Below are 288358 nucleotides of genomic sequence, written 5' to 3'. Positions count from 1 at the left end.
TCTACTTTATCTATGATATTAAGTTAGAACTACAGAGTTTTTCTTCTCGCTAAGTTGTCTCACATTTTAGTTTCAGCAAGGCTATGGAGAGCTTTTTATTTGTGTTCCAATATAATTTATTTTTGACATTGCCATTGTCAAGTCAAGGTGTCAAGATTGTACGTTCTAAATGTGCAATCAAACACTTAATTAGAATCCAATTCTAGATAGGAAAAATATTCTTTTTTTCATGGCCGATTATTAACACATTTTGGATACTTTGGTGTAAGTTTGAGAGTTGCAGCTTTGTATTACTTGTGCCTCTCTCCACATGCACACACTGGTATATATATTTTCATATGCAGTATACCATCCAGGTACGTACATCCAATACCTCCTTGCTTTCTTATTTTTTGATCTATGAACCTAGCCATTTTTCATATGGTGGCTTGAACTCTGCAGTGAATGAAGTTTTTACTAAGAACATTTGACATTAAGCTATGTAGATACTCCCACGAGCTACAATACTTTGCATTAATGAATAAATAGCTTGTAAGTGATTTGGTATACTCCAAAGTGGTATCAAACAGATAGTAATTTTTTTTCTCTTTTATGTCTTGTCTGGTCCATTGGTCACATACACACAGATTTGTCAATTTAAGCAACACCATTTGTCTGTGCAGATCCGTCTATTTAGGTGTTACAAGTGTAGATTCACCGATTTAGGCAGCACAACGACAAACTACAGATTCACAATTTATAAAAAATACCAAATACAGATTTGTCGATTTAGGCACCATGTTTTATTGGCGTAGATTTATCAATTTAGGAAACAACGATCACAGGATCATGCTGCAGTGGCTGTCCACCACTGTCCTTAGTATATGATGATTTTTTGTCACGACAATATTAATGGAACTGAAATTGACATTGATAAGAATTAACTTATTGAATGATGACCAATGGTATTCTGATACATCAGGGTATGACATATACTGCTTATTCTAGTGGTATGGGACACTAGAATAGGTAGATATGGATGACGACAGGCATAAACAACGTTGTCTAGTTTATTTATTTTTTTTCTTTTATTATGAGATGTTCCTAACGCAAAATACTAATCATCACTGTTTTTGACCTGTATAGTTTGTAGATTCTTATCTTTGCAATTGAGGACATTTGCTTTCCAATGGAGAGGCACTTAATGGAATTGACATTTTACTATTTATTGCAGCTGACAAGTGGAAAAAGAATTAGCAGTTAATGGACTATGTGAAAGGATATGGAATTTTATGTATATTTTATTATTCAAGTTATCTTTATGATATTTGGCCATTTATGACCGACCAACCAGTTTGTACTCACTTTGAGCATTAAAAAATCTATAAGTAAATACGTGCAAGAGGAAAATGCTCACTCTTTCACGTGGGGAGATTGCACCCAGTAATTGTGTTACTCTCCTCCCTCTCCTATCTTCTCTCTTGCCATGTCGATGTAACATTCCTCTCTGGGAGGTGCATTCGCACGCGCTCTTATCCTTATCTTGCTCTCTATCTCTCTCTATTGATGTACAACTTGGATTATGCATTGTGCAATTTGATGTAGATTTGTTTGTTTATGATTACCAATGTGCTATTTCAAGTATTTTGTAGGTCCACCTTGCATCCATTTGTAGCAGGCATGAACGGTGGTGGTGGCGACAATGGCTGGCGCGTGATGGTCACTGATAGTGGTGCCATCCGGTTGTTGACATGACAGGTCCCCATGGGGGTTGATTCACACATCTGTAAGGGCCCCAAATATTTTCAAGAAGAAGGGGGAACCCACCACTTTTGATATCGCTAGTGCTCGGGGGGGAGGGGGGAGGGGGAGGCTTCCGGCCGTGTTCAAGAATAGTGAGAGAGAGAGCTCGAGGCTAAGGGGTGCTTCACATGCTGGGTGGGGGTTCACATACAGTGGAATATAATAATATGGCCAATTTGTCAATCTCATGCAAAGGCTACCAAAATGATGATGCCAAGTGTGAACAATGCAAGCAAAATACTAAAAGGGTTCAAGTCAGAGTCCACAAGTAGATATAAACCAAATTTATTTTAAAACAAATCTTTGGATAATCCTCTATAAAAGGGAGTTCTCACGGATTTTTTAGGGCCTGTTGGCCATTTGGGAGGCACTATTGAAACTGGCAGAAGCCCATTGTGGAGTTGTGGTTTTTTTTTTTTGCTCTTTGGAGCAGTGTGTGAGTATCAAGGGAGGTCTTAAGGAGCGTCATGAAATAACTTGATGGTGGTGCAACTTTGGGGAGATTTCTTATCCAAGGGCTGCAATTCAAAGGACATACCAAGCGGGCATATGCAACAAAATTATAAAAGAGTAATCAGACATCTGAAGCTGTATCACCTGTCAATTGACATCCTCTTTTGTGAGTCAATTCTATGTTTCTTGCCGCCTTAACAATTGATAGCGTTCTTATTTGCGGTCCTTTCTCTTACACTCTCTCTACTCACGAGTATTACATGTATTAAAGCTTAATTAAGTCTATCTGCACTCATTTAACCTAGTTTGAATGTCTATTAAGATCCTGTCTATAGCCACAAGCCCGTTTGCTTTCCTGCTTGACCCTGGAGACCCGTGCTTTTCAGCATCATCTCTATTGATGTCCATCCATTGCCTACAGTTAGCCGGTGCCCACTGAGAGGTCAATGTAGCAAGCCTCGCTTGGTTTTTTGGACCAAACGCATTTGCAAGTAAGCATACACCTTCTTGGATTTTTTTGGTTCGCCCATGGTTGATAAGAACACATTTACAATATCTTGATTCAATGCCAATTCATGATACTTAACTTTTAACAACAAAACATTATGTGCACCAATTGCATGGTAGTTAAGCACCATAGGAAAAAAATTGACACTAATATTAGAACCACCATGTTGGATATATTCAACTAATGACCATGACCATTTATGACTTTGGAAACATCACTTGAATCAATTTATGACTTCACGACAATTTAAATCATATGGGCCCCACACCACATGGTCCATGAGTACTGAGAGAGACATGACAAGTGAGAGAGAGATAGAAATAGAATCCATCACTATAAAAAAATCCATTTACAAGTCCAATGCCTACAAAATGATTTAAATCGTATCCACATCACATCACATATTGTATTGAATCACTTTGCACCATCGTCCATGTTCATTGTTTGTGAGAAGGACATGGCCAGTCAATGTGAATTTGATGTTATTAGCATTTCCATGGGGTGTTAATAACATGATTTATTACCACTTCACACTTCACATGAAGACGTTGTCAAACGTTTTTTGGAATGGGCGAAAAGCCAAACAAAAGGACCAGAATGCCTGTCAAATGGTCTCTTGTGCATATGTGTGCATAGCGTCTTGCACTTTGGGAATGATTTGGTAGGACAGTCATACAAAGGTTTGACTTCATTTTGTTTTTCTATTGGATTTTTTGGCTTAGTGTGCCTCTAGGAGACGAGGTTTGATGAGTTCTCTCAGCCGTGACTCATGGTTGGTCAAATGGGTTCATGTGTCATGAGACGCATGCGGTTGAAGGTGGTGTCCTTGACTTGGAAAGCAGTGGCAAATGATGCGTGGGATCACATGTGATCAGGTTGGTACAATGGCCATGAGTTTGGAATTTTAAGGTTGAAGGTTCCTGGAGATAGCCTTGGTCACGGGCCCCGAGTCATGCTTTACAGTGCATCATTTGATGGTTGGAGGAGCAAGGAACATGCTCAGGAAGTCACTCTTGTCTGGGAACTTTGAACTGGTTCTTGGAAATTCCTCACAGTGCGTCTACACTACCTGCCCACGCGCTCATGCTCAAGAATTGGCCCTGGCCATTTCATTTTTGGAATCCAAGTAACAAACGGGAGACGATTTTTGTTTTTCAAAATGGGATTCTCCAAGGGCTGGAAAAAAATGCGAGATGTGAGGGATGTGGTGGTGAGCAGGGAGGAAAAGGGAGAGATCTCGTGAGGGGCATCAAGCAAGAGCCATGCTCAAGGTCAATGAGTGCTAGCTCAGTTGATAGACCAAGAGCCTCTTGTGTCTAAGGTATTGGGTTCAAAACCTCCTTGACAACTCGTGTGACATGAAGCCCATAGGGGCTGTTCCCATGGTCCATATGATGGGTTGGCCACCCTTATCCGGCTGGGATACCTCACGGAGTCGGGTGTGTGAGTTGTACTTTCAAGTTCCTACTCTCTCAAAAAAAAAAAACAAGGTGAGAACTCACAATGGCCTACAGAAAGCAAGGGAAGGTCAGTTTTTGGCGATGAGGAGGTATGTAGTGGAGTGGTCAGACCAGTAGTTGTAGTTAGTGCCGGACATGGTTTGCGGTAGGTCATTGCTAGCCCATACGTGGTCCAACATAGAGCTGTGTACTGTGGTTGGATGGTGTATCAATTGGTGGAGACCGTGCTGGAGAATGAGGTTGGAAAGGGTTCTATATGTGTTGGTTTCCTCAAGTGCGTTAATGTTGAAATCTCCCATTATGATTAGTGGTCGCATGGTGCGGGTTGAATCAAGAAGATTGGAGATGCTATGCAGGAACCGTGGGAGCAATGATGTTGGTGCCCTGTAGAGTGAAATGAGTGTCGCTAGGCACTTGTTGGCGCAGTGGAAAGTTGCATGGATTGTTTCAAGTGTTTGATTGATGCAGATGTGTATTTGTATAGGTATTAGGTTGTCTTTATGGAGAATGGATATGCCATGTATTTGTGTTGAGGATATGTTGTGGAAGCCTGGAATGGTTGTCGCATGTTGTTGAGTCTCTTGTAGGCAGAGGACATCGGAGGCCATTAGGCTTTTGTCGTGGATGATATTGTTTGCATGCTTTCCAAGGGAGACGACGTTCAGTGATTGGACAATGTAATGTGTATCTTGGTGGAGATGTAGCTGCGTTTGGACGGGGGAATAAGCTGCTTTTGTTCTCAACCTGTGGAGCTCTTTGAGGACAGATGCATCGGTGTGAATGTTGCAGGGCAGCAAGCTCTCCACCAAATATAGATTTGCAGTGTCACAAATCCGTGTGAGAGCAGTGTATGCGAAGCCGTGAGACCTAATCCCTTTGGGGTTGAAAGCTAGTGTGTTGAGTGTAAGCCCTTGTGATCGGTGAATCATGCGGGCCGCAGCAGGCTGAACTGAGAATTGCTTGCGTGTGAGGGTGTTGAAGTAGTTCTTGCCAATTTGGAATTCGCATGTGATGCGGAGAATTGGCGTCCAACTAGGCAATGTGAGTGGGTTGCAATTGCGGCCTCCCTATATCTTCTAGGGGATCCGAAGAAAAGAGTTGGGAAGCTCAACTCATCATCAACAACCAAATCCCCAAATGTAGTACCAATTCTTTGATGGAGATTACGACTTTGCAAGACAACAAACACCAGTGTCGCTAAGGGCGGACGTGGGCTAGTAGTCTCGGAAATTGCAGCGTCAGCAAGAAATGTGCTTATCTTGGTCTCAGGATAGAAAGCTAAAGTAACAGGGAATGGGTCACAAGGTCTAATGGTTGTCGATGCATCAACATGCAAGGAGAACAAAGCTGACCCAACATCGTTATGGTTTTTAGCCCTCACAAGAGGCCAGTCAACCCTGATGAGCAAGCTGATCTTGAGCTCCCTGGTGTAGGTCTCAATGAAGGGATCCACAACGACGACCGTGATTGTGTCGATGCACTCGGCATCAATGATGTCAAGCTTGAAGTAACGTGCATTTTTCTTTTGCCCAGACGAGATGGAACGGTATGTGCCATTCCAATTCAAGATTTTCCCCTCTATGGAAAAAGGTTTACTATCCTCATCTATATCACTAATCATGAATAGCGGCAAGGTTTCCTTGACAAACAAGCTTTTCCCTTTGTCCAGTCGCTTGCAAATGTCCAAGACATTCTGACCAGCTGAAGATTGGCCAACTTTAGAAAATGAGGTTGCAGCTTTGCCTAATTCGTGAGCTGGGCAAGGAAGTTGTTGTTGAGACGAAGACGGTGCTTGTGCGCACTCCTCCCCTAGTGGAGAGTATCCTTTGCCTGCAAAAAAACGCAAAGCACCATCTTAACGCAACTCAATACTCAAGAATGCATTGTAGCAAAGAACACCGTAGACACGTTAAGCCTGTTCTACAAAGAATGATTGTGCACACCAGCCATACCTGCACTGCCAACGAGATTGATAGAAGGGCTTCCTTGAAGCAAGGCATGCCTACACCTCTTCCTAGTTGCGATTTCCTCGAAGGCCGGATTTGGCGGCGACCTGGCAGAGCTTGACACCACCAGGTGCGATAAACATTTTCCTGCAGGACATGGAGGAGACTCAACAAACCTACGCAGTTCTGCAAGAGGAAAAGAAAAGAAAGAATATAATTAACCATAGCATTGACTAGTTGAGGAAAGCAAAGAGAGCGTAAAAAACATCCTACAAGCAGCACACTCGTAAAAGCAAAGGAAGAATGAGGCGCATAAACGAACTTCTTGAAAGGATACGAACAAGATTGCATGGAATATGCTTTCTTTTTGGATGAGCAAGCAAACAAGTTATTCAATCTTGGAAAATGTCACGTTTCAAATCCCTCGCCAGGTTGCATACACAAAAAGATTTAGAAATTTTCTCATGCAGGAAAACGGAGCCTCTCAAAGTTTTTCATACAATGCATAACATCATGAGCCTCCGCTCGAGAGGCAACGTATATGGAGGCCTCCGAGCCAGGTAGCAAGATTGCGAGTTACTCAAGCGAGGATGAACATAAAGAGCGTCAGGTGGAGCCTCCTGATTCACTCCCCTCAGGCGATCGAGAAATGCGAGCACGTGTAGACATGCATAAGTCAAAAGCTAATGAAGGACTGATGCCCGAGGCTAGCCTTGCTGAGGTTTGTGAGCTGTTGCAAGTAGAGACGGCTCAGAAAAGGTGTAACCAGAACATAAGAACAGTGGGGCTGTGGGATACGAGACAGTCCTTGCATGTGCATGATGCTAGTGCTAAGCCCCTTGCCCCCAATCATACCTAGCCAGGTATACGATGCCTCCCTCATAGAAGCTCATGATGTTGAGGTAAGTCACGATGTGAGAATTCTCGTGCTTCTTGTGATACACTACATATGACATGTATGGTATGGAAACAAGGAGTTAGGTGTGTGAATGACTCCGACCTTGGAATGGTCTCCATGCTGACAAGGAGTGTGCATTGCTTGCACCCATCCCATCCCAACAGAAATACGCAAAGTATCAAGGCCATCCTTTACTGACCGAGCCCCATTACTCAAGTTAATCAATGCTCACATATCCCAGTTTGAAGCGTAGATTTCCCGGTTTCAATTTCATTCAACCTTTGATTTCCAAGGTCAAAATTTGGGCAATATAGTTCTAAACACCTTATTTTGGACATTGATTCTGATTATCTATTTGAATGGACCCTAAAAACAAGATCTAGCAGTGTTTTAGACATAAGACACACACACACACGCTCTCTCTCACTCTCTTACTCACTATGACACACAATGAAAATGTCAGAGTGTGTTGTCTTGGAACAGGATGCATCGGTGGCATTTGCTGAGCCATACAATACTTACAGAATAGACGATATGTTCTCAATTTGCAGTAGCTTCAGATCAAGCAGGGAGGAGAAAGCAAAGCAATCGCTAGCAAGAAGCAGGGTTCTAGTTTTGGAACTGCAACATCCGTGGGTGCGTCATGCAAAAGGTCTGCCCATGGAAACGATGACTGATCCTTTAGTCGAGGAGTTGACGTGGCTGAGTAGTGGGGAGAAAAGTTGATGTACATGTGACAGGTTCACTCCTCATGCTACTCACAACTTTACCTGCCGATGTCCCCTATAGTGTAATTCCACCGGCCTTGCGTAGGATGATGATTATGAACGCCACCAGGTTCGAGTTCATCGACAATGTGAAGCTTCAGGCTCTCGAATCCGAGGTTGATTTCGAGATTTAATGTGTAATTGCAGTGGTAGGTGAGTTGGGCATCAGTGTTGAAATGGCGGGAACAATAATGCAACGTGTCCTGCCAGCTGTTGATGCCAGCCACCACTCAGTCATTGCTGAAGCACTAGAAATTCTCCTGTCTCCTGCTGCCGTAGTGAAGGACTGAAGGAACTTCACATAATCTCGAAACAATTTCAGTGGGCATGACAAAGAGGAGCAAGAGATGCTATGCCAGATGTTTATTAGTCCAGCTCTCTCTCTCTCTCTCTCTCTCTCTCTCTCTCTCTCTCTCTCTCTCTCTCTCTCTCTCTCTCTCTCTCTCTCTCTCTCGCTCATTGCAAGATTCCATATAAGCAAGAGCCGAGAAACACTTAGATTGACAGTATACTGCAGGGCTTAGTTAACAAGGGTAGCATAACTACTTTTATTAATGACAAGCATAGGCAAGTAATATATTTTGGTCTATTGAGGACTTGAAACTCGCAGTGCAGCTAAGGCTGAGAAATAGGCTCGTCATGTCATGCTCAGTTGCCTCATTAGGTGTACCAAGTCGAAAGAAAGAAGGACAAGCAAGAACGCCAACGCAAGAAACATTTCGAGTGCCTCGCTCGCAAGCAAAAAGAAACCAGGACCGACAGTCAAAACCAACACCAGCATAGCACAAGTAAATCAATTATCGGCATAAATAAGCGCACATGAAACCGTTGAGGAGGTAGGGAAACAAACCTCCAGAGAAGTCCATGTTCTCACCACCGCTAGGCGAGGCATTGCTTGCACTCCCTTCACCACCACCAGCAATACCAGCATTCAATGCCATGATAATAGAGGATCCAACTACTTTAAGCACAACACACAAACCCTCAAACCAATCCACAGCAGACGCTCAACAAATTTCAACTCCTCACAAGCGACAGCAACCTCTTCAATAGGATTCGGCAGAAGAAAACATTCGTTTACATATGGTGACTCAACTGAACTTAAATTTGGAATTGCAGCATAATCTTCCAGTAGTTAGATAGATCAAAAGCTGAAACAGTAAAAAAAACTTGAGACTTGCTACTACATGTACAAAAGACTTGCTGGCATATTTAGAAAAGACTTCCTGGAATATTTATAGAAGCAGGATAGAGAGAATCTTCCATTAGATAGATAGCTCAAAAGCTCAAACAGTAAAACAAACTTGAGAATTCCTACTACATGTACAAAAGCACGACACAACATAATGATCATCAACTGAGACAAGGGCTTCTTATCACACTGTGTTTTTTTTATCTTTTATACAAGCTACAATGAGCATGTGGATTATTATATTCTAAGCATTGCATTCAAATATGTGCTCTGAATCACAGAGAATGAAGACGAACGCCGCTCAACACCTGAGGCTACACTTGCCCGCGCCATTGAATGCAGTCGCCCCTAAAAGCACACGGGTCAACAATCTCGAAAAGCATCCAGACAGCGCCCGCCTTCGGCATTGAACAAACAGCACTGCCGTATGAAACACTTGCACCACTGCACACGTCCTCTGGTAGGATCAGCACGAAAAGACATATACCTGCTGCGCGTCACCTTCACGAAAGGAGGAGACCTGCTACATGCGTCGCCTTCTCTGCTAGGAGTAGGGCAAAAACCGACGAGACCTGCCAAGAGCAAGCTGCAACAGGAAAAGACTTTCCAAGTTGTTTCAAACAACCTTTAGTGAACCTAGGGCCACGTGGCATTCATCCAACAAATATATCGAACGGGCTCAACATTGCAACAACTTTGCAGCCCAAACCCTATGGCCTTCCGCAGGCCAAAAAAGAGCCATGCTCAAGGGTTGCAGAATCGAGAGCTACACAGTCGATTCACTGCTCAGCTTGAGGATCTATCTATGCATTTGGTGTAACAAGGGCATGCACACAACCGCAATCAAGATCAAGGAAGAGGACAACAAAAGCAAAACCAAGAATACCACTGTTATAATTGTGGAGAAGACGGCCATGGTATGTAGGAAACAAAATTTCAGCAAAGGAGCCAAACAAAAGTAGATTTCACCACCATGAGCAAGACCAAAACCACCAAGGCCACCACAACAATCACCACAAATGCAAATCCTACAACGACCTATGCAACCACAACCACCACCACATACCCTCATTCAACTGAGGCGATCCAATGCAGGAAACAAGAGAGGTGACCTCTAAACACCCCTCAAGGATCTTGTGCTACTCAATTGGGGTTGGGGCAACCACAAGCAAGAGAAACCACAAAAAATCAACAGCCAACAACAAGTGAAGGTGCACCACCTAGCTAGAGAGCAAACTAGGACGCCGAAGAGGAGAATCCTTGAGCAATACAAGCGAGAAAGAAGGGTACACTAACACTAATATCAATGCTACACATACACACATCAAACACCTAGAGAGAGAGAGAGAGAGAGAGAGAGAGAGATTTGTGCAAGTATCTAGCTTCAATTTAAATGATTGATACAGATGTATAAACATCTTGGATCAGAGTCAAGAGACACAATTAAGTTTGATGATGTTGCAATCTACACATTATCTTAGGGTTATGGGAGCCCTCTCACCATACAACCCTCTTATAATGTTTTCACAAGCAATAAAACAAACACAAGAGCTCTTGAGTCACATATAAACAAATACTACACACGAATCTCAAAATAAAAAATCGTCACCTTAAACCAAATGAGGTAAGGTTTCCAAGTGTAAATTGAAGAGACTCAAGAGAGTTTTGAACCGCGATTGCACCCAGCTTATTGATTCAATTGAGGTGCAAGAGTAGATACAACTCTGATTGAAAGTTATGAATCACTCATGCTCATAACTCATGATGTACAAGTCCAATTAACGAGCTATAAAGCACAGAAAAAATCATATTTGGGAGTCTCGAACAACCCAAAACATCAGCATTCAATCTTGAAAAAATCACACCATTGTACATGAATTTTTACATAGTCACTTCCAAAATTTGCAGGGCTATGTACACATATATATGAGGCTAGTGGGAAAGCTTTTAGGCATGATCTGGTGACTTTATGGTCATCCAACAAATTCATGACATAGCTTGCCAACCCCCCCTTGCCTACTTGATCATTCATGACAAGCAGAGATTCTTAGTGTGAACAACTGTTGCATCTCATCTCTAGAAACCTCGTCTACATGCTCAAATGTTTCCATATTGTCTTCCTCCATTGATAGCATCTCATCTCTCACAATTTACATCAAACGCGCCAAGTATTTCTTCAGTCTATAACCATTAAGATGATATTTATGTTGTGCACCACTCAAATCAGCCAATCGATATGTGCCATTATCAAATTTGTTCACAATAGTAAAATGACCTTCCCATTTGATTTGAAACTTTTTATGAAAGGTATTGTCCAACTTACTTTTGTATCACAATACCAAACCACCCTTTTCAAATTTCTTATCCTCTATGAATTGATTGGCTTTTAGCTGTTTGACACTTCCTCATACTGCACACTCCAACAATTTAGTGAACCAGACGTGAAACTGGCCGAGGTAGACAGAGCCAGTCATGTCGCCAAGATAATGGGATGCAACAATTTTCTACGCTTATGCAACAACAACATCATCTGCACCTTCAACAAATGATGACTCGAAGCTCAAAAAGAGAAATGGAAGCTCGGATTTGTGAATCTAGGCAAACAGTGACAGATAAAGTGGGGTGGTTTGAAGGCCGTGATGTTACAAAAATTCTATCAAATATATGAACAGGCTATGGAAGACAAGGGAGCAGATTAACAAGCTGTAGTGGAAAATTCTGTGTTGGTAGTCGTGCCTAAGTTGCGGGCACAGGTTGAGGAGCTTTGGACTGGACATGGGGGAACCTAGGCAAAGATGAATACTTTCTTGAAGATAAGGAGCATTTTACAAAGAAAAGATTTCTGAAGTGGGTGCATCACCACAATAAGGGGATTTTTGCACCTGAGGTGCTACGGGAATTTGAGATAAGATCTGGTAAGTAATCTGCCACCGAACATACTGTTTTGAGTTCAGAAAAGAAAGAATTGTTTGTGTAGGTTGTAGACTTAAAACTGCAAAAGAGCTTAGTGGATCTCCTTGAGGATCTAGCACGGGAGTTAGGGCTGAAGTTAGATTGGAAAGAAGTGATTGAAGCGGTCAATATGGTGGTGAGCGACAGAAAATGCTGGACAAGTTAATCCGGATGAATACAAATGTGGAAGAGAAAGAGAAAGAGATCCTTGTGTTGTTAAAAGAGAAGACCCCAAAGCTAGAAGAGTCTTTCATGGATGAGCTTGTGAAGGGAATCTAGGAGTTGAACATCAATTTGAAAGTTGTAAAGCTGGAAGAAAAAGGTTTAACATCTTGCTCAAAACAAGGCAGACTGTAGAGGGGAAGTGGTAATCAAAAATGCATGTGGTGCGACAGTCTTGATCATGTCAAGAGTGAATGTGATGAGTGTGCAAAATCCAAGCATACAGACGTTGTGGAGAAGGGGAAACGGGAACACACCCAACATACAACACAATGCCCAAGGTATACACTGATGCATGGTTTTTAGGACCCCTTCTGAAGATGCAATAAAGGCACAGTCAGTTGTTGGGGAGATGAGGATACTCTAGTCCAAGGGATCTCGAAAGAGAAGAAAAATCTACTTCACAAGCACCAAAGAGTAAAAAGTTCCATGGATAGAAGATACGTGGGAACGAGCTCTTATGCATGCCTACAACCTATATCTTACAGAATAGCCCATTCTAGGTGTGAATTTCTAGTGAAATTTACACGAGGATGTTCGTGTGGACTCACAGCACAGCATACTCCGTTTTCACTTTTTACCGACAGAAAATATTTTTTACCATAGCAAATAATTTATACCTACAGTAAATATTTTTCACCTACATGGTAAATACAAATCACTTTTTACCTACAGTAACTTTTTTTACCCATGGTAAATATTTTTTACTGCACCATAAGTATTTGGTAGGTAACAGTTCACTGTTACTAGAAGCAGTGATTGGGCATCAACAATGCAGTTACAGGAGGAGAAAAGGGAAAATCTTATGGTAAAGGTGAGTCAACAGGGATAAATACTTTTGAGTTGAAAAGAGACATGCTGATTTTTTCAAAGAACACATGTCAAAAGAAGCCATGGTTGAGGATTTTTTGAGAATTTGATATTCAGGAGGACCCAGCTGCCACCTCCCCCCCGCAAGTGCCCCCTTGACATGTGCAGAACCTCCAGTTTCAACAGCCACCTTACCTGCTCTTAAATGCTGGTCAAGGCCTTATCCCCATGTGTCACAATCAGAAAAATCAGCATTTACCCTCCCCTCTCACATCACTCTAGAGAATATCTTGATGGTGACATATCAGGTGACCTCAATCTGTTGACCACCCTAAGCAAAAAGTAACCCCAATCAACGGATTTAATCATGTTTATCCCTAATCCTAAACCCTCTCAGAAACCTATATAAGGAGGCCTTCTCTCACTCAAAACCAACACTTCACCCACTTCACCAAGCAACGAAGCTATGACGACATTGCTCACAACGAGGAGCTATGGATGGAGCTCTACTCTCTCTCCCTCTCTCTCTCTCCCTCTAGTATGCTACATTACTAGCCCTAAAACCTAAATAAGGAGTCTTCTCTCATGCTCCATGGCCACCATCCTTGCCATCATTCTCTAAGGTATTGATGTGTTGCTAGTAGGATCATACCTACTTGCTGGGTTGATTGTTTTTGACAAGGGATTATGCCATCCTTAGCTTGCTTCTCTATATCCTTGTTATGTATGATCAGATGCCGTTGTATTGTTAAGCTGATGTCTTGTGTATATGTATGCTACATAAGGTCCCTAAGCTTCGTTTCTATGTGTTTTGCCATATGTTTTGATGCCATCATAATGCCAGAAGTCTCACTTGCCTATGTGCACTATGTGTGAGGTCCCTAAACCTCTTAATTTAGGGTGTTGGCCCCTTTGTTTTGTTCTTTGCTTGTTTGCATGAGGCGTGGTTTGTGGAGTGTGCACGAGTACAGAGGCCACCTGATTGCACTGCTCTTTTTCCTGCTATCATTTTGGTGCCCCCACGGAGGAGGGCTACACAGACCTTCAGTCCACAAGCAATGAACATGTGCAATCTACAACATGGACGAATTGCGTGAGGAGTTTGCAAATTGGAGAACAGAAGAGGAGGAGGCTTTAGAGGCCTTAAAAGCTTTCATCGAGGTCTTGTTACCAGGTTGTAGTGTCATTGAAGTTCAAGAAGTAAGTTCTTCTACATGCCTTGTTCATGATCGTCGCCAACGAAGGAGTGTAAGAAGAAGAGCTTGATATACCTCTCCTCTCAACCTATGAGTGCTCCAGAAACCTCCAATGCACACGAGCTTGAAATATTCTACATCAACATACACGAAGGTACTGTGACACACATTAAGGGAAGAGAAAGCATCACCAGACCTCTCTTTCCTGAGGAGCCGACTAAGAGGAGGAAGATCACCTCTACACCTAAGTGGCCCAAGGCCGTAGCGCGTGCTCAAGCGTAAGGTAACATTTGGCTTAATCTCATTAATAAGGGATTACATGACCACTACAGGCAAGAAAAAGGCTAGTGAGCAACCAACTTCAACCTCCAACTTGCAACCACGACTCTCACCCATAAATCCTCCTGAAGCAAAGAGACGAAGGCTTGCCTACAAGATTGCCGCCCGTCTGCGAGTGCTCCCCGTGCACTTTGTGAATCCAGACACCACCAATCCCAAGCCAACCTCCTGTCCGCGTGAAGATCACTTTGGATATTGTCCAAAGTGCTTTGGAGACCGGGTGAAAAGCCTCCCTGCCCTACCTTTGCTGGTAATTTTCAAGAAGTTATCTCAATCTAAGGAAACTATCTTAGTTGATGATGTGCTGCACATTAATGGTGTCACTTTCATTCGTCATGCTGATTATGGTAATAGCATCCAATTGTTGCTTGCTAAAAGGCTCAGCATTGTACAAAGTGTTTCCATCACGCCTTACGTCTTCACAGATGCATCAGGAAGAGTCGAAGTGATCCGAGGTGCTGACCTTCTATGGCTGATCAGGCTCATTGGTCCCAAGGTGGTGCAACTAAGCTAGGCTCTTGTGTGTAAGTATGGATGCCAATAATGAGAATGATGATCCCCGCATGTTTCCTTTCCATTTTGTGTGTCATATCCGTGTGAATATTTGTATTGATAGAAAAATCTTTTATCAACAAAGAATAGCTCTGTTGTTTGGAGCCGAGAGACTTGGGGAAATCTTGCGCTCTCCTCATCCTGTCATTCTACCCTTACTAAACTATTACCATTCCTTTGATGTGTCAATCTTCATCCTATTTTGAGCTAAGTTGTGCTAAATCTCCAAATTGTAATTACTATACTCTATTTTAAAATAAACTGGAGCTGTTTGTGTAATTGTTTACTCTCTCACTTATGGCCTTCCCTAATTTTTATGGTAAGCCTGGGGAGGTTGCTCCAGACTTTTTGGATAATTTGGAAATGGCCTTTCTAGTATTGGAAAGGGATGACGAAGCTACTAAGTTAAGGGCCTTTCCTTTGGTCTTGAGGGAAGGTGCAAAATTATGGTATCAAACTTTGGCACCTAAAGAAAGAAGAGACTGGGAGTCCTTAAAGATGGCCTTCATCGAAGAATTTCTCCGCCATGAGCCTCCAGAGGAGATATGGAGACAGCTCTTAGAGCTACGCCAAACATCACCCAATGACTATAGAAGCTATGAAGGAAAGTTTTCCAACCTGTGGGAGAAATGGTGTGCATCACTAGGTGAAGGAGAAAGGGCGCCATAATGCCTAAAGAAGGACTGTTTCCTGGCAGGGCTTTACCCCATCCTTCGAGAAAAGGTAAAAGGTAAATTCCCAGATACCTTTGATAAAGCTATGACTTATGCAAGGGATAAGGATAGGAAGTTAAAATTCCAAGCTCAACTACAAGGGGGAATGGAGCCTCCACCGCTAGCTCAACCTACGGCAAGGGTAGTAGCAGGGACAGGAGCAACATACCAAGAGTCCTCTCAACAAGAATTACTTCAACAAATCACCAATCAACTAGAGAGCCTGTCCATCAATCTGGTTCAAGGTGTAAGGGCTCCCCAGCCAGGAAATGAACGAAATAGACAAGAAGGATAAAGGCAAGCACGTGAGTACATTTGCTACAACTGTGGAGAGGTAGGTCACGGCATGTATTATTGCCCCCATCCACGACGCTATCAAGGAAATGGTAATCAAAGACGGCCTCCTCGCCAGCAAGTCACTCCTCCTCGAGCTAGGCCACTAAATGGACAAAATGCACACGTGGCTCCACCAATCCAAATATTGAGACCCCCTCCTCCACCACCACAAGCACCAGCAGAGATCCCTCCACTACCATCGGGAGGGGAGGACATGGTTGTCTCTGTCATACGTCTTGACAATGGTAAGGATAAAGGGAAAGAAAAAATGGAGGAAGCTGTTGCCATGCCAATAAAGAGAGTTAGGATACAAAGAACTGATGAAATGGAAGCTTCAGAGCCGGATAAAGGGAATGAGGGTTCCTCCCAAGTGATAGGAGACAAGAAAAGGAAGAGTAGGTTAAGGAGGCACATAGGAGTAGAAGAATTTCCACTTGGGGTAGGATCCATACCTTACAACCTTGTAGCAGATGTGAGTAAGCAAGGACCAAAGATTTCATGGCAGCAACTCCTCCACCTTTCCCCAAAGATGCGTAGAACCTGGTCTAAGATGGTCAGCACCAGGAGGGATAAGGCAAAGTCAGTTAGGTCTATTAGTCCAAGAGGCATGAAGGATATCGCGCCAGTCATTGATGCAGAGATTAAGAGTCAGCGAGTCTCCAATGTGTACGTAGATGGTGGAGCCGAGATTTGTGTTATGACAGAGAAATTAATGCGCAGGTTGGGTTTGGAAGTAAACGAGCAAACTTCCTTACAAGCTAAGATGGCAAATAATGTAAGGGTGGCTTGTGTGGGAAAGGTTAATGGAGTGAAGGTTTCAACTTTTGGTGTGGCAATCTCAATTGATGCTTATGTGATCCCAACTAAGGGGGAGGGCTATCCGCTAATCCTTGGCTTATGGCTATGAAAGCTAGGCAATATTGGGAGACAGGTTCCCTTGGGTTGCGACCAAATCATAAGGTAGGTGGCAAGCAACAAAAAATTGTGTATGACATGAAGCAAGGTAGAGAACAAGACCTAGAGATGGAGACTTCTATGGATGAATGGAGCACAAGCAGTTGCTCTTCATCTGAGGATGATTCATCTGAGGAGGATGCTAGCTCTTTGGAAGTCATGGGTATAATACTGCGAAACCCAGAAGGAGAAGGTGGTCAAGACTCTCTAAACAAGGAAGAAGCCACAGGCTTAGAGGAGATGCTAGCTAAGGACCTACTAGAAGAAGAGAGAGAACCCTATTTGCAGGTACTAAAGAAGCATGCTGGCCTCTTTATAACTGATTACGAGCACATTAAAGGAGTGACGGTAACCCAACACCATATCCAATTAAAGGAAGGTGCCAAACCAGTGGTGCAAAGGCTAAGGAGATTAGGGCTAGCACAACAAGATGCACTCTTAAAAGAAGTAAAAAGATTACTCAAGGCAGGATTTATCTACCCAGTGGAAGATTCTGAGTGGGTGTCTCCAGTTGTGGTAGCACCAAAGAAAAATGGGAAGTGGAGGGTATGTGTGGATTACAAGCCTCTAAACGCAGCCACAAAAAGGGACCATTTTCCTTTGCCTTTTCAAGATGAAATACTAAATGAAGTGTCTGGTCATGAAAGGTACACAATGTGTGATGGGTACTCAGGCTACTTCCAAATGAGAATTGCAGATGAAGACCAAAGAAAGACTACCTTCATAACACCTTGGGGGTGTTTTGCTTATAGAGTTATGCCTTTTGGTTTAACTAATGCCCCAGCTACTTTTCAGAGGTTTATGAACTTGGTGTTTCAACCTTACTTTGGTAAGTCCATACGAGTCTTCATTGATGATTTTTGCATTTACAGCTCTAGGGAAGTACATCTGTCCAAGGTTGATGAAGGTTTCACCCGTCTGGCCCAATTGGGTGGGCAATTGAATAAAGACAAGTGCCACATAGGTGAGAGCAAGGTCACTCTACTAGGCCATGTTGTGTCTCAAGATGGTATTGAGGCTGACCCTGAAAAGGTAAAGACATTGTTAGCTTTACCTACTCCTTCAAACGTGAAGCAACTAGTCTCCTTCATTCAAAAGGTTTGCTACACTATGTAAAACCAATTCCCTGCCGACACGAACCTTGGCAAAAAGCTACACTGGTAAAAAGCCTCACTAGCTCCAGCTCCCAAAAAAGCCTTTAAAAATCCACGTTTACATCCTTTTATAGGGGTGGCTAGGAGACCAAAAAATAAATAAAAAAATTTGAGATCTCAAGCTCATGTAGTCATCTTTTATCTTGCATTAGAATGGTCCTTGCATTTCACACATGTGGTTCACTTCTTTAATAGAAACTATTGCATGGGGGCACATCCCTTTACCATTTGTCCGCCCGACTCGGCCGCTCGCTTGCTTTTTTGAGATTGCCTTGTGGCCCCTTTGAACTCTCTCTCTCCCTCTCGGGCTCCACCTTACTTCCCTTTGATCAGCCTTGGACTATCTCTCTCCCGCCCACTTGCCTTTGTGGCGGGATACACCCCCTAGAGACCCTCTCTCTCATTGCTGACTGTCGTCGCCGTCCGACCCCCCCCCCCCCCCCCCCCCCCCCCCCATGCACTAGCGATATCGCTAGTGTGGGGTACCCCTTTGCCTTAAAAAAACTTTTCCCCTAAGGGCGCGGGAACTTGGCCCTATCGGACACGTGCCGCATCACCACCTTGTACCATCACCCATCGGGTGCTACCACCTGTTGCCACCGTCCTGACCGGTAAGAATGTCGGGCCACGCCCCCGGGCCGCGCCCCAACACCATAGCCTCACGCAAGGAGAGCTCCCCTCTCCCTTCACACAACCCCAATGCTTCACGGACCAAGCCTTATACCCTGCTAGATTGCTCTCAAATGGCACATATGGGACTATCCACCTTGCCAAGTGGCAGTTACTAGACATATGCCCCCTCAAGCCCAGAAAAACTCTATAAAAATATATATATATAACTACTTTTTTAAACCTTCTTCCCTTGGTCCCATATCTTGCCCGATAGTTTGATATCCAAGCCACAAAGCCCAACCAAAATTTCATTGTGCCCTCGAAAGTGCCTAGACCTTGCCACATTTTGAGATTCTCTAAGACCCTGAACTGAGGCCGCAAAAATGCTAGATTTCACCTGCAATCAACTCCAAGCAACTGCACCCAACCTTGGAACTTCTATAACTTCTCGCTCCGGGCTCTGTTTGACAAGAAGTCAACTCTTGCTAGCTCCATAAACTGCATAGCACCTTCTTGAACTCTGTCGAGGCTCAAAAAGTGCCAGATGGCACGTCCTTCAATGCGATCAAGTGGAAACCTACCCCCCCCCCCCCCCCCCCCCCGAAAAAACTTCAACTGGTCATATCTTGAACTCTATCGAGGCTCAAAAAGCGCCAAATGGCATGTCCTTCAATGCGGTCAAGTGGACACCTACCCAGCCCCCGACAAAACTTCAACTAGTCATATCTTGCAACCCATAGCTTTGATCTGAAATTTGAGAAGACGGTATGCTCCATAAATTGAGCACTACATACCTATACATTGACATCCACTTGGGCCATGTGTCCCCAACTGCCATATCCGACAAGAATTTGCAATGCATTGCACCTTCAAACTTCAATATCTTGGGCTCTGTAGCTGTGTTTGATGAGCCATCTGGACTTGCTCCTTCATCACCTCAAGCTCTACATTTTCTAGGCCCAAAGATTGTGTGAGAACCCTAGGATCTAGAGACCTCGATCCACCTCCCAACCACCCATACTTATAGGCTCTTAGCCCTAGGATCCCCTGTCCACACTGCTCGCTGGCCCGTGGCCAAGGTCCGTGGACCTCCTTAGGGTAGGGCCCTGACATTACTCCCCCCTTTGGAAGAGTTTTCGTCCTTGAAAACACAAGTGGTGGTATCTGCCTAAGAACACTAATGTTTTCCACCGTGGCCTCCCTCATGGATCCAACGGTTTATTGAATCGGAACGCGGTTCATTGGGAGGTTCAATGAAATCAAGAATAACATCTTGATTTTCCACATTGTTGTCCCTGTACAACCGTCTTAGTTAACTGACCCATAATCAAAAGAGCGTGAAGGCTCCATTTAGAACTCACTTGAGAATGCTAAACGAGTTATCACAACGTCGAGGTGTTTAAATGTATACCCAGGTTTCAGACTTCTGAAGGTACTGGAATGTGCAATATAACCTCGGCTCATCTTTCCATGAAAGTACTATGCTGACATACTCATCAGTAGCAACCAAGTCCTTGACTTGCGGTGGTTTCTTGCCAATAGTCAACCTCATCCAAATTGATGATTAAGGTTGATAACTTGAGAATAACAGGCAGAGACTAGAACTAGCCGTAACATGCCTTTCATCATATGAAGCAAACTCCAAACCAGAAAGGTAACCGATCTAGTTGTTTCACTTCTTGCTAACGTATGCACTTAGCATATCCTTTAGCGTGCTTTACTAACGCATGCACTTTGTATATCCTTTAGTACTAAATAGAATGCTTGTAAGCTACCCATCCTACGCGGATGAGTAGCAGCAGTAAGAGTGAGGTGCTTGCCCTCAACCACTTACAGACAGTCGCCCACGACTAACGACAAACTATAACTCAATCATTGAGTATCCAGCCATATACTTGATATGGAATGGAGACAACAAACTAGGTTGAAAGCAGATTGGAGTTTCAAGAATCCAATCACAAACACCCATACGTAGCCATCACCTTGTATGGCAGGGTGTAAACTCATACAAAATCTGCAAGAGAAATTGCATTGACATTGCAAAAAATTACAGAAACAATAAAGTCCATGAATTTGCATGCCGCTCCGAATAAATTTGCGTTAAACACTAGGGCCCATAACACCTAGTGTGCATGCATTTAACACAAAGATATCCGAACCGCAATTCCATGACGAGACTTTACACTATACTTACGTGAAAATCTTGAAACAAAAGTGAAGGAGTACGAGCGGAAGTGCGACGCGACAGAGAGTGCGAGAAGAAGAGCACGACGATATGGTGAACTCGCTCTACTGTAATATGTAGAGCATAATGAGTTCTTATTAGGTTTTTACAAAAGAATATGTGTACATACCTGGCGGCCCGCCCACTTACCTGGGCGACCACATTGGGCTTTATACCCCAACAACCTCCCACTTAAAGTCCAATGTGGTACTTTAAGTGTGAGAGAAGCTACTATACAAGCTAATATACAAGAGATGTAGAGAAGTGATGTACTACCCTACACCTAACTGCTTGCGAAAATGCCCAAAGCTCTCTGAGGGAAGTCCTTTTGTAAGTAGATCAGTAGGATTTTCTGTGGTGTGAACTTTGACAAGCTAAAGTTGCTTATCCTCGAGCATTTCCCTGATGAAATGATACTTCACATCCACATGCTTTGTCTTTGAGTGATAAACTGGATTGCGAGCCAATTGTATAGCACTTTGACTATCACAATATAACACATGCATCTCTTCTTTGATTCCCAAATCTGTTACTAGTCGATTAAGACAAATTGATTCTTTGCATGTCTCTGATGCTGCAACATATTCAGCCTGTGTAGTAGACTGAGTAACACAATCTTGTAATCTAGAACGCCATGATACTCCTCCACCAACCAATGTAAAGACATACCCTGACGTAGACCTTCAGTTGTCTAAGTCACCTGCATAATCTGAGTCTGTAAAACCCTTTACACTTAGCTCCTGACTCCCATAGCATATATGCATACGCTTTGTAGCTTTCAGGTATTTCAATATTCCTTTCACTGCCTCCCAATGTTTCTTGCCTGGGTTTGACATGTATCGACTTACTACTCCCACTGCAAATGCAATGTCTGGGCGAGTAGCAATCATTGCATACATCAAACTACCCACTGCCGACGCATATGGAATCTTATCCATTTCAGCCTGGTCTTCCTCAGACACAGGACAATCTTGTTTGCTAAGTTTCACATATGGTGGCAATGGAACACTCAATGCCTTTCCCTTCTCCATATTGAAATGTTGCAAAACCTTGTCAATATACTCTGTTTGAGATAACCAAATCAACTTCTTTGATCTGTCTCTCTCAATGCGCATACCAAGTATATGACTTGCCTCACCCATGCCTTTCATATCAAACGATTTTTCCATCTTTGACTTCAAAGCTGAAATTTCTTCCAAGTGCTTGCCAGCAATCAACATGTCATCCACATACAAAATAAGGATCAGCCAACTGCCATCCTTAGCCTTCTTTGTATATAGACAGTGATGGAACTCACTACGTTTGTAGCCTTGCGAAAGCATAAACTTGTGGAATTTATGGTACCATGCCCTCGGTGATTGTTTTAAGCCATAAAAACTCTTTAACAACTGGCATACCCAATCTTCCTTGCCTTTCTCAACAAACCCTTCTGGCTGCTGCATGTAAATTTCCACATATAAATCACCATGCAAGAACGCTGTCTTGACATCCATTTGGTGCAACACCAAATCTAATATGGAAACAAATGCAAGAAAGCATCTCAATGTAGTCATCTTGACCACCGGAGAGAAGACTTCATCAAAGTCAATGCCTTGTTCTTGCTTAAAGCCCTTGGCAACAAGCCTTGCTTTGTACTTTGGCTGACTATCATGAGCGGTGATCTTATACCTGTAAACCCATTTACAAGGTAAAGCCTTTTAGCCCTTTGGTAATTTAACTAGCTTCCATGTTTGGTTTTTATGCAGAGCTGTCATCTCTGACTGCATGGCCAATTGCCAATTCTTGGAGTCCTTCATTTGCACTGCTTCCTTGTAACATGAAGGCTCATTGCAATCAATCAGCATGACATAATTCATTGATGGAACAAACCTATCAGGAGGTTGCGTGACACGTCCAGATCTATTTACAATAGGTGGCTCAGGGTCAGCCACAACCTGTGGTTCCACTCTAGCCTATCCTTGCTCCTCTTGAGCCCTGACATTTTGTCTTGCACGTGCAGGTCCATCTTCTTGGAAGAAAACTCTTCTAATCTCCTCAACCCTCTCTGGTTAGAATGATATTTGGATTCATTAAAGTGAACATCATTGCTGCAGACAACCTTTGGGATCCCAAAGTCTATACCCCATCTCACCAGAATTACCATAGCCTAGAAAGATGCACTTTCTACTCTTTGGCTCAAGTTTGTTCCTAAATTCCTTTGGAACGTGAGTATATGCCTCATAGCCAAAGACTCTGAGATGCTTGTATGAGGTCATTTTGCCTGACCATACCATCTCTGGCACTCAATCCTACTGCAAAACCTTGCTAGGAGATCTATTTACAAGATGAACAGCTGTTGATACAGCTTCAGCCCAAAACCCATTTGGTAGCTGTGCATTAGACAACATACTTCTGACCTTCTCTTGTATGGTCATATTCATCCTCTCAGCAACACCATTTTGAGGAGGATTGTAAGGAGTAGTAAGTTCACGTTTTATACCTTTTGACTCACAAAAGTCCTGAAAGGCCTTTGAAACATACTCTCCACCATTGTCAGTGCGTAAGCATTTAAGCTTCTTGCCACTCTGATTCCCCACAAGTGTCACAAACGTTTTGAAAACACTAAACGCTTCATCCTTGTGCTTGAGAAAGTAAACCCATACTTTCCTTGAGTAATCGTCTATAAATGTCATAAAGTAAGAAGCTCCCCCTAGAGATAGGTTAGGCATAGGTCCACACAAATCACTATGAACAAGTGCCAACTGTGTATCTCTTCTACTGCTTCTATGCTTATGTGGCTGCTGTGTTTGCTTACCATACAGACAATGTTCACAGAATTCAAAATCATTAAATGAAAAGCCAGGAAAATAACCAGAACGAGAGAAGATTTCCATTCCCTTCTTGGACATATGTCCTAACCGGCTATGCCACAAAGAAACGTTCGGCTGCTCGGTTACATTGATTACATTTTTAGAGACATTTGATACATAAATCATGTAAAGTCCTCCAGACTTTACTCCATGTGCTACTGTCATAGAACCCTTGGATATCTTCCACATGTTCTGTCCAAAAGTGGTGATGTAGCCAGCATCATCAAGTAAACCTGTGCTGATCAAGCTCTTTGTAATTGCGGGAACATGTCTCACATTCTTCAGCGTGAAAGAAGAGCCATTCTGAAACTTCAATTGAACATATCCAACACCTAAGATCTCACATGTCTGCCCATTCCCTAGCCGAACATGATCTTTAGTGGTCAAATAAGAAGTAAACCACTCCTTGTTTGGAGACACATGAAGTGATTCCCCTGAGTCTATCATCCAGTCACTCAGTGCATTTCCATCAGATGCTGTGAGAAGAGCTGAGTCCATTGTATTCTTCAAGAAGTAGATGACTCCTGACACTAGACTGTCATCCTCTGCAACAGTGTTTGTCACATTTATTTCTTGAATCTTCACTGAGGACTTGTTCTTCTCACCATGGTCTTAAGCTTTATCTTTGCCTTTTTCTGCTTTCCATTCTCTGTAGTCTCTTTTCATGTGACCCTTCTTGCCACAATGGTAGCATTCTATGTCACTCTTGCCTTTAGCACTGCGCGACTTGCTACGAGACTGATTCCTCTTTCCACCATTGTACTTTTCTTTGGTCCTTCCCTTGACAACTAAAGCTGTTCCTTTGCCTTTGTCCATTGTCTTTCTATTGGTTTCTTCAGTAAGCAAACTTCCTTCTACACCTGCTATGTCCCAACTTTTCGGCAATGTGATCAACAGGAACATAGCTCTAACAGGTTCATCAAACTTGACACCTTGAGCTGACAACTGACTATAGATTATGTTGAATTCATTCAGATGATTGGACATAGGTGTCCCTTCTTTCATCTTCAAGTGAACAAGCTTCTTAAGCGAGTATACCTGTGAAGCTGCAATCTGCTTCTCATAAAGATCACTCAACTTTAACCATGCTTGATAAGTTGACATCTCGTCTGCTACATTGAAGTAAACGCTTTCTGCCAAAGTCAGCATAATGGTAGAAAGTGCCAATTCATCCATTTTGCTCCATTCATCTTTGTCCATATCTTCTGGTTTTATCCCCTTGAGATTTATAGGTTTTATCTGCTTCTTTTGTACCAACACGTGCCAAATCTGCTTCTTCCACAATGGGAAATTGGTTCCATCCAGCTTCTTGATATTGTAAAGAGCAGTGTCCTGTGATCCTGCCGTAGCTACGCTTCACAGTGGTTTACTTTCCTAGGAAAAATTCGGCAGAGTTTCCCCTGTAAACTGACCTCTGAACCAATATCAACCTATCAAATGAACCAAAAAAGCTTCAGATTCTGCATAAATTTCGGCAGAGTCTCCTTGGTAAAATGGCTCTGGTGTACTCAAAGAATAGACCAAAAAACAGCTCAAAACACTGTCTCTCTAACACTGTAAGCTGCAGATAAACCTGTCCTGCACCTGTACTGTCTCTGACTGTGCTGTCACTGTCCTGTAAGCATAGACTGCGACAATTCCTCAACGGCAGTAAAGCAAAGATGCAATCCCAACTGTCTAACTCACAGTCAATACATCCTAGCTGCCTATCTAAGGGTGCTCGAGGGATCGCTCCAAGACCTGTATCACCGAAAGGATCTCAACATTCGAGAATCCCCCAGCTCAATAAAACCTCACTCGACCCTCAACAAAGGCTACAGTAAATCTGAGAGTACATAGACTTCCCACAAAGTCATCCATCCACAAATTTTCCACTGTATGCTGTAACCGTTGCGGCGATTGTTTGCTGCGTGACTCACAGCCAGCAAACCCTCAACATACATACATCATCTCTGACAATACATCCCATGTGGAAGTACCTGCAATGTCATGATGAAATCTGGAATATCAAGTACCAAACACAAGCTACCTGATGAGCTAGTGGATGTCGCCTACAGACTGTGTGTAGATGCGCCCGTGTCGTAGGTGACATGCCTCCAAGAACTGTGAGCCGTCCTACGATGTGTAGACATCCACAAATCAACACTCTGGGAGTGTCGATATCCTCAACACTTGCAGTCGTAGGCCAAAAACCCCAAATTTGCAGAGTCGGATCTGCACCCGTCGAGACCACGTAGTCGAAAATGGCCTGCGCAGACCTTTTTGGAAGCCGAACAGTGATCGAGATGACCTCAGGATTTGGGGCCGTGTCTTCGCCTATCGAATTTCACTCCAATCTGAGCTGGTGACTATAGCCTCCTGCAGTGCTGCCCCGAGCCTCGATCTAAGCTCTGGTACCAGTTGAAGGAGTACGAGCGGAAGTGCGACATGAGAGAGAGTGCAAGAAGAAGAGCACGACGATATGGTGAACTCGTTCTACTGTAATGTGTAGAGCATAGTGAGTTCTTATTAGGTTTTTACAAAAGAATATGTGTACATACCTGGCGGCCCGCCCACTTACCTGGGCGACCACATTGGGCTTTATACCCCAACAAAAAGTTGGACCATAATAGAATGTGACAACCCGGTCACACCTAGGAACCAACTATGAGACCTTCTCATGAACGTAGCATACTTTGCACCAAAAGTTGGACCATAATACAGAGTGACAACCCGATCACACCTAGGTACCAACCATTGAAGGAGTACAAGCGGAAGTGCGACGCGATAGAGAGTGCGAGAAGAAGAGCACGACGATATGGTGAACTCGCTCTACTGTAATGTGTAGAGCATAGTGAGTTCTTATTAGGTTTTTACAAAAGAATATGTGTACATACCTGGCGGCCCGCCCACTTACCTGGGCAACCACATTGGGCTTTATACCCCAACAACCTCCCACTTAAAGTCCAATGTGGTACTTTAAGTGTGAGAGAAGCTACTATACAAGCTAATATACAAGAGATGTAGAGAAGTGATGTACTACCCTACACCTAACTGCTTGCAAAAATGCCCAAAGCTCTCTGAGGGAAGTCCTTTTGTAAGTAGATCAGCAGGATTTTCTGTGGTTTGAACTTTGACAAGCTGAAGTTGCTTATCCTCGAGCATTTCCCTGATGAAATGATACTTCACATCCACATGCTTTGTCTTTGAGTGATAAACTGGATTGCGAGCCAATTGTATAGGACTTTGACTACCACAATATAACACAGGCATCTCTTCTTTGATTCCCAAATTTGTTACTAGTCGATTAAGAAAAATTGATTCTTTGCATGCCTCTTATGCTGCAACATATTCAGCCTGTGTAGTAGACTGAGTAACACAATCTTGTAATCTAGAATGCCATGATACTGCTCCACCAGCCAATGTAAAGACATACCCTGACGTAGACCTTCGGTTGTCTAAGTCACCTTCATAATCTGAGTCTGTAAAACCCTTTAGACTTAGCTCCTGACTCCCATAGCATATACGCATACGCTTTGTAGCTTTCAGGTATCTCAATATTCCTTTCACTGCCTCCCAATGTTTCTTGCCTGGGTTTGACATGTATCGACTTACTACTCCCACCACTGCAAATGCAATGTCTAGGCGAGAAGCAATCATTGCATACATCAAACTACCCACTGCAGACGCATATGGAATCTTATCCATTTTAGCCTGGTCTTCCTCAGACACGGGACAATCTTGTTTGCTAAGTTTCACATATGGTGGCAATGGAACACTCAATGCCTTTCCCTTCTCCATATTGAAACGTTGCAAAACCTTGTCAATATACTCTGTTTGAGATAACCAAATCAACTTCTTTGATCTGTCTCTCTCAATGCCCATACCAAGTATATGACTTGCCTCACCCATGTCTTTCATGTCAAGCGATTTTTCCATCTTTGACTTCAAAGCTGAAATTTCTTCCAAGTGCTTGCCAGCAATCAGCATGTCATCCACATACAAAATAAGGATCAGCCAACTATCATCCTTAGCCTTCTTTGTATATAGACAGTGATCGAACTCACCACATTTGTAGCCTTGAGAAAGCATAAACTTGTGGAATTTATGGTACCATGCCCTCGGTGATTGTTTTAAGCCATAAAAACTCTTTAACAACTGGCATACCCAATCTTCCTTGCCTTTCTCAACAAACCCTTCTAGCTGCTACATGTAAATTTCCACATCTAAATCACCATGCAAGAACGCTGTCTTGACATCCATTTGGTGCAACACCAAATCTAATATGGCAACCAATGCAAGAAAGCATCTCAATGTAGTCATCTTGACCACCGGAGAGAAGACTTCATCAAAGTCAATGCCTTGTTCTTGCTTAAAGCCCTTGGCAACAAGCCTTGCTTTGTACTTTGGCTGACTATCATGAGCGGTGATCTTATACCTGTAAACCCATTTACAAGGTAGAGCCTTTTTTCCCTGTGGTAATTTAACTATCTTCCATGTCTTGTTTTTATGCAGAGCTGTCATCTCAGATTGCATGGCCAATTGCCAATTCCCGGAGTCCTTCATTTGCACTGCTTCCTTGTAACATGAAGGCTCATTGCAATCAGTCAACATGACATAGTTCATAGATGGAACAAACCTATCAGGAGGTCGCGTGACACGTCCAGATCTATGCACAATAGGTGGCTCAAGCTCAGCCACAACCTGTGGTTCCACTCTAGCCTGTTCTTGCTCATCTTGAGCCCTGACATTTTCTCTTGCACGTGCAGGTCCATCTTCTTGGAAGACAACTCTTCTAATCTCCTCAACCCTCTCTGGTTTAGAATGATATTTGGATTCATTAAAGTGAACATCATTGCTGCAGACAACCTTTCTGGATTCGGGATCCCAAAGTCTAAACCCCATCTCACCAGAATTACCATAGCCAAGAAAGATGCACTTTCTACTCTTTGGCTCAAGTTTGTTCCTAAATTCCTTTGTAACGTGAGTATATGTCTCATAGCCAAAGACTCTAAGATGTTTGTATGAGGGCATTTTGCCTGCCCATACCATCTCTGGCATTGAATCCTTCTGCAAAACCTTGCTAGGAGATCTATTTACAAGATGAACAGCTGTTGATACAGCTTCAGCCCAAAACCCATTTGGCAGTTGTGCATTAGACAACATACTTCTGAACTTCTCTTGTATGGTCCTATTCATCCTCTCAGCAACACCATTTTGAGGAGGATTGTAAGGAGCAGTAAGTTCACGTTTTATACCTTTTGACTCACAAAAGTCCTGAAAGGCCTTTGAAACATACTCTCCACTATTGTGAGTGCGTAAGCATTTAAGCTTCTTGCCACTCTGATTCTCCACAAGTGTCACAAAGGTTTTGAAAACACTAAACGCTTCATCCTTGTGCTTGAGAAAGTAAACCCATACTTTCCTCGAGTAATCATCTATAAATGTCATAAAGTAAGAAGCTCCCCCTAGAGATAGGTTAGGCATAGGTCCACACAAATCACTATGAACAAGTGCCAACCGTGTATCTCTTCTACTGCTTCTATGCTTATGTGGCTGCTGTGTTTTCTTACCATACATACAATGTTCCTAGAATTTAAAATCATTAAATGAAAAGCCAGGTAAATAACCAGAACGAGACAAGATTTCCATTCCCTTCTTGGACATATGCCCTAACCGGCTATGCCACAAAGAAATGTTCCGCTGCTCGGTTACATTGATTACATTTTTAGAGACATTTGATACATAAATCATGTAAAGTCCTCCAGACTTTACTCCATGTGCTACTATCATAGAACCCTTGGATATCTTCCACATGTTCTGTCCAAAAGTGGTGACGTAGCCAGCATCATCAAGTAAACCTGTGCTGATCAAGCTCTTTGTAATTGCGGGAACATGTCTCACATTCTTCAGCGTGAAAGAAGAGCCATTCTGAAACTTCAATTGTACATCTCCAACACCTAAGATCTCACATGTCTTCCCATTGCCTAGCCGAACATGATCTTTAGTGGTCACATAAGAAGTAAACCACTGCTTGTTTGGAGACACATGAAGTGATTCCCCTGAGTCTATAATCCAGTAACTCAGTGCATTTGCATCAGATGCTGTGAGAAGAGCTGAGTCCATTGTATTCTTCAAGAAGTAGATGTCTCCTGACACTAGACTCTCATCCTCTGCAACAATGTTTGTCACATTTATTTCTTGAATCTTCACTGAGGACTTGTTCTTCTCACCATGGTCTTAAGCTTTATCTTTGCCTTTTTCTGCTTTCCATTCTCTGCAGTCTCTTTTCATGTGACCCTTCTTGCCACAATGGTAGCATTCTATGTCACTCTTGCCTTTAGCACTGCGCGACTTGCTACGAGACTGATTCCTCTTTCCACCATTGTACTTTTCTTTGGTCCTTCCCCTGAATACTAAGGCTGTTCCTTTGCCTTTGTCCATTGTCTTTCTATTGGTTTCTTCAGTAAGCAGAGTTTCTTCTACACCTGCTATGTTCAAACCATCTGGACGTGTAGAATTACTCAAAGTTGTGCAAAAAGTGTCCCAACTTTCTGGTAATGTGATCAACAGGAACATAGCTCTAACAGGTTCATCAAACTGGACACCTTGAGCTGACAACTGACTGTAGATTGTGTTGAATTCATTCAGATGATTGGACATAGGTGTCCCTTCTTTCATCTTCAAGTCAACAAGCTTCTTAAGCCAGTATACCTGTGAATCTGCACTCTGCTTCTCATAAAGATCACTCAACTTTAACCATGCTTAATAAGCCGACATCTCGTCTGCTACATTGAAGTAAACGCTTTCTGCCAGAGTCAACATAATGGTAGAAAGTGCCAATTCATCCATTTCGCTCCATTCATTTTCGTCGAGATCTTCTGGTTTTATCCCCTTGAGCTTTATAGGTTTTATCTGCTTCTTTTGTACCAACACGTGCTAAATCTGCTTCTTCCACAATGGGAAATTGGTTCCATCCAGCTTCTTGATATTGTAAAGAGCAGTGTCCTGTGATCAAGCCATAGGTACGATTCACAATGGTTTACTTTCCTGGGAAAAATTGGGCAGAGTTTCCCCTGTAAACTGACCTCTGAACCAATATCAACCTGTCAAATGAACCAAAAAAGCTTCAGATTCTGCATAAATTTTGGCAGAGTATCCTTTGTAAAATGGCTCTGGTGTACTCAAAAACAGACCAAAAAACAGCTCAAAAAACACTGTCTCTCTGACACTGTAAGCTGCGGGTAAACCGGTCCTGCACCTGTACTGTCTCTGACTGTCCTGTCACTGTCCTGTAAGCATAGACTGGGACAATGCCTCAACGGCAGTAAAGCAAAGATGCAATCCCAACTGTCTAACTCACAGTCAATACATCCTAGCTGCCTATCTAAGGGTGCTCGAGGGATCGCTCCAAGACCTGTATCACCGAAAGGATCTGAACATTCGAGAATCCCCCAGCTCAATAAAACCTCACTCGACCCTCAGCAAAGGCTGTAGTAAATCTGACAGTACATAGACTTCCCACAAAGTCATCCATCCACAAATTTTCCACTGTATGCTGTAACCGCTGCGGCGATTGTTTGCTGCGTGACTCACAGCCAGCAAACCCTCGACAGACATACATCATCTCTGACAATACATCCCATGTGGAAGTACTTGCAATGTCATGATGAAATCTGGAATATCAAGTACCAAACACAAGCTACCTGATGAGCTAGTGGATGTCGCCTACAGTCTGTGTGTAGATGCGTCTGTGTCGTATGTGACACGCCTCCAAGAACTGTGAGCCGTCCTTCGATGTGTAGACAACCACAAATCAACACTCTGGGAGTGTCGATATCCTCAGCACCTGCAGTCGTAGGCCGAAAACCCCAAATTTGCAGAGTCGGATCTGCACCCGTCGAGACCACGTAGTCAAAAATGGCCTACACAGACCTTGGTCGAAGCCAAACGGTGGCCGAGATGACCTCAGAATGAAATTGTGACAACACCGAGTCCTTCGGGCATCTCACACGAGATTTGGGGCCGTGTCTTCGCCTGTCGATTTTCACTCCAATTGGAGTTGGTGACTCTAGCCTCCTGCACTGATGCCCCGAGCCTCGATCTGAGTTCTGATACCAGTTGAAGGAGTACGAGCGGAAGTGCGACGCGAGAGAGAGTGCGAGAAGAAGAGCATGATGATATGGTGAACTCGCTCTACTGTAATGTGTAGAGCATAGTGAGTTCTTATTAGGTTTTAACAAAAGAATATGTGTACATACCTGGCGGCCCGCCCACTTACCTGAGCGCCCACATTGGGCTTTATACCCCAACAACCATGAGACATTCTCATGAATGTAGCAGACTTTGCTATATGTAGAAACAACCCTCTGTTAAGGTGGTTTCACAGCACTTGTAATCACAACAAGTCTGTACTTAGTGCCCGACAATTTCTTTCCACTGAAATTGTACCTGATACTGTGTGCTTCGATTGGTCTAATGAACGGATGCGACCAGCACCTAGGGACTTTGTCGCAACAAATCATTAAGAATTGGGCACCAATGTCAGTCCCAGAGACTCATATCCTCCACATGTGGAATATGTCTCATGTAAGAATGTCTAAAAAAGAACATTCGTCAAGTACAAGATGTACTTGTGTGTGGAGGTAAATACAAACACTCTGCGACGCGAGTGAGAGGGACCCTCTTTATCATGCTCCACATTGGCTAAACTGAACTCCTGGAGTTCCTAGACCATGTTGTATCCCATGTGACAACATGTGCCAAATTGAACCCTACAAGTAGGTTCGTAACAGCATAAGGTAGAAAAATAGATTGGACACTTGGCCCAAAATACTTTGTGCCGACATGCCCTTGGCATGGCTCTGTAACATTCAAGCGTACTAATACGTCTTGAAAAACCAAGTAAAGCATACTGAAAAAGGAATAACACCAAATCAATAGATGCGTACCTGGAGATTTGAACGTAATGTTTACCTATCCGTATTCAAACGGAGAGGAGCGCGTCTCCTACCTGAAAAAACAAACAGTATTGCACTGGGAACCGTAGGTGTAGCCTTCGCAATCCAACCCCTTTGGTTAAAATCTACGTAGTCAAACCTCTTGGTAAGGCTCTTTGTAGAAACTGCTCAACTAGCAGGTAATGGTAACCAACATAGTTAACCGTGTACATAATGATTGGAATCAACTTGAAAAGTTGAGTTTGTACACTACCGCGTGGTAGATTGCAAAATTATTTCCTTGAAAGTCTAACTGGGAGAGATCAAACTGTGATGATCAATGCCTCGGGGTGATTTAACAGTCACCCGCCGGGTCGTACCCCAAAACAGTACGTCCATAGACACTCCGTAGTGCTATAGAGAGAGCAGGAAATCCACACAAGTGAACTACGTAGCTCGTGTGGACAGCCATGCTGTCTCGATTGATTGCTGCATCTATACTTCCTTGTAGAGATCAGCTGCTGTGAGTTGAAGATTTATCATAAACTCAACTTGAGTGTCGCACTGAAATCATGTAGTGCAAACATAACACCGTAAACATCCTTAATGACAAGACCCTTGCTTGTCCATTAATGTCGATGTATACTTCCCTGGGTAGATCTGTTTACTCTTGAAAACAATCATCCAAATAATGCCAATAGATGGGTCGTACCCTTGGCCCAACAATGGCTCTTAGCCTGTGTGGCTCATAGCCCTTATGCCAATAAAAAATGAGTATTCAATCGAGGAACCGATAAAGACAAATTGGAGTGGTGGCTTAGCCACTTAATAGCTGAGAGTTAGAGCACCTTGGCTCAGGCTGACTCACTAGCAACACATGTAGCAAAATATTCTTAAAGTTTTCATTATTCTTCTAGAGAAATAAGAAAGAGAGAAAAGAAGAGCATACTGGGGTGAGGAACTTTCCGTGAACGACTATGACGTGTATAGTTGATTGCCATGCTCTTGTGCATCTTATGCCGAATGTGCAGCGTATCCTAGAAGCATGCAATGGTTTTCTGTCATGACTCTCTCATCGAGAGAGGTAACAGCCCAACACAAGCAAGTCACAAAGTGACTCACTTATCGTATATGTGGTTGTGACAACCCAAAAATCATGGTAAACAATCCAGAACTTATCTTGTCCTTGACAAAGTATCTGGGGTGATAGCGGAAACGTGTTTCATGAGGCGGAAAAAGTGAATCCACGTAGCTAGCATGCCGTGCATATAGAATTTGAAGCCCTTGGCAAAAATTGATGGCCTCAAACGTGAGGGCCAAAACTGTAACTGCCTTGCACAATCTAAACTAGTCAGGAGTCTGTGAGCTGAGATTCCCTATTTTGCCAATTCTTCAAACTTGTATGCCACTGCCTTTGATGCCAACTCATTGGGCAGTACCTTAGCACAAGGGAAAAAATTGCCAAAGCACTTTGCTTTGCACAATGATAGTAATTTCCAACTAAAGTGTTGAAGCGGTCCGGGGCGGGCAACAAGAAGAGCAACCTCTAGACACCCTTCAAGGCTCCCGTGCTGCTCAATGGGGCTGGGGCACAACATCTCTCTCCCTCTCTCTCTCTCTCTCTCTCTCTCTCTCACACACACACACACACACACACACACACTAAAACACGAGAGAGAGAGAGAGAGAGAGAGAGAGAGAGAGATGGTGCTCGGGCTGCTTTGAAGTGTATCGTTAATGATCAAGAAAACATAAATATATATATGTAAGAAAGAGAGAGAAGGGGGAAGGGGGTGCTTGTTGCACTAATGCCTTCTTACAAATCTGTCAAGACCAATCAAAGTGAGATTAGCATTTGTTCAACATAGCCTGAGTAAATTACACCACAACACATCACAAGAAAAAATCCACCCCAATCACTGTCTTAAGGCCAGGGGAGTCCTCTCCACCCTGTCGCCCTCTTACAGCATGTGGGATTTATGGCTAAATAGATAAAAATACCCGGAGACAAGCTATCAAGAACTTAAATAAAACACCAAGACAATTACACATCATTATTGTCCATGACTTCACGTTGGAAGGGAGACAAGGTATCCATGCTTAGTCCAAATTCAGCCTCCTTGATTCAGCAAATGTTGGGCTTACACTAGTAGGAGAAATGATAGATTTCCTACTCTCAATTTAATGATCACTCTCTCTTACAATGGCATAGATTTCCCTTGCTAATCACCCCTAATACAACACATACATATGCCTAATGCCAATGAGATTCCACTCAAGAGCTCCTTCTCAAAAGGTTGAGCTTGGCTTCTCAAGCTATAGCATAGTGCTCTTTCTTCTCCCCCTTTTTTGTGCTAGCTACACCCTCCTTTTATAGCAATTTTGAAGGCTAGGGTTACTCCTCTAACCATGGTTGGGTTAGATTTTCAGCAATTTATCTAATTTCTTTTGCTTGGAATTATCAAGAAGTTGGTGGGGAAAGAGAGAGGAGAGAAATGGAGGTGATAGGACTTTTCATAGTGGGTTAGTGTTAGTAGAGTTAGTATTAATTTACAAATGGAATTGGATATTTACAATGGGAGTATCCATGTAGGATACAAATAAGGAAGAAAAACTCTTAAGAGGTAAGAAAAGGTGGATTTCTTACAAGGTTGATGCTCCAAGTGTCTTAAGTAGGGCCAATTTTGACGCTTGTTGACGGTCCACTAGCTTTGATAGTACATTTTTTCTCCACTCTTGACCTTCCTTGAGAGACAAGGTAATTGAAGCTGAGTAATCAACCACCATGATGCTATCTTTTAAGAGAAGAGGCTGAATTTTGTGGTTTTTTTGATAGATATGGGTAATTTGGAGGAGGAAAAATGAGACTAGGTGGTCAATTTTGGAATGGAATTGTGTGTGGGAGGTATGAGCTCACCATGGTTTCTCTTATTCTTCAAGGTTGAGGAGAAGGTGAGTAGGGTACAAAGAGGAGTGGTGAGAGAGGTGGGGATGATGAGTGGAGAAGTGTGTGTGAAAGAGGAAAATGATAAAGTGGAAGAGAGAGTGTGGCTGCATAGCATGGGAAAAATAGGGTCCACTAATAAAATCATAGATCACAGCTCGTAGCTCAAAAAAATATGAAAACATTTGAGGCAAAAGCTCATTCCACGAGCTACAACTTTTGTTTGTATCACCTTTTCAAATTCGGAGAGCAAGTGAACTTTAAAAATTCAGCAAAACCAACCGTTTTTTTCCACTGCACAAGGTCCTTGTGGGATCCTTCTTTGGATGATTCTTTTGAATACCTCCAAGAGTGAGCCCTCCATAGTGCATGTATGCATGCCACCTACCCTTGACCTTATTTGGTATGTCTATAATTGAAGATATTGTTGAGATCATGATATAAGTGAATAGTACAACTAAGAAAATCAAATATTGAGGGGTCTAAAAAATATGTACATGTCAAATATAAATAATATAAGTGAAAAAAATATAAAGGGGTCAAAAGAAATCTCTCTCATTATGAGGCTATCATAAAAAGATACATATTTTTGGTGTTCTAATTTTTTAGAAAAAAAAACAAAATAGATATAGAAAGGGAAAAATCACAATAGTGAAAAAATATACACATAAATAAAACTAGTTTTTTGGATTTTTGTTGGGGTGGAGTTACACCAAATATAAGAGAAGCTTACATGAAAATATTTCTATATGGAATAAAGAGTATGAAAAATGGTAAGAAAAATTGTGGTAATGGTGAGGCAATGTACAGAGCATAAATAACACACACCTAGGTAGAAATATTTAAATAAATATCAAAATAATTATGAAAAAATCTCTTATTTAGGCCCTATATACAAAGAAATATTTACATACGCATGGGCCATAATATAGTTATATTTTTTATATTTTTTATTTTTTTGGCTCAACTAGCCCAATGACTAGCTAATTGAGGGTTTTTTATGTCAGTAAGGAGATATGGGAAAAGTCCCCTGACTCACACGCACCTATATACAGTGAAAGGGTGAGGGTAACCACAGTGTTTGAGTGATTTGATAGGGTGAGATAACTCACTATGGCAATTACAGAGAGCCGAAAAACGGCTATCATTAGCCCTCCCTCAGGATGATGGTATATTCATATACCGTCATAAAGAATCTTTTCCAAAGAGAGTGCTTCAGAGTCCTTGACAAGATCTTCATTGTTTGGCCCCTTGGAATTTTGGTTTGTGTTACACTCATGCTTCATGGAACAATACTTACATGGGATAGTTGCCTTTTGCTCTGGTAGATCCTTTGGTAGAAGGCGACTCAAGTAAGGCTTCAAGCGATAGCCGCTTACCTTCCTGGAGTGCTCTTTCCCATTCAAGTCCATAAGTTGATAGTAACTTGAATTGAAAGCCTTCTTGACTATGTATGGCCCCTGCCATCTTGTTTCAAATTTGGCATCAAAACAATTATCGAGTCGATTGTCATACCTTAGCACAAGATCTCCTTCATTGATGCCTTTGTCCTTCAGTTTCTTGTCAAGCTTCTCCTTTGTCTGTGTGGCTTTCTTCTTATAGCACTCGTATGCTGCTTCTCTTTTCCACTCAAGCTCAGCTAAGATAAGAAGTCGATCCATCCATGCTTCTTGATCATCTTGTGCTGATTTGCCATGAAGTCGCATTGTTGGAATGTTAAGCTCAATTGTCTGTAAAGCCTCTTGACCATAGACCAAGTGAAATGGTGTGAACTCCGTGGCGTCCCTATATGTGGTTCGATACGCCCACAAGGCACCATCCAAGAAGTCATCCCACAACTTTGTCTTGTTTTTCACCATCTTTCTAATGATGCCTGCAATGACACCATTAGCTTTTTCTACCAAACCATTTGATTGGGGATAGTAGGGTGTACTGTGACGATGTAGAATGTGAAGTTCTTCACAGACTTCTGTGAGCAATCCCTTTCTAAACCCTGGACCATTATCAGAAACAATCTCCAAAGGTGTGCCAAATCTACAACAAATGTGAGTGTAGACGAATTTGCTCACTGTCCTCTCATTTACCTTTGCCACACTTTGTGTTTCCACCCACCTAGTCATATAGTCTACAGCCACTAGAATATAGAGTTTACCATTTTTTTTCCTAGGCAGAGGACCCATAGCATCAATGCCCCACTTTTCAAAGGGTCCATTTGCAAGCACGATTTGCCTTGGACCATAAATCAATCTTCTATTCCCATTTGCCTGACAATTGTGACAACTTTTACACCAATGTTGGACATCCACATGCAGACTTGGCCAAACATACCCCGCAAGCAAAATCTTCTTCACAGTTAATTCTTGGGAAAAATGACCACCACATGCCTCTTCATGCAAACCTTTTAGAATGGCTGGAATTTCCGCGATAGTTGGTACTCTTCTGCACACTTTATCCTTCCCTCTTTGATAGAGGGAGCCTTCTAGGAAGAGATACATGCTTGCCTTCTTCATGAGTCTCCTCTTCTGAGCTTTTGTGAAGTCTGGTGGAAACTCACCCTCCAAAATGTAGCCAATGATGGGATCCAATGACTCCAATCCCTGGTACCTCGGTTGCTTCACAGCAGCCGCCACCATGATGACCTGCCCTTCTTTCTTTACACATGCAATGGCTTGTTGTGCAAGTAAATCAGCATCTTCATTTTATTTCCTAGGAATATGATATAATTGCACCTCCTCAAATTGATTAAATAGCCTACGGATGGTATGAACTTTGGCCCTTAGTCTTTCATTTTTGCATGCCCAAATGCCTAAAATCTGCTTCACAATGAGAAGTGCATCCCCTTTTACCATGAGACGTTGTATACAATGGCCAATGCATATTTTTAAACCATGAAGTAGTGTGTCATATTCTGCTTCATTTTTGCTAGCTGAACTTGGTAGATTGAACTTCTCTTTCATGACCACCTCTCCACTTGGGTTGAGCAACACTAGCCCTCCCCCTGCTTTTCCAGTGGCTCGATGAAAAGCTCCATCAAAGAACAAGGTAAAAGCATTAGGAGTACTTTTTGGTGGTGGCAATGGTAGGGTCTTTACTTCAGGCACCTTAATCTCCTTTTCATGCACCCTATAAGTGAGAATCCCTGCCAATTGTGCATGCACACTATCTTCTACCTTGAAAGAGTATTGAAACTCTTGCAACTCCATAATCCACTTTGAGATCCTAGTACTAAGATTCATTTGAAATGACACCCAAGGGAACAAATTCTCTGCGGTGAGAATTACAAAAGGTTTTGGGAGCAAGTAGGATCTAAACTTCCTTATCGCAAACATGAGAGAAAGCATCATGAGTTCTGCCTCCGTGTAGCCTCTCTCTAAAGCATTCATGACCCTACTAGCAAAGTAGATGGGCCGCATCCTGGTACTGTAGGGATCTTGTTGTAACAAAACTGCACCAATTGTTTCTTTCCCAGCACTAGAGCTAACAAAGAATGTGTACTCCCAACAAGGAGGCATGAGTGTTGGTAGCTTTGACAAAATGGCTTTAATGTTACAAAAGTACTCTTCAAGCTCATCAGACCATGCAAATTCTACTTGTTGTGTCAACTTTTGCAAAGGGTGAAGTAACTCCGAGGCTAAGTGAATGAAGCGTGACATATACGTCACCTTCTGAATGAAAGAGATGACCTCCTTAAGACTCTTCGATGATGGGAGCTCAATAAGAGCCTTTGCCTTTGAAGGATCCACCTCAATGCCTTTATAGGAAACCTTGTGACCGAGCAAGATCACTTCATCCTCACCTATGTGGCACTTGTTGGGGTTGAGTTGACCTCCCATGTCGTAGAGCTTCTTTAAACCTTCTTCTACCCTTTGTAGATGCAATGATTTTGAGCTATAAATGCAGAAATCATCAATGAACACCCTAATTGACTTTCCAAAGAATGCTTGAAACACCATGTTCATGAAACGTTGGAATGTTGCAGGAGCATTTGTGAGACCAAATGGCATGACTTTAAAAGCATAACAACCCCAAGGAGTGATAAAGGTTGTTTTCAATTGATCCTCCAATGAAATCCCTATTTGAAAGTAACCTGAGTAACCATCGCACACAGTGTACTTCTCATGACCAGCTACCTCATTTAGTATCTCATCCTAGAATGGGAGGGGAAAGTGATCTCTTTTTGTTGCCTCATTGAGGGGATGGTAATCCACACACACCCTCCACTTGCCATTTTTCTTAGGAGTGACAACAACAGGAGAGACCCACTCTGAATTCTCCACTAGATAAATGAAACCTGTTGCTAGAAGCTTTCTTACCTCCTTGAGTAGAGCCTGTTCCTTTATAACTCCTAGCCTTCGTAGCTTCTTAGCTTTAGGTGTGGCCTCAGGCTTTAACTCAATCTTGTGTTGAACAACATCTACCCCACGCACGTCGGTGTAGTCTTTAGCAAAAAGCCTAGGAAACTTCCTTAGCACACATTTGAACTCCTCTCTTTCATCCTTTGTAAGTGTTGTTGATAGCATACCTTCCAGCATCCCTTCATCTTGAACACCTTCGTTCTCTTGAGGACATACCTCCTCCAAGCCTTGAAAAGAGGTCTCTTGGTTGCTTGGCTTAAACCTTACCCCCATGACTTCGATGGAAGACTCCTCTTCAGTAAGGCTGCCACTACTTTCTTCTTCTGAAGTGCTATCGGTCCAACCTTCTTCCGTCTCACTTTGAGATGATTCTTCATGGAGCTCCTCTTGGCCTTGCTCCTTCATGTCAAAGACAACCTTCTTATGATTGTCGTTCCTGCAAATTAGCTTTCCACTCTCCCAATCGTGCAAAGCTCGCATTTTCATTAGCCATGGTCTCCCTAGGATAAATGGGTAACCACTTCCCTTGTTTGACATAACATAAAAATCCACCGCTTTCTTAATGCCAAAGGCCTCTACAAAGACATTTTTACAAATGCCTACACACCTAGCCTTGCTATTGTTTGCCATCTTGACTTTGATTTCAGGTGTCTCATGGATGTGCATGCCTAGTCTTTGCATGAGTCCCTCTGTCATGATGCAAATTTGTGCACCCCCATCCACTAGACCTTTCCTAACCAATCTTCCTTTGATGTAACAGTCTAGCACCGGTGTAATGTCCTCATTCATTTCAGCTTGTGCAATTTTTACAACAGGCACACTCTCTTTTACCTTTCTCCTAGTGCTAACTGCCCTTGTTAAATCCCTCCTAACTTGTGGACATAATGCAAGAAATTGAGGCCATGAAATATCAGGACCCTTACCTCTCATGTCTTCCAACAAGTTGTACGGAGCCATACCATGTCCAAGAGGGAAGTCTTGGAGGTTGATACGACGTCGAGTCCTCTTGGTTTCCCTGGTTTCCTTTGCCTTCTTACCTTGTCCATGGTCACTCTGTGATGTGACTCCTTCTTTCTCTTTAAATTTTCCTCGGCCACGCTTAATGCCATTGGCTTCCATGTCAACCTCATTTGAATTTGTCACCTCTACCACATGCACATTTGGATCTGGCAAAGGAGGAACTCCTTCTACCCCTTGTGGAGGTGGTCTTGGTCCATTTGGCCTTTGTAGAAGCCTTGGTTGTTTACCAGCTCCTTCTCGTGCATTCATCACTGGGTAATTCAAGTAAGGTCTCCCTAGCTCTCCACGGGGCCAAGGACAATTATACATCCCATGTCTAGACTCTCCGCAATTCCAACATTGCAAAACTCTCCTAGTTTGTGGCTCTCTCTCTTCTGACTTCTTTGCTTGTCCCTTTGGACCTACAGCTTGTGCAAGGTGAATTGACAGGCTGCTTAAAGATTCATTTAACTTTTCAATCACTTCAGCCGTTACCTCAGGAAGCTCCCTAGATGTTGATGCTTGTGACTTACCTTTGGGTCTAAGACCTTCTATTGGAACCTCTCCCCTTAAGCACTTGAGTTTCCTATACTTCTCAACAGCCCTAGTTTGAGCTACATCAAAAGTAGCAGGTGCACCCGCCTCAACTTTTATCTTAAGGTCAGGAAAGAGTCCGGCTATGAACCTCTCCTTCTTTAAAAATTCTGCACCATCACCAGGGTTAGCAACATTTCGTATCCATAGAGCCCAAAGAAGTAGAAACTCTTGCTTGTACAAGTAAGAGTCATCTAAGTCTTTTTGCTTATGAGAAACAATATCTTGCCATAGTTTTTGAGTGTTTTGGGGATCAAAGAAGTATCTCTTAAAACGATTCAAAACTTCTGTGTAATTCCCCTTAACTTCCTCAGGCAAAGAGTCAAACCAAGTACTAGCATCTTTCCTAAGGACCACCTCAAACATTTCTACACGTTCTTGATCGGTTACTATCCTCTTGATACGGCAAGACATCTTGAAATTTGCTAAAAATAATTATGCATCCTCTCTAGGCTCTCCAAAGAAAAGAGGATATCCAGACATTTGGCGTTGGCTCTCCATTATTATGAAAGATTACAACACGAGTGACAATAAGGGATACAATAGAGATTTAGAACCACTCGCCTGCAAATGAAGAAGTAAGAAAATACCACTCTAGGTTTTCTTCTTCAGCTATCCAAGCTTCAATGAGGTCTCGATTTGTTTGCTCAAAACAAAAAGGTAGACTATTGATTAGCTCTAAGAAGGGTTGAAATTCTTCAAAGCTAAGGCAATAAACAGAAATCTCTAGAACTTCATTTTCTGGATCCAAAAGAGCAACCACGTCCCAAGTGATAAATTGCACTTGCTCTACAATTCCCAACGCACAAGCGGTTTGTATAAAAACTAGATCTTCATGCTCGTCGAAGGCCGTGAGAAAGTAGCAATTGACTAGGAGCTCCTTTCCTTCGAGTTCCACACAGTCGGAGTGAGGCAACCTTCTCACAATTTCATAAAGAACATCCTCATCAAGTCCAATCAAGTTTGCAAGATTTAAAGACTCCACTTGTGCTACAAAATTCCTGGACAAAAACTCCTTAGGATTATGGTTAAATCATTCAAAAGCATAAAGAGATTTACAACGTCTCTATGAACAAAGTGTCATAGAAAGTAGAGAAGGATGAGAATTTATACAAATTTGCAATCTTCTCTATGCTCTCTTTATTAAGACAAGCTCTGAATAGCTCCCTATCTCCTTTGTTGAAAGCGAAAGGAAGACTATTAATAAGACGTAAATGAGGGAAAAATTCACCAAATGTGAGTCTATGAAGCATGAACTCTGGCCGCAAGTTTCCTGAAGAGTCTTCCTCAATGGTGAAATGCACTCGCCAAACGCCAAATTTCACTCTATTTACCAATCTTAGGGCACACACTAGTTGGATGAATGCGCGGTCTTCCTTAGTGCCCAACAACAAGAGGAAAATGGAATCCACGCGTAGGACCTTTCGTCTTAACTTCACCACCCTCTTGTTATGAGGGAGACGTCTTACTACTTGCTCCTGCAACTCAATTGGTAATAGAGCTAGATCTCTAAGGATTGAACTTTCACTGCACACACATTCCCTGTTAGAACAAATGATCGTTTTTTGTTTCTTGTGATAACTTGGACAAAGAAAAAACAAACATACACACTATTTTGTTGGGCTACACTTCATTTTAAAATAAAATGAACACATGTACATCAAAAGAAGTGTGGTAGTTGATGAGAGGTAGAATGATAGGGTTTGGTGATGCAAGAATTTCTCCTACTCTTTGGGCACCAAACATAAACACCATTCGTTGTTGAAAATGGATCTTTCTACTAATTGCAACGTTTATTCTAATGTGTGGAGTAAAATGAAAGGGAAAAACCTCTATTCCTGGGCCATTATCCATGGCCTATGCATGTCCTAATGCTTAAAATAACACAAAAATATACACGTCCAAGCTAATATCGTACCTAATGAGAGGCAAAATAAAAGTATTTACCGAAGTGTTTATCTCGGCTAACCTAAGAGGACCTAAAATACTACGAATTACCCGTTGAAATTGCAACTTAGTACTAACAATTATGTGTATCTTTTGCCTTGCAATGGGAATGAAAGGATCATACAAACTCTCGTGATTCATGCAAACTACTTGACTATGCTAAAAGTTGATCCTACACAAAAACATACACGAGTTGTTTTTCTCCGTGGGGGCACCAATTTGAAGCGGTCCGGGGCGGGCAACAAGAAGAGCAACCTCTAGACACCCTTCAAGGCTCCCGTGCTGCTCAATGGGGCTGGGGCACAATACAACACAAACCAAAACAACAAACCCCCACCCAAATCCCAACTACACAAGGGGCACCACCTAGTTTAAGAGCGAACTAGGACCCAAAAGAGGAGAATCGTTAGAGCAACCCACAAACAAGCAAGGAATTCACACTAACCCTAACACCAATGGAACACTCTCATACACTAAAACACGAGAGAGAGAGAGAGAGAGATGGTGCTCGGGCTGCTTTGAAGTGTATCATTAATGATCAAGCAAACATAAATATATATATGTAAGAAAGAGAGAGAAGGGGGAAGGGGGTGCTTGTTGCACTAATGCCTTCTTACAAATCTGTCATGACCAATCAAAGTGAGATTAGTATTTGTTCAACATAGCCTGAGTAAATTACACCACAACACATCACAAGAAAACAGCCACCCCAATCACTGTCTTAAGGCCAGGGGAGTCCTCTCCACCCTGTCGCCCTCTTACAGCATGTGGGATTTATGGCTAAATTGATAACAATACCCGGAGACAAGCTATCAAGAACTTAAATAAAACACCAAGACACTTACACATCATTATTGTCCATGACTTCACGTTGGAAGGGAGACAAGGTATCCATGCTTAGTCCAAATTCACCCTCCTTGATTCAGCAAATGTTGGGCTTACACTAGTAGGAGAAATGATAGATTTCCTACTCTCAATTTAATGATCACTCTCTCTTACAATGGCATAGAGTTCCCTTGCTAATCGCCCCTAATACAACACATACATATGCCTAATGCCAATGAGATTCCACTCAAGAGCTCCTTCTCAAGAGGTTGAGCTTGGCTTCTCAAGCTATAGCATAGTGCTCTTTCTTCTCCCCCTTTTTTGTGCTAGCTACAACCTCCTTTTATAGCAATTTTGAAGTCTAGGGTTACTCCTCTAACCATGGTTGGGTTAGATTTTCAGCAATTTATCTAATTTCTTTTGCTTGGAATTATCAAGAAGTTGGTGGGGAAAGAGAGAGGAGAGAAATGGAGGTGATAGGACTTTTCATAGTGGGTTAGTGTTAGTAAAGTTAGTATTAATTTACAAATGGAATTGGATATTTACAATGGGAGTATCCATGTAGGATACAAATAAGGAAGAAAAAAACTTAAGAGGTAAGAAAAGGTGGATTTCTTACAAGGTTGATGCTCCAAGTGTCTTGAGTAGGGCCAATTTTGACGCTTGTTGACGGTCCACTAGCTTTGACGGTACATTTTTTCTCCACTCTTGACCTTCCTTGAGAGACAAGGTAATTGAAGCTGAGTAATCAACCACCATGATGCTGTCTTTTAAGAGAAGAGGCTGAATTTTGTGGTTTTGTTTATAGATATGGGTAATTTGGAGGAGGAAAAATGAGACTAGGTGGTCAATTTTGGAATGGAATTGTGTGTGGGAGGTATGAGCTCACCATGGTTTCTCTTATTCTTCAAGGTTGAGGAGAAGGTGAGTAGGGTACAGAGAGGAGTGGTGAGAGAGGTGGGGATGATGAGTGGAGAAGTGTGTGTGAAAGAGGAAAATGATAAAGTGGAAGAGAGAGTGTGGCTGCATAGCATGGGAAAACTGGGGTCCACTAATAAAATCATAGATCACAGCTCGTAGCTTAAAAAAATATGAAAACATTTGAGGCAAAAGTTCAGCCCACGAGCTACACCTTTTGTTTGTATCACCTTTTCAAATTCGGAGAGCAAGTGAACTTTAAAAATTCAGCAAAACCGATCGTTTTTTTCCACTGCACAAGGTCCTTGTGGGGTCCTTCTTTGTATGATTCTTATGAATACCTCCAAGAGTGAGCCCTCCATAGTGCATGTATGCATGCCACCTACCCTTGACCTTATTTAGTATGTCTACAATTGAAGATATTGTTGAGATCATGATATAAGTGAATAGTACAACTAAGAAAATCAAATATTGAGGGGTCTAAAAAATATGTACATGTCAAATATAAATAATATAAGTGGAAAAAATATAGAGGGGTCAAAAGAAATCTCTCTCATTATGAGGCTATCATAAAAAGATAAATATTTTTGGTGTTCTAATTTTTTAGAAAAAAAACAAAATAGATATAGAAAGGGAGAAATCACAATAGTAAAAAAATATACACATAAATAAAACTAGTTTTTTTGGATTTTTGTTGGGGTGGAGTTACACCAAATATAAGAGAAGCTTACATGAAAATATTTCTATATGGAATAAAGAGTATGAAAAATGGTAAGAAAAATTGTGGTAATGGTGAGGCAATGTATAGAGCATAAATAACACACACTTAGGTAGAAATATTTAAATAAATACCAAAATAATTATGAAAAAATCTTTTATTTAGGCCCTATATACAAAGAAATATTTACATACGCATGGGCCATAATATAGTTATATTTTTTATATTTTTTATTTTTTTGGCTCAACTAGCCCAATGACTAGCTAATTGAGGGTTTTTTATTTCAGTAAGGAGATATGGGAAAAGTCCCCTAACTCACACGCACCTATATACAGTGAAAGGGTGAGGGTAACCACAGTGTTTGAGTGATTTGATAGGGTGAGATAACTCACTATGGCAATTACAGAGAGCCGAAAAATGGCTATCAGTGTAAACATAGAAAAAACTGGAAAAACTTAAACTTGGCTAACCTGGTAGTTGTTGATCTATTAAAGGTGACTCATAGCCAAATCTGCCGTGTGAGAGAGAGTTGTCGCATATGTATATTCGTCCTCTTGTATCATATACATCCATCGTATACGGAATGAAATAATTTGCAAACATTTTGCTTCCTCATATCATATGCCAAACGTGGGAAGTTTGAATGCAAGATACATAACTAGAAGCCTTGCTTCACTTAAGTTCATCAAATGAATGATACAAGAATGTAACCTGAAAGCTCATAGCTAACAGATGCTCTTGGTGACACACAACAGATGCTCTTGGTGACATACATATGTTCGAGCAGAAAAAGATTGACCTTGTCAAAATTTCATAGGGAATTGGCCTTTCAAAATTTTGCTACTGATTGAGAATCATAAGATTGCTCGACAATGAGAGAGATATCAGCTACAACTGAACTATCCAATGTTAGCGATTGTCTGATACTGCTTGATCAAAGCAACCTTTGCTTGACAAGTTGGCATTGTGAAAAGTCATATGGTGTTCAACATTGCATTCCGCTCCTAGCTGTGAATATCAATGTTTGTTCCACGATGCTTCATGTATCCATATTGCCTGCTCCTAGCAAGCTGCAATGGCTTGGAAATGAGTATGCATCCCATGCATAGAGCCGTGCTCCCAAAAATCTTGCTTTCCTCCGCCTCGAGAGTGCCCAATGGGGAGAGATCAACAAGTAACAGCCGATGTAAGATAGAAGTTCGTTTATTGGAATGTCACTATAGGGAGCCTTGCTCCTGGAATGTAGCTGATGGTAAACAATTACTTGAAATGATAATTATCGGTCGGCCTTGCCAAATACCGTAATCGGATAGGTCACATGCCTTGCCTGAGTTGCCTTTGTATCAACAATCAACCTTCGATGAACATGCGTTGTCGAAGTATTGTGTACTCAAGCCGTGTTTGATGTTGATCCCTCAACCAAACAGTGGTTCGTGGGAAACAAAACAGTCAACAAAAGTTGAATGCGTACGGAACTGCCACAAGCCGTGCACATAGCATGTGTGAAAACGTGATCAAACCAAGACAAAAGCTACTACATACTTGGTTGATCCTACGATTCGACCTGTCAGTCAGTGTGTCCAAGGACCTCAAAGCGCAGCCGAGCTTACGGAGAATCTTTTCAGCACCTGCCGATCGCTTACAGCTCGCCCTTGACTACACCCTTGCTGATTATGAAGCCATGCTCGAGTGCCGAGAACCATAGCTGTTAGATCTCTTGCATGCGGCAAACATATCCGCCACTCGATCAGAAATATTGTCTTTGTCTAGGAGCTTTGCCCCTTCGCCAAGACGAACAACAAGCCTTGCCTGACGAGCATGTTTTGTCAAGTTACTCTATCAGATTCCCCTCAACAATTTTGCCTTGCGATGCATGTAGTCTAGGGTCATCATGCATGATTGCGCAAGACTCAAGCGCTGCCTATTTGCTGAGATTGCAGAAATTCTGCACCTTGACAGTCCCGGAAACGCACAGAAGGCGAGGATGGGGGCCGACCATGGGCACCCCTCCTTAACCCTTTTAATCAAGGGCCTTGCCCTACCGTGGGCGGCCAAGGTGAGAACACCTAAAAAAAAAAGAAGTCGAAAACCTGTTGCATAGCGATGGAAGCAGACACAGGCTGCGTAGAGGGAAAAAAGGATGGCGCCGTCCCAACGACACCCTTACAGGGTTCCGGCCTGTGATGAGAAGTGATTATCATGCCGGGGCGCACCCTTTTGGTGCCACGCCTGCCCGAATTGGTGCAGGTCGATTTGCCTCTCCCCCTCCCGCAAGCGGCCCTTTCCGCCTAACGCTTCTCGACAAGCCATATCTATACATAGCCGATTCCTGCGGCCGTGGTGGTGTCGAAAGCTCCAATCGGGAGAGAGAGAGAGAGAGGACGAGAGAGAAGGCCTTGCCTCCCTCCTCCATGGTTTCCCCCCTGCTTCTTTCTCTCCACCTTGCTCTGATACCAATGTGAGAACCCTAAGAGCTAGAGACCTGGATCCACCTCCCAACCGCCGATACTTATAGGCTCTTAGCCCTAGGATCCCCTGTCCAAACTGCTAGCTGGCCTATGGCCTGGTCCGTGACCCCCCTTAGGGTAGGGCCTTGCCTGTAGGGCCCGTGTCCTGACAGTTTGCACCTTGAACCTCCTTCATCGGCTCCCCAGATAAGCCCCTCTTGGAGCGTTTCTTGGCCTATAAACCGCATCGTCCATACATATCCGCTGGTACCTCTCTACCCATGATCTTCATAGCTGATCTAGCCCTTTGCCATGCTTCTGCTAGCCTGCACATACTTGCCCATGCCATCTTCTACGGTCGACCAACTTTGACTGCACCAACGTGGTTTTTTGGAAGGATGGAATGATATATCTTCAGGAAATAGATTTTCCCTTAAAGACCAAATATACGAAAGGAGGTATGAAGAAGAGTATGGAAGAAATGTTGCAAAAACATCATGCAAGTGTAGCTGAGGCATTGACTTATGGATTGAAAATTGAAAGCAACTTACAAGAAAAACCTTTTGAAGTTTCCTACACAAAGGGAATTTTTTGGCCATACGCTATGACAACGGCTAAAAAGGGGACGATCGGATATCAACAGCTATGTCAAGTGGGAAACTGCATTAAAAAGACTATTGGGTGGGAGGATCCTGTCAACTCCCTCTCAATATATGCATATATAGAAAAGTCTCAAAACAATGAGGCTTTTATCAAAGAAAAGTGAAGAAGGGAAGAGGATCTGGTAGGAACTTTGAAGAAGACAACTAGGTCAGTAGTACATAAGGAAAAAGAATTTAGCTCAGGTGTAGCTCCTACCCCACCTGATGTTCCGATGGATGAAGCCAAGAAGGAGAAGAAAGTAGGGAAAGCTCGAGGCCCATCATATAAACTCAGGTCTGATATTGAATAGGCAACTGATGTTAAGAGGGTACTTGAGGAGCAAATTCTCAATAGCCGGGTGGAGTTTACCCTAGGAGAATTCCTAGGTACTACAAAGTGGGAATTTCATAACAACATCATTGATCTTATGAAGAGGAAGCATCAAATACTGTACGGGCTTGAAAATGATCCAACCAGGACATAGAGAGTGCATAGCATTTATAAACAAATTGAAGCCATATTGAGTAGTGTTAATAAAGAAGAATTTGGGGATGATGAATGGGGAAGCATATTTGACAACAACGAGCTTCCAAGGCAGGTAAAGCATATCAGATTTCACAAAGATGAGTATTGTGAGTATTGGGGATGATGAATGGGGAAGCATATTTGACAACAACGAGCTTCCAAGGCAGGTAAAGCATATCAGATTTCACAAAGATGAGTATTGTGAAGACGTACCTAGAAGCTGTTTTACACGGAATAATTGGGCTAGAGCTACTACTAAAACATATATGCGATTCGGACAAGCCGGTTGTCACATTGGTAGACCATGGCTTAGAAGTAAACCTTATGTCAAAGAGATTATATTCGAAAGGGAAGTGGCCCGTTGATGTCAAACATGGGTGGTGTATCCGAGCTACTAATGCAAAATCGGGTGATTTGTATGGTGCATGTCCTAATGTTAAAGTAACTATAGGAGATTTAAGTGATGAACATAATTTCTTTTTGCAAGAGCACTCAAATTATCCAATCATATTGGGACAACCTTATATTACTGTGGTGCAAATGGAAACAAAGGTTTTGATTGATGGATCTGCATATGCCAGGATCCGAAGTCGTAATGGAAAGAAAGCGGTACAATTTCTAACTGTTTGTGTAGACCATGCCAAGAATAGGGACACATTAAGGGATCATCCATTCTCAAAGTTGACAAAGGAATTTAAAGAGATCAGGTTATTATCAGATTTTTTTCCAAGTGCAATTGTAAAGCAAGACTATGATCGTTCTTTGAAGGAGAAGTTCTTGATGACAACAGGTGTTTACAGAGATGCTTTTTCTTCAAGATTTTTGGGTTTATCTTTAGAAGGATCAGTATCTTATAGAAAATTCAATGACTTATACAAATGGAAGAAACAACATGTTTGCAATGCTCAAGGTATGTTTAAAAAATGTGAGATATTGGATCCAAATGAAGCAATTTTAGGGATTTTTGAAGAATATGCATTTGTGAACACAATGGGGGAATTGGATGCAGCCATGTAATCCCACGATTGAGATTGTTAAGGTAAATTCTCTTGATATGTATGACATCCTTTTCCAATTCAAAGCAGAGTTGGATGAAGAGGAGATACGGGTAAATACAAAATACAAAACAGTGGCAAAGAAGGTCAGTGTGGCTAGTCCATTACCAAAAGAGAGTGACATCGTTATGGAGAAAGCATCTTGAAATCCTATTCTCCAAGATCCAGGTAAAATTGGGCACTCATTTACTCAAGAAATTTTGCAGGAATTGCAATTCGGTGATGTATATTTTTTAAATCAAGAAGAGATAGTATGTTTTTGAGAAATGTTAAAGAAGCATGGGAAGGCTTTTGCTTTCCAATCAAGTGAGATTGGTTGTGTGGACCCTAACATTGTGGCTTGCATGATGATATTCATTGTGCCACATCTCCCTTGGAATCTATGACCTATACCTGTTCCGAAAGCTCATCTTCCTAAGTTGGTTGATCTATTAAATGAGAAGATTAAGATGGGCATTTTGGAGCATTCTCGTGCTCCTTACTCTAACAGGTGGTTTATGATTTCCAAGAAGCAGGGATTTCATTAACGTAATCATGATCGGGTGATTACATAAATAACTATAGTATTTACATAAAAAAATCACGTGATCACATTAATTCTTAACGTGACTTTGATTTTGACCTGAAAAAACCTATAGAGCCGGTTAGCCCGACGGGTTATTTCATTTTCCCAACGGGGCCCGCCGAGTTTTTTCATTCTCCCGGCGGGCCAGCCGGGTAAATGTAGTAGCCCGGTGGGCCCGTCGGGAAAATGAAAAAACCCGGAGGACGTAATTATATACAGTAAATAGTGTGCTAACCCCGATCTTTTAGCTAGGAAAATCCTTGGGGAGTGTATCCGAGTGCTGGGTATTGTCATCTCCTTGTGAATTGACCTAAGGTTACAGAGTCACAGGTCCTCTTTTTGGGCCGAACGTGATTCTTAATTCGGTAACCACTTCTAAAAAATTTTAATTCGTTTACCGACATAAAGGTACAAAACCAAAACAATTGAAAACTTGGGGAATCATGCTCATTGCGAAGAAGCCATTGGTCCAAATGAGGGTTGTAATTGGTTTTAGAAGATGAGCATATGTAAATGACGAGTCGATAGTCAAGGGTCGGATGTCCTCTACTAGGATTCCGGCCATATAAAGACCCTTGAAGTCTTGCATTTGAGTTGATTTACAATATAAGAGCTATAATCCTTGATTGGGTTAAAATAGCTTTTATATATTGAATTGGTTGCATGGGTGGGCTACAATTTTTCATTAGGTACAAGTAGTCCCCAATTGGGTGATTATATTGAAGATTTATTTACGTTAGTTCATGCATTGGTTTATACAGAGAGTGCATTATGTATTATGATAGATTATTAGTGCATGAAATGACCAATCATATATTTTATTTCTTTTGTTTGTTTTTTTGTAGCAAATGAAATTAGATGTGTCTTATTGTTTGCAAATCAAAGTGGACATATAAATAATCATTATAATAATAATTGCATAGAGAAATTCATAACATTGTTATGGTTATTATGCCATGTATAGACTACATTGCAATGTGTATGGTTGCTCACAATATAGGTGATCGATATGTGGATTGACTAGCGTGCATTGAAAATCTCATATTGTGCATCATGGTTACTTTCATATTAAATGGTTTTTCAATTATAATATATATTGAAAATAAAAAAATTGTTTTCAGAATTGAACATCTTGTTCTTTTCTCTTCAGTTTTAATTTAAAAGCAATGGAGCAAAATGTGGGCACAAGTGGTACGAAGAAGCCAAAGAATAAAAAAGCTCCTGGCAAAGAGTGGGATTATGCTCACAACATATGCAGCCGATATATGGAGTGGCAATGTAAGTTTTGTCACACAACAAAATCTGGAGGTGAACCACGTATTAGGGATCATTTTCTAGGTAGCGCTAAAAACAATTGTAGAAAATGTGAACATTCTCAGGCACCTACAGTTGCAAAGCGTTTGAGAGAAGAGCTCGCCAAAAAGGGTGGCAAGAGGCCACAGATATATAGCTCTGTACCTTCAAGTCAAGAGTTCCCAAAGCCAAATATTAACTCCGCAGATCCTGTAGTGACGCCAACTGACCTTGGAGAACAACCTGCGCAAGGAGAGGAAATTCCAGGCAGTAATCCTTTTAAACGTCACAATGAAGGTGGACTTTGTCAAATGCGTCAAAAATCATTACATCAAATATTTCGAGTGCAGTCTCTAGAAGAAGCACAAACAACACTCGCCAAAGCAATATTCTTTACTGGAAGTGCTTTGGTCATGGTAGACAACAATCATTAGAAGGCTTCTTGGAAGAAAATCGATGAGTTTGGTCTAGGATTTTCAGCTTCTTCTTATCACACGATAAGAAATGTTTTCTTGGAAAAAATTTACATCAAAGTCAAAGAGCGTGTTGGCAAAATAATACTTGGGATTATTTCGCTTTTAGGATGTACGATTGTGAGTGATGGCTGGTCAAATGTTCAGAGAAGACCGTTGATCAATGTAATGCTGGTTTGTCCAAGGGGAGAAACGTTTATAAAGACGATTGATAGTTCTAGTGCAAGTAAAAGTGGCAAATACATTTTTGAGGTCTTGATTAATGTAAATTAAAGAAATTGGCGTTGAACATGTCATTCAAGTTGTGATGGACAACGCAAAGAATTGTAAAAACGCCAGTAAATTAATAAAGAAGTGCTTTCCACACATTTTTGCCAATGGTTGTGATACGCACAGCTTCAACTTGGTGCTGAAAGATTGGTACACTAGCGAAGAAACCACATGGTTCGCCAAAATAACTGATACAGCACGTCAGGTTGTGAAATTTATCTTGAAACGACAAAGAGTGCTTGATTTGTATAGGATGCGCATGTCAGTGATGCTGAAACTTCCTGCTGAAACTCGGTTCTGCACACTTTTATACCTTGGAATCACTTCTCCATAATAAATGTGCAGTGATTGACACATTCAATTGCACGGCCTTTGATGAATGGCAACTTGAGCATAAAGAAGCAGTGAAAGATAAAATTACATATCTGCGTGGAAATGTAAACAAGGTTGCTTGGTGGAGGAGTGTAATGGATGCATACCATGTAATGATGCCCGTTATGTTTGCGATCCACAATCTTGATCAAAGGGCGCCAAACTTGGGCAAAGTGTGGATGACATGGTGGTCAGTCCAACAGAGTTTTGAAAATCCTGAAGAGTTGAAAGAATCTGTAGTAGAGAAGGAGTGGCGATTACCATTCTCTGGCAAACAGCGGAAAATTTTGGCTAAGTATTTTCATGCAAGGTGGAAGAGCGCTCATAGTCCACTCCATAGCGTCGCTTACATGCTCAATCCAGCGTATTGGAATTTAGATCTGATGTCCAATACAGAGGTGGTAGGAGATTTCTATCACGTGGTCAACACATTCTACTCCAATGTTAAGGACCAAATTGATTGCATCAAAGAAATGAGTGCATTTAGATTAAAAGAAGGTCCTTTTGCGAATGATTTTATACAGGTAATGGAAAAAGAGAAACCTGCATGAAAGTGGTGGATGATGAATGGTGGAGAGCATTACTCTACCTTACATCCTCTTGCAATGAAATTACTCGGACAATGTGCAGCAAATTCAAGTTCAAAGAGAAACTGGAGTATGTACAAGTATGTTCACAACACTATTTGCAACAAACTATTAGTAGACAGAGCAAAGAAATTAGTGTATATGTATTGCAACAAAAAGATACTGAATAACATCAAAAGTGCTGGCTACGAGGAGGAAATGCCAACCTGGTTGTATGATTGTCAAAATGAAGATAAAGAAGATTTCAATGTTGGTGTATCTCAATGCACTATAGATGAAATAGACGAGAATTTGATTATATATGTGGAGGTTGAATTACAAGGAGAACCACAACACTCAGACTTAGAACCAGATAACAACTCAACCGATTCAATATAGCTTGTGAGTAGAATGAGTAAATGTCAAAAACCATCGTAAAAGACTTTGTATTCAAATGTGTTTTGAGTAATTACAATGCTTCATATTCTCGATAGTACATAGTTTGTCGTGATATTACATAGTTTGTCGATCTCAATTGTGTTGCCCTTAAGTAGCATCTTGCTCATCCAACAGATTTCTAATTGTGCTAGTGGTATCTGGGCGTGCTTACTTGAATTTATGTTCGTTTGCCATGCCAAACATAATATATATTCCTTGTGGAATATCTTGTGAACAGATTACGGATCAACTACTGTTTTGCATCAAACGAATAAGACAAAGTAAATGATAATAGTGACCACATGTCAATGTATAGTACCCACTCCATACATCAAAACTAAATGATAATAGTGACCACATGTCAATGTATAGTACCCACTCCATACATCAAAACTAAATGATAATAGTGACCACATGTTAATGTATAATACCCACTCCATACATCAAAATTCTTGTAGCAAATTGGACATTGGGAAGATGAGGATGCATCCGAAGTAGACTAGGGGACCAACTTCGGATGCAAGATAAGGTGGTTGATGTGTGTCCCTTGTACAGGTGTTGGATTCACTCGCTGTGTCAGGTTTTGAATGTCCTGACTTAAGCGGTTAATGCTTTTCTCCATCCGGACTTGTGAGGGTTGCGGTGTCTTGGTGGCTATAGAAAGACGTGTTATTTTTGCATCTTTCTCTGCCAACTATGTCATGTAAATATCCTTCTCTCTCTTTAATTGTAGGTCGGTGCCTTCCACTATCAATGCCAGCTCATCTCGGGTGAAAGTGACACAACTCTCCCTTAAATCATGAGTGGCAACAGTTGTCTCCTTTGATAACAAGTCTACTGGTCGTTGTTGCACAAAGTGAACATATAACATTTTGGCAAAATATAGCGCACAATCTGCATTGTGTAGGGGATGGCCATAAACCTCCAAATAAATCCTCTCAGCGTTATCTTTAATACCATCATGGTTGCACTTCAAAACCTTCCACTTTCTTTTCTTGATCTCTGCGTCCTCAGATGGCCATATTGTCTTGATCACGTCCTTTGTCACTTCTTTATTGATCCTTTTCCACTGCATATGGTTTGGATTTTCCCACTTTGAGAGTCGGCGAGCAATACTTGTTGCTTGTTGTGCCGACATGCCGTGTGCCAGAGACTTCATGCGTTGAAATGCATTAACATCCGCTTGTTGTTGATCATCATGGGTGGCACAATCTTGTTCTTGATCGGCCATTTTCTCTTAGAGCTGCAGTCATGAGAGTGGCAAATATTCAATATCATTGGCAAATATATATTCTCACTCATTGGGACACTGTGCGGAATTCACTAAATCAAACCACAACAAATGGGACTAATTGAACCACAAGGCAAATTTGAAATACTGACAGTTAAATGACAAATTTGAAATGACTAAAGATAATTGACTCAATTAGGTGAACCACTTCAAACCAGATAATACACTTCAATAAAAAAAAGAATACACTTGACAAAACATGTATATCATAGAAATGTTTAAATCGGATAAAATGATGGTGCAAGTTCAACAAGTGGACGTTGGACAGGGTTAGGATCTATCTTTAAGTATTCTTTGAAAAATATCAACACGTCAGAAGCATTCCTTCGTTGGTCCCACTCTTTTAACTTCATCCACTACTTTAATTCGGATAGCCCTCATAACATCTTCGTCCGGGTGGTAAAAAAATTCTTCTAAAAAATAATTTTTTTTGGCTCTACTCCAAAAATCTACCAGCATGCGGAACATGTATCCCAATGCACAAATGTCGCTTGCTTTTGTGTATGCATCTGTGCACCGTGGATCGTATAGTTTGGGAGCAATCCACGGTCGCTTAGCCATCTCGGCATTCCTTGCTCTCTGTGCATTCAAAACTGCTTCGTTCGACTGTGCGATTAGAGACAAATAATGATTTTCTACGCGCTTAGCAGGTGTTCTCAGCATCATACCCCAATTAATGATACCAACGCGGGGTTTATTGGCGCAAATAAAGTCCAACATTACGTTGAACAGGTGCAGGTCACTGTGCACTATACCAATCGAGTGGATAGCCGCAACGTCGTTGATTAAGGCATGACAAATTGCCGGCATCTGCTCGACCTCTGCTTTGATCCGCACAGTGTCTATCTCGCTTACAAGGTTGTTTGCTACATGCAATGACCTCCAGCCGTGTTGTAGCCTGTGCATGTGTCGTCTGAACAATCCATGAGCGAATGGTAAGCGGCACATCATGTCACCCACGGTACCCCCTAACATATGTGCAAGGAAATATTGATAAAAATTGAATATAATATTCACTTAAAATTGCAATCTGTTACACGTGTAAAAAGCAGTTCAAACAAGTGGTTTATAAGAATTTAATTCGGATCAAACAATACGTGTTAACGGTCTTTAACATTTTAGCATATATTGAATTTTTAACTTATATTTTTCTCCGTGCGCACATACTAATTCAAACAAAGTACACACTGACTTAGAATCTTCAAAAACATTTAAAACATTAAAAGTATACAAATTGGATTAGCAAATTGTGTTCACACACTTTTTTACATAGAATTTATGTAAATGTAGCAATCAAAAAGCGATGATACTTGATGCTCTTTAAAAAGATACAAAACAATATTTAACATGCAAATTATATGCATTTAGATTTTTTGCAGAGAATTTATGTAAATAAAGCATTAAAAGTAGTGATAATGCTTGAGAGTCCTTTAAAACGATTAAAAACGAATATTTAACATGCAATGTGTTCAAATATTTTTTTACATGTGACTTATATAAATGGAACATTTAAAATAGCGATGATTTAAAAATAAAGTATTCTATATAAATGGAACATTTCAAATAGTGATGATTGATGAATAAAGTATTCTATATAAATGGAACATTTAAAATAGTGATGATTGATGAATAAAGTATTCTATATAAATAGAACATTTAAAATAGCGATGATTGATGAATAAAGTATTCTTTTGAATATGATTAGCTAGTATATAATTTCAAATGGACAGTTAAAAACAACAAAATCAAACAATTCATACATTTTGTATATGAAATACTCTTCACAGCCGCGTTACCGACCAAGTATTTCATATACTTAATACTTAAAAAATTAACAGCACATGCACATACAAATTATATGACGTTCGTACGGTCGGGTTAACCACCTCAACACCACATTTATGCAAAACCATACGCTTCTAACAAACGACACTCTATTAGCCGCGCTACCGACTCAGTGCCACCTGAATCTAAGGAAAAACAATGGCCTACATACGAACATCTTATAGCCGCGTTACCGACCGATGCCCATATGTTTTTTGGGAAAGGAGAAGGAAAGTTGACTTACCATAAGGATACTAGATTCGCCGCATTACCGATGTAGTACCCAAACAGTAAGCCAATACTTACCACAAGGACACCATCTTCCCCGCGTCACCGAGGTGATGCCCCGGTGATAAGCACTGTTGCATAGAACAGCTTACACACACACTCCCATTGTGTGGTAAGGTACCTTATTACTGTCGTGCACTACGAAAAAAGGCATGCTACCACACAACGCATACACACACACAACACATACCCGGATCGTGTGGTCAGGTACTCTGTTGCTGCCGCGCACTGCAACACAGAGCACGCTCCCACACGACCCCCTCTCTCCCTCTCTCCTCTCTCCTCTCGACGTACCTGCAAAGGTGGTTGCAAGCGCTCTCTCTCTCTCTCTCTCTCTCTCTCTCTCTCTCTCTCTCTCTCTCTCTCTCTCTCTCTCTCTCTCTCTCTCTCTCTCTCTCTGAAGACGAAAGCAAGACTAGCGCTAATACACCCAGCGGGCCCGATCGGGCCCACGTATATATAATGCTAACAGCCCGTCGGGCTTTTCAGTTTCCCCGACGGGCCCGCAGGGAAAATATAAAACCCCGACGGGCCCGCCGGGGAAACTGAAAAGCCCGACGAGAATTTTGTGGGTTTGCAAGTCACCCTAAACCGGGTTCTATGTGATCATGTTTACTGTGATCATGTAAATGTGTCAATAAAACCTTGTGATCACACAAAATTTGAAGTAATTACGTAAATATTAAATCCCTGCCAAGAAGAACGGTACATTGAGATTTATACATGATATGTAGCCAGTGAACAAGGTAACTATCAAAAATATAGCTACAGGTCTAGTGGTTGATGAATTTGGGGAGAAGACATATTTAAGAATTTTGGGAATTATTGAAGTCCCATTTTCTATAATGCTATTGAAAAACTTAGTATTTTTTTGTAGTTTAAGCTATCATCTATTTGCAGTTACGCTCCATGTCCCATTAAAATATATTCCTTAGCACATATCTATAGGGAAATGTGTATTTAAATACATAGGTATATACATTGACCAGTGACATAGAAAGCATGAGGGAACCATGGCACTAAACTTAATTCATAAGACATATTTAGAAATTTTGGAGTTTATTTGTCATTTTTCTAAGGCTCAATTGTAATCTCATGTAATTTGGCTATTCCACCTTTAGATTGGGCGAGTTGGCAGAGCTTACTCCATGTAGACATAAGACACTAGCATGTGGTTTGGATGCACAAAATCATGTTCTTAATCACTATTTAGCATACAAAGAGGTGGATCACACTAAAGCTCAATTCTTGGTTGCTTCATGGTCACGATAAAATGGATAGTTTTATCTTTGTTTCACCCACAAGTGCACATTTCTATTGTTTCTTAGAACAATCAAACTTAATTTTGAGTCCCTTTTTCTCCACATGACTCAACAAGTGACTTGGGTAACTTTTTTTTTTTTTTTTTTTTTTTGGGGGCGGGGAATATATAAGATAGCTTGCTATGAGTTCATCAAGAATTTTTTGAATTTAAATACTATTAATTTGTTGTTTCGCTAACGCTCTGGAGAAAAGCATAAGATATTGGCAGGGAAGATAGTATGTTTAATATGAGACTTAAATGATGTAGTACATGCCTTATTTAGCTCATTGTTTTATTTGTGTGACTAGACTTATTAAAATGTTGATTTTTTTCAAAAAGAAGATTCCTTTTTCGTTAGAAAAGACATCCCTAAAGGCTACATGAATTCCTTGGGGACTCAAACATGCATGTTTAGACTAGAAAATTGATGTGGTGATTAAATATAAAGGCTTTGAAAGACTGATCACAATAGCTATTGGGGGAAGAAAACCCGAGGCTTTGTTCTACAAAAGTATTCTTCATGGAATGATGAAGGCTTAAACTGAAGTTTGAGCCTCATATTAGTGAAAGAGAGAAGACCCTTAAGCTAAGTCCACCAAAAAAATCTCGTGTAATGATGGAGCCTAAAACCCCAATCTTTGGTCTAGAAAGTACTCTTGGAATGTTAGGAAATAAGACGTAGCTAAATAGATATTTGAGTAAATTACTTAATGGAGAGAGATAGATTTCACACAAGAGATTAGAGAGAGAGAGAGAGAGAGAGAGAGTGAGAGTACACACGATATATGTGGTTCATCTAATGCGGGTTACGTCCACGGGAAAGCAGCCACTCAATGGCCTTAGTACTTCAAAACAAGAAGTAGTTTACAAAGGGATTAAACCCTTAATAGAGCTCCCGCCTTGCTTCACTCTCACCACTTCACACCCACCTTGTTGCATCAACTTCACACTCTGAAATTTGTGTATAAATGGCCTCCTTTTATAGGCCAAAAGGGCTGCCCTCTCTCATGAGAGGCAGCCATGTGTAGCCTCCCTTGTGTAGATACGGACCCTCCAATCCACCCATGTGTGGCCGCCCTTGAGAAGATAAGTCCACATTTGAATTCAGCCACCGACCAACCACCGGCCATTGACTTCAGACCACCGGCCATCGGCCATTGACTACCGGCCACTGGCCAACCGATCGGTCATTTTCCGACCACTTTTTGGTCGCCGTCTGACCATAATATTCCGGCAAAAGGGAATATTCCGGCGAAGGAAAAAAAAGTCTCGAGGGTTTCTGTCCCTAAAGTTGCCCTTGATTTTTGGTCGTGAAATTTTTGGTTTCCGGCGAGTGATTTTCCTTCATGCACGATGGCTTCTCCTCATAATGGGGGCCTTACAAATGTGCGCTTTTACCACAGAAAATTACAAGGGGTAAATCAAGCTCCATACTTAACATGGAACGATGGAGGCTCGAACTTAAGTTCGAGCCTCACCACAATCAAAGAAAGAAAATTCTCGTGGAATGATGGTGCCTAGAACCCCAAGCCTGATCTAGAAAATATTCATGGAAGGAAGTTTGAGCCTTATATTAGTGAAAGAGAGAAGACCCTTAAGCTCAAATCCAAAAAATACTCGTGGAATGATCGAGCCTAAAACCCCAATCTTTGGTCTAGAGAGTACTCTTGGAACGATAGAGAGTTTGAGTCTCACCACAATCAAAGAAAGAAAATGCTTGTGGAATGATGGTGCCTAGAACCCCAAGCCTGATCTAGAAAATATTCATGGAAGGATAGAGGCTTGAAATTAAGTTCGAGCCTCACCATGGTTAAATAAAGAAAAGGCCTTCAAGCTCAAGTCTAGAAAATACTCTACATGGAACTATGGAGCCTAAAACCCCAACCTCTGGTTGAACTTAATTATGAGCCATCATGGTCAAAGAAAAAAATTTCTTGAGTTATAGTCTAAAGAATACTAAAATAATAATGGGAGGCTCTATTTAAGTTCGAGCCTCACCATGGTCAAAGAAAGAAAATTCATAAGCTTTAGTCTAAAGAATATTAAAAAGTCTCTAAGCACTCTCTTATCATAGTTTGAGCGCCTGCTAAGCTCCTCTCCAGCCAGAGGCCCGATGCTTTCTCAATCGACCCTGGCGAACTGCACACTTCGACAGAGCGGCTATCAAGAATATGACCTAGTAAGTGGTATTCAAAGTCAACGATCCTTAGTTTTGGATTTAAATCCAAAATTGAGGCGACAGTGGTCTACAAGCGTTAGCACGAGGCTACCAAGGTCCAAGGGAATGTACACGTGGTGCAAAATATTTCCTTTAGGGTGGGGAGATATGTTTCATTATACGTTAAACTTTAAAGTATTATACACGTTTAATGATCATACAATATGTTTGATAAAATAAAATGATCGATTATATGTTGACATGTCACTAAATTTGGCTCTCTGTATCATTTCTCTGCACTTTGATCAAAGGAAAACTTTGATCAAACTACACAAAAAAATATATGCAACCATTAATGCCCCTCCAACAACATTTCACACATTCAAGTATCAAACTATTTGAAAAAGGTAATCCTCTTCTTCCAAAAAAAAAAATATTTTTCTTCAAGTACAAGTCTTGTCACCATGTTGCAAGGTGAGTGGGCTTAAAAGCAGTGTTACAAAGTGTGTGTGAGTTTGTGGATTGGGCTTCTAGTACAAGGAAAATGTGATTTGTGTTTTTTGAGGTGTATTTGAGAGGATAGGGGTGTTGTGAATACCCTGAGCTATATACGGGCATTTGTGTGTGTGCTAGATGTGTTTCCCATTACCCCTCTTTATTGCTAATGCACAAAATCCTTCATGCTTGGATGTTTGATTCTTTGAATGTGGAGAGTTGGGACATTATCGTAACAGATGTCCACATCTAGCTAATATAGTAGCAACAACAATTGAAGCGGACCAAGGACACCACACTTTTGGACATAACGATGGACGAGGTGGTGAACAAGGTAAAGGGCAAGGAAGAGCATCCAAGGCCTTTGGAAGTGGTCAAGGTAGGAATGCCCATGCACATGTAGTTGTAGGAGAGCATACCCTTGGTGAAGAAGAAGAGAGAACAACTAATTATGCAGCTATTGAAAATCCTAGATCTCAAAGACAATTTGCCATTATTCAAACACCAACCACCCATCAAGGTAAACCTCTTAATCTTCTCATCGATTGTGGTAGTACTCATTCCTTTATTTCCTCAAAATGCTTGCGGAAGTTGAACCTGCATAAAAAACAAGCTAAACCCATGACAATAGAATTGGCTAATGGAAAATTGTGGTATCACAACATTCTATGGGAACCCTTGATCTTGAACTAGGAGGGCATACTACTTCAGATTTCTCTAGAACACTACTAGCTAGGATGTATGAGGGGATTCTTGGAATATATCGGTTATCTAGAAATCATGCTCGCATCCACTGTGGCCAAGGTAGTGCAAGCTTTAGAGATAGTTAGACAAAGCAAGTCAAATTAGAGGAGAAGAATGGGATTCCAAGGTTTCAATTACTTAAACAAACCGTCTACTCAAAGGTATGAAATCTGGAGAACAAAAAATTGTTGTCAAGTTGAATAAGATTGATCCAAAATCAAGTGACAAAAACCTATTGGCTTTGTGAATATGTAGATGCCTTTCATGAATACCTCACCTCTCTTCCTCCTAATTTGACCATGAAATAGAGATTCTCCCGAGAAGTGAACCTGTGTCAAAGAGACCTTATAAAATGGCGCTACCAGAGGCCATTGAATTAAAGGAGTAACTTTGTCAACTCATAGAATAGGAATTTATTAGAATGAGTAAATCAACTTGGGGAGCACCATTAATTTTTCAAAAGAAGGCTCAAAGTTGATTGGAACAATCATCCCACTACAGGAGGTGTTGGCAAAGGGCGCCCAGCCGAGAAGATTCATGCACAGGAAGCTAATCAAGAAGACCCTCCTTGCAAGAGAGGATACACATACTTGCCCAAAGAAACCGTAGTCATTGAGCAGCTTGCAAACCAAGGCATGGATTTGGCAAGTCAAGGAGAGACCCCAGCCATGCTATGCACTCGTATAGCAGTGTTAGAAAGAAAGCTGGCATGGTACCAGGCAAAGTATGGGCCTATTATTGAAGAAGAGATAGGCAATGCGTGTGCAAGAGATTCAGTTAGCCAATCAAAATTTTGTGTATTTGATCTTTTAGGAGATGTAGCCCATGATTTAAATTGAATCTCCCTCACAATACTAAGCTCATTTTGTATCTTAAATCTCGAGATTTGTAACTAAAACCTCGTTTTGGTATGTAAATATCTATTTATTGCAACAAATGAACATGTCAGATGTTGTTGCAATTGTGTAAGTTCTGTTCTCCTCCGTCTCTCTTTTTGACAATGGTATGGAGCAGATGGAGAGAAAGGGAGACAATGAAAGAGGAAGAGAGAGAGAGAGAGAGAGAGAGAGAGAGAGAGAGAGAGAGAGATTGTGAAGCTTAACTCTACATAACTTTTGCATTGCAAAATTAATAGAGTCTACAGTACAAACTTTATATCTCATCCGTTCCCTCAATTGCAGGCACCATGTCATCAATTTCTTCAACATCTGAGCATTCTAGATCAATATCTTCCGCGTTCCGTTCCAATTCATCATCGAAGTTGAGCTCATTTGCAATTTCTTTGTGTGTTTGAAAGCGTTTGAAGATTTCTTATGTGGCATGTGTGGCTAACTTTGCTGGCTTGTGCATAAGTTGCATGTTACAAAATACATACACCAAGTCCACAGCTCATTTAGGACTTCATCGATTTCATTTTTTAGTATACACAAAAGCAAACAAAGACCAATTTCTTTCATAGATACCACTGGAGGCGGCAATAGACAATACTCTCATAGCCACATGTTGTTCCACTTTTTCTCCACCGTACTCTTTCCACAAACTGGTGCGCTCATCATCTTGATAGCATCTATATGCCAAGGATCCCCAAACATTCCTTCCCTGCTAGTATATGTCGTCTTCTGTGTGTATGCCAACTATCCATCCACGTTGCCTAATAGTTGAGCACACACTTTCTTGAAATCATTGATGAGTTCATTGTTTGAAGATTGCTCGTGCATCTGGAACTTAGGATCTAAGACAAAACCTGCTCCATGTATGCAACTGCTCCCATTGTCTTTTGACAAGAGACATTATCATGGCTTTCTCTTTTTCTACATAAGATGCACAGTCTTTTAACTTGCAAGTGGCTTCATGCATGAACCAATAAACCCGTCCAAAGATAAAGGCTTCTTTATCCACTCATCGTATCAGATGAGTGAAGGGTTCTGTGATAGTAACAATTTTTTCTATATTTCTCCAAAAACCAGGAGAGTTTACAAGCTGATAGCATTTGGAAGAAGCAGGTTTATACTTGGGATATTTATCAAGCCAAATATCCCATCTTCTATATGCCATTGGTTCAACAAGGACTGCTTTAACCTATTGTAGCGTAGATAGAACGTAATATGCTATCGCAAAACGGGTCACACAAAAAAATTGTAAATTTTTGGTTGGGGACTTTGTTCTGAACAAAGCATAAGAAAATGAATGCTCTCTTAGAAACTTCACTAAGTGGTTTGCATCTAGACGAGTTTTCTTAATAGAAGGAACTTTCCCAAAGTCCTTTAAAAGCAGATTCAAAGTGTGAGCAGCACATGGAACCCATGTTATCTCTGGATACTTTGTTTCAATTAATTTTTCAACTGCTTTGTAGTCAGATACATTATCTATGACAATGGCTGTCACATTTTTAGGTCCTCCTGCTCTTCTGATCGAACGCTCATATACACCAGAGCAAGATATCCACTAATTTTCTCTTTCAAGGATGTATTGATCGCCTCAAGAAAGATGGAACCTCTTGGACGAATCAACATCACATTAATCAATGGTTTCTTCTGACAATTTTTCCAACCATCTAGAGCAATTGTGCATCCATATTGTGGCACATAATCAAGATTTGTGCGCTTTAAAATATTTTTTGATGTAGTTTTCACTTTATATAAGTATTTTGTACACATCTTATTATAATCAGGTACCACAAAACCCTTCTTCGTCGTGCTCATTAAAGCATCTTTGAAGATAGGATTTCGAATGACATTAAAAGGAATTCCACATGCAAAAAATGCTTGCGTCCACTTAAGATGGAGTTCACGCAGCCATTGTTTATCAAATGCATGATGCAAAGTAGGACCACTTGGTGCAGGTTCTCCTCCAGTCCATGCTTCACTTCGGTTTATGTTAGTAGAGCTTTTGATAGGATTAGAGCTACAATCCCCAGCAAAGGATAAATGGCACCTCCTTGACTTGAAACAGGGATTGAGGGAGGGTTTTGATCATTCTTGAGTGTCATCTCAATGTCCCTAGCCATAGATGGAGCCATCATTTTGGGACCTCTTTTTTTTTGCCCTCAAGATGTACTCTCTTTGCCCTGAGTGCCCACTCGGGAAAGATGATTGTGTTCGAGACAAAATCACACAAAAACCCTTAAAATTGACTAGTTTTTGGGCAAATTCAAAGAAACAAAGCAAAAAGCAACCGAAAGACAAGGCCGAAAAGCCACCAAAAATGTCAAAAACTAAACGCAAAAATGAATATCAAAAGTTAAAACAGACATTGAAGGAGGTTTGGACTACAAAAATGGAAAGTGAGGAGGACTCTAATTCAGATAAATTTGATGCATCCTCTCACTTCAAAAAATACACGATACAAGACCAATGTATTGTGGTGGACAACTGATGCAAGAGTATAAGGAACCCAAAACATTGTATGATGGACCTAAAAACGCAAAGAAGATTGATTTGGAAGAAGGAAGGGAGGAACCTAAAAGATTGGGTTTGCCTAGTCTTACAAAGATCTAAAAGGGGTAGACCCTAGTATTTGCCAACACATGATTTTCCTAAAGAGTGATGCTAAATCGCGTCATACACTTACAACAATGAAACCTGCGAAGAAAATTAAGAAAGAAATAGAAAAACTCAAAGAGGCATAATTTATCTACGAGATCAAACACACAGAGTGGGTATCACCAATTTTTGTGGTGTCTAAGAAGAACGGTAAATTACAAGTATGCGTAAATCTCAAATAGATGAATGCTGCTACGATCAAAGACAACTATCCAATACACGTCACCAATGAAAGGGTTGTTAGAAAGGAAGCCTACAGCTTTCTAGATGGCTTTTGAGGCTATAACCAACTCACAATCAAGTTGGAGGATCAACACAAGACTACCCTTGCTACATAATGGGGCATATTTGCATATCGGGTAATACTATTTAGTCTAACCAATTCTCCTACCACATTCCAAAGGCTGATGAGTCATGCATTCAAGGAATATCTAAGAAAATTTTAAGAAATTTATATGGATGACGTGTGTGTGGATTCTCTCCACCAAAATGAGCATGTCAAGCATTTAAAGAAAGTCTTTGAGAAATGTAGAACGTATCATATCTTCTTGAACCCTAAAAAGTGAGTTTTCATGGTAGGACAAGGCAAGATTCTAGGACATATTGTGTCCAAAAATGGCATTTCTACTAACCTTGAAAAGATACAAGTGATTGTTGCTCTTCCAAGACCAACAAAATTTAGAGAGGTACAAGCCTTCATGGGCCATTATGGGTATTATTGCAGGTTCATCTACATGTACTTGATCATTGTTGCAAAACCTCTCTATTCACTCATCACAAACTTTGAATGAAATGAGGAATGTGAGAAATCATTTCAACAAGCAAAAAATTATTTCTACTCTGATTTTGAGAGATTATGACTAGAACAAGATTTTTCACATCCATATAGATGCATCGGCTTATGCTATCCGATGTATCTTGGCTCAACATGGAGAATACAACATGCATTTCCCAATCGGTTATTGTTGGCAGTCGTAGCATAGTGCACAACCCACCGACATAATGTCAATCCGATGGATTGAAAACCGGCTAGTGCATGGAGGCATGAATGCACCAAATGTGATGGATTGAGGACTCTAATGAGAGAGTAGGAGTTAGTGATTAGAGAAGAGGGAATGCAAGAACAGATGGGAAGCTCTTCACAACACACCTCAATCCATCACTCAACTCTCACAAGCTCAAGGACATGATGTTAATCTCTCACTAATGACTGACATTCACACACACAAGCATATGGAAGCCAAGATTAGATAAATACAATGCCATTTCCTCAACACACACACACTAATCAAGCACACACATGAAGAAAGTACACAACACATGAGGAAATTAGCAAGAGGAGAGAATGATTAGAAAATTAGAGACTAATAATCACAAATCTAAGCATCAGAACATATAGAGACATGGGAGAGAAGCATAGAGAGACAAATAGATTTACATTATCAGCCCAATGCTAGCTACAATGTGAGAGGGGAGCTCCATCTCCATAGCTACCTCTCTTCTCTACTCTCTACCCTAGCTCTCCAAAGAATGAGCTTCACATTGTAGCATTTGACATTTATACCTATGGTTGTTTAAGAAGTGGCCGCTCATCCAAATGTGCATAAAAGGCCTAGGATCACAAATACAAGCTGGAACTCTCATAGAGCCAATAGATACAAGAAAAGTACATATGCAAATGTGTATATACCTCAATGGAAGCACAATGCATGTCGTTGATGCTTGCTCATGTCAACACTCCTAAACTAAATGCAAATAAAAAGAACTCATAGACTAAGGTTTCATACCTGGATGCCTAGAGGGATAAAAACCCAAAGGGAAAAAAATGCCTCTAGTATGTGTGCATGTATCTAGTGCACCATAATTGATCTGCACAAATCAAGGTCTAGTGCAACTAGGAGGGATAAGAAAACTCTTTCCAAATAATAAATTTTTTAATCTCCTATCTATATGTCTAATGGTCATCGGCTAGCTAGCACCTAGCTCCATGTCGATGGTAGAATTTGTAGCACAACTAATGGGTCTAGGGATGACATCAGCCTATGACTGTATGGCCAATGAGCTATGTGGCTCAAGATTCCTCAATGGCTGACTCCTGACAAGCTCTAAGTCAATAGTGTGGTCACTAGAAATCTCAAATGAGCTATGGCTTGTGTCAACCTGTGGTGTGATAGGTGGTCAGCTCTTCAGTAGTAGCCAGATCTTCAATGTCTATGGTATCTCAACAAAAGTCTTCCGAGATCTCCTCACATGTGGTCGTGACTGTCTAGCTAGGCTAACTCTAGGTCTAGACCGTCTTGTAGTAGATGGACATTTTTGTCGTAGAGTGAATGTCTCGTATCCTATCCGCGGTCCCTCTACTAGACACGTTTGATGTAATGTATATGCTCTAGGAAGCGTAAAAGAGCTATGAGTGCTCATTGTGGAGTTTGTTACTACCCAAACTCTAGGAACCCAAACCTGCCTATGTCCCTCATTAAATCCATGTGCCTCTAGTGACCATATAGAAGCTAGCCATCCTTGCAGTGCACCCTCATGTGCTCTATGGATTTCTATCCTCACAAGTGTGTCATCACTAGACAAACATCTATCATGAAGCTCTCTGCAAGGAACATAAACCTATCTAGTCCTATGGTAAGCTCTATGAGTTGAGCTATGGCTAGCATCCTGCGTGTGCCGCCTACTAAAGTAGAACTACACTAGGGTGGAGAGGATAAACTAGGCTCTAATGGCTCTGATATATATGGTGTGGCCTCTACGGTGGTCTCGTCTACATGGTCTATAGGAACCTGAAGTGACATTGTCTCACAAGTCGTATTCTCCTGCTCAAGGATTGGGGAATGTGGTTGTGTCTTAGCAGTAACATATGGCTAGGTGGAAACATCTGTGTGATGTGTCAGCTCTATAGGTGAATCTCTTGATGGTGTGTCACTTTGCTCCGTATCAAAGTGATGAGCAACATTTGTCGACTCAATGGGGTTACTCTCATAATGACGAGGCTCACTCTGTGGTAGGCTAGTCTCTAGAGATACATCTTGTGGCCTGATTGGGTGGGAATTGTCATAGGTGGTCTATCTCTATAGCATGCTAGATCTAGCAGTGGGTCCTGGTGTATATTGCAATCCTATGTTCAGCACATAGATGGCATGATCAGTGCCTCTATATACTCACTCTCAAGGATCTTGGTCGAACAATAGCATGGCACTCACACTCGGAGGTGATTTGCAAGGTGTGCTAGAGTCTCGTGTATACCTATGTCCACAATCATCAACATATGTATGTGTATGCTCAAGTCTATGCAACTCTACCAAAGTAGGATGAGTATGTGTATCTAGAGACTTGTCACTAGATAGAGGCTTTGTGCTCTGTAAGTCTATCTCAAGCATCGGTAAGAACATCGCATAATAATCATCTCTAAAGGATCCTGGAAGTCTTGGCCTAGGTGTAACCTGCACTAGCTGATGTGTGGGAGTATCCTGAAATAAGCCCTTGAGTTTCTGAAAGAAACTCGTCTGGCTCAGATCATGAAATATGCATAATCCTTTCTGCTCACCACACAAGACTAGCATGGGTTATTCTATGGCTAAGAAAATAGCTAGTCTATGAAGCTCATTGCTTGTTGTAGGACTCATGTTGCTCATCGAAGTTATAATCTTGTGTGACACAACTCTATGATGGTCATGTGATTGTGGAATGTCTATAAATGATGGTGTGGTTGCAACAGCCTCTGTAAGAAAAGGTGTAGTAGGCATTGTCATCAAAGTCCATGGATGCTCTCTCATGGATACACAATGTGGTGGCATTGTCCATGGTGGCTCAATGGGTCGTCCATCAAGTGCTCTCATCTCAGTAGCTCGTCATATCTCTACTCTTGGAATAATTAGCTGTGTGGCACTTGTCATGTCAAGGGTGACTCTGTATGGTGTTTATGAGGATCGTGGTATGAAGCTCATCTCAGTCTTCGTCCATAGATCTTGCGATAATAACTGCTCAAGAGACGCATCAATCTCGGGTCTCAACCTAAATTTGGAATCATCTATGGTGTCATGTGGCACAATGGGTCTAGGTGGGAATCCTGGAGGTTCTCTATGGGGTGATCTTACTATGTGAGTAGACACTCTCTTTGGCTTTGCTATGGCACTAGGAACAGGTGATCTAGAGCTAGGGGTAAGTCTGTATGGAAGGCCAAAAATAATTGTGTATGTGCTCCAACCATCAAGACTGACATAGGTCCTACTACCCATGGATGTACCAAAATCTACCTGTTGAGGCTCTAGGATAGGCATCGTGACTCTCTAGAATACATGCGATCATCCTCATCAGTATATAACATATTGTCATGCATCCGGCATATCACTGGCTAGGATCGTGTGTCAATAGTATCCTCAGGAGATGTTGCTATAATCTCATGTCTTGATTCTATCATCTAGACTTGTTAGAGTATCTCTATGGAATCTACGAGATGATCACACATTGTAGGGTGTGCAGTGGCTCTAAAAATCTGGAAAGCCAGAGTAGAACGGTCATGAGGCGGAAGCCTCACATAATATAGAGCAATATCATGATAGCGATGAATAGGTCGACCACGATAGAATAAAAAAAATTTGTACTCTCCTACCAACCATAACAATACTGAATTAGAGCGGCTAGGGGCCATGGTCATCATCTTTAAGTCAACGTCAATATGCACGAATGCTCAAAGTGTCTAATCTAAATAAAACCGCCACACGGGTGACCTGTGCTCAATCCTACATAACAATAGTCACTCACAAGTGTCGCATGCTCTATCAAATTAGGTGAACTTGGGCAAAACTAATCCCTAGGTGTGTACCTACTCTAAGCATGTCTAAATGTACCTAAATGCGCGTGAACGGGGCGTGTACGAGTTGTAGGATGCGTGTGGGATGCAAGGAGAAGAGTCAAGGAAGAGAAATGTAAATCTTTTTTTGTTTTTTTATTTTTTGGTTTTTAAAAATAAAATAAAAATATCTCCAAAGAAAAACAACAAACAAATGGAAAATAAAAAGAAAATGACAAAAAAAAAGTAAAAAGCTCAAAAGACAAAACAAGAAAATCAAATTCAAACCCTTTTTGATTTTACAGGTTTTTCTAAGTTTTTGTGATTTCTTCAAAGCTTTTATGATTTTTAAAGAAAATTTATTGATTTCCATTTCATTTTTTATAGAATTTTAATTTCTTTTTATTTTTTGTGAAATATTTTATGTTTTGTGTTTTTTAAATATTTGAATTTCTCTTTTTTTGTTTTTTTGTGAGCTGATTATATTTTCTTCCCCTTTTTTATTTTTTTGAGTTTTTTTAATTATTTTCTATGATTTTTTAATTTCTTTTTTGGTCCAAAACACAAATAAATGAAATGAATTGGAATGAAATGGAATTTAAAGGGAATGGAATTAAAATGAAATAAACAAATTGAAATGAAATACAATAAAAAGAAAATCAATGGCATCCAAAAAAAAAAGTTGGAGTTATGGCACTCATGATTAAGGAGAGAAAGAGGGAGAGAAAGAACAAAAGGGAAAGATTGTTTTTGGCTTTCTAAAAGAAGCCTTATAGGAGAGTTGGGTTAGGCATACTTTCAATGTTTTCAATGATGATTGAGAATTATCTTAATTGTTATTCCAATTTTAAAATAGTAAATAAATCTTTTTATTTCATCTTTCATTTCACATCGTGACATGTCTTGGCTTTTCTTATACTCTATTGTTTTAGAATGTTAAAGTGAAGCTTCACCTTGCATAATTCTAGTAAATTCTATGGATACACACACACACACACACACACACACACATTGATGAGTCCTTTTTGGCTTACTAAAGGCCTTAGTACCCAAAGGGTGAAGGTCGTTCAAACTTCTTTGGAAGACAAGTGTCCCTAAGGGTCTCAAAAGTCTTGTGAATAAAACTTTTGAATTCAAAGCTATTGTCCTAAACTGCATTTACTATTTTTTGCATGCTTGAAAAAGACCTCAAAGATCAAAAGATTAAACAATATATTCATAGGAGTTTGATCCTATGATGTGAAGACTAGTGCTTGGGAAAGGTGTGCCCGAGTTTAGCAAATAGTTCAAACATCTTGCAAATTTGAAAATTTCTAATAGTATTTTGAGTTTGCATATGTACAAGCAAGAAACTCTCCGCTTAGGCAAAAAGACTTTCCCGAATACTTGTAAGGTATTGATAAACAGCCCTCTCATTTAAGATTTTCAAAAAAATCACTTCACTAAATTGTTCTATTATTTTCTATGCCTATTAAATCTATCTTTTATTATAATATGAAAGCATTAAAGTATTCTTTTGTTTTAATTTTAATGTTTCTTTTTATTTCTATTTAATTTTGTTTCAAAATGATGAGGTGTAATATGCACATTTATCTTATTTTTTAAGTGAGTCCCTTTGTAATATATAAGCCATTTGCAAGTAGGGGGTATCGACTAGAAGAAAATAAAAAAATGGCCTATTAATGGAGATCACAAAAAGATGCCTGAGGAGATTTGGAGGTAGAGGATTGAGAAGGGGAAGGTAGGACATGTGGAGTCCATGCCTCCCAATAAGGGACCTCTCTCTCTCTCTCTCTCTCTCTCTCATCGCAGATGAGAGGTAGGGACGCTTCATAAGGCATAGGAAAATAAAATCTCTTCTTCTTCTTCTTGTGTCCTTCTTCAACATATGCATGGTGGATATGATGTGGGGGGATAACTCTATAGGTGAAAGTCTATGAATGGTGGAGTAAGCTTAGGTGCAAGCTCACAAGAAAGCCTAATTTGTAGGCTTGCAGGGACACTCAAGAGGTAGGGAAGGGAAACACTCAGATGGGAGAAGGTTTTGGCGTAGTAATACTATTCTATATTAAAACACAACAAAAAATCCATATGATTGAAGGCACTTATTTGAACTTACTCTCCTTTGTCCCCCCTTAACTTAGCAGGCCTTTGTGCCTCGTCACCTTGTCATTTCACATTTCTTTTCATAGTCTCACATGGCTTGACTTTTCTTGCATTCTATAAACTAGTTCTAGTCAATATTCGAGAAAGTCTCTTTTATTAAACGATCGTTGACCGAATTTCCTCTTCACACAAAGAAGAAAACCGGAAATACTAGCATAAATTGGCTAGATTTTTCAATTATTTTCTCACATATTTCACCATTTTTCTTCCCTTTATCATGGCTTGCAATGGGCTAGTCTTGATTTTCAACCGCCTCAAGGCTAAGCTGAGGCAATCCTTTCTTGAACACTGATTCCAGTTAAACTCAACCTGACGACTTTATCACTTTCTTATTTTTTTAGAAAGCAAGCGTGACCCTTTCAATTGTTTTCTTTTTTTTTTTTGGTCTTCTTGTAGGTGTGTGTAGCGGTGGGTTCATGCATACGTGTGTGTGTGTAATTTTTTTTCTAATCACCCTTTTTTGTTTTGTGTGCTTGTTTCTTTTTCTCTTTTTGATCACCTTTTTCCCTTTTTTGTCTATTTTTTGGTTTGAATTTTGTTTTTTAATGGGGAGGGAGATTTCGTAAAAGAAACCAAAATGCAAGGTTCTTAAATAGCAAAAAAGAGAAAAATAAAAAAAGGCTTATAAAAATTATAAAAAAATATAAAAAATGCAAGGAAAGGGGGGATGAGTGAGATGCTATAGGGGGGGTCATTGTTTTTTCCATTTTCTATGGACAAATTAAAAAAATAAAGCAATTAATTGATATTCAAAAAATGCTTGAAAAATGCAAAAAATAGCCAAAACATTAGCAAAAATTCACCGCTTTGCTTTCCACTTTCCAAATTAGTTTTTTACATTAGATTCTTCACAAGTTCATTGATTTTTATAAAAATTTAGCAATTTTAAGCACTAAACTAGCAAAAATATGCTTACAATACCAAAAATTAGCCTAAAATTTATCAAAACTAATCTAAACAATTTTTGAAAATTATGTAGCCTGTTTTACTTAATTGCCAACACTTACCACATCAAGATCACAATCCAAATCATTTTCTAATGCATTTGACAAATCAAATCAATGAAAATTTGATCGATTTTTGCCTCTCTTTTTTCGTCTAATTTTGATCCATAAAGTAACAATATTAACAATGCAATTAGGCAAATCTCTCCACATACACTTGATTAGCACAACTTGTACTTTGCAATGCAATCAATTACACAACAATTTTCCACCAATTACTAGTTCAATTATGTGTGTACATCACAATTAAGCACAAAATCGGTTTGATTAGTGCACACACATAATTCTACCAAAAACTGGACACAATTTTAGTGCAATTTTGGCAATAAAAAATTTGATCCATGATAACCATAACAAATCAAACAACTCATTTCTTTTCACAAATCAAATTGGCACCAATTAAGCCATAATTTGCACTAGAATGTGCGCACTTTGCCTACACCTAGACGCATCCCAATACACACAAAATTGAACCAATTTTGTTGTATCTTAATTTCAATTAAAACTTGCACCAAAATCATCAATTAGTTAGGTTAATTCACTAACATTTACGTCATGAAATGCATTGAATTTCCACTCCAAGTGACGACTCCACCGGTGTGTGTGTGTGTGTGTGTACTTCCAAAACCGCTTTGACCTACACACACCAACACCGAATCTTATGTGTAGCTTCCATTTCAACAAACTTAAATGCATAAGATCAATGAGCACACATCTGATTAAAGATTTATCAATGTGTAGCATTAAGGGCACATGCCATTAGTGAATAATTAGAGGAGATCATTAGTGAAAATTCCCTTAATTACACAGTGAAAATCACTCAAATATTTATGAAATTTTGGCAATTTTGTTTCAGAAGAGTGATTAAAAAGCCTCTAATTACGCACACACATGCAAAACACTCCAATTGATAGGGGATTTCTATAAAATTAGTGTGTACAAAGAGGGAAAAGGCGCAAAATTAATCTACAAACTACCCAAAACAAACCAGATCTCTATTCCTACAACCAATACCAAATCCTAATGGAAGTTAGAACTCAAACCATCACACGGGTGATCCTCTAGCTTAGTCCCAGGTAGTAGCACCAATGTTGACTGTCGTAGCATAACGCACAACCCACCGACATAATGTCAATCCGGTATATTGGAACTTGACTAGTGCATGGAGGCATAGATGAACCAAATGTGATCGATTGAGGACTCTAATGAGAGAGTAGGAGTTAGTGATTAGATAAGAGGGAATGCAAGAAGAGATGGAAAGCTCTTCGCGCACACACCTTGATCCATCACTCAACTCTCACAAGCTCAAGGACATAATTATAATGTCTCACTAATGCCTAACATTCACACACAAAATCATGCACACACAAGAATATGGAAGCCAATATTAGACATATGCAATGACATTGCCTCAACACTAGTCATGTCGACTCCTTGTAGAGCAGGCCACATTGAGAGAGGGAGCCAGGAAGTGATGCTCTGTAGGCTGCCAAGATTGTGAGAGAGAGGCTCTTTTGCTTCGAATTGAAACCACATTGTGAGAGAAGGAGGCTCAACTACTTCAAATCAAAACCAAGGAGAGACAAAGTCGACCTATATGGACCACCAATGCTTTGAAATATTCAAAAAAATCTAGCTATTAAATCCCTCTAGGGGGGATCCCCATAGGCAAAGAAAGAGAGAGAGTGAAAGAAGCTCTTGTTGCCAAGATGGTGACCCTTCTTGCATAAACCAGGAAAATAAGAGAAAGGTTCTCCTCTAGAGAAAGGGAAAGTGGGAGAGAAAGAGGGGTTTTGCCTGGAAAATGAGAGAGAGAGAGAGAGAGAGAGAGAGAGAGAGAGAGATCAAATCTCCCTATAAGAATGAGAGAAAGAGAGATAGAGTGAGAGAGAGAGAAAGAGAGAGATCAAATCTCCCTATAAGAATGAGAGAAAGAGATATAGAGTGAGAGAATAGAGTAGCCTATTTCGTCAACATTTGAGAGAGAGAAAGGGAGATCTAGAGAGAGGTCTTTTCATGGCCATATTTGACAGAGAGAGCCAACGTTTGGTGCTACTAGATACGATGAGTGTTGCACTACCCTATTGGGTGTAAGCAAATTAACATTGCACTATCCTATAGGGTGTAAGCCATTTAAACCACTTAGCCCATCAACATCTGTCATTCAAAATTTCTTGAAGCCTAGAGCCTACAAAGCTATCTTGACAAAAATTTCTTCAAGGCAAAAGATAAGTTTTGTTGCGTTTGTTGTAAAAACAATTCTAATATTCATAATTACGTAATAATTTCACATAGTATCTCGTGCTCTTCTCATCTTTCTCTCTCTTTTAAAATAAAGACAACATTAAATTCTTCTCTCTCTCTTGTTGAATGATGAAGTGATCATCTTTTTGGATAGTCATTAGTGAGATTTGACACTTAGACTGCATTGCATATTCCTTGGCAGCGGATTTTAATAGCACATCTCCAGCCATAGATCCTTGTTGGTGGGATTGGGTTGGGGGTTTGAGTATTATCGTTGCTTGGTTTTTTTTGTCTAGGTATGCTCCATTGCCCAGGCGTAGAAAAATATCCATCAGTTCCTAATATTGCTTGAGTTTGATTTCACGGTGGTGGTCAAAAAGGGGACTACACACCAGAGAGTAGACCATTTGTCGCAAATTCTACATGGGGAAGCTCCTCTAGGGGTTGAAGATGATTTTTCTTACTCTTATCTATTCAACATCCAAATGGTACCAAGGTGGAGCGAGCAGGTTATACCATTGCTCACCATAGGTTCGCTGCAAATTGAGAGACAACCATCAATTATCGACGAGCAATCTTGCAACTTGGTGTTGATTGTAGGACGGTTATACAAACAAGGACATGATGGTATACTCAGATTATGTAGTGAGCCATCCAAAAAAGAGATATATGTGAAACAAGCTCATGTACAAACAACAGGTATCCATAACACAATAACACAAACATATAAGAGATTGATTCTATTTGGAGTTTATTGGCCTCACATGTAGAAATGCATACACAACTATGTTAGCTCGTGTGATATTTGTGCAATCAATAAGCCAATTGAGCATGCTACACTATTCAAGGTAGCAACAACACCCAAGTGGAAAAAGTACATTGTAGAGTACTTGGAGCAAGGCGGACTACCACAGAACTTGAGCAGAGCCAGAATACAATTGATACAACAGGAAGCCTAAAACTAGCATGATGCCTTCATCTTGTTTGACCCAGGCTCTACTCTCAACTTCATATCAATAGAGTTGGCCACCAAGTTGGGCATTCAAGCTTTTGAGATGGGAGATATAGTAACAGCCGATGCAGCTTTCAAGGGACAACAAGCCTACGTTACTCCCTTGATTGGGAAGTTGAGGCTTCATGTCCAAAGCTATGTCGACAAAGAAGACTTCTTCATCTCTCCTCTCCAACATCAGGATGTTATCCTAGGGGCACCATGGTTTGATCGCATGGCTGCCAACATGAAGTTCCCTGAAAGGAGAATTGACTTCACCTACAGGGGAAAGAACATGTATATAGATGCTAGTGAGCGTGGTCGCACTATTCCACTTGTAAATCCTCTTTCTTTTGATAAATCAATGAAGAGCTTAGTTTCTGCGTACATGATTTATGTCAAAGAGTCTCTAGAAGCTAATAATGTTTCATCAAATGAAAATGATAGGAATCAAGAAGAGTTAGACTTGTCTACTTTTCTAAAAGGATTCCAAGATGTGTTCATCGATGATATCCCTATGGACCTACCTCCAAAACGAGGGGATGATGACCATCGTATTGAGCTCCTTCCAAGAAGCTCACCGCCTAACAAACCTCCTTATCGAGTCTCACAAGCTCAACAAGAGGAGATTATGAGGCAAGTACAGGAATTGGTAGACAAAGGGATGGTGAGGCCTAGTTCCTCTCCCTTTTGTTCTCCATTCCTTTTAGTGCAAAAGAAAGATGGTACATACCGTATGTGTGTGGACTATCAAGCACTAAACCATATCACTATCAAAAACAGATTTCCCGTGCCTCGGGTAGAAGATTTGTTTGATAAGCTACAAGGCTCTACCTACTTCAGTAGGATTGACCTTAAGAGTGGCTATCATCAAATAAGGATAGTGGATGAAGATATCCTAAAGACCGCGTTTTGCACAACATTTGGTCTTTATGAATATCTAGTCATGCCTTTTGGCTTGACTAATGCACCAGCTACTTTCAATCGTCTCATGGAGAAAATTTTTAGACCATATCGTAAATTCACTGGAGTGTTCTTTGATGATATCATCATCTACTCCAAGTCTTTGGAGGAACATAAGCAACATCTCCAAGTGATTTTTCAAGCCTTGAGGGAGAACAAACTTTTTCTCAACCAAAAGAAAAGTGAATTCTTCCTTCAAGAGATTCAATATCTAGGTCATATTATCTCTCACGATGGTATTCGTATGGATCCATCAAAGTTAGAGGTAATAAAATCATGGCCTAACCCAAGGAATCTACATGAGCTAAGAAGCTTTATTGGTATGTGTGCATACTATAGACGCTTCATAGCAAAATTCTCTCAAGTAGCAGGACCACTACACGACTTAACAAAGAAGAACGTTAAGTTTGTATGGACTGCTAAGGAGAAAAATGCTTTTGAAAAACTCAAAGAGAAGCTTACTTCCCAATCAGTCCTCGTGCTTTCGGATCTTTCAAATCCATTTGAGGTCCAATGTGATGCTTGTGGTGATTGCCTTGGAGCGGTTTTGCTTCAAGAAGGGCATGCCATAGCATATGAGAGCCGAAGGCTCAATAGTGATGAACGAATCTTGGGCATTTATGAGAAAGAGCTTTTAGCTGTTCTACATGCTCTAGACACATGGAAGCACTACCTATTGGGGACTCCATTTATCCTACAAACCGACCACCAAAGTCTCAAGTATTTCATGACGCAAACCAAGCTTTTCGACAAACAAATGAGGTGGGCAAATTTTCTTTGGCAATTTAATTTCCATATTGCTCACATAGCTGGTAAGCACAATCAAGTTGCCGATGCACTTTCACGATGACCAAAATTTAATGCGGTGTCTATAGCTACTCACAATGATCTATCCTCTATGATAGATGAGTATGCTACTAACCCTGACTTTAGAGACATAATGTCAGCCCTTGCTTTGGGGAAGAAAGAGGAACCATTCACCTTGCAGGATGGTTATCTTCTCCACGGCAATAGGCTATGTGTTACCCATTCCCTTTGTGAGAAGGTTATGTATGAATCCCATGCTCCTCCATATGCAGGGCATAGAGGTATTCAACCTACTCTCCGAGGAGTAGAGACGTATTTCTATTCGCCTACCCTGAAAGTGGACATACAAGAGTATGTTTCAAAATGTGTAGTATGCCAAAAGACCAAGTATAATAGAGGGAAGCAACCTGGATTACTCCAGCCATTGCCTATTCCAAATTCACCATGGGAGAGTATATCCATGGATTTCATCTTTGGATTACCCAAGTCTATCCATGGGAATACACGAATATGGACAATAGTCGACAGGTTTAGCAAGCAAGCACATTTTATTCCTTTCAAAAAGACTATTAAGGCACATCAAATGGCAACTCTCTTCATATCTCAAATTTTAAAGCACCATAGATTACCCACATCCATCGTGTCAGATAGAGATCCTAGAATGACCAGTAATTTCTGGAAAGGTCTCTTTGAAAATCTAGGAACAAGATTGAATTTCTCTTCGGCCTATCACCCACAAACGGATGGCCAAAGTGAGATAGCCAATCTTACGATACTCGATCTACTCAAGACTTATGTTACCGAAGTAGATCAACGCTCACAATGGGAAAAGTATTTACCTCTAGTAGAGTATGCCTACAATAATACTGTACATACTTCTACGGGGAAAGCACCTTTCGAGATCATAGAGGGAAGACCTAAAAGTCCCTTGCTACTCAAAGTACATGGGAAGATCTTCGCCGCCGATGAGTATAGCCTTGACCTACAAGAATCTTTTCAAAAGATTAGGGAGGCTATAGCCATCTCTCAACAAAGGCAAAAAGCTGCTACTGATAAGCACAGAAGAGCCTTAATGTTCAAAGAAAATGATTGGGTCTTACTCAAGTTTCCTAAGGCTCAATTAAGGCAAACGACGGGCAAAAATCCTACGGGCCATCAAAAGTATTATGCTAAACTAGCAAAAAGATACTATGGTCCTTTCCAAATCTTGAAGCCCATCAATGAGAGGGCTTATCAACTCAAGTTGCCCAACCATTGGCTTATACACAATGCCTTTCATGTAAGCCTACTTAAGCCCTACAAAGGAGAGCCACCAACTGAACCAATTATTGAAGACCCTCCCGAAGTTGAAGACCAAGAAGAGGTGCTACAACCCGAAGCTGTCCTTCAGCATGAAGACAAGGTACTACGACATGGTAAGATAATCCGACGGTATCTTATTAAGTTCAAAAATTATCCTTTTGAAGATGCTAAATGGATGCAAGGAGTACAACTTAAGGATAGTATGAACCTTGTCAATGCTTACAATGCTACATTAGAGTAAGCAAATGTACAACTCTCTTTTAAATGACTCATGTTTTTGTCTTATAAGACTAATCCTCTTTTTAATTGTGCACAAATTTTACTAGTATGCATGCTTAGAATCATGTTTGTGATGACCACGTCTCTCAAACACCAAGTAGAATTTGTCACTCTACTATGGGAGAATGAAATGGACTAAAGAGCAGACATGCTTGCGGCAGCTATGTCTCCCAAGCACCAAATGGATTAGTCATCCATCTTGGAAAGATGTCGTAGGGTAAAAAAGGGATCCTCTACCCTCTAAGTACGATTGACTAATGACTAAGTCTTTATCTCTTCTACCTCATAGTCGAGGACGACTATGATTTCAAGAGAGAGGTAATGTCATAAAATCTAATATCTAACCAACCCAAATGATTTTCTCATATGAAATTGATCACTTAATGTGGGAGAATAAACGGGAACAAGTGTTAAGATATAGATATGTGCTTATAGATCTATCTCAACACGGGGCCAATAGTAAAGGGGCCCAAATGGGAGATGGTCTATCAAGCGCAAGGCTAACCAATGGAGCATAAGAACTTAGGGTTAGCTTCATTGAAGACCTCCAATAATGTGTGTAGAAGTCCTTTGACCTTAGGTAAGCTAGGGCTGAGCTTGAGGTGGGAACCCGGCCCAAGCTCGAGGTGCTTGTCGTGCTTGAGGTGCTTGTCCTGCTTGAGGTGTTTGTCCTACTTGAGGTGCTTGATTAAGATTCTTGAGGTGCTTGACTTACTCCATGCTTGAGGTGCTTGACTTGCCGCTTGATTAAGGTGCTTGAGGTGCCTTGACATGCTTGCCTGAGATGCTTGTGGGAATACCCCCTAGTCCAAGTGCTTTTTCATGGTTGATGACTAAGGTGCTTGAGCTCCTAAAGTCAAAAGCATCCCTACAAGAGGGGGGGCGAGCCCTTTTCCTAGGGATTAGAGAGAGAACACACACTCACACTCACAAGGGAAGCCCTAGCTTGAAGAGGCAACAAGGACACATGTCAGGTCCCTACCCATGTTACCTTCATGTGTTTCTTGAAGCCTATTGGTTAGGCTTCAAAGGGGTCCAATGATAAATTACTTGAATTATATAATTTTTTTTGCATTTATCAAGTCCTTTGTCTCAAAGGGGAAAGGGAGACACTTGTCCCAAGGCTACCCATGTTGCTTGTAATGGCTCCTGCTTGTGATTGGCTAGGCCTGGAGGGGTCCAATGAGCTTCAAGCATGAGCTACAAGGGGGGGTCGACCCAAGCAAGATAGGGGGGTTCTTAGGGGGTATACTCACCCACACACACTCACAAACACTCCCATTGTGTACTATGCAAAGTGCAAGAGCTCCCTCTCCTTCTCCATGCAAGTAGAGGTTGAGAGCCTACACCAACACTCTTGGCTATGGAGTGCAAATCCATCCAAGAGCCATGCTTCAATGCTTGAGCTTGCCATCTATTTCTTCTTCATTACTATGCTATTATGTATGCTAGCAACAAGAGTATGATAAGTGAAGAACTAATTCTTTCTCGTATGAAATGTTTCTTCTTCCTCTTCCCTACCCTCATTCCTTGCTAGCTCTATCCACCTTCGAAGGTGTTTGAGGTCTTGGTACTCAGGCTTGGTATAGTTAAAGCTTTCTTCAAGTTTAGGTTATGCTATGATGGTGATGCATGAAGCTTTCCATCTTCATTGCTTCACCTAGGTCACAAGGAACACAAAGAATGTATTGTAACAAGTCTCTCTTTATGGGAGAAATCATAATACAAATGCCTATTGGAGGGGGGACCGGCTCCACATAAATTCGGTCCTCAACTGTTGTCATGTTCTCTAAATTCTCTCTCTTGCAAAAGTATTGTCCATGCCAAGTTAACTAATTGCTATAATTATGTTGCTATCTTCAATTATGTCTACCCGCTATGCTCACAAAATCATTTCTTGAAAGTACTCTCATTAAATTCCGCTACTCTCAAATTGAATAGGCAAATTCCATTACACTAGAGACAATAATGTAAGCTCATAGGACATTTATGACACTTTGTTGCCTCTATTAAGTGGTGGAAGTTTGAATGTAAATTCCAATGAGGAAAATGTACAACCTATGGTATTACTGATGCAAATGTACATGATGTACGTGATGAGGAAAGGGCTGAAAATGAGCAGGCTAGAGGTATGCCATACTAGCTGGTGCATGCATTGCTTGACAGTAAATTGGATGAACCTTTGTCTAGTCGCACTTGTTCAGGCTCTCGCCATGCATCTTATGCATCAGATTGTTATGCTTTGGCTGTGTCTAGCTTACTTGATGTCAAGGAACCTCTGTCTTTTGATGAAGCACAGGATTCAAAAAATTGGATGGCTGCCATACAATCAGAATATGATGCACTTATAGAAAATGACACATGGACTTTATGTGATTTGCCTCCTGGCAAAAAGGCCATTGGTACAAAGTGGGTTTACAAGTTGAAATGAAAGTCGAATGGTGAGATTGATCTCTATAAGGCTCGACTTGTTGTTGCAAAGGATTATGCACAACAAATAGGCATAGGTTATGAAGAGACTTTTTCTCCCACTTGTCATATGACCAATGTGCATTTTTTATGTGCATTGGTAGCTCATTTTGGTTGGATGTACATCAATCAGACAATGGTACTACTTTCTTGAATGGTGACATATTTGAGGAGGTTTATATAAAATAGCCTTGTGGTTTTGTCAAGAACGGACAAGAGGATAAAGTGTGAAAATGTAACAAAGCTTTGTATGGGTTGAAGAAATCTCCTCGTGCTTGGTATGAGAAGGCTGACACTCATTTGGTCAAACAAGGCTTTCATAAAGGGCCAACAAAAAGCACATTGTATGTAAAACGTGAGGGTGATGTACTTCTCATTTTGGTTCTTTATGTGGATGATCTGCTGATCACTAGAACAAATGAGAGACATATTGCTGAATTTAAGGCTGATTTGAATGCTACTTTCAAGATGAAAGATTTGGGGATATTGCATCATTACTTGGGTATAAAGTTTAAGCAATGTGATGGTGGTATTTCCTTGTGTTAGAAAATTTACATAGAGACATTGCTATGTAAGTTTGGACTTGAGGATTGCAAACCTATTACCACTCCCATGGTGGTATTGCCTTGTGTTAGAAAAGTTACATAGAGACATTGTTATGTAAGTTTGGACTTGAGGATTGCAAACCTATTGCCGCTCCCATGGAAACAGGTTGGAAATTGAGTCTACAACATGATGGTGATCCTACAAATGTCATTGTTTACCAAAGTGCTGTTGGATGCCTCATTTACGTATGCAACATGAGGCCGGATATTCAGTTTGCAGTCTCTTAGGTCAGCACATTTATGCATAGCCCAGGGTCTAAGCATTGGTAGCCTGTCAAGAGGATTTTCCACTACTTGAGTGTCACTTTACATCTTGCTTGTTTTATACCAAGGGGAGATCATTGCCGCCAGACTTACATGCTTTTTCAGACTCAAATTGGGCTGGTTGTTTTGACACGTGAGTGTCCTTAAGTGGTTTTTGTTTCATGCTTGGCAATTCATGTATATCATGGTTGAGCAAGAAACAACCTACTGTGGCCACTTCCAATTGTGAGGCTGAGTACAGGGCAGTCTTCACAGCTATGGTTGAATGTGTGTGTCTGAAATGCCTTATGGCTGATTTGGGTGCTGGAAAGGACACTGCCAACACTATCTACACTGACAGTCAAAGTGTATTGGTAGTTGCAAGGAACCCAATTTTTCATGCTTGCACAAAGCACATTGAGGTGCATTACCACTATGTCAGGGAGAGGCTCTTAGCAGGAGATATTATCTTGGCTTATGTGCCAAAATAGGACAACCTTGCAGACCTTCTCACAAAGGCATTGTCTTGTGAGACGTGAGAAGCTTTCCACAAAGCTTTGGGCTTACTCCCCTTTGTGGACTAATCATGTCCTCAGGGCATGGCACGCCCCTTTACTCTATGTGCCATCTCTCATTCACCTCATCACTCCAGGGGGGATTTGTTACCATATACATGTGGTAGGGATGTGTGTGAACACACTTAGGACCGCCGAGACATTTTTTCCCTCCCTAGGAGGTTTTTCCCCCCGTGCATTGTATATACGCCCATCACTCTATGGCTAACTTATCTTTCCATTGCACACTAAGTAATACACTACACTCTTTGTTGTGTGCCTTGAGCTTCCTTTGTCTTCTCCAAGTTGTGCATGTTTTCCTGCAACCCTAATTCCAACAGCTAGAACCATAGCACAATTCTTATACAAAAACATTTTCACGTAATATGGCCTTTCGATTGAAATTGTGAGTGATTGGGGCACTCATTTCATCAAACATTGGGGCACTCATTTCATCAAACACATGGTTGATTTTCTATTGCAAGAATTTATGATACTTCATTCTAAAACAACCCCTTATCACCGTCAAGCCAATGGATAGGCTGAGAGCACCAACAAAGTATTATGCATAGTGCTCATAAAGATTGTTAGTGAATTCATATTCAATTGGGAGCTGAAGCTACATTCAGCAATATGGAAAATGTATCGGGTGGTGTACAAAACACCACAAAATACAACTCCTTTTAACTTAGTGTTTGGGAAAAATGCAATATTGCTAGTAGAATTCTTGATTCCTACACTACACATAGCTCAAAACTTGGGATGGGCACGGCATGAGTTCTCTGAAAGACTAGAAAAACTAATGCAGTTGGAGAAGACAAGACTTCAGCTGATTATAGCTATGTATGCGCAAAAATGACAAATCAAACAATTCCATGACCACCATGTGAAAAACAAGGAATTTCAAAAGGGTGACTACGTATTAGTCTACACTCTTAAGCAACATTTTGAGAAACTTAAAAAGTGGGGTAATGGTCCATTTGTGATAGACGACATATCACCAAGTGGATCCGTCTAATTAGATAAATGGTTGCATATTGAAAAAGTATGAACAACCTCTCACCACCAAAATACTAGAAAAGATACACTTAGCTAAGGAGCGACAAACGAGAGTTAAAACATATTAAGATCAAGCACAGGAGGAAACTAAGTTATGCAATTTAAAGTGCAAAGAACAATAGCAGCCACCACCTCCTATTGTGGTAGTTCAAGTCAAGCAAACCTGGCTTGGTGGTATGGATGTTTTAATCAATGTTCAGCTAGTCGACGGAACAACCAAAAGGGCACTTATGGATACCAGAACACGTGTGTGAGGTCCGTTTCCACAAAGTAGAGATACGAGCAACAGAAGAGAGGAAGTCCTCTATACATCGTTTACGTGGTTATAAGGGTCATATGCAACAAGCCAAGTCGATAAATCTAAGATTCCAATGAAAGTTGTTTCCTAACATAGAGATGAAATCCCATTGACATATTTACAATCCATAAACAACGCCTTTTTCCCCACGTTTAAGAGGCACGGCCGCCATCCATAAACCATAAATATGATATGAGACTTAGTCTAAACTAAATAGTAATCTTGTGTCACGTTGATTTGGGCCATTTTGTCTCATGGCACAATGAGTCTTTAATTTCACTTCTCTTAATAAGAGGGAGTGGAGAGTTTCTTGACTAATCGAGACCACCCATCCTTGACTGGCAACCTGAGCCAACCCCCACTTTCCACCCCACACACACACTTTTTACCACAGTGTTTTACATATACAAACAATGTTTTTTAATTAGTTCCACAGCCCTTCAAACAATACCAAAACAATTCAAACAAGGCCTATTGAAGACAACCCTATTATTCAACAAAAATAACTTTTTCAATTTCACATGAGTTGCCGCTACCCGCGGAATTTCTCTGTCTAACCAACAGAGCCTTTGCAAAGGATTTATTTGCTAACCGTTGATGGGGGCTTTTCACAAGCCAAGCTCCCATACCCCTCTTCTCTCGTCCCCACCCCATGAAAACCCCCTCTTAGGGAGGGAGTGATAAAAGCCGTTGGAACAAAGTAAGAAAAAAATAAAGTATGATTATGTAAATATATAAGAAAGGTAAAATAGGCCACCTCATGCCTGCGGGGTAGCCCATCCCCACCTTGCCTCCTTTTTTCTTCACTGTTGCCCTGCCGTGTGTCCCTTTTCCTCTCCTCCACTCAAAAGGTCAACCCCCTCTCTCTTCCCCTTGTCCTTTCTCCTTTTTCTCTCCCCTCAAGCTACCCCACCTCTCACCAATAATGCATTATAACTCACCAATAATGCACCCTAACTCACATGCAACTTACCCTATCTTCCAAAATAGTATACCCCACCCCCTCTTTCTCTTTCCTATCATATCCCATGACCCAAATACCCCCTTCTCTCTCTAAAGGGCTCCATATCTCTTGTCTTGTAGCTAAATAACCTTCCCCACACTCACACACACTCAGTTTCACTAAAAAAGGTGTCCACAGACCCATCTGCACACAGATTCACCTCTGAACACACTCCCCTCTCTCCCCTCTTGTAATTACTTTATTCTCCATGTCACCTCTCACTTTTTTTCATCAACCCATCTCTCTCTCTTAGTCTCTCTCTCATGAGACTATTGTTCTGGCACATATAGACACAGCCATACAAGTGGGGCCCACAGTCACATGGCCTATGTAGATAATGATTTCTTCATTTCTAAATTCTATAATTCCTCCCCCCTCATCCCCTATATAAAGAGGGGTCACCATCACACTAAAGACACACACAACATCACCAAAGAACACACTATGCACTGTGTGTGCCTAGTGCACACACACACACCCACACCATCACCGCAATCACCATGCTTGTCTTGAGCATGACCTCTACACCCTTGGCTATGGAAGATGAAGGGCAACTAAATGAAGGATGATGGCCATAACCCTCGTGCAAGTCTTCGCCATCAACTCCCACCTATCCTCCATGTGCTCTACCACTCTCTCCCTTCTTATTCCCCTACCCTATGCTCCCCATTTCATCACCTTATTCTCTAAATAAAGCTTGAGGTTTTGTGAGTATGTTTTCTTGCAATGTTTTGCCCATGTGAGGTGTGCGGAATCGCCACCTAATCTTGTGTTTGGAGTGAGCTTGTGTATGTGTGAAGGGTGTGCGGATTCGCCATTCTTTTGTGGTGCCTAAGTACTAAGACACTATACCCCTCTCTCTCTCTCTCTCTCTCTCTCTCTCACACACACACACACTTGATCTCATTCCATTTCCTCTTCATCATTACTACCAAGAATCCATCTCTCTTGGATGAAAACTTTGTTATGGTGGTGTGTTGTTTGCGTCCTAGCCGCTGAAGCTAGGTGGTGCCCCTGTTTGCTTTACCATGACAGGCTCGAGGGGCTCCATTCGGTTCTCGGTGTTTTAGAGGCCGTCGGGGGTTCGGGGTTCGCTTTGCTCCCCTCATTTGGTGCCCCCATCGAGGATCTTTTCATGAAACCCTTCAGTTTACAAGACTAAAACCCCTAAACTATTGTGAATGGATGAATGGCTAGCATGATTTGCTAATTGGACGTCAAACCCAGTGGATATACATAGGCCAAGTGCCAAGAACAAGAAGAAGGAGAAGGTCAAAACCATGTCCGCAACCTACAACCAACCCACAACAACAAAATGGAAGGAGCTCTACACAATAGAGAATCAACACTATTATACTTTGAGAATCGGGTAACTCAAGTCACCGAGGTAATTATCACAGTCAGTTTTCAAGTCGCACCTAATGCTGCAGCACAGATAACGGAATCATTGGCTCACACTCTCACTAGAGAAACTAGGGATCTACTGAGTTTGTTTCAGGAAAGAACACCACCCTCTCCCACAAGCTTGGACAGTGACTAGGCACCTCTAAGCTTCACATGAATCAGTACAACCTACCTCAAGACAGATCACACATACCAACACGTGTACGCTCAATCAAGGTAATGCTGTATTTGAAGGCTCACTACCAGCACGTCATTGACACCATGCTGGGTGGGGAGTGATTTTTTGAGGTTCTGGCATCAGATCAACCATTTGTCTTACCTTTGGTACAAGGCAATGTACCGTTTGAAGTTTTAATGTATGTCCTAGTATAAGAGGGTATACACGCCTCCTTGTAAAGAAGAAAAAACTTTTGCAAGTTAAGCAGTGTGTCTTTCTAGCTCTCTCTCAGTAATCATGGCAAGTGTAGCATTTCCAACATTTAAAGGAAAGAAGGGGGGGGATTTGGTAACAGACTTCCTAGATGACTTTGAAGTAGCATGTGTAGTGAGCAACAAAGATACGGATGAATCCCAGGTTAGAATCTTTAAGCATCTCATGAAGCTAGAAGCTAGATCATGGTACAATGCACTTCCACAAGCAACCAAGGATGATAGGGAACCCTTAAAAACTGCTTTTAAGAGGTGCTTTGGGGTGGTACCACTTCAGAAAATTTGTGGGACAAGTTGAGAGACTTGAAGCAGGAGCGTCTTTTAGAATATGCCACCTATGAGTCCAAATTTGTGGATTTGTGGGAATGGTGGGTTGAGTCACTGGCAAGGGGGGAAGCCGCACCCGATTTCCTAAAAAAAGATCGGTTCACGCATGGCTTATGACCGCTTCTCAAGGAGAAGGTGAAAGGTAGATTCCCGGCTACGTACGAGTTAGCCGTTGAGATTGCTCGCCTTAAGGACAAGAAGCTGCGAATGAAAGCCAAAAAAACGGACTCAACAGAAGCAGGAACATCGCGTCGACCAGCAACTACGACAACCACCATACCACCACCACCGGCTCTTGGGGTAAGAGATGACCAACAAGATATGTTGGCCCATATTACTGACCAGCTACAGAATTTGTCTGTCCACTTAATACAGCAAGGGAGGAGTCAAGAAAGAGATCAAGACCCTGGAAGAGCACGACGACAAAACAGGGAGTATCATTGCTACAACTGCGGAGAAGACGGTCACGGTCTGTACTACTGTCCCAAACCATGACAAAACTATAATAGAGGAGGTAGGAGGAACCAATTGTCACCCCCTAGAGAAAGAACACCCCCACCCCGAGCACCACCCCCACCAACACAAATTCTACGTCCACCGCAGACACCACTACAAGCATCCATCCCACCTCTTCCACCAGCCCCACCACCTGATCGCCCTGTAAACATCATAAGGCTAGAAGAGAAAGGAAAATCCGTAGTAGTGGATCCACCCAGAGAAAAGGAGAGGGACAAGGGTAAGGAGAAGGTAACCTTTCTAGAACCACTTGAAGCCATGACTGTGAAAAGAGCTAGGAGGGAGAAAGCTACACAATCAGATGATGAGAGAAGCATGAGAGGAGAAACTAGCAAGAGGCCATCCAGGCCACGACGGAAATTGGGCATCACCGACTTCCAGCTAGGGGAAATTTCTAAGCCCTATGATCTAACATTGGATGTGGCAGAGCAAGGACCGAAGATTACATGGCCACAACTGCTACATCTTGTACCTAAAGTAAGGCGACAATGGTCTAAAATGGTAAGTACAAGATGCTCCAAAACAAAGGTAGCCGGAGCAATTTCGGGATGCAACATGGATGACATCCTTCCAATTGTTGACGTGAACATAAAAGGAAAGAGGTTGGAAACACCTACATTGATGGAGGTGCACAAATCTGTGTAATGAGCGAATCTATGATGCTTCAATTAGCGCTCGAGGTTGACAGGCCTTCTCCATGCAAGGCAAAGATGGCAAACAACGCAAAAGTAAAGTGTGTGGGTGTGGTAAGTGCTGTGAAAATAAAATCTTTCAACACTGAGGTAGAGGTAGATGTTTTTGTTATGCCTACTAAGGGGGAGGGCTATCCACTAATTTTGGGAAGGCCATGGTTGATGGCCATGAAGGCAAAACAGGAATGGGGTACTGGCCTTCTACGCATGACCGGTAAGAAAGGGGAGACAATCTACTACGACATGAGGATTGGCAAGCAGAAGCAAATGAATCTGGAAACATCGGCAGATGAAACCACTAGCGAATCTTCCAGTTCTGAGGAGGAGACCACATCCACCGACAAAAGTGATAGTTCCATTGATGTGATGGGTATCATTATCAAGGATCTACAAAGGGTAAGCACAACTGGTGATCCATCACCAATAGGGTAACCCAATATAGAGGAGAGCAAATCACCTGGCCTAGGAGGAAGTAGGTTGAAGGGTATGTTGTATACGGAATTAACACTTGAGGAGAAAGATAGTTTTTTGCAAATGTTGATGGGATTTCCTAACCTGCTCATTGACAACTATGAAAGAATCACAGGCATTACAGTGGTGGAACATCATATTAAGCTGAAAGAAGGGGTAAAACCAGCTGTGCAAAAGCTACGACGACTAGGGGTCATACAAGAAAAGGCACTCTTGGCCGAGGTAAGGAAACTGCTAGAGGCGGGATTCATCTATCCTGTAGAAAACTCAGAATGGGTGTCACCCGTAGTGGTGATGCCTAAAAAGAATGGTAAGTGGAGGGTCTGTGTTGACTACAAACCACTAAATGCAGCTACAAAGAGAGACCACTTTCCTCTCCCTTTCTTGGATGAAATTCCGAATGAAGTAGCGGGTTTTGAATGCTATACCGTCTGTGATGGTTATTCTGGATACTTTCAAATACGCATAGCCTTGGAAGATCATCTAAAAACCACTTTTATCACGCCATGGGGTTGTTTTGCATACAGGGTTATGCCATTTGGTCTCACAAATGCACCTGCCACATTCCAAAGATATGTCACATATGTTTTTCAACCGTTCTTTGGAACATCCATAAGAGTGTTCATTGATGATTTTTGTATATATAGCTCCCGTATTTCACATTTAGAAAAGGTAACTGAAGGTTTGGCCAGGTTGCAGAGCCTAGGTGGGCAATTAAATGTGGATAAATGTCACATTGGGGAGAGTAAAGTCATTCTACTAGGCCATGAAATTTCAGCAAGAGGTATCAACGCCGACCCAAGTAAGGTGTCCGCACTCATAGCCCTACCTTCACCAACGACCGCACATCAACTGGTCTCTTTTCTACAGAAGGTGAGGTACTTAAGTAGATTCATACATCTACTATCACAACTTGTTCTACCACTGCAAAAACTCACTCAAAGATCAACTTTCACTTGGGACGAGGAAAGCGAACATCACTACAACAAGGTAAAGGAGGTCTTAGCCACTCTGCCAACTATCTCACCACCTAAGTGGAATGAAAAATTCTATATCACCGCAAGTGTTGGTGATGACTCATTGGGGGCTGTGCTACTCCAAAAGGATATGACGACATCTTTCATGAGGCCAATCTACTTCTCTAGTCGAATGATGACAGCAGGAGAGAAAGGTTTCACCCATGTGGAACACTTAGTCCTAGCTCTTAGATTTGCAACTACAAAGTTTAGGTCATATTTGTTGCCTAAGCAATTTGTGATTCTAACCACGGATGAAATATTTCCCTATGTTGTACAACACATGGATGTGTCTGCTAGGATTACTAAATGGCTAGTTCGTCTGCAAGAGTTTGACTACACGGTACAGATAGAAAGCACGACAAGGGAAAGTTTGGGGGGACTCATGACCTACCAAGTCTTTGAAAGGGAGGAGAAGCAATCTAAGGAAGGAGAAGTCTGATTACCTCCAATACCACCGATGATAGAAGGAGCATACTCTCTCTACTTTGATGGAGCCTACAAGCGAGCGTCCAACAAAGCAGTTGCAGGCATAGTGGTCTTTGATGACAAAGGGACAAAGGTATTTTCGTTGGGCCAATTTTTGGATTCACGTTCTAACAAAGAATCTGAGTATGCAGCACTAACCAAGGGTCTACAATGGTGCGTCTCACAAGGTGTACAACGCCTTAATGTATTTGGGGATGCTCTACTTCTGGTAAGGCAAGTAAATGGAGCATGGACATGCAAGAATCCTAGTTTAAGGACTCACTTAAGTGGTGTAAAAATCTTGTTGGGTAAGTTTGAAGAAGTCCAAATACACCATATCCCAAGTGCTCAAAACCAAGAAGCAGATGCCCTAGCAAGTGAAAGACTACAGGAAGTGGTGGTTGGAGCAATAAAACTAAAGCTCCCTCTATTTCAAGGCACTGATGCCTTGCCTGACATCATGCATTTTTTGGAAACAAGAGAATGCCCATCAGATTTAACAAAGGGACAGAAGCAATGGCTGACGCGGAAGGCCACAAGGTATCGACTCATCAATGACGGTTTGTATTGTAAGGGTAAGGACCAAATACTTAGGACGGTCCCTCTCTCTCAGGAAATCACGGGAGTAATTGCTAGCTGTCACGACAGGGTTTGTGGTGGTCACTTTGCCCTAGACATAACAAGTAGGAAAATCTTGCAAGCAGGCTTCATATGGCCTAGCCTCAACCGTGATGTACACCACTAGTGCAAAACATGTAAGTTGTGTCAAAAGGCCGGCACTAGATCACTTATGCCTAAACCACAGACACCTATTCTCTCATATGGCCCATTTGAAAAATGGGGTATCGACGCCATTGGGCCATTACCTAGGGCCAACTCAGGAAAATTCTACATTATCATGGGTGTCGACTACATGACTAGATGGGCAGAGGCTACAACCACCACTAGAATCACAGCGGTAGAGGTAGCTAAATTTATCTACGAGCACATATGCTGTAGGTTTGGCACACCTTTAGAGATAATCTCTGATAGAGGGCCAGGTTTTAGAGCAGACTTGGTAGGAGAATTAATGCAAAAACTGGGCATTACAAGGAGGCACTCTTTATCATATTACCCTCAATGTAATGGCCTAGTTGAAAAGGTAAATGGAATGGTTTCTAAAATTATTACCAAGCAGGTAAACAATCATCCTGGAGACTGGGATAAGTATCTACTACCAGCTTTATGGGCCTACAGAACTTCATTTTGTACATCCTTGGGATTCACACCGTATCATCTAGTATTTGGTAAGGAAGCAATCTTGCCCATTGAAGTGAAACTACAAAGTCTCAGAGTAATGGCAAGCAAGCTTCAACAGCCCAACATGCATTTGAGAGATCACATCATCAACTTGGAAAGACTGCAGCTGGACAGAGAAGAAGCAATAAATTATTATGCAGCACAAGCAGAGCATAGACCGCTTAGCTTTAACGAGCATCTTCGGAAAAACGAATTGAAGAAAGGAATGTTGGTGCTCCGCTACGACAATCGCTTCGACACGCGCAAGGATAAGAAACTCTTGCTCCGATGGGAAGGCCCTTTTATCATCAGGAAAAAGTATGCCAATGGATGCTACCAGCTTATGGAGGCTGATGGAAAACTTCATAAAACCAGGGTAAATGGTTGGCGACTTAAACCTTATTTTCTTCAATTTGACCAGGCTCCACCAATTGACATTCCAGATGAGGACACACCATCAGCCGCCACCTCCGACGATAATGATCAAACAGATGAGCTAGAGACATGAATGCCTCTAGCCAAAAGGGGAGGGCTAATGATGGGGGCTTTTCACAAGCCAAGCTCCCATAGCCCTCTTCTCTCGTCCCCACCCCATGAAAACCCCCTCTTAGGGAGGGAGTGATAAAAGGCATTGGAAAAAAGTAAGAAAAAAATAAAGTATGATTATGTAAATATATAAGAAAGGTAAAATAGGCCACCTCATGCCTGCGGGGTAGCCCATCCCCACCTTGCCTCCTTTTTTCTTCATTGTTGCCCCGCCGTGTGTCCCTTTTCCTCTCCTCCACTCAAAAGGTCAACCCCCTCTCTCTTCCCCTTGTCCTTTCTCCTTTCTCTCTCCCCTCAAGCTACCCCACCTCTCACCAATAATGCACCGTAACTCACATGCAACTTACCCTATCTTCCAAAATAGTATACCCCACCCCCTCTTTCTCTCTCCTATCATATCCCATGACCCAAATACCCCCCTCTCTCTCTAAAGGGCGCCATATCTCTTGTCTTGTAGCTAAATAACCTTCCCCACACTCACACACACTCAGTTTCACTGAAAAAGATGCCCACAGACCCATCCCCACCCAGTGGTTACCTTATTTTTCTTGTGTTTACACACATCTGCACACAGATTCACCTCTGAACACACTCCCCTCTCTCCCCTCTTGTAATTACTTTATTCTCCATGTCACCTCTCACGTTTTTTCATCAACCCATCTCTCTCTCTTAGTCTCTCTCTCATGAGACTATTGTTCTGGCACATATACACATAGCCAAACAAGTGGGGCCCACAGTCACATGGCCTATGTAGATAATGATTTCTTCATTTCTAAATTCTATAATTCCTCCCCCCTCATCCCCTATATAAAGAGGGGTCACCATCACACTAAAGACACACACAACATCACCAAAGAACACACTATGCACTGTGTGTGCCTAGTACACACACACACACCCACACCATCACCATCACCATCACCGCAATCACCATGCTTATCTTGAGCATGACCTCTACACCCTTGGCTATGGAAGATGAAGGGCAACTAAATGAAGGATGATGGCCATAACCCTCGTGCGAGTCTTCGCCATCAACTCCCACCTATCCGCCATGTGCTCTACCACTCTCTCCCTTCTCATTCCCCTACCCTATGCTCTCCATTCATCGCCTTATTCTCTAAATAAAGCTTGAGGTTTTGTGAGTATGTTTTCTTGCAATGTTTTGCCCATGTGAGGTGTGCAGAATCGCCACCTAATCTTGTGTTTGGAGTGAGCTTGTGTATGTGTGAAGGGTATGCGGATTTGCCATCCTTTGGTGGTGCCTAAGTACTAAGCCGCTATACCCCCTCCCTCACTCTCTCTCTCTCTCTCTCTCTCTCTCTCTCTCTCTCTCTCTCTCTCTCTCTCTCACTTGATCTCATTCCCTTTCCTCTTCATCATTACTCCCAAGCATCCATCTCTCTTGGATGAAAACTTTGTTATGGTGGTGTGTTGTTTGCGTCCTAGCCACTGAAGCTAGGTGGTGCCCCTGTTTGCTTTACCATGATAGACTCGAGGCGCTCCATTCGGTCCCCGGTGTTTTAGAGGCCGTCAGGGGTTCGGGGTTCGCTTTGCTCCTGTCACCGTGAATTGTGCAACCTTCCCATCTCGCTAACCGTGAGGCATCTTGCTAACCGTGAGGCATCCCACTAACCGCGAGGCATCTTGCTAACCGCCAGGCTTCTCGCTAACTAGGAGGCATCTTGCTAACCCCCTGTCATCCCGCTAACCACGAGGAAAAAAAGAGAGCCGATAACCTCAGTTTAATCTCCACTAACCGCGGAATCATCTCGCTACCCGCGAGGAACAAAAGATATTCTTTCAACAATTCTTCTCTTTAAATGATTCTTCAAACATGATCAACCATTTCTTCATATCAATCAAAATCCACTTATCAAACAACAACAATTTATTAAGCAATAAAAAATCAACAAACAGTGACAATTTATCAAACAGTTCTTTTACTAATCTATGAAAATATATTCTTGTTTCTTGTGATAGAATCACCTTTCTTGGACCGTTTAAGGGGTTTCCTATGCTTAGCTTCCCAGGTCAAACATGAATAGAAATGCAGAATTATAAAGTTATCTTACCGGATTTGGAGCGCGTGCAACTAACTCTTGTGATGGAGGTTGGACGGCTTCGGTTGATACTTTCGCATAGATACGTTCGGAGTAGACACCTTTCTTCCCACCTTCCTTGGTGGTGCAGCGGAATGGGCGTCCTTAGAACTTTGCATTACATGCTTTGGAGCCATAGCTTCGAAATAGAGAAAAGAAAAGCGCGTTGTTGGAGAGAGAGAAAGAGTGTGTTCACAAACCGGGAGATGGCGCGTCGACGATTGGAGATGGAGATGGCTTGAAGGTGAGAGGTTGAGGGAGAGAGTTTCCCTCCGACACATCATTGCAAGAGAGCTTCCGCTTTTGTAGATGTGTGTGTTCAAAGTGAGAGGAGAAGGATCCTTTATATAGGCCCTAGAGGGGTGCTAAGAATATTGAGAGGGTTTCAAGAATAGGAGAAGGAACAGCTCGTGCGTCGTCGCGGCTCTATTTTTTTTTTGACATTTGCAAATCTTATGCGCGATTTTTTAAAAGCTCTATACTTACAAGTTCCCATTCTATCTTGAGAGAGAGAAAGAAAGAAGTATCCTAATTTTGACTCACCTCTCTTTCTTTCTTAAAAAATACTATCTCTAAGCTTTTTCTTCACACATAGATTAGGCTCCCACATAAACCTATTGTTCCACATAAAGAAAGATCATAAATAAATACATTTTGAAGCCTATTGCAATCCGATTGCTCTGATAAACTCATGATGACTCACAAAATTGACAATCTCAATTACTTTGCAAAATAACTGAAATGACTTATATGGATAAATGTTGGGTACATTACAATCTCCCCAACTTAGGGATTCGATATGTCCTCATCTCGAGGAAAAGGGAGGATACTCCTACTCTAATTACTAGCGACCATCATTATGTCAAAAAGGGTGATGTCTTTAGTTTGCTTCACTTTCTACTGCTGCTCCATTAGTCAGCCGTGGACAAGTGTTCCGATAATGTTTCAACTCTTCACATTCAAATCAATAGGGTACTTTTCAAACTTAGACTTATCCAGTCCACTAAAAGCTCAATCGTATGATTTAATCAATCCTTGCTTATCCGATTCATTAAAAGTACTCATTCACATAACTAAACCAATCTTGACTTAACCAGTCCATCAAAACTTAGTCATATGACTTAACCAGTCATGACTTATCCAATCCGTCAAAACTCAATCATATGACTTAATCAGCCATGATTATCTCAATCACATGACTTAAACAGTCATGGGTCATCCAATCACATGACTTAACTAGTCATGGCTCATTCAATCCTCCAAAAAAACTCACTTTCATGACTTAACTAGTCAAACAATTTCTTTGTAGAAAAACAACTCAATATTCTAATCATAAAGTCGTCAAAATGTCATATAGGGGTTTACAAAATATCTCTCTATGAGAAAACTCAATGGAAGTTTCAACCATAACTATGGTACACGTCAATCGGTAGAATGTAATACCTCTACGAGTCTGGTAGTGGGTATAGAAAACCATACACATGAGGAAGCTTGAATTAGTCAATTTAATCTCTTTAACCTAGGCTCTGATACCAATTGTGAGGTCCCCAACCCCGAGAAGATTGGGGTGACTTGATAGATGGCCTTCCTTTATTCTCCTTTTCCATTGACGACACCCTACTCCGTTTCCACAAAGTAGAGATACGAGCAACAGAAGAGAGGAAGTCCTCTATCCATCGTTTACGTGGTTATAAGGGTCATATGCAACAAGCCAGGTCGATAAATCTAAGATTCCAATGAAAGTTGTTTCCTAACATAAAGATGAAATCCCATTAACATATTTACAATCCATAAACAACGCCTTTTTCTCCACGTTTAAGAGGCACGGCCGTCATCCATAAACCATAAATATGATATGAGACTTATTCTAAACTAAATAGTAATCTTGTGTCACGTTGATTTGGGCCATTTTGTCTCATGGTACAATGAGTCTTTAATTTCACTTCTCTTAATAAGGGGGAGTGGAGAGTTTCTTAACAAATCGAGACCACCCATCCTTGACTGGCAACCTGAGCCAACCCCCACTTTCCACCCCATACACACAGTTTTTACCACACTATTTTACATATACAAACAATGTTTCTTAATTAGTTCCACAGCCCTTCAAACAATACCAAAACAATTCAAATAAGGCCTATTCAAGACAACCCTATTATTCAACAAAAATAACTTTTTCAATTTCTCATGAGTTGCCACTACCCGCGGATTTTCTCTGTCTAACCAACAGAGCCTTTGCAAAGGATTTATTTGCTAACCGTGAATTGTGAAACCTTCCCATCTCGCTAACCGCCAGGCTTCCCGCTAACCGGGAGGCATCTTGCTAACCCCCTGTCATCCCGCTACCCGTGAGGCATCCCGCTAACCACGAGGAACAAAAGAGAGCCGATAACCTCAGCTTAATCTCCACTAACCGCGGAATCATCTGGCTACCCGCGAGGAACAAAAGATATTCTTTCAACAATTCTTCTCTTTAAATGATTCTTTAAACATGATCAACCAATTCTTCATATCAATCAAAATCCACTTATCAAACAATAATAATTTATTAAGCAATAACAATTCAACAAACAGTCACAATTTATCAAAATGTACTTTTAGTAATCTATGAAAATATATGCTGGTTTCTTGTGATAAAATCACGTTTCTTGGACGGTTTAAGGGGTTCCCTATGTTTAGCTTCGCAGGTCAAACATGAATAGTAATGCAGAATTGTAAATTTGTCTTACCGAATTTTGAGCACGTGCAGCTAACTCCTATGCTGGAGGTTGGACGGCTTCGACTTCTTCTTTGGTTGATGCTTCCGCATGAGATACATTCGGAGTAGATACCTTTCATCCCACCTTCCTTGGTGGTGCAACGGCATGGACGTCCTTAGAACTTTGCGTTACACGCTTCGGAGCCATAGCTTCGGAATAGAGAAAACAAAAGCGCATTGCTGGAGAGAGAGAAAGAGTGTGTTCACAAACCGGGAGACAGCACATCGACGATTGGAGGTGGAGATTGCTTGAAGGTGAGAGGTTGAGGGAGAGAGCTTCCCTCTGACGCGTCGTTGCAAGAGAGCTTCCGCTTTTGTAGATGTGTGTGTTCAAAGTGAGAGGAGAAGGGTCCTTTATATAGGCCCTAGAGGGGTGCTCAGAATACTGAGAGGGTTTCAAGAATAGGAGAAGGAAAATCTCGTGCATCGTCGCGGCTCTATTTTTTTTTAAAACGTTTGCGAATCTTATGCGTGATTTTTTAAAAGCTCTATACTTACAAGTTCCCATTCTATCTTGAGAGAGAGAAAGAAAGAAGTATCCTAATTTTGACTCACCTCTCTTTCTTTCTTAAAAAATACTATCTCTAAGCTTTTTCTTCACACATAGATTAGGCTCCCACATAAACCTATTGTTCCACATAGACAAAGATTATAAATAAATACATTCTGAACCCGATTGGAATCCGAATGCTCTGATAAACTCAAGATGACTCACAAAATTGAGAATCTCAATTACTTTAGAAAATAATTGAAATGACTTATATGTATAAATGTTGGGTACATTACAACGTGTCAATGCTATGTAGTATTCAACCTACCAGAAACTATCAAAATCAATGATTGAAACAACCCAAATTGACTCAAAGAAACCAACAGAGAAACCATGGTTAGTTTGGGAGGACAAGCCAATGTCTTGATTAATATTAATGGAAACCAATGCCCACATTGATTCCACATTATGACTGACAAAAATCTCAATGAATGCATCATTTTGGGAGTTTCATGGATGCGAACTTACAAAATTGTTGCAAACTGGAAGTGTTGAACCATAAAGTGCACCACTACCTAGGCTTTACACTAAGGTTTATGGGAGCCATGAAGAGTCACCTTGAGGGAAGGAAGTTATAAATGTGGAGCCTTGTTGTAAATGGAGGATGGATCAATCATGTGAAAGAATGGAATGAGGAAGTTGCAAGTCTATTCTTTTCTCGTGTATCTCTCTCTCTCTCTCTCATGACATTCTTGCTCTCTCTCTAACCGCCAAGCACCATCTCTCTCCATCTCCCCCTTCATTACACATGGGGATCCTGCTGGTGTCACTATAAGAGCAGAAGTTTCACCTTGGCTTGCTAGGTCAATTTCTTGGCTTGCCATCTCCACAATGATTTCATGTTCCTCTAATAAAATAATGACATGACGCTTTTGTGATGGTTGGGGTCTTTTCTCGTTCTAAAATGAAATCTTGTCGACTATTGAATGAAGTATCTGGCAATCTAGTTATTATTGGGGATAGCTTGTTGATGACATATAAATTGTTGGAGAAGAACTCGAGCTAAGCCCACATGTTACAAGTCAGAGAGCTTTATTGGTGGATTTCCCTTTGCATGGCCACTTGTTCTAAGAAGTGTATTCTGAACAAAGTGGTTCGGACATAAGTATTTGCACTGTTTGTGACTCAAGGGCTAGCCCTCTAGGTCTCATCGCAATCAAGTTCTTCAACCATATCTACAAACAAAATATTAAAATTCAAAAACCATATAACCAACACAAATCTTTTGCAAGTGAAATTGACAAATCAATATATAGACAATGCGCAAATGTCACTTAAACCAATCTCAATGATATAATGACAGTTGGAACTTAAAAACATTAAATTGTCACTTAAATCATGATGTGATACTTAAATTAACACTGCATTAACAATACAATGACAATTTGAATCCAAAGAAGCTGTTTGTATTCGTTCATCATTTGGTCGAAGACCAGAAGAAGATACAACATTTATGCCAACTCTGTGGGTTCCATTGATACAAAGGGATAAATCAAAAGCGGAAGGCTGATTTTGGGGATTTCTATCTTTGCCTAAATCAAGAGTTCTATGAATTATTTTTTTTACAAAGGCTCTTTGATCTCGATCACTTGGATATGGCATGCAATTAAGTATGTGTTTCAGAACCTAGCATAGAGAATATACATCCGTGGCTTTAGAAAAAGAAGGAGGATTGGTGGAGATACACTTGGGGGTAGCCCAAGTGTAGTCTCAAAGGTGATTGTTTCAAAATTCCAAAGAGAGATCTGTTAGCTTTGGAAATGTCTTCATAGTTGGGTATAAGCTAGAAGTACCCCAATTTGTATGCCACAATAAACACCTTTGTAAAAAAAATGCAACATAATGTTGCGAGGATGAAGATCATTGTGAAAAAATCATGGTGATGCAAGTACTTCAATGTTTATAGTAGAGCATTGACAATGTGTAAGATGTTGTCTTGGAAGCGCTCTATACTACCAGTTGTCTGCAAAAATTCTTTGATGGCAAGCTTGCTTCCATCCAAGTGACATGCTTGTATCCACTACTCCACATGGCTACCATTCCAACATTTGAAGATAAGCATTGGCCGTGGGGAGTCATGCACGATGCCAAGTGGTAGGATTATACCTCGGTGTTGTGCAGCAATTGGTCTGTGTGGCTAGATCTTGAATACTTTAGCTGAATACACAACGTCTAAGAAGACAGGATGCAGTACATGAACTTGCTTGACATATGCCCATCTTCCGTCTCCAAGTTGGGGACCTTGCAAGTGGAAAATATGTCGATCTTGTAGGAGATGAAATTCTAGTGGATCATCACCTTGGGCTATTGCTTCTACATTGACCGGCTGAGCAAGAGTTTCCACTTCTATTTCAATGTCTGGCTTGATAGGATCAACCACTCTTGGTCTTTTTCTAGGGCCTTCTAGTTTGCTCTTTCCTTTAATTTCTGCATGCAATTGATGAACCAATTTCATTCTTAGCAAACTTTAGGGTTTTACATAGCATCAAAAGCAACCAAGACTTGACAAGCCCCTACAATTGACCGCCACTAAAAATTGCACTATCAAATGATATTATGGGGAATGATTGTTGCAAGCACTCATAGAAAATTTTTGTCAATGTATTGACAAATCATTGAAGCTAGAAGGCTTTGCAGTTTCAAAACATCAATGCAACTCCTTCTCTTCCACACCATGTAGGAAGCAAACAATAGCTTAGTGACGGTTTTTGGATGTGCTCATGCTAGCTTTGTCTCTGACATGATTATCAAAACAAACAATGATCTATTAACACTAAGAGAATAATTCAAATTTCACACATGCTAAAATATAAAAAAATTTAATATCAATGTTCAATGCTTTGACAAATTTAAAGTGAATGATTTTGTTGCAACAAATGAAATATATACAATTTTTAATGATTACGATTTTGGAATAAGATTTTGTTATCAAATAACTGAATAAATGTACATTTAATTTAGAAAACAGCTGACTAAAAGTTAACGTTATGAAAAAGTTGTCCAACTATGTGAGTTAAAAACTCTAACACAAGTGTGGACAATACTAAACACAGAACACTGGAAGTTTACATCACATAAAAGTAGTCTATTAGACTACAAAAAGTGTATGTTACACACTAATAGCCCAACTGTCTAAGCTAATAGCTCTAACACAAGAGTGATCACTATTATTAATTTGATTGAAAAAATAAATAATCAATCTGGTCACTATTGAAGTGTGAGAAAATCTCTAACACAACACAATAGTCAAACCATTAATCATCACATCTTGAAAAAAGCTATATGTCAGAGTAACAAACAATACGTAGAGAGTATATCTTTACTCACCTATTTCAAGTACCAGACAGTGATGAAAAGAGAAGCAAAGCACTCACTATCGGGTACTATTGCTTAGGTGAGTTGGATACGTAAACCAAAAGCATAAACAATAGTGCAAACAAATCAAGAGAAAGTTAAACTTAACTCTTCACTCTTTAAATGTGGCAATGTGTACTTTATTTATACAATAGTGCAAACAAATCAAGAGAAAGTTAAACTTAACTCTTCACTCTTCAAATGTGGCAATGTGTATACTTTAGTTTAACTATACATCCCAAATGTGATCTGCTTGTGTGAATGGCGTAACATGAGGCTAATACTTGAGAGAATAATAAAGTGTGTCATTGATACATTTGTAGATGAAGAGAAAGTTAAACTTGACTCTTCACTCTTTAAATATGGCAAGGTGTATACTTTATTTATACTATAGTTTAACTATTCATCCCAAATGTGATCTGCTTGCGTGAATGGTGTAAGATAAGACTAAAACTTGAGAGAATAATGAAGTGCATCATCCTTCCTGTAAAGAAGGGGGAGATGGAGAGAGATGGCGCTTACCGGTTAGAGAGAGAGCAAGAACATCATGAGAGAGAGTGAGAGAGAGATACATGAGACAAGAATAGACTTGCAACTTCCTCATTGCATTTATTCACATGATTGATTCATCCTCCATTTACAACAAGGCTCCACATTTATAACTTTCTCATGCCTCTTGGCACTTCCCTCAAGGTGACTCTTCATGGCTCCCATAAACCTTAGTGTAAATCCTAGGGAGTGGTGCACTTTACGGTTCAACACCTGGCACAGTCCGGTGGTAAAACGTTTTTCAAAGACAAAAACTTTTGACTCGATAACCACAAATCCCTTGTTCCAAAAACTTAGTGCTCATAGAATACCATGTTGCAAAGTGCAGTGCCTGGAGTCTACTCCAAGGTACACATATACACCACAATAAACCATGAAACACCGCCCTTTTTCTCCCCAAGCGTTTAGAAAATGCAAAGCACAGTGCCTAGAACTTAATCCAAGATGCAGAAATACACTTACTAAAGCTATATATTTCATTACAATCACCAAACCAGGTATAGTGTGCCTTCTCACCAAAAGTGTGAATACAAGTGTACCATTTATTGGCAACATGCCAGGGCTGGGAACCCATCAAGTAAATCAACATCCATGAGAGCTCATACAAAACAAACTTGTAGAACCATGAAGGAATGAGAAAATCTCCACTCCATTGAGTAGATTCCATCTTTGAGCCAATCACTTCAAAATAAGCTTCATTGTTTTGCAAACAAAGATCAAAATTCTTCAACAAAAAATCCTCTGCTTTGACAAACACTTCTTCAAAAAGATTGTGAGATTTGGTTGCAATTTGTAAAGCTATGCTTTCAACAAGCACATTGAAATTAAAAAACATTAGCTCCATGTTATTTGTGCAACAAGAAACTTCATTCCTTGATGCAATTTGGACTTCAAATCACCAAACATGATCTCCTTCTAGGCTTACAATGAGAAAAAGCCATAAGATCTTTGCATCATCATGCACAAAAATAAGAATTCATTTGCTTAAAATCACATCATATATCATCACATTTCCTAGCATGGATAAGAATACACGCCCCATCATGCTTTATATAGGCACTAATTGTGTGGATAAATACAAATATACCATCACACAACATTGCCTGAAGCAAACATTCACTTAGCATAGCATCAGTTTGTGATATAGGTTGCTTCACACACACCAAACTTTGTTGTTCATGTTTGAAAATTTCATCAACAAAAACATCATTTTGGTTAGTCACCATTTCAGCATCATGTAAGCCACCAAAATCTTCTTCTAATGTGAGGGAATTCACCAAAGCATCGATGACATCATTTTCGTCATCAACAAGAAAAGAGAGATCATTTTCATCTTCATTTTTTTTAATGTTTCTTCAAAAATTTCAACAAAGCATTCATTTGTAGAGTTTCAATCATTAATTTCTTGAGCCACCTCATGGTACTCAATAAACAAATCCATGTCATCATCATCATTTACAACATCAAAACTATGCAATTCTCCATCAAAAATTGATGAAATGTGACCCACAATGCTTTGGTTACTGGTGCAATATGTGAGTATGGAGCTACTCTCGGTCTCTTCTTGGCACTCTTGGCTTATAGGGTCCTCTCTCTTCACTCCAATCTCCATCCCATTCCTACCATTCCCATGTTAATTATGGACATCATGATCACTTGAGTAATTATCTACTCCCTCCTCCGCTATGGTATGCCATGCTCTCAACAATTTTTTAAGAAACCTTTGTTGATGAAGCAACTCATGCAAATTATTTGCATTTTTGTGCAACTCCTTTAGCAAGTTCAATTGCCTATGAGTGCGAGATGTATTATCACCATGCTTATAGAACCACAAATATGATTTTTGCAATGCATCAATGAAATCGTCTACCCATGCTTTGGGTTTATTCAAATTGTTGTGTACAATGTCATATTTGAGAATGTAATATTGCTCCAATAATGTTAATGAACAATGCCGGGCTTTGTGATCATCATGCCCGCATTATGACGATGGCTTATTGCGACACTTTTCCCATTTGTGGATTGTATTTCTTTGCCATGCCTTCATTTTACGTCAATGATTTACTTCACATATGCAACATGTGCATTCAAATTTCCTGAAATTGTGTCAAAACAAGCTTTGCACCAAAAATTTACTTGGGTGTAAAATTTCTGGCATGTTTCACTTATCACATTTTTTCCAAATGCGAGGAACATTTCCCTCTATATCTATGTGTGAACAAACTCTTTGTATAATTCAATTCCCTTAAATGAGAACGAAAATAGGTTTTTATTGTGAAATTTTCTATTTTCTATTACCAAAGGATTATAGAGTAGAGAGAAAGAGAGAGTACACACGATATACGTGGTTCACCCAATGTGGGCTACGTCCACGGGAAAGCAGCCACTCAATGGCTTTAGTACTTCAAAAAAAGAATTAGTTTACAAAGGGATTATACCCTTAATAGAGCTCCCGCCTTGCTTCACTCTCACCACCTCACACCCACCTTGTTGCATTAACTTCACACTATGAAATGTGTGTAGAAATGACCTCCTTTTATAGGCCAAAAAGGCTGCCCTTTCTCATGAGAGGCACCCATGTGTAGCCGCCCTTGTGTAGATAAGTCCAAATCGGACCCTCCAATCCGCCCATGTGTGGCCGCACTTGAGAAGACAAGTCCGTTTTTGAATTCGTCCACAAATGCAAATTGCTAGAGGAGTCTTGGATCAAAGGGTGCGGGCCATTCTTGAAGATCAGACGGCCACCAGCAAAGGACCTCAGACTAGAATGTCAGTTGGAGAACAGGCAACTCCTCTCCAGAAACTGTTTCAGCTGGTGAGAGTAACCAGAAAAATGATGCAGTAAGAGAACCGGGCTGTTCTCAACTTCTTAGAATTTGTGCCTGATTCCCCAGTTCTCTTGTATGCTTTACCAGCAAGAGAGATAGAATTGCCAAGATTTTTTCCAGCACTTTATCCTCAACATCCACAACCGGTCGATCGCCTTACATATTTTAAAATCATTGATGAGCTCCAGGATTGGTATGAGCGATCGACTATGGAATGGAAAACTTGGCAAACACTGTTCAATGATGCTCTCCAACTAAATGATATTCAAGAGCTGAAACAGGAGGTGCAGAGGATTAGACTGTGTATGGGTCAGTGGAAGATTCAGATCCGAGGCCTCACCAAGATCACCAATCAATTGCTGCAACTTACTGTTGAGTCTTCTAAACTGCCTGAAAAGGATATTGTAGCTAAGCCACGCCTAGGACCACAGTATAGAGAGATGGCTAGATTCTTTTTGAAGCTCTGGTCAAAATCAATCAGCCTCTCCCGGAAGGATAGATCCATACAGCTTCGCACTGTCAAAAACTGGCCAGAACTAGGATCGCCACAGGCAGATGCACGCTCTATGATCCTAACACCAAAACCTATCATTCTCTTATGCCTTACAAAGTGGAGATGACCATAAAAAGGCGGGATCAGCTTGAGTAGGAGGCCATTTACAGATTCATTCAGAAGGAGAATGCTGGCACTAGGACTTCTCAGACGCCATCCAGGCCAAAGGGTAAACAGAAGCTGGTTCAGTGGAAGGATACTAGGTAGTTCCATCTCAGAATTCAGTTGGAGGCTTTTCCTTCTCAGCTGGAAGGTTGATATCAGTCTGTGTAGATGGTGAGAGCTCTACACTAACCTTTCTAGCTGGCTCTCTATCATTGGTCGAGTCCGGTCTCCAAAATCAGAATCAGACGGTGGATTTTTTATCTTCAAACCAGAATTAGACGGGGGAATTTTTTTTCCAGAAATTTTGGAATCTTGCCAAAATTCAAGAAAGGACGGAAGGATGTAGACGGCTAAAACAGTTTCACTAGGTGGGAACCGGCTCCTGTGAGACAGGTAGTGAATCAGTTAGTAATTACTACGGTAATTACCATGGTAAACCCAAGGCATATAAATAGGGCCCATTACATTTGTAATCGGGTTGTCATTTGTTGGCAATTGTACTCGAGTTGGAAATCATTGGCAGTTGTTGTCGACTGTACTCTGTTCATCCTTTTGTTCATAAGCCACATCATCTTCATTGTAATCCTTCATCTATAATTCCAATTACAGCTGTGTAGTATATTCCAGTTATACCTACTCTATATGAGTTACTCTAAATCTGAATTTGAATATCATTTGTAGTACTTAGTCTAGTTCTTATTCCAGTAAATGTATTCCAGTTCAGTTTTTGTTCCTTTGTACAGTCTACTGTCTGAACTAATACATTACAAGTAGCTGAAAGCTACTAACACTGGAATTAGCTATCTCAAGAGATCAGCTCCAATTCCAGTGTGGCCAAGCATTCAAGGTGATGTTCATCATATGTGCAAGTCTTGCAAAGAGTGTCAAAGCATGGCAAATATGGTTCTCAAATCAGAAATTAGAGGCACCATTGTGGCTTATGATGTGTTTGAGAAGTAGGGTATTGATGCAATAGGTCTTCTACCTATGACAGCTAGAGGCAAATGTTACATACTTATTGCTGTTGACTATCTATCCAGGTAGGCCGAAGCCAAAGCTGTTAAGCACATCACGAGTAAAGATGTTTCCTTATTTATATATAAAGATATTTGTTGCAAATTTGGCATTCCATTGGAGTTACTTTCTGACAAAGATCCAGGTTTCAGGGGAGAATTGGTGGATTATCTATGTGAGAAACTTCATGTTCATCGCAGGTTTACTACTCCATATTATCCCCAATGCAATGGCATGAATGAAAGGTTTAATGGAGAGCTCATAAGGATGCTTACAAAGAAGACAAGAAAAAATGTGAATACTTGGGATTTAGAGCTACTTTGTGCTCTATGGGCTTACAAGATTTCCACCAAATCAGGTACCGGTTTCTCTCCCTTCCATCTAGTTTTTGGCAAAGAGGCTTTACTTCCTATTAAGGTGTAGATACCAGCTTTGAATATGATGCTAAATCTTGAAGAAGAGTCCAATGATGCATTCAAGGAGAGGCTTATATATCTGCAATGTGTATATTTGGATAGGTTGTTGGCTTTTGAGCATTATGAGCAGGTCCTGAAGAACAATCAAGCAAAGGCAAATGAGAAGGTGAAGGACAAAGACATCAAGAAGGATGATATGGTGCTTCATTACTATAGCCAGTTTGATAGCGCTTTTCAAAAGAAATTTCAAATCAAGTGGCAAGGTCCTTTCTTAGTCTTAAACAGGTTTCCAAATGGCACATATCCGCTTGCTGACTTGGATGGTTCCCCACATAAAGCGTGTGTGAATGGCTACAGGTTGATGAAGTATATTGCAAGGTTGATGACTGTAATTGAGAATCAGCCTTCTTTTGAAGAATGTTTTGATCATGTGGCTAAGGATGAAGATGAAGTGAAGACTCCATCATGTGGTTTACAGGATCTCTCTACTGATCAGAAATGTTCTAGCAAGCTGGGGTGTGGCAACTATGTTGGGTGCATTTCTGACACCCCGTTTTTGGTAAATTTGTACATGTAGACATGACACCCAATGTCAAAAGTGTGTATGGAATTTCTCTTTGTGGGGTTTTTAGCTTGCTTTATCAAGCACATGTACATGCAGGGTCAGTCACTAGTATAGTGCAATCTGTCGGGCTACTGTAAGTGCCCGTGGTGAGTTTTTTGAAATGACACTTGTATATAACTAAAACTCATGTAAAAACTTTAAAACGTTCATCAAAAATCCAAAAACTTACAGGTTTGAGCGTGTTGTGCCTTCTTGTTTTGGTTTTTGTTGCAGTTTTTTCCCTCGCCTTGCCTACTCTACATGTAGTCGTGTTGGGACAGCTCTCTATTTGCGTCAATTTTTCATGTAGCAGCATGTAGATTCAATTTTGGCCATCTACAGCTTTCTTGCCAGTAATTTTTCAAGATTTTTCTCAGGCCTTAAAGTGCCTCAATTGGTGTTGTGCTCTTCAGGTTACGACTAGGTCTCTGCAGGGTTATGGCTATGGCAACCTAGTGGCAAATTGTGTGCAGACAAATTGGGAGGGCATATATCCATGAATTGTGGAATTGATGTTGAATTTGTGGATTTGTGATGTTCAATTGTGAAAGGGGAGGCCTTTGTATTCATATGCATTGGTCAATGTGTGTTGTAAATCCATGCTTTGATAGGTTTCTTCTCCTATCTGACATAGTCTCTTGGGTGGGTGACGGCCAGTAAATTCTCAAGGGGACTACTCTTGTTGGATTAGTGGTGTTTTAAAGGAATTTCCCAAAGCTTTTAGTGCTCTTTGAACGCTCTTGGGTAACATCGCTATAGAGGTGCTCCAATTTGCTTGTTTCCCAATAACGTCAATGTGCCAAGGGTCACCAAACATGCCAACCCTATTGGCATAGTCAACGTGTTGATGAAATGCATCTATTCTCTCATCCCACCCTAAGAGTTTCATGCACATAGCTTTGAAACCATGCATCACTTTTGCATTGGAGGATTGTTATAACCGGCTTGGAAACTCCAAGCAAGAAATCAATAGCAACACACAAACATAAACTTCATAATCACTAAAGTTTAATAGAGAGAGAAAGAGGAGAGAGAGAGAGTCAACACGGCCCGATGGAGTTCCATGCCTAGAGGTATTGGCCCCAAAGACTAGCGCCCCTTTCGCTATTTCTTTTTAGATTAATCTTTAATCAAAGTACAACTCCCACGGGTGCTTGCTCTCACACTCTACATCCAAATTCGCTGAGAAGTGAGCCCCCTTGGATCACTTATAAACATTACAAGGGATGCCAAAAGCAGATCCCCAAATGCTTCAAACATAAAATCAATAATCCCAAAAAGCAATTGGTTCAAAATCTGTCAGTAAAAGCATTCAACTTGATTTTGCAAAAATCAATACAACCTGCCACGTCAGCATGCTAGTGCAAATTCCAAAATTCCGTACTGTTGTCATGTGGCACTCTACCACGTCAACCTATTCGTACAGTTCGTGCCACATCATCCCAACTGTCTATGGGGGTCATGCCACATCATCAATTTGTGACAAACCCCCCTCTTGAAAGAATTGTAATTGCCCTCAATTATGCATGCAAAACAGACAGAGGCAATAAACCAATTCAATAGACACTAACTCTAAGTATCGACGCACTAGACACGACACATCCAGTACTTGTACAAAGACTTCAGCCACATCACTGCACATGACATCACATGACAAATCAATCATAGAAAAATTCATTCCAAATATAAGACCATGAATGCCAACAATTTATTTAGTAACCGCATCTAGATCCATCCCAGACCTCACTGATTCCAGATTAACTTATCCTTTTTGAGATCATGTCAATAGAGATTTATGAGACCGAAATGTTGCAGTCATTTTGTCTTTCAGTTCTTGCACTTAAACAAAGAAAATGAGAGAGTACAAATCATTCATGTTCAATTTCGGAAGTTTGCTTTATAAAGTCATACAGCAGAATACTATCAGCCCATCAGTATACCTGAAACCCAAAGGGGCCATAAGTGACCTTATTCAATCGAGGTAATCTGCTGACAAAGGAGTGGAGTGACTCCCCTCTTGTGCAAACCCACTGCACGAGATTCAACCTTGCTTTTGGGGTTCTATTGGAGTAGAGGATGCTAAATCAAATGCTTCAAGGTAAAGTTTCAAAATCAGTAGAGTATTTGCTAGGTCCTCCTCCTCCATCCACTTTGCATCTAATGTCTAATAGTTCTTGAATTTAACAAAGAACCATCAAATCACTTTACCTTTCCTCTTTCTTTCCTTGTGTGCCAAAATCTCTGAAGAATAAGTATCTCCTTGCTCTTTTCCACTTCGGGTTGCTCATCAGGCTCCCCATCAACTGGCACCTGACCTTTAAAAGGTTTCAAGAGACTCACATAAAATGCATTTTGAACCTTCCTAGGCTCCCCATCATCTAGAACCTCACCTTTAAAAGGTTTCAAGAGACTCAAATGGAATGCATTGTGAATATTCCAAGTATTGGGCATCTTGAGTCAAAAGGAGACATCATTATCTTTTCTTTAATCTAGAAAGGGCCATAATACCTCATGCTAAGCTTTGGAAAAGGTTGCTCCTTTCCCTTTCATTTTTTTAGGCGTGCCTTCTCAAAACATAGGAGCACCCAATCTTATGTTGTTCTTGAGATTTTTCTAAAGCCTCGTGGACCTTGTCAAAAGCAGTGCCCAAGTCTCTCGTGTACTGTTCGGCTTCAAAAATCTTATCATGGACCTGGGGAATGTTCTAATCTACCAGTTGATTCCCTTTTCTAGTTCTTTCCTTGTGGTTTGGGACCTGTGGCGGGTAGTGTCTTTTGCTTCCCTGTCCATTTGGCACGTCACAATCAATCATTAGAACCCTAAGATTCACTATCATTTGATTCCTATTTCTCTGGAATCCTTTGATGAACTTGCATCTGGCTCCCTTAGTTTGTCAAAACCCTCTGATTCTCTAGAATTCAATGATGAGCTCTCATTTGGTTCCCTTGATTCATTCTCTTCACTGGCATACTCTTGCCTTTTTTAGGTGGATACTATCCTGCATGTCGCATAAGTCAATGAGTCCGCATGCATTCCAAATTGTTGCTTAGTCATGTCCCATAAGTCATAGCAAAATCACTCAGTTTAGTCTTTCAAAGTAATATTTTGATACGAAGACAATGGAAAACAAGTATCCTAGAACCTCTGGCTGTAGTCATCCTATATATCTTTCTCATTCATTTTCAAGTGATGCATATGCCAAGTCGTGATGACATCTCTTGCATATTCATCTAATATCCAAGTTGATGTGAAAAAAAAGAATTTCAATCACGTCGTAGGTGCTTCTCTACCTAACAACCATGTTCATACAATTCCTTTCAAGTAAGATTCCACCTTTCACATCTTGGAATTTTTTGAGGATTGTCCTTCAAAGAAGGCAACGTCAAACTGTTGTAAAAAATCAAGGGCTTGATGGATGTCCTGGTAGTGTAAAAACATCTCAAACGTGAGAGCTTGACTCCCGTCCTTGAACTCCTTGTTTTTCTTGTTGATCTGGTCACTGTCAAAAGAGGACGAGTTCTCCTCCTCTAAACTGCTAGATGGCCTTGCATGCCTTCTGGACATTTTCAAAAAAAATCTTCAAACAAATCTTGTCTTTGGTGCTTAGAAATTTAGGAACCTTGTTAGCACCTTTGGATACTTCAAATGGCACCTTCTACATGTGTTGTTGTAGGCAAACTCCACCAAGGGAAAATATGTTTCCCATTTAGTCTTTTGATCTAAAATATAAGACTTCAATCAATCAAAAACCATTAAACTGGCTATCTCAGATTGCCCGTCTCTCTATAGGTGGAACAAGGATGAGCATTGCAACCACGTGCCAATGTTCTCCTTGATTGCCCTCTAAAACAACCTAGTAAACCAAGGATCTCTATCCAAAGCAATGGACTCAGGCATGCCATATATTTGCAAAATCCGTGAGACAAATAGTTTTGCCAAATGATCGGGCTTAACTATCTTCTTTACCAAAATGAAGTGGACATGTACACTAAATCTGTCAAGGACCGTCCAAATGCCATCATGCCCACTTTGAGTCTTAAGGAGATCAAATATGAAATCCATCGCATGTCAAACTTGACCTTCTGGCATACTAAACAACTGCGAACAAAGTCGTCCACATCCTTCTTGAGTCTTAACCAAAAGAAATAATGCTCCATCGCCTTCAAGGCGGTGTTGATGCCGCAGTGACCTATAAATGGTGGACAGTGGCACTCTATCAAAAACTTTTCCCTCAACGACTGGGTCAATTTGTACTCCTGCCGTAAAACTCTCTGAAAATCCCAAAAGTCGTCTTGAAATTTGTCTTGTAGATGTCTCTAGGTACAATTTAGATATGATGATAAGCACTCTTCATATCAATTTGGCAAGTAGAATTATGAAGTGTGTCAAGTAAATCATCGATCCTAAATCTGTTCTCATTCATCGTTTCTTTGTTTTGGCCTTAGCTAACTTTGTAAGATGGCCGGTTTGGCAATGTACTGTAAATTGCCACTTGATTATTATTTAGTGGCGATCTGTATACTTGGATAAATCTTGCAAGGATATTTCTTGTGAGGACAGTGTGTTGCAAATCTGAAACCTTCAAGGGGGTAGTAGCCTTAGCATTTCCAACATTATGGCCTCCATTCAAACAAAAAACTACACTTGAGAACCTTAGTGGGCTATGGAATACATGCAAGAAAGCATCTAAGAATATATGAGCGACTATATGTATCAGATGCCTTGGTGAATGGAGGAGGATTGGTGCTGATATTTTCAGGCACAGTCCATGGATAATCTCGCTCAAATTGAGCTCTACATTGAGGGGTGAGATTTGGCAGCTTGGCAAATGTTTCTAAATTGCTTGATGGTGTACTTTGTCCCAGTCCGCAATGCCAGCATACACTCCTCGCTTGCCAAAAAGGAGTAGAAAATTTCTAGTGTGTAGATCATTGTGAATAAATTTTTGACTATGCACGAATTTAATCGTCTGCAGAAGAGCATTGCAGATTGGAAAAATGTTGTCTGTGAACGGCTGCACAATTCTAGACATGTGTTGGAACTCTCTGACTGCAGGCTTGCTTCCATCATGATGACATTCCTGAATCCACTGCTCAAGATGATCTCCATTCCAAAGCTTGAAGATCAGCATAGGTCTTTTGCTATACCGAACAAGAGCACGATCTGTAATGTCGTCTTGCTTCCTATTTGGTCTTTGTATATCTTTGCCGCATAGACAGGGTTTTTGAAGAGAGGATGAGCCACGGATACTTGTTTCACATTTGAAAAATGTCCCTCACCTAATTGGGGTGCTTGCAAGTGAAAGATGTAATGCTACCCAAGTAAGTGTAGGATAGGAGGACACATTGTATCATCTAGGTGTACAGCTAAGTACTGAGCACCTAATGGAGGCATTCGCTCTTTGATTCCATATTTGGTTTTGACTTCTGGATGAACTATACTTTCAAAACTTCTAGTGACCCAGCCTAATAATTGCTTTATTGTGTTATGCATCACTCCAGTAGTGCGCAGAAAGCTGGGTCAAACAAAACTGGGAATGCACTGCACAACTTCAGCCAACACTGTTTCACAAGTTCAATCGCAAAATCATAGAACTTTGCCTGCAATGGAGCAAATGCTCGTCGCAAATGATCGTCTAAAGCCAGAGCATCACTAATGATTTTGCGATGCTAACACGTTAACTTTGTCTCTACTATGACTGCCTGAAAATACATGAAGCAAATATAAGTAAGGTAAATCTAGAATAGATAAAATTTTGACATATATGATTGTAAATAATTCTAAACAAAAACATTTCATGGACAATAATAACCTTCAGTAATGAAAGATCTAAACATTTCATGCACCATAATAACAACACTAATGAGAGATGTAATGGTCAAAGCATTTAGGATTGAAGGATGTAAAAAATATATTACCTCCCTACAGTGTGACACGATGGTCAACAACAACCAAGAATGATGGATTAAAAACTCTAAACCCCTCCCTGTAGTGTGACATGGTGGTTAGCAACAACCAGAGACGAGGAATCTATTGATTCCAATCTCCTTGCAGTGCGACGCGATGGTCAGCAACAACCAAGGATGATGGATTTGACAACCTTAAACCCCTCCTTGCAGTGTGACACGGTGATCAACAACAATCAGAGACGAGGAATCTATTAAACCCAATGTCCTTGAAGTGCAACATGATGGTCAACAACAACCAAGGATGATGAATTAAAAAATCCTAAACCCCTCCCTGTAGTGTGACACGGTGGTCAGCAACAATCAGAGACGAGGAATCTATTAAATCCAATCTTCTTATAGTGCGACGTGATGATCAGCAACAACCAAGGATGATGGATTTGACAACCCTAAACCCCTTCCTGCAGTGCAACACGGTGGTCAGCAACAACCAGAGATGAGGAATCTATTTTTTTTAATCCGATCTTCCAATAGTGCGACGCAATGGTTAGCAACAACCAAGAAGAAAAGATGTAAGATAGCTAACTCTTCCCTGTAGTGTGACTCAGTGGTCAACAACAACCAGGGACAAAAAGTCTAATTGTACAACCTAAGCTATTCCCTGCAGTGCGACACGTAGGTCAGCAGGAGTCAAGGACGAAGCGTCTAAATCATGTAGCCCCCCTTGCTGTGTGTCACAAGGATCAACACAATCAAGGGTGGGTAAAGTAATAAAGTTTTCACTGCTTGATTACATAATCAATTGTGTTGATTGCATGCACAATTCTTCTCCATTGTAACCTAGATGTTTGCATGTATTAGCTAGTCATATTCAAGAAATGGTCCAACTAAAATGATGGATTGTTCTTGCAAGTATATATGTAAGTGATTAATCATGTGATTAGTGTATTGGTTATGAAACATGGTACCATAAGATTATGGCAGGATCAAACAAGCATATGTTTTGAGTTGATGTGTAGAGTAGCCATATATGTTTTGGAATTAAAATACTTATAATCATTTACCCTCCTTCCATTGTATTCTTATACTTTAGCTTACAACTTCTCAAGTTAAGTTAAGTATCTATAGTAGTGGGAATGGCACCCAAGAGAACTCCCTATGGTGGATCACACGATCGCAAAGCCGGAACCAGTGATGGTAAAGGCAAAGAAAAGGCCCCGATGAATGAGGATGTGCCACTTATCCCATGAAGTGACATTATTGCTCACGAATAGGTAGGAAATTTCTTTTTGTTCCTTGCATCATGAGTAAATAGGAAGGGGAAAACTACCTAAACATGGGGTCATTCCCAGTTCAAACCCGCATCAATCGAACTTGTTAATTTTTCAAAGTTGTATTAATAGGGAAAGATTGTTTGGAAAGTAGTTTGTTTGCTCATAGGAAAGAAATGTTTGCCTAGTAGAGGAACTCTCAAATCTTCTTCATTCAAAAATTTTCCTATACTGATATAGTCAAAACTCCCTTTGATATCTAGGGAGGAGAGCTTAGCGGAGTGAACGCTAAAATAGTGCATATGGTTGCACACATCTTGTGGGTTGGTGCCCAGAATGCACGATAATACTTGTGGGTTGATGCCCAGGTTGCGAGTTAGTCATTGTGGGTTTGTACCCAAGTTGCAGGACAATTTAGTTGTATGGGCAACTAAAGACATCGGGACCAATAAACTCTCACCAAGAGGAGTGAACTCTTGGGTTTTGGATATTTAAATGAAGAAGAGTCGTATGTTGTTTTTCTTCTAGAAAAGTTGTCTTGGTGCCGATTTGATAATGGTTGAAGGGCTGTCTTTACGAACTTGTGATGGAAATCATAAAAAGGAACTTTGTGTATGAACAATCATGTTGTAGTAATTAGAAAACAAGCAAAAACAAAGTGTGAGTGTGGGGGTGGAAAGTGGGGGCTGGATTAGGTTGCCAGTCATGGATGGGTGGTCTTTGATCCCTTGGAGTTGTTTTTTTGCAAGCATGTTGTTTGTGACATACGAAAGCTGGTGTACTCTTTGGTTAAGAAATTGAAAGCCATTTTCCCCCGTTTCTGGCGTCGTTTCCCCCTTCCCATATCTTTTCTCTTGCTCTTCATGTGTGTCAGTGATGGTGGAAGTGTGTACCCACATCCCATTTTGTGGTGCAAAGGGAGTGAAAATCCAAGCGGTGGTGTGCATTGGGTGTGTTGAAATTAGCATTCATGGTGTGTATGAGTTGAATGGCATTTTTGCTAGCATGCGTGCATTGAGAGGTGTACAAGCAGTGGTATTTGAGTGTAAATTGTATCTTTTGAAGGTGTTTCTAAGAGGATAGGGGTGATGTGAATGCCCTAAGCAATAGTGAAGCAACCGTGTGTTCCGAGTGTGTTCCCCATTCCCCCTCTCCAACTCTTAAACCATATTGTATAGGTTTTTCTTGATTTTTTAAAAATTGATTGTATAATTTTTTCTAATTTATAGTACATTTTCTTTAACTGTATGTGGTAAAAGGGTCGATAATTTTTCTAGTTTATAGTACATTTTCTTTAACTCTATGTCGTGAAAGGGTCGACACTTTTGTACACGCCACATTGACGAGCATCAAATTACCATGGATTGTGGCATCACGGGAAACTTTAACACAAATGGTGATGAAGACAAGTATTGTGAGACTATTGAAAGGATACTAAAGGTCGATTATTTTAGAACCTTTCATATCTTCATCTTTGAGTGCAAGTGGTTTGCAAATGTGTCTAAACAGCATGAGAATGGGCTCTACATGGTGGAGTCTAGTGTGTAGCACACATGGAGACATGACAATTTAGATTTTTCGTGCAATTGTGAGCAAGTGAGTGATTAACTTATTTATCCTTATTTTCTTGTAACATAATACCAATGTCACTCACTTTGAAGTGCCACACAATTGTAAGCAAGTGAGTGATTGCCTTCATTACCCTTATTTTCTTGTAACATAATACTAATGTACATCACTTTGAACTTCTCTTCTATCATTCATCTTCTATATCCCATCAATCCACCAACCAAAACTTGGGTTTGTAGTTCTTGTAACACCTCGGGGGAGAACCATTTTCACCACTAATGAAGTGGAGACCATCTTCGATCCTCTCCCACATACTACTTTGGATGAGGAGAAGATAGAGGAGAGGTAGATTGATGATCCAAGTCCCACCACTTCCAAACTTAGCAAGAATGATTTCCATGATGATGATGATGATGTCACTTACTTTGAACTTCTCTTCTATGGGTCATCTATGTCCCATCAATCCAACAACCAAAATGTTAGTTCACAGTTCTCGTAACACTTCAGGGGAGAACCATTTTTTCCACTAATGAATTGGACACCATCTTTGACCCTCTCTTGCCTACTACTTTGGATGAGGAGGAGATATATGAGAGAGAGATCAATGATTCAAGTCCCACCACCACCAATCTTAGTGAGGATGATTACCATGACGATGATGACGAATTTGAAGATGATGAAGGCAACATATTCACAGAGGACAATTCAATTTCTCTCTTTATAGATTTAGGAGCCATGGGTTTAGTTCCAACTCAAGATCTTTGTTCTTCTTTTTGAGTGCCTTGTATACTTTGTCAGTCCATTTGATCGAGGCCACGGTTGGATTTTCTCTGATTTGTCGTAAGAAGATTGCATGATCATTGATCCGCTGTTCAGAGTATTGTAGTGAGGCATTTGCAACATCTAAGTGAACCTGAATTTTTTGAGCTGACAAAGATGTCGTAAGAAGTTCATTCATAATTTTTGTCAGTTGCTTGTCTTTTGCTTTGCAGGCATCGAATAGTTTGGTGAGCAGATCACCTAGCTCCTCCATTTCTTTTTGTTGCCTATCTCTAGCTAGTTGATGTTGTTCAGTTTCTACTTTCAACTTCTACACCTGCCTCTGAAGATCGGTGATGACAGTCATCCTGTCTTCTAACTCTCCTTGGAGAGCGTCAATCACCATCTCAAGCTCTTTGGCCTTTGTGCTGCGATTTAGTGCTGCTGAACGGAGTCTCTCCGTCATGTCATACATCTGCCTTGCATATTTGTTTACTTGCAGTATAACTTCTTCATTCGACTACCAATCATCCTGTCTTGCCAGCTTAGATGTGCCTACAGCCTCATGTGTGTCTTCCTGCTATCGTGCCGCTCCGCTTCCACGATGGAAAAAAGAGTAAAGAGAAGCATAAAAAGTCTATTTGAAGCTCACATATTTATTGAGCAGTGACCAGGGCTCGAAAACAAGCAAGGAGATCCAGAAAGTGTATGCTTTATGTGGTTATGAAGGCCTAAGCGTAGAGATTTTATGCTTGAAGAAAAGGTTTTACATGTGAAAGTGCTCTTAGGACATATAAGGCAACTTGGGTAGAGGAAGACATGTGGTCACTGGTAAAAAGGAAAGTGTGTGAGAGACTTCACATCTCTGCATGAGGGAGGCCGAAAAAGTCATATTCTGTAAAATTTCCATAAAACAGATTTCTGGACAGAATGGGCCGCGCGAACAAAATGGAGAGAAGGAAAAGAGCGTTTTGAGCATTTTTGCATCTCACGTACAGAGGCTAATTCTGCACCGATTAGGAGATATTCAAGTTTTCGTTCTCTACTGTATTAGTGGGGAGGAAGCCATAAGCTTTGAGCACTCTAATCCAATCTTCCATAGCCAATCTAATCAAAGACACCATAAGCCACTCTAATCCTACCATCTCTCTCTCTCTCTTGAAGCAGCACAAGAAGAACGAAGGAGATGAATATTATTAAGGCAAGCTTGGCAGGCCAATTAAGGTAAAGGGGAAGCATAACAACATCATCATCATCGATCTCAACACTATCATCATCGAGATAGTTGAAGTGTTGTTTTCTCTATTATAATCTGAATTAAGACAGGTCAAACGGATGTATGGAGCTTAAACTCCTCAATTAACATTTAATTAAAGAAGCGATACTGTTAATGATAATCAAGCTTCAGGTTCTTGTTCAAGCTGTTAATTTCAAGCTTTGTCTACATTCATTGTGTCTGCTGCAAGTGTCTTACACACACCTCTCACAGCCAGAGGCCCCGCGCCTTCCCGACTCACCTTTCGAACACAAATCCCCCGACATTCTTGGTGAACCCGACGTGAAACGAGCCGGGGTGGGAGGTAAAGATGGAGATGCCAAAACAGTTGATGCAGTTTATTGAAGAGTACAATTCCAATGGATTTGATAAAGCTCTAGCAGTTGCAGATCTGCCAAAAATGTTGCAATTGGTTCAGGGATGTTTACAAGAAGTGAAAGCCATGAAGATAAAAAAGCAGATTGATGATGCTGTATATCTAGCACTTGATGTTGTTCGGGAGTAGTATTATATTTTTCAGGGATATGATCCAGAAGGTTTTATTGCATGTTATGAAGCTGAGATGAAGAGCCGAAATGTTCCACAAGATCGGATGATTGCAGCTTTTGAAGAGGCTGTAAACTCGGATTTTTAAAAACATGTTCAAGAACTGGCAGAAGAATATCCCACACGGTGGGAGTATTTTGCAGAGGAATTTATTTACGAAAGCTCAAGGATTCTAGATCGGGAAATAAAGGAGATTATTGAACGAAGTAAGGTTGTCTTCAGTAAAGGTGAAGAGAATCAGATGCAAATCCTCAACTATGATGAATTCTGGGAGCATATTTCTGTAAGAAGTAAAGCCAAAGAGAATGCTAAGCTGGAAGTAGCAGATTCAGTTTCAGAGGAGCTTAATTTGAGCAACAAAGAAAAGGTAAACAATGAATTTAATGCTGAAATAGATTTATATGAATTTTTTTCAAAGATTGCTTGCATGGACGCTACCTCTAATAATGGTTCCAATGAAGACATAGACTGTGCAGCAAGTGGTTCGCAAGCTGTTGACCTTGACATGGGTTATTCTGAAGGAGTTCATCAAGCAGATGGGCCTCTACAGAATATTACTGAAACTATTTGCACTATAGCCGAGCAGGATAACATGTCTGCTATAGATGATTGCATAAATAAAGCTATTATATACACAATAGCTGATGAAGTGACTAAGATTGTGGACCCAGCATAGGATGAGCCTGAGGATGTCAATGAACCTATGATTGCTACTAACCATATGTTTGCAGATGCTATTATCATGGAAGAAGATGCCATAATCGATCATTTCTTGTCTAGATCTGAAGGAGATGGTTATGACAGTATAGAAGAGCTTTTTGATGTGTGTACCTCTTCAGAGGGGGTGCTAGATGATCCTTTGCAGTGCTATGATGTATTGCTAAGTAACATGGATGAAGATGAGGAAGCAGAGAATTATATGGATGAGTATGAAGATTGCTTAGATTATGCTGATTATGAACAGGATATTGACATGGATGTTACATCTATGCTTATATACGGGCTGCAAGAGGAGCCAACTCCTAAAGATTTGTTGAATATTGAGACTTCCAAGGGTGATTTTTCCGAGGATGTTATGGTCATTATCAACCTCAAAAACCAGGTAAAAATCTCTCTGATGATACAAGTCCAAGAAGTCCTAAGGTTTTTCGTGATGGCTATGAAGCTAGAGGAGGTGACGCTGCTAAATCATCCCTGATACAGCATAAAGTGCACATAATTTTTCATTTTCTTGGGCAATGTGCCAAATGTGGCTGGATTTGGATATTATTCCTATTAATTCTTATGACAATGATGTCCTGGCTACCAGTAAAAGGGAGTGAGAATTCTTTAATTCTTGCTGGTAACGACCTTAAGTTACCAAAAGTTTGTGAGATGTGGTTGTTGCACTATGCTTCAGGAGAAGCTCTAGTATATTGCGGAGGCCAACAATGCTATGTGATCTTAATGGTAATTGATCTAGGAGATTCGACAAATCTTCAAAGGCAGGTTCATTATGGATGTGTATTTTTGAGTATATATTGTGGTTTCTTTCTGCTAGATCCTGGATTAGCATATTTGGAGCAGAAATTCTTGAAGTTGATTGATACAGGATGTGTGTGGTTATGTGGATATTATGCTACTCCACTATTGGGAAAATTTCTTATTATCCCATTTGATCCTAGGAGCTATTGAAGAGAAACTTGTAGATTCAGAGATATCATTTATTTTCCTGTAGCAGGTTACAATGCACTAGGTTTTGTTTTTGGATTTATGCTATCAAGAAAAGAGAATTGGATTTTGTGGTCAGTAATCTTATATGGCTAGCTTCTAGTTGACATCTTTGGACAATTGATAAAGTATCTTCACATCTTTTGAGTTGGTTCTACTACCAGAACTTGAAAAAATGGACTTGACGGCTATTCCGTGTGAAGACAGAGTAAGGCATACTTGAGCTTGACAGGGTTCCCTAAAGTGAGCTTGATGGTCAAGTCGTGTGCATCATTAACTGGAGCACTTGAGTCTGGCGGGGTTCACTAAACAAGTTTTGCATAATTGAATGCTTTGGAGACACGACATTATGGTTCAAAGATTTGCGATGGACAACTACCAAATAATTGAGCTAGACCATTGATGATATGGTTTAAGCCTTATTTTGTTTTACATATACTTACCAGTTATGTGATATTGATGGCAAGCCGCTTAAGGTGATTATAATAGATATAGATTGAAGACCGATTGGCACAGACCGGAGGCTGTACAGGTTCAGAGGGGGTGGATGTCGTGCCACTCCGCTTCCACGATGGAAAAAAGAGTAAAGAGAAGCAGAAAAAAGTCTATTTGAAGCTCACATATTTATTGAGCAGTGACCAGGGCTCGAAAACAAGCAAGGAGATCTAGAAAGTGTATGCTTTATGTGGTTATGAAGGCCTAAGCGTAGAGATTTTATGCTTGAAGAAAATGTTTTACATGTGAAAGTGCTCTTAGGACATATAAGGCAACTTGGGCAGAGGAAGACATGTGGTCACTGGTGAAAAGGAAAGTGTGTGAGAGACTTCACATCTCTGCATGAGGGAGGCCGAAAAAGTCCTATTCTGTAACTTTTCCATAAAACAAGTTTCTGGACAAAACGGGCCACGCTCGCAGAAGGAAAAGAGCGTTTTGAGCATTTTTGCATCTCACGCACAGAGGCCAATTCTGCACCAATTAGGAGATATTCAAGTTTTTGTGCTCTGCTGTATTAGCGGGGAGGAAGCCATAAGCTTTGAGCACTCTAATCCAATCTTCCATGTCCAATCTAATCAAAGACACCATAAGCCACTCTAATCCCACCATCTCTCTCTCTCTCTCTCTCTCTCTCTCTCTCTCTTGAAGCAGCACAAGAAGAACGAAGGAGATGAATATTATTAAGGCAAGCTTGGCAGGCCAATTAAGGTAAAGGGGAAAGCATAACAACATCATCATCATCGATCTCAACACTATCATCATCGAGATAGTTGAAGTGTTGTTTTCTCTATTATAATCTGAATTAAGACAGGTTAAACGGATGTATGGAGCTTAAACTCCTCAATTAACATTTAATTAAAGCAGCGATACTGTTAATGATAATCAAGCTTCAGGATCTTGTTCAAGCTGTTAATTTCAAGCTTTGTCTACATTCATTGTGTCTGCTGCAACTGTCTTCCACACACCTCTCACAGCCAGAGTCCCCGCGCCTTCCCGACTCACCTTTCGAACACAAATCCCTGGACACTACTGCGTCGTAGATGCTGGTTGTTCTTGTGTGGAGGTAGAGGGTTGGTCTTTTGCTTCCTCATCCTGAGGCCTTGTTGCCTCGACAGTTTCTGGCTGAGTGAAAGTAGAGGGTGTTCCATCCTTCTCTTGCTCTGCTACAGTAGAGGGTTCTGGCTCAGATTTTGTTGTCTCTTCTGGTGCCGGACTTGCTTCCTTCTCTAGCCCGGGTTCTTTATCTTGTGCAGTGGTAGCCTCTTTTTCTAGCTCTGCTTCTTTATTTTTCTCTTTCTCTTGTTGGTCTGCCGCTTGTGTAGATTCTGTTTCTTTGTTGGATTCAGATTCATTGGTTTTCTCTGGCTCCGCTTCTTTATTGGACTCTTTGCCCGCCGGTGATGGTGGTGGGCTTGGGATGGGGTGTTCTATTGTTCGGTAGGCGGTGAGGTGGGTCTGGGAGATTCATATCCTTACTCTTGTGCTTCTTCTCTAGCCATCTCCTCGGCTTGTCTTTCCTTGCCACGTCTTCTGCCTCCTTCAGCTTGAGGGATCCAGCTTCTTGGTACATTCTTTCCAAACGCTCTGTCCGATATTCAGCCTCTTTTCTTGTATGATGCTTTGTCCTTGGGCCTATAAGTCCACTAGGCACCAATTTCTCAGGGTCCTTCCCTTTTGCTTGACGGCTACGTTGGTAGGCGTGTTTTTCTCTTTCAAAGCACGCTTGTTTTTGCACTGGCTCTCCTTGATAGTCGGCTACAGATTTTATTTTAATTTCTTCAATCCTTTGTCTCCTTTCCTCGTTATAAGAGCTCTCACTGTTGTGCCTTTCCGATGAGCTTTTAGTTGGTTCATCATCGGATTTATAAGCTCTCTTTCCTGACCTTGTAGCTCTTGGAGAGGGTTGTGCTACCAATATCCATGTATTTTGATCAAGAGCAGGCAGTAAATTGTCTGCCATGCCAATGGCATGGTATGCTATCCTCGTCAAGACCTATGGTGCACCCAAGTAAGTGATTTTGCCTTCTTTCTTGGTGCCCTTCAAAGCGGTCAGGACATACTGCACGTGGTTCACTGGTTGCCTTGTTGTTGACTTGAGAACTTGAGTGAATGTGGTGGCCATGGCGTGATTTGGCGTAGTGTACCTTGGTGGCCTTTTTGCCAAAAAACTGAAAGTGCTCGTGGTACAAGCGGGTTGGCTCTTCCACTTGTTTGTGAATTAAATTGGCGAATGTAGCCGCGGATGTCTCTTTGGTAAATGTTCCTGCTATTTTCTTGTCCCTTGCTTGCATGGTCATTCCTTCTGTGGGCAGTCTGAGTGCCTCTGCCGCTATCTCTTTAGTGATGACCACTTCGACCTTGTTTCCTTGGGGTCAGATATCTGTGCGGTTCCATCTTCTTTAATTGTGGATAGAAGCTCGTAAGCTTTCTGAAAATCCACTCCGCAAGGCTCTTGTTCGTAGAAATCCCTGAGTCCTAGCCTGCGGTTAGCTTCTTTGGTTTCTGGCTTGGAGGCTACATCATAGACTTCCTTGGGTAGGAGTCGCAACTCCACCTGATGACCTCTTCACTTTTAAATCTGCCAGTGAAGACTGTAGTATGATGCTCCTCTAGCTGTTCTCTTGAAAGATATGCTGCCTTGGCTGATTTGACTGACTCGGGGTCTAGTTGTTAAGCGGACAGTTCCTATAGTTTCTCCTTTTGGTTGAGCTTCTTCTTGGCCCTCTCTGTTGCTTGCATGGCTCCTGTTCAGTGAATAGAGTGCAAAGTTAGCACATTTGTTTGAATTTTCTTTGAAATGTCGTTTAGGCTGAAATGCTGACAATTTTGGTCCAATTTTCTTCAAATTAATTTTTGAACAATGAAGATGCATAAAAACATGCAAGGAACAAAACTGTGAAGTCAAAACAATTTTTTGCAACCAAAGTAAATAATCGTGATTATTTACAGCTGCAAAAAAATTTCAACTTTTTACAAACTTGGCTTCATAGGCTTGAAGTATATACCAAACACATGCTCTGAGTGAAATATAGGCTCATTTGGCTGCATAGGGTGAAAATGGTACCAGATTTTGGCTTTAGGTCTCTGAAACAATAGATATAAAGAAAATTTGAGATTTTGAGCTCCAATTTGGTTCAAATGTGACTAGTGTGCTCAACACATCATTTAGTTTGGATGTATGATGGAAAAATATCAAAATTTCTCAATTTTGACCAAAAAGTAAATAATCGTGATTATTAACTTTTCTTCCAAAATTGACATTTTTTGGTACAAACTAGTTCTAGGCATTGTATAGACCTTGGGTATGAGATATAAGGTGATTTGGCTCAAGAAACTGGTTCTAGGAATTGTATAGAACTTGGGTATGAGATATAAGGTGATTTGGATCAAGAAATGTGGTCCATAACTCAAAATTTGTCTTGCAAAGACTTCTTTGCGTTTTTTGACAATTTTCTAAGTAATGGGTGGTCATTTTGGCTCATACTTGATTTTTGGCATGTAATAGGTGTGTACACATGATAGGTGAGGTGAGATGACAATTTCCAAGAAAAACTGATGTAAAAGTAAATAATCGTGATTATTTACAACAGTGACAATTTCTTTGCAAAACTCACAAATTTTGACCTAGACATATTCCATACACCTGATACAAGTCCTAAATTGAATTTGGTCAAGTTTGGTCATGTTGGCATCACTTTGTGCTTTGTCGACTCTGAAATCACCGATTTTTGTGACTATACTGCCTGTTGGGTTGGTCGGTCAACTTTGAGGCTTTGGACTTGTCCACAACATAGTCGTGAAGCAACCTGTCCAATTCTAGCTCATTTGGAGTCAGTTTGACCCCACCCCGTATGTCGAATTTGACGCTTTGTAACCTTCGAGTCGTTTTCTGCTTTTTGAGGGCTTTGCTTGATGGATTTCACCAAACCAATCATATACATTGTATATGGACCTCATAAGCAAGCCATCTGTGGAATCAGGTCGGAATTCTGGCATTTGCCAAAAACCTAACCTTTCTATTGGGGACCCCCTCGACCCCTTCCGAATGGTCAACTGATGATACATAAAGGTTCTATTATGTCAGGGCATGCTATGGTTCAAATCCCATATGATTTGGTCGACTTGGTAGGCCGCTACGATCAGTTTTAGGTCATAGGTCTTCGTGCACTACTCGGTTTCTAGGGTTTTTTCTAGGGCTTTAAACTATCTACCTGCCATACAAAATGGATCATTGACGAGTAAAGAACTTACCCCTCATGCCTCGTGTGAGACGGCGCTGAAAATGGTCAACTGTGGGCTACAAAAAAGTTGCGCGAAAGAAGCCGAAATCTCTCTGCAAAGGCTGCAAGTGGAAATGAGGTGGCTTTAGCCTACCTTGGATATCTATACCCGGACTTCCCGAAGCAAATTTCTCCAGATTTCTCCGTTAGTCCTACTACGCCGTGAAATCTATATTAGACTCAAAACAATCCCTAATCGGACTCCTATAGCTCATTCTGGAAGAATTTTGCAAAAGTACGCTTGGCCGCCTGATTTAGGCTTCCCGCTGTCAGCTTCTGATTTCATTGAAAATTTTTGTGTTTGTCCGATTTGTCTTTCTGATCACCATCATGTCTTTCATTTTTCCATCTGAGCTTCCCTGCTATTTATTATTAATTTTTGACCTGTTTATTAAAAAAAAATCAAAGAAAATAGCAAAATGCTCTAAAAAGGTAAAGTGAAAATCCAATAATGAAAAAAAAAATATAGCTTTATTGTTTTTCGTTGGATTTTTCTTTTTTTAAGCCTCATTATCAATAAAAATGATGAAAAATACCCAAAAAAGGACTATTTTTTATGATTTTCTGATAGTATATACACTATTTACACTCATCGGGAAGATTTTATCAGTAAGTTTTTCCTTGATGATGAATTATAAGGGCATTATTAGGTAATTTTGCAAAAAATCACACGTTAACATCAAACTTTTTCCTCCCTCTTCAAACATTGTCCCTAATTACTTGGTACTTAGTGCCCTTCCACCCCTCCTAGATGGCGTACTCCGAAACGACTACGTGCATGGGTTGAACACTCATGTCTATGCATAGCCGTGGTTTGCTCTACCATGCTATGAAGATCAATGCAATTCAAACCAATATAATGTACAAGAGCTGGGTCTTGAGTAATTAACTCAAGGGTTTCTGATGTCGAGGTTTTCTGTTGATGTCTTCCAAAGAGAAAATCTTGTAACTTGTGTGCTCTTTGCTTGATTGTACCATTAGGATGCTTCATCACGTTGATTGTTTGAGTTGTTGGTAGCTCTTTTGACTGTTGTCGAGCTTTTTCTCGCCATTGGTAGCTTGGTTTTGCTTGGTGCTGTATGGTGTGGTGGAGTCTTTTGAGACTTAACTCGCCATTGTTTAATTGGTTGTTCAGTTTGTGGAGAAGATAAGTGCTCTTTTTTCTTCCAAACCAGTTTCTTGCTAGGTTCCTTACTCGGAGATGCTCGTCTTTGTGTTTTAACCCTTGGAACCATCTTTTGTTTTGTCGGTGAAGTTTTAGGCACCCAAATTTGAATCGGCTGATCCTTAAGCTGTGCTTTTGGTACCCAAATTTGCCTGACTCCTTGCATGCTACTTGTAGAATTTGTTTGTCGAAAGAATGGTGAAGATTGACTACTTCGTGGTTTGGTCTGTTGATTGCTCAATTTGCATTCCTCCTTGCTTGGTGCAATTGGAACTATGAGTTGCCCTCCTTTAGGTGATAGCTTTACCTGATTTGTATCCCAATCTGGTACTGCTTTGTATGTTTGCATATAGGGAGTTCCAAGAATCATCATCTCATTCATGTGTTCATCTGGTAAGCATACAAACTAATGAGGACATGAACATCCATGTACTATCACGTTCAAGTTGACTACTCCCAATGTTGGAGGTGGGTTCTTGTTGCATCCTTTGATTGTCACTATTCCCGTCGTCAATGCTTGACTTGTTGCTTTCTTGTACGTGGAATAACTGACTGCATTTACTCTAGCTCCTGTGTAAACCAAAGCATTGGTGCTATGATTATTGAGTTGTACTTTGATGCGCAAGTCCATTCCATCTAACCAGTCATCATCTGTTGAAACTGCGTCTTTAGGTAATTCCCATTGTCGGTCATCTATTTCCAAAGTGTTGATGGGAATCGGTATCTGTTGATTCTTGAGAGCAGCTTTCCGCTTGAGTACCCGAAGTCGGGCTTCCTCTTGGGCTTCATCAATAACCTACTGCCGTTTAATCTTCCTTTGCTTGGCTGCATGCATTTTTTCTAGTAATTCATTGGTTAGTGGAAAATTGTATTTACGACATCCACTAATCCAATTAGCCATTGGTTCACCATCTAGGGTGGACAATTTTACTGCTCCACTTGTAGATACATCTTCAATGATAAATGGTCCGTTTCCCTTTTTCTTAAACTTGGGAATGTGTTGCTTAAGGGAATAAACTAAAACTAAGTCCCCTTTCTTGAAGATCTTTGTGATTAAGTGGGAATCAAAAAACAGTTTTTGTTTTCGCTTTTGTGCATAGGTATGAGCTACAGCAATTAGCCTTTGCTCATCTAGCTTTTCCAAATCTTCAAGTCTTTCTGACAATTCATGTCCTTTCCACTCAAGATTTTGTACTACCCTTAATGTCAGCAATAGAAATTCTATTGACAGTATGGCATCAAGACCATAAACAAGGTTAAAGGGTGTAGCATTTAAAGTTGTTTTGAATGAAACTCAATAAGCCCATAAAGCAGCATGGAGATTCATTTCCTAGTCTGTCCTTCCTGAACTAACCACTTTAGTCAGCACCGAGCTAAGAATTTTATTCGTATGCTCAGCTTGTCCATTTGCCTGTGGGTGATAGGGAGCTGATTTGTTATAGATGACCATAAACTCATTAATCAAATACTCGATTACCTCATTGAGGAAATGAGTTCCCCAATCACTGACAATTTCTATTGGCAGTCCATATCTCATGAATACATACTCATATAAGAATGCAGCAATGGTTCTGGCATCATTCTTTTGAGTTGCTTTAGCCTCGGCCCACTTGGTCAAATAGTTCGTAGCTACAATGATATACTTATCTTGGGTTCTATAAGCAGGTGGTTGTATTGGTCCAACAAAATCTATACCCCATTTTGTGAAAGCTCTAGCCCCTATCATTGGTCTTAAGGACATGCTATCTACTCGTGTTGGAATTTTTGCTCGTTGACAAGCATCACACCTTCTAACATATTCTTTGGCATCTGCAAAAAGTGTTGGCCACCATATGCCTACCATCAAGATTGCTCTTGCGGTGGTCTCACTAAAAAAGTGACCTCCAGCTAATATAGCATGTGTTTGTTCTATAATCGGAATATACTCGTTTTCATTTGCACAAAGACGCAAATGTTGATCTTTACCTTTATGATACAATTGGTTCCCAATAAGAGCATAGTCTCTTGATCCGTTTCAATCGCTCTCTGACGACGTTTACTCATATCCTCAAGAAATGTTCGACTCGATAAGTAAGTAACCAGATAATTACTCCACTTAGGAATAAGTGACATTTGAAACAATGTTACATGAGGTGTGGGTGTTTGTTTTTGACATTGAGGGAAATCCTTTACAAAAGATCAAACATCACTCCTCATAGTCGGCCAAAATACTCCAAGTCTCAAGACTCTTTGCATAGTTTGGTCTTCCGCGAAGTGAAGTCCTACTATGGTAACATGTGCTTGACTCAGGTATTGGTTTCTCTCTTCAAGATTAATGTATAAGAGCAATATCCCTTCTTTATTTCTTTGTATAGCCTACCAGCTAGTAATAGATACATAGCCGATTGCTTGATTAATCTGATCGTGATAGGAAGTGTTATTTGTGAATCCATTTGAGCTATTTTCATCAATGATAGCATGTTTTCCGAACATCTAGGTGTGGGTGTTTGTTTTTGACATTGAGGGAAATCCTTTATAAAAGATCAAACATCACTCCTCATAGTCGGCCAAAATACTCCAAGTCTCAAGACTCTTTGCATAGTTTGGTCTTCCGCGAAGTGAAGTCCTACTATGGTAACATGTGCTTGACTCAGGTATTGGTTTCTCTCTTCAGGATTAATGTATAAGAGCAATATCCCTTCTTTATTTCTTTTGTATAGCCTACCAGCTAGTAATAGATACATAGCCGATTGCTTGATTAATCTGATCGTGATAGGAAGTGGTATTTGTGAATCCATTTGAGCTATTTTCATCAATGATATCATGTTTTCCGACCATCTAGGTATCATTTCCACGGAGAACAAATAGGCATCTGGTAGATCATCGTCCACCCCTTTAGGTGATTCTCCTGAAACAATCCTTGACAAATGATCTGCTCGTTGATGTGTAGTGCCCTTTTTTACAACCAAAGTGAAATCAAATTCCAAAAGAATGATGAACCATCTCACTATTCTTCCTGTGTTGCATGGCTTGTTGACCAAGTATAACAAAGCTTGGTGGTCCACAAAGAACACAAACTTATTGGCTAATAGATAATGTCTATACTTTTTAACGGCATAGATCATTCCTAATCCTTCCCTTTTGGTGGTGGTGTAATTCTTTTTTGCCATGTTCAATTGTCGGCTAGCATAAGAAGTAGGAAAGTCAATTTTTCCGTCTCCTAGTTGAGCTAGTATACAACTGATAGCAAAATTGGAAGCATCTACATGTATGTGAAATATCTTATTCCAATCTGGTGCTTTCAATATTGAAGCTGAGGTGAGAGCTTGCTTAAGCTTCATGAAGAATTCTTCACATGCCTCGGTCCATTCAAAGTGTGTAATCAAGCTATACATGGGTTTTGCAATAATAGCGTACATGTAGATGAACCATCTGTAATATCTACAATGCCCCATGAAGGCTTGTACCCCCTTGACTGTTGTTGGTTTAGGCAATTCAACACTGACATGGATCTTCTCAATATCAGTAGTTGTGCCATTTTTAGACACTATATGTCCAAGATTTTTTCTTGTCTTTTCATGAATGTGCACTTTTCAGGATTTAAGCAAATCTTATAAAGTCTACATTTTTTGAATACCTTCTTGAGGTGTTCAAAATGATCAGGCCGGAGTGTTCATCTAACATTAGGAAAACAATGGGGTCTAAGAGGGCCTCTTTATTTGGTAGTTTAAAAAAATGATTACTTTTTGTTTAATGGTAATCCAAAATTTCTAAAAATTAATTTAAAAGAAAATAGAAAAAACAAAAAGAACTTTTTAAAAGTGAATCACTGCTTTGAAGAAAACCACTTTTGAAATTTCAAAAGGCAGTGGTTTCAGCAGTGGATGAAAATAAATGCAAGAGATGACTTTTCAATATAAAATGGCAAAAAGGAAGTTGTAATGCATTTTCAAAGTCGAAGAACCCTTTTCATAACGTGCATCACTCGTCTCATCACTCGTCTTCTTCAATGGAGAGTAAAGAGTGATAAAATCACAAGGCCCACCATGATCAAATGGATTTCAATTTTGTAATCATCTCTTCAAAGAGAATTGAAGCAGATGTATTTATGTATGTAAAATTAATGTTGTTTAGGCCTCAACAAGCCAAAAATGCAAGAGCGTGAAGGAAGATAGAGTGACTTGAGCTGCTACTCCAAACTCGCTCAAATTAGCATGCTACCAAAAGAACTTCGCCAGTCAAGTTGTCAAATACCCAAGTGTGGTGGTAGGCAAGAGGATGGTTGTAGGTTTTGGAGGGACTGCTGGCTAGAGAAAAAAGTGTGATCAATTTTGTGGAGTGGAAAGCCATGATGCTCTGTTACAAAGAGCTTGGGAGCACGATGAAAACCGTAGGAGGTATGTAGGAGCATGTGGAGGTATCGGCTGTTACACAAAAGAAGGTAGAATCTGATCCTTGATTGAAGGAGGAGCGTGAGGAGGGCATTTGCAGGAGCGGATGACTATGGAGGCTTCACCAAGTAGTCTGGAAGTGGAAATTGGAAGTGAGAAGCCAAGAGATAGGATGCTTAGGTATGAATGAATCAAGCAAAAGAGACGTGCAAGCATAGATACTCGAGCATTGTATAGAGATTTTTGGCTAGGTACATGTGAAAAATCTAGTAGCTTTGACACGATTTTGAAGTGTCAAACAAGAGAGGACAACCAACCGAGGTTCGCTCGAGAAGGTGAACATGGTGGGGAGTGGTTTGGGCTACTTTTAGTGGAGCAACTAAGAGAAGGCCTCTCCATATGCAAACAACTATAGCTTATGGCATTGCCCATGTGATATTTACATGGGTGAGAAAATTCACAAATGAGGTTGCTAGTCATGGACTTTTGCAAAAACATGTCTCTCTTGGTGGTGCTTTGGTTGACATGTATCCCAACTGTGGTGCTTATAAAAGCACAAAAACTTCTTGATAAACGTCCTCTGTGAGATGTCATCACTTGGAGCACCTTCATTGCAAGATATGCCCAAAATGGTTGTGACAAATTCCTCCGGGCCGTTTTCAACAGATGCAAAGCGAAGGCCTGTCGCGTTGTGTATGATTTTGACACAAGGAGATTGCTAGTTATGGGTGGTTGCAGAAACATGTTCTACTTGGCAATGCTTTCATTGACAAGAATGCCTAATGTGACGTCCTCATGAAAGCATAAAGGTTTCTTGATGATCCTCCTATTCAGGATGTTGCCACTAATATCACATTGGTTGCATGATATGCCCAACATGGTTGTGGCAAGGAATACATGGTTGTTTTTTTGAGATACAAAGCCTAGGTTTTTTGCTAGAAAAAGCCTTTTGGGTAGTAAACAATGAGAGAAGAACCCCCTTCGCTGATTCTTAAATGTAAAACCAATAGAGAAATGAAAGAGCATACTTAAGTTGTCTTTTGGGATGGATCATGACCATATTTGTGTGCATGTGTGTGGGTAGAGGCAGCCAAATTTAGTAAGAAGGGAAACCTAGGCCATTACTAGAGGTTGGAGATGGTTGTTCAAGGAGGATGGACGCAAGTCAACCAATGCAAGTGGAGTGGCAGTAGTGAGTGGTATAAGAATTTAGAGTAGGGAGCCAATTGTTTTTTCTTCATTGGTCATGTGCCATGCAAGAGAGGTAAACTTATAGTTTGACATGCTTCAGGTAGGATTATGGAGGGGTAAACCATATCTTGCTAATTGACCAAGCTTTCTGGAAACTTTTGTTTCTTTGCACCTAGATGGCGAGATTTTCCTGCAGTCCTTGCTCTCCATGGATTGGGATGCTCTTAGTAACCTTAGATCAATTGTGTGGTTTTATGCACACTTGGCCTCCCCCTTTCTTCTTTGATTTTCACCACACTACCCACATGTTGCCTTATCTCTTCTAAATCTGCACCCACTGGATGTATCTTGTCATCCATAAACCTTGCCTCCCCATGTGCTTCTTTATCCAACTATAACACCATGCCCTTCATCTTTGTTTTCATGCCCTCTCCTTGATTCCTAGCAGCTTCTATGTATGATTGCATCATGCATTTACAAACCTTTGCTGCTATTCCCCAATTTCCTATCCATGCTTGACTGGTGTGGCTAATTCCCTTGCAGCTTTTAGTAACCAAAAACCATTATTTTCTATCTTGTTTCTCCGTTATTTCCTTGCCACATTCATGTTGGGCATATCGTGCAGTCAAAGTGCTCCAAGAAATCACACTCCAGGTAGAAAACTGATTAAGAGCTTTTTATGTTTTTATTGATAGGATGCCACTCTTGGCCTACTTGTCAACCATGGCAGCACTAAACATGATATGTTCCTACAATAGCCCTTGATTCATAATCTGACACATATCCTCTCACCTATGTCAACATCTTGCTCCATGCCACAGGCCTTCAAGGTGCAAGCCAGATAGGCCTTCTCTAGCATTTGTTGAAAGCATTCCATTGCTCCCTTTTTATTAGTCATGCCACATATATACTATCTAGTAACCTGGCACTTCTAAAGTATGAGAACACATAGTTTCTACTGGGCATGCCTGTTGTATCACTTAAAGTTCTTGCATAACCAAAAGTAAGAGATGCCATTTTTTTGCGCATAGGATCCTGTAGGAAGGCTTCATTCGGCCCTCAGTAGAAAGACCTTCTAAGGCAACAAGCTGCATTGAATCTGTAAGGGTAAGAATCTGTTGTTGATGACGATCTATCTGCAAGCAACATGGAAAATAGACCAAGCAACATCAAAAGAAGTATTCAGAACTATCATACCTGGTTTGTAGAATTGATCACACCAAACAACATTTGTGACCAGCCATTCAGAGACGTTAGTTTAGCATTAGAACCACTGAAATAAAGTGCAAAGGGTCCCCAGACACAGCATATGCTATGACAACAAACATTAGAAATTGGAGTTACTGGAGCAATTGTACTACCAAAAATCGAGTAAGTCGATGTACAAGAGATCGATTGCATGGGCAGAAAGTTTACTTGCTGCTGACAGTCAAAAATTTTGGTTGAACCTGTGTAATTTATGTCCTCACTAACACGTAATTCGGCCAAAAACTACAAATCCCAGGGCTCTTAACTAATCTTGTACATCTTGTCCGGAAACCAAGTTTCTGCTTGATCTTTGCATCTTCAGCTGAACGGGAAGTAAGAAAGCCATCAATTATTTGGCAGGTAAGACTTCTTTCCAAGGACTTCAAAAGCAAAAAGCTGATTTTGACTGGCCCCAAACAAAGCAGTGATGTACCTAGAATGATCTGCTTCTCCATTTGGCTCAAGGGGCTCACTTTTATGCCTTGCCTCACGATGCAAGCTTGCTTCCTTGCTTTTTATGGCAGCTCAGCAATGATACCACTGAGAGATTGGCTTTAATGTCCCTCTTGACTGGGGTTCCAGTTGGATCCTGTAAAGTAACGCAATTAACATTATCTGTCTGCAGTGTATACTCATAATTTACACTACAAAACACTTTCTTTGCAATGTAAATTTTACCAGTAGCATCAAAAAAGTAAAATCTTGATTTCCAGCACATTTGCTTCCAGATCCTAGCTCACTAAGGCAAGAGAAGCAGTTGGGTCCATGCTCAAGATCTTGGTCGATTTTTCATAGCCATAGACAAAATCTGGCAGGCAACAAAGCTCATATCTGCACCAAAATAACGAAGCCTTCAAAACCAATGGTTGAAAAGGCAAAATGATGCATACAATAGATTGTTCACTCACCTTGCAATACACAGAATCAATTTAGTGATACGAACTAACATTTCCAAAAAGTCCACATCTGCAAAGAAAGTAATCCACATAAAAAACGGCATGCAATGCCGACACACATTTCAAGAGTGTTGAGTATAACTCCATCCTCTGTATGGTCTGAGGTTTAAAGAGACCATTAGGTGCAGAGAGGACCTGAAATTCATATGCATATATGAGGAGCTTGGGGAGCAGCATGTGGAGGCCCAACAGATTGAGGGCAAGGGAGACATGGCAAAAGGAGCTCGAGCCCAAGGTTCCCACATTCAGCAAGCTGAGCTGGGCTTTGTCCTGTGGTGTGCTAGGTTGCAGCCTGTGAGTGATGGAGCCTAGCCAAGAGACTGCCCCATACACTATTTGGATTTAGAGGAAGAATGAGAGAGGAGATGCACAGGAGAGTGGTGAGAAGGTACACACCCATGCTCCACAAGCCCTTGCAGGCTCCCTTCATTGTGCATGCCATCTCTTCTTTTGCTGCTTGCACCGCTTACTCAACACTAGAAGAACTCTCTCTCTGTTAGCATGAGGGGCGAGAGCCTACGTGTGCCTCTCCCTTTTTGGCCGGCAACTGGCTGGCTGGCCGGTGTAGCCCACGCCCCTCCTGTTCCAGCCATAGCCAGCGCCTGCCTCCCACCCAATCAGAGCGACACGCTTCACAAGAAAGCACTTTTGGAGGGCTGGCCGGAGCAGTTGTGCTCAAGAATGACAGCCAGCAGCGGAAGATTCCTGTGAATCTTATTGTGGCTCTCTCTCTCTCTCTCTCTCTCTCTAAGGTCCCTGTCACACTGGGGCGTCCGCCCCACCCCCTCTGTGTGCCCTAGGCCACGACGCTGTCACACTAACCAATTTGATAAAAACTGCCGGTGAGCCTGCAGCGATTTGTAGTAGCGCAAGTGGAATGGCCTCCGTAACTCACGTTGACTGCCAGAGCTCGAAGCCCGTGGAACGTCTTTCCGCGTGCGCTTTTGGCAGATGGCCGCTCCTTGGAGAAGTTCGCCGAGGGGGTAAGGCCGTCCCTTTGACAAGGTATAGAGGCCAAGTTTCGCTTTTTTGTCCGCAAATCGCTGGCTGCCACCTCAAGATGGCCACCCCTTCCCTGTCCCAACGTAACACGGGCCTAAGTGCATTGCACAAAAAATAATGGCTCCATATTTTCATTAAAGCAAAGGCTACAAAACCACTAGTAGATTTTTTTTTGCACGACCCTTCTTTTCCCATTTGCCCCCCCTATTTTCTTATTTGAAAGAATCTTTACATGCCATGTTAATAGGGTCTGACAACCTACCATTTCAGTCCACATGTCACACCCTCATTTGCACCTTGCTTAATCTTATTTTTAATCCCGTGGCAATTTAAGTGGCCCCGTTATATCCCAACCTTCTCCTAATGAACTCATCAGTTGCATCGTAATAGAGGTCTGAAAAAACTTGTTGAGCGTTCATTAAGTCCTTGGGTTCCTCATCTTCGTCTTCCATGTTGAGGATTGAAATCATTTGGATGGGAATTATTTTGTAGCTATCCTCATTGCAAAATTGAGTAGGCATAGACATATTCACACATACATCCATTGTCGCTAAAATTTGAGTCCACTCGAATGGCTCAAATAAATGCTCTAGAAAGGGTTCAGGTACATACGCTTCGTCTGTGCAGTCCCTTTCTAGGATACATTCTTCTCGTCTTAAGCTTCAGTTTTCTGAATCTCCACACATCCAAATAGGAGTGTCTTTGTTTAACCAGGATGGGAGTTTAGTTTCAGCCGAAGAGATTGAATCAAACTCTTGTATTGGTGTTTTCAAGACATCTCTATGAGTGTGATCTTTTAGATTTACTCTTGTTATAGATCCCACTTGCTTCAAGTACAGATAATTGTTTCCCCAATCTTGGATAAGCTGTATCTGTCGCATGAAAGGTCTTCCCAATATGATTTCATAGTTGAGTTTTTTCCCAAAGTCTACGATGGCAAAAGTGTGTTGATATTCAATTCCACAGGAATCGACTATCACTTTTTCAAGCAGCCCTAATGGTCTCTCAATGTATCCGTCAGCCAATTGCAATTTCATTCGCGTTTGTCTAATGACTGGGTGTCCCCAGGATTCCCATACTGCTTTCGTGGTTATGGCTATGCTCGCTCCACTATCCAATATTGCCATGGTTTCAATGTCATTATATTTCACTGGGAGGGTGGTGTTTCCTTCTTCCCCTTCATAATATTCTCCGACTTTGCTCATTGGAACAGATCGAATCTCTTTGTTGTCAATTTCGTGTTTCAATTTTTCCAATTTTTTTGAGATTAGCCCCGTTATCCCCACCTTCTCTAGGGTTTTCTATAGATCATTCCATAAATATGGTCTGAGTTTTAACAGTTCTCCCAAGGTAAGAGTGCATTGGATGGGTGTAGACATGATTGAGTGAATGTTGTCTACTTCTAGGGCCTGTTTCGCTCTTTTTACTTGAGTGGTCTTACACACTATGGATTCATCTTTGTTATCTCCCAAGTAAAAGGGTAATGTTTTCAAGGTTAAAGGTTTCAACATTCTTGAAGCTTCGGATCCGCAATCCCCATACAAGGATTGTACATCCATGTCCATATTAGGAGGTAGGTTATGTTAGGAAATAAGACGTAGCTAAATAGATAATTGAGTAGATTACTTAATGGAAAGAGACAAATTTACATACACGAGATTATAGAGTAGAGAGAGAGAGAGAGAGAGAGAGAGAGAGTACACACGATATACGTGGTTCACCCAATGTGGGCTACATCTACGGGAAAGCAGCCACTCAATGGCTTTACTACTTCAAAACAAGAAGTAGTTTACAAAGGGATTAAACCCTTAATAGAGCTCCCGCTTTGCTTCACTCTCACCACCTCACACTCACCTTGTTGCATCAACTTCACACTATGAAATGTGTGTAGAAATGGCCTCCTTTTGTAGGCCAAAAGGGATGCCCTCTCTTATGAGAGGCAGCCATGTGTAGCCGCCCTTGTGCGAATAAGTCCAAATCGGACCCTGCAATCCGTCCATGTGTGGCCGCCCTTGAGAAGACAAGCCCGCTTTTGAATTCGGCCACCGGCCACCGGCCATTGATTTCCGACCACCGGTCACCGGCCAACCGACTGGTTTTTTTCCGACCACTTTCCGACCTCCGTACGGCCATAATATTCCGGCGAGGGAAAAAAAAGTCTCGGGGGCCTCCGCCCCCGAGGCCCCTAAAGTTGCCCTTGATTCTTGTCCGTGAAACTTTTGGTTTCCGGTGAGTGATTTTCCTTCACGCACGATGGCTTCTCCTCATAATGGGGGCCTTACAAATGTGCGCTTTTACCACAAAAAATTACAAGGGTAAATCAAGCTCCATACTTAACAATCTCCCACTTGGAGACTGATCTCCAAACCAAACCTGTGACTGCTTTCCATTCTAGCTTCTTATCCTTGAATGCCAATTGAAGATGAACAAAATCTCAACTTCTCCTTGTTGACCGCCTTTGTAAACATGTCTGCAGGATTTTCACTTGTATGCACCTTTCCTAGCTTTAGCTGTCCCTCTTCCAAAAGAGTGCGTATGAAGTGATATCTCACCTCAATGTGCTTTGTCCTTGAATGAAAGGCTGAGTTCTTCACAAGATGGATAGCGCTTTGGCTATCACTGTACAAGACACAATTGTCTTGTTTGAATCCAAGCTCTTCTAAGAATCTGTGAAGCCACAGAATTTATTTGCTTGCCTCCGTCATTGCTACATACTCTGCTTCCACGGTAGAAAGTGAAACCACTTTCTGCAGCTTTGAAGCCGAGCTTACTGTTGTGCCTCCAACCGTGAACACATAGCCAGTAGTGCTCCTTTGAGTATCTTTGTCACCTGCCATATCTGCATCAGCATACCCTTCTAGAAAAATATCAGTTCCTCCAAAATACAAAGCATTTGTTGTTGTCCCTTTTAGATACCTAAGTATCCACTTCACAACTTGCCAATGCTCTTTACCTGGGTTGTCCATGAACCTACTCACAACTCCCACTGCATGTGCAATGTCTGGCCTTGTCCAGACCATAGCATACATTAGAGAACCTACCGCTGCAGCATATGGAACTTTAGACATATAGGCTATCTCCTCTTGTGTCTTTGGACACATATCCTTTGTTAGTTTAAAGTGACCAGCCAAAGGTGTAGAAACTGGTTTTGCATTTTGCATTGCAAACCTTTCTAGTAACTTCTTGATGTAATCTTCTTGAGATAGCTTTATTGTCTTCTTCGTCCTGTCCCTTGATATTTTCATACCAAGTATCCTCTTTGCAGCACCTAAATCTTTCATTGAAAAAGATTTAGACAGTTCCTCTTTTAGGTCTTTGATGTCCTGCATGTTAGCACTTGCAATCAACATGTCATCAACATACAACATTAGGATGATAAATTTCCCATCTCCCAAATTCTTCGTGTAGACACAGTGATCCGAGTTGCATCTTGTGAATCCATGATCCAACATCCATCGATCAAAATTCAAGTACCATTGTCTTGATGCTTGCTTTAAACCATACAAGCTCTTCTTTAATCTGCAAACCATTTTCTCCTTACCTGTTACTTCATACCCCTTTGGTTGAAGCATGTAGATTTCCTCCTCTAAGTCAATGTGAGGGAATGCCGTATTTACATCCATTTGCTCGAGATTTAGATCATGAGCAGCCACAAGGCTTAAGACAAGCCTAATTGAGTTCATTTTTACAACAGGAGAAAATATTTCATTGAAGTCAATACCTTTCTTTTGAGAAAACCCTTTTACCACAAGCCTAGATTTGTACCTTTTCTTCCCACCTTCTTCTTCCTTCACCTTGTACACCCATTTGTTTTAAAGTGCCCGCTTACCTTTAGGCAACTTAACCAATTCCCATGTTTGGTTGCGATGTAATGAGTCCATCTCCACTTGCATGCTCTTCATCCATTCTTCTTTGGATTCATGTTGCATAGCTTCTTCGTATGATTCCGGCTCTCCAGAATCTGAGATCAAGAGATGGTTGAAGGAAGGAACAAACCTTTCTGGAGGTCTACTTGCTCTTGTAGATCTTCGGAGAATAGGTTGAGGCTCCTCATTTGGTTGACGTTGTTGCACATTGTCACCGTTTGCAGTCCTTGAGTCTTCACCGTCCTCAAGCTCCATGTACTCATCACCTGTTTCTTTTGTTTGATTTCTTTCCAAGTAATCTTTGTACATATTTTGTTCAAATTACATCCCTACTCCTTAAGATTTTACCATCTTCAGGATTCCATAGGCAATACCCAAAGTCACCTTCTCCATAGCCAATGAAGAAACACTTTTTAAACTTTGCATATAGCTTTGATCTTAGGCTTCTATCTATGTGCATGAAAGCCTCACACCCAAACACTTTGACAAATGCATAGTTCACCGGTTTACCTATCCATGCCGCTTCTGGAAATCCCCCATCCAATGCCGTTGAGGGTGACCGATTGATTAAGTACACAGACGTACTTATAGCTTCCGCCCAAAGCTCAAGCGGTAGGCTTGCATGTAGCCACATGCTTCGTGCTCGCTCCATGATTGTCCTGTTCATCCTTTCCGAAATACCATTTTGCTGAGGTGTCCTTGGGGTTGTCCTTTGCCTCCGAATGCCATTGCTAGCACAAAAGCTTTCAAAAGCTTGGCTGCAATATTCACCTCCATTGTCGAATCTGAGGCATTTAACCTTGGTACCTGTTTCATTCTCCACAAAGGCTTTCCACCTTTGAAATATGGAAAATACATCGGATTTATTCTTCATGACATAAACCCATGTTTTTGTAGTCGCATCATTTATGAATGTTACATAGTACACTGAGCCACCAAGTGATGGTGTACTTGAAGGACCCCAAACATCAGAATGAACCAACTCAAGTTTTTTATTTTTTCTTTCATTTCCTGATTTTTGAAATTTTACCCTCTTTTGTTTACCATAAACACAATCTTCACAGAACTCTAAGTCCACTTCTTTCAAACCTGGTAGAAGCTTCTTTGTTTGAAGGATTTGCATTCCTTTGGCACTCATATGTCCTAGCCGGTAGTGCCACACTGCACTGCCAACTTCTGTAGTTGCTGCACAAGCGGAAGGTTGCGTGCTAACAGTACACAAGTAAAGTGTACGGACCTTTTCTCCCTTGGCAACCACCAAAGATCCCTTTGAGATCTTCCACCGTTTGTTTCCGAATGCAATGTTGTGACCTTCATCGTCCAATTGTCCTGTAGAGATTAAATTTTTGCGAAGAGAAGGAACATGCCTAACATCTTTATGCTTCCATTCATTTCCGTTAGTAGTTTTGACAGAAACTGTACCTTTGTCGACAATCTCACAAGCTTCATCATCTCCCAAGTATACATACCCAAAATTACCTTTGGTGTAGTCTTGGAAATGTTGCTTGTGTGGTGTCGCATGGAATGAAGCCCCGGAATCTACTATCCAGGAATTAGACACATTGTCTAATGAGAGAATTAGAGCATCTTGCTCTACTTTACCTGCCACATTGGCCTCCGATGTTGGCTTGTTGTCTTAAGACTCTGTCTCCTTCTTCTTCTTGGACCAGCAATCCTTCTTGACGTGGCCCTTCTTGCCACAGTTCCAACATTCAAGAACTGACTTTGTGCGTGACTTGCTCCGCCTTGAGCGATCACGACCCTTTTGGTTTTTGAACCTCTCCTTAGGCCTTCCTCTTGTTTCCACTAACAGTGTAGCACTTGATGATTCTCCTGTGCTTCTCCTTCGTATTTCCTCGCTTAGGAGAACACCCACAACATCATCAAATTTAAGAGTATTTGTGCCAGAAATAGAATTACTTATAGCCATCACAAGGCTGTCCCAACTATCCGATAGAGATGATAGTATAAGGAGAGCTCGCACTTCGTCATCGAAATTGATTTTCACCAATCGAAGTTGACTTATGTTTGTGTTAAAGTCATTTAGGTGTTCTGCAACTGAACCATTCTCTGCCATCTTTAGATTGAACAAGCGCTTCATAAGAAATACCTTATTGGATGCTGATGGTTTCTTGTAGAAGTCATCAAGTGACTTCATCAAGTCCTCCGTGGTCTTCATCTCCGAAACATTGAAGGCCACCGTTGACGCCAAGCTTAACCAGATTGTTTCCCAGTGCTTTTCGATCAAGGACAATCCATGCTTCATCTGCCATTGTTGCGGGCTTCTTCGCAAGACCGCCTAGTGGCAAATAGAGGTCCTTCTGGTAGAGATAGTCTTCAATCTACATCTTCCAATGTTGGTAGTTTTTGCCATTGAACTTCTCAATCTTGAGCTTCCCTTCCTCCACCATAACTCTCACTCAATTCAAGGAATCCTTTCCTTGAGATAATTTAGCTACGAGCAAACCTTACTCTGATACCAGTTGTTAGGAAATAAGATGTAGCTAAATAGATAATTAAGTGGATTACTTAATGGAGAGAGACATATTTACATACACGAGATTATAGAGTAGAGAGAGAGAGAGAGAGAGAGAGAGAGAGAGAGAGAGAGTACACACAATATACGTGGTTCACCCAATGTGGGCTACGTCCACGGGAAAGCAGCCACTCAATGGCTTTAGTACTTCAAAACAAGAAGTAGTTTACAAAGGGATTAAACCCTTAATAGAGCTCCCGCCTTGCTTCACTCTCACCACCTCACACTCACCTTGTTGCATCAACTTCACACTATGAAATGTGTGTAGAAATGGACTGCTTTCATAGGCCAAAAGGGCTGCCCTCTCTTATGAGAGGCAGCCATGTGTAGCCGCCCTTGTGCGAATAAGTCCAAATCGGACCCTCCAATCCGCCCATGTGTGGCCGCCCTTGAGAAGACAAGTCCGCTTTTGAATTCGGCCACCGGCCATTGACTTCCGACCACCGGCCACCGGCCAACCGACCGGTTGTTTTCCGATCATTTCCGGCTGTTGTCCGGCCATAATATTCCGGCGAGGGAAAATAAGTCTCGGGGGCCTCCGCCCCCGAGGCCCCTAAAATTGCCCCTGATTCTTGTCCGTGAAAATTTTGGTTTCCGGTGAGTGATATTCCTTCACGCAGGATGGCTTCTCCTCATAATGGGGGCCTTACAAATGTGCGCTTTTACCACAAAAAATTACAAGGGTAAATCAGGCTCCATACTTAACAGGTTATCTAACCAAAATTTCTCTATAGGAGCTGACTTTAGAGTTAAACTCCCATCATTGATCTCTCGAACCTTTTCCCATAAGTATCCTGTCCATTCTTCCTCCATGAAAGGAATTTCGTCTAGGGCATCTTCGTTGTCCGACACTATAAGTTTTGGTTCTTCTGTTTTTAGGTGGGGTTCTACCACCACTTCCGATTTTTCTTTAGTTTCTCTTAACACAAGCTCTTCAGGTTTTGCGATATTTTCAAGCTTGGGTTTTTGTTTTTCCAGTATTTCTTGCGTGATTCTTACCAAATTTTGGTAAGCTTCAAGCTTCGCTGCTTCCATGTCTGGTGAAGGATAGTTTTTCCATTTGTTCTCCATATTTTGGCATGCTTTAAGTCTTGCTTGGTAGGCTTCCAAGGCGGTATTAATAGGCTCAAAAATTTTATCAACCAAAATTGATCCTCCAGATTTCACGGTTGTTTATTTAATTTCGCTTCCAGGTTCTTTCACCTTTTTCTAGAACAACTGTTTTGCTTTCTCCTCGATTTCAGCTCGTTGTTTTTGTTTTCTCATCTCATACCTTTTGCTTTTGCTTCTTTTGGTCCTTTGAGATATAGCTTTTGTGTTCTTCGAATCATCTGAGGAGTTGTGTTTCTTTTTCTTAGTATGAGCTCTAGAGATCACCTTGATTGGAACAATCGGTTCACTCTCAGATGAGCTACTAGGTACCACTTGGATTTCGTTTACTACCGTTTTACCCTTGTTTAAAGGATTTTTTGGACAATCTTCTAGGAAGTGTCCTCCCTTTTTGCAACATTGTATGCAATAAGCTTCAATTGGTTTGAGGTTTTTATCAGGCTCTGGACATTCATTTTTCCAATGATCATTAGCACCACAGTTATGACAGTTTCATGTTCTTGGCTTCATCATGGGTCTTCTTACCATGGGAGGTCTGACACCTTGATTGGCTACATAATACATTGGTGCGAGCTCTTGTGAAGTGTAAGTCACTGTTTCTTCCATTGGTGGTGGATGTGAATTATACCAATCTTGGCCTACCATTATAGTAGATGGACTAGGCTCAGCATAGGGTGTAACAAGCACTAATGCTTGTTCATCTATGACTCCTTCAGAGTGCATGTACTTTACAGACACTGCATTATGTCCTGGATATGGATTTTGTTGTCCCAACACAGGTTGAGGTCTTTCCATACCCATTGGTGGTCTTTGAGCTTGGGCCATATTAAGCTGATATATGTACATGTGTTATCCTTGTAGCCTCATGGGCATGTATTGAACATTCCCATCGTACTTTGGTTTGAAGTAGCATTCGTGGGTCTCATGGTTGGTCCATTTACCTTCGATTGCACACCATTTTTGTGACCTAATAGGTTGTCCCTGATGAGGTATCCCTTGCCTTAGTTCCCTCATAGGTGCTTTTTGTATGTTGTTCATCATATCGTTCATTCTTTTAAGCACATCTTCTATGGCTGAGAGTGGTGTTGCAGCAGCCGTTCCTACCTGTGCAAGTTTGGTGGATGCTGTTTTCTTGCTTCGGTTATCCTTAGGGACATCTTCTGCATTGAAAATATCACAATTGTCTCCTAAGTCGATAGCATCTGACACACACTCTTCTAAGGTTGTATGTTTCTTGCTAATATGCTATAGAGTATAGCATGAAGCTCTTTGTTTAGCAGTCCCTCTAGAAACAAAGATACTAGTCGTTCTTCTACAGGTATCTCTAGCTCTGGGCATTTGGCAATGTACTGCTTCATTCGAGTTGCACAATCCCTAACAGACTCACCACGTTTTTGTTTAAAGCTGTAGATTTGAGCTACCGTATTGTGTTTGATCCCCATTTTGGAACAAGAAGCTACAAATCCTTGAGCTAATGTGTTCAAATCCATGATTGACCTTGGTGGAATGTTTTGGAACCATGTCAATGATTTCCCTTCTAATGTCATTCCAAACCCCTCGAATTGAGTATGGAAATCGAATATACGCTCTGCTCTTAGCACTTGTTTAAAGCTTTCTAAGTGGTCGTATGGATCCCTGATCCACTATATTTTCTGACCCATTTTTGAAAATCAGCTAGTCTGACGCGTCCATTTGGTTCAACCCTAGGTCTTATGGTAGTTGGTCCTGTTCTAAGTCCTTCAAACCAGTCTGATGGAAATAGTGACTGATGTAGCACTGGACTGGCCTTAGTGTCACCCAGTTTTTTGCGTGATGAGGTGGTTTCTAGTTTCTTCACATTACTCCCAGAAGATCTCTCACGGTGTCCGTCTCTTGGAATGGTTTCTGGTCCTTGGCCCAATATCCAATCCCTTATGGAATACCCCTGGTATTTGGTTTGTTCTACCTCCTCAGGAGTCATCATAACAAAATTGTTATTATAAAAATCCCTAAACAGATAGGTTGGTAGATCTGCTAGTCCCTTATCTTTGATCTTGAAGATATAAATGATCTTCATAGCAGTTAGTTGTTCTGGTTTGGCATGAGAAGTCCACAAAAGATCTTTTACATTTCGATCCTCCCAACAATAGACTAAGATCCTAGGATTATTAGTACTAAGCAGTTTCAAAGGCTTCAAATCTACTTGATCGTATCCCTCGAATTCTAAAGTTGGTGGTCCTTCTTTTGCTGACATATTTGGGATTATGGTGTTTACTTCGAACCCCCATTTTTCTATCACGTCATGGTTTTCGACTTATAAATACTGAGTTCTGTTTCGATCCATGTACATTTTTCCTTGTTTGTTTGCCCTAATCTCTTCTTCGAACTCAATACCATGGTCATCAATGCAAATCGCATACTCCTCGTTAGGGTCCAAGTAAACCTGGGCTCCATGACGGTTAGTCTTGCAAAAATATAGTATATGCTTATAGTGCACTGTCGTTCCGATTTTCGAGTGAGTCGAGTAAGAAGACATTTTGGATGTTGAATCTGAGACTTCTTTAGGAATTGAGTGTAAGGAAGTGCCTCGATTCACGCTTTCTTTGGTGGATACTCTACTGGAGGTTTCTCTGAGTATGCCCTGATTTCCTAGTACACAACCAGATCTAAGGTTCATATAGACTTATGAAGCCCTGGATAGAGTACTCACCTTTGGATTCACTTGTCGTCAATTTTTACTTGATTCGATTGCGGCTTTCTACAACCTGATTCCTGCACAAATTTGATCAAGTTAGCTATTCTTCTATGAAGACAATAGAGTTTTTGCTACTCTCGTGATTGGTCTCTATGTATCACTTCAAATCGAGCTATGGGAGTTAGAATTTGACTTTCAAATTCGACTTTAGCAAAAAATCAAAGGTTTAATCTGCAACCTGGAAACTGAGTGTATATGTACCAATTTTGATCAGATTGAACCTAAAATTGCCTTGTGGCTTTATATTATGTTGGTCTAACACTGTATAAGCTCAAAAGTCAAAATTGATGTCACTAGATAGCAGAAGTAAATAATCGTGATTATTTTCTTTTGTCAAATTTTTGCACTTTTTGGATTGGTTTGGCAAGTATACAACTTGTTAAATCCCCTGGACAAGTTTCAGCAAGTTTGGACAAAATCTGAACAAGTTTACCAACTGTATCGTGTCTGCAGACTCTGATTCCAAAATTCTGGCTTAATTCTCACTTTTGTGGTCCAAATTTCACCGAAATTGATTTGTGGGCTCTACTTGATATGCTTGACCTCAAATGTGCAAATTTCTCAAGTTTTGAAGCAAAAGTAAATAATCATGATTATTTACTCTAGCTAAATTTTTGCAACTTTTTGCCCCAACTTTGACACAGATCTGTTAAACACCTCAAGTTAAGGTCACTAGCCAAGTTTCATCAAGTTTGGATAATTTTTGGTCAAATGGTCATCAATTATCTGTCCGCAGACTAACTTTGCAATTTTAGCCACAATTTTCAATCCAATGATCCAAATCTTACTAAATTTGGTTTATGGACTTATTACAAAATGATAAAACTAGTGGTATGCTGACTTGAAAAAAAAAGTTAAAAAATTGGGTAGAAGTAATTAATCGCGATTATTTACTACTGACAAATTTTTACAAATTTTTGGTCAACTGAGCATGTGCACAAGTTTATCACATCAATATAAGCCTATGAATCAATTTTCAACAAGTTTGGATAAATTTTCCCCCAATTTATACTCAAGATTCAAAAAGTCGGTACAAACTTTAGTTTTTACCCAGCTTTTTGCCAGTTTAATGATCCAAATCTCTTGGGCTTTTACAAAAGTTGTTTGTACACACGCAATGAGTCAATGGTATGAACCTTGGTCAATTTAGAGCAGAAAGTTAATAATCACGATTTTTAACTTTAGGCTTGAAATGAGCACTTTTTTGCAATTTTTTCAAAGACAGTCTTTATATGAGCTATTTTAAGCCTATGAATCAAGTCAAAACTTAATTTGGCCTAAAATGTCAAGAAAAAGTAAATAATCTGAGTATTGGCCAACTCTTGAAATTTTTACCTCGAAGTGTCTTTGAGCTTACCAACTGGTTCAGACAACTCTTAGGCTTACTCTCGAGTTGGATTGAGTGGAGCTATTTCTAGCCATAGACCTGAAATTCTGCAACTTCCAATAACAAATCACACTTGATTCTTTCAGAGAGAGCAATGTTCAGAAATTCACCTCGGATCCTACTTACCCTACTTCTAGATTCTCATGCAATGGGGTTGTGGAAAGTATCCACAAACACTAGTTTTCTTGTTTTTTATGGTTTCGGCTCAAATGAGAGCTCTTGGGACAGGCTACGTACACACACCAATGGTAAATGCCAATTTTGCTAAAATAAGGTCTTCTCGTGCAAGTACCAAGTATCTCATTTGCCAAAGTCCTAAAAGCATTGTGACTATATCAACAACCCATTTATAGTGCATGGCTAATGGGTATGTAGGATGCAATCCATCACGATGACTTACATTGGAATACATTTGGCATGTGACACAAGACTCCACAAAATCCGCTACATCCTTATACATGCCTTTCCACCAATATCTCTCTTTCACTTTGAAAAAAGTAGCCCATACACCTTGATGTCCAGCATATAGGCTTTCATGAAGCTCTTTGATAACTTTGAGTTGAGTAGGCTTATCACATACTACTCATAATGGAGTCCCATCTCTTCTTTTAGGATGTTTCCATAAGTAGCCATCCCTCAAGAAGAATCCTTATGCTTTGTTTCCGATCCTTTTGAATTCTGACACACTCCAATCATCTTGATTTTGTAAAGTACTCAGGTAGCAACCTATGAGCAACCATTCATCCTCATAGAACTCCTCTGAAAAGGATTCAAGTGAAGATACAATGCATATATCATCACACTTTGCATGAGAAATTGTGTAGAATTTTGTGCTCACATCTTCTTCCTCATCAATCATATCATCCTCATCTTCATACCTTGCCCTTGAAAGCATATCTGCCATTGCATTATCTTTTTCTGCAATCTCATTCAATTCTAGGTTCAAGGACTTTATATAAGCAATCCACCTAAGCATAGCAATATCAGGAGTAGAGCAGCTTGCAATCATCCCTAGAAGTGGTAAGCAATCAGTCTCCACAACTACAAATGCTCCAATGAAGTAGTATTTGTCACACTTTAATGTTGTAACCACCCCCCATAACTCCCTTTTTACCCGTGGATATGCTCTTTGGAGAGAGCTTAGAACCTTGGCCCCAAACCTCACCACATACCTGTGTTTCTCTTCATCATCTTGTCCTACTGCCCATCCAATTCTTGTTAGACTAGTGTCCACTATCACAATCGCCGGTCTTCCACACTCATAGTCAATCTTCCTCAAAGTTGGTGAAGACAACAACAATTGCTTCAACTTCCTCATAGCTTTTACATGTACATAACTCCATTGAAACCTTTGATTCTTCCTTAGCAATTGATAAAGAGGATCTGCAACATGTGCATAATGTGGAATCCATATGAGATAGAAGACACATGCACCTAGAAAACTTCTCACCTTCGTGATATTTACGCATACTTCCTTCATCCTCTGTATTGCATCCACTTTAGTTGGACAAGGTTGGCCACATGAGGATTACAAAGATGTTCCACTATCAATATTTCTTCAACCCCAAACACTGACTTTTGCCCAGATAATGTAAGATTCACTTCTTCCAACCTTGTTAAAATTCTATCACAATCATTGATGTGGTTTGTTACATATTTACGGCACCCCTTCCAATCCAGAGCCTCATCTTTTTTTATCTAAGTCGCATCCTTTAATTGGAATGTCATCAAGAAAAGGCATTGTAATTTGAGGTATGAAGTCACGAAGGACTTTGATCATACTGTTCATCATGTGCGCAACCGAGTTGGTTGCTCCCTGCGATAAAGTGCACATCCTTTTCAAACCCAAGGGTGTTCTCATGGTAGTCAAGTCATTGCTTTCCATTGCTAGTTGGAACTGATCATACCCTGAGTACAAATCCCCCATAGAATATATTTCCCTTCTTACAAATGCTTCTGCAAACTCATCTACAATTGGTCCTGTACCCATATTCCTGGTTGTGACTTTGTTGACAGGCTGCATGTCTTGAATGAAACGTAGAGCTCCATGTTGGGGTATAAAGCCCAATGTGGTCACCCAGGTAAGTGGGCGGGCCGCCAGGTATGTACACATATTCTTTTGTAAAAACCTAATAAGAACTCACTATGCTCTACACATTACAGTAGAGCGAGTTCACCATATCGTCGTGCTCTTCTTCTCGCACTCTCTCTCGTGTCGCACTTCCGCTCGTACTCTTTCAACTGGTATCAGAGCTCAGATTGAGGCTCGGGGCAGCACTGCAGGAGGCTAGAGTCACCAACTCCGATTGGAGTGAAATTCGACAGGCGAAGACACGGCCCCAAATCTCGTGGGACGGCCTACAGGGCTTGGTGTTGTCAGAATTTCATTCTGAGGTCATCTTGGCCACCGTTCGGCTTCGACAAAGGTCTGCGCAGGCCATTTTCAACTACGTGGTCTCGACGGGTGCAGATCCGACTCTGCAAATTTGGGATTTTCGGCCTACGACTGCAGGTGCTGAGGATATCAACACTCCCAGAGTGTTGATTTGTGGCTGTCTACACATCGAAGGACGGCTCACAGTTCTTAGAGGCATGTCACATACGACACGAGCACATCTACACACAGACTGTAGGCAACATCCACTAGTTCATCAAGTAGCTTGTGTTTGCTGCTTGATATTCCAGATTTCATCCTGACATTGCAGGTACTTCCACATGGGATGTATTGTCAGAGATGATGTATGTCTGTTGAGGGTTTGCTGGTTGTGAGTCACGCAGCAAACAACCGTCGCAGCGGTTACAACATACAGTGGGAAATTTGTGGATGTATGACTTTGTGGGAAGTCTATGTACTGTCAGATTTACTGCAGCCTTTGTTGAGGGCCGAGTGAGGTTTTATTGAGCTGGGGGATTCTCGAATGTTGAGATCCTTTCGGTGATACAGGTCTTGGAGCGATCCCTCGAGCACCCTTAGATAGGCAGCTAGGATGTATTGACTGTGAGTTAGACAGTTGGGATTGCATCTTTGCTTTACTACCATTGAGGCATTGTCACAGTCTATGCTTACAGGACAGTGACAGGACAGTGAGAGACAGTACAGGTGCAAGACAGGTTTACCCGCAGCTTACAGTGTCAGAGAGACAGTGTTTTTTGAGCTATTTTTTGGTCCGTTTTTGAGTACACCAGAGCCATTTTACAAAGGAGACTCTGCCAAAATTTATGCAGAATCTGAAGCTTTTTTGGTTCATTTGACAGGTTGATATTGGTTCAGAGGTCAGTTTACAGGGAAAACTCTGCCGAATTTTTCCCAAGAAAGTAAACTACTGTGAAGCGTAGCTATGGCTGGATCACAAGACACTGCTCTTTACAATATCAAGAAGCTGGATGGAACCAATTTCCCATTGTGGAAGCAACAGATTTGACACGTGTTGGTACAAAAGAAGCAGATAAAACCTATAAAGCTCAAGGGGATAAAACCAAAAGATATGGACGAAGATGAATGGAGCGAAATGGATGCACTGTTGCAGAGGATGACGGTCTAGTGTCAGGAGACATCTACTTCTTGAAAAATACAATGGACTCAGCTCTTCTTACAGCATCTAATGGAAATGCACTGAGTGACTGGATGATAGACTCAGGGGCATCACTTCATGTGTCTCTAAACAAGGAGTGGTTTACTTCTTATGTGACCACTAAAGATCATGTTCAGCTAGGCAATGGGCAGACATGTGACATCTTAGGTGTTGGAGATGTTCAATTGAAGTTTCAGAATGTCTCTTCTTTCACGCTGAAGAATGTGAGACATGTTCCTGCAATTACAAAGAGCTTGATCAGCACAGGTTTACTTGATGATGCTGGCTACGTCACCACTTTTGGACAGAACATGTGGAAGATATCCAAGGGTTCTATGACAGTAGCACATGGAGTAAAGTCTGGAGGACTTTACATGATTTATGTATCAAATGTCTCCAAAAATGTAATCAATGTAACCGAGCAGCCGAACGTTTCTTCGTGGCATAGCCGGTTAGGACATATGTCCAAGAAGGGAATGGAAATCTTGTCTTGTTCTGGTTATTTGCCTGGCTTTTCATTTAATGATTTTGAATTCTGTGAACATTGTCGGTATGGTAAGCAAACACAACAGCCACATAAGCAAGGTTTTGCAGAAGGATTCAGTGCCAGAGATGGTATGGTCAGGCAAAATGCCCTCATACAAGCATCTTAGAGTCTTTGGCTGTGAGGCATATACTCACGTTCCAAAGGAATTTAGGAACAAACTTGAGCCAAAGAGTAGAAAGTGCATCTTTCTAGGCTATGGTAATTCTGGTGAGATGGGGTACAGACTTTGGGATCCCGAATCCAGAAAGGTTGTCCGCAGCAATGATGTTCACTTTAATGAATCCAAATATCATTCTAAACCAGAGAGGGTTGAGAAGATTAGAAGAGTTGTCTTCCAAGAAGATGGACCTGTACGTGTAAGACAAAATGTCAGGGCTCAAGAGGAGCAAGGAGAGGATAGAGTGGAACCACAGGTTGTGGTTGAGCCTGAGCCACCTATTGTGCGTAGATCTAGACGTGTCACGCGACCTTCTGATAGGTTTGTTCCATCTATGAACTATGTCATGTTGACTGATTGCAATGAGCCTTCATGTTACAAGGAAGCAGTGCAAATGAAGGACTCTGGGAATTGGCAATTGGCCATGTAGTCAGAGATGATAGCTCTGCATAAAAACAAGACATGGAAGCTAGTTAAATTACCACAGGGCAAAAAGGCTCTACCTTGTAAATGGGTTTACAGGTATAAGATCACCGCTTATGATAGTCAGCCAAAGTACAAAGCAAGGCTTGTTGCCAAGGGCTTTAAGCAAGAACAAGGCATTGACTTTGATGAAGTCTTCTCTCCGGTGGTCAAGATGACTACATTGAGATGCTTTCTTGCATTGGTTGCCATATTAGATTTGGTGTTGCACCAAATGGATGTCAAGACAGCGTTCTTGCATGGCGATTTAGATGTGGAAATTTACATGCAGCAGCCAGAAGGGTTTGTTGAGAAAGGCAAGGAAGATTGGGTATGCCAGTTGTTAAAGAGTCTTTATGTCTTAAAAAAATCACCGAGGGCATGGTACCATAAATTCCACAAGTTTATGCTTTCTCAAGGCTACAAACGTAGTGAGTTCGATCACTGTCAATATACAAAGAAGGCTAAGGATGGTAGTTGGCTGATCCTTATTTTGTATGTGGATGACATGTTGATTGCTGGCAAGCACTTGGAAGAAATTTCAGCTTTGAAGTCAAAGATGGAAAAATCGTTTGACATGAAAGACATGGGTGAGGCAAGTCATATCCTTGGTATGCGCATTGAGAGAGACAGATCAAAGAAGTTGATTTGGTTATCTCAAACAGAGTATATTGACAAGGTTTTGCAACGTTTCAATATGGAGAAGGGAAAGGCACTGAGTGTTTTATTGCCACCATATGTGAAACTTAGCAAACAAGATTGTCCCGTGTCTAAGGAAGAACAGGCTGAAATGGATAAGATTCCATATGCGTCTGCAGTGGGTAGTTTGATGTATGCAATGATTGCTACTCGCCCAGACATTGCATTTGCAGTGGGAGTAGTAAGTCGATACATGTCAAACCCAGGCAAGAAACATTGGGAGGCAGTGAAAGGAATATTGAGATACCTGAAAGCTACAAAGAGTATGCGTATATGCTATGGGAGTCAGGAGCTAAGTGTAAAGGATTTTACAGACTCAGATTATGCAGGTGACTTAGACAACCGAAGGTCTACGTCAGGGTATGTCTTTACATTGGCTGGTGGAGCAGTATCATGGCGTTCTAGATTACAAGATTGTGTTACTCAGTCTACTACAGAGGCTGAATATGTTGCAGCATCAGAGGCATGCAAAGAATCAATTTGGCTTAATTGACTAGTAACAGATTTGGGAATCAAAGAAGAGATGCTTGTGTTATATTGTGATAGTCAAAGTGCTATACAATTGGCTCGCAATCCAGTTTATCACTCAAAGACAAAGCATGTGGATGTGAAGTATCATTTCATCAGAGAAATGCTCGAGGATAAGAAACTTCAGCTTGTCAAAGTTCACACCACAGAAAATCCTGCTGATCTACTTACAAAAGGACTTCCCTCAGAGAGCTTTGCGCATTTTTACAAGCAGTTAGGTGTAGGGTAGTACATCACTTCTCTACATCTCTTGTATATTAGCTTCTCTCACACTTAAAGTACCACATTGGACTTTAAGTGGGAGATTGTTGGGGTATAAAGCCCAATGTGGTCGCCCAGGTAAGTGGGCAGGCCGCCAGGTATGTACACATATTCTTTTGTAAAAACCATATCGCCGCGCTCTTCTTCTCACACTCTCTCTCTCGTGTCGCACTTCCGCTAGTACTCCTTCACTCCATTTTTTTTTGGCACTGTGAACCATCTACTTGAGTAGGGGGCACATGAAGGTTCCGAAATCCCCATCTTTATCTTTTCATTGAGTAAATCTATAAGCTTTGGCACTGGAATTGGTCGTAGATTTCAAGGCACATGAGATACAATGAATATTAGAATTGGTTCGACTATAGATGTATCTCCATACCCTATCTCATGTGGCTCAAATGAAAAAGCTTTTCCATGTTTGGAGAGTGTCTATTGAAAGCATTTTCTTTCAATCTCTTTCAAGGAGTCATTGCCTCCAACTTTTAACATCTTCGATGACTCTTGCGTAAACTTGTGTCCAATTCTTTTTGGATCTCGGAGACTAGGTTGCAAAGAAGCCTGATCCATTGTTTCCTTGCAATCTGTAGGCAAAGGCAATGCCACTCATTTCACCTTCTTTGCTATAGTTTTGTACTTCGTCTCCACTCGCACTTCTAGATCTTTTTGCACATTGAAGAACTCATCATCTTTGAAAGACTCAATGATTCTATACATGTCCACAGAAGCTAATTTTACCAGGTCATTTCCTTTTGGAAACTAGAACTTGTTATAGCATTGAGATCTCCCATAGTATCTACAAAACAAACCTCCTCAAAAACACCTGAAATGTACTCGTCTTCATCTAGAAAATTATGGTTTTTGTATTTTCTTTGTACACTATTTACATATTGTTTTTTTCCCTTTCTTTAAATCTCCAAGCTTCATGAAAGATACTGATCCATCCTTTGCTACTAGGGCACCTGTAGAAAAAGATTTGTCTCCCTTCGGATCAGGCGAGAACCTTTTTCTTTATGTACCACTGCAGTACCGCTTTACTTTTGTCCCTTTCTTTAAATCTTCAAGATTTGTGAAAGATATTGATCCATCCTTTGCTACTAGGGCACCTGTAGAAAAAGATTCGTCTCCCCTCGAATCAGGCGCGAACCTTTTTCTTTTTGTACCACTGTACTCCTGCTAGACAATGGTACTCGGCCAAAACCCCTCATCTCCCTTTGATCTTGAAACTCCTTGCTTGGTTTTGGCAGATAATGGTCCCTTAAGCTGTCACGATTTCGCTCATGGTCAACGCAAACTATCAAGAATTGAACATCTCATTTTCCATCTTTGCTTTTGACCCTGGCATAGGCAGATCCATCATCCAATACTTTTGTCTCCATTCGCATTGCGGTGATGTATGGTTGTCCAAGGATTAGAGGATAGCTTGACATCTCTTGAACAAAGAAATTTTGCTCACCTTTCACATCCTCTATGGTTACATTAGCATTTGGACGGGCACCATAGAGATCCCTGGATGAGTTGTTTGCATCCCTAATCATCCACCCATGGTCAGTATCAATTGGCCACTTTCCCTTCATATAGAGACTCTTGGACATGAGGTTAATCTCTGAACCATGGTCTATCAAGGCCACATAAGGCTCCTCAAGATCTTCCACCTTAACCAAGGTTTCTATTGTAGCCCTTGACCAATGGTTTCTAGAATAGTGGCTCTTATGAGTGGCTTCATCTTCATCTTCATCTTCAAATTTAACATGCCTATTTTTTCCGCCCGAAGATTGGTAGCAGCTTACAAAATTCTCATCTTCATCCATTTTTTGTACTTGTATCACATGTGTCTTTGAAGCACTCTCTTCAACCTCTGATTAGATAGACTTCGTTAAAGCTTGTCACTTCCTTCTTATGATATCATTGATTTTCTTGTGGAACTCTCTTTTTGCAATGCCAAGGACTTCTCCCATTGTAAACTCCACCTTGCTATTTAAGATCCTTTCCTCTAAAACTTACTTTAAATCTGTGGCAGCTTCAATATCTGATTGTAGCTTGTATGATGGGCTTTTTCCCTTGCTCTTTTCTTTATCTTGCTTCTTCTTTGATGCAGCATCTCTCATTGGTACTTCTTCTGATGAGGCTCCCTTGCCATGGGCTCTTGAGAGGGACTCGGATCCTTTCTCCCTCCACCTCTAGTAGCCCTCTTTGAGGGGCCCTCATTCCCATTTTCTCGCATTTTTCTTCAACAAGTGCCTTGTTTCCTTGACACTTTGCAATGTAGGCATGCACTGACAAAGCATCTACAGGTTCATTCCACCCAGCCTCAAGACGGATAAAATCTCCTGCTTCATGTAACACTTATTTAGTCAACTTTCCCATCATAGCTAACTCCATCGCCGATGGCCAGACATCTTCACTATCCTTGTTCTCGTCTTCAATATATTTTGACCCTTTGAGCATGACTTGACCAGCCTTTAATCCAAATGCTGCTACTTTAACCATTGAGATATCAAGACTGGTTTCCATGTCCTCAACTAGATTTTTCATCCCTCCTTTGCCAAAGTTGGTCGCCAAGGGCTTCCCTGTTTCACTAAGATGTATCTTCCCTTCTTTGAAGAAGACAAGATCTTTACCCAAGGCATCTTTGAAGCTTTCATAGTCCCTTCTTACATGGTCTGGGCTGTCACACCAGATGCACCTATTTACAAATCCCTCTCTGTTTTGAGGCGTTTGACTTGATGACTGCCCAGACGTTTTCCCCTTTTCTTCAAGCTTTGCTAGCTTTAATTTCAACTTGCGTATGCCCTTCACAAGTTCTTCAAGCATAGACCCATCATCCTTAGAATCTACAATAGCAGGTTTTGGCTGCTTCTCAGTAATAGCAGGAACTGGAGCACCATTATTCACCACCATCTTGTCTCTTCTGGATTGTCTTTTTGCCAACAGGGAGACTGCATTTTGTACATCATTCCACCTTGCTTTGCATCTTTATCTTCCAAGATAAGCTCTAACTTTTCTTCAATTTCTTTGCCCGTTGCTTGTATGAAAAGCTCTACCTTATCCCTATCCAAGGAAGCTTGTTCAGTTTGTGATAGTTGAGCATAGCGTCGCTCAAACTCTCTAAGAAGCTCTGTAGCAGAAATCCCTTCTTTAGGCTTTGCAACCCAATCTAAGAAAGTTCTTTTGGTCACCCTCTCAGAGTTCTCCATAAAGTAGTCCTCTTTTAGAGCAAGCTTGAATTCCTCCCAATTTCTTACATGAGCATTTTGAATTGCCCTAATACGGTCTCTGATCTCTGGGACACAAACTAGCTTAAAACTTCGAACCATGTCTTCCTCACACACTCGTTTCAACTCCATTTCCTTCATATAATCTTGTAGATACTTTGGGATGTCCTTGCCATTAAACTGGTCAATTCTCTTCACAATGGACCGTAGTGCTTTTGTGGTTGAAATCTGGCTTCTTTTCGTTGCTTGTTGTTGCTGCATGTACATGGAAAATGCTTGAAACATCTGCATAACTACAGGATCAAAGTGCATCCCATATGTCTCTTGATTTTCATACATGGCTAACAAAGTGTCTAGATCAATTCACAAACTCCCACCCCAACAACTTCGCGTCGGGTTCACCAGAAATGTAGGAATGTGTGTTGTCTAGCTAGGAAGGTGCAAAACCTTTGGCTGTGATCGAGAGTTCGTGATGAGAGTCACAAAAACTTTGTGAAAAAGCGTTTGTGGAGAATCACCAACTCTCTTTCTAAGGGTGACAGAGAATCTAAGAGTGTTTGTGATAGCAAAGTCACAAACCCTCTTTCCTATCGTGCTTGGAAATTGCTAGTTTTCGTAGTTGAGATTATGATAAGAGGATCATCAAATCACATTCAATTTCACTTTAAAAGACCCTTTGAAAACACTAAAGTTCCATCCATGAAACCTCAATGCTCATACAAGCACAATTCTCAATCAAAACCCAAACCTCTTTCATGGTATCATGTAGCCTCGCCCCCAATTACATAGTCATAGCATCAAACAGTTGCAAGGAATGCTCGAGCTTCCACCTTCATGACGACAATTTTCTGATTTTGAAGAGATTTATGAGCCTCTAAAGTGAAGCCCACACACCATTTTGATAAGGGGAAACCCTAATTCACTCCTTCACAAGCTCAGATACAAGATTGCGAAGAGGCGGGACTAATCTACACATAGATTGAGCACCCATGGAAGCCATTACACAGTAGTGATAAATTGCAGGTTTTTCTTGTAAAAAGCCCCCTTCTCTCTCTTCCCCACGGCAATATGAGCTGATGTGTCAATTTTTGGGCCATTTTGCCACTTTGGACCAAAACTAGCCCATTTTCAGCTCATCTTTGACCCAAAAAAATAATCATTTTTTATGCGAAAACTCCCAAATGGAGTCAGGAGAATCTCTAAATTTGTGGGATTACTCGTATAAGCATAAAAAGCATAGAAAAGCATCATTTTTCATCAGTATACCATTTTGGGTCACTTTCCATGCAATTCTGCAACAACGTCTATTAGCAGCTATTTTTGGAAGTTTTTGTCTACATCAGTTTGTAGGCGAGATGAGTGTGCCACCATGAAACACTTGGACTATGTAAATTGTCAAACCAAATTAAGCATCTTATCAAGTGAAAAAGCACGCAAATGGGCCACATCAGGGCCACGACTCCACGGATAGGTATGTACATGATAGCGACCACAGTAGCCGCTTTAGCATATATCACGATATGTACATTATTTATTTTCTTTCCACGCATCGAGAAGTGTCAAAAGTGAGGTGAATTTTTTTATTTCACACTATGTATGTGCCACGTCACGACAACGGGCTAGGATGGGATAGGGTAGAGAAAGGTCAAGAAAATTTAAGCGCAAGAGAGAGAGAGAGAGAGAGAGAGAGAGAGAGAGAGAGAGAGAGAGAGAGAGAGAGAGAGAGAGAGAGAGAGAGAGAGAGAGAGAGAGAGAGAGAGAGAGAGAGAGAGAGAGAGGGAATTCCCGCCCTTTGGTATATGGAAAAAGAAATTATCCAAGTATGGGAAAAAGTCACAGGACACACGACCTAGGAAAATCCTATCCTGGTGTCAACTTTCTATATAGAAAAGAGGTGGAAACTCCTTGTGAAACAAGTTAGAGACCTTTAGAGTCCTAATATATAGTCGGGAACAAGCTCACAAGAAGCTGATAGACAATTTTGCTTATGTGACCAACGAGAACTCGTGCACGAAAGAGCAAATGAGTGTGCTTATTTTACGCTTCTAGTAGTACAAGAAGGGTCTACTAGAGGTCGCAATTTCACAAGGAATGGTTTTCTAAGTTGCAACTACATTTTCCCGTCGCAAGGAAATTATTGCATAGTAATATTTTTTCCTGCATGAAGAGGGAATTGAATAATATTTTCTATGTTGGTCGTGACAAGAGACCCTTTTATAAATGCGTTTTGCACCAAATTAATAGCTAAGGAGGTGTAAATTGCTTTTATGTATCTTCAAAAATCAGAGGTTTAGTAGCTCACACACAAAATGCAAGAAAATTTAGTCACCCGCATTGTCTCTTAAATGTTTGGACTATCACCGTTAGAGTATAACCTTGCAGCATGCACATCCCTTGAAAATGGCAAATGTGACCTCCCACCTTAGCAGGAGGGCAATGGTACAAACCCCTCAACGGAAATTGTGATCTCCCACCTGCGTAGGAGGACATGGCATAAACACCTATAGGCAAGCTACCATCTGATGTGATGCTTATAGTCTAGTAGTGCCTAGTGCAACACATATTCAATGGTTGCCGTGTTAACCTCTGAACTTGACCTTTTGTAGGAGGCCGCAACTTTATAGTCAGTGAAATGTTACAAAGACCTGGGAAGTAGATATCTACTTAAATTGCCATGTCATAGAACACATGGTTCACCTTAGCACTAAATAACACCTATGCAAAGTAATGGGATCGACGGTCGGGGTTGGGGGCAGGATCTCGAGGCACACTAAACCTGGTCAGTGCAAAAAACGAGACTTGTCGTCGGAAAAATGGGGGGTGTTAAATCTGGCCAGCGCGAAAAACAAGGCACATTGACGCGATTTGAACTCGTGGCCTTGGGGGTCCGCGTTTAGGGTCAAACGGGCTAACCACCTCACCTGCGCGCTTATTGTGTATCCCAAACCGTTTTGACGGTGCAATATTGTGAGTTCGGGGTGCATTGGCCACGTTGTCTAGGTTTAGTTTTAGAGAAGTTCAGGTTTAGTGCGTGTCCAGGTTTAGTTTTTGAGTGGACATCTACGACTGCGATCTTTTCGATCTCCGTGCATGAAATTTTGTGTCGTCGATCCCATTACTTGGCCCTGCATTAAATATAGGTGTTACTCAGTCCTTAGGCATTGTTCATGGGGTATAGTAGGTATGGCCTTAACTTTGATACTCTCACCTTTTTTGACAAAATGTAAGAAGAGAATGTCACCTCTTTATGGATTACTTACCCATGCATTCTCAAAGCATGTTACAACATTAGTGTTACGAGAAAGAGTCAATGGATTCATGATAGAATTATCAAGACCATGCTTTAGTTTCAACACAGAGTCTCATGTGACATAGTTGAGGTGTTCTCTGTACTTCTTTTTCTTTGGCCATTCTTTGGCTTCTATATTGCATTAGTAGAACGTAAGTCAAAATTATCTCTTGAATTGTTTCTTTTGTTTGACGCTCCTTGTTTGGACTGTTGATTTAATCATCTCTTTCTAGATTAAAAAGAAGATACGTGGTGGAGAATTGTTACTTGTTGGACACATTTAAGATAGGAAAGAAAGGATCTTGGTTTGTTGATGTGAAGAATATATTGTATTCTTCAAGCCGAACTCAAGGACTTTGCTAAGGTCACACTACAACATGTCGCACAATCATCTCCTTCTCCAAGCTTGTTGAGAAGTTGAAAGCTTATACCAACACTCTTGGCTATGGAATGCAAATCCAAACAAGAACCATGCTTTAACGCTTAAACTTGCCATCTTATCCATCTTCATGACTATGCTACTATGCTATGCTAAGCAAGAAGAGTTATGATAAGTGAGGAACTATTTCTTTCTTGTATGTTACTTCTTCTTCCACTTCCCTACCCTCATTCCTTGCTAGCTCTCTCCACCTTCGAAGGTGTTTGAGGCCTTGGGGCTGAGGCCGGGGATGGTTAATTTTTTCTACAAGATTATGTTATGCTCGTGATGCATGAGGCTTTCCACCTTCATTGCATCACCTAGGTCATAAGGAACACAAAGATTGTATTGTACCAAGTCTCTCTTGATGGGAGAATCTATAATACAAAAGCCTATTGGAGGGGGGACCGACTCCACATAAATCTGATCCTCAAATGTTGTCAAGTTCTCTAAATATCTCTCCTGCAAAAGTATTGTTCATGCCAAGTTAATTAAGTATTATGGTTATGGTTCTACTGATAACTAAGATCACTCTCTATGTTCTCAAGTAGTCTCATGAAAATGCTCACTCTAATTCTCTTAGTTCTGATGCTATAAAAGTTCTTAGGCCATTTTTATTACATTGGTATCAGAGCTATTGGTTTATCTTTTCTTATTTAAGAAGAGAGGTCCTTAAGTTGTCCATGAAAGGTTGGACCTATTCATTGCAATAGGGTAAGGGAGACAGGGATCTATTATCTTGGTTGAGAAGGACTTAGTTTGAGGTACACCGTTGGGAGCTATAGTCTTAATAATGGAGTCTCTTGGGGCTTACCTTTGGCTTAACCATTATTGAGCTACGAGTAAACTCAACAGGAACCATAATCAACCGAGCAAGCTCTAAACCACGGGTGTGGTTGGCTGAGAACTAATTTTCAAAGGTAAAGAAGAGTAGTGACTAAGTTTTTGAGGGTACCAAAGCACAAAGTTATCTATACATAAGTTTAATTAGCATGGCTGACAATAACCAAGAGAGTAGAATGAACATTGATAAATTTGATTTTTCACATGAAGGTGCTAATGATGATGTCCCAATGTTGGTTGATTATCTTGTTACTATTTTGCAGCAAGCTATGGGCAACCTTTCTTTGCAAGTCGAAGTTACTCAGCAACTTTCTGCTTATGGGATTTTCCTTTCTCTCCAAGAGGAGAGAGAGCTTAGGAGTCCTCTTGATGAGACTCCCAAAAGAAGATTCTCTTCCATAAGAGATGAGAAATTCAAAGAACAAGACAAAAGTAAATCCCTAAGTTCCTATAAAGATGTGGCTCCACAAAGACGACGGTCTAAACGGTCGCCAGCTCCTCCCAAGAGGAAACGGTCAACCCATAGTCCTCCTCCTCGTCAATTAGAAAGGGAAGAGAGGCAACAATGGAAGAAAAAGGTAAGAAAGAGGTCACCTTCTTCTCCTTCTTCTTCATCTTCCTCCTCTTTCAAAGAAATCAGCGGATATTCTCCTATAGAATACAAGAGGAGAGGACATCGCAAATCCTACACTATGTGGAGAAGGTCCCAAAAGGTCAAGAAATTCAAAGAGGGAGGAAAGAGTATCTCTTTTCTCACCTATGATGGTAGTTTTGGTGCCACTAACAAAGTATTGGCCTTCATCTAGCAATTTGATGTGGCCTTTAGAGACAAGGGCTTCATAGAGTCCTCCAATCTCTCTCATGTAGCTATGCACTTCCAAAAATCTTCTCGTCAATGGTGGGCTAGCCTTTGTGGAAATAGCAAAGCCCCAAAGACATGGAAGACTCTATCAATTTCCATCATGAAGAAATTCCTTACAAGCGATGCAAATGGCAAAGTTTGAAGGAAGTTGCTCCCCAATGAGTCTATCCACAAATATGTGGACAAGTTTTGGGATTTACATCTCAAGACTACTATCTTTCAAAAGATAGACTCTATAGAGCAAAAGCAACAATTTTGTGTGGGATTACCTGAAGAGATGGCCGAGTACATCAACTCCAAATGGCCTAGTTCTAACACCAAAATAATACACCACAATATGGTTGCTTCGCGCATCAATTTCCAACAAAGGGCTAAAAGGAATGCCAAGCCCATGGAAAGAAAAGACCAAAATGATGCAAAGGGGAAAAAAATGCCCAAAACTCTTCCCAAAGCAATTCCAACAACAACAACAATAATCGGTCCAAGGAGAAGGGAGTTTAAAAAGGTAAAAATAAACTCTCTCTTAAAGAGCTAAAAGATTTTTATAAGGACCACAAATGTTTTAAGTGCGGGGAGCAAAGACATGGCTATCGTTCTTACCCCAAAAGAAATGCCCGCAATGAGACTCCTAGAGCTTCTACGATCAAATATTCAAAAAAGGATGCTCATTGCAAAGGATCAACTCTCTCATATGGTTGGGAAAAGATAAGGAATCATGATGCCTTCATCCTGTTTGACCTTGGCTCTACTCACAACTTCATAGCAATGAAGTTGGCCACTAAGTTGGGCATTCAAGCTTTTGAGATGGGAGATACTGTAACGGCCAATGGAGCTTTCAAGGGACAACATGCCTCCATTACTCCCTTGATTGGGAAGTTGAGGGTTCATGTCCAAAGGTACGTCAACAAAGAAAACTTTTTCATCTCTCCTCTCCAACATGAGGATGTTATCCTAGGGGCACCATGGTTCAACCACATGGCTGCCAACATGAAGTTCCCTGAAAAGAGAATCTACTTCACCTACAAGGAAAAGAGCATGTATATAGTACTATACCACTTTTAAATTCACTTGCTTTTGAAAAATCAATGAAAAGCTCACTTTTTGCATACATGATTTTTATCTAGCAATCTATAAAAAGTCCTAATGTTTTATCAAATGAAGATGGTAGGAATCAAGAAGAGTTAGACTTGTCTAATTTTCTAAATGGATTATAAGATATTTTTATTGATGATACCGCTTTGTACTTACCTCCTAAACAAGGGGATGATGACCATCGAAATGAGCTCCTATAAGGAAGCTCTTTGCCTAACAAGCCTCCTTATCAAGTTTCTCAATCTCAACAAGAAGAGATCATGAGCCAAGTACAAGAATTGGTAGAAAAAGGGATAGTGAAGCCTAGCACTTCTCCCTTTTGTTCTTTAGTCCTTTTAGTGCAAAAAGAAAGGTGGTACATACCGCATGTGTGTGGATGATCAAGCGCTAAACCATATCACTATCAAAAATAGATTTCCCATACAGCGAGTAGAAGATTTGTTGGATAAGCTACAAGGTTTGACCTACTTCAATAGGATTGACCTTAAAAGTGGCTATTATCAAATAAGGACAGTGAATGAAGATATCATAAAGACCCCTTTACCTTTGGTCTTTATGAATATCTAGTCATGCCTTTTGCCACATTCAATCATTTAATAAAGAAAATCTTTAAACCCTACTGCAAATTCACTAGAGTGTTCTTTGATGATATCATGCTTTTTGGATTGACGAATGCACCATCCTCATTCAATCGTTTAATAGAGAAAATATTTAGACCCTACTGCAAATTCACTAGAGTGTTCTTTGAGGATATCATCATCTACTCCAAGTCCTTGGAGGAGAACAAGCAACATCTCCAGGTGATTTTTCAAGCTTTGAGGGAGAACAAGCTTTTATCAATAAAAAGAAGAGTGAATTTTTTCTTCAAGAGATTCAATACTTAGGTCATATTATCTCTCAAGATGGCATCCATATGGATCCATCAAAGTTGGAGGTAATAAAAGAATGGCCTAATCCAAGGAATCTACATGAGCTATGAAGCTTTATTTGTATGTGTGCATACTATAGACGCTTCATAGAAAAATTCTCTCAAATAGCAGGACCATTACATGATCTAACAAACATGAACGTTAAGTAGTCATGGACGGTTAAAGATAAAAATTCAAAGCTCAAAGAGAAGCTTTCCTCCCAAACCAGTGCTTATTTTTTTCGGATATCTTAGATCCATTTAAGGTCCAATGTGATACTGGTGGTGATTGCATTGGATAATTTTTGCTTCAAGAAGGGCATTCCATAGCATATGAGAGATGAAGGCTCAATGGCGATGAAGGAGTCTTGGGAATATACAAAAAAGAGCTTTTAGCTGTTCTACATGTCCTAGAGACATGGAAGCACTATCTATTGGGGACTTCATTTATTTTGCAAATGGACCACCAAAGTCTCAAGTACTTTATAACGCAAACCAAGCTTTTTGACAAACAAATGAGGTAGGAAAACTTTCTTTCACAATTTTATTTTCATATTGCTCACACTGTGGGTAAGCACAATCAAGTGACCGATGCACTTTTGCTACAACCAAGAGTCAATGCGGTGTCTATAGCAACTCACAATGACCTATCTTCTATGATAGATGAGTATGCTATTAACCCTTATTTTAAAGACATAATGTCAACCCTTGCATTGGGAAAGAAAAAAGAACCATTCACCTTGTAGGATGGTTATCTTCTCCAGGGCAATAGGCTATGTGTTACCCACTCCCTTCATGAGAAAGTTTTGTATGAATCCCATGCTCCTCCATATGCGGGACATAGAGGCATTCAACCTACTCTAAAAGACGTAGATACGTACTTCTATTGGCCTACCATGGAAGTGGACATACAAGAGTATGTTTCAAAATGTGTGGTATGCCAACCTGGAGTAATCCAACCATCGCCACGGGTGACATGCCGATCGGAGGGACATGAAAATTAAAACTAGGAGAGTATGCATCGTCTTTATTGGCCATGGCTACAAATACAAAAATACACAGATACAATATGTTAGCTCATAAAAGAAAAAATTAAGAAATGCAAATAACATAAAAATGAAGATGCTACACAACTCATTATTTCTATCCAGTGTTGTAGGCTAATTAAAAGAGTTTTGTTGGATCCCAACAGTTGTATAAAGCCCTTTGTAATGCCAATGATGTCTACCGTCCTTATCCAATTGTCTAGATTATGTATAGATTTATTAGTTGGCCAGGACGCAATGCGTTTCCACTTTGTAATTATGATGAGTAGAACTCAATTAAAACCCCATGTACATTTTGAGCTAAGGTGACTAAAGTATAAAGGTCACCTTAGAACCATTTCGGAAAAAAAAATTTGAATTATTAATTCTGTGTCGTACGAGTGTGTGTGTGTGTGTGTGTCTGTGTGTGTGAGAGAGAGAGAGAGAGAGAGAGAGAGAGAGAGAGAGAGAGAGAGAGAGGGTGATCTTATCCTCTTCGCTACATGCATCTCCCTCACCAGATTCACGAAGCGACCACACCATCACGGTGGACTCTCTGAGAGCTACGTGCCCACGCCACGCATTCGCATCTTAGAGTTGTTCACGAGCGATCTTCCCACGAGCTTGTTTTGCTTGTAAGTAGCACAACTGGTCTCTGTTTTCAACAATCAAGTACTTTATGGAACAAGGATGAGATTAGCTACGCATAGATGTTCATAGACGTAGGTTTCACACACTTTTAGGTTATGACCTGTGAGTCTATCGCGACTGTATTTGAGGTAGCTAGGGTTATAATCTGGTGAGATTGGACTTATAGGTAAGTGTATCCTAGTGAGGGGATGGTGTCTAGCAAGTTTGAAGCGAGTCCGAGTTCATTTGATGTGTAAATGGTGTTGTGAGCGTTTAGGGATAGAGTGGGTTTGAGTTCACAAGGATTAGTGATTGATGCATCATAGAAGTGCGTATGTGTAGGTTGGTCTCAGACTGACAAGCTAACGAGATTGCCTCCGTGCACCTACGGGTTAGTCGTGTCACCGGATGACAAGTATGTTGTCTGTGTCGTGCTTGTGAGCATGAACAGGGGAGTAGTTAGCCTTAAAACATTGGCGCCACTGCTGGGGACACAAGACCTTAAGTAGGGAGATCTATGTCACTCGTGTGATGGTTAGCTTACTTTAGTTTCAACTAGAGAGAGCTTAAATTTTAAGAGAGGATCCAGGAGAGAGTATCCTCAGGTCTAGTGGATAGCCAGAAAGCCTGTGACTTGCCGAGGGTCTACGACTAGTTAGAGTTAGTTCGGTAGGATAAGGTGGAGTTAGGATTTATGGTTTTGCGTTCTAAGTGATGTTTGTGTGCGAATAGTGTAGAAAAATGCTGTAAAAATGCAAAACAAACAAAGAGAAGAAACAACAAGGCTGTTTGCTTGCCTTGAAAGTAAAACCCACATCATCCACTCTTCAAGGGTGTGAATACTGTAGGCATTTGGATTTGTGATCCAGCGCTTGAAAAAACGCTAAAATTGCGACAAAATCAACCAAAAGAAACAAGGGAATGCCAAAAGAAAACACTAGGTAAACCTAAAGAGGCCAAGAAGAGATATAACCACTAGCCTTGGGTAAGCTGATTGTGTCATGTTGTACAATTGTTTTTCACAAGTTTCAGTTTGAATTGTCAAATCAAATTTGCATCATTTTAGTGCATTTGACCTGTGAAATTGCCATAGAAGAGCAAAATTGACAAGTTCTTGGGTCTAAGGTCAAAAAGTTTCCAGATTGCATGAAACTTGAGGGATAGCCTTCGGATAGCATAAGGGACCCATCTGGCTAAAAATAGTAGGAAAATCATTTCTCAGATAGCCTCGGGTGAGTCTATCGCGATAGACTCAGGTTTTGAGCTGTGGACCTCATCTTGCAAAACCCTCCTAGGGTTAGCTTGAGCTTGACTTGAATAGCACACACACAAAATTTCAAGGTGTTTGGATCACTAAAAGTGAGTCTAACACCCAGACAAATAATCAAGCTCTGACAAACACTAAAATTGGTCTAAAACCCAGACCAAGTGTCCAAATTGCATGAAACCTGAGGAATAGACTCAAGAGAGTAAGGGGAACCCAAGGGTGAAGTCACAATTTTGATTTGAGCCAAATTGCAAAAACCCCAGTCTATCGCGATAGACTCATGATCTGTTGATTTTGGCTTTTTTTGAAAATTGTGACTACACAGCAGGGATAATCTCTTCACCTAGATCCCAACCATCATTTCAAATATGAAATTTGACTACCAGAAGACCTTGAGACATCCAATGGGGAGAAAGCACAAAATTGCTCAGAGTGACCACTGTCATAGAAAATTGATATTTGTTGTACATAATTGAAAAATTTATTCAACGGTTCAACGACAACCCTTGTGAACATACTAACCATACATGTGTAGATTCCAAAAGGAGATCATCACATAGACACACAGGCAGGAGAAGTCCAGGTAGGCTTTAAGTTTGCAATACAGCTTTGAGTCTCTTATGTATTTAAGGTCAGGAGCCTTTTTTTAAGTCAGGAGGTAAAGTGTCAAAAGTCAAGTAAGCACCACGTCCAATGAGGAGAGTGTAACTCAGGCAAGGCTAGATCCATTAGCACTGATCATTGAGGAGGGTAGTGATATTGACACTTCATCAGATAAGTCCTTCTTCATGATGGGTAGTCAACAGCCAGGAGGTTTCTCCGGTGAAGGACCAATGCTAGGAGGAAGTACCTCCCAAAACCCTTTGAACGATGCCAAGTTCACTATAATCTTCTTAGAAGGAAGAAACTCTAGGGGAGCCCTAGTTTATTCTGACTATTGGGGACGCAAGTGTATTTGTATAGAAGAAAGACCTTCTCAGAGACTGGAGATAATTCAAGTCTATGATGATGGAGATAGATTTTGAGACGAAACGGGGAACCTCTATCTGATAGTTAGTAACCCTGAGGATTACAACAGATATGGAGATAATGTGGCACAAGTAAAAATGGTCTCAGAGGCTCAAGATCTGCCTCCAAAAATTGATCGACCTGGAGCTCTTTTTATGTATGATAAAAAAACAACCAGGGTCTCTACCTAAAATGAGAATGTGGGAATTTACAAGCATGAGAGGGAGGGAGTAGTCTCCTATTTTCAATGCAAAGAACCCTACCCAAGTGAATTAAGCAAAGACAAGGTGCTTTACTTATTCTCTTATGAAATTTCTATGGGGAAGGATATCATTTTTGTTGACAGGTACAGGCGAGAATACAAACGAATTCTCCTAGAGGAGGTAGAAAAGGCAACAGTTCCAGAAACATCAACGTATGCCCTCGAAGAAGTACCAAGGTCCACCTATACCCCTAGCAAGTCGACAAATCCATTTTCAGAAGAGTACGACGCAACATCACATTCTAACCGACAACAAACGTTCAACTACCAAAACCAACAAGCAACCCAACCATCATTGCAGGCATGGCTTCGACAAAGCGCGACACTAGAACAAAATCGAAACAGAGATGGTTATCCAGCCGCATGAGGGATAAGAGATTTACAAGAACCACCACTCTATTCATAGTATCAAGGCGAGAGTAAGCCAAAAACTCAAGAGTCGGCACAGCCTGGAAGACAACCCATAGAAAGAGTTCGAAGAGATGAACCACCTCTTGCAAGAACCATCACAAATAATGGCTTAGGGGCACCTCTGGGAGAGGAACCCTCCCACTACCGAAGGCCAGAGAAGGTATATTGAGTAGGACGAGGAGAACCAATGATGAGATTTGTAGACTATCGTGGAATTAGGCCTTCCCAGGTGCAAAAATGGGTAAACAAGAAATACACGGAAAACAGAGATCCTAGGGATCATGTAGCCGCCTTTGTGTGTGTAATTAGAGCTGAAGAAGTGTTGGAATTTCCTACTCAATTTGCACGGTTTGGACTTACCCTAAAAGAGGATGCCGCTACTTGGTTTGACTTTGTGGAGCATAGAGACTTTGAGTCTATGGAGGAGGTGTTTGACGAGTTTATTGAGGAATTCTCCCAAAGGGAGATAGCTCAAAATACATTCTCACAAATCCATAAATTAAAACAGAAAGAAGGGGAATCTGTGTAAAAGGCAGCCCTGGGACTAAAAAGATATGTGAAGTTCTGCCTTGTAGAAGAATTGCCAACTCAGTTCAGACTTACGCTTATATTTATTCAAGGACTAAGGAATGTAGATCTCCAGAAGGACTTACATATGAAGAGGAGCACAACGTTAAATGAGTTCAATAAGGAGGCTCTTTACCTTGTAGACAATTGTGCGGTCTACAAGGAGGGTGAATTCAAGGATCTTGATGACGATTCATCCTCACAACAAAGTGGAAGCAAGTCCGCTAAGACAGCACCAAAAGGAGAAGTAGCTGTAAGCCAGGAGCAGCTTGTAGAGGAAGTGCTAAAAAAGATTAATATGTATGCCAAGCCTCAGGCTAAGCAGCCGAAGTGGTGTGCTATTGAACAAAAATGGACAAACCATGTGACAGAGGAGTTTTATTATAACAAGGGATATGTGAGAGAGCGACCATATGCGCCCCAAGTTAAGGTAGAATCTGCTCAACTTCCGCCAATGCCTAGGTATCAAACAGGCAACCTACCAAGACTTGTAGGTGTAGAAAGACCTCAACCAGTATTGGGGAAACAACCACCCCTACCGGGATTATGACCAGTCGGCATAAGATACACACCAACGATAAACGAACCAGAAGAGAAGGATTTGGTACCTATGCATGCATATTACAAAGATTCCAATGGATATGCTGCAAATCCTCTCTATTATCCACCGGAAGAACCCACAATGCCAGAACCTTGGAGCATGATTGGAAGTACAAGACCACCAATAGCTGCATAGGTAGGAGGAGAAGGAAGATACAACTTGGATGAACGAACACTGTTGTTCATAGCCAATGGAGGCATGGGTGGACAAAGGCATGCATACCAAAAAAGAGGAGCTCAAGGAGCTACTTAACAGCCTAAGGGACCTTGCTACAAGTGTGGTGGAGACCATTGGCTAAGAGACTGTCCTCATGATGAAATCATTAGAGTCAACACATATCGCACCGAGTGTGGAATTACTCACTTGATTCCTGATTGCCCTAAGAACCCGAGCAAAGGAGCAAAAACTACTTTGAACATGCTGGAAGCAGTGCCTTCCAGTGGAGGGTCATCAAACGAGACAGTAATACCTATTCAGGCAGTGACACAAGCCCAAGCTCAAAGAATGACAAACGAACCCATAATTGAAGAACCAAAGACCGATGCCCCAAGTGTAGAAATGAAAAATCAGAGAAGCACTTGGAAAGCTAGAAAGGCGCGTATGAAAGCTAGGAGAGAACAAGAGCAAACGGCTCTATCCGAGGATAGATTAGAACGGTTAGAGGATCTAGCTAGTTTAAGCTCACACACTGCGGCAACAATAGGGCCCAAGGAAGTAAAGGAACCCCAAAGTGCAGGATCAGTGCTGGTAGAAAAAGTAAATGAGCAGTTGGATGCACTTTTAAAAGCATATGAAGCCAGACTCAAAAACAACCAAACCCAAGAGCAAAGATGGATGACTTATCCATATGCAGAAATAGAAAAACAGAGGTTGGAAATGTGTTGAAAGATGATTGAAACAACCCAATCCTTGATAGAAAATCCGCTTGGTAAACCTGCAAGTTGGCACGAGGTACCAGCTCCAACCCCTATCAAACCAACTCTAGAGAAACAAGGAGACATGAAGGAGAGACTCATGACTGCCTCTGAGTCTAGGAGAGAACCTATCATAGTGCCAAATATGACAGATGAGACAATTGATGGTTTCCAGCCTAAAACATTAGTAGAAATGGGTAAGGATTGTAACAGTCTAGATGACCTGTGGAAGCAAATCCGGGAAGCAAATGAAGTTAACAGTGTGAAGCACCAAATAAATAGCACAAGAAAGGAGAAAAATGAGATCTTACCTCCCATTGAAGAGTTTGAGGCAAGATCACGAATGAACTTTGATATGCATTCACACGGGGGAGACTATGGTTTAATTAGTTCGGGGCACAGCCAACCAGACTTGCTAAAAACTCTACCCTCATACCTAGGGGAGTATGAAGCTAAGTCTGAGGTGAGATCAATCCCATCTCAAAGACTTTCTTCCAGCAGAGTGATGGATTCACAAGGGTTGATTGAGTTATTGTCCATCCCTCTGGGATGCACAATCACGTTAGTTGAACTCCTGAGGTTACGACCAAACATGTGGACCACCGTAGGCAAATGCTTAGAAAAATTTTGAGTAAAAGACCCTACCTCAAAGCTTCAAGAAGGGATTAGAGAATTGGACAAGCCTCAACTAAACACCAGGCCTGTACCTTTAAACAAGGTTGGAGAATATTACGAGGGAGAAGATGGCAATACCACACTACCATTAGAATTTCAAGGAGTAGTATACAAATCTATTCTTGAAAGTGGAGCAGGAGTCGCTATCGCCACCAAAGAAATCTGGAAAAAATGGGGAAAGCCGGCTTTGAGAGATACCAGAATGAAATTGCAACTGGCAGATGGGTTCATGGAAAAGCCTCTAGGAGTTTTAGAAAAAGTAATTGTCACGTCTTGCGGAATCAAGTATGAGCATACATTTGCAATAGTTGATTTCGACAAAAAGAACAATTACGAGATCATCTTGGGAAGACCATTCATGAGACAATTAAAGATGGTCCAGGATTGGGGTTACGACAACATATACCTCAGATGTGGGGAGACTATAACCAAAATATACCTAAAAGACCATAGTTACAAGGATGTGAACCAGACACCAGTGGAAGAGTTTGATTCAGCTACATTGGAAGGGTTCGAACTCCCAGCATGGTTAGGGCAGAAAAAAGAGCTATGGATGTGCGGAGCTTCACATTGTGAGAGCTTCAAAAGAGAGGAATGCATCTTAGAAAGAGCTATGGAGGACAAGGATTACATTCCTGAACCTTTTCCCGAAGATGCCTTAGAACCTCTGGAATGGGAACACATACTAGAAACATTGGATGTTTGTACCATTATAGATAGCCCAATGACAAAATTTTGCGATAAGGATGGCTATGATGTGCTACCCTATTACATGGTAAGCCTTATACTAGCAGGAGATGAGAATGTAGACTCACTAGAACAAGAATGTAGACTCACCAGAACTAAAACGGTCGTTACGAGAGGTATGGAATACTGAGGGAGAAAGTGATGGTAAGGAGGATGCAGAAAAAGGAAACATGAATGTACCATCCCAAGATCAAAAATTCACTATCCAGGACAGAAAAATCATAATGACACCACGAGTAACGAAAAGAATAAACTAGGAATCTTACGATGGGCCGGAAAATGCAAAGCGGATAGACCTCATTGCGCCAGGCGAAGAGCCTCAGCCTGTCTATATAGCAAATGATTTAGAGCCTAAAGAAGAAGAAAGGCTAACAAAACTTCTCAAGAAGTATAAAGATGTGTTTGTATGGTCCTACAAAGACCTCAAAGGAGTTGATCCATCGATATGCCAACATACAATTCCCTTGAAATCAGATGCCAAACCTAGCAAACAGCGCCCTTACACATATAATGACACATTCGCTAAACAAATCAAAGAATAGATTGACAAGTTGATGGATGCTGAATTCATCTCTGAAATCAAGCATACAGATTGGGTGTCACCCATTGTGGTTGTCCCCAAAAAGAATGGAAAGCTGTGTGTGTGTGTGAACCTGAAAAAAGTGAACACACCTACAATAAGGGATAATTAGCCCTTGTCGATCACAGAACATGTGCTTGAGAGGGTGGCTATAAAACGGGATTATTCCTTTCTAGATGGTTTTTCAAGGTATAACCAATTGGCGATTGCAATAGAGGATCAACACAAAACAACATTTGCCACAGAGTGGGAAATATATGCGTATAGAGTTATGTCTTTTCGCCTAACCAATGCCCTAGCTACCTTCCAAAGGTTAATGACTCATGCGTTCAAAGAACACCTGAGAATATTCTTAGAAATATATATGGATGATCTCTGTGTCCACTCTCTTATACGAGAAGAACATATTGACCATTTACAAAAGGTATTTGAGAAGTGCAGAACATATCAAATTTGTCTCAACCCGGAAAAGTGCATTTTTATGGTTATGCAAAGCTGCATCTTAGGACATATTGTCTCAAGAAATGGCATAACCACTGACCTAGACAAAATTAGAGTCATAGTAGACTTGCCCAGGCCTACTAATGCCAAACAAGTACAATCCTTCATGGGACACTGCGGATATTATTGAAGATTCACATATATGTATGCGATCATTGCACAACCTCTATATCGCTTATTAGTCAGTTTTGACTAGACTGAGGAGTATGAAACTTCATTCCAAAAGATTAAGGAAAACCTGGTATCAGCACCTGTACTTAATGCACCAGATTGGGAAAAGATATTCCATGTTCACATTGATGCATCTGCATATGCAATTGGGAATATTCTCGCTCAACCTGGAGACGGAACAATGGATTTCCCAGTTTGTTATGCAAGGCAATAGTTAAATAGTGCAGAAAAGAACTACACCATCACTGAAAGAGAGGGATTATGAATGATTTATGCTGTAAAGAAATTTCGGCATTACTTGCTTGCAAACTAATTTGTGTTCTTTACAAATCATCAAGCTCTTTTGTATCTAGTAAATAAACCATGCAATACTAGAAGAATTGTATGCTGGTTTATTATATTGCTAGAGTTTGACTTCCCTATGGTAGTAAAAAAGGGTAAAACTCATCTACGGGGCGGATCATCTTTCACGGCTGCAAAACGGGGAAGCTCCTGAAGGAGTAGACGATGACATATCTGATGCTTATCTTTTCAATATTAAAATGATACCCAAATGGTCTCAGGAAATTTTTAGCATTCTTTCCTTTGGAGGTAGATTTGATAACAAGGAGGATAGATCCAAACAACAAACATATCAACAAACAAAAAACTTTCAGTTGATTGCAAGACGACTGTACCATCTAGGCTCGGACCAAATTCTACGATTATGTATAAATCCAGAGGAATTCGAGTGTTATCTTGAAGAAGCACACATCCAGGATTGTGCATTTCATTGTTCAACAATGAAAACACACCAAAGATTGAAACACCTAGGAGTCTATTGGCCAACTATGTATGTTGATACACATGCTTATATTAATAATTGTACTATATGTAGTGCCAAACGACCGATGGATCACGCCACATTATTTCAGGTAAACATTGCACCTGCATGGAGTCAATATATCATTGAATTCTTAACAACAAGGACATTTCCTAAAAACATAACAAAAGCGCGAAGAAGGGCTATAGAGTTGGAGGTTGGAGACTTTAATTTAATTGGAAATCAACTCTACAAGAGAGGAAAGGACAATCAACTTAGAATCTGTGCAAGTGAAAGTGAATACCTGGTGATTATAGAACACGCACATGGAGGAATAAGTGGAGCCCATTTTTCATGCGATAAGACAACAAAAATTGTCTTAACCGCAGGAATATGGTGGCCTACATTGAACATGGATGCGGAGGAGTTTGTAAAGCGTCGTGACGCATGTCAGCACACTAAGGTGCCGATAAAGAGAGATGAGATGCCACTACGGCCAATGATGGGAGCACGGGCATTTAAACCAACAACCAAGGGAATAAAAAATATATGGATCTCGAAGAGTATGATCAGTAACCACTTCAATGCGACTCGCATTTGGATCCCCAAACCAAAGCAACATGAACTCCCTTCAGTACAAGCAAGACCAGCAGGCAGACACTCACTACATATGAAACCGACGAACCGATCTATGTGGGTGCCGATCAACAGAACAACAATGACGACCAATGAACACCTAAAAACGCATCCAAAATGCAGCTACAAATGTCAAGCAAAAGAGAAAACGATGACGTTCAATTCAGCCACAACAATTCTGTCCATGGAGTCCATGGCCATATCGACAGTAGCGGGAACCCAAGCAACTTTTGCAAAGAAGACGATCAAACAAAGAGCTGTAGAGTTACAACTTTTACTTGCAAATAAAATCCGACAACCAAGAGGAAACCTCGACGTCGAATGCCAATAAGCATCTTGCTTATTCCCTCGCCTCGCACAACATTAATTTTTCCATGCATTGATTGAGTATGCATCAAATAGGGCCACACTACAAGTCCGTGCATTAGCACAATTTTTAACCAATGCACAATACATACCCTTGACGATACCCTGTCGTCCGGGAGGACCCCGACTAGGAGGGGGGAAGGCATTCCAAATGCGGACTCACGTCATATATTAGAGGGCAATGTTTGTGAGTGATTGATTTTTCAACCAATTTTGCGTTTTATTGTGTGATTTTTGGGAAAAGAATATGCCCTTATAATTAATCAAAATTGGGGACCAAATGATCATATATGAGCCCCTAGGGATGTGTATATACTGTAAAGCGAGTCAAAACTGGCCAAAAAACGTCGAAAAACAGTAGAAAATAGGCCAAGGTTGAGGATTGAGAGTGAGAATGTATTTGCTCAAATTGAGCTAACTTTTAAGCAAAAAATAAAGAAAAAAATCCATAATCCAGATGGAAACGCAACAGAAGTGACGCCTGATCAGAGCAAGGTAAAGAAGACACAGAAAAATATGGAGTGCGAAGGTGACAGGGCAAAACTGGCATCACAAATTATATTGACAAGGTATAATAACAATAGATACTAGCAAAAATTGCAAAAATCAATCTATCTTGACCATCTTTCAAGTCTATCGCAATAGACTCGTGATTACTATCTGGGGAAGTCTCTTTCCAAGAATTGTCACAGGGACAGACTTAACACAGCATGTGGACAAAGTACACCAAGTTTGGGGCAAGGTGGACACATAATGCAGGAGGAGATATACTTGACGAACAGTTCAAAGGCTAACAGAGCAGTATCAAGCCCACACAAAGCCAAATGTATATGTGATGAGCTAGGTAACCTTACAACCATTAAGAGAAGGAAGCCAATGAGTTACAAGAAAAAAATAGGGTAATTGGAGGCCAACCCTAAGTCTATCGCGATAGACTTGGCAGAATGATGAGGGGGCTTCAACCTAAAATCTTGCTTCCACAACTGTCTTCTACATGCTATCAAGAGGGTACCCAAAAAAATTTGGACCCAAAGAAAACAAAAATGAAGGAGATAGAACAACATATCCTCACAAGAATTTTGGGAAAAGTGAAGTTGATCCAAATGTAGGTCACATGACATCCAAATGATGTGAAAACAAAATCAGACCATGTACAAGCCATGGGGAACAAGTGTGTACAGTCACATATAGAAAATACATCATCTAAGAGAAAAACCCCAGTCTATCGCGATAGACTGGGTAGAATGCTTACAGGGGTTGATTTTCAAACTGTGACTAGATGGAGACCTCACATACCCTATGCACATGTACCACACAAATTTTCAAGGCATTTGGACATGTTCTCCTTGACCTATGGATCTTATTTGAAGCTGTCACGATCAGAAAATAATAAAAACTTGTCTATCTGCTAACATTTGTCACTAACTCATCTTGGGGATTCAGAGAGCTCAACTAGATGCATGCTTAAGTGATAATCAATTTAGAAAAGATGTACCATGATTATACATTAACCCCTACTTATGAATTCAGGATCCATGGAAGCCTCCCCAAGCAAGAAGAAAGGCAAGAAGCTGGCAGTGGATGATGCACAACCCTTCACACTCTTGCCAGACTCTCTAAAGCCAGCAGCCACATGGATCCCAACATATGAACAACAAGCAGCAACTTTTCAAATCTATCAAGGATCCTATGTGGATGACAAGGGCAATGTAGTCGACACAGTCATGATCCCAAAAGAAGCAGAGAACTACTTGAAAAGGTCCCCAGAAAGATCATGGCTGAAGAAAGTACGGTTATGGGAATTTGTGTCCCTACCACCGGTGGGAATAGATTTCAAAAGGGTGCACCAATTAATTCAAACAATCCAAGAAGACAAAACTTGCAGAGTGTCAAGGCTTGACAATGAGATGATGGAGATTCAAATCACCAAGAAGATTATCAAGGAAGCCCTGAAGGTGTCAGATAATGGGCTAAACATGAGGGAAAGGAGGAAGAATCTGGTGGTCTACCTAAGAAAATCAAAACTTCCTTCCTTCAAGGACATATAAAACCAAAAGGTGGTGGTAATCACTCAGATCTATAGCCAGTGCCTGCTGAGTTATAGCAAAAGACCAAACAGATATACTACACCACATGGAGTTATGTCGACGACAATGACTTGGGTTATAAACGCAGAATATGAAGGTTACATAGATCATGCTTCGTATTTTCTTGAAGAGGTGACAAGAATACGGGAAGACAACCCCGTTACATCGCTGGAGGAGAAGTGCTTACGAGGCTGATCTATCATGCAATAGGAGCAAGAGATCAGATGCCGCCTGCCCCTCATCAAAATGACTGGCTTATTCTAAGGCAACATCTTGATGAAAGACCAAAATGGAGAGTGCCTCCTTCCATCAACACCATTGGAGGATGCACACTGGAAAGGGCTACCAGGAGTACCCAAGAGAAAAGAGAAGAGGAGAGAAAGGATGAGGAAGAAAGATTGAGACAGAAGAAGAGAAGAGCTGAGGCTGAGCACAACACCAGGCTGCAAAAAATTTCCAAGATGGACAAAATGCTAGAAGGGTTTGTCCTAGAAAGATCTTTACAAGGAAATGTAGGCGCCACCTGGAAACCCTCTAGTATCTCTTACACACTAAGAATGAAGAATGCCAACAATCCTGCCTTTGAGTTGGACTGGTTTGAAAGATACATCCAAGAGAGGAATGCTACGGATGAACCAGAGCTGCCACTTGAAGAGGAGGATATCCAAACATTAAGAGATCAATTGAGGCCAACTACAATAGATGAGGAAGCACCACCTCCCTCTCCAAGGCTAGTGGCAAGTGAAAGGCAACCAACTCCACCTACCGACTCTCCTCCACATCCAGAGAGATCACATCATGATGAGAGAGTCCGTACACCACTCCATAGAGAAGAAGAAGAAAGGACAGATGACCATCCACCCATGGGAATAGTATCTCACCTTGATATAGGCAAGCAAAAAGTGGTGGATCTGACAAGAGAAGAAGTAGAGTCTAGTAATTGAGTTGGGAGCTAGTATCATCCTGGATTTGGGAGCAATAGAGACTCTACTAAACCAAGTAAAATTCCACAGTCGGTTGTTAGCCGATCAAAACAGGGCTAATAAAAAGAGAATGGAGACAACCCAGCAAGAGGTACTGAAGTTGTAGGAGAAAAGAGACGACAACCTTACACTGATCAGCATTAAAGATGCTGAGATCTCGGATCTCAAAAGCAGAATAGACCTCCTCAAGGAAAAATTCCAGGAGTCAGAAAGTTACAATGCTATGTGTGAAGATACCATCTCTGTGTTTCTTGAAGATGTCAATGATAGAGATGAACAAATCCAAAGGTTGATGGCAAAAAAGCAAGATGCTCTGTAGGCAGTCAAAAATTTACAAGTCATAATTGATGACTTACAAATTGAAGTGAAGGATTAGAGAGCAGTGACAGATATACAGGCAAGGGAGATAGAAAGAGCAAAAAAGCAAAAGACGTTGCTACCAGCAACACCAGTGGCCAAACCACAAGAAGACGTGGAGGCACTGAAGAGAGAACTAGAATTGGAAAGAAAACAAAGGTTGATGATAGCTGAAAGTGCACTTAGAGCTAAGGATCAGTTGGCAAAAGCAAATAGCAGACTTACAAAGCAGACAACAGCAAGGACCGGCTCAAGACATTGAAAGAGAAAGTCTTGCTTTCAAATCCATCAAGTCCAACAATAGAGTCGAGGAATTGGAAGATGCTGCAGTCCAAAAGGAGATGCAATTCCAAACACTCCGAATTGATAATCAAACAATGGCTGCACAAATTGCAAATCTGCAAACTGCAAGCAAACCCCACGGGCAGGTGAGGGTGCACATGGTGCAAGAGGCCACGGATTTGACTAGCTTGCAGAGCTATATGGTGGTGATGATGAGGCTGAGGAAGGATCAGAGGACCATGGACCCCCAGATACTCAGGATGATCAAGCTGGCCCCAAAAACCAAGAAGAAGAAGAAGATTCCATCACAGAACTTGAAGAGCAGAAGCTGGCCGAAGAAATGGAAAAGCAGTCAGATATGATGTGGTACAAGGCCATGAAACTACAGAGGGAAATGCTATGAGGACTCTCTAGATCAAGCAAGACAACAACAGAGCTACGAGAAGAGTGGAATGCCCCGATGTTACCCTATGATCTACTGAAATATGAAACACTGACACATAAACGGAAGCTAGCAAATGAAGAGCAAGTGCCACTATTTGACAGAGATTTACAGGTTCAGGAACATAAAAGCAGAATCATAGATAGCCAGCTAAAGTAGAGGTGTCAGTGGCTATTGGATCATCCTGACAACCTGATCCACTTAGTGAATTCACCACCTGAGCTCAAAGATGATAGAAATTTTTGCCCAACACCAAGAACTTATACTTACAACCAACATACAACCTTACAAAGCAAAAATCCCACATGGCTGAACTATCCAGTTTTGTCAAAACCGGCCGAAGGAGAGAGAATATCCAGTGCGTACATGGTGAAAACCCTTGAGGGCGCCATTACGGAATTCGGAGGCTCTCCCGACCTGTCCTGCAAAATGCTTTGTAAAATAGCTAGGAAATTTTTGGCCTGTCTCACAGCGTTTTCAGAGAGCTGGAGTTCAGAGTTCATGGATACGGAAAGAAACTTATCGGAGCTATCATATGATCTTAGTATGCCACCTACAGAGCCTGTTTTGTACGCATACTTTAGACGCCTCATGTTTTTGCCTAGCTACCATCTCCAAACATTTAAAGAAGCATTTTACACCGGCTTCTTCACGTACAAATCACAAATTTTTGGCCCATTAATGGCGAGCGAATCTATGACATACGATGCCTTTCTACATCAAATCAACCAGGAAAGAAGACAAAGGCATTGAAGAAGAAGTCAATCATGTCATGGTAGACATGAACTAGGAGGGGGCAAGTGTTGGATCCCAACAGTTGTATAAAGCCCTTTGTAATGACTATCAAATTCCCTTTGTAATGTCAATGATGTCTATCATCTTTATCCAACTGTCTAGATTATGTATAGATTTATTAGTTGGTCAGGACGCAATGCATTTCCACTTTGTAATTATGATGAGTAGAACTCAATTATAACCCCATGTACATTTTGAGCTAAGGTGACTAAAGTATAAAGGTCACCTTAGAACCATTTTGGAAAAAACATTTTGAATTATTAATTCTGTGTCGTACGAGTCTGAGAGAGAGAGAGAGAGAGAGAGAGAGAGAGAGAGAGAGAGAGAGAGAGAGATCCTATCCTCTTCGCTACATGCATCTCCCTCACTGGATTCACGAAGCGACCACACCATCGCGGTAGCCTCTCCGAGAGCTACGCGGCCACGCCACGCATTCGCATCTTCGAGCTGTTCCCAAGCAATCTTCCCACGAGCTTGTTTTGCTTGTAAGTAGCACAAATGGTGTCTGTTTTCAACAATCAAGTACTTTATGGTATGAGGGCGAGATTAGCTACGCATAGATGTTCATAGACTTAGGATTCGCACACTTTTAGGTTATGACCTATGAGTCTATCACGACTGTATTTGAGGTAGCTAGGGTTATAATCTCGTGAGATTGTACTTATAGGTAAGTGTATCCTAGTGAGGGGATGGTTCCTAGCAAGTTTGAAGCGATTCCGAGTTCATTTGATGTGTAAATGGTGTTGTGAGCGTTTAGGGATAGAGTGGATATGAGTTGATAAGGATTAGTGATTGATGCATCATAGAAGTGCGTATGTGTAGGTTGGTCTCATCCTGACAAGCTAACGAGATTGCCTCCATGCACCTACGGGTTAGTTGTGTCACCGGATGACAAGTATGTTGTTTGTGTCGTGCTTGTGAGCATGAACAGGGGTGTAGTTGGCCTTAAAACAAGTTTCTAGCAAAAATCAATAGTCAATGTCTCATCTTCTATGAGAGGTGATGCACCAAAGATGTCTATGTCAATCTGTACTTCTGCACCTTCTTCATTAAACTCCACTTCTTCATCGCTCTCCACATCAACTTGCATATTTGAAATATTATTTCTAGGTTCAATCATGTGCTCACCACCACTGACCTCTATCTCAAAATCCTGACTTACATAATCCATCAGCAGTGCACTTTGTTCACGAAGCTCTTTGAACTCAAATTTTAATTCTTCACACACTTGCTTACTCCATGGAGAAACTCAAATAACATAGATCCAGCGTGGTTAAGACAGATATTTTTCATCATTTTCTCTTCATAGTGAGAAGCGAAAGTGAAAAAATAGACCCGGTGGCCTCTACACCAAGACTATGCACAATGGCCTCATCATGGGGAATACACAATAGGGGCACCACCTAGCAAGATATGCGGCTAGGATGCATACATATACACAATGAAGCATGCATGGAAAACAATTTCAAGATCCATGCCCAAATGTGGAATGGGGTGGTCGGAGAATAAGGTGAGAGGAGTGGTGAGTGAGTGAGAATGGGCTCGCTATGCGTGCATGCAGTAAGGAAGATAACGAGGTCAGGGATACATGCAAGTATGCTCACTTCTCATACAAAAGGTGGCGAATCCGCACACCTTAAGATGGAAGTAGCAAGATGATAGGAATATGAGAGGGAGAGAGAGTGTGTGTGTGTGGTGGCGAATCCGCACACCTTAACATAAGTAGAAAAAAAAATGGCAAGGAACAAGCATATACCATACTCACAATGAGATGTATCCAAAGCGACACAAAGTATGGCACCAAGATGGAGTGTGTTGATTGCTTGCAAAAGATGAATACAATAGGTAGTGTATGGCAGGAAAATGAGAAGGGAACAAGATCGTAGGAGGCATAATGGAGAGATGGGAGTTGATGGTGAGGAATATCATGAGTGTGTCCACCCTTCTTCTTCTTGAAATTGTGCCTTCAACCCTTAATTACAAGTGGTGTGGAGGTGTGGTGCTCATCTTTTGTGCATGGTGATGGTGATGATGATGGTGTTGTGATTATGTGATTAGGGTTCATGTTACAAGCATGTAGCACAAGAGTGTGTATGGATAGGTGTGTGTGTGTGTGTGTTCTCTCCCCCAAGTGAGCTCTCATGGCCTCCTTATATAGGGAAGGAGGGAAGGATTTAGCAATATTTCTATTTGAGGTGAGTGTCCCACTTTGGTGACTAGGAAAATGGGGTGCATGTGACTGTGGCTCCCATCTTGTCTCCTCATTATTTAAAATACCAGAGTCAATAGAGAGAGAAAAAGAGAGAATGTGGGTAGGATGTAGAGGATAGGAAATATTTACAATAGTCTAGCTTTGGATAGACATAAGATTATTAGGGAGAGAAGAGAGAAGTAAGAAAATTATAAGAGAGGTTGTCGAAGGTGGATATTTTTTGATGAGGATGGATCCTCCAAAAATGGTGATAGAATTACTCTAGACTAGCCAAGACCTCATTAAAAGATCCTTGTCTCTTGTAATCATGCTTGAAGACTTGTAGAACCATAGCCATTCTAGAAGGAAGAAAAGTGGAATGGCCTGTGTCACCATTACACGAGAAAACTGGGCTCCACTACAAAAATCATATCTCCGTGTTCATAACTCCAAAAATTCTGAAAAAATTGAGCTAAAAGTTGAGATCACGAGCTACATCTTTTATGTTGAACGCTCCTTCAGATTCGGGGTTCTTCTTTACTTAAAAAATTCAGCCAAATAATGTATTATTTGTGGCTGCAAAAGTCTTTTGGTGGTCCCCTTTGAGTGGACTTCTCTCTTGCCTTCAAGTGTAAGCTCCTTCATGTGTATGAAAACATGACCTAGAGTGTTGAAAAGATTGGCAATCATCTAGATGGAGGTATTATTGAAATTTGAAAGTGGGGTTGAGGTTTGAAAATGAAAACTAGTGAATAAAATATTTGGTAGAGTGGAATAATATACATACATGAAAAAAATTTATTAGAAAATACTAGAATATATGTATTTAATATTTTTAAGGTCAAAAGAGAGATAAAAAAAGAAAGCTTACCTATTATGCTACATCGTGATTGATTAGCATAAGTATTATTTATTTAATAAAGGCTAGAACGTTAGTGAAAAAAGGAAGAAAAAATCAAAAGTAACTTATATAATAGGAAATATTTTGGTAAAAGGGCAAAGATATATGGGGGGGTTCCCATGCATGGAAAAGCTTGCCTCATTAGCCCTCCCCCTAAGGCTAGAGGTATTCATGCCTCTAGCGCTTTACTTGAGCATGTTGAAATAGAGTAGGATTTCTCCTTGGTGGCTGGTAGATCCTTGTAGGGAATAATGGATCCCTTGGAAGAACGAGGCTCCCCAAAGTTCTTTTCGGTGTCCACCTGGGTCCCACACTAAGCGTAAATCCATTGTATGCAATAATGTCCTCTTCAGAAGATCACACTTATAATGATTCTTGAGTCCACAAGCTGCACAAGAATTAACTCTTGCATAAGTGATAGAAGGTATGGAAAGAACTTGATCATTCCTTGAAAGTATTCCAAAGCGGGACCATGCATGGCTTCCTCGTCCAAACACATAGCCAAAAGGGAGTAAGAAACCATAATCCTCATATCTTGCTTGTTTTCCTTCTTCATGCCAAATTAATAGAGACCTGTTGCCCACATGGATAGATTGCATGGTTGATGCCTGTTGCACAAGAAAGCCCACCATGTACAAAAGATAAACTGCAAACCACATTTTGAAAAATGACTCCATGTTACCACTAGTATGCAAAACCATTCTTCCTTGATTGGTGTGTCCTAGATTGATTCCACTGGTTGCTGATGTCAATCCTTCCACTGTTGTCGCAACCCAACTTAAAGAGCTTCCCAAATTAATGTTACACACAATGTTCACAGTTAGAAAGGCAAACCTAAAGTGCCAGTAGACCTCAATTGCATTTCTTTGCATGAGTCTTTCACCAATCTCGTGCCATAGGGGTAGTTGAAGTGTCTTCACCACTTTCACATGTGGTTGCAAATTTGAAGGGTCCACCTTGTTGTGGTTGAATGTGAGGCCCATTACCTCAATGGAGCTATCACTTCCTTCACTCCCTGTTGACTCCTCCTCTGAAGTGGTTGAAGATTCACCACTAGAAAACTCATCCTCGGAGGTTTCTAGATCCATGTCCCGTTGTTGACCTATCTTCATGTCGTAAAGTATGGGCCTTCCTTTTCTATCCTTCATCTGGATTATGTCAGTGTCCCAGTCCTGCTTAGCTCTCATAGCCATAAGCCAAGGCCTCCCTAGAATGATAGGATAGCCCTCCCCTTTGTGTGGCATGACAAAGATGTCCACATCTACCTCGGTGTTGAATGCCTTTATCCTAACTGCATTGATGACACCAACACATTGAACTTTTAAATTATTTGCCATTTTGGCTTGGCATGTTGCCGGCCGACTCACTTCTAAACCCAAACGGTGCATCACTTTTTCACTCATGACGCATATTTGTGCGCCACCATCGATGTAGATATTGGAGATGTGTTGCCCTTTTATGTAAGCATCCATCACTGGTAGTATGTCGTCTAGATTCCTCCCAGAGATAGCCCCAGCTATCTTTGGCTTTGGTCGTCTCGTGCTAACCATCTTTGTCCATTGTCTCCTCACCCTAGGTTCTAGGTGGAGTAATTGGGGCCAGGTGATTTTTGGGCCGTGCACAAAAACATCTTGAACCAAATCATATGGTTTAGAACATTCACCCAAAGAGAAATCTACAATGTCAATTTTACGTCGTGACTTGGACGGCGTTTTGCTAGATTCCCCTTTATTCTTCATCTTTTCTTCCTTTGAGAAGATTCACCATGCCTAGCGCGTTTTACCCCAATGGCATCTACTCCTTTAACCTTGGTCTTATCCTCCTCCACTTTCTCCTTTCCCTTACCTTCAAGACTGATGACGCTTACTGTTTGATTGCCAACTGGTGGTGGGGGTAAGGGTGGAATGAAAAGTTGTGGTGGTGGTGGTGGTGGTTGTGGTTGAATCGGTGGTTGTAGGATTTGCACGGGTGGTGCTTGTCGTGGTGCCCTCGGTGGTGGTGGTCTTGCTCTCGGTGGTGAAACCTTGTTTTGCCTGGCTCCTCTGTTGAAATTTTGCCTCCTTGGGTGTGGACAGTAGTACATGCCATGACCATCCTCCCCACAATTGTAGCAGTGGTATTCTTGGTTTTGCCTTAGTTGTCCTCTCCCTTGCTCTTGGTTGCGATTGTGTGCATGCCCTTGTTGTATCAAATGGACTGAGAGATTCTCAAGTTGATTGGTGATTCGGTTGAGCAGTTCTTGCTGATCTTCAATTGGTTCTTGTGGTTGAATCCTCTGGGCGACTGTTGTAGATGGTGCTAGAGGTGGTCGGGTCCTAACGGCTTCCTCTTCATCGATATTCATAGCTTGTAGGCGCAACTTCTTGTCTTTAAGGCGGGCCACTTCAACTGCTAGCTCATACGTAGCAGGAAACCTTCCCTTTACCTTCTCTTTAAGAGTTGGCCATAACCCAGCCACAAACCGATCCTTCTTTAGGAAATCAGGTGCCCCCTCATCCTCTCTTAGCGATGCAACCCATCGCCCCCATAAATCTACAAACTTTGACTCATATGATGCGTATTCCAGCATACTGCCCTGCTTCAACTCTGTCAACAATTGCCATAGCTTCTCTGATGTTGTGCCCTCTCCAAAACGCTTGACAAAGGCTGCCCTTAATAAGTCCCACTGTTCCTTGGTTTCTTGTGCCAAGGCATTGTACCATGATCTTGCCTCCAGCTTCATTAGAAGTGGGAGGATGGGCAAGCGCGAAGCATCATCATCTCTCGCAGAGATGACACATGCTATTTCCAAGTTATCTAGAAAATCTGCAGCATCCTTGCCCACCTTACCAGTAAAGGTTGGAAATGCTACACTTGCCATGATTACTAAGAGAGAGCTAGAAAGACACACTTCTTAACTTGCAAATTTTTTTTCTTCTTTACAAGGAGGCGTGTATACCCTATTATACTAGGACATAGATTAAAACTTCAAACGGTACATTGCCTTGTACCAAAGGTAAAACAAATGGCTGATCTGATGCCAGAACCTCAAAAAACCGCTCCCCACCCGGCATGGTGTCAATGACGTGCTGGTAGTGAATCTTCAAGTCCAATATTACCTTGATTGAGCGTACACGTGTTGGTATGTGTGATCTGTCTTGAGGTAGGTTGTCCTGATTCATGTGAAGCTTAGAGGTGCTTAGTCACTGTCCAAGCTTGTAGGAGAGGGTGGTGTTCTTTCCTGAAACAAACTCAGTAGATCCCTAGTTTCTCTAGTGAGAGTGTGAGCCAATGCTTCTGTTATCTGTGCTGCAGCATCAGGTGCGACTTGAAAACTGACTATGATAATTACCTCGGTGACTTGAGTTACCCGATTCTCAAAGTAGAATAGTGTTGATTCTCTATTGTGTAGAGCTCCTTCCATTTTGTTGTTGTTGGTTGGTTGTAGGTTGCGGACATGGTTTCCACCTCCTCCTTCTTCTTCTTGGCACTTGGCCTATGTATATCCACTGGGTTTGGCGCGTTGGTTGACTCTCCCACTTCAAATCGATTACCGTTACACCTTGCACTCGAGCTTCGATGGAGATGCGGAGTTCGTCTAGTTGTGCTTGGAGCTCTTCCTCTTCTGTCGTCCAGTTAGAAAATCCTTCATACTCATTCATCCATTCACAATAGTTTAGGGTTTTCAGTCTTGTAAACAGAAGGGTTTCAATAGCCCTCCTCAGTGGGGGCACCAAATGAGAGGTGGAAGTGAAAAATAGACCCGGTGGCCTCTACACCAAGACTATGCACAATGGCCTCATCATGGGGAATACACAATAGGGGCACCACCTAGCAAGATATGCGGCTAGGACGCATACATATACACAATGAAGCATGCATGGAAAACAATTTCAAGATCCATGCCCAAATGTGGAATGGGGTGGTTGGAGAATAAGGTGAGAGGAGTGGTGAGTGAGTGAGAATGGGCTCGCTATGCGTGCATGCAGTAAGGAAGATAACGACGTCAGGGATACATGCAAGTATGCTCACATACAAAAGGTGGCGAATCCGCACACCTTAAGATGGAAGTAGCAAGATGATAGGAATATGAGAGGGAGAGAGAGAGTTTGTGTGTGGTGGCGAATCCGCACACCTTAACATAAGTAGAAAAAAAAATGGCAAGGAACAAGCATATACCATACTCACAATGAGATGTATCCAAAGCGACACAAAGTATGGCACCAAGATGGAGTGTGTTGATTGCTTGCAAAAGATGAATACAATAGGTAGTGTATGGCAGGAAAATGAGAAGGGAACAAGATCGTAGGAGGCATAATGGAGAGATGGGAGTTGATGGTGAGGAATATCATGAGTGTGTCCACCCTTCTTCTTCTTGAAATTGTGCCTTCAACCCTTAATTACAAGTGGTGTGGAGGTGTGGTGCTCATCTTTTGTGCATGGTGATGGTGATGATGATGGTGTTGTGATTATGTGATTAGGGTTCATGTTACAAGCATGTAGCACAAGAGTGTGTATGGATAGGTGTGTGTGTGTGTGTGTTCTCTCCCGCAAGTGAGCTCTCATGGCCTCCTTATATAGGGAAGGAGGGAAGGATTTAGCAATATTTCTATTTGAGGTGAGTGTCCCACTTTGGTGACTAGGAAAATGGGGTGCATGTGACTGTGGCTCCCATCTTGTCTCCTCATTATTTAAAATACCAGAGTCAATAGAGAGAGAAAAAGAGAGAATGTGGGTAGGATGTAGAGGATAGGAAATATTTACAATAGTCTAGCTTTGGATAGACATAAGATTATTAGGGAGAGAAGAGAGAAGTAAGAAAATTATAAGAGAGGTTGTCGAAGGTGGATATTTGTTGATGAGGATGGATCCTCCAAAAATGGTGATAGAATTACTCTAGACTAGCCAAGACCTCATTAAAAGATCTTTGTCTCTTGTAATCATGCTTGAAGAGTTGTAGAACCATAGCCATTCTAGAAGGAAGAAAAGTGGAATGGCCTGTGTCACCATTACACGAGAAAACTGGGCTCCACTACAAAAATCATATCTCCGTGTTCATAACTCCAAAAATTCTGAAAAAAATTGAGCTAAAAGTTGAGATCACGAGCTACATCTTTTATGTTGAACGCTCCTTCAGATTCGGGGTTCTTCTTTACTTAAAAAATTCAGACAAATAATGTATTATTTGTGGCTGCAAAAGTCTTTTGGTGGTCCCCTTTGAGTGGACTTCTCTCTTGCCTTCAAGTGTAAGCTCCTTCATGTGTATGAAAACATGACCTAGAGTGTTGAAAAGATTGGAAATCATCTAGATGGAGGTATTATTGAAATTTGAAAGTGGGGTTGAGGTTTGAAAATGAAAACTAGTGAATTAAATATTTGGTAGAGTGGAATAATATACATACATGAAAAAAATATATTAGAAAATACTAGAATATATATATTTAATATTTTTAAGGTCAAAAGAGAGATCAAAAAAGAAAGCTTACTTATTATGCTACATCGTGATTGATTAGCATAAGTATTATTTATTTAATAAAGGCTAAAACGTTAGTGAAAAAAAGAGAAAAAAATCAAAAGTAACTTATATAGTAGGAAATATTTTGGTAAAAGGGCAAAGATATATGGGGGGGTTCCCATGCATGGAAAAGCTTGCCTCAATAGTAGATCTATTGTAAACACAACTTGTTCACAATGTTGCGGAAGTACGATATCTCGTGCATCTATCCACACCCACCTAGACTTTACTTGAATCAGCCCACTCTTATCTTTGTTCACAATTGCATTAGGGCCGCTCATAAATAGCTTTGAACCACTTGAAATCGAAGATAAAACTATCAAACTTCCTATAGCTAATCTTCAAGATGTCTTGGATATAGCCAAATTAGCAAAATTATTCAATCTGGCTAGTCTCTATGTTCTCATCCGTGGCCCTAATCCTACTTTCTTGGATGAAGCTTACCTTAATGCCATTGTCTAAGGTGACCCTTTGTTCGTCTATCCCTTGCACTTTAAATTGTCTGCCATGTGACCACAAAGCTCCATATTTGTGATAATGCAGCCACAAAATTGAAGCAAACTTAAAGTTACTAAAGTAATGTGATCATGTGCACCTGTAAACGGAGTTTGTGAGAATATTTACATGTCAATCGAAACCCCTTGGCATATCCTCTTCCTCTTTTATAATAAACACTACATTCCTCTTCTATGCCTCTAATATTGTCGCATCTAGCCACCGCCCAGTAAGAAAATCGGGCAATTTTTAAAGATGATCTAGGAAATAAAGGATTCTAGTGCACAGTTGCACTTGAACTGCAAGCGATCTATCAAGCGTTGTTGCTTTTTCCCTTCGTACCTCTCTAGCCACTTTTGCATGATGTCGTCATTGAGAAGATAAAATATCATAATCTTTTCTCGCAATGTGATATCCATATTTCTAATGATGTCTTGTCCCTGCGGCTCATCCCCTGTCACTTTGACATTGACCTAGGTAGTCCACATTCTGGGCATCTCTGGATCAATTGAGAAAAAAATTCACTGATGAGAACAAAAGACTCTTAGTCAAGCCATCCTTTGGCCATTCTACCCTCGAGGTGAGCCCTTTGATGAACGAACTCCTTTAAAGTCTTTATGATTCTCTTCAAGAAGAACATCTGTATGCTATGAACTAACCCAACAATTGCAACTTTATTGACCACCTACACAAGTAGATACATTTGGATGGTAAGAATGCTTGTTGGAAAGTACCTCTCCACCATACACATTGCTTCAACTCACCGATTTTATAGATTGTTCTTCTAATTTCATTGGTTAGACAATCCTTTATGGAAATTGGTAAGATGAACTGTAAAAATTTGTGTCAATCATGGGACTTAAGACCACTACGATTTTCATCTCTATTAAAATCCGCTTTCAGAGATCGCATACACCCAGTGGGAGTCTTGAATGAAGGTATAGTTTTATTCACTTGTTTTGCTTTTGCACAACTTAAAACCCATGGACCTTTTGGTATAGCAAACTTTCCATTGGGTTTAAGTCAAGGCCACATCTCTGTCATTCAACCCACAACGTGTAGGTCATCTCTTTGGGCCTTGCTCTCTTTTTTTCAAGAGATGGTTTTCCATAGGATCTCTCCCAAATTCTTGAAGATGTCCATTGGGTCAAGCAGATGATTAATCAATAGGTCACTCCAATACGGGAGCTCATGGAAAATAGAAATTATTTTCATGTCAAGTGGCATGAAATCTCCCCTCTCTAGCCACATGTTTTTCCAATCACTCACTTTCAGTGGATGCATGTTATATTTGCATATGTTTGGTCCATGTTTCTCATGTCCTTCAGGTAAAAATCCACTATGTTCCTCGTAAACTGTCTTGTTCAAATGATCAAAGCGGCGGAAGCCAAGTCAAGGACCACATTTCGAATATGCATGATTGCTCGAGTAACTCAAGTCTAAAAAATCATAAAATTAAAATAAAAGTGTTGGCATGGCCAGGAATAGAATATACGTGAGAGTTTTAAAGATACTTACCATGAACACTGGTTGAAGTCTGGCCAATCATGCATGGTTCACATAAGAATGCCTTGCACATGTTCATTTTGTCGTCCTATTGGTTGGGACATGGCCACCACATCGATCCCTATCCACAAGATTTGGAGCTCTTCTATAAGTGGTGCCATCCATTTTTTTTTGCTTTGTACTTTCCTAGGATGATTAGTTACAATAACAAATGGACCTTCTTGATAGCTAGCCATGGTGGAAGATTATAATTAACCAATCTTATAGGCCACGTGCTCCATGACGAACTACGTAATCCAAATGGGTTACTCCATTTCATTGCCAAACCAAAACGGATAGACCGATCTTTCCTCTATCTGCTTCCATGCACGAGAGTACGTAGGTACCTGCATCCCATCATCTGTTGATCTAGTATTTGAGTGCCATTTCATCAAAGAGTCTATAGACTTGCACCTGAACATGCTCTTTATTCTTGGAATGATAGGAAAGTGTCAAAGGATCTTTGCAGGGATAAATTTTCCTTGTGTGTCCTCTCTATACCTGTTTGATCCACAATTGGGACATTGTTTCAAATTTTCATACTCATTAAAAAAGAGTATACAATCATTGGCGCATGCATGTATTTTGAGATAATCCAAGCCCAAGTTAGTAAGAAGTATTTTAGCAGCTGGAGGGGTAGGGGGCATGTGATTGCCTTCCAACAATATTTTCTCGTTGAGCAACCGGTCATTACATCAATAAGTGAGCACAACGATCATATTATTGAACTATAAATTGGACTTTGACATGCTTAGGATATAATATATTTACTTGAAAAGCTCTCTGACAAATGTGTTAGACCACTTATAGACAGAATGCAGATTAAGCATTTCCAAAGCAGTACGGAGAACTGAGATTTTTACACCATTGTAAAGTGGCATACGTGCAAGAGTCTGCATCATCTCGCCATCTTTATCGTTGCTATCATGTCCTTAATATGAACGGAATGACTGAGGTTGGTTTGTAGTGTTACCTTGAATATTGTTTCCTTCTAGGTTCTCAATGATAGGATCCATGTCAAAGAACGCGCCTCACATCTACTTTATCTCAAATTCTTGAAATGTGGAATCGGGTATTGGTGGGGTGGACTCTGTCAATGGCTATTTGTTTGATAATATTCTTCTCTCGGATGAGATTGGAGTAATATCTACTTGCAGGGGTTGCAAAACTTTTGTTTTTGAAAGATCTGATGCTTGCAATGCACACAAGGAAACATGATCCTATCGTCCATACTTTATCCTACCAATGATGCAAAAAATAAACAAATCACTCTTTTTATAAGTACACACCACTAACTACATAACAATGCATGACAACCTCGCATTCTCTAGCCATGCCCAATCTACGCACACCTTGGTTTAGAGGTGCATGGAGATCAGGACCACTGGGTAATAATCTTGTCTTTATTGGTCAATGCCTGTATATTAGGGTTCCTCTAAGTCTGTTTTTGAAATCTATTTGTGTTTTTGAAGTACACAAGTTGCTTTTGAAGAATACTGCATTTTTGAGGTTCGTTTGCTATTTTTCTACCATTTCCCACTAGCTCTAACAACCTCACATTCTCTAGCCATTCTCGATCTTCGCACACCTTAGTCTAAAGGTGCATGGAGATCAGGATCATCAGGTAATAATCTTGTCTTTATTGGTCAATGCCCATATTTAAGGGTTTGACATAAGTCTCTTTTTGAAATCTATTTGCGTTTTTGAAGTCTATGTGCGCTATTAAATTCCATTTGCGTTATTTTACTTAATTTATCGAAGTTTGTTTGCATTTTTGAAGTGAAAAAGCTATTTCCAAAGACCATTGCATTTTTGAAGTGCGTTTGAAATTTTTCTACCATCTGCCGCTAGCTCTAACAACCTCACATTCTCTAGCCATGCCCGATCTCTACATGTAAGGGCCTTCTTCTATCCCTTGCACAAGGCCAACACATCTAAGCCAACCTCACATTCTCTTGCCATGCCCGATCTCTACATGTAAGGGCCTTCTCCTATCCCTTGCACAAGGCCAACACATCTAAGCCACCAACTTAAAGGTGAAAAAGAAAAAGAAAATAATAGAAAGAAAAAAATATTAGAGAAATTCGGGTTCCATTTAAGCACCGAAGTATACTCACGAGACACTTTCGGCTCATGCCATCGAAACATGGACATAACTAATGCATAGGAAATTAGCTCTTCATTTTGAGAAAATTAGCATTAAGTAAAAGATAAGATAAGGAAAAAGATAAAGATAAAGAAGAAAAGTAGAAGATAAGGATAAGATGAGTAAGTAACTTGTTGAGAAATTTTTGATAAGTAAAATAAGTTATCAAAGAAAGATAAGTTATCAAGATAAGGAAGATAAGCTATCAAGATAAGTGAAAGCACTTATCAAAAATGTGCATAAAAAGAGGTCTTCTTTTCTCATTTTTCACTTCTCTCCTTCATTTTCTCAAGGTTCAAACTTGAGAGTGAGCTTGAGAAAGCCATAGCCAAACCTCTTTCACACACACACACACACACACGAACACACACATCTCTCTCTCCAAGAGAAGCCATGGACAAAACCCTAATCAAGTTTGTTAAAACTTGATCTTCTTCTTCACACTACCCTCTCCCTCTCCTCTCTCCTAATTCTCAACAGTTTTATAGCTTGAATTTCTTTTGCCTCTTGCCATACTGTCATTCCAAGTAGCCAATCGGAGGTCTTCAAGCCAAGTGAAGAGTTGACTACATCCAAAGCAAGGAGAAGACTAGACCATACACACACTAAGATAATGTTTTCTTGTTCTTTTATGCTAATGCACTTTCTTGAAAGTGATTTACTTAAATGCTTACATAAATCTATGCTTAAGCTCTCATTTTTTCCATAAGAAAGCCTTTTGATTGGGAAGAAGAAATAACTACGTAATTTTGTTGTTTCTTTCTAATAATGGTTCATTACTAGTCATAAGTAACCATGTTGCTAGCAACTAGCCCCGATGTTATTTCAAGTTCTGTTGTTTCAAGTTCTCTAGATTACCAGACTAATATGACATAGAGAGAGTAAAAAGCACTCTCTTTAACCATAGGTGAGTGGAGATCATACTTATATTTCAAGTTTCATTCTCTACATTACCAGATTAATATGGCATAGATAGAGTAGAAAGAACTCTCTTCAATCATAGGTGACTAGAGATTATACTAAAATAGCATGCATGTTGGATGATGATTAATATCTATGGATATCCTTAAACCCCACCAAAAATATCTTTTTCTATTTATAAGATGCACGAGACATAATCACGAGAAATTAAGTAGTGGAAATTTTTGGAATTAACCATTCTATTCAAAGTGGCATTATAATTTACTCTAAAAAGAATACGCTTATGAAAGGTTCACAAGTTTTTTTTTTAATTTAAGAGATAGGATTTTTCTTATTTCAAAGAGAAAAAGAGAACGTGTGTAAGATTTGTTTAGTGATACACATAAGTTAACTAATAATTCTCTCAAGGAGAGTTAAGTTTTGAAGGGTAGCTCTATCTTAATTAAAGGAGTTTTTTCTTAGAAGTGAGAATTTCCTTCCAGTTAAGCTAACTACCTTCCCCTCCCCCTCTTATCAATTGGAAAGCCCCAAAACCATAGGCCTCTTCTAGCTATATAATTAATCCTCTCCACCATAGCAAAGGTATGCGTAAATCCCTTCTTAAAGAATAATTTGTTAATCATTCACACACTACTATATGAGCATTTTTCACTACACTACCATGTCTACTCGTAGGAACTTTGCATTTTTTTTAACGCTTACACTACCATGGATGGAAGGTTTTCATTCTTGCATAAGCACTCAAAGGAAGTTTCTTGATTATTTGTCTCAAGGTTGCAAGTCGGTGCATTCCAAAGTTTTGTGTTTACCTTGTATAGATCATACTAAATAAAAACTCATTGTAGAAAGCATTTGCATTGTTCATTTTAGGTTTGTCTACTTTCAAGTTTAATTTCGAAGGGGGGAGCCCGAGCGGAGTAAGGGGATAGCTTCAAGGATGTCGTGACCGTAATGCTTGAACATAAAAACTCCCATTGCTTCCATGGAGATGAACCATGGATGAAAAAGGATGCAAAGGGACCAAAATGGGATTTGCCGAGGTCGGGGTTAACTTAAAATTTATGTTGAGAAAAAACCTAAAAAATCCCAAGAGATTCGTTGAGTTTTTTTAAGGTCTTGTTTGAGTAAAAATTAAAAGGAAAAATGAACTAAGGGATTGTAAATAAAATGAATCTAATCTAAATTTCAACTAGGATAAAAAATTTAATGAGAATATGTGACATGGATAGACCTAGCATAACATAGAAGATTAAAGTGTGAACTTTGTCTTACATGCTTGGAAAAGGATGACGTAGGTGTTTACCTGTGGGATACAACGGGAGATGGTCCTTTTCGGCTAGGAATGATAACCATTAGTATATGTTTTGAGCTTGGACTCATTCACTACCAAAGAAGTGGGATTGAATGGGAGTGAGTCCCGCTTGGGTGATAAGGACCCGCGGATACATATCGGATATGTATGGAAATCAGCCTAGTTTGGGTAGGCTTGATGCCGACGGGAAAAGAAGGAAGGAAAATGGATCCTTGGAGGGATCAAGATGATGTGAATTTAATTAAGAAAATCTTGTAATTGATTGGTAAACAGGAACCTTGGAAAGGCTACGAACCTAAATGGGCTATTTCGCAATTGACCTTATCAGTCGGCGGACCTTTGCTCTGCTTCTCAAATTATTGATTTAAAAAGAATCTAATAGATTATTTTTCTAAGACTTTTCCACACAAGATAAAGAAAAAAAAGAACTAGAAAATTGTGTATAGGTGCCGCCTCCACATTTCGCGGAGGATACAGGATACCCAAGTCCTCGGATGAGGATAAAAATATGGCTAGAGGAGTATATGTGATTTCTTGAAAAATAACTAGATAATTTTACTAATATTAAAGAAAAAAGAAAGTAAAATATTGTAAAATAAAAAAAGGTGGGAACCACCTGACAAATGCACACTTGCAAGGGTATACAACAATTTTCATGCTGCTTTCAAATCCTTGAAATGTATTCCTGGTTTGACATGATTGGAATACTTTTTTCTAGTATCATAGTACTACCTTGGGAAGGTGCATTTATCAAATAGTTCAGTGGGAGGGTGGATTTCAGAGGGTTAATTCGTTGGCCAAAAATTTGAATCCAATTTTATGTTGTCCATTAAGTTAAGATCTGGGAAAAGAGATCCCGATCTACAGAGTGGGGATCAAACTTGGGAATGAGGGTCTGGGTAGCTATATACACTCATCTTAGGGGACCCCTCTGATAGGTATGCTCAGCTATAACCAAGAAAAAAGAGTCAATGACCTTGAACCAAGGATGAATTAGAGGACTCCTACCAGTGATGACAAGCACAAAGCACAAAATGGATCCCGACGGCCTCAACACTAGGACCGTGCACGCCGAGCTAGTCACGGGAATTGAATAGGGGATACCACCTAGCTTGAGCGGATAGGACATGGACAATGGTGATTTAAAATAGCACAAATATTGCACATCGTATAGACAGAGAGAGAGAGAGAGAGAGAGAGAGAGAGAGAGAGAGAGAGAGAGGTGATGAAAACCCCTCGAGATGTGAGGGAAACTTGATTCAACACGATATTTACAAGAACCTTAGTTTTGGCGAGATAGCGAATGTGGTGATAGAGAGAGATAGAGAGATGGAGAGAGATAGTGAGCCTATCGTGCGTTCTCTAGAGGAAATTCTATAAGCACGGCGATTCTAATCTTGTGTATGTGGTGACCCTTGGAGCCAGGGTGTGTGCATGGATTCCTTCTCAAGTGCTCCCTGATAGTGACCTCTCAGTGCCCTTTTATAGGTGCAGGTTGCATTAGTTTAGGATAATTTGATTAGGTTAGGGCCTTTATCAAGAGAGACAAAGAAAGGAATTGGGTCCTAGATGGTTGAACCTTGCTTTGTCTTAAGAGAATTTTTAAAATGATATCTCCTAGGTGGACCTTTGTGACCATCACCTAGAGAGAGGTGGCAATATACAATTGGTTTTTATACAAGATTTTTGGCTTGAAAACGGGAAAATAGATTATCCTACGGATGTTTACTACAAAGATAAGATGTCGGCGAGATGCCGGTGAATGGAGGGCTTTGCTGGTGCGTCGATGTAGCACGTTCGCCAGTTTTGGGCCCGGCCAGGGCATGCCTTCGGCATCATTCCTTGAACTATGGTCGTCATCGCATCATCTTGGCGTCTTTTTTTTTTGTTGCTTGGGCATTGATTGTCGAGTTTTTGTTTTTTCTTGTGTGTGCGTATGGCGTGCGTGTACTTGTGTGAATGGGTGTGTGCGCTCCTGAGCGTGTGTAAATGTGTGGGTGTATGTATTTGTGTATGGTAAGAGAGAGAGGGATGTCATTTATCGAAACGAGGGGGAGAGAGAGATAGTGAGAGAGCGAGAGAGATAAGGGTGCCTGTGTGTGTAGTGAAGCCTAGCTCTTCTCCCTTTTGTTCTTTAGTCCTTTTAGTGCAAAAGAAAGATGGTACATACCGCATGTTCGAGGATGATCGAGCGCTAAACCATATCACTATCAAAAATAGATTTCCCACACAACGAGTAGAAGATCTGCTGGATAAGCTACAAGGTTTGACCTACTTCAGTAGGATTGACCTTAAAAGTGGCTATTATCAAATAAGGATAGTGAATGAAGATATCATAAATACCCCTTCACCTTTGGTCTTTATGAATATATAGTCATGCCTTTTGCCACATTCAATCATTTAATAAAGAAAATCTTTAAACCCTACTGCAAATTCACTAGAGTTTTCTTTGATGATATCATGCTTTTTGGTTTGACTAATGCACCAGCCGCATTCAATCGTTTAATAGAGAAAATATTTAGACCATACTGCAAATTCACTGGAGTGTTCTTTGATGATATCATCATCCACTCCAAGTCCTTGGAGGAGAACAAGCAACATCTCCAGGTGATTTTTCAAGCTTTGAGGGAGAACAAGCTTTTGTCAATAAAAAGAAGAGTGATTTTTTCCTTCAAGAGATTCAATACTTAGGTCATATTATCTCTCCAGATGGCATCTGCATGGATCCATCAAAGTTGGAGGTAATAAAAGAACGGCCTAATCCAAGGAATCTACATGAGCTTTGAAGCTTTATTGATATGTGTGCATACTATATATGCTTCATAGAAAAATTCTCTCAAATAGCAGTACCATTACATGACTTAACAAACAAGAACGTTAAGTAGTGATGGACGGTTCAAGATAAAAATTCAAAGCTCAAAGAGAAGATTTACTCCCAACCAGTGCTTATGTTTTCGGATATCTTAGATCCATTTAAGGTCCAATGTGATGCTGGTGGTGATTGCATTGGATCATTTTTGCTTCAAGAAGGGCATGCCATAGCATATGAGAGATGAAGGCTCAATGGCGATGAAGGAGTCTTGGGAATATACAAAAAGAGCTTTTAGATGTTCTACATGCCCTAGACACATGGAAGCACTATCTATTAGGCACTTCATTTATTTTGCAAACAGACCACCAAAGTCTCAAGTACTTTATAACGCAAACCAAGCTTTTTGACAAACAAATAAGGTGGGAGAACTTTCTTTCGCAATTTTATTTTCATATTGCTAACACTGCGGGTAAGCACAATCAAGTGACCGATGTACTTTTGCTACAACCAAGAGTCAATGCGGTGTCTATAGCAACTCACAATTACCTATCTTCTATGATAGATGAGTATGCTATTAAACCTTATTTTAAAGACATAATGTCAGCCCTGCATTGGGAAAGAAAAAAGAACCATTCACCTTGTAGGATGGTTATCTTCTCCAAGGCAATAGGCTATGTGTTACCCACTCCCTTCATGAGAAAGTTTTGTATGAATCCAATGCTCCTCCATATGCGGGACATATAGGCATTCAACCTACTCTCTAAGACATAGATACGTACTTCTATTGGCCTACCATGGAAGTGGACATACAAGAGTATGTTTCAAAATGTGTGGTATGCCAACCTGAGTAATCCAGCCAATCGCCACGGGTGACATGCCGACCGGAGTGACATGAAAATTAAAACTAGGAGAGTATGTATCGTCTTCATTGGCCATGGCTACAAATACAAAAATAACACATATACAATATGTTAGCTCATAAGAGAAAATATTAAGAAATACAAATAACATAAAAATGAAGATGCTACACAACTCATTATTTCTATCGAGTGTTGTAGACTAATTGAAAGAGTTTTAGAGAAGAGTTTTGTTGGATCCCAACAATTGTATAAAGCCCTTTGTAATAACTATCAAATTTCCTTTGTAATGCCAATTATGTCTACCGTCTTTATCTAATTGTCTAAATTATGTATAGATTTATTAGTTGGCCAGGACGCAATGCATTTCCACTTTGTAATTATGATGAGTAGAACTCAATTAAAACCCCATGTACATTTTGAGCAAAGGTGACTAAATTATAAAGGTCACTTTAGAACCATTTTGGAAAAAACAATTTGAATTATTAATTTTGTGTCGTATGAGTCTGAGAGAGAGAGAGAGAGAGAGAGAGAGATAGAGAGTGTGATCTTATCCTCTTCACTACGCGCATCTCCCTCACTGGATTCATGAAACAACCACACCATCGCGGTAGCCTCTCTGAGAGCTACGCACCCACGCCACGCATTCGCATCTTCGAGCTGTTCGTGAGCGATCTTCTCACGAGCTTGTTTTGCTTGTAAGTAGCACAACCGGTGTCTGTTTTCAACAATCAAGTACTTTATGGAACGAGGGCGAGATTTGCTACGCATAGATGTTCATAGACTTAGGATTCACACACTTTTAGGTTATGACCTATGAGTCTATCACGACTGTATTTGAGGTAGATAGGGTTATAATCTGGTGAGATTGGACTTATAGGTAAGTGTATCCTAGTGAGGGGATGGTGCCTAGCAAGTTTGAAGAAAATCCAAGTTCATTTCATGTGTAAATGGTGTTGTGAGCGTTTAGGGATAGAGTGGGTTGGAGTTGATAAGGATTAGTGATTGATGCATCATAAAAGTGCGTATGTGTAGGTTGGTCTCATCCTGACAAGCTAACGAGATTGCCTCAGTGCACCTATGGGTTAGTCATGTCACCAGATGGCAAGTATGTTGTCTGTGTCGTGCTTGTGAGCATGAACAGGGGAGTAGTTAGCTTTAAAACATTGGCGCCGCTGTCGGGGACACAAGACCTTAAGTAGGGAGATCTACGTCACTCGTGTGATGGTTAGCTTAATTTAGTTTCAACTTGAGAGAGCTTAAATTTTAAGAGAAGATCCAGGAGAGGATATGTTGAGGTCTAGTGGATAGCGAGGAAGCCTGTGACTTGCCGAGGGTCTACGACTAGTGAGAGTTAGTTAGATAGGATAAGGTGGAGTTAGGGTTTATGGTTTTGAGTTCTAAGTGATGTTTGTGTGCGGCTAGTGTAGAAAAATGCTGTAAAAACGCAAAACAAACAAAGAGAAGAAACAACGAGGTTGTTTGCTTGCATTGAAAGCAAAACCCACATCATCCACTCTTCAGGGTGTGAATAGTGTAGGCATTTGGATTTGTGATCCAGCGCTTGAAAAAATGCTAAAATTGCGACAAAATCAACCAAAAGAAACAAGGGAATGCCAAAAGAAAACACTAGGTAAACCTAAAGAGGCCAAGAAGAGATATAACCACTAGCCTTGGGTAAGTTGATTGTGTCATAGAAAATTGATATTTGTTGTACATAACTGAATTTGTTTTTCAACTGTTCAACGACAACCCTTGTGAACAAACTAACCATACATGTGTAGATTCCAGAAGGAGATCATCACGTAGCCGCACAGGCAGGAGAAGTCCAGGTAAGCTTTAAGTTTGCAATACAACTTTGAGTATCTTATGTATTTAAGGTCAGGAGCCTTTTTTAAGTCACGAGGTAAAAGTGTCAAAAGTCAAGTAAGCACCACGTCCACTGAGGAGAGTGTAACTTAGGCAAGGCTAGATCCATTAGCACCGATCATTGAGGAGGGTAGTGATACTGACACTTCATCAGATAAGTCATTCTTCATGATGGGTAGTCAACAGCCAGGAGGTTTCTCCGGAGAAGGACCAATGCTAGAAGGAAGTACCTCCCAAAACCCTTTGAACAATGCCAAGTTCACTTTAATCTTCTTAGAAGAAACAAACTCTAGGGGAGCCTTAGTTTATTCTGACTATCGGGGATGCAAGTGTATTTATATAGAATAAAGACCTTCTAAGAGACTGGACATAATTCGAGTCTATGATGATGGAGATAGATTCCGAGATGAAAAGGGGAACCACTATCTGATAGTTAGTAACCCTGAGGATTACAACAGATATGGAGATAATGTGGCAAAAGGAAAAATGATCTTCGAGGCTCAAGAGCCACCTCCAAAAATTGATCGACCTGGAGCTCTTTTTATGTATGATAAAAAAACAACCAGGGTCTCTACCTATAATGAGAATGTGGGAATTTACAAGCATGAGAGTGAGGGAGTAGTGTCTTATTTTCAATGCAAATAACCCTACCCAAATGAATTAAGCAAAGACAAGGTGCTTTACTTATTCTCTTATGAAATTTCTATGGGGAAGGATATCATTTTTGTTGACAGGTATGGGCGAGAATACAAACAAATTCTCCCAGAGGAGGTAGAAAAGGAAAGAGTTCCAGAAACATCAACATATGCCCCCAAAGAAGTACCAAGGTCCACCTATACCCCTGGCAAGTTGACAAATCCATTTTCAGAAGAGTACAATGCAACATCACATTCTAACCAACAACAGACGTTCAACTACTAGAACCAACAAACAACCCAGCCATCATTGCAGCATGGCTTCGACAAAGTGCAACATTAGAACAAAACCGAAACAGAGATGGTTATCCAGCACTCTATTCACAGTATCAAGGCGAGAGTAAGACAAAAACTCAAGAGTCGGCACAGTCTGGAAGACAACCCATAGAACGAGCTCGAAGAGATGAACCACCTCTTGCAAGAACCATCAGAAATTATGGCAAAGGGGCAGCTTTGGGAGAGTAACCCTCCCACTACCAAAGGCCAGAGGAGGTATATCGAATAGGACGAGGAGAACCAATGATGAGATTTGTAGACCATCATAGAATTAGACCTTCTTGAATGCAAAAATGGGTAAACAAGAAATACACGGGAAACAAAGATCCTAGGGATCATGTAGCAGCCTTTGTGCGTGTAATTAGAGCTGAAGAAGTGTTGGAATTCCCTACTCAATTTGCAGGGTTTGGACTTACCCTAGAAGAGGATGCCACTACTTGGTTTGACTCTGTGGAGCGTAGAGACTTTGAGTCTATGGAGGAGGTGTTTGACGAGTTTATTGAGGAATTCTCCCAAAAGGGGGATAGCTCATAATACAATCTGTGCAAAAGGCATCCCTATGACTAAAAAGATATGTGAAGTTATGCCCTGCAGAAGAACTGGCAACTCAGTCTAGACTTACGCTTATATTTATTCAAGGACTAAGGAACACAGATCTCCAGAAGGACTTACATATGAAGAGGAGCACAACGTTAAATGAGTTAACTAAGGAGGCTCTTTACCTTGTAGACAATTGTGCGGTCTACAAAGAGGGTGAATTCAAGGATCTTGATGACGATTCATCCTCACAAAAAAAAGGAAGCAAGTTCGCTAAAACAGCACCGAAAGGAGAAGTAGCTGTAAGCCAGGAGCAGCTTGTAGAGGAAGTGCTAAAAAAGATTAATATGTATGCCAAGCCTTAGGCTAAGTAGCCAAAGTGGTGTGCTATTGAAAAAAAATGGACAAACCATGTGATGGAGGAATGTTATTATAACAAGGGATATGTGAGAGAGAGACCATATGCGCCCCAAGTTCAGGTAGCATCTGCTCAACTTCCACCGATGCCTAGGTATCAAACAGGAAACCTACCAGGACCTGTAGGTGTAGAAAGGCCACAACTAGTGTTGGGGCAACAACCACTCCTACCGGGATTACGACCAGTCGGCATAAGATACACACCAACTATAAACGAACCAGAAGAGAAGTCTTTGGTACCTATGCATGCATATTACGAATAATCCAATGGATATGATGCAAATCCTATCTATTATCCATCGGAAGAACCCACAATGCCAAAACCTTGGACCATGATTGGAAGTACATGACCACCAATAGCTGCCCAGGCAGCACGAGAAGGAAGATACAGCTTGGATGAACGAACAATGTTGTTCATAGCCAACGGAGGCATGGGCGGGCAGAAGCACGCATACCAACAAAGAGGATCTCAATGAGCACCTCAACAGCCTAAGGGACCTTGCTACAAGTGTGGTGGATAGCATTGGCTTATAGATTGTCCTCGTGATGAAATCATTAGAGTCAACGCATATTGCATCGAGTGTGGAATTACTCACTTGGTTCATGATTACCCTAAGAACCCAAGCAACAAAGCAAAAACTAATTTGAACATGCTGGAAGCAGTGCCTTCCAGTGGAGGGTCATCAAATGAGACAATAATACCTATTCAGGCAGTGACACGAGCCCAAGCTCAAAGAATGACAAAGGAACCCATAATCGAAGAAGCAAAGACCGATGCCCCAAGTGCAGAAATGAAAAATTAGAGAAGCACTTGGAAATCTAGAAAGGCGCATATAATAGCCAGGAGAGAACAAGAGCCCAATCATTGATAGAAAATTCGCTTGGTAAACCTGCAAGTTGGCACGAGGTACCAGCTCCAACCCCTATCAAAACAACTCTAGAGAAACAAGAAGACACGAAGGAGAGACTCATGACTACCTCTAAGTCTAGGAGAGAACCTATCATAGTGCCAAATATGAGAGATGAGACAATTGATGGTTTCCAGCCTAAAACATTGGTAGAAATGGGTAAGGATTGTAACAGTCTAGATGACTTGTGGAAGCAAATCCTGGAAGCAAATGAAGCTAACAGGGTGAACCACCAAATAAATAGCACGCGAAAGGAGAAAAATGAGATCTTACCTCCCATTGAAGAGTTTTGGGCAAGATCACAAATGAACTTTGATATGCATTCACACGGGTGAGACCATGGTTCAATTAGTTCGGGGCACAACCAACCTGACTCGCTAAAAACTCTACCCTCATACCTAGGGGAGTATGAAGCTAAGTCTGAGGTGAGAGCAATCCCATCTCAAAGACTTTCTTCCAACAGAGTGATGGATTCACAAGGGTTGATTGAGTTATTTTCCACCCCTGTGGCATGCACAATCACGTTAGCTGAACTCGTGAGGTTACGACCAAACATGTTGACCACCGTAGGAAAATGCTTAGAAAAATTTGGAGTTAAAGACCCTACCTCGAAGCTTCAAGAAGGGATCAACGAATTGGACAAGCCTCAACTAAACACCACGCCTGTACCTTTAAACAAGGTTGGAGAATATTGCAAGGGAGAAGATGGCAATACCACACTACCAGTAGAATTTCAAGGAGTAGTATCCAAAGCTATTCTTGACAGTGGAGCAGGAGTCGCTATTGCCACCAAAGAAATCTGGAAAAAATAGGGAAAGCCGGCTTTGAGAGCTACCAGAATGAAATTGCAACTAGCAGATGGGTTCATGGAAAAGCCTCTAGGACTTTTAGAAAAAGTAATTGTCACCTCTTGCGGAATCAAGTATGAGCATACATTTGCAATAGTTGATTTCCACAAAAAGAACAATTACGAGATCATCTTGGGAAGACCATTCATGAGACAATTAAAGATGGTCCAGGATTGGGGTTACGACAAAATATACCTCAGATGTGGGGAGACTATAACCAAAATATACCTAAAAGACCATAGTTACAAGGATGTGAACCAGACACCAGTGGAAGAGTTTGATTCAGCTACATTGGAAGGGGTCAAAATCCCAGCATGGTTAGAGCAGAAAGAAGAGCTATGGATGTGCGGATCTTCACATTGTGGGAGCTTAAAAAGAGAGGAATGCATCTTAGAAAGAGCTATGGAGGACAAGGATTACATTCCTGAACCTTTTCCCGAAGATGCCTTAGAACCTCTGAAATGGGAACACATACAAGCAACATTGGATGTTTGTACCATTATAGATAGCCCAATGACAAAATTTTGCATAAGGATGGCTATGATGTGCTACCCTATTACATGGTAAGCCTTAAACTAGCAGGAGATGAGAATGTAGACTCACCAGAACAAGAAGAGTTTTATCACTCCTCTGAGCATCTGGAGTTAAATAAAGATGCAGATAACGAGTGTTCAGAGAGCTCAAGCGAGAGTGGGGAGACAACCGCGAATATCAAGTCTTATGATTTTGAAAATCAACATCCTAGACACCAGGAACGCTATAAAAAAAAAGAGCAGAAAAAAAAATAGAGAGAACTTAATGCCCAGGATAAAAGATAAAACTCACTATCTAATGCTTGTCAAGGCAGAAGATCGTGTAAAAGACCAAATATCCAGAAGATTCTCAAGAGTTTGAAGGGAAAGGACACATGAGGAAATAAAACAAGCACGGAAGACTAAAACAGAATCAAAATCAAGAAAATCTCAACAATCATCACGGAAGACAAAAGATCCAAAATGGACCAAAATAGATCATAAAAAGAAATACGAAGAACTAAAACGGTCGTTACGAGAGGTATGGACTACTGAGAGAGAAAGTCATGGTAAGGAGGATTCAAAAAAAGGAAACATGAATGTACCATCCCACTATCAAAAATTCACCATCCAGGATAGAAAAATCATAATGACACCACCAGTATGGGAAAGAATAAACAAGGAATCCTACGATGGGCCCAAAAATTCAAAACGGATAGACCTTGCTGCGCGAGTGAAGAGACTCAGTCTGTCTATATAGCAAATGATTTAGAGCATGAAGAAGAAGAAAGGGTAACACAACTTCTCAAGAAGTATAAACATGTTTTTGCATGGTCCTACAAAGACCTCAAAGGAGTTGATCCATCGATATGCCAACATACAATTCCCTTGAAATCAGATGCCAAACCTAGCAAACAACGCCCTTCCACATATAAATACACATTCTCTAAACAAATCAAAGAAGAGATTGACAAGATGATGGATTCTGAATTCATCTCTGAAATCAAGCATACAGATTGGGTGTCACCCATTGTGGTTGTCCCCAAAAATAATGGAAAGCTGCGTGTGTGTGTGAACCTGAAAAAAGTGAACGCACCTACAATAAGGGATAATTATCCCTTGTCGATCACAGAACATGTGCTTGAGAGGGTGGCTGTAAAACATGATTATTCCTTTCTAGATGGTTTTTCAAGGTATAACCAATTGGCAATTGCAATAGAGGATCAACACAAAACAACATTTGCCACAGAGTGGGAAATATATGCGTATAGAGTTATGTCTTTTCGCCTAACCAATGCCCCAGCTACCTTCTAAAGGTTAATGACTCATGCGTTCAAAGAACACCTGAGAATATTCTTAGAAATATATATGGATGATCTCTGTGTCCACTCTCTTATACGAGAAGAACATATTGACCATTTACAAAATGTATTTGAGAAGTGCAGAACATATCAAATTTGTCTCAACCCGGAAAAGTGCATTTTTATGGTTAGGCAAGGCCGCATCTTAGGACATATTGTCTCAAGAAATGACATAACCACTGACCTAGACAAAATTAGAGTCATAGTAGACTTTCCCAGGCCTACTAATGCCAAACAAGTACAATCCTTCATGGGACACTGCGGATATTATCGAAGATTCACATATATGTATGCGATCATTGCACAACCTCTGTATCGCTTATTAGTCAGTTTTGACTAGACTGAGGAGTGTGAAACTTCATTCCAAAAGCTTAAGGAAAACCTGGTATCAGCACCTGTACTTAAAGCACCAGATTGGGAAAAGATATTCCATGTTCACATTGATGCATCTGCATATGCAGTTGGGAGTATTCTCGCTCAACCTGGAGACGGAACAATGGATTTCCCAGTTTGTTATGCAAGCCGATATCTAAATAGTGCAGAAAAGAACTACACCACCACTGAAAGAGAGGGATTAGGAATGATTTATGCTGTAAAGAAATTTCAGCATTACTTGCTTGCAAACAAATTTGTGTTCTTCACAGATCATCAAGCTCTTTTGTATCTAGTAAATAAACCATGCAATACTAGAAGAATTGTACGCTGGTTTATTATATTGCTTGAGTTTGACTTCCAGTGGTAGTTCAAAAGGATAAAACTCATCTATGGGCTATCATCTTTCACGGCTGCAAAACGGAGAAGCTCCTGAAGGAGTAGACGATGACATACCTGATGCTTATCTTTTCAATATTGAAATGATACCCAAATGGTCTCAGGAATTTTTTAGCATTCTTTCCTTTGGAGGTAGATTTGATAACAAGGAGGACAGATCCAAACAACAAACATTTCAACAAACAAAAAAAGCACACATCCAAGATTGTGTATTTCATTGTTCAAAAAAGAGAACACACCAAAGATTGAAACACCTATGAGTCTATTGGCCAACTATGTATGCTGACACACATGCTTATGTTAACAATTGTACTATATGTAGTGCCAAACGACCGGTGGATCACGCGACATTGTTTCAGGTAAGCATTGCACCTGCATGGAGTCAATATATCATTGAATTCTTAATAACAAGGACATTTCCTAAAAACATAACAAAAGTGCGAAGAAGGGCTATAGAGTTGGAGGCTCGAGACTTTAATTTAATTGGAAATCAACTCTACAAGAGAGGAAAGGACAATCAACTTAGGATCTGTGCAAGTGAAAGTGAATACCTGCTGATTCTAGAACACGCACATGGAGGAATAAGTGGAGGCCATTTTTCAGGCGCTAAGACGGAAAAAATTGTCTTAACCGCGTAGGAATATGGTGGCCTACATTGCACATGGATGCTGAGGAGTTTGTAAAGCGTTGTGACGCATGTCAACGCACTAAGGTGTCGATAAAGAGAGATGAGATGCCACTACGGCCAATGATGGGAGCACGGGCATTTGCAAAATGAGGAATTAATTTTGTGGGACCTATTTCACCCCCTGCATATCGCACCCATACCCAATATATCATTGTGGCTATGGACTATCTCACAAAATGGGCTGAAGCCAAAGCAACACAAAAAGCAGACGCAAGAACCACTGCACAATTTTTGTATGAGAATGTCTTTGTACGATACGGATTACCAATAGAAATTTTTAGTGACCGAGGAACACATTTTCTTAATGAAGTCATTGAATATTTGCTAGAGGAATTCATGGTCATACATAGAAAATCTGCTCCATATCATCCATAGGCAAATGGACAAGCCGAGGCCACAAATAAAACACTATGCACTGTTTTGACTAAAACTGTATCAGAGTCAAGGACCGACTGGGATCAACAATTACACTCAACACTATGGGCATATAGGGTAGCTTACAAAACATCAATCGGAACCACACTGTACAACATGGTGTTTGGTCTAAACGCTATATTACCCATAGAGTTTTTAGTTCCAACTCTACAAGTAGCGAAACGCTTAGAATGGAGAGGACATGAGCTCTCTTCAAGAATAGATGATCTTGAAAAGCTAGATGAACTTCGACTGAGAGCTGTAGCTTCGATGTATGCTAAAAAGAGAAGACAAAAAGAGTTTTTTGACAAACATGTGCATACGAAAGAGTTCAAAATAGGTGATTATGTACTTGTTTACACTTTGAATCAACATGCCAAAAAACTTAAAAAGCGAGGGATGGGATTAGTGACTTATCACAAAGTGGAGCTGTCAAACTTGCTACATTGGCAGGAGAAGAAATGCCAAATTGGATTAGTGGGTGTCGGTTAAAAAATTATCGTTTACCACTAACATAGGATATGCTTCAACAAATCCATCAAGAAAAACAACGGATGAAGGAGAAACGGAGGGTATGAGAAGAAGCACAGAACGCATTGCAAAAAGAAGGCTTCTACGACAACAACAACAAAGTGGATCACCGTTGCGAATAAATGCTATTCAATTAACGAATTTTGGTGAAGACACAGTGGAACCAATAATTGCAGTCAAAGTGGGTAGCAATCAAGTTGAATCGATGGCATTGCTTGATTCCAGAGCTCAAGCAAATATGATCTCTTACAAATTATATAAATAGCTCAAGCTCGAAGATCAACTACATCCTACTCCACAAGTGTTGGAAAGTAGTACATCACATTCGCTAGGAACATTGGGCTGGACAATATTGCATGTACAAATACATCAATATGTTTACCCCCACAAGTTTTATGTGGTTGAGGATGCGAGCACACTACACCCCATGTTGTTGGGACAACCTTGGCAGAAAGAGTATAATGTGCAGATCCATTGGAATTCGGATACAGTCAAAATTCAGCATAAACAAGAACAACAGGTGGTAGCCTTTGCTCAAGCAACCCAGAAGAACCAGATAATAGCACCACGATCACTGGATAAAGAACAAAAAGGACGGATGTCAATCAAGCACAACACGATACCCATGGAGAATAACCAAGGAACATCCAACCATGTTCACTACAAAAATAAGACAACACAGACAATAGTGAATAAATCAAGGTTAGAAACACGCGAGAAAAAAGTATGGGTACGGAACGATAGAGGCGACCTGGTATACCAACCACAATACAACAACAGAAGTCAATAGAAGAACATAGTTAAACCAACAACCAAGGGAATAAAAAAGATATGGATCCCAAAGAGTATGATCAGTAACCACTTCAATGCGACTCGCATTTGGATCCCCAAACCAAAGCAACAGGAACTCCCTTCAGTACAAGCAACACCAACAGGCAGACACTCACTACATATGAAACTGGCGAACCGATCTATGTGGGTGTCGATCAACAGAATAGCAATGACGACCAATGAACACCTAAAAACGCATCCAAAATGCAGCTACAAATGTCAAGCAAAAGAGAAAAAGATGACGTTCAATTCAGCCACAACAATTCTGTCCACGGAGTCCATGGCCATATCGACAGTAGCGGGAACCCAAGCAACTTTTGCAAAGAAGACGATCAAACAAAGAGCTGTAGAGTTACAACTTTTACTTGCAAATAAAATCCGACAACCAACAGGAAACCTCGACGTCGAATGCCAATAAGCATCTTGCTTATTCCCTCGCCTCGCACAACATTAATTTTTCCATGCATTGATTGAGTATGCATCAAATAGGGACACACTACAAGTCCGTGCATTAGCACAATTTTTAACCCATGCACAATACATACCCTTGATGATACCCTGTCGTCCGGGAGGACCCCAACTAGGAGGGGGGAAGGCATTCCAAATGCAGACTCACGTCATATATTAGAGGGCAATGTTTGTGAGTGATTGATTTTTCAACCAATTTTGCGTTTTATTGTGTGATTTTTGGGAAAAGAATATGCCCTTATAATTAATCAAAATTGGGGACCAAATGATCATATATGAGCCCCTAGGGATGTGTATATACTATAAAGCGAGTCAGAACTGGCCAAAAAACCATCGAAAAACAGCAAAGAATAGGCCAAGGTTGACGATTGAGAGTGAGAATGTACATAGATAAGAGAAGAGTGAGCTACATAGTGTTAGTATATCTATTGGTATTTTTCTAGGTTAGATTTGCTATTTTTAGGTTAATTTGGGATTTATTTGCTCAATTTGAGCTATTTTTTTAGCAAAAAATAAAGAAAAAAATCCATAATCCAGATGGAAACGCAACAGAAGTGACGCCTGATCAGAGCAAGGTAAAGAAGACACATAAAAATATGGAGTGAGAAGGTGACAGGGCAAAACTGGCCACCGTCATGACGAGACCTCCAAAAGGAGAAATTTGCAAAAATTGGTGGAACTGGAGCAAACAAGGTCCAAATCAAGAAAATTTGCGAGCCTAAACCACATCTCGCGAAAAGTTATGACCACAGGTAAAAGATGGGAAAATTTCATGTCGGAGCCCCGATCACATATAGGAAAGATAGGCTAGAAAACTCTCATTTGTGTCATTTCACTTTCTGAGAGAGAGAGTTTCCTGCAGCATCGGAGCCTTTCAGGAGCTCATCCATTATGCACGGACTTCTGACTTACACCAGATATGAGAGGTATGCTCGTCAAAACTGACTCTAAGTGTTGTTTACTTCAGTTAGGCACAAAACCTCACCAGAGTCACCATCTCAATTTGTGCACACACACTGTCACATGATTGTTAGGGAGACCTAGAGGCCACCAAATAACACCAAAATTAAAAGGCACGATGCCTATAGCTTAGGGAACAAACCTATGACCCCAGATAGCGCAGAGGAAGCCTCCCAAAAAACCCTAATTTCACAGGGCCTGCAGAAGTGTAGCTGACCCCATGGGAGCGGAAAAGAGTCAAATTACATAGGTAGCAAGCCAATGACCTGGACAAACCAACCGAAGGGTTAGACCATGAAAAAAGTCAATCCAAGCTAGACCTAGAGCCTCTATCTGACAAGGACCGTGCAAAGCATCACGAAGCTCTAACGGGCCAACTAGGTGACCAAATGACACCAAATTTGATAGGGCACATCCTAAAGATGTCGACTACAAGATGGAATGATGCGACTCAAGAAAAAGCATTTCCATGAGGGAAAATGCTAGCAACAGGCCAGAAAAGTGTCCAAATGATAGTTCTCGGTGATGTAAGCACCAAGAGAACAATTGAAAACTCTGACGGAAGGTCTAAAGAAATGGGAAGCCAGCCTGAGTCATACAATGACCAAAAAGTACAGCGGCAACCACCTAAAGGGTCACCCCAACTCCGAGAACAGCCAAGTGCTACAAACAGGAAGTACACTTTTCCAAATTGGTTAAAACTTAATGTGTGTGTCTAGAAGAGCCCACTAACACTAGGGGAATCAACTAACTTCAAAACAGGTAGACAGATGACAACTTAAGGAGTCTATCATGATAGAGTCACTCTGACACACAGAGGCATGAGAAATGGAGTTTGACATCACAAATTATATTGACAAGGTATAATAAAAACAGATACCAGCTAAAATTGCAAAAATCAATATATCTTGACCATCTTGCAAGTCTATCGCGATAGACTCATGATTACTATCTGGGGAAGTCTCTTTCCAAGAATTGTCACAGGGACAGACTTAACACAGCATGTGGACAAAGTACACCAAGTTGGGGGCAAGGTGGACACATAATGCAGGAGGAGATAGACTTGATGGACAACTCAAATTCTAACAAAGCAGTATCAAGCTCACACAAAGAGAAATGTATATGTGATGAGCTAGGTAACCTTACAACCACTAAGAGAAGGCAGCCAATGAGTTACAATACAAAAATAGGGTAATTTGAGGCCAACCCCAAGTCTATCGCGATAGACTTGGCAGAATGATGAGGGGGATTCAACCTAAAATCTGGCTTCCACAAATGTCTTCTACATGCCATAAAGAGGGTACCCAAGAAATTTTGGACCCAAAGAAAACAAAAATGAAGGAGATAGACCAACATCTCCTCACAAGAATTTTGGGAAAAGTGAAGTTGATCCAAATGTAGGTCACATGACATCCAAATGATGTGAAAACAAAATCAGACCATGTACAAGCCATGGGGAACAAGTGTGTACAGTCACATATAGAAAATACATCATCTAAGAGAAAAACCCCAGTCTATCGCGATAGACTGGGTAGAATGCTTACAGGGGTTGATTTTCAAACTGTGACTAGATGGAGACCTCACATACCCTATGCACATGTACCACACAAATTTTCAAGGCATTTGGACATGTTCTCCTTGACCTATGGATCTTATTTGAAGCTGTCAGGATCAGAAAATAATAAAAACTTGTCTATCTGCTAACATTTGTCACTAACTCATCTTGGGGACTAAGAGAGCTCAACTAGATGCATGCTTAAGTGATAATCAATTTAGAAAAGATGTTCCATGATTATACATTAACCCCTACTTATGAATTCAGGATCCATGGAAGCCTCCCCAAGCAAGAAGAAAGGCAAGAAGCTGGCAGTGGATGATGCACAACCCTTCACACTGTTACCAGACTCTCTAAAGCCAGCAGCCACATGGATCCCAACATATGAACAACAAGTAGTAGCTTTTCAAATCTATCAAGGATCCTATGTGGATGACAAGGGCAATGTAGTGGACACAGTCATGATCCCAAAAGAAGCAGAGAACTACTTGAAAAGGTCCACAGAAAGATCATGGCTGAAGAAAGTAGGGTTATGGGAATTTGTGTCCCTACCACCGGTGGGAATAGATTTCAAAAGGGTGCACCAATTAATTCAAACAATCCAAGAAGACAAAACTTGCAGAGTGTCAAGGCTTGACAATGAGATGAAGGAGATTCAAATCACCAAGAAGATTATCAAGGAAGCCCTGAAGGTGTCAGCTAAACATGAGGGAAAGGAGGAAGAATCTGGTGGTCTACCTGAGAAAATCAAAACTACCTTCCTTCAAGGACATAGCAAACCAAAAGGTGGTGGTAATCACTCAGATCTACAGTCAGTGTCTACTGAGTTATAGCAAAAGACCAAACAGATATACTACACCACATGGAGTTCTGTCGACGACAATGACCTGGCTATAAACGCAGAATATGAATGTTACATAGATCATGCTTCATATTTGCTTGAAGAGGTGACAAGAATACGGGAAGACAACCCCCGTTACATCGCAGGAGGAGACGTGCTTACGAGGCTGATCTATCATGCAATAGGAGCAAGAGATCAGATGCCGCCTGCCCCTCAATAGAATGACTGGCTTATTCTAAGGCAACAGCTTGATGAAAGACCAAAAAGAAGAGTGCCTCCTTCCATCAACACCATTGGAGGGCGCACATTGGAGAGGGTTGTCAGGACTACCCAAGAGAAAATAGAAGAGGATGAGGAAGAAAGATTGAGACAGAAGAAGAGAAGAGCTGAGGTTGAGGACAACACCAGGCTACAGAAAATTGCCAAGATGGAAAAAATGCTAGAAGGGTTTGTCCTAGAAATATCTTTACAAGGAAATGTAGGCCCCACCTGGAAACCCTCTAGTAGCTCTTACACACTAAGAACAAAGAATGCCAACAATCTAGCCTTTGAGTTGGACTGGTTTGAAAGATACATCCAAGAGAGGAATGCTATGGATGAACCAGAGCTGCCACTTGAAGAGGAGGATATCCAAACATTAAGAGATCAATTGAGGCCAACTACAATAGATGAGGAAGCACCATCTCCCTCTCCAAGGCCAGTGGCAAGTGAAAGGCAACCAACTCCACCTGCTGACTCTCCTCCACATCTAGAGATCTCACATCATGATGAGAGAGTCCGTACAACACCCCATAGAGAAGAAGAAGAAAGGACAGATGACCATCGACCCACGGGAACAGTATCTCACCTTGATAAAGGCAAGAAGAAAGTGGTGGATCTCACAAGAGAACAAGCAGAGTCCTCTTCTGAAGTAATTGAGTTGGGAGCTAGTATCAGCCTGGATTTGGGAGCAATGGAGATTCTACTAAACCAAGTAAAATTGCACAGTCGGTTGTTAGCCGATTAGAATAGGGCTAACAAAAAGAGAATGGAGACAACCCAGCAAGACGTTCTGAAGTTCCAGAAGCAAAGAGACGACAACCTTACAGTGATCATCATTAAAGATGTTGAGATCTCGAGTCTCAAAAGCAGAATAGACCTCCTCAAGGAAAATTTCCAGGAGTCAGAAAGTTAGAATGCTATGTGTGAAGATACCATCTTTGTGTTTCTTGAAGATGTCAATGATAGAGATGAACAAATCTAGACGTTGATGGCAAAAAATCAAGATTCTCTGGAGGCAGTCAAAAATTTACAAGTCATAATTGATGACTTACAAATTGAAGTGAAGGATTTGAGAGCAGTGACGGATATACAAGCAAGGGAGATAGAAAGAGCAAAAAAGCAAAAGACGTTGCTACCAGCAACACTAGTGGCCCAACCACAAGAAGAAGTGGAGGCACTAAAGAGAGAACTATAATTGGAAAGAAAACAAAGGTTTATGATAGCTGAAAGTGTACTTAGAGCTGAGGATCAGTTGCAAAAGCAAATAGCAGACTTACAAAGCAAACAACAACAACGACCAGCTCAAGACATTGAAAGAGAAATCCTCGCTTTCAAGTCCATCAAGGAAGAAAATGAAAATCAAGAGGCTAGATGAGGTGAAGCGGGCACCTTTAAAGAATTCGATGTCAAGGATAATGGCACGGGTATGGGAGATGGTACTGGAGATTTTAATGTGTTCTTGAAGAGGTTTACCATAAGAGTTTAAGAGATGGGTAAGGGTACTACGGGATCCTTTCCATAATCCAAAAGCATCATCAACATAGAGCTTGGAATAGAGGAGGTTAGGGTTAAGTAAGAGGGGGCAAGAGGTTTCCAAGTGACAAAGGAAGAGACAAGCATATACTACGGAAAAGTTTGAGCCCATGGCGGTGCCTTTGGTTTGTTTCCAAAGTTTTCCTTTAAAGGTGATGTAATGATGCGATAAGATAATGGAGGCAAGAGAGAGGACAAAATAGGATTTGTGAGGGTCAAAAAAATGAGAGATGATAGATTTGAGAGCGGTGAGGCCTTGAGAAATGGGGATGCTAGGGTATAGGGATTCTACGTCAAAAGTAAAAAGGAGGGTGTTAGGTGGAAGGGGAAGTTTTTCCAAGTCTTGGATTAGGGTGAGGGAGCTTTGTAGGTGTTGTTTCTGGTAGAGGAGGATTGGATAGAGTTGTACATGAAGCCAAATAGAGGCTTTCTCAAAGATTTAGCCTTTATAGGAACATATAGGTCGAGAGATGATGGATGTTTTATGAAGTTCAGGGATGAAATAGATAGGACAAGGTTTAGGTGGTTTGTTAAGGGGGGAGAGGATAAAGTTGCATTCAATAGAGGGGAGGGCAGAGAAGCAGAGTGTGATAGAGGAAAGAAGGGAAGCTAAGAAGGCAAAAGGAATGTTAAGGCAAGGCTCATAGGTGGAGCGGTCATTGAGATGTGAGAGGGCTTGTTTCTCATACCAATCTAATGGTAGGGTAACAATACCAAGGTTTTTGTCGGCAGGTTTTATGATTATTGAAGGGTCCATGGAGAGGCTAGATAAAGGTTCAAACTGGGTCGTTTTGAGAAGGGAAAATTGCAAGCATTAAAAATGAGGTTAAAGTTATGCTGGTTAGAGCACAAAATTTGGTTAAGGTCGGGATTTAAAAGAGGTGGTTTCCAAAGGGGGTTGGTTTCCTTAAAAGGAGAGGGGGAGGAGGGTTTTAGGTTTTTGAAAAAGAACTTGAGGTTGAGATTTCTTGACAAATTGTAGTGTGAGTTGAGGAGTAAGAGAGGGGAAGGGTTTAGAGGGGGAGGGATGTATTTTAAGCCTAAGGCCAAGCATCGTCTTCCAGAGAGAGAGAGAGCTCGAGGTGCCAAATTGTGGATTTTAAAGTTAGAGATGTCGTGTTCCAAAGTAGAGACTTGGTATTTTCCAAAGAGCATGAGGTTGTAGCTTTGTGGATTAGTGAGTGGGAGCCACATCTTTCTTCTTGTTCTTCCTTCTTGAAATGGGAGCTCGGGAGTGGTTTTAGAGATCCATATATATGGGAGGAGGGGGGTTTAGAGAAGTAGAGGTGTACCCAAGTGTATGGGTGGCTAGACCCTAATCCCTCCTCCCTTTGTCTTTTCTAGAGTGGTTTTCCTTGTGGTAGATGGTAGCATTACGGGAGTGACTCTTATTGTGTGGGTGCGGGTAAGGGTGGTTGATGATTCTTTGTGGTGAAAAAGAAGAGGGGGAACCAAGGGAGATGGGTGTAGGGTTGAGGGTTTTAAGAGGGTACATAGGATAGGCGGGGGTGTTGGGGGAAGGAGAAAATTCAGGTTTTTTAGATAAGGGGAATGGTTTTACAAGGGCGGGTTTGGAGGATGGTTGAAGAGGCCGTTTATTGCAGGTTAAATAGGAGGGTTGGGGACGGGGGTGGTGGTGTGTAAAGGGGGGGGGGGGTAGGGATGTTCTTGGAGGTAGAAAGGGTTTTTTAGGATATGGGTTGGTGGATTTTTTGGGGGGCGCCGAGAGCGGCTTAGGTGGGCAGGCAGGAGGGGAGGCCTGATACTTGGGGGGTAATGAATGGAATTTTTCCATGACAACTTGCTCAACAAGTTATTTGATGGTTTGTTCCTTGGGGAGTGAGAGCAATTCTTCTTCAATGTTGTTAATGGTCTTCTAGCGAGCAAGTTTAGCTGCATCCTATTTTGTGGTGGTGAGTTGTGCATTTACAACATGGGTTTGAATATCCAAAAGGAAACTTTGGAGGGATACAGTTTTCCATTGTTGTAGCTTGAGGCCCCAAGCATGCTTGAAGACTAAGGGGATAGAAACTTGAAGGAGCTTAAGAAGGAGATCATTGAGCCGTTCTTCTACTAAAGCTTACACATACTCCCTGCTCTCACAAGTATGTGGTGGAGCAAATGTCGTAGAATGATAAAGAATTATGGGACATAGTAGTTCAAGGGGTTGAGCTTATTGTTCAAGATCATACGATGACCCTTGACTTCCAAGTTATGAACATGGACCGTGCTGATGTAGTTTTAGGACGGGAGTGGCTGCATGGTTTAGGAAACACATTGCACACTAGTTATGAACACAACTCCTTATCTATCATGGCCAATGGCAAACACTTGATTTTATTTGGTGAGAAAAATATACCATCTGCACCTCTTATATGTACAGCCGGGCTTTCTATTTTGCAGAAAGAAGATTTAATAGATGAAGTCTTTTTGTGTTACTGCTTGTCTCCAAGTCTTGTGAATTCTCAAGAGCAAAGTGCGGTGACTTCTAGTAATGGTATGCAAAGTGCAATGAATTCTACTGATAAACAAAGTGTTAAAAAATATAACGAGCAAAGTGCTCTCAATTTTAATTCTATAGAGCAATGTGCAATTGTTGTAGAACAAACATTACAGGAATTACAAGATTCTCCATCCCAGCACAACTCTAGTTTACTTTCTCCTTTTGCACGGCAAAAGCTAACTCACTTACTCAGGGAGTATAGTGATGTGTTCTCAAGTGATTTACCACCGGGTTTACCCCCTACATGTGATTTGCAGCATGGCATAGATGTCTTACCAGGCACTAAACCAGTGAGTAAACCACCTTATCGTATGAGTGCTAAAGAAGCCAAGGAGGTTGAGAGTCAGTTGGATGACTACCTCACTTGTGGTTTCATTAGATCTAGAACTTTGCCTTGGGCATCACCAAATCTATTGGTAAAAAAGAAAGATGGTACTATGCGCATGTGTGTAGATTATCGTGGATTAAATGCGATAACCATCAAGAACAAGTATCCTCTACCTTGAGTGGACATTAGAAAATTTCGGAGGTCATTTGGAGGGCCTTGTAAGAAATTGTATCTCTCTCTCTAGAAACTTTTTTTAAAATGCACTTGCACCTTGTGAGTACGTCCAAAAGGACAACCGGACACTTTAAAAAGTAGATTTATATTCCCAATCGTCCTTGAAAACGGTCACTTTTTTATTTAATGCGAGCGTCTTTTTCAGGAGGCAGGTGCGGCGCATTCAAGGCAGCTTACGTCATCACTGAAAGTTGAAAAGTCACAAACTGTCAAATAGTGATAGATTTTGAGGCTTTTCACACCACCAATGCATCCGGAACGCCAAAATACCCTAAAAACGAATGTCTACTTGTCTCATTCCGACATCCGGAGAGGCGAAAAATGTCAAAAAACCCCAAAAAATGGGCTTTTTACTTAAGGCGCGCGAGGAGGCATTCTAAAATGCTAGAATGCCCCTCTGCGCGCCGTTAGTACAAAGCTCTTTTTAGTGATTTTTGGACAATTATCTTTCAAGAAAGCCTACCCATGTTTCTCTATTGCACTTTTGCACCATGCTCTCTCTCTCTCTCTCCCTCTCCCTCTCCCTCTCCTTTCTATAGCTTAGCATATTTCAAGAGAGAGGGAGTAACAGACTCCCATTACTAACGGCGCGCGTGGAGCATGTTTTGACCTCAAAAAACACCTCCTCGCGCCGTTAGTATAAGGTAACAGAAAGACTCTCTCTCTCTCTCTCTCTTTCCCCCGCCTTACTTCCTCTCTCTATAACACTCACACATACACACATAAACACATACACTGGTGGATGCACAGTACTAAAGGCGCGCATAGAGACATGCACATCGGTTGTGCCTCTCTACGCGCGCCTTTAGTATAGAGAGAGAGAGAGAGAGAGAGAGAGAGAGAGAGAGAGAGAGAGAGAGAGAGAGAGGGGGGGGGGGGGGGGGGGGGCTCTGTGTGTGTGTGTGTATGTTATATTTGGGTGTGTGTGTTTGTGAGTGTGTGTGTATGTTAGATTTGTGTCTCTGTGTGTTTGTGTGTATGTTATATTTGTGTGTGTGTGTGTGATCAAAATGCACTTTGTAGAATTGTAACAATGGGTGTGCGTGCTCACTCTTATAGACCCGAAATTATGATCTCTAAGGCTAAGATGATGAAGAAAAAACCTATGTGATAGATGGAGGCCTTTTTAGAGATTTTTTGACATTTTCCTCTCAAAAACCTCCCTAAAAGAGGAAAAAAAGGGGCTTTTTACTAACGGCGCGCGATGAGGCATTCCAAAATTTTGGAATGCCCCCTCGCGCGCCGTTAGTAAAATGTTTTTTTAGGGGTTTTTGACATTCTTTGCCTCTTTGGATGTCGGAGCCAGGCAATTGGACATTCATTTCTAGGATATTTGGGCGTTCCGGACGCATTGACAGTATCAAAAGTTTCAAAATCTTTCACCACTTGATAGTTTTGTAACTTTTTGAATTCTAGTGATGACGTAAGCCGTATCAAATGCACCGCATCTACCTTCTGAAAAAGGTGCTCGCATTAAATGAAAGAGAGTGATCGTCTTCAAGGACCACTAGATTATTAAATGAGGAGAGGGACACCTTTTATATTTTTGTTAATATCACTCTATTTTTCTACGTAACGTAAGCTCTTCTCTCATTGGAGGAGCTTATTTTCCTCTCTCTTCCAAAAGGCCCTCCAAAAGACCTCCGAAATCTCCTAATGTGAGTTGTTTGGTCAACTCCACGGGGCAAGATACTATACAAAGATAGATCTTTGTTTAGGATACCACCAGGTGCGTATCCTACTACAAGATATCTCCAAAACTACCTTAAGAACAGGGTTCGGGCATTTTGAAATTTTGGTTATGCCTTTTGGTTTAACCAATGCTCCAACTACATTTATGACACTCATGGATAGTGTCTTACGTCCCTATCTTGGAAATTTTTTGTGGTTCTCCTTGATGACATTCTCATTTACAGTAAGACTGAAGATGAACACATAGAACACTTACGATTAGTGTTCAAATAGCTATGAGCTCACGTGATGTATGCTAAGCAAAGCAAGTGCGATTTTTTAAAACAGAGATACATTACCTCGGTCACGTGATCTCTTATTCTGGCATCAAAATGGACACTGATAAGGCCGTTGCCATTGTTCGATGGTCACATCCCAACATGGTTGAGGAGCTTCAAATATTTTTAGGCATGGCTAGATTTTATCGACGTTATATCCGTGATTATGCCAAAATTGATGTTCATATGAAGAATCAGCTTAAAGAAAAAGGTAAGACCTTTTTTTGGGAAGAAGCCCACAAACGCAGTTTTGAACAACTCAAAGTAGTTATAGCCACTGCTCCTATCCTAGCAATCGTCAACCCACTTAAGCCATTTATGGTAGAGACTGATGCTAGTGATAAAGCAATTGGTGTGGTACTTCTCCAAGAGGGAAGACCTATATCCTTTGAAAGTAAAAAGTTAGATAGATCTCAACAAAATTATTCTGTCCATGAGAAAGAGCTCTATGCCATAATTCACGCTTTACGGTGGGGTTGGCTAAGGAGAAGATACAACAAGCGAAGGATTTTCTCCGAGACCATTTTGACATGCTTCAAGTTGCTCGACAAAATGTTAAGCAAGCTCAAGATTGATATAAGAAGTACGCAGATGAGCATTAGCGTCTTGCTACTTTCGAAGAAGGAGACAAGTTTTTCCTCAAAGTTCCAGAGCATTCAAAAAGTCTGAAGACAGGAGAATTTGCTAAACTTTCACCACGCTATTGTGGACCGTTTACCATTCTCAAACGTATAGGTCAAGTGGCCTATAAGTTAGCTCTTCCAAAGCACTCACGAGTTCATCCTGTTTTTCATGTTAGCCGGCTACGAAAACAGCTAGGATAAAATGATAATTTCATTGAAACAGGTGTGTTAGTTGACCTTATCGAACCACCAAGCATCCCTCATGAGCCCAAAAGGATTTTGGATTCTCATGAGCTTTGCACCAAACATCATGTTGGACGACAAGTGTTGGTAAAGTGGCTAGATAGACCTGAAGAAATTCCTACATGGGAAAATTTTTATGCACTTAAGAAACGTTTTCCTACGTTTGTTTTCGAGGACGAAAACAATTCTCCAAGGGGGGGGGTAATGTAAGGACATGGGTTCTACGGGCAAGGCCACCAACACGGCTGAACTATGTGTACGCTAGGGGGAGACTATAAGATAACACGATTGGGTGGAGACTAACACATGCATTACCACCACCCTTTCACCCAAGCTCAATGGATTTGTTAGTCAATATACCTTTGGTATAGGTGGATTTGATGTTTTGAGAGAGAGAGAGAGAGAGAGAGAGAGAGAGAGAGAGAGAGAGAGAGAGAGAGAGAGGAAAGAAGAAGAAGAAGAGGATTTTAAGGTCTTAGAAAACTATCCTAAGAGACCTCAAAGATCTATCTGACCAGCGTTGAACTCAAGACCTATTATGTGTGTGTGTGTGTGTGTGTGTGTGTGTGTGTGTGTGTGTGTGTGTGTGTGTGTGTGAGAGAGAGAGAGAGAGAGAGAGAGAGAGAGAGAGAGAGAGAGAGAGAGAGAGAGAGAGAAATATAGAGTACACCCAATCCTTCACTCAAAAGGCATGCTAGAGAGAGAGACACAAATTTATTTCATTGTTATATGGGGTTCTTTTCCAAAGTTGTACAATCCACATATTTAAGTGACATGCACATGGCTTAGCCTAATGAGTCAAAAAATTAAAGTTCTAGAAACCAAAAAGAATTCTTCGACTTATGAAAAATTTGGGTCAAACCTAAATGAGTCTCTCTGCTGTGGGAAAATCTTCTTTCCCCTATTGTCCCTACGATGGGCAAATCCTTTTCCACTCATGCGGTTGGAATTGAGACCCTTTGCATCATCTATTAAGATGTGAATCCCCTGCCCTGTCTTTTGTTGCCAGTGGGAATGGGAGCAAAGCGAACCCCGAACCCCGACGGCCTCTAAAACACCGGGAGCCGAATGGCACATCTCGAGCCTGTCACGATAAAGCGAACAGGAGGCACCACCTACGGCTAGGACGCAGACCACGATGATATGAACACCACAAACTTACACACACACACACACACACACAGATTGACAAATGATGAAAAAACCCTCGGGGGTGTGAGGGAGAATTATTTTTGCAGTATTTACAATGACCTTCCTTCCAGCGAAGCGGCACACCGTGGTGATAGAGAGGTAGGGAGAGAAGATGGTGAAACTACTTGGTGCATGCTCTAAAGACTACTCGATGATTGTGAAACTTTGCTACCAAGAACGCGTGCGCGCGTGTGTATGTGTGTGTGTGTGCATCGACCATTGGAGTCGAGAGGTGGACATGTCTCCCTTCACATGGTGAAACTCCCAAAGAAAACCATCACACAAGCCCCCTCCCCGTGATGCCAATAGTGTCAACTCTTCCCACTAAAACTCTACCAAATGCTGACCTCTCATGAACTGCCCCCCCCCGATAGTGACCTCTCAGTGCCCTTTTATAGGTTTTGGCTGCTTGGATTAGGATAATCCTAGTTTGATTAGGGTAAGCTAATCGAGGAGACAAAGCAAGGTGGTGGGCCCGGTGTGGTTGACCCTTGCTTTGTCTTGGGAGTTATTTAAAATGAAAACCTCTAGGTGGGCCTTTGTGACCAGATTCACCTAGAGAGAGGGAATTTACAATTTGGGAATTTACAAGGCTTGGGTGAAAACTGAAGAAATGATGATCATAACCTACAAATTACTAAAAATGGCATCGTGATTGCGTGATGCCAACTAATGGTGTGTTGCCGGTGCGTCGGTGTAGCGTGTACGTCTTTTCGGGGTTGAGGCATGCCTTCGGCGCATTTCTTCTTTTTGTTGTCGCGGCGGCGCGTGATTCGGGCCGTCTGCTTTGTTGTCGATGTCTATGGCATAGAATTCTTTCGGTTTTCTTTTTGTATGTTATGTGAAGTGCGTGCGTATATACGTGTGTGTATCTATATAGAGGTGTGTGTGTGTGTATTTACATGTGTGTGCGTATGAGTGCGTGGGAACGGGGGGTTATTGTATATATATATTTTTTATTTTTATTTGATTTTTTTCCTTTTCGGCAGTGCTCTGGGCGATGCAGAGACGGAGGGGCGGGGTGAATGGGGGGGTGTGTGTGCGCAGTGTGGGTGTGGTGTGTGTGTGCATGTGGTGTGTGTGTCAAGTGGCACCTGCACGGGCTGGTGGAGAGAGAGAGAGCGCGCACGGGTGTGGAGACGGGTGCCGCCTGCGGGGCGAGACAGAGCGCGAGAGAGAGAGAGCATGAGGGCGGGGTGAGGGGGTGAGGGAGGAGAGAGGGGATAGGGGTTGTGAGGGCTGTGTATGACCGAGAGCACGCACGGATGTGGACGAGCGCGAGGTCCGGGTTGGGGGTAGCTGACAGAGGGCAAGACAAGGAGGGGGGGGGAGGGGGGGGAGGTATAGTCAACGAGAGAGAGAGAGAAATAATGTGGCTTAGGGGTGGTTCCCACCAAGGAAAGAGAGGGAGATAGGGGTTGTGAGGGGTGGAGGGGGGCGGGGAGAGAGAGAGAGAGGATATGGTGGGGGGTTTTAGGGAATAGAGGAAGGGAGGGTGAGAAAGATAGAGGGAGGGAGGGAGAGAGCTTTCCCTAAGGCCCGCCGTGGTTGCTTCAGAGAGAGAGAGAGAGAGAGAGAGAGAGAGAGAGAGAGAGAGAGAGAGAGAGAGAGAGAGAGAGAGAGAGAGAGAGAGAGAGAGCTAGAGCTAGGTGTAGATTGGGGGGGGGGGGGGGGGGGGGGGGGTGTTATTCCAGTGGTCCGCCAGTGTTGGGGGTGGGGGGGAAGAAAACAGGAGTGGGGGTTATAGCGGCCGAAGGGAGTGTGGAGGAGGGGGGGGGGGGGGGGGGGGGTGGTATAGCGGCCTGTCGAGGCTGGAGTTGGACAAGTAGAGAGAGGGAGGGAGAATATTTGGAAGAGAGAGAGAGAGCATAATATTTTTGGCGGCCCGCCGGGGCTGGAGTGTGAACAGAGACACCAATGTACCTATCGGGCTGGGTGATGCAGCGGCAGAGTAGGAGAGAGAGAATATTAGCGGGGTCGGGCAGTGAGAGAGAGAGAGAGAGAGAGAGAGAGAGAGAGAGAGAGAGAGGAGAGAGAGAGAGAGAGAGAGAGAGAGAGAGAGAGAGAGAGAGAGAGAGAGAGACAGAGAGAGAGAGATTGTCTTTTGGTGATAATGGAGGGGTGTGGCCAAACTGGCGGTGCCCCACTAATGGTTAACCTTGGGGGGGTATGGTGAATGGTAAGGGCTTCTTTTTTTTTTTTTTTTTTCCTTTTGGTAACAAACCTTTCCTTCCTTAGGGTGTGGTTCTCACGGTCACGGTTTCGAAAGGAGGCCATCATTAGCCCTCCCATCTGGCTAGAGGCATTCATGCTTCTAGCCCTTCCTCTGCATCTTTAGTTGTGGATTTAGAGGGTTCTCCCTCTTCTGGAATGTCTAGCATGAATTCTGGATCAAACCTAAGAAAATACCTTTTTAGCTTCCATCCATTGACCCTAGTCTTGTGAATTCTCCCATGTGCTTCCATCAGCTTATAGCTGTCGTTGTCATAGCGTTTCTTGATGATGAATGGTCCTTCCCATCTGGGTTGAAATTTCTTGTCCTCCTGGTGTCAAATTTGTTGTCGTATCTTATCACTAACATACCTTTTTCCAGTCCCTTTTCTTTAAGCCCTTGACTGAAAGTGAGCCGACATCGTTCTGCCTGTGCTACATAGTGATTGATTGCTTCTTCCCTATCTAGTTGAAGCCTCTCCAGATCTAGGATATGGTTTCGGAGATTTACAACTGGGCATTGTATCTTGCTAGCCAAGACTCGTAAGTTGGCTATCTGTACCTCAATGGGTAGAATTGCCTCCTTCCCATACACTAGATGGAAAGGGGTGAAACCTAGTGATGTTCGGAACGTCGTTCGGTAGGCCCAAAGAGATACCATGAGATATTTATCCCAGTCTTCTGTGTGATTGTTCACCTGCTTTGTGATGATTTTACAAATCATTCCATTTACCTTCTCTACCATACAATTGCATTGTGGATAGTATGGTGTGGAATGTCGGCGTGTGATGACTAACTTCTTCATCAGTTCTCCCACCAGATTGCCTCTGAAACCTAGTCCTCTATCTAATATTATCTCTAGAGGAGTGCCAAAATGGCAACTGATATGCTCAAAAATGAACTTTGCTACCTCTTGGGCTGTAATGCGGGTGGTGGCTGTTGCCTCTGCCCATCAAGTCGTGTAGTCACACCCACTATGATGTATAGTTTACCTGATTGGGCCCTTGGTAAAGGACCGATTGCATCTATTCCCCATTTCTCAAATGGACCATATGAGATGATAGGATTTTGTGGTTCGTAGGTTATTGTGCAATCATTGGCCACTTGACAAGCCTTACATGTTTTACACCAATGGTGTACATCCTTGTTCAAGCTAGACCAAGAGTATCCTGCTTGTAGAATCTTCCTACAGGTAATATCTAGAGCAAAATGACCACTGCAGACACCATCATTTCTCAAATGGACCATATGAGATGATAGGAGTTTGTGGTTCGTAGGTTAATGTGCGATCACTGGCCACTTGACAAGCCTTACATGTTTTACACCAATGGTGTACATCCCTGTTCAAGCTAGGCCAAGAGTATCCTGCTTGTAGAATCTTCCTACTGGTGATATCTAGAGCAAAATGACCGTCGCAGACGCCATCATGGAAACTTGAAATTACCTCTGTGATCTCACTCGAGGTTGGCACCCGCCTGAGAATTTGATCCTTGCCCTTACAATAAAAGTGGTCATTTACAAGGTGGTATCTAGTAGCCTTCCTTACCAGCCACACTGTTTATGGCCTTTGGTGTATCCTTTCGGACATTCTCCTGTATCTCGAAAGCTGACGACATTAGGCATAGCATCACTACCTTGAAAGAGGGGTAGCTTCAGTTTACAAGGTGGTATCTAGTAGCCTTCCTTACCAGCCACACTGTTTATGGCCTTTGGTGTATCCTTTTGGACATTCTCCTGTATCTAGAAAGTTGACGACATCAGGCATAGCATCACTACCTTGAAAGAGGGGTAGCTTCAGTTTGATGGCTCCTATGGGAACGTCTTGTATTCTTTCTTTGGTTAGAGAATCTGCCTCCTAATTTTCTGCTCTGGGGACATGAAATAGTTTCACTACTTCAAATTTCCTTAAAATTGGCGTAATTGACCAAGTAAAACCTGATTCTTAGAAACCCAAGTGCCATTTATCTGCCTTATCAAAAGAAAAGCATCGCCAAACACATTTAGGCGCTGAATTCCTTGTGAAATACATTGTTCCAACCCAAGAATTAGGGCTGCACATTCTGCTTCGTTGTTGGAGTGGGAGTGTAATAACTGCCCGATGGAGAATACTCTTTCTTGTTGCTTGTTGACAGGCATATCAGAGTACCAATTTAGTAGTTAGTCAGAAGTGCTTCATCGGATATAGTTAGTCGGATGTTGTTTAAATCGTATATTTAATAGTCATGATATATCAAGACTGAGGTTGTTATTACCAGTCTATTTTGTATGATGGTTATAAGTCGATTATGATGGCACAGTTGTATTCAGAGATGTTGTAGCTCTTCTTGATCAATGAAGCACTCTTGTTATCTTAATTCTGAGTTATCAATTCCTTCTATCACTTACCTTCAGTATGATGTTAGTACTTCTGTGTATTATTTCCGAGTTATGAGATGCAGAAAGAATTGTGATGCACTATGCATTTCCTGTGTTGATGAGCCACAACATTGCTCATTGAAAATGACTATGCCAGCCGCAGACTGGTCCATTGTTCTCTTGTATGCTCTGTCAAAGAAAAGAGAGTGAGCTCTTTCTAGCCTAGGAATCTCTACCATTGGTGTTTCTTCCTTTGCTTCCGTGTTGACCTTCAGCTTCTTCTCATAGTGGCGATGAGTGAGAATTCCCGCTAAACTAGCCCTGATGGAGTTTTCTACTTGCATGGTGTAGTCAAACTCTTGTAATCTAATGAACCACTTAGAGATCCTAGATGAGACATCCATGTGTCGCATTACATATGGGAAAACCTCTTCCATTGTCAGGATTGCAAAGGTTCTAGGTAGGAGATAGGAGCAGAACTTTGTGGTAGCAAACATTAGTGCCAGAAGCATGTGTTCTACTTTGGTAAATCCCTTTTCTGACGGGGTCATGACACGACTAGAGAAGTAAATAGGGCGCATGAAAGAAGTTTGGGGGTCCTTTTGCATTAGCACAGCTCCGAGTGTATCACTTCCTACACTAGGGTTCACATAAAATGGATTGTCCCACCTAGGGGATGAAATGGTGGGAAGCTTAGCTAGGATTTGCTTTACCTCGGTAAATTGCTGCTCATTTCCTTCACTCCATGAGAAGACATCCCTCTGGGTGATTTGTAATAGGGGAAGGACCACTTGAGATAGCAAGTGAATGAACATGCTTAAGTATCTTACCTTCTGAAGGAAAGAAACCAACTGCTTAGCGGTGGTTGGTGACGACAAAGATACTAGGGCTTGAATCTTTCCAGGGTCAGTCTCAATCCCTTTTGCTGAAATTACATGGCCAAGGAGAGTGACTTTGCTTTCATCAATGTGACACTTATCCACGTTGAGCTGACCACCCAAGGTTTGCAGCCTGGTTAAGCCATCATAGACTTTGCTTAAAAGAAGGGCTCGTGAACTATAGATGCAAAAATCATCTATGAAAACCCGTATTGATGTTCCAAAGTAAGGTTGTAAAACAAAGGTCACATAGAGTTGAAATATGGCCGGGGTGTTAGTGAGGCCAAAAGGCATCACCCTGTAAGCAAAGCATATCCAAGGTGTGATGAAGGTTGTCTTCTTCTGATCTTCTTCCACAATGCTAATCTGGAAGTATCCCGAGTAGCCATCGCACACTGTGTATCGTTCGTGACCTGCCACTTCATCGAGAATTTCATCCTGGAATGGGAGGGAAAAGTGATCCCTCTTCGTGGCTGCATTGAGAGGTTTATAGTCCACATAGACTCTCCACTTACCATTTTTTTTGTGACTACTACTGAGGAGACCCATTCTGAGTCTTCGACAGGGTAGATGAAACCTGCTTGTAGCAAACTTCTCACCTCTTTAAGTAGTGCCTCTTGTTGGATTACTCCAAGTCTTCTGAGCTTCTGCACTACGGGTTTATTGCCTTCCTTAAGTTTTATGTGGTGTTGCACTACTGCAATTCATGTGATCTTATCATAGACATCAATGAACAAAGTAGTGAAGTTACCTAGCATGGAGACATATTCCTTCCTTTCTTCATCGGTTAACTCATTTGAGAGCATTTTTTGTAACTTACCTGCATCCTCCAAGGACTGCATACCTGATGATTCCTCTTGGTTTGTCGGGGGTTTTGTAGATTGTGTCAATCTTTTCGAGTCTCTAAGAATGACCCCCATCACTTCAATGCTACTGTCACTTCCGTCGGTGGTGGTTGTCTCTTATCCTGAGGTAGACGAATAGTCACTGGTGGACTCATCTTCTGAAGCCTCCAAGATCATGTTCCGTTGTTTCCCAGCTCTCATGTCGTAGAATATGGACTTCCTTTAGCGTCCTTCATCTGAATCATTTTGGTGTTCCAGTCTTGTTTAGCCTCCATAGCCATAAGCCAAGGCCTCCCAAGAATGATGGGGTAGCCCTCCCCTTTGTGTGGAATGACAAAGATATCTACTCCACTTCTGTATTGAATGCTTTTACTTTGACCGCATTCATAATGCCCACGCATTTCACTCTTACACTGTTTTCCATTTTGGCTCGGCAGGGTGCCGGCCTACTTACCTCTAGACCTAGATGGTGCATCATCTTTTCACTCATGACGCATATTTGTGCGCCACCATCTATGTAGACGTTTGAGATTTGTTGCCCCTTGATGTGGGCATCCATGGTTGGTAGGATGTCATCGAGATCCGATCCAGAGATAGCCCCAGCTATCCTGGGTCTTGATTTCTTGATACTCACCATTTTTTTCCATTGCCTCCTCATTCTTGGTGCAAGGTGGAGTAATTGGGGCCAAGTTATCTTCGGTCCCTACATTAATACATCCTGAACTAAGTCATAGGGTTTTGCATACTCACCTAGTGAGAAGTCCACGATGTCTATCTTCCGTCGCGGTTTAGTTGCTTGCTTGCTAGACTCGGCCTTCCCTTTCATCTTATCTTCTCTTTGAGAGGCTTCCTCGTGCCTGGCACGCTTCACTCCCATAGCATCCACTTCTTCTACCTTCGCTTTCCCTTTGTGCTTCTCTCAAACTGATTATTATACCTTTGCCTTCCCTTTAGCCTCCAAGCTAATAACACTCACCACTTGGTTCACATCAGGTGGTGGGGGTAGTGGTGGAATCAGAGGTTGGGATGGTGGTTGTTTTTGTACAGGTGGTCGAAGGATTTGGACCGGTGGGATCGGCCCTGGTTGCCTAGGTGGTGGTGGTCTTGCTCTTGGCGGAGAGATCTGATTCTGTCTCCCCCCTCTATTAAAATTTTGCCTCCTTGGATGTGGGCAGTAGTACATACCATGGCCGTCTTCCCCGTAATTGTAGCAGTGGTACTCTTGGTTCTGCCTTTGTTGTCCTCTTTCTTGTTCTGGATTCCTGACAGGTGCATGCCCTTGCTGCACCAGATGCACGGATAAACTCTCTAGTTGGGTGGTGATGCGATTTAGCAGGTCTTGTTGGTCTTCTGATGCCTCTTGCGGTTGGTCTCTATGATTGGCTATTGCAATCACTGGGGTTGGTCGGGCCGGGCTTGTTTCCTCTTACTCGTTTACTCTTGCTTTCATGCGTAGCTTCTTGTCTTTAAGGCGGGATACTTCTACTGCCAACTCATATGTTGCAGGAAACCTTCCCTTCACCTTCTCTCTGAGCAGCGACCATAGACCAGCAATGAAACGGTCCTTCTTTAGGAAATTAGGCGCTCCTTCGCCTTCCTCCAGTGAGGCAACCCATCTCTCCCATAATTCCAAAAATTTGAACTCGTAGGTGGGATACTCTAGCAGACCTCCCTGCTTCAATTCCGTTAGTAGCTGCCATAGCTTCTCCGATGTTGTGCCTCGACCAAACCTCTTTACAAAAGCAGCCCTTAACACATCCCATGCATTCTTGGTAGCCTGGGGCAATGCATTATACCAGGACTTGGCCTCTACTTTCATTAGTAGAGAAAAATTCGAAGTCATGAAGTGTCGTCATCTTTGTTGGAAACGACACAAGCAATGTCGAAATCATCCAAAAAGTCGGTGGTGAGATCTTCTCCCTTCTTTTCACTGAACGTGGGGAAAGAAACACTTGCCATGGTAGTGACCCAGGAAATTACAAACCTCTATTTAAAAAAAATAAAAATTAATGACAGTAGCGGTTCATTGCGGCTTTTCACAGGGTTGGGTGGATAGGTTAAAACAGGATAAAGATAGAAACATTAAAGGAATGATGGTAATCCAATATGGGATTAATGATAGGGTTTGGGGAATTAAGGATTTCTCCTTGTACCGCCGCACCAAATAGGTACACGATCTTCTGTTGGTAGAATATTTTCCTATCTACTTAGATATTCACATGCATATGCTGCAGGAATCTGAACGGGAATGCTGTCGGCCCATTTTCCATCATGCATAGAGAGTGGAGTACTTACTTATACTCTTACCATGCCAGTGTTGATGAGTCGGCACATCCACATGAGGTCGTCACCTTTCATGAGCTCTACCTTTCCTTCGTCGCCGCTCAGCATGTACGGGGTGATGGCGACGCGTCTGACCACTCCCAGCCTCTCGGCTGGTAGCAATTGCAGATAATTTCCATAGTCGACGTGTTGCATGAATTCCACTCCATTCAGCTGCAACTCGTCTCCAGCCCATTGGGTTTCACCCGTGGTGGAGAGCTTCTTCAAGATAAGTTGTACAGGGAGAGGAAGAAGACCCTCTACCCGTCTTCCAAAACAGCGAGAGTAGTATCCAAACCACTCCTCCCTAGGACATGGGAATCTTCTTACCACTTCTTCTTCAGGATTGTAAAAATGGACTGGTAGCACTCGTATGCGTCGTGCAAATCGGTAGGCGATCTTCCGTCGCTTAGCTTCGAATGACTTCTTCTTTGGCAAGCTGGGTACAACCCGGCTCTTTGAGCTTGAAGCACTTGCTTGGCCAGATGCTTCTCCCTTCGGGGTCATCTGTTTCAAGACTAGCTTATCTTTTCCTTACCTTTGGCTTGAGTAGACCGTTTAAGACATTTTGGAGTAAAGGTTATAACTTTGACTGCAGTTTCTTTGGGAAAGAGAGGCCTCACCGTTTTCTTTCCTTCTTTGATGTGAATGAATTCTTCATGATGAATGTCGATGTAGACAATTTCAGCCCCTTCGTTGCCTTCGTTGCTAGCACTCATTGACAGTGTGTTTTGGTTGACAACAATGATGGCACTTCACCCACCTCCCACCTAATGCTCTCAACTTGTGGTTAGAACGAGCAACACGAGATGAAGAATTTACCTCTTGAATACTGACGACACTTTAGCTTCGCAGTAGTACTTCAATGAAGGCGGCTAGTGCCTCCTTAGTCTCCTCTTCTTCCGTCCTCCAATTAGAAAAATACTTCAGCCATTCATCCATGATTGATGGCGTGCATCACTTCCAGCATTGTAAACTGAAGGTCTTTAGTTCGATCCTCAGTGGGGGCACCAAATGACGGGAGCAAAGCAAACCCCGACAGCCTCTAAAATGCTGGGGGCCGAATGGCACGCTTTGAGCCTGTCACGATAAAGAGAACAGGGGGCACCACCTAGCTGTGAGCGGCTAGGACGCAGACAACGATGATATGAACACCACAAACTAACACGCACACACACACACAGATTGACAAATGATAAGAAAACCCTCGGGGGTGTGAGGGAGAATTCTTTCTGCAGTATTTACAATGACCTTCCTTCTAGTGAGGCGGCACACCGTGGTGATAGAGAGGTAGGGAGAAAAGATGGTGAAACTACTTGGTGCGTTCTCTAAAGACGACTCGATGATTGTGAAACTTTGCTACCAAGAACGTGTGTGTGTGTGTGTGTGCATCGACCATTGGAGTCGAGAGGTGGACGTGGCTCCCTTCACATGGTGAAAATCCCAAAGAAAACCATCACACAAGACCCCTCCCCATGATTCCAATAGTGTCAACTCTTCCCGCTAAAACTCTACCAAATGCTGACCTCTCATGAACTGCCCCCCCCCCCCCCCCCCCCCCCCCCCCCCGCGATAGTGACCTCTCAGTGCCCTTTTATAGGTTTTGGCTGCTTGGATTAGGGTACTCCCGGTTCGATTAGGATAAGCTAATCGGGGAGACAAAGCAAGGTGGTGGGCCCGGTGTGGTTGAACCTTGCTTTGTCTTCGAAGTTATTTAAAATGAAAACCTCTAGGTGGGCCTTTGTGACCATCACCTAGAGAGAGGAAATTTACAATTTGGGAATTTACAAGGCTTAGGTGAAAATTGAAGAAATGATGATCATAACCTACAAATTATTGAAAATGGCGTTGTGGTTGTGTGATGCCGACGAATGATGTGTTGCCGGTTCGTCGGTGTAGCATGTACGTCTTTTCGTGGTCGACCGGGGCATGCCTTCGGCGCATTTCTTCTTTTTGTTGTCGGCGGTGCGTGATTTGGGCCGTCTTCTTTGTTGTTGATGTCCATGGCATAGAATTCTTTCGGTTTTCTTTTTGTATTTTATGTGAGTTGCGTGCATATATGTGTGTTTGTGTGTGTATGTATATAGAGGTATGTGTGTGTATATTTACATGTGTGTGCATATGCGTGCATGGGAACGGGGGGGTTATTATATATAATTTTTTTTTCAATTTTTTTTTCCTTTTCGGCAGTGCTCTGGGCGACGCAAAGACGGAGGGGGGGGGGGTGTGCGTAGCGTGGGTGTGGTGTGTGTGTATGTCGTGTGTGTGTCAAGCGACACCTGCACGGGCTGGTGGAGAGAGAGAGCGCGTGCGGGTGTGGAGCCGGGTGCCGCCTGAGGGGAGAGAGAGCGCGAGAGAGAGAGCATGAGGGCGGAGTGAGGGGGTGAGGGAGGGGAGAGGGGATAGGGGTTGTGAGGGCTGTGTATGGCCGAGAGCACGCACGGATGTGGATGAGCGCGAGGTCCGGGTTGGGGGTAGCCGACAGAGGGCGAGACAAGGAGGGGGGGGGTGAGGTATAGTCAACGAGAGAGCGAGAGAGAGAGAGAGAGAGAGAGAGAGAGAGAGAGAGAGAGAGAGAGAGAGAGAGAGAGAGAGAGAGAGAGAGAGAGAGAGAGAGAGAGAGAGAGAGAGAGAGAGAAATTATGTGGCTTAGGGGTGATTCCCACCATGGAAAGAGAGGGAGAGAGAGGGAGATAGGGGTTGTGGGGGGGGGGGGGGGGAGAGAGAGAGGATATGGTGGGGGGTTTAGAGGATAGAGGAAGAGAGGGTGAGAGAGATAGAGGGAGGGAGAGAGAGAGAGCTTTCCCTAAGGCGGATCGTGGCTGCTCCAAAGAGAGAGTGAGGGGGATCGGGGAGCACCACAGACGGAGAGTGTGAGAGAGAGAAGGAGACACACACACGATGTGGGTGGGGAGACTCAAAAGAGAGAGCAGTCCCCTATACACTTATGCTATGTATAAGGTATACAAGTCAGTGGGCACCCAGACTCTGGGCGGCCGGGCAAGGCACATACGCCTATACCCCAACAACCTCCCACTTAAAGGAAACTGTGCCTTTAAGCAAGAGAACCTAGTCTAAAGACTACAAAAGACGAGAGAAAACCGCTCTCAACCGATGCCCACTGGCTGGCTGTGATCGTGTGCATCCCGCTGTCCTGCTCCCGTGTAAGTCCATACACCACCAGACGTACCGTACACGTACTGCAAGTATGTACGCAATACCTGCATATCTCCCTCATGCACTATGCCATCATCAGTCAGCAAACGACTGACAACCCCAACTGCAAATGCTCCCACTACAGCTGGGATATCCGGTCTCAAGATCAACATCTCATACATGAGACCACCGAATGCCGATGCAATGCTAGCGGGCCCTGCTAGCTCTACGGAGCATGCATCAACATATATATCCCTGGCAATAGGCATCTCTGACTGACAAGGCGTGTCAGCCACATGCATCTCCTGACTGTCCACAAAAGACGCATCAACCTGTCGTGCAACCTCAGAGCAAACCAGCTGCTCTAGATGTCTGCTAGAAGACATATCCTGCACAACTATATCCCCATGCTCACTGTCGAGCATAGAAAGGAATGACTACATAATCGCTGACATCTCAGCCTCCTCTGCAATCATCCACTGCACACTCAATCTGCTGTGACTCACTAGAGCTCTCATGCTCTAACTCCGTATGCATAGACTCTTGCACAACGTCCTCCTGTCGTGACTCACTAGAGCAAGACCGCTCTACCTGTCTATCCTGCATAGAAGTATCTCGCACAACTGACTCTCTGCTTTGCTCAGTCACTAGCAAAGCATGCATGTCTGACTCTGTCACCTCTCTGTGTGACTGCTCAAGTTGTGCCCCAACTGTGTGCACAACGAGCTCACTACTCTGCACTCCATGCAAAGTATCCTGCAACCCACAAGCAAAAGAGACTCGCCTGCTCTCTCGCTCTCTACCTGGCTGCGTGATCACAGAGACAACACCGTCTCTCGTGTGATCCACATGCAAGGGGTAACGTGTACCACTCCTGGCACCTCTCGCAATCACTAGCGAACCCAAATGCATCACAAAATCTCGCTCTCGTAGCGAAATCTGACATCCACAATCTCTAAGCTGACCAATCGAGATCAAACTCACTGTCAAATCTGGTACATAGCGCACATGTTGTAACAAGTAAGATGCACCACTCGGTAATGATAGTCTCACATCTCCTGCACCTGCTATCGCATGCACCGATCCATCGGTCAAACGTACATTGCCAAGCATCCCGCTAGAATAGCTACAAAACCATGCACGATGCGGCGTGACATGAAACATAGCATCTGCGTCTAGCGACCACTGCGAAGGGAGTGCACTATCCACATGTATAGCATCTCGTGCATAGCTCGAGGTAAAAGTGACATCCCCGTCACTAGTATACTCCGACACTACATGTGCCTCAACTGTCAAAGCAACTGAGTCCATGGCATCACTACATACATCTCTGAGACTGCCATGTCTCCTACGATGTCGCATACGACGAAAACAGCGCCGTCTAACGTGTCCAGAATGACCACAATACCAACATGTCATCTGTTGGCGTGCTCGTGAATGTACATGTCTCACACGAGTCCGTGATGACTCAGATCTATCATACATATCATGCAATCTGCGCCAAAGTGCTCTCGAAGTAGTCTCATACATAACAAGAGTATATACAGATTCCGCAAGGTGCAAAGAGAGCGTAGATAGTGCCATCTCCTCTAGCTCCTGCCACTGATCGTCAGACATGTTTGAAGGTCTACCTACATCACCACTCAATGGTCGATGCAACCCTCGCTGTGTCAATGCATCAAGCATACACTCTCTCCATGCCGCAAAGTCTGACCCATCAAACACGCGCATCTGTGAGAGGTCACAATCTGATCGATCACCTGTCTCTGCCATGAGCACAATGTAGCAAACTAGAAAGCAAAACCACCTCACCAACAACACCTGGAAACTGTCTACCAATATGGCCAGAAACACAATGTAAAACCTGTGAGACACACTCCAAAATAGAGCTCCCGCAATGTCAACCAAATCAGCCCTAAACTGGCTCGAATCGCATCAAACAAAATTCTGCAAATATGGCTGTAAGATATGGCTGCAAATCAGCCCCAAGATTCAGCTCTTAAACAACTGCATAAACAAGTCACAAACGTGTCCCAAATCAGCCTACAACTGAGTCATACATGGACACCTGCAAAGAGGAAACAATGGATGAAAATTCAGCACCCAAATAAGCCCTCAAACCTGCCTGTAAACTTGTAAACCTGTAGCTGAAACCTGCTGAAAAAACCTCAAGCCATTAGTGCTCGAATCCGGCTACCTAGCTCGTAGCCACACAAGCATACATCACAATACTCACTCCTGTGAGTGTGCCAAGATAACTGTACGCCTGTCAAACCCGTGAGCTAATCACCAAGCCCACACTGTGCGGTATCGATGCATACACACACACAAATCTCCCACCTGCAGAGAACACCGCACGCAAATGCTGAGTGCAACCCGCAATCTCTACCTAGATCGCACAAATGATACGCATAAAACTCCTGGGAAAATTTCGCCAGAGTTTCGTCAGTAAAACGGCCACAAAACCAGTAACCAAACTGACTGCACGCTCAAAATCATGAGCAACCAAAGCACATCAAACCGCACTCCAAATGCATGCACCAATCTCCACACTTTGCATACATCATTGCAACACCTGCAAATCTAGTACACAAATATCTGCTCTACCTGTGACTGCCAAAAAAACATGCTCGAGGCATACATTGCCGAGCTCAAAATGCAATCACATTAGTCTCCCTGAGCATCAAACCACATAAGGCATACATCGTATCCTCCCACCTGTGAGGAAACTTGCAACAAATATCACTCTCACATCTGAGAGCAAACCATGTGTGGAATCCTCGACACACAATAAACAACTGCTGCTGCAGAAAATTCGGCGTTCAGAATTTTAAAATTCTGATATGACGAGCGCGTCCGGAGCGTGCCAAAACCCCAAGGTAAACTCCTGGATCATATGTATCCGAGTCCGGGTGTGAAAGCTATGCCAAAAACAGTGTTTTTGGGACCCGAGAGTGCACAAATAAACTTGCTGCTGTACCTGCTGTAATTCAAAGCATAATTTCAGCAAATAGACATCACCATCGCGTCCGGAGCGTGCCAAAACCCTGACCTAGACTCCTGGATCATGTAGATCTGACTCTGTATGACGGAGCTACGCAAAAAACTGCGTTTTAGAGCCCGAAAATGGCAAAAACGAGCTGCACACAGTCTTGAACCTGCTCCTGCTCCACTCTGCGTGATGCAATGTCCTCTCAATGCAAGCTCCAACACAAGAGCTCTGCCACAACAGCATCCAAGCACTCGAATGTCAAGCTCTCCTCCGCCGAGCACTTCTCTAACGAGCTCCACTGAGCTCAAAAGCTCCTCTCACCAAGGAAGCCGCAACCGCCTCCTCGACCAAGCTTGACCACACCAAGCTCCTAAGCTCCAAAGACAATGCTCCTCAAGCTAAAATCGCTCTCCGTGAAACTCCGCGATCGAACTCCACCGTCGAGAGCGAGCGAGCTATCGCCTCGAAGCTCTCAAAGCCGTCGTGCTCTCCGCGGTCACCATAGCTCTGATACCAATTGAAGAGGATCGGGGAGCACCAAAGACGGAGAGTGTGAGAGAGAGAAGGAGACACACACACGATGTGGGTGGGGAGACTCAAAAGAGAGAGCAGCCCCCTATACACTTATGCTATGTATAAGGTATACAAGTCAGTGGGCACCCAAACTCTGGGCGGTCGGGCAAGGCACATACGCCTATACCCCAACAGAGAGAGAGAGAGAGAGAGAGAGAGAGAGAGAGAGAGGAGAGAGAGAGAGAGAGAGAGAGAGAGAGAGAGAGAGATCTAGGGCTAGGTGTAGATGGGGGGGGGGGGGGGGGGTTAGGTTAGTGGTCTGCCAGGGTTTTGGGGGGGGAAAGAAAATGGGGGGGGGGGGGGGGGGGGGGAGGGGGTATAGCAGCCCGCCGGGGCTTGAGTGTGGACAAGTAGAGAGAGGGAGGGAGAATATTTGGAAGAGAGAGAGAGAGGATAATATATGTGGCGGCCTGCCGGGGCTAGAGTGTGAACAAAGACACCAATGTACCTACAGGGCTGGGTGATGCAGCAGCATAGTAGGAGACAGAGAATATTAGCGGGGTTGGGCAGTAAGAGAGAGAGAGAGATCCTCTTTTGGTGATAATGGAGGTGTGTGGCCAAACTAGCGGTGCCCCACTAGTGGTTAACCTTGGGGGGGTATGGTGAATGGTAAGGGCTTCTTTTTTTTGTTCTCCTTTTGTTACTCCTTTTGGTAACAAACCTTTCCTTCCTTAGGGTGTGGTTCTCACAGTCACGGTTTTGAAAGCCGGCCATCACCAGCAATGGGCTAGGGCTTCCCATCTACATCCACCTTGCCCTTCATAGACAATGGTGTAGCCAAAGTTGGTCCGAGCTAGAAAGTGGTCTATGCTAGGCAAAAGCTGCAGCAGCCAAGTGCAGTGCAGAAGGCTTGATCAAGTACCAAGGTCCTGGGCAACCAAAGGGTAGCGGAAGTGTACGCCCAATGCCGTTTTTAGGCCAAAAGAGCTACAAAATGGTCCAGATGGGATAGCGGGCGAAGGTGTCAAAAGTGCTGAGTTGGTGCTTTGGAGTGTAGTGTTCAGTGTGTTCTAGAAGCTGGTCTAGCCTCACCTCGTCAAACGGAGCCCGAATGTGAAAGATATGGTAGCTTGAAGTGGGATGCATTGCAGATCCTCGCCGGACTGGGTGGGTGCAAGTGGTTGGCGAGAAGTGGATGTGAAATGTAGGTCATGGGGGCAACAACTTCCCGGGAGGTCACCCATCCCAGTACTGTTCCTACGCATATGCGCTTAACTGTGACGTTCCACAAATTGGTCTAGCCATCCAGACCCCAAAACCTTAAGGTGTTAGGGACCTCCGGTCTAACCAATTTATGCAAGCCTCATAGATAGACACCACTTTGTCACCACAAGTTGGGCTTACCCCAACAATCGCCCCCTTAAGCCAAACTTGGGACTTTCCCGTCCCCTTGAGTACCAACGTGTTCCGCCTTTTTCTAGGCTCAGAGGTTGAGAGCTTCAACGTGGCCGGGAGCTAGCTCAGAGGTTGAAGTCAACATCAACATGTCCTGTTCCACGGACTCAGAGGCTGGACTTTGAACCATGGCTCTGATACCAGTTGTAGGTCATGGGGGCAACAACTTCCCGGGAGGTCACCCATCCCAGTACTGTTCCTGCGCATATGCGCTTAACTGTGACGTTCCACAAATTGGTCTAGCCATCGAGACCCCAAAACCTTAAGGTGTTAGGGACCTCCAGTCTAACCAATTTATGCAAGCCTCATAGATAGACACCACTTTGTCACCACAAGTTGGGCTTACCCCAACATGAAATGATAGGGGTGAAGTGCTCAATTTATGGAGCTTGTCAGTCTTTCAAATTGATGATCGGACTCATGATGTGCAAGTTATGAGCTGTCAAAGTTTGGACGGGGGCCGGGTCTGTGCCCAATTGCCCACAACGGATGATGTGCCGTCTGGTATCTTTTTGGCCTCGCCAAGGTTCTCAGTGATAGTATGCCTCATGTGGAGCTAGGAGGAATTGATAGAATCCCAATCGGAGCTTAGAGTGGGGAGTTATTGCAAGCCAAAGTCGGCAGCTAGCAATGAGAGCGGGGTTGCAGATGATTTTTTTGAGTTTCGGTCGCCTCGAATCGTGGTCCTGGGGAATTCAGAATGCATTGAGCATGGGGAAGTTCAAAGTCGGGATTCAGCTCCATTGGTCGAGCTTTACAACTCCAAGATCCCATCACCGGGCAAGGAACTTGAGAAGATTAAATATGGCATTCAAAGGGAATTTTCCATGAGTTTTTTTGAGGTTTTGAAAGTTTGGAGGCCAGAAACCCACGGGATGCCATGTGGCCGGCATAAGTCCCATATGCAAGGGGGAAGTGTGGACCAGCAGGCTACATAGGCTGGGGTGTGCGCCTCTCTTAATCATGTGTGGGGTGAGAGCTCCTTGGAGCAGTGGGCTATGGAGTGCGCAATGGCCGCGCCTCAAGAGCTGCACGCGCGGCAGCGAACGGCGTGTGGGAGGAATACGACGGTTTTGGCCGGTGGCACGCCCGCTTGCGATGGCCCAGTGGTTCTAGTGTGTTTGTGTCAATAGATGACATGGCGGCCCAAGGTGAGCGCCCATTCCCATGGCCCTTGGAGGCCCCATCTTTTACAGTTAATGGGGGAGGGCAATAGGGACCTCGTTGATGCCCCCCTCCCCACTGCATGGTTGAGGGAGCAGTCCCGCAGGGATGAGGAAAGGGCTAGAGCGACCGGGAGGTCAAGTGCCAAGGGAGCATTCCCACTAGAGAGAGAGGAAGAGGGGGTGAAGGCAAACAAGGGAAAGCAAAGGCCGGGCACAGTGGGACCAAAGAGAGGAAGAGAGGGTGAAGGCAAACAAGAGCAAGCAAAGGCCGGGCACAGTGGGACCAAAGAGAAGGAGAGAGAAACAGAGAGAAAGGAGGCTGGTGGGAGATAGGTCAAAAGAAAGGCCGGACAGAGGTGGTCCAAGAGAAAGTCAAAAGGAGAGTGGAAGGGGTGGCCGTCCAAAGGGTGGAAAAAATAAAGGGAAAAAAGAAAAAAATGAAAAGTGCCTAGGGGCAATAGCGATGTCGCTATTGCACCCCCCCCTCAAGTGAAAAAAGAGCAGATGAAGCAAGGCGGCTACCTCCCCAAAGTTTCCAAATATGAATGCCAGATGGGCCAATAAGAGAGCAATTTCCAAAATTGAAGACCGCCATCATGTGCTTCATATAGGATAGCATTCCTTAGGGTAGAATCCTTAGGTATGCATAGTCGATTCCTATAGTAAATTTTCCCATCTTCTAAGGAGTAATGTAGAGGTTTAGGCCGATTTAATGATACCCTCTCTTCACGTAGGATACTAGCAAGCATTTGGTAATCTACATCTGTGACAGCAGCATCCGAGACCTTTTCGAAAATAGGGTTGTTAGCCATGGAAATTTCCCCCAGAAAATCTTTACGACTTAGGGCATCTTCCACAACATTATCCTTACCTGGTCTAAAATTAATATCAAAATCATATTCGTGCATGAGCTCTATCCATCTCCTCTATCTCATGTTAAGGTTAGGTTGGGTAAAAATCCACTTAAGGCTCTTGTGATAAGGTCAAATGTAAATCAAATTATGGGCTTTTTTTGGGCTTTTTTGTGTCGTTTGAAGCTTGCAAAGCGGAGTTCTCTGACAGACCTATCCCTTTGTACTTTTTTCTTGAAAATGGTCATGGAGATGGCAATGCAAGCCTTTGTACATGCCTTTTGAAGTGTAATCAAGCCACTGCTGCCCCGTCTTGTTGTTGTTCCCCCTTCCCCCTTCTCTTTCTCCTAGTTTCGTGTTTCCCCTCGGTGCCGGTGATAGCGGTTTAGCCGCACTTCTCTCTAGCACGGCTAAAGAAACTGAAGTCAGCCGAGTTTTTGAGATCAAAACCGTAAAAATCAACCATTCCAAGAAGCTGGAGGTAAAGAAACAACAAAAAAATAGCATTTTTCTTATCATTATTGACGTCACCAATTCGTGCGTGTGCAATAGGCCACTGCGTTTTCCCTTTTAAACACCACCCCCTACCTCTCCTCCACTATCACCAAAAATAAGCTCTCCCTCCTGCTTGGCTACACAAACCATCATCTCTCTATCTCTTACCTTGCTTCTGTACCACCTAGCCAATAAAACAAGCTTACATTTTTTTTCCTTCTTCCCATTGGTAGGCCGCCATGCTTGGAAAAAAAAATTCTCCTTCTCTCTCTTCCATTATTCACAAAGCACTCTCTCTCTCTCTCTCTCTCTCTCTCTCTCTCTCTCTCTCTCACTCATCCATACCCTTCTGGCGGGCCGCCATCCAACCCCTCTCTCCCTCATCTTCACCCCTTACCTTCTCTCTCTCTCTCTCTTCCCTCATTCTCTTGGACTTAGTCTCTCTCTATACCCTCATTCAACCCATGCGGGCAGATAATCCACTCTCTCTCTCTCTCTCTCTCTCTCATAATACACATACACACACTACCCCTCAACCACCCACACCCTCTCGTTCCCCGTTACTCTCTCACCCTCCCCCACCACGTTGACCCCAACCCCCTCTCGCTCTCTATCGGCCAGGCCACATGCAGCCGCCATCACAAAGCTCTCTCTCTCTCTCTCTCTCTCTCTCTCTCTCTCTCTCTCTCTCTCTCTCTCTCCCCCCCCCCTCCCCTAGCAAACCCGAAGACACAGTATAGAAGACTCTCTCTCTCTCTCTCTCTCTCTCTCTCTCTTATTCACATCCCCTTACAACCCCTCAATTTCCCCTCCAATCGCACTCCCACCCTATCTGTCTCTCTCTCCCAAGCCCGAAGGTGCATGTAGCAGCAAATTTCATGCTCTCTCTCTCTCTCTCTCTCTCTCTCTCTCTCATAATACACACATAGCCCCCTACACACAAACACACACACACACACACATTGATAGCCGTTTTTTGGCTTTCCATAATTGCCATAGTAAGCTACCTCACCCTACCAAATTCACCCAAACATTTGGGTTATCCCTACCATTTCATTGTACATAGGCGTCTGTGAGTTAGGAGGCTTTTCCCATATCTTCTTAAAATCTTCAGCTAGCTAGTCACTGGGCTAGTTGAGACAAAAAGGTAAAAAAAATAAATAAAAAAAGTATATTATGGCCTCTTTGTGTGTAAATATTTCATTGTATAAATGGCCTAAATATAGGGATTTTTTATAATTATTTTGGTATTTTATTTAAATATTTCTACTTAGGTGTGTGTTTTATTAAACCTGTGTATGCCTTCTTTCGTCCTCTTACACCATAATTATATTTTTTGCCAATATGTACATACTCTAACCTCATATTTTTCCTTTATACAAATCACTCCCACCTTTTCACCCTCACCCTCGTGAAAACAAAAAATTGATTTCTACTCATTGGTCACGTTTATTATATTATTTACTTGCATACCTTTTCCTCTTTCCCCCAAAATAATTCAAAGAGGGACCATATCATATGATTCAAATATCTTTCCATATCCATAACTCCTCCATATTTTTATTATTATTTTTACTCATTATTCTAACACCATGTGCTCATTGAGCTAAAGTCCATGAATAGTCCATACACTAGTCCCACCATGTATATATTTCTTTATTTACCAATAATCCTCCTCCATGCATGGGTCAAGGGCAACTTGGATGCTTTGTATTATAATATGACAAAGGAGGGGCTCACTCTTGGATGCATTGTACAAATTCAACAAAGGAGGGGGCCACTAAAAGACTTTTTGTGAAGAAAAAATAGGTCTTTTGGTGGGATTTTTAATATCCATCTTCACTCCGAATTGGGAGTGGTAGTCAAAAGAGAAAATGTAGCCCACACTTTGAATAATCACCTCAAATTTTTTCATGATTTTTCGAGCTACCAACGGTGAGATATGATTTTTTGAGTGGACCCCAGTCTGCCCACTTTTCTCACAAGTAGCCCATAGTCTTCTCTCACCTCTTTCCACACTTCCACACACACACACACACACACACACACACACATTTCTCTCAATCCCTCACTCAAACCTGCACCTTCAATGGTTTCTCTCACCTTCTTCACCATTAACCTCCCCACTTACTCCCATAGCTCTCATATGAGCTCTCCATTTACATACACCATCTCTATGCCTCTCTCTATTATCTCCAAAGTACAATTCCATCTTACTCCTTATATATATACATAAATTCAGCATGTGTACCATGCTTAACCTCTGCAAATCAAAAGATCTCATCAACGGAATTACCATTTTCATCACGATGATCAACCTTGGCGGCGGTGGCGTAAAGAAGAGAAGACGAAGAAGAAGATCGATAGTCATTTTGAGAACCTACACAAGTAAGTCCAAAACTTCTTCAAGCTTCACCATCACAAGGATTTGCTCACTTCATTCAACCATCCACCTCATTCTACCCATTGTAAATGTAACATTAACTTTCTAGTGATTACTAACCACTAACATACTAACACAAAATAGCCATTGACCTAACCATAAAAGACACCTCGCCTCAAGACATGTGTATAGTAACTCTCTCTCTCTCTCTCTCTCTTTACTTACTTTCACCTTATCTACCATCAATAATGCTCTCTTTTGAGCCCACACCCATGACTCAAGTAGGCAAAGAAGGCCCGCAATGTTTTGATATTCAAAAAAATCATAATCCTGATTTGTTAGCTTGTAAATTAGGATTCCCAATAATCTTAATGAGGGGTCTCCAACCTATAAATAGGCCCCTTTCCTTCTTGTAAAACAATCTCCAACATCTCTCATAGCACCCCAACACTCTATGCGTGAGGAGAGACTTATGTGTAGCAACCACTTGTGAGCTTCACTCTTGGTGTGAGAGAAGCCTTCAAGCTACACATTGCAAGTGAGAGAGCGTGAGTTCCACAAACCTCAAAACCACTATTGTATATGCTCCTTCATCATCAATAAATTGAGGTTTGGTGCATCAAAGGCGTGATTCGACGTTCAAATCTTCGTCTTTCCATTTGTGCAATACGGTTTGGTGAATTCAAGGTGACTTGTGTATTTTGAGTTTTTATTGGTTGATCTTGATTTTAGAGAGGGTTTTAGTGTGTTTTTCATTGCCAATTTTTTGTCCATTGTAAGAGGGTATTGTGGTGAGAGGTCTCCCACACCCTAAGACAGTGTGTGTGTGTGTTTTGGCAATGATTAGCAATCACTAAGCATTGAGTGAGTTTTGTACAAGTTCTACGATAGCATCATAACGAACCATCTCCATTTGCAAGTCACAAATAAGGTATTACGCAAGATCCTTTCCTCTCTCTCTTCCCTTTGCTCTAGCTGTCTCTGGTCCATTTCATGTGTGTCTTGTTGTGAGGTTGCTTGTGTGTGTTGTGTGGTGCATCTTCTTGGTTGTGCCAAAATCTCTCTTGCGTCCTGGTTCGCATACCATAACTAGGTGGTGCCCCTATCTTGTTTGGGTTTGGCTGTGGGTTTGTTGTTATGTTGTGCTTGTGGTTGCCCCAGCCCCAATTGAGCAGCACGGGAGCCTTGAGGGGTGTTTAGAGGTCGCCTCTCTTGTTGCCTGCCCCGGACCGCCTCAACATCTCTCAATATCCTCAGCATCTCACCACCCCGCCACTCACTCACGTTCTCTCACCCTCTTCCTTGCTCTGTGCAGTCGACGAGCCTGCGCGCCAAAAAATAATATTTTTTTTATTATATATATATATAAACTATAGTAATATATTACACTCTCGTTCCCACACACATATTATCGCTCACACACACTCACCCACATGGCACACACAATCCCAAGCCATACGTACACACACACTCGCACTTGCAAACACACACAAACGATAACATATCCACTCACAATCAATTCACACACGCCTACGTGCACGCACATTTGAACATATATACACACACAGTGCACGCACGCATATACACACCCACAATGGAAAAAAAGAGGCAAAGAAATACGACATCGACACCATTGACAAAGACGGCCAACTCGCGCACCGCCAACACCAAAACAAGAAGTGGCACCGAAGGCGCGTCCTAGCCGGCACTGAAAGGAAGTGACACGTAGCATTTCGGCTTCACACAACAAAGTACCAATTCTGGAAGCATTAAACCTTACACCAGCCACCCAAACCATCAACAAAACCCTTGTACATGCCCCAAATTCCACTCTTCCCTAATAACCTAGCCAGTGGCTAGTGAATTGTAAAAAAAACTCTCCCCACCCCACTATTACCTCCTCTCTCTCTATCTCTACCTTCCCTCCCTCTCTATCTCTCTTACTAGAGAGGCATCTAGACTCTCTACAGCGACCAATGGATATTTGCAAGGACCACTAAAGAAGAACCACCTCTCAAGTCTATATAAAGAGGCTTCCACTAAGCACAAAGGAGGCATAAGTGAAGGAGGAACACACTAGCTCCATGCACTCTACATTTTAAGCATCACTAAGCACATCATGAACCTCCCAAGCTAGGGAGCTCATGGCATCGTGTTTTGTTGCAAGCATGGGAATTTTAGCATTAGCAACATCACCATTTTTCCCACTCTCCACCACACCATGGTTGAGTTACTAGTCACGACCACTCCATGCACATAAGGCAATCATTATTCCCCCGCACGGCAACATGAGCACGCTAAGATTGAATGCATCGACGCCATGCTACCGCGGGCCGCTCTCGATGCTGGTGATTGACATCGTCTCGGTGGTTGCATCGTCTTGATGTTTTCCCTCAACTAACCTCTCGCTAACGTGCTAACCTCCCGCTACTCCAAACTTCGCCATGCACCATATGGCGCTCGCACTCCATCATGCATCCCTAGTGCAAAGAGCCAGGTTTGTAGCAGTTAAGACCACCATTTGTGAGTATCATCATCACCAATAAAAGTCTGCAATACTATCTTGATATTTGGATCCATTCTGTGTTCTCCTTAGCTTTGTTTTCCCACTTTCACAAGATGTTTCATCTCTTGTATATCACTCTTCTTGTGATCCATCATGTGCGGTCTCTCCAGTCAGGCAGTATGCTCCATTCCAACCTTGTCACATACCTCTCTCATACACACACTCTTGACTGTTGACTTGGCATGTTCTATATGTGGACGTGATGTATCACTATTTCATGTTGGTTACCTAGAGGGAATCTCACTTTTGCTACCCTAGGTCATTTATGTCTGCATCTCTCTCTCGCTCTCTCTCTCTATGTCGCAGCAGACCCAAAGACACAGTACAAAATCATCTCTCTCTCTCTCTCTCTCTCTCTCTCTCTCTCTCTCTCTCTCTCTCTCTCTCTCTCTCTCTCTATTCACACCCCCACACCACCCCTCAATTTCCCCCCCGATCTCACTCTCGCCCTCTCTGCCTCTCTCTCCCAAGCCTGAAGGCGCATGCAGCAGCGAGTTTTATGCTCTCTCTCTCTCTCTCATAATTCACGCACAGCCCCCTTCACAAAAACACACACACACACACCTCAATCCCCTCAGCATCTCACCACCCCCCGCTCACTCACGTTCTCTCACCCTCACCCTCGCTCTGTGCAGTCGGCGAGCCTGCGAGCCAGAAAACAGATTTTATATATATATATATATATATATATATATATATAAACTATAGTAATATATTACACTCTCGTTTTAACACACATATTCTCGCTCACACAAACTCACCCACACGGCACACACAACACCAAGACATATGCACACAGACTCGCGCACTTGCAAACACACACAAAGGATACCATATGCACTCACAATCAATGGACAAGTGCCTATGCACACACACATTTGAACATATACACACACACACAATGCACGCATGCATATATGCACCCACAATGGGAAAAAAGAGGCGAAAGATATACGACGTTGACACCATCGACAAAGACGGCCGCCAACACCAAAACAAGAAGTGGCATCGAAGGCGTGCCCCGGTTGGCACCGAAAGAAAGTGACACGTAGCATTTTGGCTTCACGCAACAAAGTACCAATTTTGGCAGCATTAAACCTCACACCAGCCACCCGAACCACCAACAAAACCCTTGTAAATGCCCAGAACTCCACTCTTCCCTAATAACCTAGCTAGTATCTAGTGATTTGTAAAAAAACCTCTCCCCACCCCACTCTTACCTCCTCTCTCTCTATCTCTACCTTCCCTCCCTCTCTATTTTTCTTACTAGAGAGGCATCTAGACTCTCTACAGTGACCAATGGATATTTGCAAGGACCATTAGGCAAGGACCACCTCTCAAACCTATATAAAGAAGCTTCCACTAAGCACAAACGAGGCACAAGTGAAGGAGGAACACACTAGCTCCATGCACTCTACATTTTAAGCACCACTAAGCACATAATGCACCTCCCAAGCTAGAGAGCTCATGGAATCATGTTTTGTTGCAAGCATCGTCATTTTAGCATTGGCAACATCACCATTTTCCTCATTCTCCACCACACCATGGTTGAGTTACTAGTCACGACCACTCCATGCACATAAGGCAGTCATTATTCCCCCACAAGGCAACATGAGCACGCTAGGAATGAATGCACCGACACCATGCTACCCCGGGCCGCTCTCGATGCTGGTGATTGACGTTGTCGGTGGTTGCATTGTCTTGATGTTTTCCCTCAACTAACCTCCTGCTACTAATGTGCTAATCTCTTGCTACTCCAAACTTTGCCATGCACCATATGGCGCTTGCACTCCATCATGCATCCTAGTGCCAAGAGCCAGGTTTGTAACAATTAAGATCACTATTTGTAAGTATCATCATCACCAATAAAAGTGTGCAATGATGTCTTGATCTTTGGGTCGATTCTCTGTTCTCCTTAGCTTTGTTTTCCCACTTTTGCAGGATGTTTCATCTCTTGTATATCACTCTTCTTGTGCTCCATCATGTGCGGCCTCTCTAGTCAGGGAGTATGCTCCATTCTGACCTTGTCACAAACCTCTCTCGTACACACACTCCTGACTGTTGACTAGGCATTTTCTATATGTGGACGTTTGTTGTATCACTATTTCATGTTGGTTACCTAGAGGACATCTCACTTTTGCTATCCTAGGTCATCTATGTCTGCATCCTAGCCGCACTTATGCTAGGTGGTGCCCCCTCTCTAGTTATAGGATTACTCCTACCTTGAAAGGATGCTCGGGGGATGTTTAGACTATGTGTGGTGTAGAGGCCACCCCATATGGCTTGTCTTTTCCGGCTATCACCGGCTGTGTGGAAGTTTGTGGCCCCGCGGACCGATGGTGTTTTGTTGGAGAGAGTGTGATTGAGCGGTTTTGTGTGTGTGTAAGGGTGGAGACAGACCGTGGCATTAGGTGTGTGTTGTGTGGTTGATTTGTGGAGTGTGTGAGTCTTGGGAAGAGAGAAGTCGGTGGTCTGCTAGTGTAAAGTGTGTTTTCAAAGGTGTTTTTTGAGAGGATAGGGGTGTTGTGGATACCTTGAGCTATAGAGAGGCCGTTGTGTTTGTGTCGGGCGTGTTCCCCCATTCCCCCTGTCCATCTTCTGGTGCCCCCACTAAGGAGCACGCTAATTGCTCCCCAATGTTGAGTTTGTGATTCAATATGTGGCAGAGTGTTGGTCCCATTTTCCATGGTGATGAAGATGCGGACTAGTGGCTTGCAAATTTTGAGTTGTTTAATCTCTGCTTGCGGATGGAAAGTGATGAAGAAAAGGTGCAGACAATGCCATTTCTGTTGTGAGGTAAATCAAAGGTATGGTTTGATGGACTAGAAGCTACGGATAAGCAAGATTGGGCTAGTTTTCAAGGGTAGTTTCTTTGTCGGTTTCATAAAGTGGTGTCGGCTACTAAGGAGGATGCAAATGAAAGGCCACAGGATGGACTGGCATGTGTTTCTCCTCCCAACCTCCCTACTTATAGCCCTTGGCCCTTGCAAGTAGGTCCCCTTAACTCATGCATGGCCCTTGGCTCCTAGCCGTACTGAGCCATTCACTCTGTGGCCCTTGGCCAGCTACTCGGTCCTACCATTGACCTGACATTACTCCCCCCTTGGAGAAGCGTTTTCGTCCTTGAAAACACAAGTGATGATGTCTTCATAAGAACACTAATGTTTTCCACCGTGACATCCCTCATGGATCCAACAGTGCGTGAGAGCGGAAACAGGTTCAGTAGGAAGTTCAATGAAATCAAGAATAACATCTTGATTTTCCACATTGTCGTCCTTGTGCAACCGTCTTGGTTAACCGACTCATAACCAACATAGCGTGAAAACTCCATGTAGAACTCACTTGAGAATGCTAAACGAGTTATCACAACTAAGAGGTGTTTAAATACAAACCCTAGTTTTAGACTTTCAAAAGATACTGGAAGATGCAATAAAACCTCTACTCAACTTCCATGAAAGTAATATACTGACATACCCAGCGGTGGCAACCAAGTCCTTCACTTGCTGTTGTTTCTTTCAAGTGTCCAACCTCATCAAAAATGATCATGAAGGTTGAGAACTTGAGAATAACAGGTGAAGACTAAAACTAGTCGCAACATGCCTTTCATCATATGAAGCAAACCTTAAACCAGAAAGGTAACCGATCCAGTTGTGTCGCTTTGTGCTAACATATGCACTTAACATATAATTTAGCGTGGTTTACTAATGTATGCGCTTAGCATATCCTTTAGTACTAAATGGAATTCTTGTAAACTGTCCATCCAACGCGCGAGAATAGCAGAGAATAAGAGTGAGGTGCTTTCCCCAATCAATTAAAGAAAGTCTTCCATGACTGACGATAATATACGACTAACCAAGTCAGGTTCTAGTCGGATACGTGATGTGAATTTGAGCAAAGTAAACTCATAGAGTTTAGATCATCCAATCCTAGACACCCATACTAAACCATTATCGTATATGGCCGGGTGTGAACTCATACTAAATTTGCTAGAGAGGTGCACTAGAAGTGCATTAAACACTTGCAAAAACAATAAGGTCCATGAATTTGCATGCCGCTTCGAACAAAGATGTGTTAAACACTAGGGCCCGTAACACCTAGTGTGCATGCATTTAGCACAAACAAATTCGAACCACAATTTCAGGATGAAACTTTCCACGGTACCAACATGAAAGCCGTGCAACATAAGTTGGGCCATAATAGAATGTGAAAATGCAGTCACACCTAGGTACCAACCATGAGACATTCTCATTAACATAGCATACTTGGCTATTCGTAGAAACAAACATCTGTTACTTGGTGGTTTCACAACACTTGTAATCGCAACAAGTTTGTACTTAGTACCCGACAATTTTTGGCCACTGAAATTGTTCCTAATATTGTGTGCTCCGAATGTTGTAACAAACGGATTAGGCGCCATTGTTAGTCCCAGAGACTTATATTCTCCACATGTGGAATATTTCTCGAATAAGGATGTAAAAAAAAAGAACATCCTTCAAGTACAAGATGTACTTGTGTGTGGAGGTAACTGCAAACACTCTACGACGTGAGTGAGAGGGACCCTCATTATCATTGCTCCACACTGACTAAACCAAACTCCTTGAGTTCCTAGACCATGTTGTGTCCCATGAGACAACATGTACCAGACAGAACCCTACCATGTAGGTCTGTAAATTGTGTCAACAAGAATCAAACCTGTCATGGTATCCTCATGTGGAGTGAAGAGAGAAAGTGACAACACTTTCTCAGAATGCTATTGTCTTACATGACCTTGTCACGTGGCTGAAGAGAAAGCTGGATGAAAGCCTTCTAGCTTAAACATACCTTTGTTAGAATCTACGTAGTCAAACCCCTTGGCAAGACCCTTTATAGAAACTGTTGTACTAGCAAATAATGGTAATAAACACAGGTGACCGTGTACAAAAATAGTTGGAGTCAACTTGAAACGTTGAATTTGTCCATTAATTCTTGGTAGTTTTCAAACTTCTTTTCTTGAAAGTAAAATTGTGACAGATCAAACTGTGATCCTCGATGCCTATGGAGTGATTTAGTAATCACCCGATGGGTCTTACTCCAAAATTGTGCTTCCATAGACACTCGTAGTGCTATAGAGAGAACAAGAGATCCACACAAGTGAGATTCCTAGCTCTTATGGATAGCCATGCTGTCACAACTAATTGTTGCATCTATACTCCGTGGTAGAGATCAGCTAATGTGAGTTGAAGATTATCAAACGCTCAACTCAAGTGTCGCACTAAAAACATGTAGTGCTTACAAAACACCCAAAAGATATGGAATGGCAAGACTCTTGCTTGGCCGTTAACATCGATGGGACTCCACTGGGTAGATTGGTGCAAGCTAGAGGACAATCACCCAAGGAATTCCAACAATTGGTTCTTACCCTAGATCTGACAATGTCTCTTAGCCAGTTTCTGTTGCTCATAGCCCTTATGTCAATTAGTGTTCAATCGACAAACCAATGAAGATTAAGTTGGATGGCATCTTGGCCAATTTCTAGCTAAGAAATAGAGCACCTTGGCTCAGGCTGACTCACAAGCAAAACATGTAGCAAAAGCGTCTTAGAAAGTTTTCATTATTCTTTGAGAGAATTAAGAGAGAAAGAGAGAGAACAGGCGGGGCTAAGGACATTTCCTTAAACTATTATGACGTGTATAGTTGGTGCCCATGCTCATGTGCATCTTATGCATAGAGTGCAGCTTATCCTATAAGCATGCAACAATCTACCTTTCTGACGCTCTCGTCAAGAGAGGTACCATAAATGACATCGGAACCGACCTACCATGTAGGGGGTGTAACGGTACAAGGAGAACTTAAACATGGCACTTTGCCTATGAATGAGGTCCTAAAATTAGGTTCTTTTTAGTGGTGTTGTACGTTGACAACAACCAAAAATCATGTTAAACAATCCATAACTTATCTTGTCCGTGACAGAGTGTCTGCTGTTATAGAGGAAGCATATTTCATGAGGCGGTAGAATCGAATCCACCTAGTTAGCATGTCGTGCATGCAGAATTTTAAGCCCTTGGCTATTATGACGGTCTCAAGCAAGAGAGACAAACCATAAGTGCCTTGCACCGTCACTACTGGTAGTGATACATTACAACGGGATGGTGCCTTATCAAAAATGTGGGCATAAATTCCCATTTTACCAGTTTCGCAAACGTGTGTGCCAATGCCCTTGATGCCAAGTCAATGGGCACAATCTTGGTAAAAATGAGAAGCCTTGCTACATGTGAAAGCATCAAAGCACTTTGCTTTGCACAACTGAAAGTATTTTCCAAAGTAAATGTGAAAACATGGAAAATAAGCAAAACTTCAAATTGTCTAAATTGGTCACCTTGTTGTAACCAGTTGTCTTGAAATTTTGAAGGACAAACTTGTTGGAAGATGGCTCATAGCCATAGTTGCTGCGCGAGAAAGAGTTGTCGCGTATATCATATACGCCCTCTTTGCATGTAAGGAAATAACATGCAGATAAACTGACAAATTCCTCCAAGTCTTTATGCTCATAGCATAAGCCGGACGGGAAAATCTCAATGCAAGATGTCGAACTGGAAGCCTTGCTTCCCTTAACAGCTTATGGAGTTCTTGAGAGCTCATAGTTAAAGGATATTTATGCTAACAAACAGATGTCATAGCAAAAGAAAGTCGACCGGGTCGATCATTCACAGATAATCAACCTTGTCAAATTGTACACTGTAGTGAAAAACAAAAAAAATACTTGCAAGAGATGTACCTTGTATGTGCTTGGCATGATTACTAGTATTCGGAGGATTTGTAGACGGAGCCTTGCTCCCATGATGTCAAATCACACTTGCCTGATTGCATGAATGGCAAACAACTAGCCTAGAAGTCAAGCCCGAGCTAGTTTCTTGATAGTTGCTTAGAATTGCAGTTAATGATCGGTCTAGCCGAGTACTTTGACCATACAGTAATAGGTTTATCTTCATGCCACAAGCCGTGCGTGTACATGCATGTACTTCTAAACAACTATGTTGGCACTTAGGGTCGGTCATACTTACACCTTGATGTTTGTCCTTGACAAACATCTCTTGGAACAAGCTCCCCTTCAACCAGAAGCGATGTTCTTGGAGCTTGTGTTGACTAATGTAAAAGCTCTGCAAAATTGAAATGAATAAGAAACATGAATTTCAAGTTTATTGTACTTACCATCCATTGGAAATTTCTAGAGTGCCATCTCCATCAAATATGAAGCAATTATTGACAGGAAGGTCATGGCTCCACATTGTTGGCAATGGCGGATAACCAAAAGCCTTACTTTCCTTGAATCCATTGCTGGGTGGAAACTGATAGATCTACAAACATTTGCATGTCAAGGGTTCTCAATGACCCTACCATGCTATGCATGGCTAAAATTGAAACAGATTGTCGTATGCCTTGCACACTATACCAAGATCCTTGATGAGAAGCGCCTGACATGCCCTTGAGTCGTCATTTCTTTTTTTTTTTCAAACTCATGGGTGCTCCTATGCTGCCCACATGCATTGCATTCCCTTTCATGCGGCTCAAACCCCTTGGTGCTCATGCTCTCATTGTGTCGAAGCCCACAACTTTGTTGCATTCAATGGTCGGGTCAGAATCACCCGTTATGTACACGGATCCTAGGAGATTTGAGTCAAATCAGGTGGCCTTGGGCACCTAAGGTATGAAAATTCCTTCACAGTAAGCCATGGCGATGACAAGCCTGTGCAAAAAGCAGAGTTTGACGCAGCTCCCAGTACCAAGGTTAAGCCCAAGTGCACTTGAAACGAGAGTTGCTCCCTGCTACTGCGTGATCGTAACGAGCCCAAATTCTAGCGCTGTCAACATAGCCAACTGTTTCCTTCTCCTCCTACTAAGTGGGCCTGCATGCGTGCCTATGATCTCCTCGTTGTGGTCAGCCCCTTGCCTAGCAAAAGCTTCTGCACATGCAGTGTGCCTCAAGCCCGCCGCCCTCTTGCTTAGCCGCCTTGCACACCACGACTTGCACTCACATGCAATACCATGCATGTTTTTCTACTGAAAATGAGGGAGAGAGGCCATGCCTCATACTGAATTCCAAAGAGAGAGAGAGATACCTAAAGAGAGAGAGTTCTTCCCCCTTCTCCATAGCTCTCCCCTCCCCTGAGCTCTAATACCAGTGAAAGGACACATTATGGATTGGCATGTGTTTCTCCTCCCAACCTCCCTACTTATAGCCCTTGGCCCTTTCAAGTAGGTCCCCTTAACTCATGCCTGGCCCTTGGCTCCTAGCCATACTGAGCCATTCAGTCCCTGGCCCTTGGCCAGCTGCCCGGTTCTACCATTGGACTGACAGAAAAGATCAAGGGGCTACGACAAGAGGTGAGTGAAAATTTTGATGCTTTTGTCGATAAGTTCAAAGAAAGCTAGAAGGATTTGGTTGCTGTCTCACCGGAGTGGTCAATGCAGATTGTTTCAAGCTGGAGAAGTTCCTAGCTTGTTTGAATCCTTGTGTTCGATAAAAGGTTGATTATGAAGATCCGAAAAGCTATGCCAAGGCAGTGAGAGTTGTTGAGATGTCGAGCTCTACATCTTGAGCTGGCATCCACTACGGGTCTTGGCCGCTTACGGCATTTACTCACTGGCATGTTAGGTGATCGACACGGAGGATCTCTGCCAGTGATTCTACAACTGGACTACACTTATAGTGCCAGCCTAGTACGCTTCTAGCGTGTTCACACTTAGTGACCGCATGTACATATGTGCTACTTTTCAGCTTTAGCACTTAGTCATTTTGTACTCTCTTTTCTGTGTGAAGAAGAAGAAGCTTTCCATCTCTGTGTGCTTTGTGCTTGTCTTGTGTAGCTCTCTTGCATCCTATTTCTTTACATGGTATTAGAGTTTGGTGCAGGAAAAAGAGGCTAAGAGAGCAAGAGCATCACAATCCCTTAGTTCACAATCAAGCGTACAAGTTTCTGAAGAGGTCTCCAAAGTGCAGTACACAGAGATTTACTCTACAAGTATAGTGGTTGTATGTACGCTTGATTGTGAACACTCGTTGAGTGTAGAAAGCGTTACATGTACCACGATAGCAGGTTCAACAGATTTGCAAGTTTTTGCAGATTGCAGCTATTTTGTCTTAGTGCTTCAAGATGTTTGACGGTTTCAGTCAGATTGTCACTGAGAAGCTTGAGAAAAATAACTACCCTGCATGGAAGTTCAGAATAACAAATTTCCTAAAAGGAAAAGGTTATTGGGACTATGTAGAAGGAGACAATGAAAAGGAACCAGAGATTCCCGAGGCAAATGCTACAACAGAACAAAGGAAAGCGTTGAGGGACTGGCAACAAGGCCAGAGCAAAGTGATGTATTGGCTTTCTATGAGCATCACAGATGGCATGATGGGCTATTTACAGGATGCCGAAACCCCCGCCATTGCATGGAAAAACTTAGGCAAAGTGTTCGAGGTGAAAACCAAGGCTAGGAAGCTTCAACTAAAGTCGGAGCTAAATCAGGTTAAGAGGAACAACCTCTCAATCAATGATTATGCCTTGAAGATCAAGAGTATCATTGAGGCTCTTGGATCTATTAAAGTCTCAGTGGAAGACGATGACATTGTCCGTGCATGCTTGGATGGTCTAGGAGATGAGTATGTACATTTCAGGTCTTCCATGAATACAAGAGACGACATCCCCGTGTTCCAAGATTTGATTTCTATGCTTATTCTTTAGGAGAAGAACCTTGACACATTTTCTTCTCATGGCAGAAATAATTCTGAACAGGCCTTCTATTCTAACTCCAACAGAGGTAGAGGTAGAGGTTGTGGTCGAGGCCCAAGGGGTTGTAGGGGCCAATTTCAAGAAGGTCAATCAAATCAAACAATACAGGTGACAGGGGAAACCAACCTCAAGGCAGGGGGAGTCAAAGAGGTCGTGGTGCAGGATCAAGCAGGCAGCAGCATACTGCAGATAGTAGAGAATGTTGGACTTGTGGTGAAAGAGGTCACATGTCACGTGACTGTCCAAAGGGAAAATCAAGTGGAAAGAGAGAACAGAGAAACTATGCATCTACTAGCAGAGATGCAGATGACAACAAAAGTGAGCGCATGTTTGTTATACAGCATGTAATGAATACAATGACTACAGAGAATTCCACCCAAGATGATGTTTGGTATGTGGATTCAGGTGCCTCTAATCACATGACCAGATGCGCAAACCAGATGTGTCAGGCTATGTGCAGACAGGAGATGACACAACTCACCCCATTGCTCATGTAGGGGACATACCTCTAAATACGAAGAGTGGCAAATCAAAGTACTTAGCAGATGTACTTCATGTCCCAAACATTACAAAGAATCTTGTTTCTATTGGACAAATGGTTGAGCAGGGTTTTCATGTTTGCTTTAATCCAAATGGCTGTTTTGTAGAAGATTTCCAGAATGGCTGTAAGTTGATCATAGAGGGAAATGTGTGGGCAGAATGTTTACGCTGAATGTAGACATGCCTGAGGTAAAAGATGCATTATTTGCATAGGGCACATGTGTTGTGGCTGATGTTGACATTTGGCACAAACGCATTGGCCATGTCAATGAGCAGAGATTGCGTAGCATGCAATCAAAAAAGATTGTAAAAGGTTTGCCCAAATTCAAGGTGGATGGTATGCATAAAGTGTGTGCAGCATGCCAATTTGGAAAACAGTCAAAGGGCTCATTTCCACATGAGCGCAATGTATGTAAAAAGCCACTTGAAGTGGTGCACACAGATGTTTGGGGTCCAACCGATACTACAAGTATACATTGTTGCAGGTATTATGTCTCTTTCATTGATGACCATACAAGGAAAGTATGGGTCTACTTCATGCGTAACAAAAGTGAATTGTTTGGCCACTTTCAAGACTTCAAAGTCATGATTGAGAATGAGACATATATGCAAATCAAGACATTGAGGTCAGATGGAGGGGGAGAGTACTTCTCCAATGATTTTTCAGATTTTTTGCGAATGCATGGTATACGCAGGTGGTTTACATGCAGATATACTCCACAGCAGAATGGGGTCGCAGAAAGGAAAAACAGGCACATTGCAGAGGTTGCACGTGCATTGATGAATGAGAAGAACATGCCTCATCATTTCTGGGCTGAAGCTGTAAATACAGCTGTGCACATTATGAATAGGACACCTACCGCTGCGGTGCATGATGTAACACCTGAGGATAAGTTTACAGGTACAAAGCCTTATTTGGCACACTTGAAAGTGTTTGGCTGCATAGCTTACGTGCATGTACCAGATGAGTTGCGTAGAATATTGGATCCTAAAGCAGAGAAATGTATTCTTGTGGGATATTCCCTTGAACAAAAAGGGTACAGGTGCTACAATCCTACTACACGAGAATTACGAGTGAGCAGAGATGTAGTCTTTGATGAGATGAGCAGCTGGTACAGTAATTCATGTAATGGAATTTGCCTATTCAATTTGAGAGTAGCGGAATTTAATGAGAGTACTTTCAAGAAATGATTTTGTGAGCATAGAGGGTAGACATAATTGAAGATAGCAACATAATCATAGCAATTAGTTAACTTGGCATAGACAATACTTTTGCAAGAGAGAGAATTTAGAGAACATGACAATAGTTGAGGACCGGATTTATGTGGAGCCGGTCCCCCCTCCAATCGGCATTTGTATTATGATTTCTCCCATAAAGAGAGACTTGTTACAATACATTCTTTGTGTTCCTTGTGACCTAGGTGAAGCAATGAAGATGGAAAGCTTCATGCATCACCATCATAGCATAACCTAAACTTGAAGAAAGCTTTAACTGTACCAAGCCTCAGTCCCAAGACCTCAAACACCTTCGAAGGTGGAGAGAGCTAGCAGGGAATGAGGGTAGGGAAGAGGAAGAAGAAACATTTCATACGAGAAAGAGCTAGTTCCTCACTTATCATAACTCTTGTGCTAGCATACATAATAGCATAGTAATGAAGAAGAAATAGATGGCAAGCTCAAGCATTGAAGCATGGCAGCTCTTGGATGGATTTGCACTCCATAGCCAAGAGTGTTGGTGTAGGCTCTCAACCTCTACTTGCCTGGAGAAAGAGAGGGAGCTCTTGCACTTTGCATAGTACACAATGAGAGTGTTTGTGAGTGTGTGTGGGTGAGTATACCCCCTAAGCACCCCCCTAGCTTGCTTGGGTCGACCCCCCCTTGTAGCTCATGCTTGAAGATCATTGGACCCCTCCAGGCCTAGCCAATCACAAGGAGGAGCCATTATAAGCAACATGGGTAGCCTTGGGACAAGTTTCCCCCTTTCCCCTTTGAGAGAGAGGACTTGATAAATGCAAAAACAATTAGATAATTCAATTAATTTATCATTGGACCCCTTTGAAGCCTAGCCAATAGGCTTCAAGCAACACATGAAGGTAGGGACCTGATATGTGTCCTTGCTGCCTCTTCAAGCTGGGGCTTCCCTTGTGAGTGTGAGTGTGTGTTCTCTCTCTAATCCCTAGGAAAAGGGCTCGCCCCCCCACTTGTAGGGATGCTTTTGACTTTAGGAGCTCAAGCACCTTAGTCATCAAGCATGACAAAGCACTTGGACTAGGGGGTATTCCCACAAGCATCTCAGGCAAGCATGTCAAGGCACCTCAAGCACCTTAATCAAGCGGCAAGTCAAGCACCTCAAGCTTGGGACGGGCTCCCACCTCAAGCTCAGCCCTAGCTTACCTAAGGTCAAAGGACTTTTACACACATTATTGGAGGTCTTCAATGAAGCTAACCCTAAGGTCTTATGCTCCATTGGTTAGCCTTGCTCTTGATAGAACATATCCCATTTGGGCCCCTTTACTATTGGCCCCGTGTTGAGATAGATCTATAGGCACATATCTATATCTTAACACTTGTTCCCATTTATTCTCCCACATTAAGTGATCAATTTAATATGAGAAAATAATTTGGGTTGGTTAGATATTAGATTTTATGACATTACCTCTCTCTTGAAATCAGTCGTCCTCGACTATGAGGTAGAAGAGATAAAGCCTTAGTCATTAGTCAATCGTACTTAGCGGGTAGAGGATCCCTTTTTTTTACCCTACGACATCTTTCCAAGATGGATGACTAATCCATTTGGTGCTTGGGAGACATAGCTTCCGCAAGCATGTCTGCTCTTTAGTCCATTTCATTCTCCCAAAGTAGAGTGACAAATTCTACTTGGTGTTTGAGAGACGTCGTCATCACAAACATGATTCTAAGCATGCATACTAGTTAAATTTGTGCACAATTATAAAGAGGACTAGTCTTATAAGACAAAAACATGAGTCATTTAAAAGAAATTTGTACATTTGCTTACTCTAATGTAGCATTGTAAGCATTGACAAGGTTTATACTATCCTTAAGTTGTACTCCTTGCATCCATCTAGCATCTTCAAAAGGATAATTTTTGAACTTAATAAGATACCTTCGGATTATCTTACCATGTCGTAGTACCTTGTTTTCATGCCGAAGGACAACTTCGGGTTGTAGCACCTCTTCTTGGTCTTCAACTTCGGGAGGGTCTTCAATAATTGGTTCAATTGGTGGCTCTCCTTTGTAGGGCTTAAGTAGGCTTACATGAAAGGCATTGTGTATAAGCCAATGGTTGGACAACTTGAGTTGATAAGCCGTCTCATTGATGGGCTTTAAGATTTGGAAAGGACCATAGTATCTTTTTGCTAGTTTAGCACAATACTTTTGATGGCCCGTAGGATTTTTGCCCGTCGTTTGCCTTAATCGAGCCTTAGGAAACTTGAGTAAGACCCAATCATTTTCTTTGAACATTAAGGCTCTTCTGTGCTTATCAGTAGCAGCTTTTTGCCTTTGTTGAGAGATGGCTATAGCCTCCCTAATATTTTGAAAAGATTCTTGTAGGTCACGGCTATATTCATCGGCGGCGAAGATCTTCCCATGTACTTTGAGTAGCAAGGGACTTTTAGGTCTTCCCTCTATGATCTCGAAAAGTGCTTTTCCCATAGAAGTATGTACAGTATTATTGTAGGCATACTCTACTAGAGGTAAATACTTTTCCCATTGTGAGCGTTGATCTACTTCGGTAACATAAGTCTTGAGTAGATCGAGTATCGTAAGATTGGCTATCTCACTTTGGCCATCCGTTTTTGGGTGATAGGCCAAAGAGAAATTCAATCTTGTTCCTAGAGTTTCAAAGAGACCTTTCCAGAAGTTACTGGTCATTCTAGGATCTCTATCTGACACGATGGATGTGGGTAATCCATGGTGCTTGAAAATATGAGATATGAAGAGAGTTGCCATCTGATGTGCCTTAATAGTCTTTTTGACAGGAATAAAATGTGCTTGCTTGCTAAACCTGTCGACTATTGTCCATATTCTTGTATTCCCATGGATAGACTTGGGTAATCCAAAGATGAAATCCATGGATATACTCTCCCATGGTGAATTTGGAATAGGCAATGGCTGGAGTAATCCAAGTTGCTTTCCTCTATCATACTTGGTCTTTTGGCATACTACACATTTTGAAACATACTCTTGTATGTCCACTTTCATGGTAGGCCAATAGAAATACGTCTCTACTCCTCGGAGAGTAGGTTGAATACCTCTATGCCCTGCATATGGAGGAGCATGGGATTCATACATAACCTTCTCACGAAGGGAATGGGTAACACATAGCCTATTGCCGTGGAGAAGATAACCATCCTGCAAGGTGAATGGTTCCTCTTTCTTCCCCAAAGCAAGGGCTGACATTATGTCTCTAAAGTCAGGGTCAGTAGCATACTCATCTATCATAGAGGATAGATCATTGTGAGTAGCTATAGACACCGCATTAACTTTTGGTCGTCGTGAAAGTGCATCGGCAACTTGATTGTGCTTACCAGCTATGTGAGCAATATGGAAATTAAATTGCGAAAGAAAATTTGCCCACCTCATTTGTTTGTCGGAAAGTTTGGTTTGCGTCATGAAATACTTGAGACTTTGGTGGTCGGTTCATAGGATAAATGGAGTCCCCAATAGGTAGTGCTTCCATGTGTCTAGGGCATGTAGAATAGCTAAAAGCTCTTTCTCATAAATGTCCAAGACTCGTTCATCACTATTGAGCCTTCGGCTCTCATATGCTATGGCATGCCCTTCTTGGAGCGGTTTGCATGCCCTTCTTGAAGCAAAACCGCTCCAAGGCAATCACCACACGCATCACATTGGACCTCAAATGGCTTTGAGAGATCCGGAAGCACGAGGACTGGTTGGGAAGTAAGATTCTCTTTGAGTTTTTCAAAAGCATTTTGCTCCTTAGCAGTCCATACAAACTTAACGTTCTTCTTTGTTAGGTCGTGTAGTGGTTGTGCTACTTGAGAGAATTTTTCTATGAAGCGTCTATAGTATGCACACATACCAATAAAGCTTCTTAGCTCATGTAGATTCCTTGGGTTAGGCCATGATTTTATTACCTCTAACTTCGATGGATCCATATGAATACCATCGTGAGAGATAATATGACCTAGATATTGAATCTCTTGAAGGAAGAATTCACTTTTCTTTTGGTTGAGAAAGAGTTTGTTCTCCCTCATGGCTTGAAAAATCACTTGGAGATGTTGCTTATGTTCCTCCAAAGACTTGGAGCAGATGATGATATCATCAAAGAACACTCCATGAATTTACGACATGGTCTAAACATTTTCTCCATGAGACGATTGAAAGTAGATTGTGCATTAGTCAAGCCAAAAGGCATGACTAGATATTCATAAAGACCAAATGTTGTGCGAAACGCGGTCTTTAGGATATCTTCTTCCACTATCCTTATTTGATGATAGCCACTCTTAAGGTCAATCCTACTGAAGTAGGTAGAGCCTTGTAGCTTATCAAACAGATCTTCTACCCGAGGCACGGGAAATCTGTTTTTGATAGTGATATAATTTAGTGCTCGATAGTCCACACACATACGGTATGTACCATCTTTCTTTTGCACTAAAAGGACTGGAGAAAAAAAGGGAGAGGAACTAGGCCTCACCATCCCTTTGTCTACCAATTCCTGTACTTGCCTCATAATCTCCTCTTGTTGAGCTTGTGAGACTCGATAAGGAGGTTTGTTAAGCGGTGAGCTTCCTGGAAGGAGCTCAATACGATGGTCATCATCCCCTCGTTTTGGAGGTAGGTCTATAGGGATATCATCGATGAACACATCTTGGAATCCTTTTAGAAAAGTAGACAAGTCTAACTCTTCTTGATTCCTATCATTTTCATTTGATGAAACATTATTAGCTTTTAGAGAATCTTTGACATAAATCATGTACGCAGAAACTGAGCTCTTCATTGATTTATCAAAAGAAAGAGGATTTACAAGTGGAATAGTGCGACCACGCTCACTAGCATCTATATACTGAGGCGGTCCGGGGCGGGCAACAAGAGAGGCGACCTCTAAACACCCCTCAAGGCTCCCGTGCTGCTCAATTGGGCCTGGGGCAATCACAAGCACAACAAAACAACAACCCCACAGCCAAACCCAAACAATATAGGGGCACCACCTAGTTATGGTATGCGAACTAGGACGCAAGAGAGATTTTGGCACAACCAAGAAGATGCACCACACAACATACACAAGCAACCTCACACCAAGACACGCACAAAATGGACCAGAGAGAGCTAGAGAAAAGGAAAGAGAGAGAGGAATGGATCTTGCGTAATACCTTATTTGTGACTTGCAAATGGAGATGGTTCGTTAGGTTGCTATCGTAGAGCTTGTACAAAAACTCACTCAATGCTTAGTGATTGCTAATCATTGCCAAAACACACACACACACACACTGTCTTAGGGTGTGGGAGACCTCTCACCACAATACCCTCTTACAATGGACACAAAATTGGCAATGAAAAACACACTAAAACACTTTCTAAAATCAAGATCAACCGATAGAAACTCAAAATACACAAGTCACCTTGAATTCACCAAACCATATTGCACAAATGGAAGGACGAAGATTTGAACGTCGAATCACGCCTTTGATGCACCAAACCTCAATTTATTGATGATGAAGGAGTATATACAAAAGTGGTTTTGAGATTTGAGGAACTCATGCTCTCTCACTTGCAATGTGTAGCTTGAAGGCTTCTCTCACACCAAGAGTGAAGCTCACAAGTGGTTGCTACACCTAAGTCTCTCCTCACGCATAGAGTGTTGGGGTGCTATGTGAGATGTTGGAGGTTGTTTTACAAGAATAAGAGGGGTCTATTTATAGGTTGGAGACCCCTCATAAAGATTATTGAAAATCCTAATTTACAAGCTAACAAATCAGGATTATGATTTTTTTGAATATCAAAACATTGCGGGCCTTCTTTGTCTGCTTGAGTCATGGGTGTGGGCTCAAAAGAGAGCATTATTGATGGTAGATAAGGTGAAAGTAAGTAAGAGAGAGAGAGAGAGAGAGAGAGAGAGAGAGAGAGAGAGAGAGAGAGAGAGAGTTACTATACACATGTCTTGAGGTGAGGTGTCTTTTATGGTTAGGTCAATGCTATTTTGTGTTAGTATGTTAGTCGTTAGTAATCACTAGAAAGTTAATGTTACATTTACAATGGGTAGAGTGAGTTGATTTGATGAAGGAAGAGGGGTGAATTAAAAGAGAATCATTGAGATGGTGAAGCTTTGAAGAAGCTTGAACTCACCCTTGTGTAGATTGTGGAAAAAAATTGACCGCTGGTCTTCTTCTTCTTCTTCGCTTCTTTACGCCGCCGCCACGGTTGACCACCACGATGAAAATGGTAATTTCGTTGATGAGATCTCTTTATTTTCAGAGGTTTATCATGGTACACATGCTGAATTTATGTATATATATAAGGGTTAAGATGGAATTGTACTTTGGAGATAATAGAGAGAGGCATAGAGATGGTGTATGCATGTAGAGGTTCATAAAAGAACTATAGGGATGAGAGAGAAGGGTAATGGTGAAGAGGGTGGGAGAAGCCATGGAAATTGCAGGTTTGAGTGAGGGAAGGAGAGGGAGGGATGTGTAAGAGTGAGTAGGTGTGTGGAAGGGTGAGAGAAGACTAAAAGCTACTTGTGAGAAAAGTGGGCAGAATGGGGTCCACTCAAAAAATCATAGCTCACCGCTGGTAGCTCCAAAAATCATGAAAACATTTGAGGTGATTATTCAGAGAGTGGGCTACATTTTCTCTTTTGACCACCGCTCCAATTTCGGAGTGGAGATAGGTGCCAAAATTCTCACCAAAAAGCCTGTTTTTTATGCCTGCAAAAGTCTTTTAGTGGCCCCCTCCTTTGTTGAATTTGTACAATGAATCCAAGAGTGAGCCCCTCCTTTATCATATTTTAATACAAAGCATCCAAGTTTCCCTTGACCCATGCATGGAGGAGGATTATTGGTGAATAAAGAAATATATACATGGTGGGACTAGTGTATGGACTATTCATAGACTTTAGCTCAATGAGCACATGGTGTTAGAATAATGAGTAAAAATAATAATAAAAATATGGAGGAGTTATGGATATGGAAAGATATTGGAATCATATGATATGGTCCCTCCTTGAGTTATTTTGGGTGAAAGAGGAAAAGGTATGCAAGTAAATAATATAATAAAAGTAACCAATGAGTAGAAATCAATTTTTTGTTTTCACGAGGGTGAGGGTGAAAATGTGGGAGCGATTTGTATAAAGGAAAAATATGAGGTTAGAGTATGTACAATATTGGCAAAAAATATAATTATGGTGTAAGAGAATGAAAGAAGGTGTACATAGGTTTAATAAAACACACACCTAAGTAGAATATTTAAATAAAATACCAAAATAATTATAAAAAATCCCTATATTTAGGCCATATATACAATGAAATATTTACACACAAAGAGGCCATAATATACTTTTATTTTTTTATTTTTTTTATTTTTTTGGCTCAACTAGCTCAGTGACTAGCGAGCTGAGGGTTTTTAAGAAGATATGGGAAAAGCCCCCTAACTCACACACGCCTATGTACAGTGAAATGGTAGGGATAGCCATAGCGTTTGCGTGAATTTGGTAGGGTGGAGTAACTTACTATGGCAATTATGGAGAGCCGAAAAACGGCTATCATTAGCCCTCCCCCAGGATGATGGTATATTCATGTACCTTCATAGAGCATCTTTTCCAAAGAGAGTGCTTCAGAGTCCTTGACGAGATTTTCATTGTTTGGCCCCTCAGAATTTTGGTTGGAGTTACACTCATGCTTCATGTAACAATACTTACATGAGACAGCGGCCTTTGGACAGATATTTGGTAGATCCTTTGGTAGAAGGCGACTCAAATAAGACTTCAAGCGATACCCGTTTACCTTCCTGGAGTGCTCTTTACCATTCAAGTCCATAAGCTGATAGTAACTAGAATTGAAAGCCTTCTTGACTATGTATGGCCCTTGCCATCTAGTTTCAAACTTGGCATCAAAACGATTGTCAAGTCGATTGTCATACCTTAGCACAAGCTCTCCTTCCTTGATGCCTTTGTCCTTCAGTTTCTTGTCGTGCGTTTCTTTCGCTTGTGTGGCTTTCCTCTTGTAGCACTCGTATGCTGCTTCTCTTTTCCACTCAAGCTCCACTAACGTAAGAAGTCGATCCATCCATACCTCTTGATCATCTTGTGCTCCTTTGCCATGAAGTCGCATTGTTGGAATGTTGAGCTTGATAGGCTGCAAAGCCTCTTGACCATAGACCAAGTGAAATGGTGTGAACTCCATGGCTTCCCTATATGTGGTTCGATATGCCCACAAAGCACCATCCAAGAAGTCATCCCATAATTTTGTCTTGTTTTGCACCATCTTTCTAATGATTCCTGCAATGACACCATTAGCCTTCTCCACCAAACCATTTGACTGTGGGTAGTATGGTGTGCTATGACGATGTAGAATGTGAAGCTCTTCACAAACTTCTGTGAGCAAGCCCTTCCTAAACCCTGGACCATTATCAGAAACAATCTCCAAAGGTGTGCCAAATCTGCAACAAATGTGATTGTACACAAACTTGCTAACTGTCCTCTCATTCACTCTTGCCACACTTTGAGCTTCCACCCACCTAGTCATATAGTCTACAGCCACTAGAATGTAGAGATTATCATTTTTTGTCCTAGGTAGAGGACCCATAGCATCAATGCCCCACTTTTCAAAGGGTCCATTTGCAAGCACTATTTGCCTCGGGCCATGCACCAACCTTCTATTTCCATTTATCTGACAATTGTGACAGCTTTTACACCAATGTTGAACATCCACATGCAAGCTTGGCCAAACATACCCCGCAAGCAAAATCTTCTTCACAGTTGATTCTTGGGCAAAATGACCACCAGATGCCTCTTCAACCGATAATGGGAGCCAATGACTCCAATCCCTGGTATCTCGATTGCTTGACAGCTGCTGCCACCATGATGACCTGCACTTCTCTCTCAACACATGTAACTGCTTGTTGTGCAAGTAAATCGGCATCTTCATTTTGTTTCCTCGGAATATGATATAGTTGCACTTCTTCAAACTGATTAAACATCTTACGAATGGCATGAACTTTTATCCTTAAGCTTTCATTCTTGCATGCCCAAATGCCTAAAATCTGTTTAACAATGAGAAGTGCATCTCCCTTTACCATGAGACGTTTTATCCCTTGGCCAATGCACATCTTCAAACCATGAAGTAGTGTGTCGTATTTTGCTTCATTGTTGCTAGTTGAACCTGGTAGATTGACCTTCTCTTTCATGACCACCTCTCCACTTGGGTTGAGCAACACTAGCCCCCCCCCTGCTTTCCCTGTGGCTCATCGAAAATCTCCATCAAAGAACAAGGTAAAATCATTGGGAATACTTTTTGGTGGTGGCAATGGTAGGGTCTTTACTTGAGGCACCTTAATTTCCTTCTCATGTACCCTATAAGTGAGAATCCCTGCCAATTGTGCACGCACACTATCTTCTAACTTGAAAGAGTATTGAAACTCTTGCAACTCCATAATCCACTTTGAGATCCTAGTACTAAGATTCATTTGAGATGACACCCAAGGGAACAAATTCTCTGCGGTGAGGATTACAAAAGGTTTTGGGAGCAAGTAGGATCTAAACATTCTCACCGCAAACATGAGAGAAAGCATCATGAGTTCTGCTTCTGTGTAGTCTCTCTCCAAAGCATTCATGACCCTACTAGCAAAGTAGATGGGTCGCATCCTTGTATTGTGGGGATCTTGTTGTAGCAACACGGCACCAATTGTTTCCCTTCCAACACTAGAGCTAACAAAGAATGTGTACTCCCAACAAGGAGGCATGAGTGTTGGTAGCTCTGAAAAAATGACTTTAATGTTACAAAAATACTCTTCAAGCTCATCAGACCATGCAAATTCTACTTGTTGTGTCAACTTTTGCAAAGGATGAAGCAACTCCGAGGCTAAGTGAATGAAGCGTGACATATACTTCACCTTCTGAATGAAAGAGATGACCTCCTTAAGACTCTTCGGTGATGGGAGCTCAATAAGAGCCTTTGCCTTTGAAGGATCCACCTCAATGACTTTATAGGAAACCTTGTGACCGAGCAAGATCACTTCATCCTCACCTATGTGGCACTTGTCGGGGTTGAGTTGACCTCCCATGTCGTAGAGCTTCTTTAAACCTTCTTCTACCCTTTGTAGATGCAATGATTTTGAGCTATAAATGTAGAAATCATCAATGAACACCCTAATTGACTTTCCAAATAATGCTTGAAACACCATGTTCATGAAACGTTGGAATGTTGTAGGAGCATTTGTCAGACCAAATGGCATGACTCTAAAAGCATAACAACCCCAAGGAGTGATAAAGGTTGTTTTCAATTGATCTTCCAATGCGATACCTATTTGAAAGTAGCCTGAGTAGCCATCACACACAGTGTACTTCTCATGACCAGCTACCTCATTTAGTATCTCATCTTGAAATGGGAGGGGAAAGTGATCTCTTTTTGTTGCCTCATTGAGTGGACGGTAATCCACACACACCCTCCACTTTCCGTTTTTCTTAGGAGTGACAACAACGGGAGAGACCCACTCTGAATTCTCCACTGGATAAATGAAACCTGCTGCTAGAAGCTTTCTTACCTCCTTGAGTAAAGCCTGCTCCTTGATGACTCCCAGCCTTCGTATCTTCTGAGCCTTAGGTGTGGCCTCTGGCTTCAACTCAATTTTGTGTTGAACAGCATCTACTCCATGCACATCGGTGTAGTCTTTAGCAAAAATCCTAGGAAATTTCCTTAGCACACATTTGAACTCCTCTCTTTCATCCTTTGTAAGTGTTGTTGATAGAATACCTTCTAGCATTCCTTCATCTTGAACAGCTTCGTTCTCTTGAGGACCTACCTCCTCCAAGCCTTGACAAGAGGTCTCTTGGTTGGTTGGCTTAAACCTTACCCCCATGACTTCGATGGAAGACTCCTCTTCAATAATGCCACCGCTACTTTCTTCTTCTGAAGTGCTATCGGTCCAACCTTCTTCCGTCTCACTTTGAGATGATTCTTCATGGAGCTCCTCTTGGCGTTGCTCCTTCATGTCAAAGACAACCTTCTTATGATTGTCGTTCCTGCAAATTAGCTTTCCACTCTCCCAATCCTGCAAAGCTCGCATTTTCATTAGCCATGGTCTCCCTAGGATAAATGGATAACCACTTCCCTTGGTCGACATAACATAAAAATCCACCGCTTTCTTAATGCCAAAGGCCTCTACAAAGACATTTTTACAAATGCCTACACACCTAGCCTTGCTATTGTTTGCCATCTTGACTTTGATTTCAGGTGTCTCATGGATGTGCATACCTAGTCTTTCCATGAGTCCCTCTGTCATGATGCAAATTTGTGCACCCCCATCCACTAGAACTTTCCTAACCAATCTTCCTTTGATGTAATAGTCTAGCACCGGTGTAATGTCCTCATTCATTTCAGCTTGTGCAATTTTTACAACAGGCACGCTCTCTTTTACCTTTCTCCTAGTGCTAACTGCCCTTGTTAAATCCCTCCTAACTTGTGGACATAATGCAAGAAATTGAGGCCATGAAATATCAGGACCCTTACCTCTCATGTCTTCCAACAAGTTGTACGGAGCCATACCATGTCCAAGAGGGAAGTCTTAGAGGTTGATACGACGTAGAGTCCTCTTGGTTTCGTTGGTTTCCTTTGCCTTCTTGCCTTGTCCATGGTCACTCTGTGATGTGACTCCTTCTTTCTCTTTACCTTTTCCTCGGCCACGCTTAATGCCATTGGCTTCCATGTCAACCTCATTTGAATTTTTCACCTCTACCACATGCACATTTGGATCTGGCAAAGGTGGAACTCCTTCTACCCCTTGTGGAGGTGGTCTTGGTCCATTTTTCCTTTGTATAAGCCGTGGTTTCTGACTAGTTCCTTCACCTGCATTCATCACTGGGTAATTCAAGTTAGGTCTCCCTGGCTCCCCACGGGGCCAAGGACAATTATACATCCCATGTCCAGACTCACCGCAATTCCAACATTGCAAGACTCTCCTAGTTCGTGGCTCTCTCTCTTCTGACTTCTTTGCTTGTCCCTTTGGACCTACAGCTTGTGCAAGGTGAATTGACAGGCTGCTTAAAGATTCATTTAACTTCTCAATCACTTCAGCCGTTACCTCAGGAAGCTCCCTAGATGTTGATGCTTGTGACTTACCTTTGGGTCTAAGACCTTCTATTGGAACCTCTCCCCTTAAGCACTTGAGTTTCCTATACTTCTCAGCAGCCCTAGTTTCAGCTGCATCAAAAGTAGCAGGTGCACCTACCTCAACTTTTACCTTAAGGTCAGGAAAGAGTCTGGCTATGAACCTCTCCTTCTTTAGAAATTGTGCACCATCACCAAGGTTAGCAACATTTCGTATCCATAGAGCCCAAAGACGTAGGAACTCTTGCTTGTACAAGTAGTAGTCGTCTAAGTCTTTTTGCTTATGAGAAACAATGTCTTGCCATAATTTTTGAGTGTTTTGGGGATCAAAGAAGTATCTCTTAAAACGATTCAAAACTTCTGTGTAATTCCCCTTAACTTCCTCAGGCAAAGAGTCAAACCAAGTACTAGCATCTTTCCTAAGGACCACCTCAAACATTTCTACACGTCCTTGATCGGTTACTATCCTCTTGATACGGCAAGACATCTTGAAATTTGCTAAAAATAATTCTGCATCCTCTCCAGGATCTCCAAAGAAAAGAGGATATCCAGACATTTGGCGTTGGCTCTCCATTGAATTGATTTCAAAGTGACGCGTTTTTGTTTTTTCTTTCTTTAAAAGATTTACACAATAATATTTTCTAAATTGCAATCTATTCTACAACAAAATAAAAATATTCACATCAAATGACCTATGATAATCAATAAGAGGTAGAATGACAGGGTTTGGTGACGCGAGAATTTCTCCTGCTCTTTGGGCACCAAACATGAATACCATACGTTGTTGAAAATGGATTTTTCTACTATTTGCAATGTTTACTCTAATATGTGGAGTGAAATGAAAGGGAAAAACCTGTATTCCTGGGCCATTATCCATGGTCTATGCATGACCTAATTCTTAAAACAAAACAAAAATATAGACGTCCAAACTAAGGTCCTACCTAATGAGAGGCAAAATAAAAGGATTTACTGATGCGTTTATCTCTACCAACCTAAGAGGACCTAAAATTCTACGAATTACTCGCTGAAATTGCAACTTAGTACTAACAATTATGTGTACCTTTTGCCTTGCAATGGGAATGAAGGGATCATACAAATTCTCGTGATTCATGCAAGCTACTTGATTATGCTAAAGGTTGAGCCTTCACAAAACATACACAAAGCCTGTCCTCCGTGGGGGCACCAAAATTGAGGCGGTCCGGGGCGGGCAACAAGAGAGGCGACCTCTAAACACCCCTCAAGGCTCCCGTGCTGCTCAATTGGGGCTGGGGCAACCACAAGCACAACAAAACAACAAACCCACAGCCAAACCCAAACAAGATAGGGGCACCACCTAGTTATGGTATGCGAACTAGGACGCAAGAGAGATTTTGGCACAACCAAGAAGATGCACCACACAACACACACAAGCAACCTCACACCAAGACATGCACAAAATGGACCAGAGAGAGCTAGAGAAAAGGAAAGAGAGAGAGGAATGGATCTTGCGTAATACCTTATTTGTGACTTGCAAATGGAGATGGTTCGTTAGGTTGCTATCGTAGAGCTTGTACAAAAACTCACTCAATGCTTAGTGATTGCTAATCATTGCCAAAACACACACACACACTGTCTTAGGGTGTGGGAGACCTCTCACCACAATACCCTCTTACAATGGACACAAAATTGGCAATTAAAAACACACTAAAACACTTTCTAAAATCAAGATCAACTGATAGAAACTCAAAATACACAAGTCACCTTGAATTCACCAAACCGTATTGCACAAATGGAAGGACGAAGATTTGAACGTCGAATCACGCCTTTGATGCACCAAACCTCAATTTATTGATGATGAAGGAGTATATACAAAAGTGGTTTTGAGATTTGAGGAACTCATGCTCTCTCACTTGCAATGTGTAGCTTGAAGGCTTCTCTCACACCAAGAGTGAAGCTCACAAGTGGTTGCTACACCTAAGTCTCTCCTCACGCATAGAGTGTTGGGGTGCTATGTGAGATGTTGGAGGTTGTTTTACAAGAAGGAGAGGGGTCTATTTATAGGTTGGAGACCCCTCATAAAGATTATTGGAAATCCTAATTTACAAGCTAACAAATCAGGATTATGATTTTTTTGAATATCAAAACATTGCGGGCCTTCTTTGTCTGCTTGAGTCATGGTGTGGGCTCAAAAGAGAGCATTATTGATGGTAGATAAAGTGAAAGTAAGTAAGGAGAGAGAGAGAGAGAGAGAGAGAGAGAGAGAGAGAGAGAGAGAGAGAGAGAGAGAGAGAGAGAGAGTTACTATACACATGTCTTGAGGTGAGGTGTCTTTTATGGTTAGGTCAATGCTATTTTGTGGTAGTATGTTAGTCGTTAGTAATCACTAGAAAGTTAATGTTACATTTACAATGGGTAGAGTGAGTTGATTTGATGAAGGAAGAGGGGTGAATTAAAAGAGAATCATTGAGATGGTGAAGCTTTGAAGAAGCTTGAACTCATGCTTGTGTAGATTGTGGAAAAAAATGACCGCTGGTCTTCTTCTTCTTCTTCGCTTCTTTACGCCGCCGCCACGGTTGACCACCACGATGAAAATGGTAATTTCGTTGATGAGATGTCTTCATTTGCAGAGGTTAATCATGGTACACATGCTGAATTTATGTATATATATAAGGGTTAAGATGGAATTGTACTTTGGAGATAATAGAGAGAGGCATAGAGATGGTGTATGTATGTAGAGGTTCATAAAAGAACTATAGGGATGAGAGAGAAGGGTAATGGTGAAGAGGGTGGGAGAAGCCATGGAAATTGCAGGTTTGAGTGAGGGAAGGAGACGGAGGGATGTGTAAGAGTGAGTAGGTGTGTGGAAGGGTGAGACAAGACTAAAAGCTACTTGTGAGAAAAGTGGGCAGAATGGGGTCCACTCAAAAAATCATAGCTCACTGCTGGTAGCTCCAAAAATCATGAAAAAATTTGAGGTGATTATTCAGAGCATAAACTACAGTTTCTCTATTGACCACCACTCCAAATTCGGAGTGGAGATAGGTGCCAAAACTCTCACCAAATAGACTGTTTTTTATGCCTGCAAAAGTCTTTTAGTGGCCCCTCCTTTGTTGAATTTGTACAATGCATCCAAGAGTGAGCCCCTCCTTTATCATATTATAATACAAAGCATCCAAGTTGCCCTTGACCCATGCATGGAGGAGGATTATTGGTGAATAAAGAAATATATACATGGTGGGACTAGTGTATGGAGTATTCATGGACTTTAGCTCAATGAGCACATGGTGTAAAATAATGAGTAAAAATAATAATAAAAATATGGAGGAGTTATGGATATGGAAAGATATTGGAATCATATGATATGGTACCTCCTTGAATTATTTTGGCTGAAAGAGGAAAAGGTATGCAAGTAAATAATATAATAAAAGTAACCAATGAGTAGAAATCAATTTTTTGTTTTCACGAGGGTGAGGGTGAAAATGTGGGAGTGATTTGTATAAAGGAAAAATATGAGGTTAGAGTATGTACAATATTGGCAAAAAATATAATTATGGTGTAAGAGAATGAAAGAAGGTGTACATATGTTTAATAAAACACACACCTAAGTAGAATATTTAAATAAAATACCAAAATAATTATAAAAAATCCCTATATTTAGGCCATATATACAATGAAATATTTACACACAAAGAGGCCATAATATACTTTTATTTTTTTATTTTTTTTATTTTTTTTATTTTTTTGGCTCAACTAGCCCAGTGAGTAGCTAGCTGAGGGTTTTTAAGAAGATATGGGAAAAGCCCCCTAACTGACACACGCCTATGTACAGTGAAATGGTAGGGATAGCCATAGCGTTTGGGTGAATTTGGTAGGGTGGAGTAACTTACTATGGCGATTATGGAGAGCCGAAAAATGGCTATCAATACATGTTCTTTCCCATGTAGGTGAAGTAAATTCTCCTTTCAGGGAACTTCATGTTGGCAGCCATGCAATCAAACCATGGTGCCCCTAGGATAACATCGTGATGTTGGAGAGGAGAGATGAAGAAGTCTTCTTTGTCGACATAGCTTTGGACATGAAGCCTCAACTTCCCAATCAAGCGAGTAATGGAGGCTTGTTGTCCCTTGAAAGCTGCATCAGCTGTTACTATATCTCCCATCTCAAAAGCTTGAATGCCCAACTTGGTGGCCAACTCTATTGATATGAAGTTGAGAGTAGAGCCAGGGTCAAACAAGATGAAGGCATCATGCTCTCTTACCTTTCCCCACGCATAGGAAAGTGATGATCCTTTGCAATGAGCATCCTCTTTTGGAGCTTCGATGGTGGAAGCCCTAGGAGTCTCATTGCGAGTATTCTTCTTGGGGAAAGAACGATATCCATGTCCTTGCTCTCCATACTTGAAACACTTATGGTCCTTGCGAAAAGCTTGAAGCTCTTCAGGAGGGAGTTTGTTTTTACCTTTGTAAACTCCTTTCTCCTTGGACCGACTGTTGTTGTTGTTGTTGGAAGTGCCTTGGGAATTATTTTGAGCATTGGATTTCCCCTTTGCATCATTTTTATCTTTGTTTTCCATGGGGTTGACATTACGTCTAGCCCCTTGATGGAAATTGATGCGTGAAGCAACCATGGTGTGGTGGATTACTTCGATAATAGTACCGGGCCGTTGAGAGTTGATGTATTCGGCCATCTCCTCAGGTAATCCCACACAGAATTGCTGTCTTTGTTCGGCAAAGTCTATCTTTTGAAAGACAGTATCTTTGAGATGTAAATACCAAAACTTGTCTACATACTTGTTGATAGACTCATGAGAGAGAAGCTTCAAGCCGCGCCATTCGGTAAGAACTTTATCTTTAGTATCGCTTGGAAGAAATTGCTTCATGATGGAAACTCGTAGAGTTTTCCATGTCTTTGGGGCTTCTCCATTGCCACAAAGGCTAGCCCACCATTGACGAGCTGATTTTTGGAAGTGCATAGCTACATGGCGTAGCTTGGAGGACTCTGTGAAGCCCTCGTCCCCAAAGGCCGCATCAAATTGCTGGATGAAGGCCAACACTTTGCCGGTAGCACCAAAGGTGCCATCATAGGTGAGAAAAGAGATACTCTTTTCTCCCTCCTTGAACTTCTTTAGCTTTTATGACCTTCGCCATGCAGGAAATGATTTGCGATGTCCTCCCCTCTTGTATTCTCTAGGAGAATAGCCATAACTTTCATCGGAAGAGGAGGAAGGTGAAGAAGAAGGAGAAGAGGGTGACCTCTTCCTAGCCCTTTTCTTCCTTTGTTTCCTCTCTTGCATTTTAGAGTGATGAGGAGAAGGACTATGGGTTGCTCTTTTCCTCTTGGGAGGAGTAGGCAATCGTCTAGACCGCCGTCTTTGTGGAGCCACATCTTCAGAAGAACTTAGACTGTCATTGATTTCTTTCTCTTTGGATTCCTCCTCTCGAATGGGAGAGAGTCTTCTTTTGGGGGTCTCTTCAAGAGGCCTCCTAAGCTCTCTCTCCTCTGGGAGAGGAAGGGAAATTCCATAAGCACGAAGTTGTTGAGTAACTTCGGCTTGCAAAACAGGGTTGCCCATAGCTTGTTGCAACCTAGTGACGAGATAATTCACAAACATGGGAGCATCATCATTAGCACCTTCATGTGCAAAATCAAAGCTATCAATGTTCATTCTACTCTCTTGATTATTGTCAGCCATGTTAACAAAATTTATGTTTATACTTAGTGTATGCTTTGGCAATACAAAACCTTAGTTGCCACTCCTCTTAGCCTTTGAAAATCGGCTCTTAAGTATCTACACCCACGGCTCAAAGTGGTTTATTATAGAGAGTAGAGGAGTAGGTCTAACATAGCAGAGTTGCCAAGGGTTAGCTCCTTTCGGACTTCTTATGGATCAATAATGGTAAAGCCGTAGGCAAGTCTAGAAAGACTCCATTATTAAGTCCAAAGCTCCCGAGGTGTGCACCATCCCCCACATAGTGGGCTTAACAAAACCGATATTAGATCCCAGTTCCACTTACTCTATTATAATTAACAACATCAACCATTTATAGGCTACTTAAGGACCTCTCTTCTTAAGCAAGAAAAGAGAAACCAAATGCTCTGATACCAATGTAATGGAATTTGCCTATTCAATTTGAGAGTAGCGGAATTTAATGAGAGTACTTTCAAGAAATGATTTTGTGAGCATAGCGGGTAGACATAATTGAAGACAGCAACATAATCATAGCAATTAGTTAACTTGGCATAGACAATACTTTTGCAAGAGAGAGAATTTAGAGAACATGACAACAGTTGAGGACCGGATTTATGTGGAGCCGGTCCCCCCTCCAATAGGCATTTGTATTATGATTTCTCCCATAAAGAGAGACTTGTTACAATACATTCTTTGTGTTCCTTGTGACCTAGGTGAAGCAATGAAGATGGAAAGCTTCATGCATCACCATCATAGCATAACCTAAACTTGAAGAAAGCTTTAACTATACCAAGCCTCAGTCCCAAGACCTCAAACACCTTCGAAGGTGGAGAGAGCTAGCAGGGAATGAGGGTAGGGAAGAGGAAGAAGAAACGTTTCATACGAGAAAGATCTAGTTCCTCACTTATCATAACTCTTGTGCTAGCATACATAATAGCATAGTAATGAAGAAGAAATAGATGGCAAGCTCAAGCATTGAAGCATGGCTCTTGGATGGATTTTCACTCCATAGCCAAGAGTGTTGGTGTAGGCTCTCAACCTCTAATTTCCTGGAGAAAGAGAGGGAGCTCTTGCACTTTGCATAGTACACAATGAGAATGTTTGTGAGTGTGTGTGGGTGAGTATACCCCCTAAGCACCCCCCTAGCTTTCTTGGGTCGACCCCCCCTTGTAGCTCATGCTTGAAGCTCATTGGACCCCTCCAGGCCTAGCCAATCACAAGCAGGAGCCATTACAAGCAACATGGGTAGCCTTGGGACAAGTGTCCCCCTTTCCCCTTTGAGAGAGAGGACTTGATAAATGCAAAAACAATTAGATAATTCAAGTAATTTATCATTGGACCCCTTTGAAGCCTAGCCAATAGGCTTCAAGCAACACATGAAGGTAACATGGGTAGGGACCTGACATGTGTCCTTGCTGCCTCTTCAAGATGGGGCTTCCCTTGTGAGTGTGAGTGTGTGTTCTCTCTCTAATCCCTAGGAAAAGGGCTCACCCCCCCTCTTGTAGGGATGCTTTTGACTTTAGGAGCTCAAGCACCTTAGTCATCAAGCATGACAAAGCACTTGGACTAGCGGGTATTCCCACAAGCATTTCAGGAAAGCATGTCAAGGCACGTCAAGCACCTTAATCAAGCGGCAAGTCAAGCACCTCAAGCTTGGGCCGGGTTCCCACCTCAAGCTAAGCCCTAGCTTACCTAAGGTCAAAGGACTTTTACACACATTATTAGAGGTCTTCAATGAAGCTAACCCTAAGGTCTTATGCTCCATTGGTTAGCCTTGCTCTTGATAGAACATATCCCATTTGGGCCCCTTTACTATTGGCCCCGTGTTGAGATAGATCTATAAGCACATATCTATATCTTAACACTTGTTCCCATTTATTCTCCCACATTGAGTGATCAATTCAATATGAGAAAATCATTTGGGTTGGTTAGATATTAGATTTTATGACAATTCACATGGCACTATTGGGGCTGATGTAAAAGATGATGTGGTTGTACAAAATGTGAGGCCACAGTCACAGGTTTTGAGTGGACCACAAGAGTCCTCTTCTCGTGGCTCTGTTGAGAAGCCATGGAATGGTAGACTACGTACGTAGGTTACTCCACCAACAGGTACGGGGAATGTATCACGAAAAGGAAATGAAAAGGTTGATGAACCTCCCTTTATGGCTGATGCATCATCAAGTTTTTCACATGTAGACATGGATTCAGATGGTTCTGAACAAAGTCTTGATGAGGAATTTGGAATTACGGCTGTCAGGACACCTGGTGTAAGGAAAGTACAAGAAGATGCTAGAGGGCGAAGGAGTGACCCACGACCGCGCAGATCTAACAGAGTCAGAAATCCAGTTCAGAAATTGACTTATGATGGGTATCTAGCACATCACCAAGCCTACATGGCTAAGGTGATACAAGATGTCGAGCCCACATGTTTTGAGGATGCAGTTGGAAATGTACATTGGGATGATGCAATGAATGAAGAGATGGTTGCATTGGAAGCAAAGGACACATGGGAGTTGGTGCCATTGCCAAGTGGCAAGAAAGATATTGGTTGTAAATGGGTGTATAAAACCAAGCATAAGGCTGATGGTAACATTCAGCGTCACAAGGCAAGGCTGGTCGCAAAGGGTTATGCACAGATGTATGGCATAGACTATGAGGAGACCTTTGCTCCAGTGGCAAAGATGACGACTGTGAGAGCTGTCATAGCAGTGGCTGCATCTAGAGGATGGATTATGCATCAAATTTATGTAAGGAATGCCTTCTTGAATGGTGATTTGCAAGAGGAAGTGTATATGGATCAGCCACCTGGTTATGTCGATCCAGGTTACCCAGATTATGTATGCAGACTTCTCAAAGCTTTGTATGGTTTGAAGCAGGGCTCTAGAGCATGGTATGACAGGATTTCCAAGTATCTTGTCAGTATTGGTTTTAGGAGAGCTCATGCTGATCATTCACTCTATGTACGTGAGAGTGATGTGGGGATTGTGGTCATTACCATATAGGAAGATGACCTTATTATTGTGGGTGACAATGCTATGGAGATTGACCATGTGAAGGGTCTTCTCAAACAGGAGTTTGAAATGAAAGATTTGGGCGAGTTGCGCTACTTTCTTGGCATTGAGGTGATCAGGACTTCAGAGGGTGTATGGCTGTCACAGAGACAACATGCTTTGGACATGTTGTCAAAGTATGGTATGGCTGATTGTAGTAGTTGCGGTGTGCGAGGTAGCTTGGCTACGCACATTACTTGAGGACTTGGGAATGCAGGTGGACCAGCAGATTGTCATCCATTGTGACAACCTCAGCAGCATGCAATTGGCTAGGAACCCACTATTCCATGCCAGGACCAAGCACTTAGAGGTCCATTACCACTACGTTTGAGAGGGAGTGTTGGCGGGCGACATCGACTTGGTCTATGTCAGCACAGAGGAGCAGATAGTGGATATCTTTACCAAGGTCCTCGAAGCTGAGAAGCTTCGATGTTTCCAAACTATGCTTGGACTCTGCGACATGCAGAGCTCAAGGGGGAGTGTTGAGATGTCGAGCTCTACATCTTGAGCTAGCATCCACTACGGGTCTTGGCCACTTACAGCATTTAGTCACTGGCGCGTTAGGTGATCGACACGGAGGATCTCTGCCAGTGATTCTACAGCTGGACTACACTTATAGTGCCAGCCTAGTACGCTTCTAGCGTTTTCACACTTAGTGACCGCATGTACATATGTGCTACTTTTTAGCTTTAGCACTTAGTCATTTTGTACTCTCTTTTCTGTGTGAAGAAGAAGAAGCTTTCCATCTCTGTGTGCTTTGTGCTTGTCTTGTGTAGCTCTCTTGCATCCTCTTTGTTTACAAGAGATGCCAAGGTAAAGAGAAAGAAAGTGAAGAGAAAACTAGAATTAGGCTTGTTGAAGCCTACAAATCATGTGACTGTGAGACGACGGCCAGGTGTTGATGGACCGACGAGGATGGTGCCAAATGTGTGGAGGATGGAGCCTGTCGAGGTAAAGCCTTTAATCGATTATACTCCTTGGGAGTTACCTTTTTGTGAGATGCCTGTGTCGATTGTGGAGGAGCTTGTCAATGAAAATGAGCCTTTGGTCAAGGAGAACCTGTGTGCAAAGAAGTTGGCAAGATGATGGTCCCACTCTTATAGAGCAAAGAGATGACGAAGATGCTCATACCGAATCCACTTATGGTGATGACGGTGAAAGCACCAACTCCAGCTGTTGGGTGACGAGTAAAGAGGGTAGCCTCAATGATGAATCCACATTCTAAGGTGATGAGATGGATTCCGAGGAGTCTGTGCTGATAAAGGTAAAGCTACCTTTCTATATGTATAAAGATGTGGTGGTGGCAGCCACAAATAAAGAGCACGTAGAAGTGTTGGAGTTTGGGAACGAAGATATGCAGGTACAGGGGTTTCCCAAGAATGAGGGAACTACTTTGACTATGGAAAGAAGACAGGTCACAAGAATAGATTGGCAGGAGGTGTTGGAGGAGCCATATGGCTCTATTTGCTTGGATGATGAGGATGATTGGGGGTTTGATGACCCAGTAGGTGAGATGGATGGATAAGCACAAGTGCTCATTGAAAAATCTTTGGCCAAGATATAGGTGATGCGAGGGCTAGCCCCTCCAAAGGTGGAGGTTCCTTTGGGAGAGCAAGAGTTGTCTTTGGTGGTTATGCCAATAGAGGCTACTATGGGAGAGTATGCGTATCAACGGCAGTGCCCTTCACAGTCTGTTCTACATGGTTGGGAGACAAGGTCGGATATGTTCGGTGAAGGTGGTGGTGTGTATGAGCATGATGGAATGCTCACTGATGTCTTGTTGGAGGTGGACAATTGGCTTGTGAGTGCCTCAAGCAAGAGGGTAGTTCTGAAAGCAAGCTATGTGGATAATTGGCTGTGTGCGGGAGTACGACACTACAAAGAGAAGTGGTTAGCATGTGAAGATGATCAATGGCAGGTGTTTGACCCAGGTGGTGACTATACGATAAGGCAGGGGGCTGGGAAAATCGCATGAGCAAAGGTGGTGGGTAGCAGATGCTAGTTTATGTACATATGTTAGGAGCTTTGTGGTGTGCAGAGAGTTTGTGTTTGGTGTGGAGTTTTTTAATGTAATAAGCCCATGTGTGGTTGAACATAAATGTTCAACAAGGGGGTGGGAAATGATGGTGCAACCAAATTTGGTCCGAGCTAGAAAGTGGTCTATGCTAGGCAAAAGTGGCAGCCAGGTGCAGTGCAGAAGGCTAGGGCAAGTACCAAGGTCTTGGGCAGCCAATGGGTAGCGAAAGTGTATGCTCAATGCGGCTTTTAGGCCAAAAGAGCTAAGGAATGGTCCAGAGGGGATAGCAAGAAAAGGTGTCCAAAGTGTCGAGTTGGTGATTTGGAGTGTAGTGTTCAGTGTGTTCTAGAATCTGGTCCAGACGGCTCGTCAAACGGAGCCCGGATGTGAAAGATATGGTAGCTTGAAGTGGGATGCATTGGAGATCCTCACCGGTTTGGGTGGGTGAAAGTGGTTGGTGAGAAGTGGATGTGAAGTGATAGGGCTGAGGTGCTCAATTTATGGAGCCTCTCAGTCTTTTTAGATTGATGATTAGACCAACCGTGTGCAAGTTAAGTTTGGATGGGGGCCGGGTCCACTTGCCCACAACGGAGGATGTGTCGTCTGGTACCTTTATGGCCTCGCCAAGGTTCTTGATGATAGTATGCCTCATGTGGAGCTAGGAGGAATTGACAGAATCCCAATCAAAGCTTGGAGTGGGGAGTTATTGCAAGCCAAAGTCGGCAGTTAGCAATGAGAGTGGGGTTGCAGATGATTTTTTGAGTTTTGGTCGCCTTTAATCGTGGGCCTCGGGAATTCAGAATGTGGTGACCATGGGCAAGTTTGAAGTCGGGAACCGGCCCCATCGATCAAGCTTTACAACTCCAAGATCTTGTCACCGGGCAAGGAACTGGAGAAGATTAAAGTTGGCATTCAAAGGGAATTTTCCATGAGGTTTTTTGACCTTTTGAAAGTTTGGAGGCCGGCAACCCACGGGATGCCACGTGACCGGCATAAGTACCATATGCAAGGGGGAAGTGTGGGCCGGTAGGCTACATAGGCTGGGGCATGCGCCTCTCTTAATCATGTGTGGGGCAAGAGCTCCTAAGAGCGGTGGGCTATGGAGTGCGCAATGGCGGCGCCTGAAGCGCTGCGCACGAGCGGCGAATGGCGTGTAAGCGGTATAAGACAGTTTTGGCCGGTGGCACGCTCGCTTGCGGAGGCCAGGTGGTTCTAGTGTGTTCGTGTCAATAGATAACGTGGCGGCACCTTAAGCGCTGCGCGCGAGCGGCGAACGGCGTGTAAGCGGTATAAGACGGTTTTGGCCTGTGGCACGCACACTCGCTTGCGGAGGCCCGATGGTTCTAGTGTGTTCGTGTCAACAGATGATGTGGCGGCCCCAGGCGAGTTCCCGTTCCCAAGGCCCTTGGAGGCTCCATCTTTTACAGTTAAGGGGGGAGGGCAATAGAGACCTCGCGGATGCTCCCCCTCTCCGGTGCATGGTTAAGGGAGTAGTCCCGCAACAATGAGGAAAGAGCCAGAGCGACCGGGAGGTCAAATTCCAAGGGGGCAGTCCCACTAGAGAGAGTATAAGATAGGGTGAAGCCAAACAAGGGCAAGCAAAGGTCGAGCACAGCGGGACAAAAGAGAAGGAGAGAGAAATAGAGAGAAAGGAGGCAGATGGGAGATAGGTCAAAAGAAAGGCCGGATAGAGGTGGTCCAACAGAAAGTCAAAAGGAGAGTGGAAGGGGTGGCCTTCCAAAGGGTGGAAAAAATAAAGGAAAAAAGGAAAAAATGAAAAGTGCTTAGGGGCAATAGTGATGTCGCTATTGCACCCCCACTCAAGTGCAAAGAGAGCAAATGAGGCAAGGTGGCTACCTCCCCAAAGTTTCCAAATATGAATGCCAGATGGGCCAATAAGAGAGCAGTGTCCAAAATTGAAGACCCCCCCTATAAAGGTCAATTTTAATCAAATTAGGGGCTTTTTTCGGGCTTTTTTGTGCCGTTTGAAGTCTGCAAAGTGGAGCTCTTTGACAGGCCTATCCCTTTGTACTTTTTTCTTGAAAATGGCCATGGAGATGGTAGTGCAGGCCTTTGTACATGCCTTTTGAAGTGTAATCAATCCACTGTTGCCCCTGTTGTTGTTTCCCCTTCCCCCCTTCTCTTTCTCCTGCTTTCTTGTTTCCCCTCGGTGCCGGCTGTGTGGAAGTGTGTGCCTCTTGGACCGATGGTGTTTTGTGTGAGAGAGTGAGATTGAGCGGCTGTGTGTTTGTGTAAGGGTGGAGACGGACCGTGGCAGTAGGTGTGCATTGTGTGGTGGATTTGTGGAGTGTGTGAGTCTTGGGAAGAGAGCAGGCAGTGGTCTGCTGGTGTGAAGTGTGTTTTTCAAGGTGTTTTCTGAGAGAATAGGGGTGTTGTGGATACCCTAAGCTATAGAGAGGACCTTGTGTTTGTGTCAGCCATGTTCCCCCATTCCCCCTCTCCAACGGTAGTTGTTGGCATTGCATGCTGCCATTTTGTCCATAGCCTATTTCCATGCTTGATGCCTAAGTGCTAGATTATGTTAGTAGATTTCCCTTGCTCTATATCCACCCATACCACTATCATTTCACAGAGAGAGAGAGAGAGAGAGAGAGAGAGAGAGAGAGAGAGAGAGAGAGAGAGAGAGAGAGAGAGAGAGAGAGAGAGAGAGAGATCTCATGCTCTATATTCAAAAACTCTATCGATAGGCTGGCTCAATAGCTTGCTTGAAGGCAAACTTTTCCTCAAGATTATTTGTGTCATTTTATGCTTTTTGGTTTTAAGGGTCTTGTTGAATTGTTTGCATAGGAATAATTGTAAGAGGGTGATATGGTGAGAGGGATCCCATAACCCTAAGACAATGGTATAATGGCAATAAGAGAAATACTTGTGTTGTCTCTCCAATTTTTCTAAGCTTGGAAGCATGTAATCTTTTAGGCCAGGATCTAGTTGTTCAAGCTGATTTGTACTCTCTATCTTACTCTTTTCCAAAATCTTACGGTTGTGAAGGACTGTGTTTGGTGGTTATTTGTGTGTGTCAATTTTGCATTAGTCTCTGTTCATGTTTGGCTACATACTATTTGCATTCTAATTGGCATCCTTAACTAGGTGGAGCCCCTTTATTTTGTTGGATTTGGTTGTGGGGTTGTTGTTGTCTTGTGTGCTTGTAGTTTCCATAGCCCCAATTGAGTAGCACGGGAGCCTTAAGGAGGGTTTATAGGTCTCTTGTCTTGTTGCCTACCCCGGACCATTTCAATAGATGTGCCTATGTGAGAGGAACTAAGGGTTTTTTGGCTACAAAGAGATGGAGTTGTTTTAATACCCAAGATGCCAACTAGGGAAGCTCTAGTTGTGAATGAAGTACAAGTGGTTCTAGATCGGGAGGTACATGCAAACACAAGTATGATTTCTCAAGTTCTATTGGTGTGTGCTAGAGGTCAAAAAGTGCAATTTGCAAATGAAGTTGAAGCGGTGAAGGTAGAGCAAATCCTAGATCTTGAGATGAAAGAAGAAGTAAGAGCAGATGATAGCAATTCTATGGATGTCAATACAACATGGGTGACAATTCATCCAGATCAAGGTATGAATAATTTGATCTTCTGCATGTAGATAAAGATGTGAAAGATGCATTTGAGGATTAGGAAGAAGTTCCAACTGACGTGCTAGAAAAAATCCAAGTAGAGGAGTTTGGGCCTATAGAAGTAGACATGCTAGTGAAGATCCTATGTGGCATCATGCTGGTGAAAGTTGTAGTGTAATGTGCTATAACGGTGTAGCAGGTACAAAATTAGGCCATGAGAGATAGGTAAGTCTTTGTTGTGGATGAAGTGAAAGAGCAGGCATATGAACTTGACAAGGATGAGGACTTGATTGACCTTGATAGGCGTGTTGATGAAGAAGAGCTTGAGGATGCTAGAATTGAGTTCAAGGAGGATTTAAAGGAGAGCATGGTTCCTATGGTAGAAGAGATTACAAAGCTATAGGTATGCTTCCTTGTTCATGAAGAAGAATCCAAGGTGGTGGAGTTGTCCAACATTTCAAAGGAGGTATGTAGCTCATGGTTGAAAGATATGATTTTGAGTGCAATTGTGTAATGTTTTATTTATCAAATATGGGGTTCTCTTGAGGAGATATCCACTTTACATGGTTGGGAGGGAGGGTCAAAGTGTTTATAAGGTCATATAATGTGCTGGTAGAGTCGAGTATGTTAAGGAGGCAAGTTGATGTTTAAAGAGGTGCAAAGATGCTATGGACTTATTGTGTGCATGGATGACTACACGCTAGGGGATGACACTAATGGAGATTGTTGCAAATGGATAAAAGAGACCAAAGCCAGGTATTTGATCAAGGAGGTCAAACTATGCAGGGGGCGGGGCCACCCACTTGAGGATTGTACATATGGTAGTGATTTTTTTGGTTTTTACACAATGTTTGCGAGTTTTGCACTTTCCTAGTTCCAGTAATCATGTTTTTGGTAGAGCATGAATGTTCAACAAGGGGTTAGGGTAATGATGGTGCAACCAAAGTTGTTTGATGCTATGAAGAGTGTAGTGTAGGTTTATGTGGGCTCTGAAGGGTATGTCATAGTGATTGGGGAATAGGGAAGATCAAGATTAGAGAATGAACATCGGATATGTATACTATATGCAGTTTTCAGGGGACAAATGCTTGTCTAGGATGCCTATCATAGGAGGATGGTTTAAGTGTGCAAAGTGAAAAAATGGGAATTTCAAAGGTGTCCCTCAGTATGTTCTACAAATTGGTTTAGAAAGATCCTCAAATGGAACTATGAGACAGTTATAGAAGTTTGAATGTCAAAGTCGTTTGAAGATTCATGCAAAATTGGAAAGTTGCAATGGTGGATCAGAGTTGAAATGAGTGCATGGGTCTAAAGTTCTCATTGTATGTAGCATGCTGCTCTTTTTGGATTAGCAATCAAAGTTCAAAAGTCCAAGATATGAGTGGTTGAAGTTTCACTATGGCCCAGTTCTATGCCAATTTGGTTGCCTTGTTTGATGTTCCATTTATGATTTTTTGTTAACTATGGAGCCTGATTTACCCCTTGTAATTTTTAATCTAGAAAATGCACATTTGTAAGGCCCCCATTATGAGGAGAAACCATCATGCGTAAGAAAAATTCACTTGTTGGAAAACCAAAATTTCATGTCAGAATATTTCCTTTTTCGTCTGAATATTATGGCCGGCTGGTGGCCGCAAGTCAATGACCATTGGCTGATTTCTAGGTGGACTTGTCTTCTCAAGGGCGGACACATATGGGCACATTGGAGACTCATAGGTATGGTGTGGAGATCAATCTCCAAGTGGGAGATTGTTAAGTATGGAGCCTGATTTACCCCTTGTAATTTTTATTCTTAAAAATGCACATTTGTAAGGCCCCCCATTATGGAGCCATTATGAGGAGAAGCCATCGTGCGTAATAGAAATTCACTCTCCGAAAAGCCAAAAATTCATACCGAAAGCCATTGTGCGTATGAAAAAATTACTCGCTGGAATATTCCCATTTTTGTTGGAATATTATGACCTGACAGCGTCCGAAAAGTGGACAAAAAAAGACTGATCAGATGGCTTGTTGGTTGGTAGCCAAAAGTCAATGGTCAGTGGTCAATGGATGGTTGGTTGGTTGGATGGCTTGTTGGTTGGTAGCCAAAAGTCAATGGCGAGTGGTCAATGGATGGAATTATTTGGCTAGTGGCCAAATTTAACGGCCGGTGTCTGATTTTTAGACGAACTTGTCTTCTCAAGGGCGGCCACACAAGGGCGCATTGGAGAGTCCAACTTGGACTTGTCTACACAAGGGCGGCTACACACAACTGCCTCTCATGAGAGAGGGAAACCCGTTTGGCCTATAAAAGGAGGCCTCATCTACACACAAAAGTAATTGTAGTTCATTGTGAAGTTGATGAGACTATTAGTGCCTGACTTATCAGGGCTTTCAGGGCAGTCAGGCTATTACGTTTTGAACTGTAACTAAAACCTTTATCTTTGAACCTTAGGGATAAGTGAACATGGGTATTTTATATTTTGGGGAAGTTAGTTGTGTGTATCGTAAATTCTCAGGATGAGGAGCAGTTATGTCTATGCCTGTTGATGCGGTTGGCTCTCTCCTGCATTAGTTCTATGCTTTCTGCTGTATTACTGAATGATGATGATGAATGGCACACTATCTTCTCTTTATCTCTGATGTTACATACCTGTCTTCTTTGCAG

At 41.7% G+C, this 288358-nt stretch overlaps 2 protein-coding genes across 3 annotated transcripts; both read right to left on the bottom strand.

Annotated features, from left to right (window-relative positions):
- Positions 1-134705: 134705 nt before the first annotated feature.
- LOC147464593 (uncharacterized) lies at positions 134706-135428 on the bottom strand. The gene is made up of 4 exons (XM_086509733.1): positions 135407-135428; positions 135251-135295; positions 135142-135173; positions 134706-134861 (listed from the first exon to the last, which is right to left on the bottom strand). The coding sequence occupies exons 1-4, from the start codon at positions 135426-135428 to the stop codon at positions 134706-134708; spliced, it is 255 nt and encodes an 84-aa protein (XP_086365859.1).
- On the bottom strand, positions 135000-136584 carry LOC147464592 (uncharacterized). 2 transcript variants are annotated; one of them, XM_086509725.1, is made up of 4 exons: positions 136326-136584; positions 135882-135939; positions 135652-135804; positions 135000-135562 (listed from the first exon to the last, which is right to left on the bottom strand). In XM_086509725.1, exons 1-3 carry the CDS (start codon positions 136369-136371, stop codon positions 135705-135707), a joined length of 204 nt encoding a protein of 67 aa, XP_086365851.1. In that variant the 5' UTR covers positions 136372-136584; the 3' UTR covers positions 135000-135562; positions 135652-135704. The 2 variants fall into 2 exon arrangements, with proteins under 2 accessions (XP_086365851.1, XP_086365842.1); XM_086509716.1 differs by lacking the exon at positions 135000-135562 and adding an exon at positions 136065-136249 and having other exon boundaries at positions 135728-135804.
- Between the last annotated feature and the right edge of the window lie 151774 nt (positions 136585-288358).

Source organism: Adiantum capillus-veneris, chromosome 1 (genome assembly GCF_014529385.1).
Source record: "Adiantum capillus-veneris isolate H3 chromosome 1, ASM1452938v2, whole genome shotgun sequence".
NCBI classification, from domain to species: Eukaryota; Viridiplantae; Streptophyta; class Polypodiopsida; order Polypodiales; family Pteridaceae; genus Adiantum; species Adiantum capillus-veneris.
This window is presented reverse-complemented; position numbering and strand designations above follow the sequence as displayed.

What these genes read in the sequence shown, in the direction of transcription:
- LOC147464593 (XM_086509733.1), bottom strand. Translation starts at nt 135,428, where the DNA reads ATGGAGAAGCAGATCATTCTAG. An exon ending in ACTTGGTTTCCGGACAAGAT is followed by an intron (nt 135,174 to 135,250) that starts GTACAAGATTAG and finishes TAAATTACACAG; the next exon opens with GTTCAACCAAAATTTTTGAC. An exon ending in TTTTTGACTGTCAGCAGCAA is followed by an intron (nt 134,862 to 135,141) that starts GTAAACTTTCTG and finishes TGTTGCTTGCAG; the next exon opens with ATAGATCGTCATCAACAACA.
- LOC147464592 (XM_086509716.1), bottom strand. Translation starts at nt 136,371, where the DNA reads ATGGCATGCACAATGAAGGGAGCCTGCAAGGGCTTGTGGAGCATGG. An exon ending in CAAGGGCTTGTGGAGCATGG is followed by an intron (nt 136,250 to 136,325) that starts GTGTGTACCTTC and finishes TGTATGGGGCAG; the next exon opens with TCTCTTGGCTAGGCTCCATC. An exon ending in TATATGCATATGAATTTCAG is followed by an intron (nt 135,940 to 136,064) that starts GTCCTCTCTGCA and finishes CTTTCTTTGCAG; the next exon opens with ATGTGGACTTTTTGGAAATG.